Genomic DNA, 288,358 nt, shown 5'->3' with positions numbered 1-288,358 from the left:
GTGTGTGTCTCTCTGTGTCCCTTTGTCTTTTTCTTTCCCCCTTTCAAGTATGAATGAGAAGCCCCATTGCTCTGATGTCAACTATACGAAAGCCAACTTGGGAATGCAGAAGGCACTAGTGCAGTACAACAGAGAGAACGAAATATTTGGGTCTTTGGAGAGATCATCAAAGTGTTGCATAAACCAAAGCAGACGGATTCATAGGCTTCCTCTCACATGCAATTATTACTTAACCTAGTTCTATTTGGGTTTCCTGCTACAGAGAGCAGGAAATATTCTAACTGATAAAATCACCTATATGCTTACAACCCCGAGATTTCTATCTCAGCCGTCACATTTGCCCTGTAACCCAGATTCATGGACATACCTGCCTACTCGACATCTCCACCTAAGATAGGTAATAGTCAGACAAAACTAACAAGTCCAGAAAAGAGCTCCCCTTGACCACTGTTCCTGCCAAATCAGCTCTCTCCTGGGCTTCCTCACCGTATGCTCAAGACAAACCACCAGAGTCGTCTTGGGTGATCCTTTTCCTCTAAACCCACATCTAACCTATCCATCAGTTATGTCCGTCCTACCAAATCATCCCCTTAGCCGTGCCCATGCTTCCCTTTGTGGTTTTACCGTGTGTGTGTGTGTGTGTTTGTGTGTGTGTTCATAAAGGAAATCATTCCATTTTGCTTGTTTTTGAACTTTATTTATGCAAAAGCATACTGTGTCCGTGCTTAACGTCTTCCGCCAGTCACCCGTGTTAGCACATGGAGCTACATTCGATCCACGTCCACTGCCATGTATTATCTCACATATTTATACACCAAATTTACTTCCTCTTTGTTAGATGGACATTGTGCTATTTCCAATTTTTTGTTGCTATGAATATTGCCATGTTGCCATGAATATTCTCATACTTCTGTCCTACTATTTAAGTACAAGTTTCTTTGGGAGGGGCCCCCGGGAATGGAAGAGCCAAGCCATAAGACACGGGCTGCTTCGGTCTCACTTGGAAAGGACTAAATGTCTACCAAGTGTCTACAGCAAATTAAATCCCAAACACCAGCCGTATATTCAAGTTCCCATTTCTCTACATTCTTGCCAAATACAGGTATCCTCAGACCTGTTAGCTATTGTTGATAACATAGGTATAAAATGGTGTTTTGTTGCTTTTGCTGGAATACAGCAGATACTCCCAGACATGCGTACAGCAGCATCACACTCCTTGAGGTCTTAGCTCATGTCACTTTCTCGGTGGGACTTTCCCAGATGGCCCGGTTCAAACGGCCTCGAAATATGTTTAACCCCTTTTCCCACCTTATTTTTCCCCACTGCACTTATCGGCCTTGTACACTGTTACGAGCTGTATTACGTCTCCACAAAATTCATGTGCTGAAGTCCTAACCCTCCCATACCGCAGAATGTGACTATATTTAGAAACAGAGTCTTTAAAGAGGCGTTAAGTTAGGGTTAGGTCATGAGGATGGGCCCTGATCCAGAGCGAGTGAGGTCCTCAGAAGAGATTCGGACACAGAGATGGCGAGAGGGACATCTCCACACGGCTGCCTACGAGCCAAGGAAAACCGCCTCAGAAGAAACCAACCCTGCTCACAGCTTGATCCCAGACTTCAGGCCTTTAGAATCGTGAAGAGATAAATGTATGTTGTTTGAACCACCCATTCTGTGGTTCTTTGTTATGGCGTCCTAGCAAGGTAATGTAGACACAGAATAATTGTATTCATTTATTAAGCAGAAAAATAAAACATAAGCCACAGGTCGTGGATCCATTCCTGCCCCAGCAGCGACAGTGGGCATCTCCTTCTCACTCTCGATGGCGACATGACCTTCTCCCTCTTTTTATCATCACACATTGTGCTCGATAACCAGTCATTCCGGCGACGGCATCTCCGCGTGTCTGTTTCTGTGGTTTGTTGTCACTGCGATTTCTCACTCATGGCGGCGTATTTCCTCGTGTCTATAGGAATTTTTTTTTAAATTATGAGTTCATCTGACTTGGAACACCATCTGTGGGATTTGGGGAGACCCTGTTTGAAGTGTGTGTGTTCAGGGAGGATTTGTTTGGCTTCCACTTGCCACTTAGAGAGCACGCCGTCCAGGGCTGTCTCACATGAAGTATACAGCTTGGAATGTTTTGGCACCAACATGACAGGGTGAATTCAAGACACGATCCGGCATGAGTGTGAGCTTGGCTCAGGCATTATCAGAGGAGGCAACGTTCTTTATCAACTTGTGCCGCCCAGAGACAACATTAAAACAGGTGCACATCCACATCACCTTGGACGGGATTTTCTGGCATATCCATGGAACACGTTGTTCTGGAGTTTGCGTGCGAACTATGTCCTGACTCCCCAAGGTGCTTGGGGCTCTAGGCTTTGCTTCCTCCTTCAGTGCACGTGTGGGCCACTAAAACGCACGCTACAGACAACCTACTGTCTACAGACAACGCACATCAGTGCCAGGTCTGGCTCGTTGCTTAATTCTATGAAGTCAAACGTCCTTTCACACTGGAACCCAAAGAATTTCATTACTCTGCGTCCAACTCAGCTATTCATAAAATGTATGAGAGAAAAAGCGAGATTTTTCTATTTTAACCATCTTACTGGACATTTTTTAGGTATATATCAGGAAAGGTTTCTCTAATCATCTGAACCGATTCTATCGCCAGAATTAAAACCCCTTGAAGACACACACCAAGTCATAACTTAAAAGTGTCGCCTCAAAATAAATGTTTTGGCAACTTCCTCCAGCTTTGTTCTAAAGTAGGAGTAGGGTCTCCTACTACCTTGTGTTGCTGGTTCACCAACGGGTGGTTTGGAATCATTACCTGACTTGGGTGCCTTTTTATTCACAGTAAAGCTTCTAATTTAAGGAGAAAGCTGAGTCATCCTTTTCTTATGCAGAGAAGGTGTAATGCAGTGGAGTCTAAACCTGTTTCGAAGGCATTAAATGCTCGCATATTTGTTATCTCTGGTTCAACATTACACTTTCAAACTGAAGTTCCTGTGATTATAATCAACTGGTGCCTTGAGAAATTCACTTTCTATCCTCTTAGATAACATTAAAGTTACGTGAAAAAAGAACATAGTTATATGAATAATGTGTATGGGTGACCCGGGGTTTCTTTAGGGCCTACTGAGATCATTTAATTTAATCTTGCACATTGGGGTTACAGAAAGCGCAATATAAATTTCAGGTTTCTGCTACCCACTGACTCGTTTGAGAGACTTCAAAATTTACTAAAAGTTCAGAGGAGTAAAATCCTTCTTCCCCAGCAATGGCCGTGATTAGTTTCTGGGATCAGATAACCTTGCTTAGGTTCGCCCATCAGACAGGCTGCAGGGCTGTTAACCGGCCACGTGCTCTGCTACGTATCACTAATTGCGATTCTTTTAGTTATTCCTTGTAAGTTAGCAAATGTGACAGTGACTTATCAGTTTACTGCTAATCTGTCCCTTCCCTTCCAAATAGATCATATTTTCTTAATAAGCAAGCAGTTTTTCATTCATTTTTTTCAACAGATGTTGATTGTGTATCAGCTGTGTGCCAGACACTGTGCTAGGCAAAGTCAGACCTGTTACCCCGTCACAGATTTTTGAGGCCATTAAATGTTGAGCATTTAAAATACTATATAGAGTTCCTGAACTGGAAAAGGTAAAATGCTCCAGGATCTATTTTAGACATAGGAGAAACCCATTCTTACACTGCGCCGAAACAGTGTCGTGCAATCTGCCCATGGGGGGTTTTGCAAGGGCCCGAGGGCATTATACCCAGTCTTAACACGGGAAAAATCATCAGAGTGCTACTGGAATGTTGCAGGGATAGAAACCAAACTCGATGCTAAAGCCCTACAATGACACTACTTTGGCCAAGAGAACCAAATAAAGTCCCTCTCAGACATAAGAAAACTATTTCTATGTGTAAAGAAAAGTGACTGAAGAGATTTGAGGTAATTTTCGAAAGGAGAAAAATTCACTCCTTTTTCCCTGGGTCAAGAGGAATTGGAAGATTAGAGAACAGTCTTGAATTTAAAACTATGCACAGACTTGACTTCAACAGTAAGAGGCTACTCAAGGATGCATAGACGTAGTCAAGTGTGGACACTGTCAACTGAAACGAAGCCACTCACATCACCTACTGGAAAGACCAACTAATTATCTCACCAAGGAACCTGCGAGGTGCTTAAATGAAATGCTCTTGTTAGAGGGTCTCCTACTACCTTGTGTTGCTTTAGAAAAGCATCACATTCGATCCACTTGCCAGCATCTTGACACGAACAAAGAGTACGTAGGTAATTAGGTTATTCTGCTTCATTTCTCTTGTTTTTCATATTTAAAATATCCACCGCTAGCATCCACCACTCACTCCGGTGGGCAAATTAACACAGAGTTTCCCCTTTTCAGAGGCTCCCCCCACTTCAGAGTTGTTCAAGATCCTTCAAAGTTTATTAAAAACCTTTATTGCAGATTCTTAGTATTGAGAAAATTGGGGTCTGTTCGGCCCAGCAGTGATTTTCATTTCTATCGTTGCTCTTGCAATTCCCACACAAAATCACTTCTAAAAGTTCACACACGGCCCCAAAGGTCTTGTCCATTGTTTTGTGGCTCCTGAACCAGCTCAGATCCTTGCACAGGCCGCGCTGACCTACCCAGGAATCGAGATTCTGTTTCCTCAAGGTTCCTAAACCAATGCCAGCATAGACTTAACTGTCCTGATGTTGAAGCAGCAACAAGAAGTCAAGACTTCTCTTTTCTTCATGATGAGTTTCTTTGAGCAAGAAAGGGAGAGTGACATCTTAGAGCTATCGGAACCCTCGGAAAGTCGCTAATAACAGTGAGCTTCAAAAAAACACGAGATCATGGTTTAAAGTCTCCTTGGCCTTTGTCAAGTCTTACCAAAAAAGGTCGCGTTCTTCCTTTCCCCCAGGATTATTATCCTCAGGACAAAGCTACTTCGAGGTGGCTTTCCTCAATGTAGTCAGAGTGTTCCTTCCAGAAAAGGAATTTTGAGTCTTCACCCAACTAGGCCCGCACTTCATCGTCATTCGAGTGCTCAAGACAAACCCATGTGCTTTTGCAAATAACTTCACCCTGTGTGCGTGCCTCTACGTGGTAAAGCAAGGACGTTATCTGGACTGAAAAACTGCTGCCCTCCCTTGACAAATGTCTTGTTGTTTTTTTCGACTTGCTTGGAAGACGTGGCACAGTCGTTAGCTGATTTGTTCAAATATGGCCAATGCTCTCAATGGCACAGTTCCTAACAGAGTGAAAATAACTTACTCATACTTAGCCTGGAAGAAAATCTATATATTATCAGAAATGTCTGCTAATTGAGGCAAAAAAAAATTTTTTTTAGCAGATGTGAATTCTTTCTATCAAATTGTGCAGCCTAATTATTCTCTGCAGTTTGAAGAAGTGCAAAGGTCAAAGGCTAATATGTAGCTTAATCAGAAAATTATGTAAATTAGCCCAAATCAAGCACATCACGTAACCCTATAATCAGTAAAATATGTAGTTCACTAGCAAATCAAGCGAAACTTCCAGCTATTTGATCAGTAACAATGGAAAGAGGAGGAAAGCCCAGAACATTGGTCGATGTTACATCTTGGGCAAATTTGATTTTAACATGCCGATAAGAAAATAAAATGTAGGACTAGAAAAGGGACACAGACTCAAGAAATTCATGAAATTATATTTGTAGAAAATCACTAGAACTTAAGTACCATGGAACAAGGATTCTTTTTGCTCACTGCTGTAGTCTCCTCATCTTGAGCAGTAACTGATACGTGGAGGCCCTCAATAAACAGTGGTAAATGAATATCAAATTAATTAATGGGTCAAAAATGTCATAGGAAAAGCCTGATAATGCAAGTTTGAAATAAGAAAACAAAGCTACATATTATAATTTCAGATATTTCTTTCAACTTCCTTTATATACAGTATATTAGCAATCTTCCACTCTTTGCCAAAAAAAAAGCCCTATAAAAAAATAGACAGAGGGGCACCTGGGTGGCTCAGTGGGTTAAAGCCTCTGCCTTCAGTTCAGGTCATGATCTCAGGGTCCTGGGATCGAGCCCCACATCGGGCTCTCTGCTCAGCGGGGAGCCTGCTTCCCCCTCTCTCTCTGCCTGCCTCTGCCTACTTGTGATCTCTCTCTGTCATATAAATAAATAAAATCTTTAAAAAAAATAGACAGAAATGAAAGTAGCTTACGAAAAATGCCAACAATAATAAATTCTTTGTGCTTATAAAAATTCCTCTAATAAAGGTATTTCTGCTTTAACTCGGTAATAATCAATACTTCTCAATATTTGGAAACGTGGGGTGTGTCATCGCCCACTTCTCAGAGACGAGGAAGACGCACGAGGGGACGCAGAGGTTTGTCAACTCACCGCGACACAGAACTCCAACACAGCTGAATTCCAGACAGAGTCATGTCAAAGTCCTATTTTATCATCACCAAATATTTTCCTTGTCATTTCTTTCATTAACACCATTTTAAAATGACTTCATTGATCTTCATTGTTAAAAAAACAGAAACAACCTCTGTCGTTCTTGACCTCTCAGATTCTGTCATCGTCTGAAAGTGTTTTCCTTGTGCTTCCGGTGGGACAACAGTGTGTGTGCAGCAGAGGAGACACATACAAGAAATAATGTCTGTTCTATAGCTAGTATTCCCTATATTTCAGAGGAATTTTTTTTAAAGATATTTTTTATTTATTTGACACACACACACACACACACACACAGAGAAATCACACGTAGGCAGAGAGGCAGGCAGAGAGAGAGAGAGGAGGAAGCAGGCTCCCCACTGAGCAGAGAGCCCGATGCGGGGCTCGATCCCAGGACCCTGAGATCATGACCCGAGCTGAAGGCAGAGGCTTAACCCACTGAGCCCCCAGGCGCCCCTATTGCAGAGGAATTTAAAGCACGCTGCACATGCTGTGACAACAGCGATTGCTACTGAGAAGACAGTAGGTGAGGAAATGCAGGTGGAGAGAAACTGAGGTGTGGGAGAGAAGATGGAGGCAAAGATAAAGTCACTCTACAATATGCAAATGCTGAGGTTTGTACATTTAGTCATTGGCTACGTGTTTCTAAGCTTTCTAGCAACCCAGAAAACAGGAAAACACAACCCTATCATTTCATATCCTGGAGATAAACCAGGATGTGAAATGGGCCACAAAAAGCTTTCTTGGTACAGAGAACAAAAAGAAGTGTCTTTCATTGATCCTAGTAACAGAGATAGTGCATAACGTTATAAAGAACAGCTTCAACAACGTCTTTCCAGTAAATACGATAATGAGTGCCATGTAGACTTCTGGAAGACATCCTTCAATATGAGGGTTCACCACCAAAGAACAATTCAGGAGAGCAGTGGGGGCCAGGGGGTGAGGGGTGGTGAGAGCAGCAAATGATGAAGTCCAGGCACTGAGATCAGTGGCCTCAGAGATTAATTTTAGCATGCTTAGAGAAGTGGAAAGGCCACAGATTTTTCAACTAATCTCTACAAATGCTGTCTTATGAGCTTTTGATAAGAACCAAGGGCTATGTGTTCAATATTCTATTCCTTATTTTTTTTTAAGATTTTATTGATTGATTTGACAGAGACAGACACAGTGAGAGAGGGAACACAAGCAGGGCGAGTGGGAGAGGGAGAAGATGGCGTCGCACCAAGCAGGGAGCCCGATGTGGGACTCGATCCCAGGACCTTGGATCATGACCTGAGCTGAAGGCAGACACTTAACTGACTGAGCCATCCAGGCTCCTAATTAGACAACATAAAGAAATAAAAGGCATCCAAACTGGTAAGGAAGAAACAAAACTTACTATTTGCAGATGACATGACACTATACATAGAAAAACCTAATGACTCCACCAAAATACTACTAGAACTAATACTTGAATTAAGTAAAATCACAGGATACACAATCCATGTATGGAAATCTGTGAAATTAGGAACACAACTGCACCAAAACCAATAAAATATCTAGAAATAAACTTAACCAAAGACGTGAAAGATCCATATTCTGAAAACTATTTAACACTGATAAAAGAAATTCAAGGCAATGCAAAAAAATGGAAAGACATTCCATTACTCATGGATTAGAACAACAAATATTATTAAAATGTCAATATGAACCAAAGCAATCTACACATTTAAAGCAATCCCCATCAAAATAACAGCATCCCTCACAGAACTAGAACAAGCAATGTTAAAATCTGTGTGGAATCATAAAAGATCCCAAATAACCCAAGCAATCTTAAAAAAGAAAAGTAAAGCAGGAGGCATCACAATTCTGGACTTCAAGTTACATAACAAAGCTGTAGTAGTCAAAATAGTACTGACACAAAGTTAGAAACATAAATGAATAGAACAGAATAGAAGGCCCAGAAATAAACCCATGATTACAGGGTCAATGAATCTTCAACAAATGAGGCAAGAACATATAATGGGAAAAAGACAAAGACAAACTCTTCAACAAACAGTTTTGGAAAAACTGGACAGCTACATGCAAAAGAATGAAACTGGACTATTTTCTTACACCATACACAAAAATAAACTCAAAATGGATTAAAGGCCTAAATGTGAGACCTGAAACCATAAAACACTGCCTGTGAGAACACAGGCAGTAACTTCTCTGACATCAGCCATAGCAACTTCTTACTAGACATGTCTCCAGAGACAAGGGAAATGAAAGGGCAAATAAAATATTGGGGCTACACCAAAATAAAAAGCTTCTGCACAGCAAAGGAAACAATCAACAAAACTAAGAGGCTACACGTTGATTAGGAGAAGATATTAGCAAATGACATATCCAATAAAGGATTTGTATCTAAAATATATAAAGAACTTATAAAACTCAATACAAAAACAAATAATTTGACTATAAATGAGCAGACATTTCTCCAAAGAAGACATCCAGTGGCCAACAGACCCATGAAAAGACGCTCAGTGCCACTCATCATCAAGGAAATTCAAATAAAAACCACAATGAGATATTATCTCACACCTAATGTGTGAGGTAATGGCTAAAATCAAAATGGCTAAATCAAAATGGCTAAAATCAAAAACACAAGAAGCAAGTGTTGGTGAAGATGTGAAGGAAAAGGAACTTTCATGCACTATTGGTAGGAACGCATATTCGTAAGCCACTGTGGAAAACAGTATAGGGGTTCCTCAAAACATTAAAAATTACTTTTAAATTAAAATTAAAAACTACTACTCTGTGATCCAGGAATCTCAGTCCTATTGACCCTATGAAAACATGAATTCAAAGGGACACATGCACCCCTGTCTACTGCAGCAGTATTTACTATAGCCAAACTGTGGAAGTACCGCAAGTGTCTACCGACAGGTGAATGGATAAAGAACACACACACACACACAGGAATACTACTCAGCCATAAAAAAGAATGCAATCTTGCCGTTTGCAACGACACGGATGGAGCTAGAGAACCTAACGCTAAGTGAAATGAGTCAGTCAGAGAAAGACAAATATCCTGTGACCTGCTCATATGTGGAATTCAAGGAACAAAACAAACAACCAAAGGGGAAAAGAGAGAGAGACACACACACACCGAGAAACACACTCTTAACTACAGAGAACAAACAGAGGGGAGGCGGGTCGGTCGAAGGGTCAAAAAGGTGATAGGGATTAAATAATGCATTTATCTGATGGAAAAATAAAAATAAAATAGGAAAAAATGGTAGGTAAAAAAACATGTGAAAAAAACTGAAAAAAATTATTAAAAACTTCAAGATTGTTATAGCAGAATATTAAATCAAGTACAAGGCCCTTCCGAAGGTGGGGTCCTGTGTGACTGTGTAGGTCACATATCTGTGAAGCCAGCTCTGTCCATAGGCTAACATCTACCTTCTCAAGGAGCTTCCCTATTCCCATGGGAAAATCCAAGATTCTTCCAGTCTAACACACAGGTGAATCAACAATCCTAACATGCGGAGCTCACGGACACAAACATGGAAAAATTTTAAGCCAGAACAATTATAAAAATAGATATTATTCAAATGCCTGGCTTGGCCATTGAAATATATAAACATATATGTACGTGTGTGTGTACGTATATGTGCGTGCATAAGCACCTGTAGAATGTTTGCCCTTGAACGATGACCTTCCTTGTACATAAAATGAACTGTTTCCAAAGTACATCCTGAATAACCAAATAAGATACTTTCCTGTTAATTATAACCCAGTTAATATCAGAAGATGTCTACCCTACCATGATGATTGTTTCTGAGTTATCTTTCATTCCTTCCTTCTGGCCACTAATAGATAGCAGAGCTCATTGCTTATCGGGGTCCTTTTAGATTATGACCAGAGCCACTGCATTTGCAAGTAAGAGAATGTAGGATCTTTTATTCCCTTTAAGGTGAGAGGGAGGATGTATCCAGCACACTCCAAACAGGAGTTAAGTCATTAAGGCAGAGGTTCAAAAGAAGAGAAGATGCGGCAAATCTGTGGTTTATGCATGTGGAAGTAATACTCCTCATTTTCTTTCCAATCATGCTTCCTTAAAGAACCCAGCCCACGCACAGGAGAAGGCCCACCGGCTCCTACCGCCTGACCCGGCTGGTGTGTGTTGATGTGTGAGGAGGAGGAGGTGATTGATGATGTTGACGCACTATGATCCTGGGATACGGTATGCGCCCTACGATACAGGACACATTATGGACTTGCCAAATGTCTTACACAAAGAACTGCTTAACTTCCTAATTGCAGGAAGCCCAGAGTTAGGGCACACTCCGAGCAAATTCACTGACTCGAAGATGTCATCAAAGACTCAGGACCTGCCTCTGTTTTTCGGCCTTTCTTGCATTCCATTCATCATCAGGCCAGCAACAAGATGGCTGATATCACTCCAGGCAACACAAGGAGACAGGGCAATGTGCAGAGCACATTGGGTCTCATCCTGAGGACTTATGAATCCTTCCAGAAGATTCCTTTTAAGTATCATTGACCAGAATTGGGTGACATGTCCATTTCCGACCAAACTGCAGGCAAGGGGAATGGAGCGGCAGGGATCAGCTGGGCTGAGATGGACGCTAGACAGTCCACTGCAATGGTCTCCGCCAGGGCCCTGAGCCACTGTTCAGCCACCGAGATTCTTGTTCTCAAATATTTGAACTATGGGGCATGGAGCCCAAGGGAGTTGAGAGCTTATGTTAACGGCAGAACACCGGACTGAAGTTCCTCGAACTTAAGCGGCTGAGGTCCTCAGAGTCACATGAGTTTTACCCCTCCTAGAGACGGGTTGCTCACTAGCTCTTCGATCTTCAAAACGCTCCTTAAAACAAACCATCTCCAGTTAAGCTAATAAGTAGGCATAATTCCCATGCAAATATAATGCTGTGTTTGAGAAAGCCTGACTAGAAACCAAGATCCTAGATTCCAAACCACTTCATGGTCATGTTACGGCGTCCGTTCTGCCCGAGCTTCAAGCTCTCCTACTTCGCCTGACACCGAGAGGCTTCTGGGACCTAGGACTTTCAGTGCTAAAAACTGGGACTGGTGGTGACCACAACTTCAATAACAGAGTCTATACCAAACTCATAAAACCCCTCACGCATCCATTGTTAGAATCAAAGCTTGAAAGATGACCAAAAAAATGTATATACCTACTTATATTTGTACTTCCAGACTTCCCTACAGTTTTAAGGTACTAAATACTGGTTACTAACCTTCAGTCCAGATCCCAAAGCGGTATAAAACTCATAAAGGCAGTTCAGCAGGCGCTGAGAAAAATAAGTCCAAAATGAGGACCACTACCCCTAACACAGGCGAGCAGCTTTTCTAGATAAAATGTGCCATTATGTTTAAGTCAAAAAACACTCTCTGAGATGAAAAGAAACATCCCTAAAGAGGCCCATGACTGAAAGCATCCTTTTACACGGGGAGAGCTATCCTTCATGTGGTCCGGCTCTGCTAAGGCAGCAGGGACTTCTGAATAAAGTGATCGGGATTAATAATAATACATTGCGTTTCCTCATGAAATAGGATAAAAGGCCTCTTGTTGCCTTAAACAACCACAAGGAAGAAAATAGGACAGCCGTCAGCAAGAATAGCTAAGCTGTCCTGAGAAAGACACGCGACGTGTACCACAAAGTGACAAGAAAACAGGATTCAACAACCAGGAGCTCTTAAGCCATATTTTCTCTAAGAGCACAGTCAGGAGTGTGACAAAACAAAACTCATTCTCCTTCTGCAGATATGAAAGGATCTAATGAGCAGCTATGATGGAAAAGATACCAAGATAAAAAACAGCAAAACCAATTTCACCTGCGGCTGTGGGCAAACTACTGGAATCACGTTATATTCCGGGATGATACCAGAAAGAAGCCCAGCCCTCAGCCTGCCTATTATTTTACATCAGAGTTTGCATGGTCTTCAAATTTCAATTTTTTTTTTTTATGGAAAGCAACTCTGATCTCATGAAGCCCATTCTTCTTCTCAAGAGTCCATACCCCTAGTAGGACATAGCTCGCTGACGACAATGTCACTCGTGTCCCCAGAGTCTTCCCCACCTAAAACTGCAGCACGCTGGCCACCAAGAAACATGTGTCGGACGAACAGTTAAGGAAGTGAACAAAAGGGAAAGAAAGCACTGGTTGGATTAAATAAGTTGCTAACACCGAAATCTAAACTTGGGGGGTCAAACTTTCAAATAAAAGTTAAGGAGAAAATATTACTATATGAAGACACATGTATGTATACTTATCTGCATATACATATATATACACATATAAATACATACATTTCTGCTTCACCTCTTTCCTAAAACAATATAAGACAGTTGATAAAAGGAAGACAAAACAAATTAATTAGCTAAGATTTTTAATAGTAAACAGGAGAATAAAAGCAAATATTCAAATTATCACAAGAAGTCAAGTGGTTTGATTGAGTGAAAAGAACTATAAATCTTCCTGACAAACAAGACTAAGAGGAAAAGGTGATAAGTCACATAAATCATTCTGATCTGAGAAGAGGAAGCACACCACTTTCCCAAGGGAGATAAAGCTTTTCCTAGAACCAAACTCGGATAGAAAATTCCCATGTAAGGAGGGAGCAGGGATCACTCGGTGATATAACAACGGACAATATCTTTATAATTTCAGGGTAAATGCAGATGAGTTTCAAGCAACACTTAAAACAATCACTTTACTTATCAAGAGAAAAATCAGGTTCACATAGTTTGGTCCATAAATAAATACACAGAATCAGAAATCAATAAAGAAGCCACACAATCTTACAGAGAATTTGATTTTTTTTTTCTGTATAATAGTAAACATGTACAATAACAGTTAAAAGTAACAATTTAAACAAACACACATTCATAGACATTTGCTCTGCACCTGATTCTGGGATGAGTCCTTTACCAATATTACCTCATAAGCATTTGCAGTAACACTATGTAGAAAATATTTCTGATGTTCAGTAGTCAAGACTCAGAAAGGTAAAGAAAAGGTCATGCAGCAAAGTCAGAATTAAACCTCAAGATTCCCTGACCCCCAAACTATTGTAATCATAATTTCTGTACTTTTCTGCTTCTCTTAGTAACAAAGTTAAGCCTGAAACCCACGTGTTTCTTCCTGTAAAACACTGGACCAACAAACTCAAACATACATTTTTTAAGAGGGAAGATACAATAACATTTGGGAAGTAGATGTAGAAAAGCCATGATTCTATAGCTTTAATATTCTATCATTTACTGTCTCAACTACACTTTGAGTCCATTTAGAGGACATCACACCTGAAAAAACAACTGGAAGGAATTTGTCCTGGATCAGAGCTTCCTAGTTAGAATGAGCTTCGAAACAATTCTGTAAAAGAAACAAAATTCACCTAGAACTCTGGGCATCTTCTTAGTTGAACTGCCATGCAAAGGGCTGATTACAAAGTTCCATTCAGGAAAGGACCCAGTGTCTATAAAATTTGAATCATTTCCCGGAAGAGAAACAGACTCCAGTCTCTGACCAACACCAAGCTCTAAAGTAATGTTAATCCCCTGATGATATCACTCTTGGTCCTAAAACCCAATCTCCCACTGGGATTAACTATACTATAGTTGGGGGTCTCTTCCCTTCCCCAGAGTAATGAATGTGTGTGGTAAGATACAACCTCGATGTTCATGACTAACTTCTTCTGACTTTTTTTCCAGCTTTACTGAAATACAATTGATGTCTGATATTGTCTAATTTTAAGGTGTCCAATGGCTACCATAGGAGGGTGAGCTAACAAAACCATCCTCTCACATGATTACAGTCGTTTTAGTGGTGAGCCCGTTTAAGATCTACTCTATCAACAACTTTCAAGTACACACTGCAGTGTTATTAACTATCACGGTGTACGTGAGACCCCGGGACTTACCATCTTACCGCGGGAGGGCCGCACTCTGACCAACCTCTCCCCATCTCACCCACCTCCAGCTCTGACAACCATCATCCTACTCTGCATTTCTGTGTCTGGCTTTCTTGGACTCCACAGGTAAGTGCTACCAAACGGTATTCATCTTCGTCGTACAAGTGTATGATGCCCTCCGAATGCACCGATGTTGCAGTGGTACGGTTTCCTTCTTTCCCACGGCTAAGCAATACGCCATCACTACATACGCCGCAGGTTCTCTATCCATTCATCCGTCAGTGAATTCTTCGGCTGTTTCCGTATCTTGAATATGGTAAAGAAGGTGCTGGAATGAACATGGGGCTGTGGTTACGTCTTCAACATCCTGATTCCACGTCCCTCAGATAAATATCCAGAAGTATGATGCTGGATCCCGTAATAGTTCTAGTTTTAATTTCTGAGAAACCTCCATGCTGTTTCCCATAGTGGGTACTAATTTACATCCCCGGCAACAACACACAAAGGTTTCCTCTCTCCACATCCCTGCCAACACTTCTCTTTTATCTCTTTTGATTATAGCCATTCTAACAGGGGTCAGGTGATAGAGGGCCCACTGGGGTTTTGATCTGCATTTCCTCGGTGATGAGCGACGTTTTCACACACCCGTTGGCCGTCCACGTCCGTGCGTGCTCGTGAGCCGGCCGCTGCAGCTCGGCTCCCCACCGCCAGGAGTGTGCACAGAACAGAAGGGCAGCCCAGGGTGAGGGGCTGTGTGAACGGGCACACGAGGGCTGCGGAGAGATCTGGGCCGGTCGGAGAGACCTGTGGGTCAGGTATGCCCAGCAGCTCACGCAAGGGCTTCTTGATGGAGTCCACGGTGCACTGAGCAGGCCGCAGAGCCCTTTAATGCCCCCGGAGAGTCCAACGGGCCACTGTTGGCGGGCCGGCGCGTCCCGCGGTCACGCCAGCACCTGACCTAGTACTCGGGACGAGGCGGAGAGAAGTGAGCCTCTTTGCCAGCATCCCGCACAGCTGGAGAAGCCCGCACCCGCCGGCTCGCTCTCACGTCCCCCGGCAGAAGAAATCGGGCTGAGCAGATCTCTCCTGGCACGGAAACGTGCTGCCCTGGGGGAGGGGGTGCTCTGGTACCCCCTCCAGTGCAGTCCATCGCGGTTTGATTGCTCTCCAACAATGATTCCCTCCTTTTATCTAATGTGAATGGATTTGGGGTTACTCTGTCTGACAATATCGATTCCCGGGATGAGCCCAGAGAGGGCTAAGCCCAGCGTAATCTAAATCCCAAGCCTCGACGTTAGAGGTGCTAGTGATACTTCCCCCGACTTGTCTCGCGGCACTAGTTCAAGTAAGTGTCTCCATACTGCGGAAAGCTACACACCTACGGAAGACCCCCATCTGCGTCAGATGTAGAAATCGGATCCTACAGCTGATAGCACAGACACCTGCTTCCCGCTGGACGTTCCTGATCCCTTCGCTTGTGAGGGGGTGACATCTGGGCTTTCGGGATCGTGGAATTTGACGGCACTCGAATTTGAATCCTGAACTAGAAGCCCCGATGTTTTCAGTTATTAAACTCCAGGCTGCTGGAGCGGGTCCGCTGCGGGCCTTGTCAGGACGTGAAAGTGCCATTGCCCTGTGCTGCTGAAGAGTGTGAGGGGCTCACGGCCGCGGACAGCATCCCGGCCGGGCCCCCCTCTGCAGGTGGCGGTGTGGGCACTGACTGACGGGCTGGGGACGGTACCAGGTGCCACCTGACTTCACTAGTAACAGTAGAACAAAAGCCACACAAATTTTAGATTTTAAAATTCCCTTATTATTCTGAATAGCTAAACAGGCTGCCAGCTGCCGTTATAGCCAACAAATACTATTTTTAATAATGTGAGTGTTTTCAAATGCAGAGACGCTTATAGAACGGAACAAAACTCCTATACCTTCGATCAGCCTCGACACTTGGAAACGAGAAAATGATTACACCAACGGTGATGCACATCCGAGTTGCTTGTTTTTCAGGGGTTCTTCTATTTCAGGTAATTCTGCAGCACGTATGTGAACACACATGCGTGTGCTATAATACATGCACGTGCACACACACATGTGTATGTATCTTAACACATACGCACACACATCACAATACACCTTTCCAAGTATAACACTCCCCCCGCGGTAAACTCTGGTCTGCCAGTAATCCACGCGGCGAAGTGTAACGAGCAAACCCACCCGGTCTCCGGAATGAAGGCAGTCCATTCCGCAAACGCACGTTCCCGTGAATTCTAATCCTGGAAGACTTAATGGTTTCTTTTCTGTGAGAGGAGTTGTCACCAAGTCTTGCTCTAGGAAGAGAGGTACAATGAGCCCTTTCCCCCATGCCCTAACCTTCTCATGCTTGTGTCTATATTCTCAGGTTTAGTCATCAGCTTGTCGAGCTTTTCTATTTTTCGGGAGAAAATAAGGAACAGTACAAGTAGAAACAATACTCATTCCATTTCCATACTGAAACAACACCGAGTGGCATTGTTTGTGTATTTAAATGGGGGGGTTGGGAAAGAGGACTCTTGCAGAAATTTTCATCAGGGCATCTAGTCCTTCCAACAAAGGTAGCACTCCATCAATACGCAGTGGCATGTTTACCCATAAATCATACCTGTGCACGTGTGCTCATCTCCATCAATAGACATACAGAACACACAGCCTATTTTTTCCCCATGAGCTTGGTTCTTGACTCTTTCTTAAAGCAAAAGCCACTTTGTAATCACCAAAACCGCACCTCTAAATGTCAGAAAACACACCCTTTCAATAAGCACCCATCCAGCTTCTGCATTATGTAGGCAGACAACCCCCAGACCTTCTGCTCCAGTTTTAAATGGCCTTGAAACTGAACGCTGAAAGTTAGCGAGGTTCCATCACTCGCAGTGTATCTCACAGCACTTTCATTTTGACATTCCTCAGGCACTATTTGTGAATTACGGAAATAGGGGAAAGGAAATCATTCACACAAGGTCTTCTCACCAAAAACAAAAACAAACATCAAGCACATCTCCAAGTGAGTCTGTCCCTCTTACACAGCCCCCGACTGCCGGAAGTTTCCACCTTCTCTGACACCTTCATCCCTGGAGGAAGAATGCAGACACGAAGGAAGGGAACTTCCGCTGACCAGGAGAGAACGAGAAATTCAACTAGATTCTGGCATAAAATCACTTTTAAACCATAGCAAGGGCACTCAAGTTGTGTTTCATTTCTTTTACTTTTTCCTTTTTTTTTTTTTTTAAGATTTTATGTATTTGACAGACAGAGATCACAAGTAGGCAGAGAGGCAGGCAGAGAGAGAGAGAGAGGGAAGCAGGCTCCCTGCTGAGCAGAGAGCCCGATGTGGGGCTCGATCCCAGGACCCTGAGACCATGACCTGAGCTGCAGGCAGAGGCTTAACCCACTGAGCCACCCAGGTGCCCCTACTTTTTCCTTTCTGAGGGCAAAATTTTGCTTTTGCAACTTTAGCTCTTCTACCAGAAACAATTTTTTACTGAATCTTTACAAAAATGTATTCAGCCACTATCATTCTTTTCTACCAAAGAAAAGAGACTGATGGTTAAACACAAGGACTTTCCACATGAAATTAATTGCTCTAGCAAAAGAGAAGCTGAAATAACAACATTTATCTAATACTGAATTGTCCTTTACTGTATTTATGTGAGTTCGTGTGTTGATCAGTAATAAGAGGGGCAGAAACATTTGATAGGAAGGTACATAGACAGACTTGGAACCCAGGACCTGCTTGACTTAAAGGAAACCTAAATGTCTGTTTCAATGAGCCACTGGGGACATTAAAGGATATGTTTATACTAAAATATTAAAATTTCTTTTATTTTGCCAAGTCCTTTGATCTAATTCAGGTGTCACCAAACATGTTCTGTGAAGGGCCAGAGAGTGAATATTTTAGGCTTCTTGGGCCATATGGTCTATCACAAGAAACCAGCTCTGCTGCTGTAGCTTGAAAAAAGCCATGGCCAATTTGTAAATAAATGGGCAGACCATGTTCCAATAAAACTTTATTTATAAAACAGGCAGCTGGCCAGATTTCATCTGTGGGCCATAGTCGGCCAACCTCTCTCAAAATTCTACACAGTCATTTTTAAAACCAATCTTTTGGCAATTCTCAGGAAGAAATACACAGAGAATTGTGGGTGGGGGTGGGTGGGGGGTGTTCTCGTTGTGATGCCTATAAACAAGCTCATTCATCTAAAGAGAACCAAAGAGAGGGCAACTTACTATTGACAGTGTAGAGACCGACTTCCCCGAATCACTCACCGTCATCACAGCTAAAGCTCTCACAGCACGTTACAGCTTACAAAGCCTTTCCCGTTCACTATCTCATTTGATCTTCAAACACAATAAAGGAACTCTTATTAGCCCAATTTTACAGATGGGGACACTGAGGCTCAATTTACCAGCTGTGAGACTTAAGGCCAGAGGCAACTTTCTACCTCCGCTGCTGTTTAAGTTAGATTGACCGGCGTCAGCACTGAGGACGCCTGTGACAGCGCACTCGGCCAAGTGAAATTACACCCACACCTTACCTCAGCTTTTCAGGGAAGTTGTTTGTTTTCTCTTTAAGACCTGAAGCTTTTGTCAGCAGTAACGGGTGGTAATTAGTAAGATAAGAGATGGATCTTGTATTCTCGGTGCTCCTGTCTGTTTCAAGCCGGGATCGCCCCTGTGGCCTGAAACCAGGAAGCAGGAAGCAACTGTAAATATCTAGGCAAGATACTGAAAAATAAACTCACAAGAAAAAATCTATGATGAGGGAAACTGGGAACTAAATGTGAAGATACAGTCACAAACTCTATGAGTTTATGTGGTGGGGACGTCAGTCTTCTACTCAGATAACCCAAAGGGCAGAAGAGAAATACAGCTTCCCCCTGCCCAGAGTAAAAGACACCAACAAGGATCCTGTAACATACTGAACGAGAAGAGTGATTCTGCCTTGACCAGAGAGTCAGTGTCATTCTGCGACCACAAAGAACGTTCTGCTGGTTTTGACCATTTTTCTCTTCTAATGCAAGTGTCTAGGCCCAACGCACACTCCTCAGGCAGACACAAATCGGAGCTAAGCATAGCTCTTGTCCTCCAGGGCATTCTTGGAAACCAACCGTCCCTCTGCACCTTGGCTGGTAAAGGACTCGGGCTCACAGTCGTTCCAGCCAGGCTGCTCTGCGGCCGCATGTTTCCCAAGTAGTCCCCGCTGCTCTCCAGCACTTGTGGCTGAGCCTTCCAAAATCCTTCAAAAATTTTCCTCCCACTTTTACCAGTTTCTAAACAGCTTACTCTACGCAGCTCAGGGGTCTCCTGACGTTGTCTTTTCTTCCCATGTGGTCAGCACATGAGCTTGTCTTTGAACCAGCCACTGGCTCTGCCGCCACGGTCCAGCTCTCCTGCGTGCAGATGACTGTGGTTTCAAAGGGCCCACGCTCTGAGGACAGTCTGCTGAGACAGCACCGCGTTTTGGAGCAAGACCAAGCCCACTGTGGAGACCATTCACCAGGATGCCGCAGAGAACTGCTAAGATTTTCCTCGGAAACAGCCTGGAAAATGCTCGCAGAATCGTGCAGCATAAGCAGCGCGAGGTCTGGTAATGAGCTCATCCGTAAAATGGGCAGAAGCAGATGGAGAAGGAGAGTGCAGTGCAGGAAAGTTGGAAATCCGTCCCTCGGGGGCAAAGCAATGGTGCCCAGAGTGTGTACAGTTCTAGCTCCTTCCATTAAGCTGTGTGACCCCAGCAATGAGTTTGGCTCTCTGGGCTCCATCTTCTCCATGACAGATGCGGGGAAGACGATGCGTTCCACCATGTTTGTGTGAAGATGAAAGGAACATGAGCTCTCTAAAGTGGTCAGGCTTCACACAGCTATGGGAGTTGCCTTACTAGGGATCACTGGAGATGCCATCGACTCTCCTGGTGCAGATTCACCAACACCACGCGGAGACACACCGCACACTGGCGGACGTTGGAGCAGCATCAGCACGAGTGCCTGGCACGTGGCCCGTTCTCCTGCGTGGAATGGTGGCTTAGGCAAGAAGCTGTACATCAGCGGGAAAATAGACTGTGTCTGTGATTCAGGAGTGGTACAGTATGCTCAAAAAGCAGCTGACATCTCAGGATTTGGTGAAAAATATTTAGAAGAATCACTCATCTTGCCCAAGTTGGTGAAATCTTCGCATAAAGTATTTGCTTACCTCCATCTTTTTTTTTTAAGATTTTATTTATTTGACAGAGATCACAAGTAGGCCGAGAGGCAGGCACAGAAAGAGGAGGAAGCAGGCTCCCCACCAAGCAGAGAGCCCAATGTGGGGCTTGATCCCAGGACCCTGAGACCATGACCTGAGCTGAAGGCAGAGGCTTAACCCACTGAGACACCTGGGCGCCCTGCTTACCTCCATCTTATACTTACCTTACTGGCCCTAAAACAAACAAACAAACAAAAACTGATTCTAAATGAAGAAACTATTTATACAGGGAAAGAATCAGGAAGTACTCTTTTCTGGCCATTATCATAGAAAAATATACGATGCAACTGTATTGGATTGAACCATACCCAATCACTTATTTTAATAGGTCAGACACACTCACGTATCAGCAGTTCCGCAAGGTTCAATACAATAGATCAGAGAATGAACTCGATACAGTGCAAATGACTTTGCCTTCCATGAGTTCAGAACCCAATACTTGTTAAAGTATGTCCCACATAATTTACTTCTTATTATAGCTTTTGTCCAAATCATTAAGTGCTTGCTTAAATAAAGCACCTTTTAAATGATTTATAAACTTATACATTCAAGAGGGAGTGTTTCCAAGAAAGTAATAGAGTCTGTACTACCTAAATACGTTCTTAAAGGGGACTACTCTTACAAGGAGCTACCTTTCTTTTTCTTTTTTTTTTTTAATCGTGGATCTCAGCCTCCACATTCATGGATTCCGCAGAGAAACAGACCAGCAAGAGTTGTATGTGTGTGCCTGTGTGTGTGTGTGTGTGACAGACAGAGAGAAACTTAGTTTGAGGATTGGGCTCACGCGGTAAGGAAGGCTGGTGAGTCCAAGTCTGCAGTCCAGAGCTCCACGGGACAGACCTGCCGCTCAAGCCCAAAGGCCACCTGCTCCCAGAATCTCCTGCTGCGAGGGCCAGGCCCACCCTTTTCTGTCCAGGTCTTTAGGATTCGATGAGGCTCCCCCACATTACGGAGAGCCATCTGCTTAACTCGAAGTCCACTAACGTAAATGTTCATCTCATTCATAACTACCGGCACAGAGACTCCAGGACCATGTCTGACCACATATCTGGACGCCTGGGCCCAACCGAGCTGACACATAAAATTAACCCTTACAGGTGCCTGCTAAGCCAACTGCATGGCACAGTTAAGCATCTTGGTTTTAGCTCAGGTCTCAAGGTCATGAGCTTGAGCCCTACAAGTCTGCTTAAGACTTTCCCCGTCTCCCTCTCCCACTGCCCCGCCCTTTCCTCAAATAAACAACAACAAAAAAATTTTTTTTAATTACCCATTATAACCTCAAACAAATATCCTCTGTAGTACACCAAGGACAATTATAGCCAAGAGGGGAATATTACATGTCCTGTTTATACTTGTTAGTGAGCCTTTGCAGCAGAAGCTGCTTCCTTCACCCCCGCAGGGACCCCAGTCAGAGGCACTGCCCTTTGTGCTACGATTTCTGAGCGGTTTCCATTCCATCCCCCTAAAAGTATAATGTGACAGGTTTGCTTTCAAAATTCAGATTTAGCTTTAAGAATTTTATAGTACTTTTTGAGATAATTTTTTTTAATAAAACCAAGCTTCTGAAACTGCTGATGCACTGAAAAATGACACAGCCCCTTCCTGTCAAAAACAAATAGAGATTTTGCTTCATCAAACTCTTTATTAGGGAAGGAGAAATTATCCAGGGTCAGGAGACACTACACCATTTTTAAACCATTTTGATAGTTTTTCCCCACAAACCTCTGAATTCAATCAGTTAAATTTTAATGCATCTGGGGCATCTGGGTGGCTCAGTGGGTTAAGCCGCTGCCCTCGGCTCAGGTCATGATCCCAGGGTCCTGGGATCGAGCCCCGCATCGGGCTCTCTGCTCAGCAGGGAGCCTGCTTCCCTCTCTCTCTGCCTCCCTCCCCGTCTACTTGTGGTTTCTCTCTGTTAAATAAATAAAATCTTAAAAAAAACCAAAAACAAAAAAACGTTAACGCATCTTCGTAGGGTTTCTTGAGAGACAGGTAATAACGGTGGAAAACCTCACTTCAAAGTTCACCACCGATCACCCAGAAGGCGGCAGGTGCTTCCCAGGCTCCGGGCACAGGCCGTGAGGGCAGCTGCAGAGCCCTCTGGGAGCAGGGAGTGGCGGCGTGATGAAGGCAAAATCACCCCAGCAGTTTCCCGCTTTGAGGACTTAAGTCGGCGTTTAATCTCATTGGGATGTGGTTTGTCCTGTTGGCCTTTTAAAATTAAATTTGTCCGATACAATTCACCTACTGTTTACGGAGTTTTCTTAGTAGGGTATTTCCACGTAAAGTAGATTATCATCCTAAGACTATTACTGGGGTCAACTCGGGAAACTGGAGCAGTCCCCGTACTTGCGCACCTACGCAGCGGCCGGAGGCATCACGGAGACGCGCGCTCAGTTTGGGTTCAGAACCCACCGTCGGGTTCCGAGATGTTCCAGGGTCCGTGCGCACCTGCTGCCCGCGGGGCGCTCGTCGGGTTCTCCACCCGCCTCTGTCTCCGGCGCTGGGGACGGAGGCCGCGGTGGCCCCGGCTCTGTGCGCCCCGACGGCGGGTCACACGGGGCCCGGCCAGGACACGGGCCGCGCGTCCGGGACTCGACTCCTCTGGGGCTGCGCGATGCGGGACGCGGAGCGGCGTCCGTCTGCGTCTCCCTCTTCACTCTCCGGACAGATGATGCGACCCCGCGTCCCCCGTGTCCCAGGTGCCCGACGCAGGGGTTAAGCGAAGACGCACGATCCACCGCGTTTGGTGAACTCCGGCCGGGCGGGTTGCGGGAGGCACGAAGGCGCGGCTGCGGGCCGGGGCGGTGCGCGTCTCGCTAAAGGGGAGCGTGAGCGAGGCCCGGACGCCGCGCAGACCCCACGGGTCCCGCGCCCTGGTTTTCTGGCGACGGGAGCGCGGCGCACCCGCAGGTCGGGCGGGACCAGCTCGCGGCCGCAGGCGGTGGAGCGGTGCGGGGCGCCACGTCCTCTCTGCCTCCGGGGCTGCCGGCGCAGGCGTCGCGAGCGGGACCCGCTGTCCCGGCCCTGACCTCGCGTCGCCCTAGGCCGGCCCCGGAGCCCGGGACTAAACGGGGCGGACGCCGGATCCGAGCCCAGCCGAGGCCGCGGCCGGAGGGTGTCCGTGCGGGGCCGACACCCCCGGACGCGGGACCCGGAGCGCAGGGCGGGCGAGCGGGACACCCGAAGGACAGACGGGGACGTCGCGGGGACAGACGGGGACGCGGGCCCCTGCTGAGATCCGACCCCCCCCCGCCCGGATCCCGGACTCCACCCCCCGCGTCCACACCGACCTCGTCTTTCTCCTTCATTGACGGATTTCTGCTCCTCGACGCGCCACATTAATCCCGCGGGACCTCCTGCAGGTGCGCAGAGCGCGGAACCCACAGCGGTGCCGCGGACACATGTTCGGGGAGCGTCACTTCCTCCCTGCGGGGCCTGCGGGATTCCAGTCCCCCACACCCGCCACCATCACGCTTCTCTTCAGGTTCCGTTTTTTGTTTTTAAAGATTTTATTTATTTATTTATTTGACAGACAGAGATCACAAGCAGGCAGAGAGACAGGCAGAGAGAGGAGGAAGCAGGCTCCCTGCTGAGCAGAGAGCCCGATGCGGGACTCGATCCCAGGACCCTGAGATCATGACCCGAGCCGAAGGCAGAGACTTAACCACTGAGCCCCCCGGCGCCCTATTATCTTGGGTTTCTTAAAGTGGAACCTCAGAGACCCTGGGTCGTGAGAAGACCGCGTGCGGCACGTGCTCGCCCCGGCCTTGCAGACGCCCAGCTGCCCCCCAGGCTTCCCCACAGGCCGGAAGGGACCTTCAGTACTGCTGGGACCACACACACTGCTTCGGGGAGACATACTCATGAATACCTAAGAGCAAAATTAGCATAAGAAACGTCACCCTCCAGTGCTTGTAACTGTTTTACTCCCTTCATTTTATGCCCACTTCCTTCACCTTCTCCATGCGTGTCTGGAACGCTCACTAGTCCACAGCATGTCCACCTTCCACGCACGGTCCCTCTGGTTTGTCTGCCCAGCCTCGTCGCTCTACCGCCTCGTTCGCACAATGTATACACTCGCCCGTAACCGAGAAAACACACAACCTGAGAATGTCTTTCTACATCTGTACGTCGCTCAGCGGCCCTGGACCCACGTACTGGAAGAAGCTGTGCCATATTGTTATAAACTCGGGGTCTCACACGTTAGCCAGAGACACCTGTGTGAGGGAGAACACGGGGAGCGCGGGGACTGAGGACTTTGCACCATCGGTGTTCCTCACACTCCAGTCACATACCTGAAATGCACTCTCCGGCCGTCCATGATCAGAATGAGTGACCAGCGCGCTTCCCGACAGAGCTCTATAATTCTATCCCTTTTCATTTAACAGCTCATTCATGTCAAAATTTTTTAAGAGAGTTTGATACTCTCTTGATGTGTCCCCTTGGCCAGGCTGAAGCTCTAGTCGTCCAGTCAAACCCTCATCTACTCTCATGGAGGCATTTTGTAGCTGTGAGGCAAGTCCACAGTCAGCTGACTTGAAGGCAGATCAGCTCAGATCATCTGCGTGGGCCTGAATCAACCCGTTCAAAGGCCTTGAGAGCAGAACTAAAGACTTCCCAGAAGAAGAAACTCTCCTGCGGGTGACAGCTTCAGCCCCCCCACCCTCCCCGGGAGTGCCAGCTGCCTCTCCTGAGAGCTTGCTGTGGTAATTATGGATCTGCCTGGCCAGCCCCACAATAGTGCAACCGCGTCCTTGAAATAGATCTAATATATGTGCCCTACTTGTTCTGCTTCTCTGGCTGAACCCTACTAATACAGAGATTATTCACAGACTATGCACAGAATAAAGCCTGCATTGGCTTTTTCATTTCCCTAGTGCTTTCACGTCCTACCCTTTCTAATCAATGGTTTTAGAAATAGTCACATATGCTGGCCACATGACTTGAGAATAATTTAATGATCTTTCAACGCATCTTATTAGCACTCTATATTTTTGCATGGTCTTAAAGAAAAAAAAAATCATCGTTTGTTGGATCAAATGAAATCCTATCCTTAAATCAAATACAACAGACATCCTCTTTACCTTTTCTTTTGGAATGTTTTGGGATTTTCCTTCATGCTCTTGCTACCCCATATGCTACATTATAACACATTGTGACATGCCCTTGGCTGACCTGGTTGACCACTGCAGGTAGCCCTCCAGGGAAAATACACTGTATTTTCAGCACTGGTGGTGGCCTCCAATTTCTAGTATCTCTCTTAGTCTTTGCTATCCTTTTCTTCCCTCCTTCGTCCTATTTGCCAAAAGTTCTCCCATTCCATCTTCCAAAGTTTTGTACGGAACAACTACTGACAATGCTAGAAACGTACAGACACCACGGTACCCTCCACAGCACCTCTGCCATAGCTTTCTTCTAGTTGGTCTACTGCAAATGTTATTTCCTTTGCTGGACAGCGAACCTGTCACAAACAGTAATTTTATCTTGTTCCCCCCAGCGCTTGGCACATTGTAGGTGCTCAATAAACACAGAAAATGAGTGCTGTAAAAACAAAACAAATGTCCAACCTACTGAGAACGAAGAACAAAAGCAGCATGGAGAGTCTCCAAAGGCTCCGGCACAGAGGCAACTGGTGGCAGAGTCCTACCGAAGAGTGTTCCCGGCAGAGTAGGGGGAAAAGGAAAAGAAACAGGAGCATATCTTTCACAGAAGTGAGAGAGCCAGTTCAAGCGGCGGCACTACCAGTGCTACTGCTCCTCGTTCTCTCTTCTTCTCAGACCCTTAAGCCAGCTTTTGTTACTTGTCTCTACCTGATTTGGCAAACTCTTGTCAATTTGCGTTAAAAATATCCTCGTGACGTGACCCAAGAAATTCACATAGTCTCATTCTTTGTCCCTAAAGCCCATCTCATGACTGCATGTTCTCACTGAAAGGATTTCCTGAGTCATGTCTACAACATCCAGCTTATCTTTGGTTGTTCCCCATACTACTAAAATTATTCTTTCTTCTTAAATGAAAATAGTTTTCTTCCACTATCAAAAGTAGAGTGTTACTATAAAACCCATTCTAAGCTGAAAATGGTACAAAGAGAAGAAGTAATTACCCTTTTGTAAAAGTGAAAATCCTCTTTTAATTTTGTTTGGTTAGCAAAAAGAAAGACACTAACATAGGTCTTTCATAAAAGCAAAATGGCATAACACGAGCCTTCAGGGAGCGGGAAACACTTGCCCAGGCCTGCGATAACCACACTCCTCCCTGCCAAGTCCTAAGCACACATGTGAGGGAGCTGGTGCACATCACAGTCCTCCACTTGCTCGACCTGCTGCTTGCCCGTCGCTCTAGGAGCTAGGGGTTGGCAAGCTGAGCAGAAGAACAGAACATACAGAAGGTTCTGATCAAATTTCTTGACTCACTCACTCGTGCATCAAATGTCAACAGAGCATCAACAGAGGAAAAAGAAGGCCCTGGTGGGTTTACAGTTCTTTAAAGTCTAAATTTTTGGCAAATGCTTCAAGGTCAGGCTTTTAAGTGCCTTATTAACACAGCCCTGACCATGTCTGCAAGTTCACCCGGTTTTACAGGGGCCACTGTTCCCTCCTGTGCACAAGTTGCAAACACTCTCTGTATCCCTGTGGCGACAAGGGTTTTAGAAATTGCTCTAGGTTTTGGAAGACAAATCTTCATACTGAAAATTCAAAAGAAATTCCTTGATTACACGGAGACCCCAGGCTGCATCTACATGTCACTTCCTTTATCACACGAACAAACTCCCGACCACCCCTAGTAGCGGCAGCTGCCGGGGCCAGGGTAGAAAACGCTCTTCCTGCTGTTTCCCGGGGGCTTTGCACTTGAACTATTTGGTACCCCCTGTTTGTATACTTCACAGCCCTCAAATCAACCTCATTCCACCGTCCTCAGGGTGATTGTGTGCTCACTTATTCATCCTTGCAAAAAGCTTTTATCAGGAGACTGCCCTGTATCCCCGTGTGGTTAACGAGGTCACACCTCGGATCCATTCATTCACTCCCCCCCTCATTCAACAGCTGTTTATTAAAAACCAGCTCGTCTCAGTGCCCGCTGGATGTGCCAGGAAGAACGGACCCAGCAGCGCCGCGGTTCCCTGCCTCCCAAGAGCCAACAGTACAGAGGGTCCGTCACAGGGAGGCTCCTCTGGGGGGCACCGCACCCCCCCCCCCCGGCTTTTCTCATTAGTGAAGCATGAACGAGCACAACAAATTTCCCCCGACTGAAACTTTCCTCTCTCTTCTTCCCTTCACAAAAACTACAATTCTCTTCATCTCCTTCTGTCCTCCCATGAACTCTGCAGAAGGCAAACGTGGTCTTCTCTTCTGACGCCTGCTTCTTCTCTTCTCTACCCTCGTGCCGGACAATCACATTCCCGCAGGTACATAGTGAATCCACAAAGATGCTTTCATAGTGGACCAAAATGCTCTTACCACCACTTGCAAGTGGGGAAAGAGAGGCTGAAACTGGGATGTTGCCACCAAACCGCATAAATCCACGATGAAACCAAATCTAAGATCTGGGTCTTTTCGCAATATCATGCTAACTCTAATCATCTCCCTTGAACCAATCAGTATGACTTTCCAAGAGCATATACAGCTAACTTTCGTAGAGTCGATTTTACTTCAGTTTCCTTTTTCCTGGATTTACACCTATTATTTCATCTTTAAATACTTTTTGTTCTTTTGTGGGGAAGATGGCAGAGTAGAGGATCCTAAAGTCACCTCCCCCAACGATAGACCTAGAGAATTTCCACATTTGTGTAAATAACCTAGAAAATGACCCAAAGACTGGCAGAACAGATTCTCCGTAGCTAAACGTAGAGAAGAGGACATGTCAAGGCGGGTAGGCAGGCTGGAGACAAGGTGGGGAGCTAGATGGGCTCCCAGGCCTGTCCGCAGTGGGAAGGGTCCGGCAGCGCGGAGAGGCAGGGGCACAAGCCCCTCAGACGCACCCCAGGCTCGGGGGACGCACAGGGATAACAAACCCTTGTAACATTTGGCTTTGAAAACCAGAGTTTGAAAACTTCACAAGTTCTTACAGTCAGTGGAACGTAACACCTAGAACTTTAAAAATCAGGGGCCCAAGTCCTGGAGAACTGGCAGGGTGATGGGAATTGAGTCCTGCCTTTACAGAGAAGCACCACAAACAGCCCCGCAGAGACAGAGCAGAGAAGCAGCAGTTAAAAAACACATCAGATATACAGGAGGGAGATTTATTTATTGATGGCAGAGCATGTGCTGGCGTGGCAGCGATCTCCGGGAGATTTCTTCACGAACAGAAGAGCCGCCCGGCAGCCTGGATGCATGGGCACCTGCAGGAAGCAACGCCAGCATGCTGCACCCCGCTTGCTAATAGTCTGCCCTGCCCCCACACACATCCACGCCTCCTCGCCCTCCCCCCAGCTGGCCTCTGCAGGAGTCTCCCAGTAGCCGAAGGTTCCCTCCCATAGCAGACCAGCATGGACCTGGCTGGCACCTCATGCCTGGCCTCTGCACTCTCCCGAGGACCTGCTCCCTCTAAAATGCCCTTGGTGGCAACACACTCAAAGCAGTGCCACAAGTCTGGCCGGGGGCAAACAGCCCTGACAAGGGCAGTAACACTCCAAAATGACTCCTGTCCCAGGGAGAAGGGGAGAGAGCCAGAGATACCAGTCTAACTACAGTCCCAGCAGTGGGCTGGGGATAGACATCTGGTCTGACTGCGGGCCCTACACACCCATGAAAACTTCCGAGAGGACAAAATAGGGAAAGTGCTCTATAGTTCAGTGCTACTGCATCTCTGGCAAATACCTGACTTGACTCAACTCAAGCCCAAGGCAGCCAGAAAGGAGCCCACTACACAGGGTGTATAACACCGGGGCCAAACACTGCTCACAAGAGGCAAGGAGAACCACTGCAGACACCTGGACTGAGGGTAAAAGTGGCTCAGCCACAATGTAGGGTGCACGCAATACGCTAGGAGCAGCCCCTGAAGTGCCAGGCTCTGGGGCTGGAACACCGCACGCAGGAGCGCTCCTCCATGAAGCCACGCCTCTCAAGAGCAAGTGCAGCTCACGCTCCTCACACTCGGACACAGACACAGACAGACAGACAGACAAAGTGAGAACAGAAGAGTACGTCCCAAATGAAAAAAAAAAGGGGGGGACAAAATCACAGCAAAAGACCTACATGAAACCAGGACAGGTGATATGTCTGATAGAGCATTTAAAGTAACCGTCATAAAGATGCTCAGTTGACTCAAGAAGAGAGTGAGGACCTCAGTGAGACCTTCAATAAAGAGAGAGAAAACAAGAAAGAACCACTTAGAGATGAAGAACTCAATAACTGAAATTAAAAAGTACACTTGGTGTGCAATAAAGGGTAGATAAGAGGAAGCAGAAGAATGAGTCAGTAACCTGAAGGACGAGTAATGGAAAGCAATGAAGCTGAATGAGAGAGAGAAGATAATAATAAAAAGTAAAAAGACTAAGGGAACTCAACACCACCATCAAATGCAATAGCAGTCGCATTATAGGGGTCCCAGGAGGAAAGAGAGGAAAGGGGACAGAAATGTTGCCGAAAGCCTCATGAGTCTGGAGAAGGAAACAGAAATCCAGATCCAGGAGGCACAAAGAGCCCCCGAAAAATCAGCCCAAGGAAGTCCACACCAAGACACATAATAATTAAAATGGCAAAAAGTAGTGATAAAGAATTTTAGAAACAGCAAGAGAAAACAACAACAATAGCAACATAACAACAGTTACTTATAAAGGGAAATCCTATAAGGCCGTTGGCTGATTTCTCAGCAGAAACTCTGCAGGCCAGAACGGAGTGGGGCAGGGCTGAAAGAAAAAATTCCATAGTAAAGAATACTCTATCCAGCAAGGCTATCATTCAGAATAGAAGGAAAGTTAAGAGTTTCCCAGAAAAGGTAAAGGAATGCCTCACTCCTCAACCAGCCCCACAAGTATGTTAAAGGGGACTCTGAGTGGAAAGGAAAGACCATAAGTAGAAATAAGAAAAGTAGGAAGCACAAGAGCAGTAGAATTAGATCTACAAAAATCAGTCAAGGGATTCATAAAATAAAAGGATATACTATCTGACACTAGGTACCTAAAACATGGGGGAGGAGAAAATTGAAGAATGGTTCAAACTTTAACAACCATCAACTTAATATGCACTGCTGTATGCAGAAGATGTTATATACAAACCCAATAGTAATGACAAATCTAAAATCAGTAATAGATATGTAAAAAATAAAGAGAGGAATCCAAGTATATCACTAAAGAAAGCCAATTTGTTGTGAGAGAAGACAGCAGAAGCAGAAAGGAAGAAAGAAGAACTACAAAACAACTATAAAACAGGTAAGAAATGGCACTAAATGTCTGTGAATAATTACTTTGAATGTAAATAGACTAAATGCTCCAACCAAAAGACATAGGGAGATGGAATGGGTGGAAAAACAAGACAAGACCCAGGTATATGCTGCCTACAAGACACTCGTTTCACACCTACAGACACTTGCACACATGCAGATTGAGAGTACAGGGTGAGAGAAACATTGATCCTGCCAGTGGCTGTGAAAAGAAAGCCAAGGCTGCAATACCTGTAGCAGACAAAATAAACATTAATACAAAGATTGTAACAAATGACAAGAACACTGTATAATCATAAAGAGGACAATCTCACAAGAAGACACAATAATTGTAAATATTTATGCACCCAACATGGGAGCACCCAAACACATGAAATAGCCAATTACAATCATAAAGGAAGTAATCAATAGCGACACAACAGTAGGAGACTTTAATGCCCCACTTGCATCAATCGACAGATCATCTTAAACAGAAAATCAACAAGGAAACAGTGGCTTTGAGTGACACATCAGACCAGATGGGTCGAACAGATAGATTCAGAATCCTCTATCCTAACACAGCAGAATACACATTCTTTCCAGGTGCATGGGGAACATCTTCAGAACACATCACATATAAGGCCACAGAACAAGTCCCAACAAATTCAAAAAGACTGAAGTCCTAGTGTGCATCTTTTCTGAGCACAACTCTACGAAAATAGAGATCAACACAAGGAAAAATCTGAAAAGACCACAACTACATGGAAGTTAAAAAACATGCTACTAAATAAGGAGCGGGTCAACCGAGGCATCAAAGAGGAAAACAAAAATATATGGAGACAAAATAAAATGAAAACACAATAGTCTGAAACTTTTGGGATGCAGCAGAAGCTGTTCCAGGATGGAAGTTTATAGCCAGCCTACCTCAAGAAGCAAGAAAAATCTCAAATAAACAACCTAAACTTACACTTAAAGAAGATAGGAAAATAACAAACAAAACCCCAACCAGTAAAAGGAAGGAAATAATAAAAATTAAGCAGAAATAAATGAAATAAAAACTAAAGAAAAAACTATAGAACAGATCAGTGAAACCAGGAGCTGGTTCTTTGAAAGGATCAATAAAATCAGTAAACCTTTAGCCAGATTCATCACAGAAAAAAGAGAAGGAGAGAGGACTCAAATAAACTGAATCAAAATGAAAGTAAAGAACTATCAACAGACACTGATACCACAGAAGTGCAAAGGATTATAAGAGAATATTAAGAAAAAAATTACATGCCAACAAATTGGACAGTTTAGAAGAAATGGATAAACTCCTGGAAACATATCACCGCCCCAAATTGAATCAGGAAGAAAGAGAAAATTTGAACAGACTGATTAGCAGGAATAAAACTGAACCGGTAATCAAAAATCCAGACAAAGTTCAGGACAAGTTTCACAGGTGAATTCTAACAAACATTTGAAGAAAGTTAATACCTATTCTCCTCAAAGTATTCCAAAAACTAGAAGAGGAAAGAAAGCTTTTAAATTCATTCTATGAAACCAACATTACCCTGATTCCAAAACCAGACAAAGATACAGATGTAGTGAAAAGAAAGGTCATCTGTACCCCAATGTTTAGAGCAGCAATGGCCACGGTCGCCAAACTGTGGAAAGAACCAAGATGCCCTTCAACGGATGCATGGATAAGGAAGATGTGGTCCATATACACTATGGAGTATGATGCCTCCATCAGAAAGGATGAATACCCAACTTTTGTAGCAACATGGACGGGACTGGAAGAGATGATGCTGAGTGAAATAAGTCAAGCAGAGAGAGTCAATTATCATATGGTTTCACTTATTTGTGGAGCATAACAAATAGCATGGAGGACATGGGGAGATGGAGAGGAGAAGGGAGTTGGGGGAAATTGGAAGGGGAGGTGAACCATGAGAGACTATGGACTCTGAAAAACAATCTGAGGGTTTTGAAGGGGCGGGGGGTGGGAGGTTGGGTGAGCCAGGTGGTGGGTATTAGAGAGGGCACGGATTGCATGAAGCACTGGGTGTGGTGCTCTGAATTCTTTTACACTGAAAAGAAATTTAAAAAAGAAAAAAGAGAACTACAGGCCAATATCTCTGATGAACATATGCAAAAATCCTCACCAAAATATTAACAAATCAAATCCAACGATACACTAAAAAAAAAATAATAATTCACTATGATCAAGTGGGATTTACTCCTGGAATGCAAGGGTGGTTAAAAATTAATAAGGCAATCTCTGTGATACATCATATCAATAAGAGAAAGTATAAAAGCTGTATGATCATTTCAATAGATGCAGAAAAAACATTTGGCAAAGCACAGCATCCATTCATGATAAAAACCATCAATATGAAAAGCCCACAACTAATATCATCCTCAATGATGAAAAACTGAGCTTTTCCTCTAAGATCAGGAGCAAGAGAAGGATACCCACTATCAACACTTTCATTGAACATAGTACTGGAAATCCTAGCCAGAGCAAAAGGACAAGGAAAAGATACAAAAGGCATTCCAAACTGGTAACGAACAAGTAAAACTTTCACTATTTGCAGATGACATGATACTATACATTAAAAACCCTCAGGCAACACCAAAAAACTATTAGAACTGATACATGAATTCAGTAAGGTCACAAGCTACAAAATCAATATGCAGAAATCTGTTGCATTTCTATACACTAAAAATAAAGGAGTGGAAAGAGAAGTTAAGACAACAATACTATTTACAATTACACTGAAAATAATATACCTAGAAACAAACTTAATCAAGAGGTGAAAGACCTGTATGTGAAAACTATAAAATATTGATGAAAGAAATTGATGATAACACAAGTGGAAAGATATTCTACATTCATGGAAAGAAAGAACAGATCTTGCTAAAGTGTCTATACTACCCAAAGCAATCTACAGATTTAATGCAGTTCCTTTCTAAATACCAAAAGCACTTCTCACAGAACTACATACATACATACATACATCCTAAAATTTGTAGGGAGCCACTAAAGACTCTAATTACCCAAAGCAGTCTTGAAAGAGAACAAAGTTGGAGGTATCACAATCTCAGATTTCGAAATATACTAAAAAGGTGTCATAATCAAGGCAGTGTGGTGCTGGCACAGAGACAGACTCGAACATCAGTGGAGGAGGCTGAGAGCCGGGCGACACATCCGTGATGACACGGTCACTTACTGCAAAGGAGACCAGAACATGCGATGGGAAAGACGGTCCCTTCACAAACGGCAGACAGAAAGCTGAGAGCTCCATGCGAAAGAATGAAACTGGAGAGCTTTCTTACACCCGAAAACAATCTCTAATGGACCTAATATGAGACCCAAATGTGAGACCTGAAACCATAAAAATCCTAGAAGAGAGCACAGGCAGTGATCTCTCTGACGTCAGCCATAGCAACATTTTTGCAGTTCTGTCTCCTGGGGCTAGGGAAACAAAGCAAAAATAAACTATTGGGACTAAATCAACATAAAAGCCTTCTGCACAGCAAAGTAAACAATCACCAGAACTAACAGCCACCTATGGAATGGGAGAAGATATTTGCAAATGACATAGCCAATAAAGGGTTAGTATCCAAAATATATAAAGAACTGATAAAACTCAACACTAGAAGAAGAAGAAGAAGATGAAGAATGAGGAGGAGGAGGAGGAGAGAGAGAAAGGAAGGAAGGGAAGAAAAAAAGAAAAAGAAAAGAAAAACCAAGGGTTCCTGGGCGGCTGAATCAGTTCCGTTTCTGACTTCAGCTCCAGCAATGCTCTCGGGGTCCTAGGACGGAGGTCCCGTTGGGCTCCATGCTCAGCAGGACGGCAGCTTGCTCCCCCCCCCTCTGCCCCTCCCCACTCATGCTCTCTCTCTCTCTTTCTCAAATAAACAAAATCTTTAAGAAAATTAAAAAATAATCTGATTAAAGTGGGCAGAAGACATGAACAAACGTCTCTCCAAAGCTGATGTATAGATGATCCAGAGACACCTGAAAAGACACTCAACATCACTAATGAGGGAAATGTGAACCACACAATGAGGGATCACCTCACACCTGTCAGGACGGCTAAAATCCTAAAGACAAGAAACAAGTGCTGCTGAGGATGTAGGAAAAAGTGGAACCCGCGTGCACAGTTGGTGAGAACGCAAACTGGCATAGCCCCTGTGGAAAACAGCATGGAGGTTCCTCAAAAAACTACAAATGCATCTACCCCAGGATCCAGTAATCACACTACTGGGTATTTATGCAAAAAATATAAAAACACTAATTGGAAAAGGTATATATACCCTGTTTATTGCAGTGTTATTTACAGGAGCCAAATTACAGAAGCAGCCTGAGTCTCCATCCGTAGATGAATGAACAACTATGCAGTATCCGCCTTTGACCTGGAGAAGCGAATACTCCTGGGTCAGGCTGCACGCACGGCACGGCACACCCCCCAGCCGAGAAACAGAACGAAGTCTCGCCATTTGCAGCAACCTGGGTGCAACGAGCCCGTCGGGAGAAGACGAGCAGCACGTGGTGTCCCTCCCACTCAGAAGTAAGAAACCAAACGAACTAAGAAAGAAGGAGACAAACCCAAACCAGACCCTTCACTACGGAGAACAAACTGACGGTTCCCAGAGGGGAGGGGGAGGACGGGAAGCAGGTAGGGGAGCAAGAGACCACCTGCCCTGAAGACCGCGGACCGGGTGCAGGTCACCGGACGGGACGCCTCACACTAACCTAACTCTGCACGTTAACTCTGCTGGAATCGAGAGAAAAGGAAAGAAAAGAAAGAAGATGGGAGAAGATACTTGCAAATAACCCATCCAATAAAGGAGTATTCAAAATACATGAAGAACTTATACAATTCAAAACCTAAGAAACAAATAACTCAATTAAACAATGGGCAGAAGACATTTACCCAAAGAAGACATCCAGATGGTCATCAGACACATGAAAAGATGCTCAATATCACTCCTCTTGGGGAAATGCAAATCAAAACCACAATAAGATACCACCTCACACTTGTTAGATGGCTAAAATAAAAAACAGAAGCAGCAAGTGTTGGCAAGGCTATAGAGAAAAAAGGAAACCTCTAGCACTGCTGGTGGGATTGCAGACTGGTGCAGCCATGGGGAAGACAGTATGGAGGTTCCTCAAGAAGTTAAAAATGGAACTACCCTTTAACCCAGTAATTACACTCCTGGGTATTTAAACAAAGGTTTTAAAAAAAGCACTAATTCAGGGCACCTGGGTGGCTCAGTGGATTAAAGCCACTGCCTTCAGCTCAGGTCATGATCTCAGGGTCCTGGGATCGGGCCCCGCATCGGGCTCTCTGCTCAGTGGGGAGCCTGCTTCCCCCTCTCTCTCTGCCTGCCTCTCTGCCTACTTGTGATCTCTCTCTGTCAAATAAATAAATAAAATCTTTAAAAAAAAAAAAAAGAAAAGAAAAGAAAGAAGAAGAAAAGACAAGAGTGATTTAAAAAGAAAATATAATTGTTTTGCTTTTACTTCATGGTTACAAATGACAACAACAGAACATCAGGTGGAAGCCAAACCAGCTGGTTTTCCCGACCAGGTCATGACTTTGCCTGATTGCACTGATTCCACTAGGAACAGTTGGTCTGCAAACAGAAGCCAGTGGTTTTTTTAATTTCTTTTAATTTCTTTTCAGTGTTCCAGAATTCATCATTTACGCACCACCCCCAGTGCTCCATGCCATCCGTGCCCACCTAAGACCCACCACCTGGTTCCCCGACCTCCCACCCCCCGCCCCTTCCAAACCCTCAGTTAGTTCCTCAAAGTCCACAGTCTCTCATGGTTCGTCTCCCCCTCCGATTTCCCCCAACTCCCTTCTCCTCTCCATCTCCCCACGTCCTCCGTGTTATTCCTTATGCTCCACACATAAGTGACTCTGCTTGACTTATCTCACTCAGCATCATCTCCTCCAGTCCCGTCCATGTTGCTACAAAAGTTGGGGATTCATCCTTTCTGATGGAGACACCATACTCCAAAAGCCAACTTTTATCTATTTGTTTATTATTGTTTTGAGTGTATTAGACACACACGTTACATTAGCTTCAGGTGTACAACACAGTGATTTAACTTTGAAAATGCTGAGGTAGCAAGCTTGGTTCTAAGGGTGTTGAATGGGGGTTCAGCAAGTGACCTGGCTTCCTCGGCCTCTGAATGGAGGTCAAGATAACCCTCTGCAGACACTCTGGCCTCTGGAGCCGTTAAGCCCAGACACCGCTGAAGCGCAGTCACGGAGACAAAGCGTCAGAGATGCAAACATGGATTCCCTTTAGCAACTGCTGTCTGGAGGAACAAACAGACCAGCATTTGGTTAATTAACCTTCCTGCTTTCCTAGCACTAGCAGTCTTGTGAGCAGACCGCGAGCTACCCCCAGTCGGGAGCAGTCGAGGAGCAGCACGTCCAGCTGCCCAGGTTAGGACTCTAAGATTCCCTACCTGCGAAACGGAGCTGGGACCATCTGACCACATGCATTGATGGACTAAGACACAGGAGCCGTATTTGGATAAAAGGGAAGGCAGGAGATTTGGTGCAAGGGTGCTTGGGAGAAGGGGAAGATGCAGACAAGAAAGGAGCGAAAGAGCATGTGCAGGAGACGCAGCGGCCGATCACTTTCCTCCTAGACTTAGGAGCAGGTCCCGTGCCTCAGTGGGGAGGGTGGGCGGGTCTGAGGTTGAAGACGCTGTTTTCATGAGACTCCGTGGACCCTGAGAACAAACAGTGCTGCTCGGAGGCCCGAGGGCCCAAGTTCTTTGCAGACATGTGCAGAGGGGTGTTCTCCACGCTTATGCCTGAAGAAGGTTGCGGAGCAGAGCTACAGGGCGGTGGCCCCCACCTGCCCGCCAGGCTGCCCAGTAGGCAGGATTTTTGCGGAAAGCCGACAGCCGAAGCAAAGACAAGCTTCCCTTGGGTGACCAGTTAGAAGACGGCCGTTAGGAAACCTGAGAAATCTATGCGAAAAGCTCTCGGGAGCTCCCACACACACGTGGTGGGAGAACTGTGGCCAGTAGTCCAGCGGTCCGGGTCGGCAGGTGGGGGCTGAGAGCGGGCGTGACTCCGCGTTCAGTGCCGGTGTCTGCGCTCACAGCTCGGGGAAGACCGACCTTCACCGGCCAAAGAGGGTGACCGCATGAGAAGAGCCTCTTGGAGGCCGAGCCAGAGGCCTAGCAAGAGAAGCCAGACGGACCCAGGTCAGTCAGGGGTCAGGACTCCACGACCAGCGACAGGCTGTCCCCTTCTGGTGGCAGAAAGCAAGCGGTTATTTCCCTTTGTCTCGCCACGACTGCTGCGTGCGCGTGGACGGGTGGGGGACGGGAGGTGGACGGGGAGGTGGGGACAGATCTGTCTCCAGATCGAGAGACACTAGCTCCGGAGATGATGTGGACGCTGATGAGATTTGAGCGTGACGTCACCGCTGTGCAGCCACTCCCGGGGATGGGCACTTCTATTATCTTCTCTTTAAAAGTCAAGAATGGCTGCACCCAGACCCGCTCACGCCGAAATGTCATTATCTTCTCTTTAAAAGTCAAGAATGGCTGCACCCAGACCCGCTCACGCCGAAATGTCTCCCAGTGCAGGTGGGGCGCAGTCCAGGGTCACTTCCACGCCTGGGCTCCGGCCCCGGGCTGGTGCCCTCTCTCCGCGTCGCCAACACGTTCCGCCGCCACCAGCTCCCCTCTCGCAGGGTCGTGAGATGCCCGAGCCCTCGCCACCGGCCCCGTAGCTTTGTCCCCTTCCGTGTCTGCTCTTTTGTTTGACCCCTAAAACGGCGGTGTTCCCCAAATTTCTCTTTTCACCTGGTTTCTCCCCTTGCTCTTTCCAGTCTAAGGCTTTATATTTACTCTCAAAGCTTTAATAACCGTATCCTTAGTGGGTCACTGCCCCATCTAAATCTCCAGTAGTGCTAAACATTGCTAACCGAGGCACTCACTAACACAGTGTTTTAATTTTGCTTTTATGTTTTTATATTTTCTAGCCTGAAAACAAAGCCCATGTTCCGTCTGGATTTCAGTCTGACTTACGCGGTAACGAGCCGCGGGCAACGCTTTCCTGGTTGTCCTTGAGCCCAGTGGGGAGGCTCGTGATTGACTTTCGCTCGCTAGACCTTTCTAAACGCTTAAAGTACAAATAATTTCTCCAAAAAAAAAAAGAAAAGAAAAGAGCAAAGTGTGACACAGAGAGGCTCAGTACGTGAGGAGAGCAAAGTGTGACACAGAGAGGCTGTGAAAGTACACTGTCCCATTCTTTCGATTTTTTAAAGACTTCCGAGTGCCGGGAAGAGCACTGAGGCCACCGGCCCGCACAGCACCTGCCCCGGCGCGGCGGAGACTGAAGCCCCAGGAGGAGCGGCCGCGGCTGCGGCCTGGGCGGGCCGGACAGCGACTCAGCCGGCCTCGTGAGGACCCGGTGGTCCGGTCCCCAGCACGTCTCTGCGAGGACAGGCGAGCAGAGCCCTGGCCTCCGGCGCACCTCTGTCCTTGCCAAGTCGCCGCAGAGCCTCCCGACGGCAGCCCTGCAGCCACCGACGCAGACCCGTGGGCTGCTCCCTCTGGGACACCTGCAACACGGCGTCCGGTGGCCGAGGCTCAGACGCCCTAACGAGACGACAGGGGGTGTCTCTCAAAGTGCCCGATCACCCTTGCTGACGCGAGCCCGGCCTCAAGACCAGTTCCTGCTTGAACAGCCTCGGGACGTCGGGATTGCGGGGATGCGAGGCGAGATGTGCTTCAGGCGCAGCGCACGCCGTCATCGCACACCGTCATCGCACACCGTCATCACACGCCGTCATCGCACACCGTCATCGCACACCGTCCTCGCACACCGTCATCGCACACCGTCCTCGCACACCGTCATCGCACACCTGCTTCCCCCAGATGCCCGCCTCTGCGGCTCTCCCAGCAGAAACGGATGACAACACTTTCCTTCCCGTCTTCGCCCCACCTCTGGGACTGCGGGAGAGGAAAGACTTGGCCAGAAACCTCTCTGTAAGGGGCAAAGAGACCCCTCGCGAGGGGGACACAGCGTGTGTCTTTCCCGTGGAGACAGGCAGACACCTGGGGCAGGCCTCCGGGACAGCTGCAGGTCCCGGGAGCAGCCTCCGCCGCTCTTTTCCCGGCGACAGTGCTCAGGTGCTTGTGGCAAGCTGCCGCCTCAAGGCTCTAATTAATTAAAGGGCTCTTCTTGCCAGGGATATTGGCCATTTGACATCTCAGCTGGAGATTGGAGCTCATGAAGGTTCAGCTTTGGAAGAGCAGCTCTGCTGTTATCACGTCTGATCTCCCCAGTGGGAAAACCCAAGTGCCCAGAGTTGCAATAATCATGTTAAGTGCCAGTTTCCTTTGCCAAAAAATAGTACACTCTTTTCTTTATCCTTCCCCTGGGGTAAACTCCCACTGAGTCATTTGCTGGTTCTCTGCTTATCTTGCAACTCCACACCAGCAGCATCATTATTTTTCAACATATGTAGGCAGTTCCACAAGCCTGCACGGTCTGTGGTTTTAAAGATCATTAAATTGAGGCTCAACCCCAGAAGCAGGACAGAGTACAGGATCTCCTGCAATAGTATTTAAAATACAAGCAACACTGGAGAGTTATCCCCCTAATTTCCATGAGGCAGGCAAGTCTTTGAAAGGATCATCCTCCAACCTCTGACTCGAAACACAGTCTTGGCCACCAAGCAGATAGAACCCAGAGGTGCACTTCGATGTCACCCTGATGAGAGAAGAATGGGACGGGGAGACGACCAAAGCAGTGGCTCTCCCAGGGAAGGCTACTCACAGCCTCTTCTCTGCTCCCCAAGCATACAGAACTGACCGCACTGTGATTGATTCAAGTACAGTTTGGCCACCCCCTAAACTATGAGTTCATTCATGACAGGGATTCTTTCCTCCTTTATCCTCCAAATAATCATGGGAGACCTCCACTATGTACTAAAGAGTAAATTACATGGGTCTAGGTGAGTCCAAACCTTGCTCTCTGTCAGGTCCTAAAGATGTAAATAAATGTGATGGGTCTGTGGGCGGTAGGACGGGGAAATGCACACAACTTGTAACTGTTCCTTATCGCCTGCCATGTGAGGTCAAGGAAAGAAAAAAAAGGAAGGAGAGAGGGAGGGAGTGGAGAACGCGAAATAGAGAAATGAAGAAAGTGAAAAGAAATAAAGAAAAAAGGAAAATTTATGAAAGTTACCGAGATGCCCAGGCTAGAAATTATGGCTGCAGAAGTCCCTGATGTTAGGTTATATCTATTAAAAAAAAAGGAAAATATAGACTAATGGGCAAAAGAAAGCCATATATTAACATTTAGAAAAGGTAATGGATACACATTTATTCGAGAGACAGGAATGCTGTATATTTTATTCTGTACCTCAAGCTAGTGGTAAGATATTTTTACCTGCCCGTGTACATTCTAGGTGCTGGCATAAGAAGACACAGTAGGTTCTCCCGTTCCTTTCTTTTTCATTTCTGAGCCTTCTACTGGAGGCTTTTATGGAATGAGCCTATGCCAAGTTTATGAATTAACAAACATTGTTAAATGTCTACTGCAGGCTCAAAACTGTGTCAGGTGCTGGAGATGCAGAAAAGTGTATTCACTGTACTATTAGGAGGGCTTTCTGTTCCATGTATTAAGAAATACTTTGCTCTTACAGAGCTGAAACCCATGACAATATTGATAATATTGACCTTTGTCCATTCCCATCGTTAAGAATTAGAATTACTAAGAATCAGAGACCCATACAGTACGGGTAACTCAGCGCAACTACAGCTTGTGTTTCTGCAAACGTGCACTTTAGCCCAAGTCTACTGATGTACTTTGCTTGGTGGTGTTGCTCTTTTCAAGCAAAAACATAAAGTGCGACTCAAAGTACCAAGGTTCAAATTACTCTCTGCAAGCCCAGGGATGGAATCATGAACAGCTCCTACTGAGACAGTTCTCCAAGAGTTTTACATGGATCCTTCTACTCAACCCTTAACAGCAGTTCTACAGGTTGACACCATGACTTGACTCATTTCATACATGAGACAAGTGAGGGACAGAGTGGCTGATGGTAGTGGGGCTGGGACTCCAGTCATGGAAATTGGTCGCCAGACCCTGTGCTCCTGACCCCTGCCCCATTTGGCATCTCAGGAGGGTGAGATTGGGAAAATGCAACAATAAAAAAATCAAAGCCAGACAATAAGAGACAAAAGAAGAGTGCATAGAATCCAGAAACACCTATCTTACTCCAAATATTGCAAACCTATGCTAAGAGCTCTTTCTTGGTTGGGAGAGTGAAGCGGGAGCGGCATGGAGGCAAGAGAAGAGGAAAGGCTGAAGTGCCTCCCGGTGTTCAGAGAGACACAACTGCCCTTCCCAAAAATCAGACATTAGTAGCCTGTGTTGGCACATATGAAAAAAGGATAGAAATTTGCAAGTTTGTGTGTGTGTGTGTATATATATATCTCACCCTTTGTCGAACAGAGAGAACTCTATAAAGTCAGCAAAAACTGTACTCTGCCAAAAATGAACCTTTCTAGCTTCAAAAAAAAAAAAACTATTTAAAAAGTAAACAGCATTCACATTTACTTGAAATAATACCCCTCACTGTGACTGCTCCAGGATATGGGATTCTGTCTTTCAGGGATGGGGAGGGGAGGCAGAGGAATTTCTTCAGCGCCGGCAGGGTTGGTCTGGTCTTATGCCCTTTCTCGGGGCATGGGAAGAAGTCACCGTGACCTGCCAGCCCAGAAACTCTGCCAAGAAGCTGAAGCCGTGGGACTGTGCCCGGCCAGCTTTCTGGAGGTCAGTGAACACTGTCTAGACATTAAGTCTTGGTCTTTGAAAGAGGAAGCCAGATACAATATAGTTTCAAAAGGCCGAGGAACCAGCTGTGAGGGACTATCTTAATTCCTGATACCACTGTCTTGGGCTGTGTTTACCCAGAGACCTATTCATCAGCACTGATGAGAAACTTGAATTTTCCAATAGGCCATTACGTTCCAGATTCTTGGTCATCTTTTCCTAAAGGAAGAGTGAAGGTCATCATCCGTGTCTATTAAAAATAGCGATGACGCGAGCAGGTGTGCTGCACACTCACCCATCCTTGGCAATAGTAGACACCCAAGTCAAAGCCAAGGGTGGATGGGAGAGGTAACCCATCAGCACGACCACGGTGATCCCATAAATCACTGCCGCCCACACGTAGGTTTCCTTCTATCTTTCCTTTCTAAAATGAATACTTTTTTAAAAGATTTTTTTTGAGAGAAGAGAGAGAGCACTAGAGAGAGAGAGCAAGCGTGAGTGGTGGCAGAGGGAGAGGGAGAAGCAGGCTCCCCGCTCAGCAGGCAGCCCGATGTGGGACTCGATCCCAGGACCCTGGGATGATGACCTGAGCCAAAGGCAGACGCTTAACTCACTGAGCCACCAAGGAGCCCTAAAACTAATACTTTTTATATGATAGGGATATATTTCCTAAAGATACTATCTTTAAAATTTGTCATTGAGGACCACCTGGGTGGTTCGGTCCGTTGAGCATCTGACTCTGGGTTTCAGCTCAGGTCAAGATCTCATGGGTCCTGAGATCAAGTGTCATCTGGGGCTCTGCACTCAGTGCGAAGTCTGCTTGGGGGTCTTACCTCTTCTTCTCCCTCCCCCTCTGTGTGTGTGTCTCTCTCTCAAATAAATAAATAAATCTTTACAAAAGAAAAGAAGTTGTCATTGACATGGGTTAAGATATCAGAATTCCAGGGAGAGAGAACAGACAGAAATCCAGAGAGAAATGGAGCCCACCCAACAAAAATGTTACAATAAACCATCAAAATGGTAGCTAATTTTTTAAAATAAACTCTCTAAGTGGAGGAACCTATTTTTATGGTAACAGAGATTTTGGCTGGGATTTTAGGTTACCATATACAGATGAAAGTTACAACAGGATAAAGCAGGTCCTATAGATACCAAACTGGAAAATGCTTATTTTTCATTTTCAAGTAATCTGTGAAACAGAAATCTCTGAACTTTAACCCATCCCTGGGATTCATTTTATCTCTCACCGTCACCTCATCCACCACCTCACCTGTCCATCACCCCCAACCTGTCTCTGATCTGTACCCCAAGGGTGGGAGTTAGGGCAAAGCCAAGAGCATCCAAGAAGGGGCGAGGATGTGTGTCTTGCCCATCACTTCAAGTGCGGGAGCATCCCTACACAGACAGAGCTGAGTCTGAGAGATTTAAAAGTATCAAGGCACAGAGACATAAATATCAATGAGCATAAAACAGGAGCAGCAGACATGGAAGGTGCTTGAAGGTCATTCTCTGTGGCTCATCCGTCCGTACACCGCCCCTCCATGAGTCAACTTGAGTTAAATAGTGTCGGGTGGAGAGGTTACGGAGGAAAGAAATGAGAAGACGTGACTTAGGCCAATCCTCTAAGAGTCTACTTTGAGCTTAATATGTCCCTAGAGAACGTTACTTCGCATCTTGGCATGTCCATTTTTCTTCTACAACATATGGTGGTAATAACTGCCTTGCAATAGGAGGCCCCAAAAAACAATCATGAATGAATGGATGGGCCCGTACACATGCCCTAGATGTTTTTAGGTTCTGCAAACTAAGGAGTGAACTGGTCTTTGGCTAAAAATAAGAGCAGGGATTCTTACCACTCTATAAAGCAGAATTTAGGAAGTGGGACATTTGTTATCTTTCTCTAAACTGAACACTTCAATCCACGCCCCCTCCTCCCCAACCAGCTATCCATTAACACCCTATTTTACGGCAGAAATTGCCTTCAAAAATAAACCCTGAGTATAAGTATCCTTTTCTCAACTCCCAGGAAAAGGAAAAAAAAAAAACAAAACCCTGCTTTTTTGAACAAAATGGCCCCAGAATGATATTACATTACTGGACAATCATGTATTCAGCAAATCCATTCATTCAATCAACCTTTATTAGCTCTTCCCACCAGTGGGTATTATTACTCCTAACAGAATCCATCCTTGTTTCCCGCTCCAAGAGACGATAGTTTAAGTGGAAGCTGAACCGATCAGCAAGTATTTAGAATCCAATGGCAGAAAGAAGAAGAAAAACTGTGAAGCAATGTTTCTGACACCAGACTGGTTAGACTCACACCCTGGCCCCAATACACACTACTGGTGTGTCCTTCAGCAAGTTCTTCAGTGTCACTAGCCCTCAAATTCGTTCTCTGTAAACGGTAGTAATAATTTTATTTATCTCAGAGCACTATTACAAAAATCAGGAAAGGGTCCATGTAAAGTACTTTACACGGGGCTGAAAATACGGTCAACACTTGACAGTTTTATGGTTGCTGTTAGGTGTTATACTTTGGTGTAGGCACAAAACATTATAAACTCTAGGGGTAACCCCATTCATCTTTCCTGGAGAAACCAAGAAAGTCTTTGAAAAGGAAATGACAATGTGAAGGGGTCGCTCCAGAGAAGACTCAGCTTTCAAGCAGATAAGAAAGGGAAGATAGTATTCAAGAAGAACAAACACTTTGAACATGGGCACAAAGTGATCAAAAAGTTTTGCATTCAGGAGCAGTTTGCTCAAGACCTCTAGACTCCAGGGGCGCCTGGGTGGTTCAGTGGGTTAAGCCGCTGCCTTCGGCTCAGGTCATGATCTCGGGGTCCTGGGATCGAGTCCCGCATCGGGCTCTCTCTGCTCAGCAGGGAGCCTGCTTCCTCCTCTCTCTCTCTCTCTGCCTCTCTGCCCACTTGTGATTTCTCTCTGTCAAATAAATAAATAAAATCTTTAAAAAAAAAAAAAAAAAAGACCTCTAGACTCCAGCCCTTAGGAAAATACCAGGAGATGAGGCTGAAGACAATGAGAATGACTTGTTGAGTCATACAGAGGAGTATGGGGTCTAATTTGAATTAAACCTGAATCCCTTGGATGCTTCTAAGTAAGATTTGACATGAACAGTTGTGTTTGTTGTCTGTTCTCTGGAAAGTAATCCTGGCAGTGTTTTGGAAAATGGAATGAAGAAGAAAAGACTTGGAGTAGAAAAGGTCAAGGAGAGTGTCCTCCAAAGGAGGACTAAGAAGGGAAGGAAAAAGATGATGGAAAGATCCCAGGGGCACCTCAAAATGGCATTTAAACACACTTGTCCAAACCCACCCCAATTAAGAGACACTCCCTCAACCCAATAGCCCCCCTAACTACTCATCTCTTCCCTTCCTTTCGCAACACATTCCTTTAAAGGTTAGCCTACCGCTTCTATTTCCTTCCTCACTCAATCTTCAATCCATGGTAGCCTGGCCTATGCACCCATCACCTGGGTCTTACCAAAACTGACGGTGGTCTATGACACCGGCAAACCCAGTGGATGCTCTAGAGTCCCCATTTGCTAACTTCCCAGCAAAAGTTCTGATGCAAGTGACTACCTCATTTTTAATGACTTACTTTTATTGATTTGATTTCTGTCATACTACATCCTTCTGATTTCTTCCAACATCTATGGCCCTATCTTCTCTCTTCCCTTCACAGGAAACAGTCTTTTCCCAGACCGTATATACCACATTCTTATCAACACTCTTCATTTTCTCTCCCCACATTCCCTGGGCAATCTTGTCCCTTCACACTCTGTCAACCATTCTCTATATGGGTATTTATCCCATACTCATATTTCTATCCTAGTATGCTATCCTGAATTATAAATCAACATGCCCAGATACCTGGTGGTCGTCTTTGCTGAGAGAACTTACCTCCACCACAACCTGACATCTATCAATCTGAACTCATCAACTTCCTCTCTGACCCTATTACCTAAGAAAACGGCACTGCTACTCTGCCAGTTGCCTATGCCAGAGATCAAGCAATCATCCTTAACTACTTCCTCTACCATATATCCAAATTATTATACATCCTGTTGATCTTATCACTCAAATCTCTCCTGATCTTCAATGCCATTATCCTAATCCTGGCCACTACCATCTCTTGACTATACCCTTATAACTAGACTTTGTGTCTGATATCTTGCTTCTTCTATTCTTCAGCATCCAAATGATTTTAAAATAAAAATTATATCAAGTCACATACACCTACCCTCCCAAGTGAAAATTTCTTGTTCCCCTTACAATAAATCCACATTCTGGTTTTATAAGTCCTTCCATGATCAGAATTTAATTTTACTTATTTATATTTTTGTCACACTGTTTGTCATTCTCTATCTCAAGTTGCAATTTTCAGACATTCTGAACATTTTATAGTTCTCCGCCTCTCCAGATTTTCACACTTGGTGCTTCTCTGCCTCCACCTTGTCGTCGTGTGTCTAAATCCCATGCATTCTTCGGACATCTGAGTGAAGGCCACTTCTTCAGGAAGGTCTTCTCTGACCCCCAGATTACGTTAGGTTTCCTTCATGTAAGATCTCGTAACCTCCCAACTTAAGAAAAGAATCACATTATCCCTTCACAATTCCACATGTCCGGTGACTACCCATACGTTCAATGAGGGAAAGGTCACATGCGACTTGGTCCCCACGGTCTTTCTGCTCATGTCACAGAGCAGGTGCTCCATGAGCACTTGGTAACATGCTGGATGGATCCAACTGAGTCACAGAGACTGACTTGCTACTCTGTCTTGTGCATGACAAGAGCTGAGAGAGGTAGTGAATATGTTGGATAACAGAACTGGTTTTATAAATAATCTCAATTGATCAAAATTCTAAAAATAAATAAAATAAATATAATGGCCTATATTTATACTCAAAGATCACTTACACAAATATAAAAGAAAGCTGTGTTGTAAGAGCAAGTCATGTGAAAATGCCTTAAGAGCATGTGCGAGGACTTCAGACTTCTCATGGGCCACAGAGGGACATGGTGACGCGCAGAGAGTGACACGGTCTCACACTGTGTTAGTGGAGCACCAGCGTTACACTGAGGGACGCCCACAGCTCCTCTAGCATTGTTGCCCGTGTCTGACGTGGTACCTGTCGTACACCAAGCATGTGCAAAGCTCCTGCACGAAAAGTGAAAAGACTCAAAGCTTTTGCCAAACGGAGCACATCGGAAGAAGGACACATAATCTTTGATCTCGGTAACGAAGAGTATGCAAAAGAAAAAGTATAACCTGGTCTAGAAGCGATAATAATACTTGATACATCATTGATTATGTATTGAGGACTGTTCTAAGCACTTTAGATGTACCAACACATCTACCATATGAAGTAAGTACAATTATTATCTCCGTTCTACAGGGACAAAAGTGAGGCACAGGTAGCTTATGTGACCACAGATGTGCCAGAGCCAAGTTCAGAAACCAAATAGCCAGCAGCCAGCAGCCCACACTTCTGGAAATCATTTAGAACAATATTCTACTAGAAAGAAGGAAGGAAAATCATTAGCCCAGGGGTGAGCCAGGGAGAAGATTCAGGAGAAAGCATATTAATTGGCTTCATACTTTAAACGTCAGACAGAAATCAAAAGGAAACAGATCCTGGCTCAGTAAAATGAAGAACTTTGTCATGCTCTGATTTGTGTCACCAGTGAGCAGTCAGGGTCGTTGGGTCCCTGTCAGCAGAGTCTCCAGGTGGAGGTGGGACGTCTACACATGATATCAAAGGCAGCCTCACTCCGGGGAAAAAGTGAGACTACAGGACCCCTGAGGTCCCTTCACAGGATCTGAAATGTTAAGAATACGACATGGACCTCAATCCCAGACCAAGACGAACACAGCAGAACCCAATCAAGACGCAGATTTAATAGGCAGTAAGAAACCACCGAGATAACGAAATGAATGTCACCTGGAATAGTGGGCCCTCACATCGCCTTTAAAGATGACTATCCCAGGGGCACCTGGGTGGCTCAGTGGGTTAAGCCGCTGCCTTCGGCTCAGGTCATGATCTCAGGGTCCTAGGATCGAGTCCCACATCGGGCTTTCTGCTCAGCAGAGGGCCTGCTTCCCTTCCTCTCTCTCTGTGATCTCTTCCCTTCCTCTCTCCTACTGTGATCTCTCTCTGTCAAATAAATAAATAAAATCTTAAAAAAAAAAAAAAGATGACTATCCCAGCTCTAATCCCATATCCAGCAATTTCAGAAACAGAAGCAGCACAGCCAAACAATGCCATGCTCTCCAGCCCTAAGAAATGCCAAGTTACTAATAGATGAGGCACAGCTCAACTCTTTGCGCACCTGGTTCTCCATATCAATAGATAGTGTCAAAGAATTTATTTGAGTTGTTCACACTGTGAAATCGCTTTTTTCCCCTCGAGAAGGAGAAGACCTCGTTAAGCCTGAGATTAAAGAGGCGGATAGAAGTGCCCCCTGGACTGCGAAGGGCAGGAATTAGACATGCTGCTACTTCTACAGCGGGCCATCTCCAGCCAAGGCCCATCACAGCGACGTCCTCCATCAGATGCCAGCGAGGCTAATCCTTTTGCGAAGCATGACAGCTCTCAGACTTGACTGTGGTGAATCCAAACCAGATTTTTATGCTATATGATCAGCTTTCAAAATACAAAATCATTTTTATATTGTGTTGAGCTTAGGGTTATTGCATTTAAATTTGGAAATAAGGACACAGACGCCTGCCACGCGGCTTCTCCTGGACTCCCTTGATGCTCATCTCGCAGAATAAAATGTCAGATAATAGCGAGATAGAAATAAATATATGCAACCAGAGCTGCTTGATAACAAAATGCTGTCAAACGATAACAGAGTTTTCCACGTCCTTAAAGAGAACCATTCAGATTTCCATCTCCAAAGAAAGAGAGCCACAACATGTCACCGGAACATCCTCACTGACCCCACAGCCTTTCAGTGGAATGTCATCAAGTCTGAAGCCACTTAGTACTGTGACAGCAAGCTGGAAATTATGGAGGCTGACTTACCTTTCTGCAGTCAGATAAGGACTTCTCGCTGGCCGATGTGCTGAAAATGGTGGTCTATGAAACAAGAAGGGGGTGACACATTAGAATCATCAAAGTGTAATGACTCTGCCCTGTTTTTTTTTAAAGATTTTATTTATTTAGTTATTTAACAGACAGAGATCACAAGCAGGCAGTGAGGCAGAAAGAGAGGAGGAAGCAGGCTCCCTGCTGAGCAGAGTCCCATGTGGGACTCGATCCCAGGACCCTAAGATCATGACCTGAGCCAAAGGCAGAGGCTTTAACCCACTGAGCCACTCAGGCATCCCTGCCCTGTTCATTTCTAATCTATGGTGGGCACCACTTCTTGTGACCCCAGTGATTTCCCTGGATTTTAAAAACATACCCGCCCTTCATTGTGGTGACTTCCAAGCACCCTTCCACCAAGCTGGAACATTCAGTATGGGCCCACAACGACACAGTAAGGACTCATTTATCTTTGTTTCACAAACAGGGTGCCTGCAGCATAATTCAGTTAATTGTCAGAAGTCACATACCTTGGAAAGAGGTGAGTAATCAACACCCAGAAGTCTGACCCTGGAACCCAACTTCTGAACCACACACGGTGCTCTATCTCTTGAAGAGATACGTACAAAATGTCAAATGCCAAATCATTCTAATGAAACCTAATATGAGCCTGAGCAATGAAGGGGAGCCCCTCCCCATGTAAGAGATTTATGAACCTGAACAGCAGCACCGGATCTTGTCATCTGATCTCTATTTTCTTTAGCACACTTGCTCTCCACCCGATTTACTTTTCATATATATTTTTGTTTATTTTCATGGCCTCATGAACCACTAAAAAGGCATGTTAGCATGCAAGGCCAGTTGGGATTTATATCAAGTTTGCTCCCTTTGGACCACCCTATGAAGAGTTCGATGAATCTGTGGTCAACTACATAAATGATACTGAAATTTTTTTCAGTAAATGGGTCTACTTTTTCTTTAATTACAAAATACATATTCTTAATGAGTCAATCTTCTTTCTAACTATCCTGTTGAGGTGATCAGTAATAAAAATTTGTGTTCATCAGGATGCCTGGGTGGCTCAGCCTGTGGAGCTTCTAACTCTTGATGTGGGCTCAGGTCACGATGGAGCCCGCAGTGGGCTCTGTGCTAGGCATGGAGCCTGCTTAAGATTCTCTCTCTCCCTCTCCCCCTTCCCTTCCACGGGCACACACGCGTGTGTTCTGTCTCTCTCAAAAACAAAAACAAAAACAAAAAACTGTGTTCGTCCTTCCGCATTTTCTCTGTGTTTATCCGAATGTATTTATGCCACATGTAATGACAGGACTTACTCTCCGGATCACACTGCATATGCACATACAGAAACCTCCTTCTTTCTTGACATGATATCATCCTATTTAAGAATGCAGTATGGGCACCTTTTCCGGTCAGGTCACATACATTGGCTCATTCGTCTCAACAGCCGCATGGCATTCCATAATAGAGGTATTCTGTATCTCTATGTATGGCTTCCGTTATGGACGGACATTTGGTACTTTCCATGTTTTGGTTCTTTTGTTATTGCTTTTTGTTGGTTTCCTTTGTTTGCCATTACAAACTACATTGCAGTAAATATTCATATATATTTATATTTGTAAGACACACAGACACACACACATATATATAATGTATGTGTGTACATACACATATACGTATTTATACCAACAAATTTATTTTGGTTGAATAGTGTCAAAAAGCAAAAGAAAGGTAAGATAGATAAAGACGTCGGTAAGGCTTGAAGATATAATATACATGAATTTTCTCACATTCTCTCCTTGCATAACATAAAAATATCTACCACCTCACCTACGATTTTACTTTGTTTTGGGGCAAGCACTAGAGATAGTTAAAAATCTGAGCCAGCATAAATTCTGATTCAAAGTAATACGCAGCATTAAAGGACAGAAAACACAGGTGTGGATAAACATACAAAAAAGCATATTTAGTGAAAAAAATAAATTCAAGGTTTAGATTGGTGTAATCTTGAAATACGGTTTGCTGGCCGTTTTGTGTTATTTTGTTTGTGAGGGAAGGTGTGAAAGTTATCTAGAAAGTCTGAATTAAAAGCAGGACAGGGATGTGGCGTGTGGGAGGCGGCGTGGGTGGACGGGCGCTGCGTCACCGCGGGGCTCTGCTTCTCCTCCTGCCCGCGCCCCCACCGCCGTGTGCACCTGCGCTCGCTCGCGTCCCCCTCGTGGGAATAAACGAAAGCTCTATTTGAAAAGTGGAAAAGGGAAAGAAGGGAGGAGCTTTAAGGGGTAGAAGAAAAGAGAGCAAAAGTCAAAAAAGCAGCTCACAAAACAGACGTACCGGAATCGTCGGGGAAACGGGAAAATGACTCTCCGGAAAGAAACCGCCGTCTTCGCTCGAGGAGCATGAGGGCCGGTGACTCATTCTTCTCACCACGATGAAACCCGCTGACCTAAGTCCGGCCCGCACAGGCAGCAGCCCGCGTCGGCCGGACAGACAGACCCTGGACGTTCTCCTCGGCCGGTCCTCGGCCGCTGCGGCTGCATCTCAGTCTCTGTGTCTGCACGGCTTGTGGGTAGAAGGACAGACTCCGGTTCCGTTTGAAGACAACTCCGGTTCCGTTCGAAGACAGAGCCGGTTCCGTTCGAAGACAGAGCCGGTTCCGTTCCAGGACAGACTCCGGTTCCGTTCGAAGACAGTCTCCGGTTCCGTTCGAGGACAGACTCCGGTTCCGTTCGAGGACAGACTCCGGTTCCGTTCGAAGACAGACTCCGGTTCCGTTCGAAGACAGACTCCGGTTCCGTTCGAGGACAGACTCCGGTTCCGTTCGAGGACAGACTCCGGTTCCGTTCGAGGACAGACTCCGGTTCCGTTCGAGGACAGACTCCGGTTCCGTTCGAAGACAGACTCCGGTTCCGTTCGAGGACAGACTCCGGTTCCGTTCGAAGACAGACTCCGGTTCCGTGGAAGACAGACTCCGGTTCCGTTCGAAGACAGACTCCGGTTCCGTTCGAGGACAGACTCCGGTTCCGTTCGAGGACAGACTCCGGTTCCGTGGAAGACAGACTCTGGTTCCGTTCGAAGACAGACTCCGGTTCCGTTCGAGGACAGACTCCGGTTCCGTTCGAGGACAGACTCCGGTTCCGTTCGAAGACAGACTCCGGTTCCGTTCGAAGACAGACTCCGGTTCCGTTCGAGGACAGACTCCGGTTCCGTTCGAGGACAGACTCCGGTTCCGTTCGAGGACAGACTCCGGTTCCGTTCGAGGACAGACTCCGGTTCCGTTCGAAGACAGACTCCGGTTCCGTTCGAGGACAGACTCCGGTTCCGTTCGAGGACAGACTCCGGTTCCGTTCGAGGACAGACTCCGGTTCCGTTCGAAGACAGACTCCGGTTCCGTGGAAGACAGACTCCGGTTCCGTTCGAAGACAGACTCCGGTTCCGTTCGAGGACAGACTCCGGTTCCGTTCGAGGACAGACTCCGGTTCCGTGGAAGACAGACTCTGGTTCCGTTCGAAGACAGACTCCGGTTCCGTTCGAGGACAGACTCCGGTTCCGTTCGAGGACAGACTCCGGTTCCGTTCGAGGACAGACTCCGGTTCCGTTCGAAGACAGACTCCGGTTCCGTGGAAGACAGACTCCGGTTCCGTTCGAAGACAGACTCCGGTTCCGTGGAAGACAGACTCCGGTTCCGTTCGAGGACAGACTCCGGTTCCGTGGAAGACAGACTCCGGTTCCGTTCGAAGACAGACTCCGGTTCCGTTCGAGGACAGACTCCGGTTCCGTTCGAGGACAGACTCCGGTTCCGTTCTAGGACAGACTCCGGTTCCGTTCGAAGGACAGACTCCGGTTCCGTTCGAGGACAGACTCCGGTTCCGTGGAAGACAGACTCCGGTTCCGTTAGAAGGACAGACTCCGGTTCCGTTCGAGGACAGACTCCGGTTCCGTTCGAAGACAGACTCCGGTTCCGTTCGAGGACAGACTCCGGTTCCGTTGGAAGACAGACTCCGGTTCCGTTCGAGGACAGACTCCGGTTCCGTTCTAGGACAGACTCCGGTTCCGTTCGAAGGACAGACTCCTGTTCCGTTCGAGGACAGACTCCGGTTCCGTGGAAGACAGACTCCGGTTCCGTTAGAAGGACAGACTCCGGTTCCGTTCGAGGACAGACTCCGGTTCCGTTGGAAGACAGACTCCGGTTCCGTTCGAGGACAGACTCCGGTTCCGTTCGAGGACAGACTCCGGTTCCGTGGAAGACAGAGCCAGCACCGAGGGAGAAAAGCCCGACGAGCACGCGGCTCTCGCAGCCTCGGAGCCCTGGACCCAGTCCTCCCGGCAGACGGACCGTCCCGCGGGCCGCGCCCCTGAGCACACCCACACAGCGGCCTCGCTGCCCGCTCCGATTCCTCATCTGAGAAGGTTCCGACGCCACCAGACTGGGCCGCTGCCGCAGCCCCATTGCCGAGCCCGGGGCCGTCCGTGAAAACGGGCGTCCGGGAAGATCGCCGTCCTCCGGCCGGAGCGCGGCGTCGGGAGCGCCGGGCCGGGCAAGCAGCCTCGCGGGCGGCCCCATACAGTAGAGCGACAGAGGAGCGCGACAAACACAGGACGGCCCGAGGGGCGCACACACCGTTTCTCTCCGTCTGTGTCTCCTGTCTGTTATCGGCTTGGTTCGGCGATCGATTTTCCGAAGTCAGTTCTACGAACACTTTGGACTGGTTGATTCTCTGCTGTGGCGGTGGGGTGAGCTGTGCTGCGCAGCACTGCCCGCCTCGACCCCCCAGACTTCAGTGGCACACGCCACCCCTTGACCTCAGTCATCAACCAAAATTGCCTCCAGATATTTCCAGGTGTCCCCGGAGGGCAAATTCACCCCCAGGTGAGAAGCACTGGTCCAAACTCAAGAAGCGCTAGTCACGGAGATGATCCGGATTCCCTAAATTTTTTCCAAGAAACGGCAGTTGAAAAATCTGGAGAGGACGCAAATTCTAGCTCCTGCAGATTCCGCGCGGGAGCAGCTTCAGAAACTCTAATTTCATTCTTAAGTAAGTTTAAGATACTCCACTAGGGACAGTCAATCAAAGAACAGGTCTAAGGATTCAAATTCTAGTGTTCTAGCCCCAGCGGAAATGATCTTTGAGATGAAACGATACCATTCAACCTTCAAGAATCGTGTCAGGTGACCTGAGAAACGTGTTTGGAGGAGAAATGAGAGTCAGAGTTGGGTGAAATTGGCTTCACTAAAAAAACTAGTACAAGTAGCTCCAAATGTTGTATTTGTAGGAAGGAACCTCTTGAGCTAAAGGCCAAATATGCGGTGAAATCTCATACCCAGAGTGAGTATGAAAGCAGCACGGCCCGGGTCAAGGAGAGTCTGATCCTTAATTTGGCCATTTTCTAAGGGGATTTTACTTACACGCTCCGTTGGTCTCGTTCCGTTGCCTTCGAAAGACTTTGACCGGCATTCCAGTTTCCTAATTACAACTATTGTAATTGCCTTTGGGTGGGCTTTCTAACCTTCCAATAACATGTTCACTTTAATTACTGGAAACGAAAGGCTCAAAACAGGGTGGCTCACCCACACTAGGACCTTCTTGACTGCCGAATCGATACTGTTCTACTAAAGAGGAAACCCGTAATGAGTCCCCTCCACAAAGTCTGCGCGGGGCTGCGCTCCACCGAGGAGGGCAAGCATGATGGTGCGGAGGCCGTTTTAGAGCTCTGGCTTCTAACCCTGTCGGCAAGGTGACCCGTCTGGGGTGAGCAGCATTACACATAGAAGTTGTAGCAGTTTTCCAGATGAATCTAGAAAGGTCCAGTCCTATGGCTGTCCATTATATACTGATACCTGAAACTCCACGTATTAGAGCCCTGCTTTTCACACCAGGCTTTGAACCATCAAAGACAAACTCTCGAGGCATGCTAGGGTATAAGAGTCCATGCCCAGGGTGGGCAACTGAAAATGTCACGTACTATTACTGTTGATCTGTCACACCTTAGAAGGAATGAGTTTATCACATCCTTTTCTATAAGCATATTTTTAACTTTGGGTTTTTAAGTTTTCTAAAAATTTCAAAAACAGATTTTAATGGGCGATAAATGAAAACTTACATAAAAAAGACATTGGCCACTCACGGTGATGGGAAAAGATCTAAAAACGTAGGTCACATTAGGCTCCCTAAAAAGCAGTCCGTGAGATGGAGGTGAGCAGGCGGGGGTTTATCGGGGCTGCTCTCGGGACTCCACTTGTGGAAGGAAAGGGAAGGGCACGGGACCAAGCACAGAAAGAATTTTGGCCCTGGTGAAACTCCACAAAGGTCTCAGTCCACCACATGGGGGCCCTGAATGGGGGTAGACTTGTCCCCAGCAGGGGCGGAGCTAAGAGCTGCCCGGGAAAGAAGGCATGACCCTGGGCAAGAGGACTGTGCTCCTCCGAGGACGATTTCCTGAGAGGGCTGACAGCTGCGGGTGGTCAGCTGCTCTCCTAGCAGCAGCGACATCTGTGTGGGGGGCTGCTGTGTCCACGACAACACACTTTACTTCGGCACACTTTGTCAAGGGCAGATACTGGTCGTGACTGATTTACTCTAGTTGGACATGATCCTGTATTAGAACTCAGAAGTTTGCTGGTCTTTGAGGACAGACTCTCTAGACAGATAAACAAATGGGCCACTTGCTCAGGAGGCTTCCTTGGGTCTCATGTCCCCTCTTAACGGATCTCTTGTGAGCTTAAGACGGGTGACTGGCCGTGAGGTCTCGAATTCTTCATTACAAAGTGAGGAAACCCATATTCACGTCCTTGAAGGTCCTGATAACCTGGCTAATTTGAAGGAAACGGGCCTGATTTTATCAGACACATCATTCAGAAACCAAGGAGTGCTCTGCCTACTTCTTCCCTCCATCCTCTGAGGCAAGAACACTGGACTGAATAACATGGTCAGCCTTGATTCCCTCCAGAGCTCCAGAGAGCTTTCGAGATGACCCACAGCAGCGTAACTTCTAAAACGTCTCTACCTCTGATTTTGAGAGATATTAAATAGTGGTCTACTTAGAAGATGAGGTAGTTAGATACATCTTCCTCAAGTTAACATTAATGATCATTTACAGAAATGTTCCAAGTGGGCAGAAAGGCAGAAGCAGCCCAGAAGAAAGAGTGACTTGGGGTGAAAACCTGGTGCCATACGGCCTCGGTCTGAGAACGCACAAGCAGTATCAGAGGCTGAGGCTCGTCCAGGCCAGCCCACGGAAACAGGTTCCAGAAGCGCAGCTGCTTACCCCATTCTCCCTGGTGGGAGTGGTCGCAGAGTGAGTCCCAGAAAGACACGCCGTATGTTCTGTTCACCGTTTTAAGAGAGAGTCTACCTCTGAGAGGTACTGCAGTGTTGTCTCTCCCACTAAATTAGGTTTAGAAAAAAACAAAACAGAAACAGACTCAAATTCTCCTGAGCTGCCTTCTTCCATGTAACGTCGACGACTAAGATTTACACTTTGAAAACAGCAAAACTGTGACACTTACTCGGTTAAACTGGAACAAAGTCAGGGGCAAGAGAATTGCTTAAATAGTGGATTATAAAAATTAAGGAATCCAGAAACTGTAGGTCTGAGACAGACGGTAATGTTACAAGATTTTATTTCCAGCACCAGTTCTTCCTTTGTGTGTGTGTGAGTGTGTGTGCGTACGTGTCTGTATGTGTGGGGGGGGCATGCGTGTGCATACCTGTGTGTGCGTGAGTGCGTTGTGTGCATACGTGTGTGTGCGTGTGTGCATGCGTGTATGTGCGTGTTGTGCGTGTGTGTGCTTCACGTTCAGCCAGACACCACCGCACGCCCGCTCGTTTTGCTAAAGGTCAGCTGCAGCTGCGAGCTAAGCGCCGTTCAAGGCCTGGCGTCTGCCTGGGGCGTCTCATTTGATCCCTGCATCTCGCCCCACGCAGACACACTGGGTGACTTCTCACTCATTGGTAGATGTCGGAATGAGACCTACTCATATTACTAACAATTTGGAAGGCATTCACCCATGAATCGAGGGGTCCCAAAAGTGCACACTACTTGGATGCTTTCTTAGACATGACAGTCGGCCAGTTTTAGGATTTCTAGACAAAGTATAAATTTCCATTTGGTCTTCCTGCTTTAGCAAACTGGTATTGATACATGCACACTGAAAATAGAGGCATCCCTCCAGCAAATTCATATTTTTTAAGTGCATGATTATTAAACACAACCAGCTAAAGGGAAAAAATTATACCCCTGAATAAATGATAAAATTACAGTGTTTTCTTGTAGTCCATGAATACTGAAAATTTCAATTAACCAAGTGAAAAGCCATTGAATGTGCCAGCAGGATTTATATCCCAGACTAATGACCATCATCTGCATTCTATTTAGCTAATGAAGGTTTGGAACACTTGTGGATAATTAAGGGAAAGCTGATGGGAGGAAATTCGAACCACGGAAAGATCAAATCTATTTATGTCTGCGTTTAAAGCTAAACATATCTAATAGTTCACTCAATCAAGGCATAATGTCTGTTCATTTGGGATAAGATAGATGCTCTTAAGTTAAATAGGCAGGTTAGCTCCCAAAACACGAAATTCATTCCTCATTCATTCATTCCATACTTACTAAACACCTTCCGTGTTCCTCTGTCCTTACGGATCAACACAACGGCGCCAGGATTTCCCTGACGTTTTCCCCACGACTTTCCCTCCTCCGACCGAATTACGTTCACAGCCCTGGTTTTAACTTTACCCAAGTAACTTGTGACCACCTGTCTGTCACGCCGGCCATGGCACGCCTGCGGTCCTGGGACGTGATGGGAAAACACACGGTATACAGTAGGGCACTTGGCGCCACCGCAGGGGTGGGGCCCGGTGTCATTAACAGGTGGGCGTCCAGGTGTGGCAGAGTAAAGACTGTCTGAAGGGAGACAACACCTGATATTCAGGGGAGCAAAAAGAGGAATCAAGCTCAGTGCAGCTCTACCAAACTTCACTGAATAGTGAAGGCCACTTCATCCAACGGACCTCCCCACCTGAGAAGGAGCACCTTAAAAACCCTTGCTGGGTCCCTGCCATAACTGATAGATTTGTGTTTAACAAAGGGGCTGCTTCAAGAACCTCCAGTCCTAGGATCTATGTCACTGCTAAAAACGGGTCACCTAGGGGGTGCCTGGGTGGCTCAGTGGGTTAAGCCTCTGCCTTCAGCTCAGGTCATGATCTCAGGGTCCTGGGATTGAGCCTCACATCGGGCTCTCTGCTCAGCGGGGAGCCTGCTTCCCCCTCTCTCTGCCTCTCTGCCTACTTGTGATCTCTGTCTGTCAAATAAATAAATAAAATCTTTAAAAAAAAAAAAAAGGTCACCTAGCTGCTCGGCATGTTGTGGGAGGTCAGCTAATGGCGGCGACTCAATCTTAGCTGCACACGTTCGTGGGTTTTGTTGTTGTTGTTTTCAGAATCCCTTCCATGTCTGAAAGGAGAGCCAAATTAGAAAAAGAAAAAGAAAGAAATCAGCAAAATCAGAGCTTACACATAGCCAGCTGGGCACAACTCAAAGCCCGTGGGTCTCCAACATTCGCGGCACCTGGAGGTCTGGTTAAACAGGTGGTTGGGCCCCGCCTCCCGTTTCTGGGGTGCGGGGTGGGACCCAACCGTGCACTCTTCTAACACACTCTCAGGTGAGGTTGATGCTCTTGGTCTGGGAACCGTCTCTTGGAATCAGCGATCTCAGCTTTACCCAAAGAAAGTCAACAACAGTGATAACTGTGCCTTTTATGACCTCACAGGAGAGGAAAAGTGTCTCTGAATTTCCATAAGTACATTTTTAATTAGTGACAATACTAACATCTTCTAATATTTACATAAACATTTTAACCTCTAAAGCCCCTTGACACACATTGTTTTACTTCAACTCCCAAACAACACTGTAAGGTCATGTTCTTGTAGGACACCAGGAAAATCAGGAAGGTTAAGTGACTTGCCCAAAGTTTCTTAACTCGTTAGAAGTCAAACCAAGACTCAGGTCACTGACATTCAGAAATATGTCTAGTGTCGGATTGTACTGAGAAGTGTGCTCTGGGATCATCCAAGTACAAGAAGAAATTCACTTAAAAACTAAAAAAGTGGGGTGTCTGGGTGGCTCCGTGTGTTAAGCCTCTGCCTTCAGCTCAGGTCATGATCTCAGGGTCCAGGGATCGAGTCCCGCATTGGGCTCTCTGCTCAGCAGGGAGCCTGCTTCCCCCTCTCTCTCTGCCTGCCTCTCCATCTACTTGTGATCTCTGTCTCTCTCATCAAATAAATAAGTAAAATCTTAAAAAAAAAACAACTAACAAAGTGAGGTTGCTCTAGTCTAACAATATCAATGTCAAAGTTCCTTTACTAGTTTTTTTCTTACTCAGCACCATTCTTAAAAGGTAATGAGCCTTTGCATTCATTGTGAATCATATAAAAGAGATTTTTTTAAATCTCCCTTAAAAGGGCTAGGTGGAACAGAAACTGAGAAATGTACATTTAAAGTCCAAATACAAAGATAAGATCGGCAGCAACCGCAAACTCTAGGAGAGAATGCCACTGGGAGGAGAGGGTGGCTTTCCAGTACCTCCTCCTTCCTGCAGGGAGGGAGCTTTGCTGCTTCCCCAGGTCGGCCTCTGTGGGCAGGTGACCAGGAGGAAAGTCTGGATGTGCAGACAGTGGCAGGAATTCCATAGTTTACAAATAGCACAGAGGTTTTAAAAACAAAAACAAAACAAAACAAAAAAGCGATGGGACCCGAGGCTGCTGTCCACAAACACCCCCAGCAGAAGAGCCACTTAGAGGACAGACTAGAGTCTGCGCCCGCACACCCTGACCCCGACCAGGAGGATCCTGTGAGATGCGGGCAGTGGCGCACTCCGGGGCACGGGCAGGAGAAGCTGTCAGAACACATTTCACGCCCTTTATGACAGTATTTGAACATGGCCAATTAGTGCCAGGAGGAGAGAGCAGAGGAACAAAGAGCCTCAATGAAGACCCAACAAACCACCTATTGGGACAAATGACACCCACTGGTGGTGTCAAGCTTCGTCTCTCAAAGCTGCAGACCAGGTCTCTCTAAAGCCATCAACTTACTATAACAGGGCTGGACACGGCTACCCCGGGTCATCCCACTGTTCCGCCCAGAGCAGAATATCCTAATCTGACCTGTTCGGAGCTGAAGAGAAGAGGGACGGAAGGAACTGAGACCGACAAGAAGAGCAGCGTGCTCCTGCGCATGCCGACTGGAAAACCACAGGAGGGAAACGCCGCACTCGAACTCCATGTCTGTTGGCACCTGGAATTCTGGAGTCAGGAGCTCTGACACTTTAAATACCAGGAGGACATCAATTATTTTGTAAGAGTGTTTCTCAATATTTAGGAATGGAGAGCCTTCAGATCTCTCCGAACGTGACTGTAATCTCTACTGTCCTCTACACAAATGCCTGGACGGGACGGGCTCCCCTCCGCGCCGCACGTCCCTGAGGCCACAGGGCGACTCTTCATCATCTCCGCACCCTGTACTTCCGCAGGGTCCCGCGTGCACGAGTGAGGCACAGCGGGAACTTCAGGATGTTCGCTGATTGCACAGGGACTAAGAGGAGGGAGCAGGGGGAGGACAGAGGAAGAAGTGGGGAAGGAGCGACAGGGATCGGGGCAGGGGAAGAAGGACGAGTAACGTAACGTGGGCATAACAGCCTCCAGCGGGGAAAGTGCTGGGAGCCGAACCGTGTCCCCGGAAGGAGATGCTGATGTCCTAACCCCTGCTACCTCTGAATGGGACCTTATTTGGAAATAGTGTCTTTACAGACGCTATGGTTAGATGAAGCCATTGGGGTGAGTCCTAACCCAATACGACCGATGTTCTTACAAAAAAAGGGAAATTCAGGGGTGCCTGGGTGGCTCAGTGGGTGAAGTGTCTGCCTTTGCCTCAGGTCATGATCCCAGGGCCCTGGGATAGAGCCCCACATCGGGCTCTCTGCTTCTTGGGGAACCTGCTTCTCCCTCTCCCTCTGCCTGTCACTCCCCCTGCTTGTGCGCGCTCGCTCTCTCTCTCTCTGTCAAATAAATAAATAAACCTTCTAAGAAAAGGGGGGACATCTGGACACATACGCGCACAGAGGGGTGACGAGGCAAAGACAGCCCTGGGATGATGGAGGCAGAGGCGGACAGACGCAGGTGCGAGCAAACGAACACGGTGGACGGCGCCCCCCCCCCCCCCCGCAGCTGGGAGAGGCCAGGAAGGATCCACCTAGTCTCCAAGACAGCACGGCCCTGCTGATGCGTCACTTTTGAACTTCAAGCCTCAGGAACTGTGATGCGATAAACTATTGTTCAAACCACCCAGTGAATGCTCGCTACGGTGGCCGAGCATTCTGATACCGTAGTGCATGACCAGTACCTCCACCTACTAAACAACTGTAACAGTGGTTGACAAACCATTCCCATGGAGGGGCAGACAGTAAATATTTTAGACTTTGGGAGCCAAAAGGTCTCTGTTACAATTCAACTGCATCAATACAGCAGGAAGGAAGTCATGGAAAATACACAAATGAGTAAGGATGGCTGTGTTCCAACACAACTTGATTTTACACACACTGAAATTTAAATTACATAGGATTTTCATGTGTCAAAAAATATTCTTCTTTTGCTTTCTTTTCAACTATTTTAAAATGTGAAAACCGCACTTAGCTTGCCGGCTGTTCAAAAAGAGGCAGTGGGCCAGATTTGTCCTGCCGGCAACAGTTCATGCCTCTGGGTACAGATCTAGGAATCAAAGACACCTGACTCTAGTCTTGATTCCACTAATTACTATTTTCATCATTGTGATGAAATCACTGGCTTCCATCTTCAAGAGAACACAATAGGGTGCACGGGTGGCTCAGTCAGTTAAGCATCCGACTCCAGATTTCAGCTCAGGTCCCGATCTCATGGGTTGTGGGATCAAGCCCCACGTCCGGCTCTGCCCTCAGCAGGAACCTGCTTGGACAGTCTCTCCCTCTGCCCCTTTCCCCACTTGCACATACACTCTCTCTTTCTCTTTTTCTCTCTGTCTCAAATAAATAAGCAAATCTTTAAAAAGATTAAAAATAAATTTTAAAAAAGAGAACATGATAGACTTTTCCCTACCCACATAGAAAGTTATTATGAGGATGAGATGATAATCGTGTACTTCAAAGTACTTCGTATACATAGGGCATTGATACTGGCTACACTATCTTACTCTTCAGAAACAAACATTAACACTACGGTCATGATGATGACCCCTGACTAGTCATGGGGCCAAGGCGGGCGGAAGCGAAGACAGAAGCCCTTCGATCACCCACATCTCCAGATACATCGGCAAGTGGACAAGGAGATGCAAACCACACACAAAGCCATGAGCAAATGGACTTTCTGAGGAAGACAGCAAGTCCAAGGCAAATGGTCATCACCTTTGGTCATATTTAAGCCTGCACTACTGCTGAACCGAGTTTCTTCTTCCAGGGATTGCTGTGGACGAGGACAGTTTGCTGCTGGGAGGCTGCACGGTAACTCAGTCCGTCCCCCAGATCATGACTCTAAACAAACATCCATCATCCACTAAAACTCCTCTGGCCATCTTGAGCCCATTCCTATAGTGCCAACAGCTGACAAAGTCATAAATATCACTCTCCGCGCAGAATCGTCTTCACACTCACCACCCTAAAGAGCTGGAACACTGCCCTGGGCTCTGCAGGGACTGGACTAGAGCTGACAGCTCCAGATTTGCAGGTCTGGCACAAGGCGAAGCCAGAAAGAGCACCAAGGAACAAAGAAAATAGATCGTGGGAAGGAGGATCACTTGCTCACACGGCGTAGGGCTGTGGACCTCCCGGGAACGGAGTCATGCCCGGAGCTGCTGAGACCAGGCCCTTCCAAGCGACTCGCATCACCAGCCGTGGCCATAAATCCTTACAAAGGACTTTTTACTCCAAAGTAATTATTCCCGCTTTCCTTCGTTCCCAAGACTGTGTGTTTCCTGGACGCAGAGAGGAGCGCGGTCACTAAGCTTCTTCTCAGTTCCTGACCCCTCACACTCACGAGTGAGGGGAAGAGACTCCACATCCTCGGGCGGCTCCTGGCCGCTCCCAGGGTCCATGCTCTCACCCTCCCTGCTGCGTCCCTCCCCATCCCCACCCCCACCCTGGCAGCGGCCACCTGCCTTCCTAAGAACAGAGAGAAAGCCGTGGTTACTACACATCTCCGGGCAACGGGACTCCTTCTTCTAAAAGACCCACATAAAAGCCTGGTGAGGCCAGAGATGTCCTCCTTGGGAGCAAGGCAGCTTCATGGAAAGGGAATGGCCCAAATCCTAGCTCTGCCCCTTGGATGGGGACGGGGCTCCTCACTTAAGGTCTCTGAGCCTCAATTCTATACCTGTAAAATGGGAGTGAGACCACTTACCTTAGAGTATTTTGTAAGAATTCGGGGGTGGGGGGCGCTCAATGGGAGGCCTATTATTCATTCTGAGAACTCTGGATTCTTCTCCAGCTCTGTCTCCGGCCACATCTACTCTACAGACGTCACAAATACCCATGTACAGGGCTAGCCCTGTGCCATAAGCCCATAGTGCTGAATGGGAAAGCAAGGGAAAAGCTACAAAGCTACAAAGTTACTTGAAGCCTGGACTCCACAAGAGAAAGTGGCTGGGAGCAGGGCGGGAGCAGCAGCCCTGCATAATCTTTGGGTTGTTATAAACTGGCAAATCTTCATGCTCCTGGTTCAACTAGATGGAAGACGACTTGTGCTATGAAGTATATTGGTCTCAAGCTTGGTTCTAGGTGCTTGATGACAAGAGTCCCTCCTTCACACTGGTCAGGAAAGAGGGGGTTAAACTGGAACGAAGGTGCTCAGCCTTTGGAGAGGTGCTGACCAGCAGGGGGTGGGGCTATCTTTTATCATAAGGCTTTAACACACCGTCTTTCTTTCTCTTTTCCACGGTGATTCTGTGTACTAATAGAGATCTAAATATATCCATCTTTAAAAAAAAAAAAAAAGAAGAAAGAAAGAAAGAAAGAAAAAGAAAACAAAACCAGCGATGTTAACTTGAAATCCAAGCTGATGAATTACCAACGTGTAAATTGGAGGGCGGGGGTGGGGGGTGGGAAGGGAGGAAGAAGTTCAAGAGAGAAAGACATTTTCATAATCACCAACTATTACAAATCACTTAAATGGACACACAGCAGTAAGGAGGGGTGTAAGACCCCGCGTGATGGGTTCCTGTTTAAAAGCCCAGGACTGTCATCAATAAATGAAAGTTGATGCACCATTATCTCAGACGCTGTAAGTGGTGGTTTGACAAAAAATCAATGGCTGCACAATTTTCCTGTACACCAAAAATAAACAGATCTCGCTTGCCATAAGCACATTCCAGAATTAGAGCCAGACACAGTCCTTGTCCTCGCTCTAAACTGCTGCCTCTTCGTTTCTTCGCAGAGTCTATTTTGAGTTGCACCTGCACAAGCTCTCCAAGTGAGCGGCTAATAAGAGAGGATTAGAGTGTCCCCCAGGGCTTGGGGAAATCCCGAGCTTCGTTTTTATTTTCATTTCTTTCCGACTGCCCTGGGCCCATTTATTCAAGAAACGTTACTGAGCACTCACGGTGCAGGCGTTAGGCTGGGTTCTGCTGGGAGGACGTTGGTGAAGAAGATGTGACGCATGCCTTGAGAGACAATAAGCAAACGTGCGAAGCTTTCCAGATGCTTTGGAGAAGTTCTTCTGGGTTCTGACCCTCATTTTCTCCTCTTCTGTGTCTTCCTTTCTTCCTGTGTGATCCCGTTTTATTTTGTGCCACTTCCGAACTTGGCTCGTATTTCACCCCCCATATTGTACGTATTTGATCATGCCCCACGTCCCTTCTTTGGAAGAAGAGGCCACGCCCTATTCCTATTCCTATTCTAAAGGTCACAATGGCAGGCACATCGTTGTGATTTCTGTTTTTTTAATTTGTTGAATATAAACATAATCCATCTAATTCTATGGCTGCAATGACTAGTATGTTGTGGCCGTTCTAAATGTGTACGCTCATCCCTGATCCCCAACCCCCGCCCCCCGCAAGCTTCACATTGATTATTCTGCTAGATATCTACTGCCTATTCAGTATCTGCACTGGACTGTCCCACAGGCATCTCCAACTTCAGTCATCCAAGACTGAACACATTTATTCCCTCCTGAGAAACTGTCACCGATCCCTCAGATATTGCTTAATGGTGCGACCATCATATTCCCTCTTTCAACCACAAATCTCCATGTCTTTTGACTCTTCTCTCTTCCTTACCCATCACATTCTGTTGATTTGACTACAGACAACTCTCAAGTCATCAAGCTTTCTTCTTCTTTTTTTTTAAGATTTTATTTATTTATTTGACAGAGAGAGATCACAAGTAGTCGGAGAGGCAGGCAGAGAGAGAGAGAGGAGGAAGCAGACTCCCTGCTGAGCAGAGAGCCCGACGCGGGACTCGATCCCAGGACCCTGAGATCATGACCTAAACTGAAGGCAGGGGCTTAACCCACTGAGCCACCCAGGCGCCCCGTATCAAGCTTTCTTCTTGATCGTCTGAGACTAGTTGTATTTGGGCACCAACTGTTTATAATAGCTGAAGCCACGTTATAACTGAGAGTGCCTAAGAAAATGTGTGATCATAAGAAATAAGAAACTGGGACAAACTCCTAAGTAGCCCTGATATTTGTTAAGATGAAGAGAAAGAAGAACCAGCTAAAGAAATTAAGAAAAAGCAGTCAGAGGAGGAAAGGCAGAGTGTTGTCATAGAATAGCACTTCCTCAAAGAAACCCAGGAGAGCACTTCCTCAAAGAAACCCTCCCTGATCTTCCAGATCAGAATCAGAATCCCATTCTCTGCGCTCCCGCCTCCCACCACACCAGCCCCTGCAGACCGCTTGCCACAGCACCGCGGAGCTCGCTACGTGTCTGTACCTCACAGAGTATTAGTTCCCCGAAGGCAGGGACCGTCGGCGGCAGCGAAGGGCACGGGCAGGAGGCACAGGCAACGCTCAGTGAGTACTTGTTGAACAACTGAAGAGACGAATGATGAAATAAATGAGCGAGATTCAGTGAAAAAAGCACATAAGGATTGAAAAATGTCCCTGACTTTAATATTTAGGAAGATTGCTAGGTGACTTCTATTCTCTTTTGCCACATATATCCATTTAACTCATCAGTTTCACAGATGAGATTCAAAAATTTGACATAAAATGAAAAGCCACATGCCTGTCACTTGGCCTTCCTTCCCAGAGCCATCACTAGAAAGACGGGTGGATGGCTCTGAATAAGTGAAAATGGGTTTTATCCTGTGGTTTTCACCCAGGTAGCCTATCAGCGTCATTACCTCCTTTAAGAGATGGAAAGTTAAACACATCATTTCACAATTGCTTCACCAAATAGTAATCTCTTTAAGCCACAGAAGTTTTAAGCAAATTGTGATTAACTCCACTCTTAGCAATCTTGAATTTTTGGTTTTTATATCCTGTACATGCTATAGTCATATATCCCCTCTATTTGGAAATCATTGCAAAATAGGACAAAACATTATTTATCATTATAAGACCCCAAGTTGCTGATATAAAAGGAGTATTTTATTTTATTTTAAAGATTTTGTTTATTTGACAGACAGAGATCACAAGCAGGCAGAGAGGCAGGCAGAGAGAGAGGAGGAAGCAGGCTCCCCGCTGAGCAGAGAGCCCGATGCGGGGCTCGATCCCAGGACCCTGAGATCATGACCTGAGCCGAAGGCAGAGGCTTCACCCACTGAGTCACCCAGGCGCCCCTAAAAGGAGTATTTTAATGACAAATTCCTAGACAAATGAATGGAACAGTACCTCCAACAGATTGCTAATGTTTTGTTTTTAGAATTACAAATGAGGAGAACTTGAAATAAAGAGAACTAGAAATGGAAAACAAGTAAGTACAGTCTATAGACAACAAATGGCCTTCAGGACATGAGGTAAAGAATCAGAAGAGAATGTATTTCAGCCTTTTCTGAGAGCTGCAGCTAGCCCAGCCTGTGCAAACGCGATGATGATCAATGAACTGCCTTTGTTCTCTTACTCTACCAGGGAGTGTCATTTGCACACACAGGACGATTACAGCAGAGACCTCTGGAAGGATCTGCTCTGTTCCTCAGCCTTGCCCTGTGGGCAGTTGAGGAAGACCAATTCAATCCTTCCCGTCGACAACATACACAGACTGGATCTCCAGGACACTTGTGAAATCTGGCCGAAACCATATTCTAGAGCAGATAAGCCAGCTTTCTGTAAATTAGAAGCCTTTTTCCCCCCAAGGCATTTTGAAAAACCATTTCCTAGAGTGGTCTGCCAGAAGATGAAGGAAGCCCAAATGCCCCGAATGAGCTGTGCTGTGCCGCAGGCTGCACGGACACAGTTTACTGTAGGAAGCCCCACGGCACAGCAGAGGAACGATTCACATCTCACATCAAGTCTTCCTCTATCCTTTCGATCACAAAGATTGAGGCTGGAGTTCAGAAAAACCATTTCTGTACTGTTTAATTGGATATCTCAGCATCTTTAAAGGACTGCGAGAGGACAACTGTACATTGTTCAAGGACGGCTGGGCGCTTTGGACTGTTCCAGAGAAGCAATGACCATGAAATATCAGGGTAATAACATGGTAGCCAAAGTCTGAGATTTGTAGTCAAATACACACATTGTCTCGAATAGCGATTCATTGTAACAGGATGACTCTATACCAGGCACTGAACTTCCTGGACCTTCACCATAAAATGTAAAGTTTCCTTGACTATGTAATGAAAACAAGCCAAAAACCCCACTTCACAGCATGGTGAGGACTAAATGTGATCATATACGTGCTTGGCTCAGACAGCTGATAGATATTCAGGAAATATCGTTTTCTCTTCTACCCTGAGCTTTTTTTTTTTTAAAAGATTTTATTTATTTATTTGAGAGAGAGACAGAGAGTGTAGATCAAGCAGGTGCAGAGGAGGGGCCGAGACCCCCTGAGCAGGGGGGCCTCCACGACACGGGGCTCGGTCCCAGCACCGAGATCCTGACCTAAGCTGAAGGCAGACACTTAACTGACTGAGCCACCGAGACGCCCCCACTGTGAGCCTTTCTTAAAAAATTAGACTAGAAAAGGAAGTTTATCTATCAAATAATTTTTGGCAGAGTACTAAACTAATAATAAGATGGGTATATCATAGTAGGAATACAGTATTTTATTACATAAGATGTTACTAAAAAGAAAAAATGCCATTAATTATATGTGGCCGTTGATTATATAAAGCATTACTTTTCAGAAATGTTAAAATATGAAAATATTAATATTAAAATATGCACATATTTTCATAAAATCAACATGTGCCTGAGAGTCCAGATAAACTTGAGAGATGCAACAGAAGCAAGCACCGGGAGGCAGGAAATTCCATATCGCCTCCTGTCTCTATCTGGAGGAGAAAAAACGCACGAATGTACGGGCCCAAGTGTCCAGCCGCTGCTCAGCTGGGAGTTCCGTCAAGGGCCAGCCCCAGTTTACACCCGTAGCCCGACGACCAGCAGAAGCAAACGGAAGAAGTAAAGAGCATTTGAGGAGGTTTTACCATCAGCTTTTTAAATTCATAGTTGATTTCCATCTTAGAGCTTCCTGACGGTTATTTCAAGTGCGTGGTTCTAAATCTGCTCGCACACCACGTGGGGGTAGCTCCATGGCTTGTGGAGGGACACTTAGAGCTTTCCTGACCATGGTTATGTAACCTCTAGCGACATTTAGTGGTGTCTTCCTCAAATTACAACCAGGTGTCCCACAGGGGTAGGACAACGCCCGAGACAGAATGACTAAGCAAACTTCTCCTTCATCCACAGCATGAGTGATGTCTCCATAATCTCGCCTGACAGGTTATTAAGACGTCTTCTGGAGGTCTTCTTCTCCAAGTGGTGGGAGTTAGTATCATTGCAATCTTGTGTACTGTACACAGTTCGGTATTTTCCGCATACTCTTTATTTCATTATTAGAATTACAGAGCTAGAAGATACCTGAGGGATCATCTAATCCAATTCTCTCATCTGCAGATTATAAGACTGTGAACAACCGCGCTAGCCCAAGGTCATTCAGCTGTGTAAACGCAGATCCAGGCCTTGAATGAGGCCTCCCAATTCCAAATGTCTTGTGCTCTCAATTAAATTAATTTGCTATTCATACAGTACAGATTAAAGTATTAGCTATGCATATCCTTCAGTAGTTCTTCTTTGAGCACTCAATACATGGTGAAGTGTGTTAAAAGAATATTTACAGTTGTCAGATAGTGTGAGATGAATTAGGGAATGATACATTTTAAAAAGTTAGTGAAAACTATTAATTAACACTTATATAATTGTGACTACCCAGTGAAGTGAGTAGTTATTTTCCCCCATTTTACAGCCAAAAAGATTGAAGCATAGAGAGCTCCTGGTAATTACGCACTCAAACAAAAACAAAAACAAAACAAAACCAAAAAATCCACAAAAATTACATAGAAAAGTAAATGCAATCATAATACACTACATGGATTGGCTATGACGGTAACATGGGCTCAGAAATATAAACCACAATTTTAGAACATAACCTCCATTGGAAGACAAGGTAGAGAGTGTGTGTTGAAGAACGGAGCCAGGGAGTCAAATATAGTAAGGATATAAAAATACTAAATCATCAGTTTCTACAGCAGCCATTAATGGAAACTATCTAAATTGAAAAATCGAGACAAAAATAATAATATAAACACAGAGATGTGTGTGGAGGTAAATCCAGATGAAAAAGAGAGAACGTGGTTATCCGTGGAGAGTAGGCTCAAAGGTGGGGAGGGGTTTGTTTTTTAATTATAAGGTTTAAAGAACTATGTGATACTTTAAAATATATGTGCATTTAGACTATGCAAAATATGAAATCAAATTTAAAACCAAGGCATAATAAAGGCAAATCACTAAAAATCTTATTTTCAAATTATGTATAAAAGACATTTCACAAGTATCTCTAAATTTTTTACACAATGATTTTATGTCACTTGTAAAAGATAAAAAACATTCATCAGAGTCTGTACTCAAATAAAGGCCTTATTCTTATAATTAAAAGATTGGCAAATAAATACACATCGATATACTAGTTGAAATAAAATATTTGTGGGTATGTGTATTGTTTTTTATGATTCTCCTCTTTAACTGAGATTTTAAACTAAGCAACCAGTATCCCAATCCTGTTGGTACAGACACAGCTAGTACCATGGTATGTCTTCCAGATTCCCTATGCAGAACTATGGCACTCACTCCCCTAGACGCTGAGCATGTTGGGAGCAATGGCTCTCAGCGGAGCTGCTCTCCAGTCATTGCCTCCAGCTAGAAAATGTCATCTAGGCCAAGGTTGCCAACTCTTTTCCAATAAGGATCAACATGGTGGTATAGACTTAGTACTTTTGACTCAAGATGCAATAACTTTGAGCTCACTCCAGAGCTCTTCTGGGACCTGCTGAGGCCTCTGTTGGAACCGCCCAGTCCTGTTTCCTTCCTGCCTTCCTTCCACAGGTCTGGTCCCATCGCACATACCCCAATAAATTTCTTATACACATATCTCCACGTCAGAGTGTGTTCCAGGGAACCTGACATAAGATAACCAAAGAAGAGTCATTTTACTGTCCTACTAGGAATGCTACCATCATAATTTTGGTTTAAAAGACTTTCAAGAAAAAGTTTCTTCTTAATATCCAAAAAACAAAGTATCAAATTTTTAAATGGGCAGAAGACATAAACAGACATTTCTCCAAAAAAGACATACAGATGGCCAGGAGACGCATGAAAAGATGTAAGACGCTCAACCGCACCCACCATCAGGGAAATGCAAACCAGAAGTACAATGAGACACCACCTCGTGCCTGCCAGAATGGCCAAAATCAAAACTACGAGAAAGAGCAAGTGTTGGTGAGGATGTGGAGAAAAAGGAACCTTCCTGCACTGTCGGTGGGAAACAGATAGGGTTCCTCACTAAATTAAAAACTGAATTACCATATGATCCCGTAATCCCACTATTGAGTATTTACCCGACCAGTACAAAAACACTAATCTGAAAAGATGCATGCACCCCTGCTTACTACAACATTATTCACAACAGCCGAACAACGGAAGCACCGAAGTGTCCAACAGATGAAGGGATAATGAAGGAGTGGCGCGTGCGCGGGCATAAACATGGGAACGTTACTCAGCCGTAAGAAAGAACGAAATCTTGCCATTGGGACAACACGGAATGAGCGAGAGGATATAATGCTAAGCAAAATAGGCCAGTCAGAAAAGGACAAATACCATGGGATTCCCTCACGTGGAATTTTATAAACAAAACAAACAGGAAAAGAGAAATCGAGAAATAGACTCTTAACTCCAGAGAACAAACTGGTGGTTACCAGAGGGCAGGTGGGTGACATGGGTGCAGGTGGGTGACATGGGTGACGGGGATCAAAGAGCGTCCTTGCCGTGACGCACACTGAGCGACGTGCAGAATTCTCGAATCACCACACTGTACCCCGAAACTAATGTAACGCTCTATGTTAGTTATACGGAATTAAAATTAAAAACTTAAAAAAAGAGGGGGAGGAGTCAAGACAGCGGAGAAGTAGCAGGCTGAGACTGCTTCAGCTAGCAGGAGATCAGCTAGATAGCTCATCTAAAGATTGCAAACACCTGCAAATCCATCAGCAGACCGAAGAGAAGAAGAACAGCAACGCTAGAAACAGAAAAACAACCACTTTCTGAAAGGTAGGAAGGCGGAGAAGTGAATCCAAAGCAACGGGAAGATAGACCCTGGAGGGAGGGGCCGGCTCCCGGCAAGCGGCAGAGCAACGGTGCACAAAATCAGGACTTTTAAAAGTCTGTTCCGCTGAGGGACATCGCTCCAGAGGCTAAACCGGGGCGAAGCCCACGCGGGGTCAGTGTGGCCTCAGGTCCCGCAGGGTCACAGAAGGATCGGGGGTGTCTGAGTGTCGCAGAGCTTGCGGGTATTGGAACGGGAAGGCCGGCTGCAGAGACAGAGCCGACAGTGAGCTCGCAGCTCGGGGTGACCTTGAACCGGTCGCAGGCTCGGTGAGCTCGGAGCGCGGCCGGAGGTCAGGCAGACGGGAGTAACTGGGCGCTGTTCTCTGAGGGCGCACTGAGGAGTGGGGCCCCGGGCTCTCGGCTCCTCCGGGCGGAGACCAGGAGGCCGCCATTTGTATTCCCGTCCTCCGGAACTCTACGGAAACTGCTCGGGGAACAAAAGCTCCGGAAAGCGAACCGAGCGGATGACTCAGCCCGGCCCCTGGCAAGGGCAGTGCAATTCCGCCTGGGGCAAAGACACTTGAGAATCACTACAACGGCCGGTCCCCAGAAGATCAACAAGAAATCCAGCGGAGACCAAGGTCACCTACCAAGGAGTGCGGTTTCAATACCAAGGAGAGCAGAATTCCAGAGGAGGAGAAGGCAAAGCACGGAACTCATGGCTTTCTCCCTGTGATTTTTTTGAGTCTCGCAGTTAATTTAATTTTTTTCTTTTTCATTTTTTTTTTCTCGCATTCTGGTAAAAAAATTTTTTTAACTTTTACCCTTTTCTTTCTTAAAGTTTTTTAACTAGTTTATCTAATATATATATTTTTTCTTTTTTATATTTTTTATTCGTTTTCTTTTTTTTAATTCTTTGCTTTTCTTTCTTTCTTTCTTTTCGTTTTGTTTTTCTTTCTTCCTTTTTGAACCTCTTTTTATCCTCTTTCTCTGCCCTCACGATTTGGGATCTCTTCTGATTTGGTTAAAGCATATTTTCCTGGGGTTGTTGGCACCCTTTTAGTATTTTACTTGCTCCTTCATATACTCTTATCTGGTCAAAATGACAAGACAGAAAAATTCACCACAAAAAAAAAGAACAAGAGGCAGTACCGAAGGCTAAGGACTTAATCAATACAGACACAGGTAATATGTCAGATCTAGAGTTCAGAATGACAATTCTCAAAGTTCTAGCTGGGCTCGAAAAAGGCATGGAAGATATTAGAGAAACCCTCTCGGGAGATATAAAAGCCCTTTCTGGAGAAATAAAAGAACTAAAATCTAACCAAGTTGAATTCAAAAAAGCTATTAATGAGGTGCAATCAAAAATGGAGGCTCTCACTGCTAGGATAAATGAGACAGGAGAAAGAACTAGTGATATAGAAGACCAAATGACAGAGAATAAAGAAGCTGAGCAAAAGAGGGACAAACAGCTACTGGACCACGAGGGGAGAATTCAAGAGATAAGTGACACCATAAGACGAAACAACATTAGAATAATTGGGATTCCAGAAGAAGAAGAAAGAGAGAGGGGAGCAAAAGGTATCCTGGAGAAATTATTGGGGAGAATTTCCCCAATATGGCAAGGGAACGAGCATCAGAATTCAGGAGGTTCAGAGAACACCCCTCAAAATCAATAAGAATAGGCCCACACCCCATCACCTAATAGTAAAATTTACAAGTCTTAGTGACAAAGAGAAAATCCTGAAAGCAGCCCAGGAAAAGAAGTCTGTACCATACAAAGGTAAAAATATTAGATTAGCAGCAGACTTACAGACAGAGACCTGGCAGGCCAGAAAGAGCTGGCATGATATTTTCAGAGCACTGAACGAGAAAAACATGCAGCCAAGAATACTATATCCAGCTAGGCTATCATTGAAAATAGAAGGAGAGATTAAAAGCTTCCAGGACAAACAAAAACTGAAAGAATTTGCAAACACCAAACCAGCTCTACAGGAAATATTGAAAGGGGTCCTCTAAGCAAAGAGAGAGCCTACAAGTGGTAGATCAGAAAGGAACAGAGACCATATACAGTAACAGTCACCTTACAGGCAATACAATGGCACCAAATTCATATCTCTCAATAGTTACCCTGAATGTTAATGGGCTAAATGCCCCTGTCAAAAGACAAAGGGTCTCAGAATGGATAAAAAAACAAAACCCATCTATATGTTGCCTCCAAGAAACTCATTTTAAGCCCAAAGACACCTCCAGATTTAAAGTGAGGGGGTGGAAAAGAATTTACCATGCTAATGGACATCAGAAAAAAGCAGGAGTGGCAATCCTTATATCAGATCAATTAGATTTTAAGCCAAAGACTATAATAAGAGATGAGGAAGGACACTATATCATACTCAAAGGGTCTGTCCAACAAGAAGATGTAACAATTTTAAATATCTATGCCCCCAACATGGGAGCAGCCAACTATATAAACCAATTAATAATAAAATCAAAGAAACACATCAACAATAATACAATAATAGTAGAGGACTTTAACACTCCCCTCACTGAAATGGACAGATCATCCAAGCAAAAGATCAGCAAGGAAATAAAGGCCTTAAACGACACACTGGACCAGATGGACATCACAGATATATTCAGAACTTTTCATCCCAAAGCAACAGAATACACATTCTTCTCTAGTGCACATGGAACATTCTCCAGAATAGATCACATCCTCGGTCCTAAATCAGGACTCAACCGGTATCAAAAGACTGGGATCATTCCCTGCATATTTTCAGACCACAATGCTCTAAAGCTAGAACTCAACCACAAAAGGAAGTTTGGAAAGAACCCAAATACATGGAGACTAAACAGCATCCTTCTAAAGAATGAATGGGTCAACCGGGAAATTAAACAAGAATTGAAAAAAATCATGGAAACAAATGATAATAAAAATACAATGGTTCAAAATCTGTGGGACACAACAAAGGCAGTCCTGAGAGGAAAATATATAGCGGTACAAGCCTTTCTCAAGGAACAAGAAAGGTCTCAGGTACACAACCTAACCCTATACCTAAAGGAGCTGGAGAAAGAACAAGAAAGAAACCCTAAGCCCAGCAGGAGAAGAGAAATCATAAAGATCAGAGCAGAAATCAATGAAATAGAAAACAAAAAAACAATAGAACAAATCAATGAAACTAAAAGCTGGTTCTTTGAAAGAATTAATAATATTGATAAACCTCTGGCCCGATTTATCAAAAAGAAAAGAGAAAGGACCCAAATAAATAAAATCATGAATGAAAGAGGAGCGATCACAACTAACACGAAAGAAATACAAACTATTATAAGAACAAACTATGAGCAACTCTACGCCAATAAATTTGACAATCTGGAAGAAATGGATGCATTCCTAGAAGCATATAAACTACCACAACTTAACCAGGAAGAAATAGAAAGCCTGAACAGACCCATAACCAGTAAGGAGATTGAAACAGTCATTAAAAATCTCCAAACAAACAAAAGCCCAGGGCCAAATGGCTTCCCGGGGGAATTCTACCAAACATTTAAAGAAGAACTAATTCCCATTCTCCTGAAACTGTTCCAAAAAATAGAAATGGAAGGAAAACTTCCAAACTCATTTTATGAGGCCAGCATCACCTTGATCCCAAAACCAGACAAGGATCCCATCAAAAAAGAGCTATAGACCAATATCCTTGATGAACACAGATGCAAAAATTCTCACCAAAATACTAGCCAATAGGATTCAACAGTACATTAAAAGGATTATTCACCACGACCAAGTGGGATTTATTCCAGGGCTGCAAGGTTGGTTCAACATCCGCAAATCAGTCAATGTGATACAACACATCAATAAAAGAAAGAACAAGAACCATATGATACTCTCAATAGATGCTGAAAAAGCATTTGACAAAGTACAGCATCCCTTCCTGATCAAAACTCTTCAAAGTGTAGGGATAGAGGTACATACCTCAATATCATCAAAGCTGTCTATGAAAAACCCACCGCAAATATCATTCTCAATGGAGAAAAACTGAAAGCTTTTCCGCTAAGGTCAGGAACACGGCAGGGATGTCCATTATCACCACTGCTATTCAACATAGTACTAGAGGTCCTAGCCTCAGCAATCAGACAACAAAAGGAAATTAAAGGCATCCAAATCAGCAAAGAAGTAGTCAAACTATCACTTTTTGCAGATGATATGATACTATATGTGGAAAACCCAAAAGACTCCACTCTAAAACTGCTAGAACTTGTACAGGAATTCAGTAAAGTGTCAGGATATAAAATCAATGCACAGAAATCAGTTGCATTTCTCTACACCAACAAGATAGAAGAAAGAGAAATTAAGGAGTCTGCCCCATTTACAATTGCACCCAAAACCATAAGATACCTAGGAATAAACCTAACCAAAGAGGCACAGAATCTATACTCAGAAAACTATAAAGTACTCATGAAAGAAATTGAGGAAGACACAAAGAAATGGAAAAATGTTCCATTTTGGAACATTGGATTGGAAGAATAAATATTGTGAAAATGTCTATGCTACCTAAAGCAATCTACACATTTAATGCAATTCCTATCAAAGTACCACCTATCTTTTTCAAAGAAATGGAACAAATAATCTTAAAATTTATATGGAACCAGAAAAGACCTCGAATAGCCAAAGGGATATTGAAAAAGAAAGCCAAAATTGGTGGCATCACAATTCCGGACTTCAAGCTCTATTACAAAGCTATCATCATCAAGACAGCATGGTACTGGCTCAAAAACAGACATAGATCAATGGAACAGAATAGAGAGCCCAGAAATAGACCCTCAACTCTATGGTCAACTCATCTTCGACAAAGCAGGAAAGAATGTCCAATGGAAAAAAGACAGCCTCTTCAATAAATGGTGCTGGGAAAATTGGACAGCCACATGCAGAAAAATAAAATTGGACCATTTCCTTACACACACATGAAAATAGACTCAAAATGGATGAAGGACCTCAATGTGAGACAGGAATCCATCAAACTCCTTGAGGAGAACACAGGCAGCAACCTCTTTGACCTCAGCTGCAGCAACTTCTTCCTAGGAACATCGCCAAAGGCAAGGGAAGCAAGGGCAAAAATGAACTATTGGGATGTCATCAAGATCAAAAGCTTTTGCACAGCAAAGGAAACAGTTAACAAAATCAAAAGACAACAGACAGAATGGGAGAAGATATTTGCAAACAACATGTCAGATAAAGGACTAGTGTCCAGAATCTATAAAGAACTTAGCAAACTCAACACCCAAAGATCAAATAATCCAATCAAGAAATGGGCAGAGGACATGAACAGACATTTCTGCAAAGAAGACATCCAGATGGCCAACAGACACATGAAAAAGTGCTCCATATCACTCGGCATCAGGGAAATACAAATCAAAACCACAATGAGATACCACCTCACACCAGTCAGAATGGCTAAAATCAACAAGTCAGGAAATGGCAGATGCTGGCAAGGATATGGAGAAAGGGGAACCCTCCTACACTGTTGGTGGGAATGCAAGCTGGTGCAGCAACTCTGGAAAACAGCATGGAGGTTCCTCAAAATGTTGAAAATAGAACTGCCCTATGACCCAGCAATTGCACTATTGGGTATTTACCCTAAAGATATAAACGTAGTGATCCAAAGGGGCATGTGCACCCGAATGTTTATAGCAGCAATGTCCACAATAGCCAAACTTTGGAAAGAACCTAGATGTCCATCAACAGATGAATGGATAAAGAAGATGTGGTATATATACACAATGGAATACTATGCAGCCATCAAAAGAAATGAAATCTTGCCATTTGCGACAACATGGATGGAACTAGAGCGTATCATGCTTAGCGAAATAAGTCAAGCAAAGAAAGACAACTATCATATGATCTCCCTGATATGAGGAAGTGGTGATGCAACATGGGGGCTTAAGTGGGTAGAAGAAGAATCAATGAAACAAGATGGGATTGGGAGGGAGACAAACCATAAGTGACTCTTAATCTCACAAAACAAACTGAGGGTTGCTGGGGGGAGTGGGGTTGGGAGAAGGGGGTGGGAATATGGACATTGGGGAGGGTATGTGCTTTGGTGAGTGCTGTGAAGTGTGTAAACCTGGTGATTCACAGACCTGTACTCCTGGGGATAAAAATATATGTTTATAAAAAATAAAAAATTTTTTAAAAAACTTAAAAAAAGAAAAATCCCTTGATTCTTTTACCTTCCTTTGTTTAACTGCCCTTTCCAGAGAGTTTTACACGAGGCATGCTTCGTGCATTGATCCTCTTTCATTGTAAAATTTCAAAACAATTTAACATTCGTGTGACTATCTGCTATGTGCACGGTACGGTGGGAAGTGAGGTGGACGGGACAGAACACACAAGGAGTAAGTGAACGAACGCAAAACTTCTTTTCTTCCCCGAGGAGTTTATAATTTGGTAGAGAAATCAAAATGTACCATAACCCCTGTACAAACTAGAAGGTAACAAAGAAGTTAAAAGCTCTGTGGAAACTCAGAATTTGATTTCGTTGGCTTGTGTTTGGCTGGTTGCAGAGTAGGAAACAGAAGAGGAGACAAGTGAGGGATTGTTACAACTTCCCGCTTCACCTACTGGAGATCAGCTGCCTCCCAACTGGTCTGGAGTAAGATGAAAAAGTTAGGAAGAAACTTCGGACAGACGTAACAGACGAGCAAAGGCTCAGAGGCATGACGAGTGGGACCAGCGTTGGGGAACAGCTACTGGTCTAGTCTGACTGAAGCCCCACGTGTACGAAAAGAGTTAATGGGGTCAAGGCAGAGGGAAAGAACCTACCTGAAACAATCTTCCTGTTCTGTCACGCCCTCCAAATCAGACACCCGAAGAGAAGAACAGTGGCTTTGACCAAGCCAGACGTCACCGCATGTCCCCAGAAATGTCATAAGGAATGCCGGTGACTGCCCTTTGGGCACTAGGCAAGCTGGGCAGCCACGAGGCCCAGACCTCCTGCAGACATAGTAGTTTCCCACTGACCCACTAAAGACGTCTCAGAGGGATTCTCAGTCAAAGCTCTTCCAAAGGGTCACTGGTGATCACTACTGCATTGTGGTTTACAAAACAAACAAGACAAAACCTATAGCTACTTCAGGGACAGAAAAGTTTAAAATTTCACCCAAATTTCTACAAAGTTATCTTTTAGTATTCCTTGATTTTTCTTTTTTGGCTATTGTGAGATGATTTTTTTAACAGAGAGTACTTTGATGCTTGGTTATCTATATTTCAAAGTAATTGCATCTAATTAAAAAATCCCCATAATTTAACTGCATGGAAGCAGTTTAATTCTCTGGGGATGCATATTCTTATTCAAAGCCCTCCTTATTTTATACTTCTACTTACTTTGGTCTAAATTCATAGACTATCAGAAAACCATGGTCCAATCTTTGTTTCTGAGGTGATGAGGAGGGGAGTTGCACCCTCAATGATTTCTGATCATTAGTGTCTAATCTCAGCAATCAATGCTTTTTTTTTTTTTAATTTTAGACCATGTTTTTACCAATCATAGCCATATTTATTATCTGAAGATGTCATATTTGTAGCTTTGAGCTTTGACACAACTCACACTTTCATAAATATATTTAAAAAAAAAATCTTTTCTATCCTAAAGCAGACTTCTGAACATAAACTGCTCGGGGACAACTTCAGACCATTGTATGACGAGCCGCTCGCTGGCCCCCTGTTCAATTCCAGCAGTGACTCCACCGTTGCCTCTGCTGTGGTATCTTATATGTGCAATTATTTGAGTATTTCATTTCTAATTTTTGCCCATTTAACCAAAATGTAACAAAAATCAATTCATTCATATGCTAAAATAAGAAGAAATCAAAATCATGATACAAAGGACAAAGATAAAACGCCTACTGTAACTCATGTTACACTAAAAGCCAATGCAACTTGAAAAGAATTGAGAACAAGAACAAACACAAAAATGTCATTGCTTGCAGATCACATGTCTGCTTAGAAAAATCAACAGTTCTAAGAACCCATAAAAGAACTGAGCAAAGTAGAAAAGTCAATAGATTTCTTGTATCCCAGAAATTACATGAATAGATAAATTTCTAAGAATAAACTTAAGAAGAAATGTTTCTGGCCTATATAAATTAAACTACTGAATTCAATGAAATTCACAAAAGAAAAATCAATGGAAATAAATATCATGTTTTGGAATTTAACAAAGGCAAATTTTAGCTTTATCAAAAGCGAAAAATCCCAGCTTCAGTCAGGAAATGATAAGACTTATTTAAGCTTGTCCATTGTATGTTCAATGGGAAAAAAATAAAGACTAACATGAAATGAGACAAACAGAAATGAAAGACGGAAGGAAGGAAGGGCAGGCAGAAGAAAGAAAGAAAGAAGTTAATTAATTAATTAATTGAAAATAGTTAATTAATTAACTAATTGGGAAGCCTGGGGGACTCAGTGGGTTAAACATCTGCCTTCAGCTCAGGTCCTGATCCCAGGGTCCTGGGATGGAGCCCCACATCAGGCTCCCTGCTCAGTGGGGAGCCTGCTTCTCCCTTTCTGTCTGCCTCTCTCCCTGCTTTGTGTGCGCTCTCTCTCTCTGACAAATAAATAAAATCTTCTAAAATAAGAAAATAAATATAAAAATATAAAGTAACATAGTATCTAAAAGGGTAGGAGTGATTAGGAGTTTAGAATATATTTCAACTCTCTAGCAGTAGCTTCTCACCCCACATCCTGACATCTGGAAATTCTGAAGTCCACTGATCATCTTTCATACACATTTTCAAGACTACATTGTCTGAAAATAAGAAATCATACTAACTCTGAGTTAATCGCATTTCAATATAGCAGTATTGGCTTTATTGAAATGAAGGCATGATTTACAAGCGTACACCTGTGTCATAAAGCTCATGGCTAGTTCATAAAAAATAAAAGCTGTTGCTATTTTAAATGTAGAGCAAAGTTCATTGATCTCTGCTAGAGAAAACAGAATAGGCAACTGGAGAACAAAATAAAACGAGACACAAGAGAGTCAGGTGTCCATATAATGCAATACCATGGAAAACCTGAGATAAAGAAGACAAAAATGAAGACCTAGAGAAAGAAAGCCAAACGTGAGTGAATGATTAAATAAATATGTACTCAAGAGAGACACTAATCTACGAGAGCATGGAACAGGCGGCAAAAGCACAGCACCAGGTTGATGTGGGTCGTGGGGCTGTCCGGCTTCCAACACTCGGCGCCAACGTTGCAAACTCGGCTCTCGTCAGAAATCGCCTCGTTTCAGCAGGGAGGAACCAGGAATGTTTAATTAGTAAAGGGAAGGAAGCAATCTTTGCTGTTCAAGTTCTCCATCTTTACAGAAAAGTTCGCTATAGGGACAAGAAACTCGCTCTAAGATGGTAGATTTGGTCATTAATTTCATGTTTTCACATTCAGTTATTCGATGCGGTTCTTTACTCCTGGGACTTAGGAAGAGCTTTCCAAACCCCACCCTCAGAAGACGGTGGTACGTCACCTCCTAAACTGCCCAAAGATAAGGTTAACTTCTTAAATGGAACTGAAAACAAAGGGAACACTGTACCAATTCTCTCTTTAGAAATAACTGATAATTTCACTTAGAAAGTATGATAGAAGAACAGATTTATTGAATTGAAATATATTCATAGAGAAGTTTATAAAGAAATTATTATTAGTTGTAACTATAGAAAAATTAATTATGAAAAGAAATTTAAAAAAACAAGTAAAAACAGGACTTCACATGTTTTTCAAAAGATGTACGTTGGATTATTATCAACTCCCATTGTCAGACTTAGGCCAGTTTGTTCACAGGGGCTGGCTAAGAAGGCCTTCTTTGGTGCCAAGCTTCTCTGGCCAAGAATCAGCATGAGGATAGCCCTGTGTCAGTAATCTCCAGCTCATTTACCAGCCGTCCAGAAACCCACATTCAGTCGGGATGGCTCTTGTCTGCTCCCAACAGAAAGCCACAAGTTTACCATCTTTGCTACGCACTGGCAGATTTTCCATATCAAGTTCTTCATATATGATAGTGACCATGACCTACATCCCCAGAAGGTCCATAAGTCCCTAGTCCAAGAAAGGTTTGGGTTTATTCCACAGCTCAACATATGTCTGTCTGACTGCACAGTGGGACAGAAATCTTGCCAAATAACCTGGCACTCTTCACCTTGGCTTTCAGAAGACTAAAAACCAAAGAGCCAGTTTGAACAATCTGCCAAGACAATAAATTGGTGTGTCTCCCAAACAACTTCTTAACTTGGAACGAAAGTGGACCTGGATAATTTCCCAGTCTGTAGTAATGAAATATAATATATTAGTAAATTCTTCTAAAATACGTAGAAGGAAAGGAGTAAAAGTCTCTAAAATCTCATAGGCTGGCAGTGTAGAAACTACCCAAGGTATGTAACCCCTGTGCCTGGGGAAGATAAAATGTATCAGAACGACTGAGACGTTTTAGTCTGTATAAATCCAGAGACACTCCAAATTTCAATTTCTCCCAATCTCTCTCTCGCCATATATCGGCACACAGTGTCTAGAGCAGTGACCACACAACACTACTCAATGAATATTCGTAAGTGTTGAATGAACAAACAGATAAGCGCTGATCTCCAGATGAAGTCCAAGGCTCTCCCCCGTTTTCCTACTTCCACTCCCCAGAAGAGCATGTGCTGCGGACGGTAGAGACAAGCATAGTATTGGGTTATAAAATGGTAAGTTTGGGGTATGACAAAGGTTAAAGGTCCGTCTTCTGCCTGGTGTGGTAATTTGGAAGCCTGACTTCTTTTAGGATGATCTCCCCTGCTCTCTTCCCGCTGGATGCCGCACAGCAGGACTAGCTTCTCCTCCTTCCCTCAGTCACTTCCCTCGTCACCTCCACAGCTCCTCCTCGAAGGGCGCAGGAAGTAGGGTTAGACCCGGAATAATGAGCTCCATAAAGCTGCCGTGGTCCTTCTGTGCTTCTGTGCCGTGGTCCTCTCTCTTTGCTTCCTCTGACCACCAGGACGGATGCAATAGTGCAGAGTAAAACCCAAGAAACCGGCTGAGGAAGTAAAAGACCCTATTTTCAGTCATATGTACTTTGGAAAAAAGGCGTCATATACACTCGCATCCAGAAGATCTGGGGACAACAGATGGTTTGTGACCTAAAACTTCAGAGATTAACCAGGAGAATGCACTGGTCTGGCCCTGCCTCTTGTGTGTGTATGTATGCATCTTTCCAGCTCCTGAAGTTGGGGGAAATGGCTGGTTAAAGATTAAAAATGGTTGATCATGGTCAAAATCATCCTGGTATAATCAACACATAAATTTGCAGATCAGCAAGAACTGCTTTCAGAAATAAGACTGGGGACGCCTGGGTGGCTCAGTAGGTTGGGCGTCTGCCTTTGGCTCAGGTCACGATCTAGGGGTCCTGGGATCGAGTCCCACATCGGGCTCCCCACTCAGCAGGGAGCCTGCTTCTCCCTCTCCCTCTGCAACGCCTCCAACTCCTGCTCTTGCCCTCTCTCTCGAATAAAAATAAAATCTTTTTTAAAAATAGCATTAAACCATTACTGTTCCAAAAGACCTCAGAGAGATGAATGCAATACAACACTCACAGGGCATCACTGTAAAACTGTGCAGAGTAGAGTAGGGGGGTGGGTGAAAGCCAGACGCTCTGGGAGGCCTGAGAATAAAACAACAGCACATACGGTCTACGAACAAGCCCAGTGGCGTAAAATCCTTCCCACCCTGGAGGGGATGACAGTCGGGCACCCACGTGATCTGTATCATCCAAGCGAACTCCACCATGAGTAGAAGCAGCAGAACTTAGAAGAAGCCGTCAGAAGACCTTAGTCTCCTCTGTGCTTAAGCCACGTTCATACCTGCCTTGTTCAGTACCTTCCCTGCACCGGGACACTTAACAAGCACTTCTTTTTGTAGATTTTATTTATTGGTCTATTTGAGAAAGAATGCTTGAGAGAGAGCAAGAGAGAGAGAGATCATGGGCAGGGAGGCAGCAGAGCGGCAAAAGCAGACTCTGCACTGAGCAGGGAGCCCGAGGCGGGGCTCAATCCCAGGATCCTGGGACTATGACCTGAGCCGAAGGCAGACGCTTAACTAACTGAGCCACCCAGACATCCCTTAACATTCGTTTTTGACAGCTAATCTCAAATGTTTTAATTATGTCACTGCTGCCAACTTATTTTGCACATACAGAAGTTTTATAGGTGCCAAATTATTGACTCTTACTCCCTCCTTTAGAGAAGTTTAAAAAAAAAAAAAAGCCAAAGTTTATATGAGCCCAAGAATAGCTACTTCCTACCAGGGACTAAGTTGTATGAGAAATTAGTCAAGGCAGCTGGACAAGAGCTATTCAGACCTCTAATCCGGTTCCCTTATAATCCACTTCATTATTTTTATTTAAAAAGAAGTCTGCAAACAGCAAAGTCATTTTCAGATGTGATTATAAAAGTGAAAATTATACTCTTTGGCATACTCTTAATTTTCATTTTCTCATCCTAAAGTTTGTTCTAAGTCGGGACCGCTCTGCTTCTAAGACCCTGAACTGTTACATCAGCCTGTCTGTATTGCTCTGTGACAACAGTCATCCGCCCATTGTTTATATTATTCCATTTCTTTTTTTTCTTTTTTTGAAGGCTTCCAGATAAACCTGGTATTATTCCATTTCTCCAAACAACTTCTGTTCTTTCAGTTGTCCAGAACTCCCACATCTATATTTCAACTCATGGACTTACCTCTCTTCCGAAGGCATGTAAAATCCTCTCACATCTCTTCACCTGGATGACTTACAGACATACAAACGCAGCCTAAACTGAGCACCGCTTTCCCCCACAAGCCCTGCCTTCTTCTTGAGCTCTGCGCTTCCCATAAACCAAACTTCTCATTTATTTCCTGCTTTCCACTGTATAAAAGAGGTTATGGGAATTTTTAAAGCATTTTTGAGACAGTTAAATTTTAAATTGTTTTGGCACTTTTTAGTGCAGACATTTGGGTTTTTGTTTTTGTTTTTTTTCTTTCTTGGGTTATTATTTTGTTTTCGTTTTTGCTTATTTTTAATTGAAAGTGCAGAGATTAACTTGAAAGCAGCTCGGCTTTCCAGAGTCCCATTTAACCTAAAATTACAGAGTTTTCAGATTGCTCCTCCTGTACCCCTTCCTGGCGCCAAGCTGGAAAGGAACGCAAATGACCTCACATAATTAGAATAGCTACATTTTTTAACACTTTGATCTACGTTTTCTAAATGAATTAATTTATTTTTCACAACAAACTCTACTTGATCAATACAGTTGATTATCTAAACAGGTATCTACTTAGATAGATACAGCTTATTATCCCTCCTGAGGCAAAGCAGGATTAAATGATGGCCTAAGCTTATGTAACCAATAAGCGGCCGAGCAGAGCTTCACAGCCTGGCAGTTGGGACCTGGTGCTCATGTTGTTGACTGCCATATTCTGGGACTCGTGCTGTTGAGACTCAGTACCTGTCTTCCCGAAACGGAGCCATTACTCCTCCACATGAACGAAGCCAGTCACACTAAGTCTTCCTGTAGCCGACTTCAGTTAGGCATATACCCAAATGCCCATGACAGTGAGAAAACCAGCCGCTCCAAAGCAAACGGATCGCCGAAACTTCCACAGATAAGAGGAATATGATCGGACAAAGCAAGGATTAAATTTCCTGCAACAACAGGTATTTTATCCAAGAAACTAAAAAGCAAGTAAACGTAATCAAGAAACAGATTAAATAATCTAGAGGAAAAAGTAAAGACTTAAAAAGACACTGGTGAGAAAGTCGCAAAGATGGAAGATTCTGCTCCATGTTAACACTCAATCATGCTGACGATGAGCAGACCATGCCAATCTGCGTGAAGACAAGGGAGAGAGAAGCTGTGGTTGTTTTTCTTTCTTTAAGTCCAGGGAGGGTACTGAACGTGGACTTCACAGTAATGTGATTTTCTAGGGACTTTAACATCTAGCTCACAGAAAACTGTTAACCACATACTCAAAAAATATAAATGTGATATAAAATGTAATTCTTTTATCATTATGGTCATTTTAAAATGACATTTAAGTACCTTCTAGGACTCTCAATCTTCCACCGTCATACAGTAAATCATCTCCCTTTTGCTGAAGTATCACTTACATCAAAAGTCAAGAATTCTACATCAGAATTGGTATCACAAAGGTGAGAAGTCTCAATCTGACCATGAATATATTCTAATCTATATATTGATAATTATCACAAATTCTACAGCATAAGATAAAATATTTCCAGGACTATGTTCTCTGAGGTCATTTGCACTGGCTAATTCCTTTACTTGTGACAACTATTTGACACCATACTATTGTGACTTTGGATGAAGAACATTACAAGGAAAAGCCTATTTTTCAACCCATTCCAGAGACATAAAACAAGTATTTTCCTGCCTTTTCTGTAGAATCTATAGCCCTTGAAATAAATGAAAAAGAATGCCTCAAAGTAAGAATAGGATAGTAGATTCATGGAAAATATAATGAGCAAGGAGAAAGCCAATTAAAAGGGCCCCCGAAAATTTCTGCCAGTTAATTCTTTAGAAAGAAAATCCAAACAGGAGAGCAGAGATACGAGAATGAATAAAACATGACTTCTGCCTTCAGTCTTCTAGATTTTTAAACTTTTATCTGAAATGCAGGATATGAAGTTTCATATTAATCAAAGCACAAACCATCCTTAAAGAAGCCCAGCAAGTGTCCATTAATCAGTGTAAACCACCCCTAGAAAATGTAACGTGCCCTACCATGCGTTGGTAGAATAAAACACTGACGCTCTCTCGCACGGCAAGGTGAGGAAGGAAACTAAGTGCACTGGGTGACCTCCATAAAATATGAGCAGTGGAAGGGGCTGTAGACAATTTATGCCTCGGTCAGGTGAGGAAGAAAAGGAAACCGAGGCCAAGAGAAGTTAAATGTCTTTCTCAAAGTCACACAGTTACTTAGTGACAGTGGGGGACTGATATCTATTTGTTACTTAGGCCAAATAATTTTCACTCAAGGATGTCAATTATTTATGCTTTCATAGACCCAAATTAGCACAAATAGTCGCCGAGGACTGCAGTCCATTAACACTAGCAAGCAACATCTACTCACAGATGGTTCCAGGGAGATCTTATCAAATACGATGCTAGTCACACCATTACCCCGCTTTAGGAAATCCTCTCACCCCCAAAGGATGAAATTCAACACGGGACAAATACAGGTTCTTTCATGCATAATCCCTCAGCTTAGAGTCTAGATCTCCTATGTCAGATGTCGTATTTCAGAAACATCAAATTGCTTGTATTCTCAAAATGAGATTGTTTGGCTCCGCCCTGCTTTGCACCAGCCCCTCCCCCACCTGACACGGTCTTGTCCACTTCTCCCTGCTTTCAGAAGAACCCACTCATCCCTTACAACACTCTCTCCTAGAGAGGATCCGTTCCACCTGTAAAGATGGAATAACCACAGTCTCCCTTGTGTCTCCAACATCCTCTGTTGAACGAACCACATGGCTTGACGACATCTTCTCTCCGTCTCTCTCAACCAGACTATGACGCTTCGAGGGGACAATCTACAGCCTTGAGTCTTTACGTTCCCAGCTACATGTACATAAGAAGTTCTCAATTAATATTTCCTTTTTTTTTTTTTTTGAGAGAGACAGAGAGAGAGAGAGAGGAGGAAGCAGGCTCCCTGCTGAGCAGAGAGCCTGATGTGGGGCTTGATCCCAGGACCCTGAGATCATGACCTGAGCCAAAGGCAGAGGCTTAACCCACTGAGCCACGGAGGCGCCCCATCAATTAATATTTCTTGAATAAATGAATAGGATGAAGCTAAAACAGGTGTCATTATTTCTGTCTCATTTTGTTTATAACAGAGAGATCTAGTTCAAAATACAAATGACAACAATCAAAGTAAAGATGAACATTTGCAATTCTTACCCATTATAAATTAGCAGAAAAATATTTAAAACCTGATTGTGGAAAAGGGGTTGCAGCAAAGACAACAGTCTATTCACAATGGGCATTGATTTAAGCAGTTATTTTCCTTTTTTGTTGTTGTTTTTTTTTTTTTAAAGAAAAGCTTTCTTGGAACAGGTGACATTTATTACCACTTTGCTTTCATTGCAAATACTTTTAGTACCTGATGCTTATTAATTTGTTGTCCCAGCCAGGAGCAAAGCCAAGAAACCACAACGAAAGAAAAACAGACCCGTAAATGCCAGCAATAAAGAACTCGCTCTGAGTAACAATCACCTGGGGTAATGTAGAAACACTCAGTAGCCAGTGCAGCTCACTAAATAAATTTCATTCTTAATTATGGGAAATAAAAAGGACTAAATAAAAAACTTCATCATTCATTGTGTGTTGCAGGAATCCGAAGGGAAGTATAAATAACTTCATTTTATTTTATGGAACGGAATAGTCCTTTTCACACAGGCAACCTCACCCAGCAGAAAGGGCCCCAGTGCCCGTTCATAGAAATCTGCATGGAACCAAGTGGCCAAGGATCCAGAATTTAATCTGCCAACAACTCTCCATTCCAGAGATCACAACTCCAGCCATTCTGGAGATCACGCCAGTGATAGCAGTATTTAGTTAGCGTTCATTTCTTCCTGAAAATGGGCAGGATGCTAAACTTGGCATCATTAAAATATTTGCTAAATATCCATAATGCTTTGATATTGCAGTCTACCGGAAGATGGATCTTCTAGGCATGTAACTATTCCCTTAGAAGTGAAAGTTCTTATGAGTTCTTGACTTTGGTGATTAAAAGTCCACTGTGTGTCCAGGGGATCAATAACCCACTCCTGGCACTAAAGACAACACGACTGGAGATTCTGTTCTCTGGGGTGTTCAAACCCACCCCATTTAAATAGCTCAGGCAGGAAGGAGTGGGTTCCCTAAAGAAAAACGAGCAGGCTGTTGCCAGAAGAGAGCATGGAGGAAGCTGGGCAAGTGAACACACACCGTTACATCTCACAATCTGAGAAAGTGAAGAACTGCCAAACACGGGCCGAGGAACAAAGACACAACAAGCACCTCAGGTACTTCAACTCTGCCGAAACGACATGTAGATGTATTCCAGGAGTGTCAGGAGAACTAAACTCGGACCAAAAGGTAACACTTTAAAGAGGCAGCTTCAACTTCAAATAAGAAAGAATTCTATCACAAGAGGAGATGTTTAAAAATAAGGAGGCTGGGGGGCGCCTGGGTGGCTCAGTGGGTTAGGCCGCTGCCTTCGGCTCAGGTCATGATCTCAGGGTCCTGGGATCGAGCCCCACATCGTGCTCTCTGCTCAGTGGGGAGCCTGCTTCCCCCTCTCTCTGCCTGCCTCTCTGCCTACTTGTGATCTCTCTCTGTCAAATAAATAAATAAAATCTTTAAAAAATAAAAAAATAAGGAGTTTGCCCTGAGGAGTGGGTTTCCCATGCTGAAAGAGCCAAGCCCAAGCCCACACTCATGTTCAGCCAAGGCTCTCTCTGGACTCTCTCCTTTTCAGAGCTGCCTGTGCACAGACCCACAGATCTTACACATGTTCTCCTTACCCCCACCTCCTCTGTGTAGGAGTGCTCCCAGGACAGATGCAGACTCTGTGGGATGGGAAACCTCCCGTTACCCAGCCACACAGTCTGTATCTAGGCAGTGGGCTCACTCCAGGAGTTAAGTAACGGGAAGCCCACTTTGACCACATGACTCTAACCAACTTTGAAAACATTAATGTTTGATTCTTAGCTAACTTCTGTGTCTCTTCCTCAAGTGGTTCAGAATTTAAAGGGAAGGGGAGTGTGATTGTCTCCCTTAAATTCTAACATTTCTCTATAGGGATTCTGACATGAACCAGGAATGGTGTTTGGAATCAGAATTCCTTCTGATCTAATATAAGTCAAAAAAAGTCACTGAAAATAGTGAATATTAATGGCACATATTTCTTCTTCAGAAATAGTTTGAGTCTTCTACCTGACAGTGGACCACTAGAAAACTCCTTTTATTAAGAACTGACACTGTTTGCTTCAGGCATCATGACTTAATGGAACCGACTGTCTCTAAAGGCAGAACACCCGATTCTAACGTACCCGACAGCCATATGGCATTGATTAAGTAACCCTGCGGCCCAGCTACTCTTCGCATGAAATAAAGTAATAATCACAACGTTTTACTACAGGGTTGGAGAATTGCTGATTGGGTGCTTAATATTTATAAAATATTCATAATCTGTTAAATGCTTGAAAGGAATTTTTAACTTCTAAAAATTTTTTTAAAGAATTTTATTTATTTATTTGACAGACACAGATCACAAGTAGGCAGAGAGGCAGGCAGAGAGAGGAGGAAGCAGGCTCCCCGCTGAGCAGAGAGCCCGATGCGGGGCTCGATCCCAGGACCCTGAGATCATGACCTGAGCTGAAAGCAGAGGCCTAACCCACTGAGCCACCCAGGCACCCTGGAATTTTTAACTTCTAAAAGTGGACAGGTTACTATAAAAAAAAATGTGATTTGTTATGTTCTCAGACCAAAACTTGTGGAAAATATGGTGCATGTAATGGATTTAGAATATCCAAAGCAATTGTAAAAGAATAAAGTTGGAGGATTTACACTACCTGACTTTAAGACTATTTTTTTAAATTTTTTATTTTTTATTAACATATAGTGTATTTTTATCCCCAGGGGTACAGGTCTGTGAATCGCCAGGTTTACACACTTCACAGCACTCTCCATAGCACATACCCTCCCCAATGTCCATCACCCAGCCACCCTCTCTCTACTCCCCACCTCCCAGCCCCCTCAGTTTGTTTTGTGAGATTAAGAGTCTCTTATGGTTTGTCTCCCTCCTGATCCCATCTTGTTTCATTTTTTCCTTCCGTACCCCCAAGCCCCACACATTGCCTCTCAAATTCCTCATATCAGGGAGATAATATGATAATTATCTTTCTCTTATTGACTTATTTCACTCAGCATAATACCCTCTAGTTCCATCCACGTTGTCACAAATGGCAAGATTTCATTTCTTTTGATGGCTGCATAGTATTCCATTGTGTGTATATACCACATCTTCTTGATCCATTCATCTGTTGATGGACATCTAGGTTCTTCCCATAGTTTGGCTATTGTGGACATTGTTGCTATAAACATTCGGGTGCATGTGCCCCTTTGGAGTACCATGTTTGTATTTCAAGACTATTATTAAGCTAAGGAAATCGAGACACCTTACTGGCACGGTTATCAACAAACTAATCACTGTAATAGAACAGGGACAAGAAACAGAAACACTCCTTTAATTTTTGATGAAGACTATTTAATTGGGGAAAAAAAAGTCAGAACAAACGTTGTTATAATAACTGGATATCCATATACAAAAAAGTCTCTACTTCACACCGACTACAAAAATGAATTTTAAATGGATTGCATACTTATCATACACATAAAATAATAAAGATCTACAACAAAAGGTGGGAAATATCTTCAACATTTGGAGGTAGATAAATATTTCTTAGACAAATCTTCACAATAAAAAATGGGTAAGCTTTCAACAGATCCACTATTAAAACAGTTTTATGAAAGGCCAGTAAACACACTTGCATTCTCATTAAAGAAATGCAAATTAAAAACCGCCGTGAGAAAAAAAAATAAAATTAAAAAATAAAAACAGTGAGATGCTATTTTGTACCCACTGAGATGACTGAAGTTTAAAAGACTAAAAATTCCAAATGTTGGCAAGGATGTGGAACCGCTGAAACTCTTCTACCGTGTTGGTGGGAATACAAACCAGGACAGCCAGTGGTATGCAGGAGCTTACACTGGCCCACAAGGACCATCTAGCCTGCAATGGCTTCACCATGGTAGCCTGCACCTGGCCACGGCGGGAGTGTTCACACCATGGAGTTGGCAGGTCTGTGCTGGTGTCACGGCTGACCTCCTCCTTCTCCTCCGTCTCCCCCCTCACTCTCTCTCTTTCTCTTCCTCCTTCTTTTTCTTCTTTTTCCTCTTCTCCCTTGTCTCTTCCTCTTTCATTTTTCTTGTTTTGTTGAGAGTTGTTAGAGTTGATAGAGCACACGACTGGGTACAGCCGTTTGGGGATAATTTACGGCAGTTTCTTTTAAAACAAAATGTATAACTCCTCTCTAACCTAGCGATTCCACACACAAGATGATTTCTTTTTTGTTTTGTTTTGTTTTGTTGGTTTTTTAAAATTTATTTATTTTTTTCAGCATAACAGTATTCATTGTTTTTGCACCACACCTGGTGCTCCATGCAATCCGTGCCCTCTCTGATACCCACCACCTGGTACCCCGACCTCCCACCCCCCGCCCCTTCAACACCCTCAGATTGTTTCTACAGGAGTGTTCATAGCAGCTTTATTCATAATAGCCAAAGCCTGCAAGCAGTCCAGATGTCCCTTAGTAGGAGAACGGCTAAACGCTCTAGGGTTCAGTCAGACAAGCAACAGCTCTCGACGAGACAAACAAACAAACACTAACATGAATGAATCTCGGAAACACTATGTTGAGTGCGAAAAGCCTTATTCAAGAGTATATATTGTGTGACTACATTTGTACAAAGTTATATAATAGGCAAAACTAATCCAAGATTTTAACAAAAACCACTGTTGCCTCCGGGAGGGGTGATGGACGTGGGGAGGGATGAGGAAGAGTCTGAGGGCAGTTCTGGGTAATGGTTTTGTTCTATCATTTAATCGGGGTTTGGATTAAACAAATACAAACATTTGTCAACACTCAGTGAATATATACTTAAGATTTGAGCATTTCACTATGAATATTACCTGAAAAGAAAAAAATACAAACAAATAATGGATTCTAGTTTACAGTTTACTTGCCAAATGTTTAGCGTATTCATGTCTGCAACTGACAGAGAAGTTCATCATGAAAATGAGACAGACCGTGGGTGGATGAGGGACGGGCAGACCCGCGATGAGGCGGATACAATGAAATGTTACGGGAGACGCTAAGATGTGGGTTTGGGTGGTCACCACACAATCCCTTAATGGTTCTATATGTTTGAAGATTTTCATAATAAAATGCTGGAGAGAATTGACGGTTCTTGTTCAGAGTGCTCGCCACTGTCAGGAGCTATGGGACAAGCTTTACAGGCCTGACCTAATTTAACCCTTCCAGCCACTGGGTTAGATGCTGTTGTCACTTCCATTTTCTGAGTAATTAAACTAAGGCTTAAGGAAATAAAGTCACTTGCCCACGGTCAGAGAGCAAATAAATGAAGACTGTTTCCTCTGTCTCTTAACTATACATCACACAAATTTCCTCTCTGTGTGGAGGAAACAGAAAGAGAAAAAAAAACAGAGCAGAAAATCAAAACAGAAAGCGATCTCCACTGGTAAGAAAGAAGAGATAGAAATACTTGGTCAGTCCCCACTTGGCCACCTCTGAAGACTAAACTACACGTAGGACCGGCTACATAATTTGTGCAGCTTAGTGCAAAACAAACATGAAGTACTCCTTGCTCAAAAATCGTTAAGGGCTTCAAGAAGGTAGGCGAGCACGGACACAAGCGCAGGGTCTCTACTGAGACCCCATCCTGCGTGACCACACGAGCCACGCGCCCAAGCGGGGGGCACCGAGTCAACAACAGAAAGGGCTCGATGTGATTAGCAGGACGAGGGGTTCCTCAGCGCACCAAACCACCCCTTCTGTGACTTCACTGCTCCAATCTCCCCCTCCTGGAGGGTTTTTATACCCAAAAGGCAGAAAAGGCAAGTCCGAACCTCGGTGGGCCATGGTGTCTGACCCGAGAGCCAGGCTCTGCAAGAGACTCGCTTGTGTCCTGCCAAAACTGCAGACCGTTTGTCATGAAGGGAACTGATCTTCCTCTCAAACTGGCCGTCACAGACGCAGCTGGGAAGACGCCGGCGGATCATCCTCCGGAAGCAACGGGTTTCCGAGAGGCTTTGTCGCCGGTGGAACGACTCGGTTATCCATGTCCGCGCAGCCCGAGTGTCTCCTCCGTTTACGGAGCTGCCTTTGACCCTCGGGATTTCTAACCCAAGAGCTCATTTGAACTTGAGAAAATGGAGACTACGGCACCGAGGGGGAGGACTTAAAAAAACAGAGCCCCCACCCGTGTGCAGACCCCGACGACGCGGCCGCAGCTTGGCCGGTCCTGCCTGGGCTGTGGCTGTCCTCGGTGATGCTCCGACAGACATAGATCACAGAAGTCTCGCTGTGGATAAGAGGCTGTTCACCCACTGGAAAGACTGCTGTGTTTTTCGTGTACTGTACAAAATGCTCCGACGAGAATCAAAATGACAAATCCTTTTACATCAGAGTTTTGCTGGCTGCTTGGGAAGCTGAAAAATCCTGTCACTGGAGAATCACTGGGGGAATTTAAGAAGGCCCGGCCCTGGGGGTGGGGGCGGGGGGAGGCAGGGACGAGGCGACTGGCCTCGGTTCTCATTCTGCACCAGATGCTGCAGGGTTATTCCAACTAGATGATCGCCCCGTGAGCTCTGATGACTCTACCTTCAAAAATGATTCCTCGAGTTACTAAATTTAAGATTACTTATAAAACTGAGGCCACAGAAGATGTAACAGAACATTGAGCTGCTTTGAGGATTGCCAAAAGGCCCTTCATTTTACAAGGGAGTAACCACTTACACTGGGAATGGAGGAAATATGCTGATTCCCTAGCCATTTCCAGGGCTGCTGCCTCCTCAAAGGCTTCAAAAGCCACTTTGTAAAATGCAGAAAGCCACGTGCTTCTGCAGTGACTGAGGTTCAGCTGCCTTCCTTTTAGAATGTAAAAAAATTATGCATTTTTAGGGAAAAAGAGATTCACCTCTCCTTTGCAGGCTTTACCTCCAACACATCTAGAATCGTGCCAAGAAATTCCGCGTCGTGGTAATGCCCGGGCTGACCCGTGTGGATCATGTCTCTTTGGTCTTAGGAGGGCCTGGAGCAAGGGCAGGTGAAATCAGCCTGGGTTTGAACTTGGAGAATCCGCCAGCGTTAGGGCAACACCAGAATGAAGGCCAGGGTGGGGTCCTGCCGAGCGGGTCCGCAGCAGAGATGACCCCCCAGCCGCAGACACGCGGGTGTGTTTGTAACGTCGGCGGCCTCCAGAGCAGAGCCAGGCTCTCCGCCCAGAGAGCGAGCCCACGGAGCGCTGCCCCGGACGGGAGATGCTGGCGGTACTACGGGGTCCGACTACACGTAAGCCAACTGTGCACTACTCGGGTCCTGGTTCACCGGTGAGGTCTTTAGAAGCCACTTTTCTTAACTTACTTCTATTACTCTTTCAACTGATCCGAGCTGGAAGTCGGTGAGAGCAGCAACATTTTACTAAGACAGGGAAAGATCTATTGTTTAATAAATAGGCTGACCTGAAAGCCGTATTTCTAATCTTTTAAACATGTCACCATAGACCTCTCCCAGCACTCTCTGAAGCACGAACTGGGAGTGAGTTTGAGACCCACTGGACCCGGCTTGAACCCTGTGCCCCCCACCCGTCAGCACTCTGCTGGGAAACCCACCCCGGGTTTCCCTCTTTTGAGAAATGGGGGGGACTGATACGACCTCACTGGCGTGCTGTGAAGGTCAAATAAGATAATGTATGTGAGACGCGCAGCGCAGGCCCCACACACAGAAGCTGTGGAACACACACCTGGCTCCTTCTCGCCCTCCCGAGCGGTGGAGAGGCGCCTGCGTGCCCGCGACTGCCCAGAGGAGGCTGGAGAGCATCGTAGCGGGCTCGAGTTCTGCGCCTGCGGTTGCAGCGAATATCGACACAACTTGTTCATCCCCACACAGTTCCTGCCCTGCAAAATCACATCCGCAGCTTCACATAACAAAAGGTTTAAGAGGAGCCTCGAAATAAGTAAATAAAGCTCACTCGCTCGGCTCAAAATTCAGCCTGTCATACTTTCGCCTTTCCAGTGAGTTCCACGGAAGGGCCTACAACTGCCTTTCGCCCACATTTAATCTGTATTTCTAACAGGTATTTGTAAGTTTGCAAGGTTCTCCCTCAGAAACCCCAAGGTGCTCAGGCCCTGAGGCCAGGCTGCCTCAGACACGGTGGTCGCCGTCGTCCTCGGAAAGTCAAGTTCTCCGTCCGACGCTCTGCCGATGCGGAAAGGAAGTAAGAAGTGGGAGAGGGAAAGCGAAACTGAAGATGCCACAGATCTGCTCTGACTGAAAGGTACACCCCAGTTCTGCTCTTTTTCTCCTCCCTTTCTCTCTGTCCTCTCTCTGGTGCACATGCGCACACACACACACACAAATCACAAATACATTTAGACCAATCACTTCCTCCTAGAGAGAAAGCACTTGGGGACAGAGAAATTAAGTGACCAACTGAAATTCCCTATTTGTTTCAACTTAAAAAGAAAAAAAAATACAAATTTCTTAAAATGGTCCCTTTGCAAATGATGATTTCCAAAACTAAGTGACTAAGTTCTAGAAGTTCTAGAAGATCTGCTCTGATTGCTAGGTCCGAGTCAGGTGATTGAGAGCCGTACTTCTCAAACTTTCATTTTACGTAGGAATTACCCGCATTAAATGCAGATTCTGATTAAGCAGGTCAGGGGGGCCTTGAGCTCCTGCATTTCTAAGAAGCTTGAGCTGGTGTCAGTGTTGCTGGTCAGCACAGCGAACCTTGAGGAGCAAGGATTCAAAGGCCTATTTCCAATCCAGTCTGCTGGTTACACCCACAGACTTCTCCTTCCTAAGAGAAAATATGCAGAAAACTGGCCTGTGCGAATCCTTGGCCAGGAGGACAGCTTCCTTGGGGCTTTCACTGTCTCTACAGAAAGCAGGTCCCCTGGTGAGAACATGCTGCTGATGGCCCCGGGGCTACAACCCGACTCCATTGGCCATCACGCGTCACTCCATTTTCTAAAACATCGGCTGAGTGTCCTCTGTGACCAGCGCTCGTCTGGGCACTCGGGTGTACGGGGTGTGCAAAACAAAGGCCTTCCTCTCACTGGGCTCGCACTCTAGTGCAAGAAGCCCAGTAAATAAACAGCGTGCCGGGGGGAAGGGTGCAGTCCAGGACAATCCGGCTGAGCAGAAGGGATGACCGCCGTGGTCCGTACTGGTCCCATACAAGGTGGTCAGGAAGGGCCGACATCGTACAGAAAGCTTTCGGAGGTGACAGACGGAACTATGTGGGTATGCTCGGGAAGCGCGTTCCAGGCAGAGGACAGCAAGTTCAAAAACGGAAGTTGGCAACAAAAGAGCCAGGGGCCTGGTGTCTAGAGAGCCAGGGCAGAGCGGCAGATGACTCGGCATTTATTATTCTGAGTTAAAGTCACACGCCAACGTGAAAACAGAACAAGACAATACTATAATAAGTTTTCTAACTTAGGATGAAAATTAACCTCTGACAAGAAAAACACCTATTATCAGTGGGCTTCAGTTAGAACTCAATAGTGGACCATCCTCTGAACTAGAAAACCAGACAAATCAGTGCCCTTTGGAGAGTGGTTGCAAGAGGAAAAGTAACGAGGTCTTTAACACGAGAATGATAATTCCAGCAGTTAAATAATCACTGAGGTACTTTGGGCCATGGGGTATTACAAATCAGTTTCTCTATCAAAATCATCCCTTCTAATGGAAGCACCTGACCAAATGCACATCCCTCCAAACATGCACCTGGAGGGGTGGAGCAGGAAGCTGCCGTGCAGCCGGGGCTTCTGCCAGTGGTTCCAGGAGGCCCAGAAGCATCTCTGAGTGAAGGTTCAGATACTCACACAGCCGGCAAGTATGCGGATCACTGCTCCTGGCATCCATGTTTTCCCACTCAAATGAACACGGATGTGGTTCAGCACAAATCCCAAACGTACCACAAGCCAGCGCGCACTGCTCTCGGACGGTGCCTCATTCTGCAGGAAAGACTCTGCACCCACCGGAGAGGGTCAGGGAGAGAAGGAGGGACCCAGGGGCACGGGCAGAGCAACGGGTGGCCACAGGCACAGACAAGTTCGTGCACAACCACCTCAGCTGTTGGAACCTGAACTCAATGCCGGGAACGAGCCCACAGCCGGTCAGACATTACCCCAGGCCAGCTCCTCTCATCGGAGTATGGACGGACGCTCAAGCGTCTCCACCTCAAAAACAAGCAACAGATCTCCCTTCCGTGGTTTCCCATCACGATTAAAATAAAACCCAAATTCCTGTCCATAGCCTCAGAGGCCCACTTGACCTGAAGCTGGACCCTTCCTACCTTCGCCCGCGAGTACTCCGTTCCCGCAGCCCCGGGCCCTTCCACCAGAAGCAAATCAAGAACGTTCCTTCCTCAGGGCCCTTGGCAGCTCTGTCCCGACAGCCAGCAAAGCTTCCAACAAACATCCACAGCTTGTCCCCTTGCTCCATTCCCATCTCTGAAGTGTCTCCTCTTCAGAGGCTGCACTGCCTGACCAGCCGCCGCCACCACCCGGGACTCCATCACTCCTGCCGTCGCTGTGCTTCACGACACTGGCCCAAGACACCGTCATGCGTGTGTTTAGAGTCTATCCCCCCCAGAACGTGGCTAGGTGTTGCTTCTGCAGCATGCTTGGTACCTAAAACCTCAGGCACATACTGGGTGTTCAAGAAGCCTCTACCGAGTGACGAATGGATTTAATTCCTTGCCACTTACTAACGTGGCGATCCTGGCTGTGCGGGTTTTACCGAAACAGCGGCTGCGGGTCTGTGTTCACTCTCTGGGATGCACTTCATCACTGAGTGGCCCATTTTCAAACTAATGGAGAAAAAAGATGATAAAGATATTGGTGCGCAGAACCATGCCCTGGAGGAAAGAGAAGCAGAACCAGCTCCCCAGGAACATGGCAAAGACAGGTCATCCCGAACAAGAGACGAATGAGCCATCCCGCAGGATCGCAAAGAGGAACCAGACAGATAAAAGCCACGGTTGCTAATACCTTCCAAGTTGTGTAAATAAACACTTAGCAAGAGGAATGGCTCAAGGGCTTCTGGATAAGGGGCTCATGAGAGTGCGGCACACAAAGCACCTGCTCAGGCTTCATCCCCTGCACAGCCTGGAACGAAAACCCAAGATGCTTCTTTCACAAGGAAGATCACACTACAAACACAGTTTTTATGACCAATGGCTAAATATTCTTAACGTCATTGATTTTTTTCTCCAGAGGACCTCACCTCTAAGTGACGACTTCTATTTATTCCGTCGTAAGCGATGACACGGTCCTAAACTTAAACACTCACAGGAGTCGGGCCGCCCAGAGATGAGGGAAGTCTGGCTCCGACTGCCTGGAGGTGGCCGGCACCTGCCTCCTGCCGGACGGCAGCTACTCTGGTCGGGCCGAGATGAGCGCCGCGCTGGTGGGAGACCTGGGCTTTCTCGTAAGGTTTTCTTATTTTCATTGTTGGCAACGAGGTCAAGCCCTTGATGACAGCCGTGCAAGCAAGACACACGTGCGGCCACATCGGCCTTCAGTGTGATCTCTGACAAAGTATCCAAATGTGGACGACAGCAGGAAGGACAGGACAAGAGTCTACTTTCTGGCCATCTGACCGAATGCCGTTAAAATATTTGCTGTCGACAAAACCCAGGTCTTTGTTCATTATAAATGAGGGAAGCTCGGAGGGAAATCTGAGATTCTCGCATGACAGGAATAGTAAGATGATTTCATTTTTATCCAGACTGTTAAGGTCTCAATCACATTTGAGTGACTGATAATGCGGTTATCATTAAATTATCACGAGATTCTGATCAACACGTGAAGTGCTTAAAAGGCAAAGTGAAGATTTAGCTGGCCTACGCCCTACCGCGTCTGTGAGTTTGACTAGAAACAAGCCTACAACTAACATACAAAACACGTAAGAATTTGTGGCTTCACGGTTTGCAGGTGACCCCAACAGGGCCACGACCCGCAGAGACCCGCCCGCTCCTCGGCAGTGAACTGGGACCAGCAAGGCCCGGCGTGGGCCTCTCAGCGCAGCTGTACTGTTCTCTGGGCGTCATCACACACAGAAATTGTTACTCAGCGTCCAGAAGCGGCTCATGTAATTTTTCAGCCACGCTTTACTGCACTCTGCGATCAAATTTAAATGTCACTCCACCGACGGTATGTTGGGAGATTCGACAAATAGTGGTGTTTTCCCCACGGAGGCCAAGATGTACCTCCCCCATTTCCAGCCGCGCGGGCAGCCCTTCCCTTCATGACGACCCCAGCGCCGGGAGGCTCCCCCGCGCTCCAAGTTCTCAGTCCCCACCTGGCTTCACCACCTCAGTGTGCATTTGGGTCCTGCTCCTGCTTCCTGCCCAGTCTATGCCCTCGCCGTCAAGCCTGGCAAAGCCCAGCCACCTCGCTCCTGCCTTCCTGCGCAGCCTGCGGGCCTGATGGGTCCAGAAGCACACGAGATGCCACGGCAGCTGGCTTAAGCATCAATACATATATGTTATAATATGGTGTATATATAGTATGTACACGTATATCTGACATAAATATATGCATTTTATTGACAGGTATTAGGTTCTTTTTTTTTTTTTTTTGGTAAGATTTTTATTTATTTATTTGATAGGGGCTCACACAAGTAGACAGAGCACCAGGCAGAGGGAGAGGGAAAACAGATTTCCCACTGAGCAGGGAGCCCTATGCGGGACTCGATCCCAGGACTCTGAGATCATGACCTGAGCCAAAGGCAGATGCTTAACTGACTGAAACACCCAGGCGCACCAAGCAGGTTTTGGGTTCTTCCTAATTTCAGCAGAAGCAATGGAAAGATAGACTAAGTCAAGCTTCCAAGAACAGCTTCCACAGCCAGACAGCCTCTGTTGTGATCTAAAAAGCTTCTGTCCCCCTGCTGAAACACAGTCCTTCAGAGACCTGCGGACAGAACCAAGCCTCCTCCACCAGCATGGACAGCCCAACAGCTGCAGAAGCCAATGTAATCAGGAAGGTGGGACCTCACACCGAGCCTCGCGCTCCCTTTTCCACGTCAAGTCACTCACCTGTGGTCCCAGAGGAGGAATCCAGATCACACCTGGAAGAGAATCTTCAAAGGCTTTAACCTTCTGGCTTCTCCTCTAGTGGACAGCAGACCAGGAGGAGCTTAGAATCGAGGCCCAAAACAGCAGCCCACTGTGTAATCTGTGGTAGACACCACAGATTACCTGCCAGGGTGTATACTTCTATGGTTCTTGTTACAATTACTATTTGTTTTGGGGTTTTGGTTTTTTGGGGGGGTTGTGTGGATGAGAACCTGTCTGTCTCTGAAGACAAAGCCAGGGTAGTCACCAGCAGAAGATGGTGAGTTACTGTGAATGTCTGCTGTTGCAAACGCAATGGGCAGTTACAGGTAAAAAGGGAAGGGACGGGGATCACTTGAGGATTGTCCCAAAGCTTCCCTTGATAAGGTAGGCAAGTGGAACGTTCTAGTCCCTGAGATGGGATATAGAAAAACCTTTATGTCTACGCGCCAAAAAATGGGAGGTCCCAGATTGCCTGGAAAAGAAGGGGCACTCTGGGCTCCTAAATGATGGATTCCTAATCCTCATTTGTAAGAAACGGCAAACCCAAGCAAGCTACAACTTTGAAGGCAGCACTCACCATGCTGCCCACAGCAGGAGACGCATTCACTAACCCCCCCCCCCCGGCCTCTACATGAGGCAGGGTCAGGGCTGACGTCCCGTAACCGGGGAAGATGTCTCTACCCTTACTAGGGCATAGCACTCAGGTGCACACTAGCCGGAGGGAAAGGAAAGCGAACACTCCTATTAAAGTGGCGAAAGTCACGTAACCACAGTCACTGAGACCACGGTACCAGCTATGTGTCTGCTTCCACGGCTGCCCTGAAGTCTTCCCAGTGATTTCCAACAACACTCTTCCGAGAACTCTTTCCGAATACTTTCCATTCATCGGGAAACTCTGTTCCCTCTCCTGCCCCATTCCGCTCCGAACCTCGTCCCTCTTGGAGGAACGGCTTCAACTTCGGTCCTCTCGCCCATGTCCCCTGTGTCCGTTTCCTCGACCCTACGAGCCAGGGCCCATCGCTCTCCCTTCTAGGTGTCCTGGGGTGCGGGTCAAGCCTGTCTTCAGACGCAAACCTGTGCGGGAACACAGCCACACCCATTCTTTTGTCTCCTGTGTCCGCCTCCTCTCACACGACGGCGGCCGGGTTGAGTGACAGTACCTCGCTCACGAAGCCTAAAATACTTGCCATCCAGCCCTGTACAGAACAGTTTGCTGACCTCTGTTCTAGGGGATCCAGATCTATCTTCTGAAAATTCCTCTCACCAATATCTCCTCTCTCTGTTATCCTCAACCTCCATGCTCACGGCTTCCTTCCCTTCAACTGTCACACTTACGTCGTCATTCCGCTGCTCTGCGACAAGCCCCATCTAAACGCCTACTAAGGACCAGGAGCGAGAGACACAAACACTAATAAGACACGATCCCCGTCGTCAACCACTTGTATCTAATAAGGGAAAGCAAATATGTAAGCTTTCCCGAGTATTTTGGAAGCCAAGAAGAAGCTCCAAGCAACACTCATTTCTGCCTGGGGGTTTCGGGGGAGTCAAACACGTCACAGAAGTCCAGACGGACACACCCAGCGCACAGTTCATCACGGTGGTGGACCCTCTTCACAAATCTTCCACGTTCTAAAAAAGACATCTTCCCTCAGCATCCTCTGTCCCTACCCACCATCCCACAGTCTCCTCCTCCCTCTACAGCTCCTGTCCCGGGTCCTTGACCAACCGACGGCCATTCCTCGGCACCCGGCCCCACTCCCTGAAGCGGCTCCCTCCGAGGCTACCAGAGCCCTCGGCTCACCTTCCCCAGCACCTCCGTTCTCATCTCACGGGCCCTCGGGAGCTGACCGCTGCTCACTCGCGAGCCCGCCTCCCGCCGGAAGGCCCCATGGCTCCCGCTGAATTTCAGATCCTTCAGACGATCCCCCAGAGCCTTCCACGACCTCTGTGAGCCCTGCGGACGCCAGGACACTGCTCAGGTCCACAAGCAGCCCCCGCCGTGCTGCCGCTCTCGGCCTCGGCCTGCTCTGCTCTTTGACTGGGGGGATCTTCACTATCTTTCCTGCCTTTCAAACTCCTGCTTCTTCTTCAAAACCCAGTTCAGATGCCGTTTCCACCAGGAAGCATCCCAGCTGGACTGGGCTGCCCTCCGTCCTCTGCTCTCCGCGCTCGGTACGTCACCCGTGAGCGCCGGGCCCCCAACTACCTGCTTACACATACGACTCTCATTTTACCACGTGCAGGAATCAGGGCTCCTGCCTTTTTAAATCCCAAGCACTTGGACGAAATCCACATAAAGCGACACTAAATAAATGACTGGAGTAGCAGCCAGGCTTGGCAGCTCCAACCAGAAAAAAAAAAAAAAATCCAAGTTCCTAAATATATCCCAACGAGTTATTTCTCAGGCACTCTCTCTCACAATCCAGTAAACTTCCAGAATATGTAGATGACAATACAGATTCCCTTCGGCACAGTAGAGTGACAGTTACAAGACAATGACATAAAACCGCTCCCTAAGGAGCCGTCATGACGGCATCCGATACACCGCTTGTCACGGGGAAGGGCACCGCCTAAGTCTTCTTTTCTTCAGCTTTAATGACAAAGACGGCACCGTTATCAGCGTATTTCATCATCGTCTCTTTCTTTCGAACTGGGCCGAAAAGCATTTATTATGAATGAAGGTCCAGTGTGTGGCGCAGAAGACTAACGGGTTTTAGGCAAACAGGTGTGAGAGAGGGCTTACGGTCCAGCGGCCTCCGCCTTCCCCTGATGGCGACGCAGATGCGGTGCCTGCGCTCCCGCCGTGCGGGCACCGGCCCCAGGCAGCTCCGGAGCCAGCACGAGCCACGTGCCCAAGCTCCACTCAGATCTGCCCGGACGCTGGGACCCGTCGGAGCTCGGGAGGCAGCCAGGGCCTGGAGGCCGGAGGAAGAAGGGGCTGCCGCAGTTTGTGTGCTCAGGGCGTCCCCAGGCACACGCGTGCTGGCGGCTGGGGGCGTGCGCGCCGCTCTGCACACTTCCAGGGACAGCCCTGGGGCCGATGAAGGCCCAAGTAAAGCACAGTGCCAGTTCTGGGGGCAGAAGAGCATCCATCATCCCCAGGACACAAGTGTCTACTTCCTGGCTCCTGCCTGAACTCAAGTGCCAGCACGGAGCCCGGAGCTCACGCGTCGCAGCTTCCCCTGTGACAGCCCGCGCTCCAGCCCGTCGCTGCGGCGGAGACGACATTAGTACTTGTCTTGTTGGCTGAGGGTAAAACAAACACACATTTAGATCGCAACAGATAAAGGCGTCCTCTGAATGAATCACACAGGAGGCCGGAGCTCGCACTTCCCCCGGGGAAACTGAATCTCCTGGTGGCAAACCCACTCGAGAAGAAAACAAACCCCTTAAAACAGAGGAACATTGGGGGCACCGGGGTGGCTCACTGGGTTAAAGCCTCTGCCTTCAGCTCAGGCTATGGTCTCAGGGTCCTGGGATCGAGTCCCGCATCGGGCTCTCTGCTCAGCGGGGAGCCTGCTTCCTCCTCTCTCTCTGCCTGCCTCTCTGCCTACTTGTGATCTCTGTCTGTCGGGTAAATAAATAAAATCTTTAAAAGAAAAAAAAAAAAAAACAACAGAGGAACATTGTAGAATAGTCACATGTCAGTGTGGGAAGTCCGTTGTGGAGTACCTCGTGAAAATGCCCGGACCTGAGCGGCGGCCCCAGGCGGCGGCTGTCCGGGGTTTTCTCCCACCGCAGCTCGCGAGGGCACACGGCTGCAGACTCCACGCGAGTCGTTTCAAAACACATCGGGCGGGGGCCCCGGGGGGCCAGTCAGGTCTGGGTCCGACTCTCGACTGCGGCTGAGTCACGATCTCAGAGTCGTGAGACGGAGCCGGCACCAGGCTCCACACCTCGAGACTCTGTCTCTCCCTCCCCCTCTGCCCTCCCCTCCCCCGTGCTAAATAAGTAAATAGAACCTATTTTGCAGGCCCACTGGGAGCTCGGCACAGAAGGCCGCAGAGCCCACTGGCATAGCCCATCAGCGGGACTGAGAAGCAGCCTAAGTCGTCTTGGTGAGAACCGTCACTACAGCGGCCCTAAGTAAACTTTTCCTGCGTTCCTCTAGCGCTGAGTGGGGAGGTCCGCGACTACCCTGCGCAGCGCAGAGCTGGTCGGTTAGCCTGGAGGGAGGGAGAAAACAGCTTCTGTAGAAGCGCCTCCTGCGAACGAAGTACCGAAGTACCGAAGTACCGGGAGCGGCGGAACTGAGCACGAGCACCCACGGCCCCACCGGTGTCCGGGCGGGCGCGCGAGGGAGCCCGACGGGAAGCGTCGCAGGCCCTTACTTGACGCTGGAGTGTGGCTCCCGCACCCGCACCGGAGTCTTCCCAGAAGTAAGAGGAAGGAGGCCTCTACACGCCGCGGGCGAGGACGCCCTCTCCTGTGGGGCCCCCGCGGCCGCTGCTCGCGCTCCTTCCCTCCCTTTTCCCCGCTTCTCCCCCAGGCCCGGTCCCGGAAACAGGTTCGGAGACTCGGAGGCCGCGGGCCCTTCCCGGTGGGCCGGGAAGCAGAGCTGGGAAGGGCGTGGGGGCCGGGCAGGACTGAGCAGAAGGAGAAGCGGGACTCGGCCGCAGCCAAGGCCTCGGCGGGCCGGCGGGGAAGTGGAAGCCGGGAGGGCCCTTCCCAGACGCTGCAACGGGTCTCGGCAGCGCCACGGAGCGGCAGCGGCTGTACCCTTAGAGGAGACACCTTTGTCCGGCCGAGGGTAATCCCGGGGAGGACTCCGTTGGGACCCTCAGCAGGCAGGACACGCCTGGCAGCTGGGAAAGGAGGGGAGTCCCGGGGCCCAGCCCAGCTCCACTTCCCTCTTGTCTCCCCGTGGCCCTGCGTCCCCACAGCCCCTGGTTCTTCTCTCCCCAGGGCCCGGCCTCTTCACTCTCCTTGGTCTATGGGATAAGCCTGTGATAATCACACTCCGTCTAGGTCCTAAGATTTTATTTATTTATTTTAAGACAGAGATCCCAAGTAGGCAGAGAGGCAGGCAGAGAGATGAGGAAGCAGGCTCCCCGCTGAGCAGAGAGCCCCATGCAGGGCTCGATCCCAAGACGCTGGGATCATGACCTGAGCCGAAGGCAGAGGCTTAACCCACTGAGCCACTCAGGCGCCCCTGCAGTAGGTTTTCAAGGGGAAAAAAAATCCCCCTTTATATCTGAAGTCCACACTTCATATGGTACCAAACAGGTACCATATGCTACCCTAGCCTTGGTGTATGGTACGGCCCCTGTAGGAGTTACTAATCTAAAGTCTCCACCTCTTCCTCTACCCTGAGACCTGCGCCTGCGTCTTCTCTTTGGGTTGCCCTAGTTCTGTAGGTGTCATGTTCATGGTTAAAAGAAAATGTTAACACCGTAAATATCTTCATTGATATTATATCATAATATCAATTTTGTAGCAATTATAATAGCCCCTATATGTTAAGCACTACAACCAGCTACTTCAAACACATGTGTCATTTAATATTTACAACAAACAGGATAAATATATTATGCCCATTTGCAAGTGAGGAACTGAGACCTGGAGAAGCTATAAACTCGCCCGAGATCACCGACCAGGAAGTGCTGACGGTCAGATGTGGGAGACGTGTCCAGCTTGCCACTAAAATCCCTACTTTTCTCATCCGGGATGATGGGTGCTGAGTCTTTTTGAGAAAGCTGCCCAGCCAGGGACCACATGTTCCCACCCTCCTTGTTGCCAGGGAGGGTCATGTGGCCAGTTCTAGCTAAATGAACGTCACCACAAGTGATGTGCGTCCCTCGTGCCCTCCTGTGCTCTCTTTCCTGTCTGCGCGGCGTCCACGGTGGGCTCTGAGGCCCCAGTGGAAAGCACAGTCATGAACTGGTAGGAGCCCAGACACCCCCATCACCCCGTAAAGGGAAGCCAGCATCCATCATGGGTGCATTAGACAATCAGGAACAGTAGCTACGGCTCTGTTGTACAAAACCAACGACGTTCAGGGGCTACTTACTAGAGCAGCTAGCGTGACCCTAATCAGTACAAAGGACGAAACCAGACCCGCCTTTACATATTCATTTATTCATGCAACGAAATGCGTGCAACGTTTAAGGAACTTCTCCTCACTGGGGATATACTAGAAACTGGGGATGTAAAGAGGCACATGACATCGTCTCTTCTTTCTAGGGGTTCATGACGCGGTGAAGAAGAGAGATGTTCCCCGGCACTGTGGAAATCCTGGGGGGCAGCTGGGTCTACCGGCCTCATGATGGAGTTTCTCCCCTGTGTAGGCTCTGACATTTACCTGGTCGTCTTATCTTTATTGATCTTTTCTAAATGTATTACATTAATACAAATCTTCCCAGGGGGAATTCTGATAAACACAGAGACCTGTTCTAGAAAAAGAAAAAAATCCCTGAAATCAATTTTGGGGAGGGAGGTGGCTAGACTTTAAAGTCAGATAATAGATTTAGCAATTACGAGTAACTCTCCTAAAAATTATCTTCCAAGCGCTGCCCACTTTTGTCCTCTGCCTTCAAAAACTATTTGGTAGAATGAGTAGATTAAGAAATACAATAAACGTAGGTGCAAGAAGTGGATCTTTTCCTTTCTCCACCTCACGTTAAGCTACGCAGACTCGTGAGAGGACGAAAACCAAGCAGAACGAAAGATCAAAAACGGGCACCAACACGTGCTTGGAGCCCTGGCTCCTTCCACCACAACACCGTCACTCCAGACTCTAAAGCTAGCCTGGAAAATTCCCTTGCATGTTCTGATTCAGTTTCCACTGGTAGGACAGCCTCGCCCATCTGTCCGTCAGGATGCGTCCCTCCACACGCACTCCCCTACCTCCCTCTCCGCTCCAAGCACTCCAGCCTACGCCGTCTCTTTTCCTTATTGACCAGGTAGTAGCCGTGAAGAATTTAGTTTTCCACAAGTATCTGGCTCGCTCATCTGAAAATGTCCTGAAGACAGAAAACATGGCCTGATATTTTCCTCCATGTGCCTAGGAATGCACTAAGCCCTGATACAATCAAAAAGGAAATGCCCAAGGAGCACCTCACTGACTCTTCCCAGGGGTCCCAGGGGCCTTGTGAGAGGAAACCCTCTAAGCCCCGAGGAGCCACTGGCTTCAGCAAGAGCCAGGATTATGAGAAGCCAGTCTAGGCTCCACAGCGGTTTCAACACTCTACAGCCTTGGACACAGCACCTGCAAAGACATCTCTGGGCCTCAGTCTCCTGATCTTTAGAAGGGGAATAATAACTCCTTCCTCTTGGAATAAAAACAGGTTACACAGAAGAAAACTCGAAGGGATTCCTCTTGTAGTAAATGAGGGGGTAACAGAGTCCTGCCCATCTTCTCCCGAGGAGTCCCCGTAGGTTGATACTGACTCACGAGGGATGATGTCTCAGAGCAAAACAGCCCCCCCAATCCGCGCTTCGCCCGCAGCAGTTGACGACATAAAGGAAGACGCGACGCGGTGAGCTCCGTGCCCTCCGCTTCCGCTACCCAATCCCGCAAACGGCCGCGAAGGCACGTCTCCTCCAACGGCACCAGGAGGGCAATAGCAAACTGTCTGGTCACAAACACGAGCTTGAACAATGCGGGGAGGGGTCTCCGGCCACCACGGGGCTCATCAGTCGTCCCATATAAGGCAAGTCCTAAGGCTCCTCCAAGATGCAGCGGGAGGCCAGCGAGTGCGGGGGCCCCGCCGGGGGCAGCGGGTCTCTCGCTGCTCAGTCAACAAGCTCCAGGCCTTCCTGCGGGCTCAGGCCTCCACGGAGAGCTGTATCTCTCTGTCAGCTGCGACTGCCCTCCTCTCATTAGTGCGTGTCCTGGGGTCTCCTTTTCAGGAGCCGAGGCGGCATCCTTCCAGACAGCTCTCCTAATGGGCCGAGGGGCGCGGGGAGGGCTGCGCTCCAACAAGCCCATGTTTACCGGGTCCTTTCCTCACGCCCTCGTCCCAGCAATAGTCTCAAGACCCGGGGCACCGTTCCCTCCAGCGTCCTCGATACAGGCTGCCCCCTCGTCCATTCCGGGCGCCTCCTTTGTCCGCACCCACTGCGTCCCTTTCTCCGCACCGTCTCCACGGCCGGTGCAGCACCGCAGAGCACGGCAGCAGCGGAGGCTCCGAGGCCAGACGGCCGGCACCGGATCCTGGGTCGGGGCAAGTGTCGGCGCCGCTCACCCTCCACCTCCCGGCCGGTGAAACAAAGCTAACGGAGTATTCCACCAGGTCATCAGGAGGCTTCGGCGGAAAGCATTTCCAAGCATGGGCCCCGCCACGCAGTGAAGGCTCAGGATCAGTTATCATCCACTGTCTTCTCCGACGACCATAACCTAGTTCCCGCTCCTACCACTTCTGCAAACCCCCCATCCCGGGAAACAATCTCACAGGCTTCTCCCAAACCAACCCAACCCTTACACTCGTCTTCCTCTTCTGTTACTTGAAACATGACGCATCATTTGCGGACACCAGACTACTGGGCACTTTTCCCACAGGTTAAGATCGTACGTGGGATTTCTGTGCAAAAATGCAGAGTGCTACAGAACCCCTAGAAAATTCACAGTTTCCTGACATTGTATTCTACCCTTGGTGTGATTTGAAAACACGAATGTGTATGGAAGGGAAGAAATTCTCACACCATCGATGACAGCCAAAATGCTGCCATGTGACTTTTAGCCGTAATCAATCACTGGCGTTGTTCCGCCATCCACTTCCACAAAGTCACGAAAAAGAAGTTCTCATAAGATCGGTGTTTCTGACTCTAGCGAAAGAGAAATTTAAGAGGAAAAATAAGTCTTTCCATTCAGCAATTTATCTAGCCACGCCCAACTATTCCTCCACGATAATTAAAGTGATTATTGCTGGAGTATCCGTTTCAAGATGGCCCGACCTCTCTCACTATAAAAATCACCCTAATCCTCACGGAAGTAAAAATTAGAAATAGGAATTGAGTGATCAGACGCTGAGACAATTTAATTCTGAACTGAATTATGAGACGGCAGCAAGCAATATGACGAGCCAGAGAGAAGGAAGAAGGCGTGTAGGTGCTTTCGAAGGAAGATAATGACACGAAGCAAATTAAATACACAACAGAACCCAGACAGGCGAGGGGCGCGGGTTCTCAGAAGGCGGGATAAGCTGTATCCGACGACTCCTCTTCCACGGCTGCAGGAGAAAACGAGGTCCAGACTCGGAGACAGGAGGTAAAAGAAAAAGTGGAGGAAGGCTTGCAAATCCCACGAAAGGGAGATTATGTGAAAGTCTGCAGGCTGGACAGAGGCAGCGTCTAGAGCACTGAAGGGAACTTCTCTAGAAAGACTGAGCCACCCTCAGACAAAATATTAGATTCTGATATTTGAAGGTCCCCCATGAAAAACCCGTGTCATCATAATGACCCCACAGTCAAGCCCATCAGTTGAAAAGTCAGTGAACAGACACAGAACTTCCGATCAGCGTTCCAAAGATTCCGTCATAAACGTGAATGGACAGTACAGATTGCAGGCATTTCAGGGAAGTCTGCAATACTAAGTTAAGCAAGCAAACAAATGATAAGAAAGTCTAAAAAGCCTCATAAGAATACAGAGACAATGTGAGAAGAAAATCAAAAAACTACAAAGGCACTCTATTCAGTATTCTCAGGCGTTCTGAAACTTTTCTCCCAGGGTGCCCAAGGGATCAACATACTCATGGCAAAGAGGTTTAAAACCTCCTTCCTCTCTTCAAAGGGAGCATATTAGCTTCTCTGCTGGTGGAGGAAGAGACCACAGCCATGCAGTGAAAGCATACTATAAAAATAAACACAAAAAAGAAAATTCTTCTAGTTATTAAAAATACTGCTAAAATTTAAAAATAAGAAACAGTAAAAGAACAGCAAGATTAGTTCAAGGAGTTCACCTGGAAAGTAGGACAAAAGGACAAAAAGATGAAAAATAGAACAGAAAACGTCAGAAGGTAGAGGGTCAATCCAGCGAGTTGGAGTTCCAAAAAGAGAGAGCAGAGAAATCACTGGTGAAGAAATTCTCAGAGACAATTCAAGGAAATTTGCTAGAACAGAAGGACATGAATTTCTGGCTTAAAAGACATAGCAAATGAGAGAAAAAGAAGCCCATCTGAAGATAACGTTGTAAACTTTGAAAATCCCAGAGATAAAGAGATCTTGAAGGTTTCCAGAGAAGAAAAGCTGGTGGAGGGCGAAGGATCAGAAATAAGGAAAGCCTCCGCCTTCTCAGAAGCAACATTGTAAGCTAGAAGTCAACATAGTAACAGCTTCCAAATTTCCAAAGAAAATAATTTGCAACCAAGGATTCTAGATTTAGCCAAACTATCAAGTGTCAAAGTAGAGTAAATATTTTCAAATACGAAAAGTCTCAGACAATCTACTTGCAATGGCTTCTCAGTAAGCCAAGGAGGACAAAGGGGGAAAAAAAAAACCTAAGAAAGAAAATGACATAAATCCTGGTCACAGGAGAGAGAAGCAAAGTGAAACAGGCAAAGGACGGCGACTCTGCCGCGGGTCCAGGGCAGCCGCTCCCGGGTAGACGGAGTGACGCAGGCGGCCCAGGGTATGACAGATTGTTTGATAGTTTGACTCTGAGAAAAAACTTAAGAATGACATTTTAGAAGGCTGCCGGAGGGTATGGGAAGAGTTGGGCCAAAGTTCTTAGGGCAGTGAAGCAGATAAAAACAATTTGAATGAGGCAACTATTAACTCCAGGAAAAATAAAAAGCTATAAAACAGACAGACAAGGGGACTGAGAATACACCGGTGTTGTTGAGCACTGAACGATGCAGAGAATTGTTGAATCATTACATTGTACACCTGGAGCTAATACGATACTGCATGTTAATTATACTTCAATTTTTTTAAAAAGGAGAGGAAAAGGTGCCTGAGTAGCTCAGTGGGTTAAGCATCTGACACTTGGTCTCAGCTCAGGTCTTAAAGTCAGGGTTGCTAGTTCAGGCCTCATATTGGGCCTCTCATTGGCATGAAGCCTATTAAAAAAGAAAGAAAGAAAGAAAGAGAGAAGGAAGGAAGGAAAAGAAAATAAATTTAAAAAGAAAGCATGTTATAAAATAAATCAAATATAATCATAGCCTATTTGGCTCAGTGGAAAATAATATTTACCTAAAAAATAATAAAACGCATGAACATGAAATTAACTAAAACTTGTGAAACAGTTGTCAAAGGTCACCGGAGGTGAGAACACAGGGTACGAGGCTGAGAGTCCTGAAATCCATGAACAGGAAGTTGTGGTGCGGGAATGAGCTGTAAGCAGGTATGGCTCTGGAGAATGGCATCGAGGGAGGGCCCAGGTGACTGCTATTTTTTAATACATGAGACTTTCACCATCATTTAACTTTTAAAACCACATGCATGTATTCGTGTGATAAATTTTTTAAAGCAAAAATAAAATAGAACAAAATTATAATACAGTTAACCCTGTGCCCTTTGTTTTCATGACTTAAATATTTCTAAAATACACTGGGGAAATTAAAAAAAAAAAAAAAAAAAAAACCTTTTCATTAATGGAACCAAGCTAGGTATTTGTACTAAACTTATTTTATTTAAAAAATTTGGTTCTAAAGTATTAAATCTTCTCCCTTCATCCATCCTTATGGCCCACAAATTACCAAAATACAAAGCTCTTGTGGTCTCTTTTTTTTAATATCATTATTATTCATAATTGGGTTTGAAAGTGACTCAGAAACTGGGAATGCCTTCTGACAGGGTATCACAATAAACACAATAAACTTCCTCTCTTACTCCATTCCCCGTTGCTGAAACATGAGAGAAATGGAGACATTTGTCCTGCACTACCTCGCAGACAAGCTTAAGACTCTTAGCATGATATTTATGATTTTTATCATGCTATCATTAATTAGGATTGATTATAAACTCCAAAGACTATAATAAAGAAATTCGGGAAGTTACCAATTTTCTGATGTCGTGAAGAATCTGAAATTAGAAAGGATTCTCCCTAGAATTTATCAGAAGGATAAAGCAGAAGCAATGGTTAAATCGGGGGTTCTGAACCTCTTTTCTCCCTAGCATGCCTAGAGGACAGGACAGTCTGCTGGGACTCGGGCTCGCTGATCGTCTCCCCCCCATAGGGGAACAGTGTTAACACTTCTCCTAGGGCAGGAAGAGCACGGGTAGCTTGAAAAAATCCCGTAGGTAATTCTAGCCGTCCCCACTCATGGCCATGTTTCTTCTTCTCACTTTCTCCTCCCCACTGTGTTCCTTTCGTCCAACAGAGACAACTAGTTTAGGGATCAAATTAGGAAGACCAATGTCACAACAGGGCAAAGATGAGTGCTCAGCACAAGGAGATACTTATAACTTGCGTCCCCCCCCACTCCCACCCACTGTTCCAAGTCTTTGCTGATTCTCCATGCTTGATGCGGACACTGGGGTAAACTCCGAGAAAGGGAACATGGTGTGTCAGAGGGGACACGGCGTGTCCCACCCCTGGGGACTCCCGCGTCCCTTCCCCAGGCGCATCCAAGCCGCGATTCAGCACATTCTTCTTCTTTACACGTATAACGTATCACTTGTTTCAGGGGTACAGGTCTGTGAATCGCCAGGTTTACACACCTCGCGGCGCTCGCCACGGCACATGCCGCCCCCAGTGTCCATCCCCAGCCACCCTGTCTTCCTACCTCCCTCCCCTCCAGCAACCCTCGGTTCGCGTCCTGAGATCGAGTCTCTTACGGTTTGCCTCCCTCGCTGGTTCCGTCTTGTCTCATTTTTCCCTCCCTTCCCCGCACAGACCCCTGCCCTCCCTCTCAATTCCTCAGTCAGATTGATCATAGGACAGTTGTGTTTCTCTGCTCAACGTATTTCACCGAGCGTGATACCCTCTAGTTCCATGCACGGCGTCGCCGCTACGAGTGCTGTGCACCCCCAAAGCTGCAAAACACAGGTCTGGGCGCCACTGGAACGAGCGCGGCTGACTCCTCTCATCATCCTCCCAGGGACACAGCTGCCTAACTTGGATTTCTTGTCTCCATACCTTTAATCTTTTCTAGAATAGAGGTCCCGGTTCTCGGAGGCCAGCCCTTCCCCATGCGACCCCGAGCCTAACGCTGTGAACCCGCCTCCCCACTCAGGCTCTTCATGCCAGAGCATCCCAGGCAAAGAACGCTGCTTCCATTTTGGCAGAGCCACGGGTGAGGAGATGGGGGCGCCGCTGCCGCACGGAGAAGAGGACAGCTGGTCTGGATATCGGGGCTCACTGAGTGTCTCCTGGCGTTGCTACGTCCGCGGATCACAGGGAACAGCGACTGCAGGAAGCCAGTCCAGCCAGGTGCGGCTTCCCCCGGGGCCAGGGTCTGGGTCCCCTACAGAGCAGCATCCTCAGAAGTGCTGGTTGAGGGTGAGGGAGCCTAGAGCGGGTCGCGGGGGAGAGACATGATGGATGTCAACGGCCGGCCTCGGAGGCCACAGCAGTGAAGGGGCTACAGCTGGTCCCACTGACAACGCAGGGTCAGCCCAGCACTGAGGAATCGGCGACGGAAGAGAATTAATGGTCTGTGGGTTTGAGCAGCACCGAGAGGGGTCCCAGCAGCCCAAACACTGCCACGCCAGGGCGCACGGGGCCTCTTGTGCCGTCACTCGCTGGCGCGGCCAACCGCGGCCCGCAGAGCCGTGCCCGCGCCCACCCGCCGCGGCCGGGACCTCCACCCCTGCGGGCCAGCGACTCCTCATCTCTGCTCTCCCACTCCCTCCCTCCTGCCTGCCGGCACCTTCGCCAAAGTCAACGACCTTCCCCAAGTGCACGGTCGGTCGTAGGCTGTTACGGAGCATCCCAAGGAAGACCCCGGCCACGGTCAACTGGCGTCTCCACACGAGCTCGGAAACACCGCGCTGCTCTCCCCGACAGGCCGGCCGCTCAGGAAACACTCCAGAGTCTTCGTTTCCTGCAGAGCACGTTTGTGAGGGAAAGGGGTGGTTGTTGCCTTTCTCATTTGTAGGCAGATCGGGAAGCTGAGGCTTGGGGAGGTTCTACGGTCCGGTGCCGACGGCCTGCAGGTGGCGGAGACGGGCGCCGCGCTGGGCTTCGGGAGCTGCCGTGGGCCTCCAGCCGCCCCCCTGGTCGGGCCGGTTCTCCCGTCCGGCCGCGGCTGCAGCAGGTGCTGTAGGAGCAGCCACACCTTCCTCCGCAGAACTGCCCGCTGTGCTTGCGCCCTTTCCCTCCGGCCAGGGCCACCACAGCGAGTGACGGGACCAAGCGAGGGTCAGCCGTCCTGTCTCAGGGTCACACCTCTCTGCGGCTCCCCAGGCCACAGAGCAAGGCCAGATGTGAGCCAAAGCACATCGGTGCGTACCTCCCTCCCTGCCCTGTCCTGTTCCCTCACTCTGTCCAGGGCCGTTGCTCAATGAATCACTTGCCCATCCCTGTCTCTCGTGACCCCCACTGAGAGATACGATCTGTGTTTCATGATTCCGGCGCCAGCGAATTCCCCGTTGCAGACACTGCGCGGTGCAAGAAATGCCAGCCCCCTGCTCGCCACTACACACCAGCCCCTCACTTGTTAATGCTGGATGGACATCTTCCCTCCGTCTTAGAAAAATCATGTAAACTTATTTCTCAGTCTATCTTACAGTAGCTACGAAGGAGAGTGTCTGCCTCAAATAAGGACACAGATATTGTATTTTTTAAGTATAAACTTTTAAAAAATAATTCAATCAATATATTTTAGTGGCCTCACTTTATACCACATTATTTATTTGCTAATTATGAAATGCTGCTAATCTAAGGTAGACAACACAGAAATTCACAGGTCAAGGCAATTAACGTGTCTCGTTTTACTGCAGCATGGAAAGTAATGCGTCAGCTCGGAAGCTCCAGACTACAAAATGATAAAGCTGTTCTCTCAGTTTTCTCATATTATTCTCCTACTTAAGGTCTAAGATGAGGTAAATTTTATAGACTTTAATTTTCTGAAAATTCTCACAAAGACAATGGTTCGTTCTATTGGCAATCATCCCCAAGAACTGAGAGCTGTATAACTCAGAGTCTAACTAGAAAGTTACACACCACTTTACATAGCTAAAACAGAGACTTTAGTAACAGAAAATTGGTGGCACAGGCAATGGAAGATGAGCTGAGACACCCAACAGAAAAGCAAGACAGAACAGAGACTGGCAACAGCAGAAAAACACAACCAACCCTCAGCCGGAGGGATCGTGAAGGGAGGAGGAGCTGGGGTCCCTGGAGGAGCTGGGGTCCCCTGGAGGAGCTGGGGTCCCCTGGAGGAGCTGGGGTCCTGGATCCTTCCACTCAACCCTCTCGCCCGCCATCGGTGAACCCTCGCCGAAGACCAGTGGACAGGAAGGAGCCTGGGAATCCAACCAGCCTGGCAGGCTTGATTCCCTGTCACAGGGAGCAGAGCAGGAGGTGAGCGAGGAAGGCTCACGCAGATACAGGACTGGGGCCGGCGCATTGACATGCACACGGAGCAACAAAGCTCTTCCAAAACAATCAAAGGCCCCCGTGTGAGAGGCCCACGTCGAAATCATTGCCTGGAATTCTAACACCACAGAACAAAACAAGGGGGAATATAGTCTTTGATTTTTCAGCTAATGAAATTATTAATCAAAACCACAGGGAAAGCCGTCCAACTCAGATCTGCAGCAGCGCTTACGTCTAGCTCAGAAAGCCTCACTAGCGTCCCCTGCAACAGCTCTAGGAGCAGACCAGGGAGCTTTGCAAATGTAACTGGTTTGTCGCTGCTGCTGTTTTAGTCACCCAGCCTCCCGGCCCTTCTACAGAATGTAAATATTTGATGCCGCTCTTTTATGTAGGCTTAAACTGAGAGATTACTGAGTTTAAAGATATGCTTATACAGTTTGGGATGAGAGTCCTAATGTGCACACTAGGTATCATAATTAATGCTTCCAATAATACTCATCGTTAAAACAAAAGAAAAAGTTGATTCAAGCATAAAATCTTTGAAGCAAAAAATTAAACTTAACAAAGAAAATCTATTGCACAAACTGAACAAGAACTCATTACTGTAATAAACCCAATGATTTCTTTGAATTATTTCTTCACGTTTTTTATTTCAAAGGTAATATAATCAGAGACTCAAGTGTAATCAGAAACCGTACCATGAATGAATGGGATTTGTGGAAAGCCGAGAACTTGGAAAATAACAAAAATGTCACAATCCCAGTAGCATAAATATTATCAGCGTACTCCTACTTGAGTCACGAATCATTTATTGAGAACCCAAATGAGAGGCTATGTCAAGGGCTCTGTGCTAGAGAATGGATGGTATCGATCTGATTATAAGTCTAAGTCAAAATACAGCTTTCACTTGTTCAGAGCACGGAGGAGTGACGGGAAGGGAAGCAGGAAAATGAACGCGCGTTACTCTTCCCCACCATACCTCAGTGACGCAAGAGTCTGGGCCCATGGAAAGCTACCACTATTCAGGACACCGGAAACTGCAAATGGATTTTCTGGATTCCTGATCATCTCCTATCCCATTAGAGTCACATTTCACAGACTCCATAAATAGCTCCTAAGAGAAGGAAATCCCAAAGCAATGAGAACGAAAGTTCCATTAAAGAATTTTTTTTTTTTGCTTCAGTCTATGGATTTGTCCTTTAAAATGTTTAAATCTAGCAAAAATTATACTCTTGTTTCAGGAAGTGTAAGACCCAAGAGGGTCCCCCAAACCTAGAATCTGTGTCACATGATTTAGCAACAAATAACTGCATACTGTTTCCATTTGATATTTTTAGATATGTTGTTCTCAAGTCCCACCAAGGTTGTAAACTAGGTGGCAAGGTCAGACCTCACATTTCCCAGTTATCCAGCAGGTCACCTCACCCACCAACAACCGGGCACATGCTCGATAACTACTTTTCATACGGCCCTTTCACAAAGACAGTGCAAAGGTGAAGAAGGAAGCTCCTGCCTCTCACAAAGCTGAGGCCAAAGCAAAGACTATGAAGGCCAAGAAAGCAGTGCTAGAGGGTGTCCACAGTCTCTCTCTCTCTCTCTCTCTCTCTCTCTCACACACACACACACACACACACACACACAAAATCCATACATCATCCACATTCCAATAGCCCAAGACGTAGCATCTCCAAAGGCAGCCCAAATATCCTGGAAAGAGTGCCCCAGGGACAAGCTTGACCACATGCCACCATCAAGTTCCCCCAACTACTGAGTCAGCCATGAAGAAAATAGAAGAACACTCTGTATTCACTGGGGATGTAAGGCCGGCCAGTACCAGATGAGTCTGTGCCGTCGGCTCTGGGACACCGACATGACCATGGTCAGCACCCTGACAGGCCCAGGAAGAGAAGAAGGCCTGTGTTCGACGGCTCCTGATTATGATGCTTCAGATGTTGCCCTCAAAATTGGGATCATCTAAGCTGAGTCCAGTTAACTAGATCTAAATATGAATTTTTTTCACCATAAAAAAAGAAGTAGTGGGGCACCTGGGTGGCACAGTCAGCTAGCTAACACCAGACTCTTGGTCGAGGCTAAGATTATGGTCTCAGGGTCCTCGGATCAAGCCCCACGGCAGCCTCCACGTTCAGTGCAGAGTCTGCTTAGGACTCTCTCTCCCTCTCCCTCTGCTGCTCCTCTACCCTTTCTCTCAAATAAATGAATAAATTCTTTTTTTTAAAAAAAGTACTTTCCATATAATTAAGTCTGATTTCAAAATAAAACCCAAACTATTGGATAAAAATTGCAAACTACGTTCTGGAACATGTTTCACCAGATGCTGACATGGCTTCTTCCCCTACTTCATCCAGGTCTGGGCTCAGAGAACCTTCTCTGACTGTGTAATAGAGAACTTTCTACCACTTTCTATCATCGTCTCCTACTTTTTTCTCTTCTTGGTACTGTGGCCACCTGATGTGGTGTTGAATGCACTCCCCGCTAGAATGTGAGCTTCACTTTCTTACTCACTCCTCAGCCCCAGGGCCTAGAACAGAACCTGGTTCATTAGACACTCAGTAAGTAAATATGGAACAAATTAATTTTTGAATGAATTAAATTTGTATTTACACATAAAAAATACATACGTGTGTAATTGACCTAGCAAAGTTTTAAACTACCAATACAAACCTTCATTTTTTAAATTTTTATCTAGATTTTATACATGAAAGCCAAATGAATTTGACTCCACTGACCACCATAAAAAGTCCAAATACCACAAATGTATAAAGCAAACCATTCACTCACTCCAAAGGCAAGTAACCTGAAAAGCCTGGGGCATAATCTGTAAACTTCTCTCTTTATATATATAAGTATAATAAATGATAACTAATAAGTAAAATGTTGTAAACTTTTAATCCTTTTAAATATAATCCATTGAAATTTAATCTTTTGAGAATATAAAGAACCAAGAATAAAAATCTTTTTTTAATCTTTAGATTTTAAATATTTACTCTGAGTCTGTTTTCCCACCTGTAAAATAGAGATTAAAAAGTAACTAAGCGGGGCACCTGGGTGGCTCAGTGGGTTAAGCCTCTGCCTTCCACTCAGGTCATGATCCCAATGTCCTGGAATCAAGCCCCACATCAGGCTCCCTGCTCAGTGGGGAGCCTGCTTCTCCTTCTGCCGCTTCCACTGCTTATGTTCCCTTTCTCACTGTGTCTCTCTCTGTCAAATAAATAAAAATCTTTAAAAACATAAAATAAAATAGGTTATGGTGATTTAGCAGAACACAGGAAAATGTGTCACACTTATACCAAATTAAGGATGTTGAGTTATGTTACTAATGTATGCAACTTTAATTTTGTTTAACACTATCTGCCAAAATAAACTTTATTCCCTATAACTTAAAATGTGTGTGTATATATATATATATATATATATATATATATATATAATAGTTTATTATGTACAGTTAATTCCACTGTTTTGGCTGCAATAAAATCGATTTTGAAATAATAAATAAATAAATAAATAAATAAAAACTAACCCACAGGATTGATACATGATACAAATGACAAACTATACCAAAAGTGCTTAGTACAGTGTCTGCACATTAAAAATTTAAAAATTAGTGATAGAAAAAAAATAAATAAGTTCAGTGACCAAAGAAAGCCCAAGAGGAGGACCCACCCATGACAGCAGAGGACAAAAAAGCTGCTTGGAAATGATGGTATCAAGTGTCAAAGGATCACTTGGCATCAGTCAGACGTAGAGACGGCAGGCAGAAGGTCATTTTCCGTCGGAGGAAAAGCATTTTCCTCAAACAAGAATTTTGACAGCCGGCAGTCTTCGTGGGGGAGCCACGTTCGCAGAAACGTCTTGAAGGGCTACTCTGCAAAGGGAAGGTGAAGTCAGAAGGGGACTCAAAACCAGGTGGAAACGGAACCAAAACTGAACCCAAACTGCAAATGGGTAAGGCAGAGGAGAGAGGAGAGTAAGAGGACAGGACGCCACACCGTCACACCGTCACACCGGCGCCTAGCTGTTGCCGTCTACAGCCGAGCTCCACTTCACGTACCGTCACAAAGTATCCCTGTACACTTTGACAATTCAATAAACCTCCCAGGAGGACAACTATCATATAGATTTTATGAAGACTGAACTTCGGCAATTTCTTTCTCCAGAGTTAATCACTATATTAGTTTCCTTTCACTGTTGTAAATAATCACCACAAACTTAGTGGTTTAAAACTATACAAATTTATTATCTGACAATTTTAGAGGTCAGAAGTCTAAAACGGGTCAAGTCTATGTTCCTTCTGAAGGTTTGAGGAAGAATCCCTTTCCTTGCCTTTTCTGACTTGTAGAGGCTACCACATTCCATGGCTCGTGGCCCTGCACCACGCCTACCTCTTCTTCCATTGTCACATCTTCTCTGACTCTTACATTCCCGTCTCTCTCTTATAAGGACCTTGGCGAACCCCTGGGGTCTACGAGGATGATACAGTGTAACCACGCCATCTCAGGACCCTTCACTTAATCATATCTGCAAAATATGTCCTATAAGGTAACATATTCAGTTTCTAGAAATTGAGATCTGAATATCCTTGGAAAGGCCACTATTCCAGTTACTATTTTGGGTAATCGTTCACTGACCATAACACTGCTCCTGGGTTTTGTGTGGCAAATATAAAAACAATCACATTGTTTATTCACCGTTCCATTCTCAATGATTCTAAAAAGTGGTAAAAATATCTGACAGCTTTATATGTGTCTGGCATGGTCCTGCCCAAGAATTTATATTTACCTCATTTATAAACATAATTCACTTTTATTTCTTCGTATACAATCAGAGCATTTTTTTAAGTATACATAAATGGGTTATAATGTCCATGCAAATACTAAAGGAATCATTACAAAATGTTTGTTACATATTTACCGCCAAAGGGGTTGTTGGATTTGGGAGGACTGAGACCACTGATTTAGAGAGTTAATTATTATTTTTAGTGAATGAGTGCTCCTGGAAAATCTACCCTATGTCTTGGACGTCTGGCTATAGCATTAGCAACAAGTGCACAGTGGAAGGTAAATACTCCATCAGAATTATGCCACCGCAGTCAGCAGGTGTGCTTATAGCACAACAGTAATTTAACTGAACTTTTCTTACCTCTCAGCTCCTGACCCTCTGCCTCCTGCCCTGTGGGCAGGGGGAAAGTGGCAGGTAACGCAGCACTTGGAGAGTCAGCGAAGGATCACAGACAATTGGGCTCTTTATAGTTTCATGAAGTATCACAAGAGGAATAACAAGGCCCCACTGATGAGTAGTCTTGTATGACAGTGTCATGACAGCGTGAGGATGGCCAGGAAAAGGGTGAGGGCGGCAAAAGGACAGGAGGACAGGACAACTCGCACTGGGAAGAGAGACCTGTGAAACTGGGAATGAGGGTCTGTTGGGCTACTTCGGGTTGTGGTGAATAAGTTTGGATATCTACTAACATAGGGTATGGAGAGGACAGGGGAAGAAGACATGGTGAGGAAACTGAAAATCGGCTGGAGTGACCTCAGACACACTCCCAGAGCCTGAAGAACCATTTCACCCAGCTCTAGGCCTGAGTTTCATGGGTGCATTTCAGTACCCAGGAACCCTTGCTCTCCATTCTGGGCTTGAAATTTCTGGTGAAACAGTCTCTTCCTTTTATTCTTGCCTTTACCAACAATAGTCTTTGTTCATTGCCTGGTCCCCACTGTCTTCAGGTTTCCTTCTCTCTGTGTGTGCACACACATTTCCCGATTCTCTCTCTCTCCCCTGCTACCTCTCCTCCTCCTTCTCCCCCCACCGATCTCTCTTAACACTGAGTAAAACAGAAATCATCTAGTATAGGAAAACCAATAAGCTATGTCTTCCCATCAAATTAAATTCAGCTCCTCAAGAGCAGCCTATACATGACTGCTCTGAGGTCATGAACTTATCCCTAATCCAGTAGGAACACCAGGATAGTGGACTCACTCCTACATCTGCAGAACTTAATGATCACACTGTGGACTGAGCCATCCCATAGTACCGTGGACACAAGCAGTTTCTGGGGTCAAGCAGTTTCTGGGGTCTGAATCCTGGCTCTATCCGTTATTAGCTCTACCTGGGCAAGTCACTCAACATCTTTAAGCCTCAGTGTTCTCAGCTGAAAATAGAAAGAAGGATGGGAAATAATACAGTTTATTTCATGTTCTGTATATCAAACTTTTTTAAAAAGCTTGAAAAGTGCTTAGCTCCATAGCTGGCCTAGGGTCAAGATTCCTAAATGCTGGCCAAATTTTAGCCTATTGGCCAACAAGATCATTTCATTCATCATTGATTTTTTTTTTGGCATTAATTTTGATTATAAAATACTGTAGTAAATTTTCTCAATCATGCATTAAAGTATTCATCATGATTACTAAGTCTTTTGGCACCCTTTTAAACTTTGCATCTACCTTGCTCATCACATCTTAGGTCTAGATCTGGTCATGGCAGTGATCCTGTGATTCTGGAACAATCGGCTCAGACAGCAGCCTCCCAGAATCTGACCATCTGTATTTTAATGTCCAGATTTTCCTTGTGACTCCTCCTTCTGAGGCCTACCATATTTCTCCATCTTATTTCATCCTTATGACACGGTTTGTCTTGTGACCAGGTTATTGATGTTTGAGAATATATTTGTTTGCAACATTCATTTTTCAAATAATGTCTGGACTTGGACTTACATCATTATGTAGGAAGCTATAATATTCATGTGTTAGATTTCTGTCTTTAGTTCCAGTTTTAAGGATAATTACTCTTAGCTTAAACAGAATGTAGAACTAGTGTTCTGTAAGTCAAGGGTCTGATAGGAAATGCAAGATTTATGAAACTGAATTATCTTTTACCAAAAAGTCTTAAATATCATAGTACATTAGAAGAAATTCCATTTAAACTGAAAAAAAAACAGTTTAAAATAATCCTTTGCTGAAGTCTAACATGTTACTAAGAGAACTTGAACCCTAATTAATAAATTTGCTAAATAGAATGTGGTCATAAGAAGACAGTTGGGGTTCATCTCAGCTAAAATATGTATATATGGACTTAAAATGCCTCAAAAATATGTATATATGGACTTAAAATGCCTCAAAAAATAGAAGTAGTGGGGCACATAGGTAGTTCAGTCAGTTGAGTGTCTCTCTTTGGCTCAGGTTATGATCCCCGGATCCTGGATCAAGGCCTGCATCAGGCTCCCTGCTCAGCTGGAAGCCTGCTTCTCCCTCTCCCACTCCCCCTCCTTGTGTTCTCTTTCTTATTGTCTCTCTCTCTCTTTCTCTCTCTCTGTCAAATTTAAAAAAAAAAAATTAAATAGTAATATAATATCCCATAGAATAGAGGTCAAAAATTCAAATATCTCTCAGGTCTATGAAAACAGTAAAAGGCATGAGATGGGGGTATCAGGAAGACAAGGGGGAAAAGCGAGGAGTGGGATGAACTGGAGGTGGCTCGCCCTGCTCAGAGGAGGGTGGCTACTCAGCTAGGTTTGACTACTGTCATTTGCAAACCCATGTAAACTTTCCAGATATTCCAATATTTAAAAAAAAAAAAAAAAAGAAAGGTCCAAAATCCAGGTATTTATGTAAAGACACATTTAAAAATATTGGTTCAGTATTTTTAGAAATCACTCAAATGGAGTTTCAGTTCACAAGGGCAACATAGAAAGATTCTGAACTTACCTCTCCCACAGAACACATGAAGTTACATCTATTAATAGAACACTTCCTTCTGAAGAAAAATCAAGCACTGACTAAACAGTCCAAAAACCAAGGAGAACAACAATAGCAAGAAAGAAGTAACAAAGGGAACCTCCCAGCCCCAATGCTACAAACAGCAGTGAGTGGAGGTGGGGGGAGCATAGTATTGAGGGACCAGGCATAGATCCCTCTGTCCTTGGGCAAAGAAAAAAACCCCATGATTTAAAATAGCAACTAGAACATAAAAGAGACAACACAAACTCTGCCAAGTAATGGAGGAGCTACAGGAAAGCTCATGGGTCAGAGAGAGAATGGCTTGCTTTTTACACCCATCCTGATTTAAAAACCTAGACTGAAGAGGTCACCTGGGTGGCTCTCTCAGCTAATAAATAAATAAATAAATAAGAAACAAGAAATATCTCTCTCTCATGCCCTCTAATAAATAAATAAATAAAATCTTTTAAAAAAAATGCCTAAACCAGAGCAGGGTCCAGACACCATAACAGGCAAGTCTAGACCTCTCAACAAGCTTCCAATTTTATTCACAGGCCTACACCTTCCTAGATGTGCTGCGGCACAGTAGTGGGTCAAACTGTCACAGAAAGTTTGCAACCTCAGCAAGGCCAGGGCCCAGCCACCATCCTGTGGTGCTGAGGCATAGAAACAAGCCATAATTTTATGGGATTTGTTTTGTAGGGGTTTTTTTGTTTTCACTTTTTAATTTATTTTTTTCATTATCGATTTTTTTTCTTTTTGGTTTTGTTATTTTTTTCTTTTATTCTCTTTTTACTTTTTTGTTTTTTTCTTTATTCTCCCTATAAAAATCCATGGTTTAAAAAAGTAAGTAGCATATACAGCCAAGCTCCACCCAGCCAGCAACTCACCAAGCAACCATAGTCTGCATAGGAGTCACCATACATGAGACCATTCCTTCAACTTGAGAAGTAGCACTTTTACCTAATCCATAGAAACAAACATAGAAAACCAAGCAAAATGAGAAGACAGAAGACTGTGAACCAAAAGAAAGAAGAAGAAAATCTCAGTAAAAGAATAAAATGCAACAGATATAAGCAATATGCCTAATAAAGAATTTAAAGAAATGATCATAAAGATACTCACTGGGCTGGAGAAAAGAATGAAAGAACTCAGTAAAGACTTCAACAAAGAGAAAGAAAATATTAAAAAGAATAAATCAGAGTTAAAGAATACAATAACTGAAATTAGAAAACCACCTTAGAGGAAATTAACAGTAGATCAGAGGATGCAAAAGAACATACCAGGCATCTGGGAGACAGGGTGATGAAAAGCACATAAGCTGAACAGCAAAAAGAGAAAAGAATTTTTTTTTAATGAGGATAGATTAAGAGGTCTCTTGGACAACATCAAGCAAACAAACATTTGCATTATAGGGATCCCAGAAGAAGAAGAAGAAGAAAGAGAGAAATGCGTAGGAAAATTATTTGAAGAAAAAAATAACTGAGGGGGAGGAGCAAGATGGCAGAGGAGTAAGAGACCAAAATATCATCTGGTCCCAGAAGTTCAGCTAGATAGTTATCAAACCATTTTGAACACCTACAAACTCAATAGGAGATAGAAGAGAAGAAGACCCACAATTCCAGGAACAGAAAAGCGACCACTTTCCAGAAGGTAGGACATGCAGAGAAGTGAATCCAAAGTGACCAGAAGATAGACCACAGGGGGTCAGGGGGAAGGGGCCAGCTGCCATCAAGCGATGGAGCAGCAGAGCACAAAATTGGATCTTTTAGAAGTCTGCTCCACTGAGGAAGGTCACTGCAGTGGCTAAACAGGGGGAGGTGGAGCCCTTGTGGGACAGTGTGGTCTCAGGACCTGTGGGGACACAAAAAGACCAGGGGCCATTGAGTGTGACAGAGCTCCCAGGTATCAGAGTGGGGAAGCCGGCCACAAAGACAGAGCCGAGCAGTGGGTTACCAACTCAGGATTACATTAAACTGTGATCCAAGGCACAGTCAGACTACTGCCCTTCAAGCAGGTACCCCACAAGGGGCAGATCCAGAGAAACCCCCCTTCTTCCTCCTCCAGGAGGAGGGGTACAGGAGCATGCACCAGGAAACTGCTGGGTTTGGGGACTCCAAACGCGGCCATGCACCAGAGATAGAAATACTTGGTCACAGTCCTGGTGAGCACAGAGTGCAGCTGGAGACCAGAGAGACAAGAGGGATTGAGTTCTTTTCTCTGAGGGCTCACTGAGGAGTGGTGCTCCAATCTCTCGGCTCCTCTGGGGCTGGAGAATGGGAGGCCACCATTTGCATTCCCGTCCTCCAAAGCTGGTTCAGGGAGTGTTCAGGAAACAAAAGCTACTGAGAGTGAACCCAAGCAAATGACTTAGCCTGGCCCCTGGCAAGAGGTTTGCAATTCTACCTCGGGCAAAGACATTTGAGAAGCACTGCAACAAGCCCCTTCCCCAGAAGATCCACAAGAACATTCAGCCAAGACCAAGTTCACTGATCAATAAGAACTGCAGAACTCCAGAGCTAGGAGAAAGCAACACATAGAATTCATGGCTTTTCTCCCATGGTCCTTTAGCCTTTCAAAGTTGAATTTTTTTAATTTTATTTTTTTTCTTTTTCTATTTTTTTAAAATTTTTCCTCTTTCCTATTTTAACATTTTTAAACTATTTTATCTTATCAATACCTTTTTAAAAATCTTTTTTAATATTCATTGTTGAGTCATATTTTATGTCTTCATTGTATTTAACCTTATTCTTTGTATAAATATAGGGTTTTTTTCTTTAAATTTTCAGGGTATAATTTCTTCTAATAGATCAAAATATACCCTAAATCCAGGGCATGGCTTTGTTCTAGTCTCCAGCCTGACCACATTCTTTCCTCTTCTTTTTTTCTTTTTTCAACCAGTTTCTTATCTTATCAATTCCTTCTTTAGAATCTTTTTAAATTTTATCTTTACACTAATATTCCGTCCTTTCATCATGTTTACCCTTATTTTTGTATATATATGTTTTACTGTCTTTAAAATTTGGGAGGTAGTTTCTTCTAACAGACCAAAGTACACCCATAATCAAGTGTGTGTCTCTGTTCTGTTCACCAGTCTAATATATATATTAATATATTTTATTATATTAATATTAAATTTATCAATTAATAATTAATTGGATAACTAATTAATTATTAATATGATATTAATATATTGATATTATATACATTACATATATAATATGTATGTATTCTCTTTTTTCCCCCTTTCTTCTCCCCCAGTTTCAGATCTTTTCTGATTTGGTTAGTGTATATTTTTCTGGGCTCATTCCTACCTTTTTAGTATTTGTTCTCTCATTCACCTATTCTTATCTGGATAAAATGACAAGGCCAAAAAACTCACCACACAAAAAAAGAACAAGATGCAGAACTGACAGCTAGGGACCTAATCAATATAGACTTTAGTAATATGTCAGAACTAGAGTTCAGAATGACAATTATCTAGGTGCCAGCTGGGCTGAAAAAAAGCATGGAAGGTATTAGAGAATCCCTTTCTGGAGAAATAAAATATCTTTCTGGAGAAATAAAAGAACTAAGATCTAAGCAAGTTGAAATTAAAAAAAGGTACTGATGAGGTGCAAGAAAAAATGGAGACTCTTACTGCTAGGATAAATGAGGCAGAAGAGAGAATTAGTGATATAGAAGACCAAATGAGAGAGAGTAAAGAGGCTGAACAAAAGAGAGACAAACAACTACTGGACCACGAGGGGTGAATTTGAGAGATAAATGATACCCTAAGACAAAACAATATTAGAATAATTCAAATCCCACAAGAAGAAGAAAGAGAGAGGCAGACAGAAGGTATATTGGACCAAATTACTGTAGAGAATCTCCCTAATTTGGTGAAGGGAACAAGCATCAAAATCCAGGAAGCACAAAGACTGCCCCTCAAAATCAATAAAAATAGGTCCACACCCCCATTCTCTCATAGTAAACCTTACAAATCTTACTGACAAAGAGAAAATCCTGAAAGCAGCTCAGGACAAGAGGTCTGTAACATACAATGTTAGAAATATTAGGTTAACAGCAGACCTATCCACAAAGATCTGGCAGGCCAGAAAGGACTGGCATGATATATCAGAGCACGAAATGAGAAAAAACATGCAGCCAAGAATACTACATGCAGCTAGGCTGTCACTGAAAATAGAAGGAGAGAAAAAAAGCGTCCAGGACAAACAAAAACTAAAAGAATTTGCAAACACCAAACCAGCCCTACAGGAAATATTGAAAGGGGTCCTCTAAGCAAAGAGAGAAACTAAAAGTAACACAGACCAGAAAGGAACAGAGACAAGACACAGTAACAATCACCTTGCAGGCAATACAATGGCTCTAAATTCATATCTTTCAGTAGTTACCAGGAATTTAAATGGGCTAAATGCCCCAATCAAAAGACACAGGGTATCAGAATAGATGAAAAAAAAAAAAAACCCAAGACCCATCGACATGCTGTCTACAAGAAACTCATTTGAGACCCAAAGACCTCCATATTTAAACCATTTAGACCTCGATATTTAAAGTAATGGGGTGGAAAACAATTTACCATGCTAATGGACATCAAAAGAAAGCTGGGATAGCAATTCTTATATTAAGTAAATTATATTTTAAGCCAAAGACTATAATAAGAGAGGAGGAAGGACACTATATCATACTCAAAGGGTCTGTCCAACAAGAAGATCTAACAATTTTAAATATCTATGCCCCTAACATGGGAGCAGCCAGCTATATAAACCAATTAATAACAAAATCAAAGAAACACATACACAATAATAATACAACAATACAATAATAGTAGGGGACTTTAACACTCCCCTCACTGAAATGGACAGATCATCCAAGCAAAAGATAAGCAAGGAAATAAAGGCCTTAAATGACACACTGGACCAGATGGACATCACAGCGTTTGCAGAACATTCCATCCCAAAACAACAGAATATACATTCTTCTCTGGTGCACATGGAACATTCTCCAGAATAGATCACATCCTGGGTCATAAATCAGGTCTCAACCGGGATCAAAAGATTGGGATCATTCCCTGCATATTTTCAGACCACGATGCTCTGAAGCTAGAACTCAATCACAAGAGGATTTTTGGAAAAATCCCAAATACATGGAGAATAAACAGCATCCTTCTAAAGAATGAATGGGTCAACCAGAAAATTAAAGAATTGAAAAAATTCATAGAAACAAATGATAATGAAAACACAATGATTCAGAATCTGTAGGACACAGCAAAGGCAGTCCTAAGAGGAAAATATATAGCAATACAAGCCTTTTTCAAAAAATAAGAAAAGGTCTCAAATACACAACCTAACCCTACACCTAAAGGAGCTGGAGAAAGAACAACAAAGAAAGCCTAAACCCAGCGGGAGAAGAGAGATCATAAAGATCAGAGCAGAAATCAATGAAAAAGAAACCACAAAAACAATGGAACAAATCAACAAAACTAGGAGCTGGTTCTTTGAATTAATAAGATTGGTAAACCCCTGGCCAGACTTATCAAAAAGAAAAGAGAAAGGACCCAAATAAATAAAATCATGAATGAAAGAGGAGAGATCACAACCAACACCAAAGAAATACAAACAATTACAAGAACATATTATGAGCAACTCTACGCCAGCAAATTTGACAATCTGGAAGAAATGGATGCATTCCTAGAGACATATAAACTACCACAACTGAACCAGGAAGAAATAGAAAACCTGAACAGACCCATAACCAGTAAGGAGATTGAAAAAGTCATCAAAAATCTCCAAACAAACAAGAGCCCAGGGCCAGATGACTTCCCAGGGGAATTCTACCAAACATTTAAAGAAGAATTAATACTATTCTCCTGAAACTGTTGCAAAAAATAGAAATGGAAGGAAAACTTCCAAACTCCTTTTATGAAGCCAGCATTACCTGGATCCCAAAACCAAACAAGGATCCCATCAAAAAAGAGAATTACAGACCAATATCCTTGATGAACACAGATCAAAAATTCTCACCAACATACGAGCCAATAGGATCCAACAGTACATTAAAAAGATTATTCACCACAACCAAGGGAGATTTATTCCAGGGCTGCAAGGTTGGTTCAACATCTGCAAATCAATTAATGTGATACATTACATTAATAAAAAAAAAAGAACAAGAATCATACGATCCTCTCAACAGATGCTAAAAAAGCATCTGACAAAGTACAGCATCCTTTCTTGATCAAAACTCTTTAAAGTGTAGGGATAGAGGGTACATACCTCCCTATCATCAAAGCCATCTATGAAAAACACACATTATCATTCTCAATGGGAAAACACTGAGAGCTTTTCCCCTAAGGTGAGGAACAAGGCAGGGATGTCCATTATCACCACTGCTATTCAACATAGTACTAGAAGTCCTAGCCTCGGCAATAAGACAACAGCAACAAGAACAAAAAAAAATTAAAGATCCGAACTGGCAAAGAAGAAGTCAAACTTTCAATCTTTGCAGATTATATGATACTTTATGTGGAAAACCCAAGAGACTCCACTCCAAAACTGCTAGAACTCATACAGGAATTCAGTAAATTGTCAGGATATAAAACCAATGCACAGAAATCAATTGCATTTCTATACACCAAAAACAAGACAGAAGAAAGAGAAATTAAGGAGTAGATCCCATTTACAATTGCACCTAAAACCCTAAGATACCTAGGAATAAACCTCACCAAAGAGCAAAAAATATGTACTCAGAAAGCTATAAAGTACTCGTGAAAGAAATGGAGGAAGACACAAATAAATGGAAAAACATTCCATGCTCACGGACTGGAAGAACAAATATGGTGAAAATGTCTACACTACCTAAAGCAATCTACACATTTAATGCAATTCCTATCAAATTACCATCCATTTTTTTCAAAGAAATGGAACAAATAATACTAAAATTTATACGGAACCACAAAAGACCCCAAATAGCCAGAGGAATGTTGAAAAAGAAAGCCAAAGTTGGTGTATCACAATTCCAGACTTCAAGTTCTAATACAAAGCTGTCATCATCAAGACAGTATGTCACTGGCACAAAAACAGACACATAGATCAGTGGAACAGAATAGAGAGCCCAGAAATGGACCCTCAATTCTATGGTCAACTAATCTTTGACAAAGCAGGAAAGAATGTCCAATGGAAAAAAGACAATCTCTTCAACAAATGGTGTTGGGAAATTGGACAGCCTTATGCAGAAAAATGAAACTCGACCATTTCCTTACACCACACACAAAAATAGACTCAAAATGGATGAAAGGCCTCAATGTGAGACAGGAATCCATACAAGTCCTAGAGAAGAACACAGGCAGCAATCTTTTCTACCTCAGCCACAGCATTACATTGTCAAAGGCAAAGGAAGCAAGGGCAAAAATGAACTATTGGGACTTCAACAAGATCAAAAGGTTTTGCACAGCAACGGAAACAGTCAACAAAATGAAAAGACAACCAATATAATGGGAGAAGATATTCACAAATGACATATCAGATAAAGGGCCAAAATCTATAAAAAATTTTCAAACTCAACACCCAAGGAACAAATAATCCAATCAAGAAATGGACGGAAGGGCACCTGGGTGGCTCAGTGGGTTGAGCCGCTGCCTTCGGCTCAGGTCATGATCTCAGGGTCCTGGGATCGAGTCCCGCATCAGGCACTCTGCTCAGCGGGGAGCCTGCTTCCTCCTCTCTCTCTCTCTTTGCCTACTTGTGATCTCTCTCTGTCAAATAAATAAATAAAATCTTAGGAAAAAAAAAAGAAATGGACAGAAGACATGAGCAGACATTTCTGCGAAGAAGACATCCAGATGGCCAATAGACACATGACAAAATGCTCCACATCATTTGGCATCAGGGAAATACAAATCAAAACCACAATGAGATACCACCTCACACCACTCAGAATGGCTAAAATTAACAAGTCAGGAAATGACAGATGCTGGTGAGGATGCGAAGAAAGGGGAACCCTCCTATACTGTTGGTGGGATGCAAACTGGTGCAACCACTCTGGAAAACAGTATGGAGGTTCCTCAGAAAGTTGAAAAATAGAGCTGCCCTATGACCCAGCAATCACACTACTGGATACTTACCCCACAGATACAAATGCAGTGATCAGAAGGGGCACATGCACCCAAATGTTTATGTCAGCAATGTTCACAATAGCCAAACTATGGAAAGAGCCTAGATGTCCATCGACAGATGAATGGATAAAGAAGATGTGGTATATATACACAATGGACTACTATGCAGCCATTAAAAGAAATGAAATCTTGCCATTTGCAATGATGTGGATGGAACTAGAGGGTATTACGCTGAGCAAAATCAAAATCAGTCAGAGAAAGACAATTATCATATGATCTTTCTGATATGAGGAATTTGAGAGGCAGGATGCGAAGTCATGGAGGGTAAGGAGGGGAAAAAATGAAACAAGATGAAATCAGGAGGGAGACCAACCAAAAGAGACTCTTAATCTCAAGAAACAAACTGGAGGTTGCTGGGGGTCATGGTTAGGGAGAGGGTGGTTGGGTTATGGACACTGGGGAAGGTATGTGCTATGGTGAGTGCTGTGAAATGTGTAAACCTGGCGATTCACAGACCTGTACCCTGGGGCAAAAAATACATTATATGTTAATTAAAATAAAAAATAAAAAAATAACTAAAAACTATTCCCTAACCTAGGAAGGAAAATAGACATCCAAGTCCAAGAAGCACAGACAGTGCCAAACAGAATAAACACAAGGTGGTAAACCATGGCACATAAAAATATCAAAGATTAAGATAAAGAGAGATTCTTAAAAGCAGCAAAAGACAAAAGTTTTCTAGAAAGGAAAATCTGTAAGGCTATCAGCTGATTTTTCAACAGAAACTTTGTAAGCCAGAAAGAGTGGTATAATATAGTCGAAGTGCTGAAGGGGAAAACCTACAACCAAACATAAATGTTATCATTCAGATTTGAAGGAAAAAAAGAGCTTCCCAGATGAAACATGGATGGACCTAGAGGGTATAATTCTAAGTGACATAAATCAGATTGAGAAAGACAAATATCATATGATTCCTCTCATAACTGAAATCTTAAAAAAAAAATTAATAACCAAACAAAAATCAGAATCAGAACTATAAATACAGAGAAAAAAAAACGATGGTTTCCAGAGGGGAGGCAGGTAGAGGGTTGGGCAAAATAGGTGAAGGGGAGAAGAAGGTACAGGGCTCCAGTTTTGGAAGGAGTAAGTTCAGGGAATAAAAAGCAGAGCATAAGGAATACAGTCACTAACGTTATAGTAGCGATGCGATGGGGCAGATGGTAGCTCCCCTTGTGGTGAACGTAGCATAATGTATAAACATGTCAAATCACTAAGTTGTACACCTAAAAGTAATATAACATTGTGTGTTAACTATGCTCAAATTTAAAAAGATCACTTAAATGGACCAAACAAAACATAATGAGCTGTGAATACCCAATCTCTGCATAGAGAACTATCTTTGTTTTAAAAAAAAGAGGAAAAAGAGATACATCTTCATTTTTTCCTTCCAAAATTGTATCTAGAGCAATTCTGCACCATGGAAGATTTTAAATTTATACAAATCAAAATACCCTTTTTGTTTTAGTTAACCCAAAATAAAAGACCACTTAGAGAAAGCTGTGGATACAAAATCAAAATTTTTATTTCAGAACAGTCTGGACACAAGGGGATCCAGACCAACTCTGAGGGGAAGGGCCATGAATTTTTCAGAGTCAGATTCCCTTCAATTAAGAGAAGAAACTGTTGCATCTGCTTTGCTCTTTGTGACATTTCCCTGCGTGACCTCACCTAGTCACCTCCTGCTTCCAGGCTTAAACTCACTGGCATTCTCTTGCAGAGAGACTGTCATTCTGAAATGCTGGGTGAATTCAGGCTAGAAAAGCCAATTAGAGGACCAGCTTGAAGAGAGGTGCTGAGATTCAGAGAACCCCAGAAGAAATGGGCAGGGACCGTACTTAACATTTAACAAAGAGAGCTGTACTTGGAGCCATTACTATTTCTCATTTGCTCCAGAAATAAATGGCAGAAGCTCTGAGCCATCCAGTTCAGGCCTCATCTCCCACAGCATTTATACAAATACATTTGCTCTTGGATAAAATGAATGCAGACCCAAACCACCCCGGAAGCCAAGTCTTCTGAGTCAGAGATACTAGGCTGTAACTTCAGCAGGTCTGAGCGTGCCTTCTATCTGTGGCCTGTCTCTTCAGGGAGAGAAGACAGGAGTGAAGGAGACGGTGGCCGAGCCACAGGGACTGAGACGTGGAGGGCCTACAAACTCTGGTCAGACTTGGGCTGCTCTCCACCAAGGCAAGGCCGGAGAACAGGAATAGGATGAAAAGTGAAATAACTCCAAACCCATTTAATAAATGCCGTCACATTAAAATCCATGACACACTTTCAGAGCCTCAGCCTAAGGCTTCCATTTTCCAAATACTATTCAATCTAGCACAAGTTCAAGAGGGGAAAAGCACTGGAGAGACAGTTCCCTGAAGCTCGCGGCAACAGAATTCGGCCTACATTGCTGAAATGCCCAGTTTGCCCTTCGGGGTCTTTTAAGGATACAATTCAGAAATTAGATTACTGCAAAAGTTACTGTCAGTGGCTCTGACTCACAGCCATTGGTCCTTTGAACAATACTTGTCTGAAAACCTTCCCTCCTTCTAGAAAAGTAAAATAGCATTTTTAAAAACCAATGTCTTTTCTTTTTATTTTCATTTTTCTGGGAAAAAATAGTAGGCTCTCCTAGAATCCCTATTGTTAGACTCTGCAGAGATGATCTCCATCTCTTTCAAATTTATCTCACTGGTTTCATCATTTTTTATTTGGGCTGCATCTTCCAGAAAGCCACTGGACATCTTTCATAGGCCACGAAAAGATAATACAGATGAAGGTAATACGGACTCCACGTCCGGAGCCTGATTTCCTTTCCAACTCCTGCCAGGACCTTCAAGGGGAACTGCCACCACTAGAAAGCAGTGACTTTTAATTTCTGTTAAGCTGGATTCATTGTTCAGATCCTTACCGCTATGTAAAAGGCCCAAGTGACAGGTGGAAACACGTGAGCTGACAGAATTTAAACTCTCGGGTGCACATCTTCTAGTTTTCATGTCTTCACTCGCCCAAAGCTAGCTGCCCCATTAGAGACTCCCTTGTGCGATTGTTACACAGTGTGCCTCTTTCCTTACACTCTTCCGCGCGGGGCACAGGTCATTCCCGGGGACTGTGGAGGCTCCGTGCGGAAATCCAGAGCCCAGAACAGAAAGAGCACTTGAGAAAACACACAGATCGATGCAGGAACTTGAAGACAATCGAGCAAAGGCTATGAGTCATTTAGGGGAAGAAAAGAAAAAAGAAAAATTGATCCAGCGATCACACTCCATGGTATTTATCCAAACGAAGGGAAGACATCTGTTCACGCAAAATCCCGCCCGTGAACACTCGTGGCAGCTCTCTTTGTAACTGCCAAGCCTTGCAAGTGCCAAGGGTCCTGCAGCAGGTGAACAGATGAGCCAACAGCGGTACCTCCGGACAAGGACGGCTGCTGTTCGGCGCTAAAATCAAGTAAGCTATCAAGACACGAAAAGACATGGAAGCACATTAAATGCATATTATAAAGTGAAAGAGGTCAGTCGGAAAGGGCTACATATTGTCTGATGCCAACAACGGGCCATTCTGGACAGGGCAAACAGTGGAGACGTTTAGCTCAGTGGCTGCCAGAGGCTGGGGTGGAGACTAGAACAGGGATGCTCGCAGGACGTTTCGGACAGCGAAACTGTTGTGTATGATACTATAATGGCAGACACACGTCATACGCTGTGTGAAACCCACAAATGTACAACACCAAGAAGGAAGCCTAATGTACACTACGGACGTCGGGTGAGAACGAAGCATCAGACCGGGTTCGTCAGTGTGACAGGTACCGCTCTGTGCAGGGCGCTGAGAGCGGAAGAGGCTGTGCGTGCGGGTGAGCCTTGAGCGGGGGTGCAGACAGGCCAAAGGACTCGGCTGATGGAGACTAGAGACCGAGTCAGAAAACGAAAATACCACCACAGGACTTGTGCAAGAGCCTTCTTTCGTCTTCAGCAGGAAAAACTACAGGCTACTTCTCCGGGGACCTGGGACCTACACTGGGCTCCGTTATCGTCCATAACACAGTTAGGCGTATGGCTGTTTTTCCCATACACTCGTCGACGTTGCAGAAGCTCTCAGACACTCGGAGCCACAAAGAAGGGGGCAGAGAAAAGGGACAAATACTAACGAAACACCGTGTTTGTTTGCAGGAGGGATTTTGGTTGCATGGACAAGGGGTGCCAACTCGTGCTCCAAATTCGAGCCCTGACTCCCGCTAGATTCGTTCACGACCCTACATCCTCTAATCAGTTCATATTTCCTCCAGAATTGACCTTCCAGGTAAATAATGCCATCTTAGGAGCAAGGATAAGATCTCTGACCGACCCCAGTGTGCTCCCTGCCTGCTGGTGCCGAAACTCCGCCCCTCACTCCATTTCAGTAGCTCTGTCACCCAGTAAAATGCAAACACTCTCAGGAGAGATTGGACTTTAAGCCCTATAATCCACATGTAACTTACGGTGAATTTATTCATCAGATCTGAAAAGAAGGTTTTAATAGAAGAAAGGATATGCGTAGTTAGCGCGAGATCTCTGAACACCAGAGAAACGTTTGGGCAAGAGACGACTTAAAACTCCGCTCACGGTGGGCTTTAGCAGTTCAGTTTTCTTTCGGATTGAAATCAAATGAAAACAGTGTAACCGCTGAATCTTTGCAAAGCAACCAGAACACTGATTGCTTGCTATTTTTACTATTAATATTGTTATTCATCTTGAAAAGACACTTGTGGGAGGAGAAGGTAAGGCTAACGGAGAGGGGACAGAAGAGCCTTCTATGGACTTCAGCTCGCTCACTGGGTGCTACACCGGGCAACAGAATATTCACTGGCCAAGGAACGGCTACCGTGCGAGCCTCCAGGCCAGCTCCCCCTTAAAGTTCTGAGCAAAACTCCCACATAAAGCCCTTCCTTTAGTCTTTAGGAAGACCGCAATGCTTGGCACTTCTAAGCAAACAGAGTAAACACAGAGCGGAGATAAAGCATGAAAACGGTCTGCTCTATGGAGGAGTGGCTCCTGGTCCTATCTCAGCGACTTCTAGAGCTCCAAGGCCCCTCCTGCTCCGGGTCCTGTCCCCAGTCTACGGACCATGCGAGAGCGAAAGGCCCCAGAGAGCCTCGGAGCGCCCAGCCTGCAGCCCTGACCTCCCCCGTCCCCGCACACAGATCTCCTGGGACCTTCCGCCAGGCCCCGGGGGCTCTCCAGAGCTGCTGCTCCCAGCTTCTCTCGCCCAGCCCCTGGGCCCGGCCACTTACTCAAGACGTTAAGAGCATAAAGTCTGGAGCCAAGTGGGCTCTTTCTGACCCTGCCTCACCCTCGATGGGTGTCTTAGTACATCCAGGAGGTGTAACAAAACACCACACACCGCGTAGCTCATGGAAAACAGAATAGACTTCTCACGGTTCTAGACACTAGACGTTAGGGGGCCGACACGGCCGGGGGGGGGGGTTGCCACGTGTCACGGTCCTTCGTGGTGGAAGGACTAAGGAAGCTCTGCGGGGTCCCTTCTGCGAAAGTGTTAGTCCTGTCCATGACGGCAGAGCCCTCGGGACCCGGCACCTCCCCACGGCCCCGCCTCCCGGTACCATCACCGGGAAGGGTTAGGACTTGAATTTGAGGGGGACACAAATAGTCCGACCACCGCACTGGGCAAACAGAGCTGAACACGCCTGTGCCTCAGTTCCCTCTCTACAAAAGGGAGCTAAGCATGGTACCCATTGCTAGATTATTCTCTCTCCTCTCCCAGCCCATCTTTCTGTCCCTGCTCTGGGACACCGGCCGCACCTACAGAGCCGGCCGGCGCCCTGTCCTCAGAGGCCTGAATTTCAACGCCGTGGGGCCCTTCCCTGAAGGATCTAAGACGTTTTCATAATGCCATCTGTTTCCCCTGACGCCTCAGCCCTGGGGTGAGACCGGCTTCCCGGTGACTGGTGACTGCTCTGCCCGCCCGCACGGCTTCGGGCTCTCCATTACCCGGTTACCCGTGTGCTTCGGCCTCTCCATTACCTAGTTACCCTTACAACCAGTTAACAGTTCTTCATGTCAGATTGTGTCTGTGCGAGTTATTGGTGTAACTTCATTCTGCTGACTGACCCTGGGGCGCAAGCACACTTCGTCGGAGGGCCACGGGGAGAATTCAGGAGCGCTCGCGACTGTGCCCAGAGCGCAGTGTTGGCTCAGTGGGTGTTCGCGGTGATGAGCTGCTGAGTGTTAAGTCTGGGCTGGAAGCCGTTCTGCCCGTCCTCTTCCCGGAAAGCAGTGTTTCACCAGTAAATACGGCTCCCGCGCATTCAGGCACTGGGCTGAGAGTTTTCACAGATGTTACCTCTTTTAATCTCCATAAGCACCTCTAAGAAGCTTTGCATTCTTGAAGTGTTTTTTTCTCTAACAACTGACATCAAGAAAGGTATTCCGAGTTAATAAGTCCATTATCCTAAAAGGTTAGGAAAGTACTCCAACAGGTTCAAACATTGACATTAGAATAATAATTTTTTAACAGCGTCTCCAAATTCTAATAAATCTATGTGTATCATTGCCCTATATATCACCAGTAATTAACATAATTTAAATATATGTAAGAGTGTGTGTGTGTGTGTGTGTGTGTCTGTGTGTGTGTCTGGGGATTAAGATTTTGGCATTTCAAATTTTGCATTGTTTTGTGTACCTAAAGGACCAATGAAATAATATAGGATTTTAAAAATGAAGTGTCTTTTTTACATTAGGCATTAGGATATAAGTGTTGCCACAGATGTTATCTCATCCTGTTTTATCCTTAAAGTATACTACTCCAGGAGGTACAATCACCTTCTTGGTACAAACATGTCCAAGGTCACATCGCTAGTAAAGTAACCGAACCAGGAACTGAAACCAATTCTTTCTAACCCAGAGCCCCTGTTTTTAGCTGATTCACCATGGGTCACAGGTGAGGGTCGCTCTCTATCGCGGATCCCGGGAGACTAAAGTTTACTGAACACAGGAACTGAGATAGAAACAAATCCCTTCACCGTGAAGGGCTTAAAAAATGAGAGAACTGAATCTGGTACATTATCTTCTGACCTTGCTTTCAGAATTGCTCGTACGCCCTGGGAAATTCTCCGCTTCTGTCACTGGGTTTCTAGAATCTCTCCCGTTCCATTTCATTTCAAGGATTTCTTCTCCCCTTTCGGTTTTGCTATTGTAGAAGCAAAGTAAATGAAAATCTCAAGATACTTTGCTTCTGGGACTATCCTTACCTTCCCAAAACAAGTCGTTCTCTTTGGAAAAAAATAAGAGCATCCGGCAAAACCACGGCATTTTAAAGGAACATGCAGAAGGGAAGAAAACGTACCTTTTGCTTCGCGCTCAGCTCCAGGCCGGCTCGGGAGTGACTTCTGGACTAGAGGGAAAATAAAAAAGAAATCTATGAAGAACACGGTATAACCAGAGGACTTATTCTGAAGTCATTTCTTCTAGCAGCTGCAAGTTTTCCTTCACCACCTGCCCAGGATAGACCCCGGTGCTGAATTCTACGTGCGGAGCAGAAGTCTGCGGAAGTCCCGGCGCGGGGACTGTACAGACGCACCCACCCCTTGTCAGGGCCCTGCTCACACGTGCTGACTCAGCAGCTGTCTTAGAGGACACGGCAGAAATCACACTGCGGCGCAGGGGAAATGGCCTCCCGTGAGAATAAGACGGGGAAAACGGGGGGAAATGAATAAAAGAGAAGTCTGAAGGAAAGACGAGAAGGAGAAAGAAACAAACCCTCTGTGAAGTGGGAAAAGACGAAATAGAAGCAGAAGGAGGAAAAAGCGCATTTAGGGCAAGATTTCCCAGGGCATTACTACAGGATTTAGTCTCTGCTCTTTCAGTACATCATTATTAGACTAAAACAAAGCTCTCAAAAACAGTAGTTTTTATAAAAGGCTTTTTGTTTTGCAGTTTGTTCATGATTAGCTGACCTTACTTGGAATTAGGAGAGGTAGGACAGGCATTACTCTACGCATGAACATCGTTTGGTATAGAATACCAATCTGAGTGTGCTCCCAATGAGAAAAAAGCAAAAGTCAAACCATGTTTAGCATTCAGAAAGTGAATATATTTGGCTCCAAGTGTACCATGAATCAAAGTTTAACTCTAAACCAATTACCACAATGTAGTTAGAAAGACGTCGAATTCGGTCGTCCTCAAACTATTGGACCTCAGGACCCTTTACACTGTTAAAAATGACTGGGGCTTCCAAAGAGCCTTGTTCAGTGGCCTATGTGCGCGGGTATCACTGCATTAGAGATTGGAAGTGAGAAACTTTTTAAAATACGTATTTATCAATTCATTTTAAAATAGCAAGGAGAGGGGCATCTGGTTGGCTCTGTCGGCTAAGCGTCTGCTGTCGGCTCAGGTCATGACCCCGGGGTCTTGGGATGGAGCCCCACATCGGGCTCCCTGCTCAGCAAGGAGCCTGCTTCCCCCCTCTCTCTCTGCCTGCTGCTCCCCTGCCAATGCACTTACTCTCTCTCTCTCTCTGAACAATAAATAGAATCTTAAAATAAAATAGCAATGATAAACCCATTCCATGTTAATTAAAATATATTTGTGTATTTTATGTAAATTCCTGAACACAGAATCAGAAAACGGCATGTTTTTCTATTTTTTGCAATCTCTAATGTTTAGTTTAAGTAGAAGATCTTCCTGTTTGCTTCTGCATTTAATCTACTTCCACATATTTTCTGTTGAAGTAAATAAAGGAAAATCAACGTCACTCAGATGAGGCTTGGAAAAGGAAAGAGCATTTGTAATAATCCTTTCAGATAATTGTGAATGTTTTTCTCCAACAATATGGCAAAACTTGACAATTAGAGCTTCTTAAAGTTTGGCTGCATGGAGAATCTGAAATCTTCTAATAAACTGCTACATAAAAACGTGTTGGCTCGTCTCGCACTTTGAGGGGATCGTCCCCCACACCTGATTCTGCAGCATCGTGCATTGGTCATTTGGAAAACGGTGGCTCCATGAATCACACGGGTTTCCCAAATACTGACGCATTTCATTACAGCTACAAAAAAAAAAAATCACATCTGGTCATCACCAACCTCACTAGCAAAATCTTCAAATGCTAGTACGCTATCAAGCTCACAGTAAAAGATACAAGTTTTCCAAAATTCCAATTTTCACTTGAAAGCTTGAATTCTGTCATGGACAACAAACATTGTCAGTCGCTTTTCACGAAGTGACGGGCTCACTCCATTCCTCTTTGTGAACACGTCTGCCAGCTACGGGGTCTGAAGAAACGCAGTTCATGTATCACTGGTTCTTTGAAGTTAAAATGGTGTTTCATGGCGGGGGGGAGCGCTAGTTTGGCTCACAGTTCAATCCTATGAGTGCTTTTCTTCAAAACAGCCACCACCGAGTCCATGTGCACCAGAAGCACTTTTATGCATACGTTCCGTTTTGTCACCTATATTCCTAAAAAAAAGGGATGCTCAAAGGTTGAAATTGAGCAGGCCGAATCGTCTTTACCACGTCCGCAAGGGCATTTTTAAGTGGGACTGGCATTTTTTCTCCTTCCGTGCAAGTGCACAATAAGGAAATCACACAGTGACTACCAGTGCCGCTGCCTTACTTCGTGCTGAGGAGCCACTGGCCTCAGCCACCGCTGCTACTGCATGATCAGTGCAGGTGTCGTCCGGTTAAAAAAAAAAAATCACAAGAAAGGGCATCTCAGAATTACTTATGAAGAGACTTCTGGCTCCGTGTCTCTTTCAGAAACTACCATTCTTAGTCAGGAAAGCCGTTGACTCAGCAGTAGTTAGACTCTCCTGCAGTCGGAGAAATGGAGCGTCTGCGAACAGAGCCAAGGAAACGCAAGTGTCGCTGTTCTCACCTTCTCCTGCCGCCACAGAGGAGAGAGACACAGGGACCACCGCAGAGGGAACCGGGTCGTAAGTCTGCAGTGCTCGTGCTGCACTTGCTATGGAAGGTTCTGAGACCCATGTAGACTGATATGGGCTGAATTGCCTCCCCCAGACTCACATGTTGAAGTCCTAACTCTCAGTGTCTTGCAACGTGACTGTATCTGGAGACGCGCCTCTACAGTGGTACAGCGGATGAGCCCCGACCCTGTATGACTGAGGTACTTATAGGAAGGAGAGATTAAGACACAGACAACACTTATAAACGGAGCCAACCGTGTAAAGACAAGGAAGACCCCCACCTGTGGGCCGACGAGAGAGACCTCACCAGAAACCAGCCCTGCTAACAGCTTGCTCTTGAACTCGTAGCCTCCAGAACCGTGAGAAAATGCGTTCCTGTTCTTTAAGCCACCCCTTCCCCAGTGTGTTGGATGGCGTCCCGCACAAACTAACATTACAGTCGCTGACGAATCCACATCCAAGAACTCAAGAATCTAAAAAATGGAGGTCCAGCCAAACCAAATCCTGACTCAAAAGGGGACATTTACATCACATTCTTTGTCAACCACATACATCCTCAGGCAGAATGTCTGCATCGGTGGTTCTCAAATGCAGGGTTCATAAAGACCATTCTGGGGACCATTAACCATGCAATTTGCCAAACACCAAACTCCAGAAATTCCAACTCAGAAAGTCTGGGTGGCCCCCAGGACTGTGCCTGTCCCAGAAAGTTCAAATGGTTACCCGGTACGTGAACCACATTTGAGGACTACTCGCCTGCCAAGGACGGCAGTAACTTGGGATGAGAAGTAAGAAAATTCAAGAATTGGCATGAATTCTCTCTCAGGAATCTCTTTTTCCTTTCCCTTTTAAATGCCTGGTGTTAACATTCTTGATTTGACGGAACCCGTGGGTGGGCAAGCATAATGGAAACAGGCTGAATGTGGGTAAATCGCTCAAACAGTCCCAAAGTAAGTCTGCAACAGTTCTTCAACCTCTCCAATTTAAGAACATGACCAAACAAATTCTGTGTTTGTTTATATTTTTAGAAATTTAGAAACTGGCTTTCGATATCGTACTGAAGGCAATAAACATCCGTGATGACAGCCTTTGTACTCAACTCAGTCGTAAGCGTGAGCCTAAGCTAAAGGATGAGACTCCCACGTATAAAAGGGATTAAAAGTTGTGATGGTCAATCTCGTGTGTCAGTTTGACAGGCCTAGGAGATGCCCAGAGAGCTGGTAAAGTATTATTTCTGGGTGTATCTGTGTGGGTGTTTGTAGAAGAAATCAGCATTTCATTCAGTTGACTGAGAAGAGACCCACCCTCATCACTGGCGGGGCATCTTCCGATCCTCTGGGCGCCCAAATAAAACAAAAAAGAGAAGGAGGCATAAGTTCTCTCTCCTGTGAGTAGGGTATCCGTCTTCTCCTGTCCTCACAGACTGGAGCCAAGCTTCTCAGACCTTCCACCCATGGTCCCCTAGCTCTTGGGCCATCAGACTCGAAATGAACTTTATCACCAGATAGATATCCTGGTTCTCCTGCTTGCAGACAGCGGATCGTAGGAGGTTTTGGATTCCAAAACTGCACGAGCCAATTTCTTTACTCAATCAGTGTGTCTGTGTGTCTGTGTGTGTGTGTGTGTGTGTTTATATCCTATTGGTTCTGTTTCTCTGGAGAACCCTGACTAATACAAAAGCCAGTCCAATTCCAGAGAAATAGCACTTCCATTTGACATTAAATGAGTTCTTGCATCTCCCCTAGTAAACATCTTATCTAGACAGACGGTGGTTGGGCCCAGTAAAAGATCACCTCCATTACACATATTCTACTATACGTTTGGTCCTCCCTTTACAAACTTGTAACCTTCTAAAAGTCTCTTTCATTAGTTAGGTCTTAAGGACTTAGAACTTATTTTCCCCATAGAAATGATTTTATGGACTCCAACACAAAGGCCTATTTAATGTGGAATAAAACTAAGATGCTAGACAATTTCAACACAAAATAATAGATCATCACAATAGTAACAATTATACAAATAAGAAAAATAATAAAATCAATTAAGAAACCAATTTGCTTTTCCCACTAACAGTATCTTGAAAAATTTTAAGAATCCAAAAGCAGATTTAATTTGAAGAGGATGGGGACTAAGGTCGAAACCCTGGAATTCTGAAGAAGCCTTGTTAGAAACGTTCCGCTGCGGCATCACTGCTAGTACATCTGATGCTCTCATCCTCCCCACCCAAGCAGAGCTTTTCCCTTTTCTTGATTTAAGTGACTCTCCAGCATTCCTCTGACCTTCAGCAGCTACAAACAGGGCTCACTCAGGACTAGTAAGTGGTAAAGAGAAGTAGAAGAACAAAGCAGAGTTCGCCCAGGTCAGCCCTCGCTGGGGACACTGCTTGTTGTGGCCTGTGCCCCAGCTTGAAAAACACAGAAATGGGGGGAGATCATCCAAAAGGGGGAAAAATCTGTTTTTTTCAAATACCTGAGTAAAAATTAGAAAAGAGAGAACAGAGCAAGAAAGAAAAATAAAGAAGAAACTAAAACAAAAATAATAACACTCGCAGCAACAAATCACATTTTTAAGCACCTACCATATGTCCCCACCATACTGTCCAGCTTACGTTTTACAAGACACTCTTAACATGGCTAAGAAATAAGAATAATTACATTGTTCATCTCAATTTTATACATCAGAAGACTGAGGCATAGAAAGCAAAGTCGTGCTGCTGATAAGTGGTAGAATCGAGACCTGAACTTGTCTGATTCATGGTCTTAAACACGATCCCATTTATATGAGAAAATTGCCTGAGGAAGCATTAGCAGAGTTCAGAGCAATGTAGGAACTGTATTGCATGAGCCATTGCTTCAAGAGGAAGAAAGGATGCCATGGAAAAGGGGTGGTAGGTCAGAAATCTACCCAAGTCATACTTGAGCTGGCATTAGCGGCCAAGGACCCCAAGATCGTCCTTTGGAGCCAGCAGACGGCAAGAAGGGGCGAAGAGGCAAGGAGCTTGGTGTGAGGCAGGTTGGGGAACGGCTATTGCGCAATAGGCACTACGCCTGAGAAACACATTCACAAATTAGGCCGTGCCTAGCCTGGGGACCACCTGCACGGTATTTTATTATAAACTTTAACACATTTACATGAAAATAGTCTACCTGATAAGGCTAACCCTCCACCCCCGCAGACATCTCCACACTAAAAGGCGGCAAGAGCAGCAAAAAACTTCATAAAAGAAATCTAAGATCTCCTTCTACAATCAAATTATACCGGCCTACCTGGAATTTTGACCTTAACTCCTGTAAGTCAGTGTTAATTAAAACCGTGTGTTCTAGAAAGTTACTGCAAAGTCGAAAACAGCGAGGGGTGGATGTGACTCTTCATGGAAATGGTGCTCTGGCGTCTTAAGTTTGCAGCCATGACTGAGGACGTTGCGTGCAGGACTTCAGTGGAAACCCAAAGGGAATTTAAGTGACGCTTCCTAGTAAATAGGACCTATTTTCCCTGCCCACATTGGAAAGGGGGGCCCAGTATATGATTCCTCTGCTATTCCCAGCAGGATTAGGAAACGGTTCTGGGTGCTCTACCAACAGTAAGAATTCAGTTTAAAGGGAGCGCTCTTTTTTTTTTAATTTATTTATTTGACAGAGAGAGAGAGAGATCACAAGTAGGCAGAGAAGCAGGCAGAGAGAGAGGAAGAAGCAGGGTCCCCGCTGAGCAGAGAGCCCGATGCGGGACTCGATCCCAGGACCCTGAGATCATGACCTGAGCCCAAGGCAGAGGCTTTAACCCACTGAGCCACCCAGGTGCCCTAAAAGGAGCACTCTTAAATACCGACTCTGGTCTGAGCTCCCTTAGTCGGGGCTACAGGGTAACTTAACGGGGTCACTCTGTGCCAGGGGTGCTTAGCGGCCCGTACCTCACGGCAGCACCGCCCGCTCACAGCAGGCTGTACTCGGAAGTGTCACTCTGTCAGAGACTGCAACAAGGGACACCTCCAAGCTGACGGGACGTGAGGAGGGTCTACTTTACGTCCTTGTCTGAGGCTGATTTCCAGAACAACCCAAGAAGAAGCGGCTGAAACGGACAGGTCGCAGGGGTCAGAACGTCCCCGCTCACGATTTGCCCAGCGATACTGGTGTTGAGAGAAGATAATCCCCGGACAGGGCTGTTTGTACTCCATCGTCTTCGGAAGAAATCCCAGAGACCGTTTAATTCAAAAGGCCTGAAACATGCTGAACTGCGACTCCTTCCTAGCGTAGGGCCACCACCTCCTAGACTGAAGGTGAGGGCGAGTGTCTGACTCTCCAGCGTAAATTTAAGGAGTCCTTCCTTTTTAGAGGAGAATCTGCATAAAACACCGGGACAAAATGCCCCTCTAGTCACCAAGGTGACTTCCATCCCTTAGGTCACGGGATAGCGGTGGGCTCAGCGGCCCGTGGGGAGGTAACCGGAGGCTCCCACCGGGGACTGGCACCCGGTCAGCATCGGCTGCCGGGGACATCTGCCCGCTCTGTCTGTCCTTCTTTCTGCTCATACTGCCGTGCCCCCACGCCGTGCCCCCGCAGGCCCCCGTATCAGCCAGGCTCAGGGAGGAAACAGAGCTGCCTGAAGAGGGCGTAATGGAGGGGCGTACGGAGGTGTAGACAGAGTTGAGGGAAACCCGTAAGGGACGAGGACTCACTGCAGACGTGGGGAGCCACCCCAGGGCCCGGGGGAAGGTTCTGCACGACCCGTGGGGGCTGCAGACGTCAGAGACGGCCGCGCCGAAGCCAGCCCTGCCGGCCCGACTCACCCGGCCAGCAACGAGCCGCACGCCGCGGCCCTGCGCCCCTCACCTGCTGTCACCGATCACGGCAAACCCCAGCGGGAAGCAGGGCACAAGGGCGTGCGGGTCTGTCGGGATCCGCCTCCTGCAAGAGGTGGGAGCGGACGGGAGAAACCGGGGGGCCTCTTCACGGCCACCGGCTTTCAGTTTGTGTCCCTTGGAACTCACGGTCCCCTGATCTGACTCAGGAGGCATGACATGTCACTGTCATTGTTCATTGTCCCCCGTGTGGCCAGCCGGAGCCCTTTACACGGATCCTGAGTCCTTCTGACCTGTGCGACCTCCCCCTCCTCCCCGCTCCTCGCTCCGGGCTCCGCGTCCGGCCTCCCCAGCCCGCTGTCACCCACCGCCCTGGGGACCCGGCTCCCTCTCGGCCGGGCCGGCATCCGGAGCCCGGGCAGGCAGCGGTGCACACGTGCACACCCACCTCGGCCCGCGCTCACATTCACATCTGCGGCTCCGTCTGTCTGTCTGCGACCACTCACCGCCGACAAAGACAGACGATCCAGTCCCAGCCCGTCTCACAGGATCGCTTTGGCTTTTCTCCTTTCCTTTCCGTAGCACGGTTCCCTCGCGCCGCGAACACGGAAACCCTCGACACCACGCCTGCACTCGGACACCCTTCCCGAGCCCCGCGCCCCACCGGCGAGCCCCCCACCCTTCCCCGGCTGCGACGCCTCGTCCTGAGCGATCGTCCTTCGCGGCACCCTCCTCACCACGTGCAGCCATTCTCCCCACTCGCCTGGTCTCCAGCGACCTGTGCTGAATGAACGTGCCTCACGCCGGCTGTGCCACGAGACACCGGGCAGCCCTTTCCCTGGGCGCTCTGGTTGCCCTCCTGGGACCACCCTCCTGCTGGAATGCGCTCCTTGGCCCCCATGGGCTTCGTCACGTCCATGGGGACTCCCTTCTCAACCCCACGGGGCTGGACCATCTGCTCTGGGCCACCACAGCTTCCCACCTCAGCCCCCAGCAAAGACCCCTCGCTTGCACAGTTCCACGTACTGGCTTTTTGGATGAAGGGGTTCAGGAAGAGAGAGAGGAAAAGAAGGGGGGAGGGAAAGAAAGAGGAAGAAGGAGCGCTAAGTTGATAGACTAGAAACCAAGGGCCTTAGCGGCTGTATCACCAGCGTCATGAAGAATTGTCTAAGGGTGACATCAATACAGTGGAAAGCAGAGCTGGGTTGCCAAGAAACTGACTTCCAACATCATTGGAACATCTGGGGCCAACCGTGCCTGAAGTGAGGTGTGCGACTAGCTTTTCCTTTGCAAAGTGTTCAGGCTTACGTTCAAGTGAGGCTGAGTTGGAATTTCTGTCTCTGGCAATCGGGAAAGTTTCGTCCATAGAGTTACTCTAGTTGTTAATCTAGTTCTTACCTTGTGGCACCATAATTCTAACAAATGACTGCGCAACTGCAATACGCCTCCGACCAAGTACCTCTCCTGTATCCCAACTCAAGTAACTGGATTTTCACCTTAAACTTAACAGCACATGCCCCACACTGCAAGCAGGACCACGTTACTGCCCCTGGCTGCTTGCGTGTACTCCAGAAATACTTGCTGACGCTGGCCGGAGCTCGACCTTGTTCTTGACAGCCCCAGTACACACGGCACAGACACCACAAAGCAAGCCACCCGCTGCACACCCGAAGGGTTACATATTCTCCCAATAATCGTGGTGAAAACTTACACCGTGGTGTCTTCTGAGTGTTGTGGGCTCTGCTTATAGTATCTCATTTAATCCTCACAAGAAGCCAACAGTATAGGTACTAGAGCCATAACCTCCATATTAGAAAGAAGACCAAACCCCAAAGAGGTCACCTGATTTGCCAAAGACACCCATTGGTCAGTGTCTTGGCCAGGATTTGAACTCAGGCAACCTGTCTTCAAAAATGCCTTTCTTTTTTCTTTCAGATCATCTCTGATTTTTTTAAAAATTTTCAACTGCGGGAAAATACATGAAACATAAAATTGACCATATCACCCATTTTTAAGTGCACAGTTCAGTCATGTTAACTGTGGTCACGTTGTTACTCAACCAAATCTCCGGAACTCTTCATCTGGCAAATCTGAAACTCTGTATCCATTAAACAATCCCCCATTCCCCATTCCCCCAGCGCCCGGCAACTATCACTCTATTCTGTCTCTGAATTCGACTGATCTAGGAACCTCATGGAAGTGGAGTCATGCAGTATTTGTCCTTCTGTGACTGCCTCATTTCCATTACGATAATCTCCTCAGGGTTCATCTACGCTGAGGCACATCCCTTCCTTTTTAAGGCTGAGCAATATTTGGGTGCCTGGGTGGCTCAGTCTTTAAGCATCTGCCTTCTGCTCAGGTCATGATCCCAGGTCCCTGGGATCAAGCCCCGAGTGGGGCTCCCTGCTCCGCGGGAAGCCTGCTTCTCCCTTTCCCACTCCCCCTGCTTGTGTTCCCTCTCTCGCTGTCTCTTTCTCTCTCTTCCATATAAATAAATAAATAATCTTTTAAAAAAAAAAAAGGCTGAGTAATATTCTGCTGTGTGTATACACTACGTTTTGCTTATCCATTCATCCATTGTTGGACACCTGGGTTGCTTTCCAAGCTGCCCCTCTTAATCATTACATGTAATCACCTCCCATATGCTCTGCTGTCTGCTTTCTGCATTTAGACCGTCTTCCAGGACTGCTCCGTGACCACCTGGGTGCTCTGGTCTGCGACCTGCCTCGTTCTTTTTTCCCACAGCCAGCCGGTGCCTGCACCCAGCCCCTTAGCGCCCGCCAGCCCCGGGGTGGGGGAGAAGGGCGCTGGCTGTACATTGCAGTTTCCTCCTGTCTGCCCTGTTTGCCGTAGCTCCCTGCCCACGCCAACCCTCTCGTGGACCACGTCAGCCACAAAGAACAGGATTTCTAAGGAGCGGCACTCCCTGGCGTACAGATTACTCGGGAGATGAATCCTTCCTATCGCTTTTGAACATCCCTTTCAGGCGTGCTGCTGACTGACGCTGGGAAGCTCCGATCACTATTAATAACTCCACGGCACCGGGGGAAGAAGGAGCTGTGCTCAAAATAAAACAATGATGAACTCAGTGCACGAATGGGGACCAGACAAATGACGGTTATGTATTCTGGATTCGTGTGTCTCCAAAGCTAATTAACGTGTAGAAGCCTAATACCGAACATTCTTTGAAAACGCAAAGCCACAAGGAAAACACCAATAAAGACCAGATATTCTCACGTGATAAATTCCAATGCAAGGGTTGTGTCTTACAGGTCTCCACTGAGAGCTCTCTGAAAGCACACAGTAGGTACTGATTCGTTTTCAAGTTTCCAGTCTGAAACAGTCATAGGCTTCGTGTGGAGGATACAGGGGTGAAAGAGAAAAAGGCCAGCCTTCAGGAAGGAAGTCAGGCAAGCAAACAAGCTGTTATTGTAGTGCAATCCTCTATCTTGATCCCTGTAATCAAGCAGTTATAAAATTAACAAAACTCCAGAAGAAAGAACTCCTTTTTCAGTTTTTAACTCTCTATTAGCTACTTTGTAGCTGGAGAAAGTGACATGGTGTGAGAGAGACCATCATTTTATTTGTCACCACAAAAGAGGAGGAGGATTGTAAACACTTAAAGAACATTTAGAAATTCACCTTCTCTCCCCAACAACCCATTCCCCCTACGACATCCTTGAGAGAGCTGTGTTTTTCTCTCTGATTCCAGGCTCTCCTCCTCATCGGCACCTTTATCCCATGAACACAAAGAACAGCACAGCCCACAAGTGTCAGAAACGGTATCTGATGACCCTGTGGGGTCTTTTCATCTCTGCTCCCCAGGGTCCGGAGAGCCAAAGCATGAACAAGGGCACAGAGAACTCTCCCAGCTTATCAGACCAAAGGGTCTACACATTCCCTCAAACATCCGTGCATCCCCACAGCCCATAAGGAGTTACTGGACCTACTATGTGCCAGATGCTGTTAGGGCCACCGCGCTGGACAGAAACCCTACAATTACTGTAGGCCTTTATGGGCTATGAAGTCACCATTAAGTCCTGCCTAACCCCCAAGCATTGTAAAGTATGCCCCCTCCAGAGTATGACAAATCCTGAACGTGTTTTCTTCATTCAGGACTATGGTTTGAGATTTATGCTTTTCCTTTGATATTTATCTTATCAAATGGTTTAGACTGATTTTTCTTCCAAATTGCTAACTAGTCATTTCAACAATATTTATAGAGGAAACAATCTGCCCTTTGTCATTGTTTTTATGTTATCTCTGGAATCATACAGTTAAAAAAAATTTTATGTGAAAGGGCCATGGTTTGGTGAAATACGTCCCAATGTCTTTCTTTCAGGACAATCCAATTTCTTTTCTTGCTCTCCCTGGGAACAGGACGGGGAAATGCATTTTTAAGGCTTTTCCACCACTAGCTCCACGGAAAAATGACAGCAGGATGGGACTGTTTATAGGCATTTTTTACACACGTATTACATGAGACATACACACATACATAAAACCAACAAAAGAATACTGTATTTTTCAATCTGTGTATGAGTACTAAATTATTTTAACTACGATAGCTTTTTGTTCTTTAAAATCTGATGGAAATGGACTCTTAAATGGACTTCTACACAATCTCCTTTGCAAAATCTATTTATTCTTTCAGATAAACTCTTCTATCCCAATCAGACTTTAATTGCCAGTGTATTAAGTCTATAAATCACTGCAATTTGAGGAAATTTTTACAGAATCCAGTCTTCCCACCTGGGAGATATTTACTTTTAATGAACTCAGGCAATTAGGCTTCCAAAAGTCACTCTCTAATTCCAGAGTCCCTGACCGCAGCCAGCCTGCCCTGCCTCCACACGTAGCATCGTCACAAACAGACTCGGTGGATTCCAGTAGCAAAATCATAGAGTCTAAATGAGTAAAGAAAATGTGATATATACATAGTAATATTATTCAGCCATTAACAAAAAAAAAAAAAAAAAAAAGGAAATCCTGCCATTTGTAACAACGTAGACTGACCTGGAGGGTCTTACACTGAGTGAAATAAGCCAAACACAGAAAGACAAATACTGTGTGGTGTCACTGTTATAATGTGGAATCTGAACCAAAGGAAACCAACAAAAAATAAATAATACCCCAAGCCCACAGATACAGAGAACAGACTAATGGTTGCCAGAGTCAACGGCGGGGGGGGGGGGGGGGATGAGAGAAGGTGGTTAAGATGTACAAACTTCCAACTATAAAATAAATCATTCATGGGATGTCACATACAGCATAATGACTAGAGTTAATAATACTGTATTGTGTACTTGAAAGTTGCTAAGAGAATAGATTACGAAAGGTAGTAACACTGTATCGCATATTTGAAAGTTGCCAAAAGAGCAAACCTATAAAGTTTTCATCACAAGAAAAGAAATTGATATTATGTATGGTGATATATGTTAACTGGACATTGTAGTGATTATTTCACAATATATATAAATATCAAACCACTATATTGTACATCTGAAACAAATACAGTGTTGCTTGTCAATTATATCTCAATAAAAATAAATACAGCTCCTAGATATTGCTGGGTATTCAGAGAATAACTTAATATTGACCGATACTAGACAATCCTTCACTGGAATCTATGTAGTAAAAGAAACATTTGAGCGAAATACTTAAAATATAAAATAAAAGCTACACCAGAAAAACTTACTGAGTTTCACTAGAAAATATTTCCCCTAGTCCTCTCAATGATTGGCCAACATCTATTAAGGTGCTTCCCACAGGAGCTGAAGATACAGTTCCTACCCTCAAAACCCCTATACCTCAGTTGGGTGGGTGTGCAACATGCCCAGAATGATAAAACCATAGACAGGAGCATGTTTTATTGCCTAGCAAATATGCAGCACCTATAGGAAATGCTAACAGTACAGAGGGCTGAGACCGTGGGTCAGAAGAAGACACGAGTGTGAGTAAGACATTGGGAGCCTGAAGAATGGGGTCCTATTTAGATAGGTAAAGAGCCCAGTACAATATCAACACATAGTGGTCAGTAACTTCTAAATAAACAAGGAGGATTAGTGTGCCACGCAGGGACAAAGCCACGGACCAGGACAGAGCGGGAGCAGTCGATGCAGACCGTCTCTCTGGGCTATAGCAAGTCAACCAAATTCTCCATAAAGTTACAGAGAACAGACGGAAGTGGAGAGAGGATAACCTTACCTAAATTTTCTACTCGGGGCTATTGACTATCTGAACTTGTTGTTGCTGTTGCTCGATCCATAAGCATTTCCTGAGCACCTATACACTACAGGCATTGAGCACTCGGGATGTAAACATGGTAAGATGTCTCTGAACTCAAGGACCCCCGAGTGGAACGGTCACACACGCACATACATGCACTGAAGACTCTCCCATGGTAGGAACGGCATGTTGGGAAAGAAAACTCTGGCAGGGTTAAAGCCATCTAGAGCGGTGTTAGGAGAGTTTGTAGGATTTTACTCTTGCTGGTTTTTTATTGCTGGCGTTTGCAGTAACGTAGGTTTCGCTCTATCGCCAGTTCTTTTCCCAGCTCTGGCATGAAACAGTGAGGCACCTTGGACAAGTCATTTCTCCTCTGGGACCCTCGGCTTCCTTGTTGCAAAATGGATAAGCTAGACAACATGGTCTCTAAGCTCCAGACGGCAATAACTCTCAGGCCCTCCCACTGATCCTCAGAACAATGTTGCGTATGTTAAGAGTGAGAGAGGGATTCAGTCAAGACTCTTTACCTCGATTTCTATGGAAGGTAAACTAATTTAAATGAGTCATGCTATCAAATTTATCACAGATTTTCTATTTTTATCCAAGTCATTAGGGAGGCTTAAAATTCCGAGAAAATCCTGTTTGTGTACTGCATGTGTTTGCATGGACTTTAAATTAAACTGCATTTATGAAAACCCTGTGAGCACTCTGGATTAAATACTATATTTCAGTCCTAAGAGTTACACCAGTTCACAGAGTACACCCAGAGGACCATTCACTCTCCAATTGCTTATGCAACTTCCCAGTCCTAGCTCAGCCCAGTTTTATTAAAATCTGTATTAGAGCAAATCAGTTATGATTAAATCCTCTTCCCACTTTCTCAAGGAGAAAAGAATGCAGCTCACTCCTGACAGCCTGTGCCAACTGTGGACGTGGATCACAGGGATAAATTAAATCCATAAATAATCCAGAACCTTCATTGACGCCAAGAGTTTCAATCTCTTTCAATAAACCTTTTCTGAGAGCTGCTGACAAAGTCTTCAAACTGACTTAAGTGAGACTCCTTTGTGCAAGGTCAGCTCTGGAGAAGCTGGGAGGTGATACCTACTACTCTGTACCCTACAGCCCCCACGGCCTGTCCCACTCATAATGCCAAACTGTCTTCCGTGGCTCCCCACTGCCTATGAGGCAAAGTCCAGACTTCTCTAATACCCAAAACCCTCCCTGTTTCTCCGTCCAACGGAGGCATCACTTGCCCCGCAAGCTCTGCCCTTCTTCAGACTCATGTGCACAAGCAGCCACAGACCCACGTCCTCGCACTTTGCACTCTCTCTTCTTGGGGTTCCTAATCCATAAATGCCAAATCGCCGTCTTCATCTTACGTCCCCATCCTGCAGCTCCCGACAGTGCTAAGCACTCCTGCTCCCCTGAATCTCTTCCCTCGGCCTCGGTCTCTGATCTCCGCTTGTTCTTCCCTCACTTTGTCAATCATGCCTCCTGTCTGTGGCTTCCCAGTTCCTATTTCCGTGATAGCTGGTGCCTGTACCTGGTTGCACACTGCCTGGTCTCCCTCTCCTTGGCTCCTCCTGAATGGATCTCTGTCCCTTATTGAAATAAAATTTTAAAAGGTGCATAAACAATGAATTTTGGAACACTGAAAAAAATAATTTTTTTTTATAAAGGCCGCAGGAAAGGAAGTATAAAGATGCTGAAGACAAACTTTCTCAGTTTCATTATTTGCCTAGAGCTACATCTGTATGGAAGAAGATAAGAGCCAAGTATTCCCTCCCCTTTTCCCGAGGCCCATTACATAGCCCCTTCTGTGAACCCCCAGAACCCCTAACTCAAGCTGCTAATCCTGGAGCCATGGATGAATTACATCATTGAAATAAGTAAGCTTTTATGGAGCTCCTGGAGAATCAACTATTATTTCCGACATTTCTGTGAGATAGTGATCTCTAAGATGATTCACTCGAGGATGTACTGATTACCCTCAATGTACAAGACACTGAGCAAGAAACTTGTTCTCTCTGTCTCTGTTCTCATGGAGTTTACCTACGGGAGGGGAAGAGAGAAATACGTAAGTGAACACACAAATAAATTTTAAAAATTACAAATTTGTATTACCTGTTAGAAATGAAACAAGCAAGAAACTGAGAAAGAGCACAATGAGAGAAACCTACGGGACAAGGCCCTCACGAAGCGGTGACATTCGCGCTAAGACCTACCGGATGGAAAGCAGAGCGCGTACAAGCACTGGGCGCGCAGAGACGCAGCAGAGCCCTGAGTCCAAGAACACACAATGTGTTCAGCAAACTGGTCGGTGTCGGCTAAAACACTGAAACCCAGTGGTTGAAGAAGAAAGAGGTCCTACCATGCAAGACTTCGTGGCCCATTATAAGGATTTTGGATTTTGCTCCACGTACAATGGGCAGCGATGGATGAGTTATAACCAGCAGAAATGGTTTGACAGAAAATGGTTTGACAAGTATTTTTTTAAATCATCCCTGTCTCTGGGTGGGTAACGGATGACAGGAGACAAGCCAGAGAGAAGGGGACAGTTGGGAACTAATGCAGTAATTCAGTGAACAGAGCAATGTCTTGTACTAAGAAAAAGGCAGTCTCTGTGGCTAAAGTGGATGGATTCAAGACATTCTGAAGTCAGTATGACTGACTTGTGTGCACGTGCCAACAGGGCTTGCTTGTGGAATGTGTGCAGGTGTGTCAGGAGCAGTTCGCAGAGTTCCGGCAGGAACAGTTGGGTGAACAGGGCACCACTTGGGGCAATGGGGAGACTCAGGTGGGGGACAGGTTCAGAGAAGGAAATGCAGAGTCCGTCCGGGGCTTACACTTCTCAGAAGTCTATGCGGCATCTCAGAGGGGACGTCAAGCAGGCGGACTGTCTTCTGAACATAACGTTTGGTCAATCAATGACTACCTACTTCAATGCTATTTTTTAAACAATGAAAAATATTTCCACCTTTATCTTTCTTTCATTTTTCTTGTCTTCTTTTGTGACACTTAGCGATGGGGGTTCGAACATGTAGGGGCCAATTCCATTTCTCATTCCATGGTCATATATTCTAATGCCCTAAATAGGTATGATGGTAGTAAAAATACTCAGCGGGGACCTGCTTTCTCCTCTCTCCACCAGCCTCTCGGCCTACTTACGATCTGTCTGTCAAATAAATAAATAAAATCCTTAAAAAAAAAAAAAAGAAAGAAGGTCATGGATAGCCTCTATATTACTTATAAATGAATAAAACATAAGAAATACAAAGTTCCAAATACAACACTGAACTTGTCAATAGAGAACCCTATGCAGAAATTCCACACGTGGGTTATATATAAGTAGGGCACCATTCTTTTCCTACTCCACAGACTGCCAATACTGAATGCTGACTTGAAAGTATAAAAGCGTGTAATCAATCTGTGACTATCTTAGCGGAGCCTTCCTATCCAAGGAGGGGATCCGTGTTGTAGGGCCACGGAGAGCTGACTTCCCAACCTGCAGCAACAGGTTGTGGAATCGGCCACACAGAAACACCAAGATGAACAGGAGTGGTCCGCAACACCAGCCCACGTGTGCTTAAGAAGATACGTCTGTGGCCAGAATTTTTGGAAATCAAATCTGGCTTTCCTGTTGCCTCATATTTTGCCTTAAGATACGTGTATCTTCTTTTCTGACTCCTCTCCGACTGAAATGGCTCCTCGGTCTTCACATTGACAGTCTTTCTCCCGGGCGTGCGGACGACACTGACCCCATCTCTGGGGCTCCACGGCGTTCCTGCCCCTGCAATGACCCCCTCAGGGCCTTGGAGGCTGGTGCACGCACTAACTGGAACGCGGGGTCTTGTTCTGAGCTCCCCCCTGGCCCACGGATGGCGCCACTTTAAGGTAACGACACTTTGACCCCACCACAACGCCCCTCACTCTAGAAAAGCTGCGGACTAGGGTCTAACTGTGCAGAGAAGCGTAGCCCTTGGGTCCTGGCCAGGCAGCCCCTGCCCCCCCCCCCCCCGTCAGGGCCCCGAGCGAAACTGTGCAAACAGTACAAGCGGCCTGCTTCGTGTTTCCGTCTCAACGTGCTTCCTCGGTCTGGAGGACACTTTACAAGGGCTCCTCCACCTCCTCCACCTCCCCAGCTGTCAATTCCATTTCCCAAATAATTGTCAACACAGACATGAAAATCCATACAGCCCCTCGGGGCACAGACCCACACAAGTGTTCTCCAGGATTCTGAAGTACTTGGTGGACAGAAGAACACAAAAGGTGAGGCGCCTGGGTGGCTCAGTCGTTAAGCCTCTGCCTTCAGCTCAGGTCATGATCCCAGGGTCCTGGGATCGAGCCTCCTGTCCGGCTCCCTGCTCAGTGGAAGCCTGCTTCTCCCTCTCTCACTCCCCCTGCTTGTGTTCTGTCTCGCTGTCTCTCTCTGTCAAATAAATAAATAAAATCTTAAAAAAAAAAAAAAGAAGAAGAAGAAGAACACAAACAGGATTGGGACAGGAACATGTGACAGAGTCACAAAAGCAGCAGAAGTAGTCATGAGCGATTTTGTCTTAGGTGCAGGGTTCACTAGATAGACTAATTACTTCCAGTATGATAAGGAAAACCAAGGTCTTAGACAATTATTTTTCAACATGTGCAATGCCTGACATATTTCAAAAACTCCTAAATTAGGGGCGCCTGGGTGGCTCAGTGCGTTAAGCCACTGCCTTCGGCTCGGGTCATGATCTCAGGGTCCTGGGATCGAGCCCTGCATCAGGCTCTCTGCTCAGCAGGGAGTCTGCTTCCCTCTCTCTCTCTCTGCCTGCCTCTCCGTCTACTTGTGATTTCTGTCAAATAAATAAATAAAATCTTTTTAAAAAAACTCCTAAATTAAATGAAAGTATAAGTGAATTCTCAGGGAAAAATTGTTTTATTTTCTGCATAAGTATTCACTACTGGGACAGGTAGTTATGGTGTATTAAGTTGGTGTGCATTTGGAAGCTGTCTCCCTTTCACAGATTTTATAAGAATGACCTGTTTCCTTTTTTTTTTTAATTTTAATTTGCTTCAGACATAATTCTCTTGATACTACACATTTCACTGTGGGATGCGAAACTCTACCTGACAAGTGGCACTAAAATGTTGCAATAGCATTAGACAGACCTAGAGGAGTATCTTGGCCAAAAGTAGATCATTGTGTAGCCCTAATGTCTGGTATTGTACTCGTGGAAGGAGCCTTCTGATTACCACTCATGACTTAGCAGGAATGTCTTCCTTTAATAGACTAATGCCTGCTTTCAGGGTTGATCCTCACAGCACCCACGGCCCGTTTTCACCCATCAGTCTGTGCTCTAAGGAGAAAAACTGGGCCCCAATACAAGAACCAAATCCTAGCTGCTCAGGGAAATTCTTCACTGCTCTGTGCTTTTCTCAGAGCTCCTCAGATCACACTGTACAAGAGGCTGTGAGACTAGAAGAATCCCAGGTACCGTGGTTCCCAGACCTGCAGGGAAGTCAGACAATACCAAGAATACAGAACAAATCAGACAGAACACTTCAAAAATAGAGCGGCCTGAGATATAATGTCGGCCTCTGGAGGGGGGCTTGTGCTATTCTGGAGGAACAACTGCGTATTTATATCCCCACCGACCTCCCTTGAATCATTAATAGCACTAGAAATCCCAGAAGCAAACAAAGAAAAAAGTTAACGTGGCTGATAACCCCACCCGGTTCTGTGGGCTCTCCACATTTGGTATGGGATCTAGTCTCTGGGTTCAGTCTGGGCCTTGTGGACTTCCGGCTGAGAAGCAGACTACAAACTCGGGACATAAACCTTCTCTTAGTATTTCTGTCAAGGTGTTCAGATATGTGACCTCCAGAATCTGATGTGCTGCTGTGCATTCCGTTCTATCAAACATTCTAACAAATGATCACTGAGCAAAAAGAATCAGAAAACTTGGTATTTACAGAGGTAAAAACCCAGAGACTTGATGTAAAATTGTGACACCTCAAACACGGGGAAGATCAGATGATCACACCCCCAGACCCCAGACATAAGTGATCCATGCTTCAATTCAGGCTGAAGATATCTATGGAAATAAGTGCATTCCGATTCAAGGGGAACACGAGGAGCCTCGGTTCTCTCCCTCCATACACAGCCTGGACACCAGAGCACTGCTTTGAAATTACCTACACACACACACACACAGCCGTCTACACAAACATGACTACTATCCCAGCATTTTCACTAGCATTACTTTGCTGTCCCAAGAGACACCTGCCTAGGCAGCAAATAACTAGATTGTTAATCGCAAAAAATTCCCAAAAGATCATCAACTCTTCAAGGAGCATCACCATTGTTGAGGTGCCTGCGTGGCTCCGTCAGTTAAGCGTCCAACTCTTGATTTTGGCTCAGGTCGTGATCTCAGGGTCGGGATCTCAGGGTCGGGGTAGCGAGCACTGCACAGAGCCTGCTTAAGATCCTCTGTCACTCTCCCGCTGCCCCCCACCAGCACATGCGCGTGCATACTCTCTCTATATAAATAATTAAAAATAAAAAAGTATCAACATTCTTGGACCCCGTCACGTTGCTGTTTTCACCCATCCTTAACTGTTATATCGCTACCCTTACTCAATCCTAACCAAGTTCCTTCATTTCAAACAAAACTTACAATTCCCGATGAAATCCAACCTTGCTTTTCCCCTCCAAGACACGGCCAAGGCTCTGTCAAGGCAGTGTTCTCCTTCGCCATGGTAACCAGTAAGTTCATCTCTGTCTTGCCAATTGCTCGGGTTGGTGATACTTTACAGGCCAGCATCAAACCATTAGAAAAAGACCCAAACTCAGAAGTCAGAAAACTTATTTGGATTCTTGTTTTACCATTCACAACTATGAAACTAATACTGAGTTTCCTTGTTTGTATTTTGATGATAAAGAAATAACTTCTTCATAAAAATGAAGATTTGACCATATAAGGTACATGTGTAAAAGCACTCTTAAGTATTAAAGCTGTGTACTAAGATTAGTTGTTACTACTGTTAAGCAGGGTGTTCATTAAACTGGCTGTCCACCAGGGCCAAGAGTAGCACACACCCCACGACCAGGTGTAGACTCCTGGCTAAGCTGAGGCTCCCTACTCCCTACAAAGAAGAGCTTGCTCTGGTCACAACATCATCGCAATACCAAACCATTTAAACATATGAATTCTTCATTATACTTTTTTCAATAATAAAAAAACTAAAATTAAAATCATTGTAACTGATAAAATCTAATACATTTCCAAAATATATCTTGTAGCAAGTGAATATAAAAATGGGAAACTGAATCTATTAGTTTCTATTTAAGGCACTGCACATCAGTGATTTTTAAAGAAAACTGTGAAATACTTAAGAAGTTAGAAATTTATTATACCATTGCTATGTATGATTCAAATAGACTTTGGAAAATACAACTGTACAATTAATCCTTATGAATCAGTTATTTGGAAATAACTACATTTCAAAATAAAAACATAACCATTAATTCATTTATCTGCCTGTCCACAAGGAGGACTATTTTCTTCAGACAATTTGGCTTTTTGACATATACACTAAAGGGCAATTTTCTTGTCTTTTTTGGAAACAGGTACTTTCTTGACACCATTTCCAAATCTACCTGGCTTAACGATCACTTTAAGACAAGAGCTCTTTCTTCTCAACTACAATAACTATTGGAGAATCACTTCCCACCATAAACGAACACAGGGACAGTGAAATAACAGAACACACAGCGAATGAGAATCAGAGATGAATCTGAACTTCATGCAATCCGGGAAAAGAAAGACAAGATATTCGGTAATACCGGAAATGGAAGTTTAATGAAATTTTAAGTGAATAATAAAGCATGAACAGATGATGTTTGGGGCTGCTAAGACACTTCTATGGGATTTTTTTAAATCCCAGCTTCATTCTGAAGGCAAGCTGAGGGCACCGGGCGTGAGGCAACAGTTAGGAGCTCTGGCGCCGGAGTTAGACCCCAGTCCTTACTCCGCGCCCCAGAAGGCTCGACTTTAGGGACTGTATCAATGGGCCTTTTTGCCTTCTGGTTTTCCAGTGGGACTCCGCCAACGGAAGGCACCAGAAGGACATCCAAGAACAGGAGAGAGGCGGAATATGGATTCCCCAGCGCCCCTTCTGCGGAGTCTTTGAGCCTGCTAACACATCTCTCCCCAAATCTACAACCGTTCAGCCAATCCGCTCCATACAGCCGCGGATCCAGCAGTGGTTCCACGCCCCCATCCCCTCAGTTCGAGGGGTGGAAATGGCTTCTGATGTTGCTACCTCCACACTGGTTTCTCTAAATCCTGCAATACTCTTGTAAAAAACCCTTTTAATAAACTCTCCTCCAGGTACCCAGTTTGAATGTGTTTCTTCCCAGGACCTTGACTGATACTCAGAAAAGCCATCAAACAGCTCTCTGCCTCAGTGTCTGCAGCTGTAGAGCCAGTCTAGTGACAGAATGTACCTCATAGGATGGTTCCCAGCGTCCCCGTCACAGGAAACACTCAGTCACTGTTAACTACAAGCAAGCTACATCTCTATCATTATTGAAATAGCATTAGTTCTTTTTTCAAGACAAAAAAAAAATACACTTTACATAGTAACATTTTGGAGAATGCCCGTGGTCCTGAAAATGAGATTTCATTGTTATTCATCCCCCATAGTCTTGCTAACTTGGTAGCTCCTTAATGACCCTCTTCTATCTCCTGCTCTGACAATGAATAAGCTTCCAAATGTCGGCTCTCAGCAGAAATCAACACGAAATAAAACAAGGCTCAACATTAAATAATCGATCTCTTAAAGGGACCTCGGGGACAGGGAAGAGAGAAAACAGATTCAGCAATGCCTAAACATGTTTCCTAAGGGACACACGTCCACCCATTTGAAAGGTTTTATTGGCACTGGGAAAGTTTCATCCACGAAAAATAACAATCATTAGCCTTTCCATGACAACTGTGGTCCCCTACAATATCCATCACGCTCCTGGGGTTCATAGCTTTTTCACAGTTCTGATCCCTGGGCGCAAGACATTAGTGAGTATTGATGTGATTTTAATTGTTTCTCACATAAACTCCATGCCACTTGTCACCAAGTCCACATGCCCTAAAGATCATTATTGAACTTCGGGGAGTTCTGTATGTATGAAGCAATTCTGAACTTGCCCTGCAATTTTAACCAAGGTCATACCAGTGAAAGCCTTGGCAATTTGGTTTGATTAATAGGGTCAGTCAGAGGGAGACCTCAGATCAAAAAAGATTTTAAAAAGCAGCAAATCTGTACTAAAATATCTGGAAAAAAAAAAGCACGAGAGCATGAAGACACATCATAGAGCATGTATTTCATATGAATGACCACATAGTTTTTATCTGAATTAAAATTCTCTTTACTAACTAGAGAATCTTCATTGTACAAGTCAAAATTAATATCACTTTTAAAGCCTGAAATAGCTTAAGCCTAGGAACATTACAGTGGGACTCTGTTCCAATCATTCCCAATATTTCAAATAAGCTTAAGGGGCGCCTGGCTGGCTCACACCATACAGCATGCGACCGCTGGTCTCAGGGCTGCGAGTGAGCCCACATTGGACGTGGAGCCCACTTTGAATGAATGAATGAAGGAGTGAAGGAATGAATGTGCTGAAAAGTGTCACTAGTGACCCCGTCTTCTAGCTCTAGAGAGCCCGAGAAAACGCGCTCACTGCACATCCTGGAGCGCGTAGACTCCCACGCAGAGTGTGGTCTTCAGCATCTAAGTGGGCATATAAATAAGTGTATGAATAAGTACATGCATGTGTTTATAAACCCATAATATACACATGTATACATAAATATGCAATGTGTTTCAGAAGTCCTAAAACGCACATTTTTAACACATTAACACCTCTGAAATTGGGATGCATATTATAATCTAATAACGTGGAATGCCTGAGTGGCTCAGTCAGTAAGCGTCTACCGTCATCCAGGGTCGTGATCTCAGTGTTCTGGGATCGAGCCCCACATCGGGCTCCTGGCTCAGCAGGGAGCCTGCTTCTCCCTCTGCCTGCTGCTCCCCCTGCTTCACTCTCTCTGTCTGACAAATAAATAAATAAAATTTTAAAAATAATAATAATCTGATAATGTGACATTATTATAACATAGTAATTATTATAGAGCCTTTTTTTTCTAGTTTACCATCATATACCTCAGTGATAAATCTTATAAGCAACAGCATCTTAAATTGTGTGTATATGTCTGCACGCGCGCACGTGTGTGTGTGTATGTCTTATTCCTACTATCTTCCTTTGTTGTTTCAGCCCTTTTATATGTGCCTCTTGAGGTAATTTTAATCCTAAGAGTCACAGGTTTACAAATCTGGTAGATATGCCTTACTTACGAGGAGAAAACAAGCAAAGTCAATGATGAAACATGTTGTCGACCCTCACCACACAAAAATTAAACTCCGAATTGTTGAGTTGATTATAGTGAAACCAAACTTCAGGAACAAAGTTCCAAGAGGAAACACAGCCAATGAGCCACACCATCTCCGAAGCAGAAAATAATGACCCATGAAACTAACTGAAGGTTATCAGGCTCAAACTTCATGGACACATTATCCTCCTTACGGATGATCATAATGACTTTTGATGCATGAGTGCGTGGAACTAAATTTTATATAACATTAAGATACACAGGCGCTGCATAGTTTCAAATCCATGCTATTAAAACCACAAGTGCTAAAACTAATTTCTTCGTTTCTATGCATAACCACTGATACATTCCATTGGTCCCAATCAGTCCCATTAATCTTACTTTCCATGTCCTAGATGTTAGCTCTTAGAATTTGTCATTTTTCTGATTTTCCGTTCTCTTTTCTCTTAATTTAGGTCAAGTTTGGACTTCATTAAAGTTGAAGTTACAGTTTTCAAAATCACTGCTTATCACCATTTCCTTGAATTTCCTTTTAGAGAATCTTTCACCTGGTAAGAAAACTTCATTCAAAATATTCCAAAGAGATTTGCTGGGTGCCCACTGGGAGACCAAAGACAGAAAGAACCGAAGACCAAAGAAAGGTGAGAGTGACAGTCTTATCTTTGGTTCTCAAAATGTGGTCCATTTTCTAGGAGTATCAGCATCATCTGGATACTTCTTAGAAATGCAGAACCTCAGGTTCCACCCAGACCTACCATCTCAGTTCGGGTCCTTCAGAAAAAGAGATCCAGTAGGAAACAGACACAGATAGAGGTGATACGGATATAAATATAGAGACACACGAAGAAATTCGTAAGGAATTGCTGACACAGTTATGGACACTGACCAGCCCCAATAGCTATACCATGTATTGGCAAACGGAGGGCCAATGGTTTAGTCTGAATCCGAGGGTGGCAGGCCTAAGATCTAAGAAGAGCTGATGTTTCAGTTCAAGCTGAAGGCAAGAAGAAGCCAAGATTGAAGGCAGTTCGACGGGAAGAATTCTCTCTTGCTTAGGGAAGGGTCAGCCTTTTGTTCTATTTAGGCCTTCGACTAATTGGGTGAGGCCCACCTGCATTAGGGAGCGCATTCTGCTGCGGTCTACCCATTTAAATGTTAATCACACCCTCACAGACACACCAGAAATGGTGTCCGACCACACATCCAGGTACTCGATAGCCCATCGATCTGACACGTAAAACTAACTGACACACCTCCCGTCTGGAATCTGCATGTTGACAGTCCCCGGGCACTGATGTTTGAGAAGCGTTAGTGTAGCCTACATGCACAAGCACCTCACAGAAACACACACCAGTAACTGCAACACAGCGTGGTTCCAGCTGCAATCCAACAGTCCAAGGTTCCGGGGCGGCTGGCGTGGGAAGCAGCGATGACCCCTGCGAACACACCAGGGAGGATGCACAAAAGAGAGGCCCCTTGACTAGGTGCTAAAGACGAGCAGGCGTTCCCACACGTGGCCTCTGCGCCCGGACTACCAGGCTTTGAAGCAACAACTCGGCCACTTACTAGTTGTGTGACCTGGGGTGAGTAATCTGACCCTGCCGTGCCTCGACTTCCCCATGTGTAAAATAGGGGAAATGGTCACACTCGTGTCACAGGGACATGGTGCTGATTAAATGAGCTAATACATGCGACGCTACAACAACGCCTGATGCGCAGAAGCACTACAGACTGTGAACTACCATCATCCTCGTGTTTTCAGATCTCCTCCACGGGTTCGCCGGTGTTTGCAGCTCCTGATTTAATGTTACATCAGCCTCTGCCCCTTCAACCATGGCGTCATCCGTTCCTGGGAAAGTCTTCTCGATTCCCCTGATGGCTTGTTCCTATTCCTGTTTCGTTCTGATTGTTGTTCTCCTGATGTCCGCATGAAAGAACCACACTCAAATGCAAACGTCCTCAGGAGGCGCAGGCTAAGTTACAGCAATCAGTCCTTGAAAACTGCAAGAAATGACATGCATTGTGTGCTCGCTCCCCGCCAGAAAACACTGTGAGCTCTTAGCTGTGCTACCGTCGTCCCCACTGGCCCCCTCGGCCCCAATCCGCAGTGTCAGTCACCTGCTGTCAACCACGGTCTGGAAGCAGGGGACCCTCCTTCTGACATATCATCAGAAGGTCAGTAGGAGCCGAAAGCTACGTCCCAACGCCTTGTCACTCACCTCCCTACCTCGCATCACAGAGCGATTTTATCGGCTCCCATCACCACAGAGAGAGCGGTGAGAACAGCGCACCAAGGTTTTGAAAGACAGAAGGGAAGAAAGAGCACATTCATATGACTTTCATTACAGCATATGGTTATAATTGTTCTATTTTATTACTGGTTATTATTGTGAATCTCTTACTGGGCCAAATTTACATAGTAAACTTTATCATATGTCTATGTAGGAAAATACATATATAGGATCCAGTACTACCTTCCGTTTCGGGGATCTCGAGGGGGTCTTGGAACACACGGATAAAAGGGGATTCCTGTCACTCACTGAATTCTCATAACCCTCTGAGGCAGGTCGCACCATTAACTCTATGTTTCAGATGCAGAGACAGAGACACAGAAAGGCTAAGCAGTCTGCCCAAGTTCACAAAAATAGTCAGCAGCAGAGGCAGTATTAATACCCGGTGTTCTGGTTCCACACTTAACCACTCTGCCACACTGCCTCTCGATGGGTGAAAATTTAGGGAGAAGAACTTAGGAAGGTGATTTATAAATCTGGAGTGTGTCAATTTTTTTAATCATACATTTGTGTCCTGTAGATACGACACGCACAGGAAATACAGACTGGCCTCTTCCCACTCCAAGTTCAGACTGACAAAGGGTTCCAAAGACACAATAAACAGAGAATAGTAGGGTCAGAGATCACCCACAGGAATCTACTTCCTGTAACAGGATGATGCTGGCTGACGTAACAAATAGACGTACAGATGTGCAAAACTTCAAGCACAATAAAAACGTATTTCTTGGTCTGGTGTGAATACCAGGTAGATGTCCCTCACTGACAAGTGGCCTCCTCACAGCGGTTCCTTCCTTTGGCTGCGCCGTGCCCGCGTGTAGCCATCTGCACCCAGCCAGCAGAGGAGGAAGGAAACGTGCAGGAAGCATCCCTGCTTCTGTGACACAATCACTTCCATTCATGTTCCTTTAGTGAGAAACAGAAACGGCCACACTCACATGCGAGAAGACTGAGAAGCGTACCCCAGCCGGCTCCCTACTTAGCAGAGGTAAGGATCTACAGTAGGAAGGGCATGAACTCCGGGGCACAGCTAGCCGCCTCTGACACCTTCTTGCCGTGGGGATTTTGCAGGCCGCCCATCGCGTGGCAGCATGTCTCCGGGAGACTGTCCCTGTGGAATCTAACGGGAGAACAAGAGAACCCCATTGCCACAGCTCACCCTGGTCACTGGCAGTTGGCCGGGCAGTGCCCCTTGAGAGGGCTCGATGCAGAGAAACTGAGAAACTGAGAAGCCACGGTCTCCTGAACTGGACTGCAGAGCCAGGGTGGAAAGTCCTCCCTCAACTCCTCACATGAAAAAATCCACGCAAGGTCAATACTTGGTGTTTACTTAATATCTGCTGTTGAAATATCTGATTACCCAGATGAAAAACACCCCTGCAGCAGCACACAAATATTCTCAGTCCTTTTCAGATTAAGAAAAAGATCCGGGGGCACCTGGGCGGCTCAGTCAGTTAAGCATTTGACTCTTGATTTTGGCTCAGGTCATGATCTCAGAGTCATGGGATCGAGCCTCACATCAGGCTCTGAGCTCAGCATGGAGCCTGCTTCAGACTTTTTCTCCCTCACCCTCTGCTCCTGCCCCTCAACGCCAGCATCATGTGAGTGCAAGCGCTCGCTCTCTTGCTCTCTCTCACAAAATAAAAAGAAGGAGGAAAGGAAGGAAGGAAGGAAGGAAGGAAAAAGATCTGAAATAGTTAAACTTCCAAGTGATTAAAAAGCACTAAAATGAATAAATGGCATGAAATTTGGTTCCTTAAAACTGGTGCTTCTCTAAATTGAGTTCCATCTGCCTTTCAGAATTGCAAGAAAAAGGCTCTGATGTATTCAGTGGCCGTGGATTTACATATAAATATTGTCTAAATCATAATTCCTATGGTAACTATGGCTAATTATATGGCCAGCACAGTGAAACCCCAAGTTGAAAAATCCTTGACCTAGAGAATCTATTTCAACGCAATAAAAAATAAAAATGTAATTTCAAACGTGTATTTTGCCCTTGTAGGAATGTTCATCGCTGCCCTACAACATATCCAGAGGACCTGAGAAAGCATAGCAAGTACGTTCCTTGCAGAGTAAGTTTTTGCAAAGTTAGATTTAAATGTCACGTATGTCAAGCTTTGTGTCTTCTTCACCTTATTTATATTATTCAACGGTAAAATTAAAACTGTATTATACAGTTCAAGCTTTGGGTTGGTGGCAAGTAAATTAATTTCAACCAAGCCAGAGCCCTGCGGAATAAAGCATGTATCCCAGAAGGGAAACTGTGCCAGAAGAGAAAGCCTAGGCTGCCCGTCCCTTCTTGCCTTTGAAGCTAAATATTCATATCATGAATCCCAGGTTCCGCACCGAGTGAGAAACGAAAAGCTAGGGACAGTGCGCGACCACTGGGGAGCCCCGATGCCAGCCCGGGGCTGTCCGCAGCGACACGCCACACAGGAAAGACCCGCGCCTCCAAGAAGCCGCCAAGGCCGAGCACGTTCTCTACCGCGGCAGGTGGTCCCACCCCGCAGGCTTCAGTCAGGCTGCCCGGCTTCCTGCCCTTTCCCAGCCGGGGTCCCGAGCTCTGCAGGTTCCGCGAGCGGCCCAGCACCTTCCAAACTATCCTTTTCTGCACCTTGTAGACCAAGAACTCTAATGGCAAAAACCCTCTTAACACCTGAGGACACGCGGGCTTGGCACAACTGAAGGACCCGGCCAAGGTCACACAGCCAGTCGCTAACAGCAGAGAACGGAGTCCCGGCCCAGTGCTCTCCCTGATTCCCTGAGTCACTTTAGAGGGACTCGCGGTCCAAGGTTTATTTCTGAACCTCAAAGGCACTCGAAGTGACCCGGCGCGTTTCCCCAGAGACGATGCTCTCGCTGCTCCCTTCGCCCCCGTCGCCTGCTGCCCTCAGGGGAACCCGCACACTCTGTGCCGCACAAATATCACCCGCACGTTAGGACCCCCTTCCTAATAGACACGATTCCTTAAAGCTCCTTCTGTGCTCTACACAATGTAGGGAGGTTTTCGGCCATTTTTTTAAGAGATTTTATTTATTTGTTTGTCTGTTTGTTTTCGAGAGAGAGAGGGTGGTGCCCATGGGAGCAGAAGAGTGGCGGAGGGAGAGGGAGGGGCGCCTCCAGCCGACTCTGCTCGAGCCCGGAGCCTCCCCCGGGCTCCATCGCATGACCTGGAGACCCTGACCTAAGCCAAATACAAGAGGCAGATGCTTACGCACCGGAGCCAGCCTTGCTCCCCATTCAGCTGTTTTGACTTGGGCTGAATAGTCACAAAAGCTAGAGTAACCTGAAGGGCAGAACTGCAAATTATTCGGACAATCTTTTCTTTACACGTGTTCAGCTGTGACTGAGAGCTGAAAGAAAGAATTTGTGGACTAAAAGCATCGCAAGAAAATTCCACCAAGGGACTTTTCCTGAGCAAGAGCTTTGCCAGCCCTAGTCTTTCCCTCACTACAGATGGGCCCAAAACTGTGGAAAAGAAGCCCTGTAGCCAGGGAACCACCAGAATTTCGGGTGATTCAGAGAGGCCCATGCAACAAAGTGGCATTTCCTCATGGGAAGAAAGAGGCCAGTCCCTTCGAAAGGTATAAGTCGTCTCCTCCTCGGAAGTCGTGCACCAAATAGAAATGAACGCTGCTCCGTCTTTTCTGTTTTGTAGGAAAGAATGGAGAGGCAGTCTAGAAAATAAAGCAACAGAGAATAAAAACACCAGTGTGCTGCTGCTTCTATCAGAAAGACTCTTTTCATCAAGCAAGCAAAGATTTTGCTTAATATAAAGAAATCCTATATCCAGGTGGATAAGACCTACTTTGAATCTCCGGTAGGTTTCCAGGAATATTATCTTCTCTAAAGTAAAGCTTATTAACAAAGCTTGATTTAACTCCTTAGAAAACTATCTCTCTGCAGGACAATTCACAAAAGTTATTAAAAGCCAATTCTGTGAATTGCTATTGACCTGTATAATTCATATGCTATACTATGAAAGCGCGTCAGCCCTGACACCCAAGAGTACCCCCAAAGAGATGTTCTTGCCTGAATTTGTGCTCCTGGACTTGGAGACATTCCAGAAAAGTAGTACACACCTAGACAGGGATTTTTTTTTTAAACAATAAAAATTTATCATCTCACAGTTTATGTCAGAAATCTAGACAGAGCCTAACTGGGTCTGCTCAGAGTCTCACCAGGTCTTAGGGTGTCCGCTGGGCTTGTGGCCCCATCAGGAGCCTGGGGTCCTCTTCCAAGCTCATTCAGGTGGTGAGAAAAGGCATCTCCTTGTCACTGTGGGACTGAAGTCCCTGCATTCTTGCTGGCTAGAGCCGGAGGTCGCACTCAGGGGAGGAGCTGTCTCAGGCCCTGGCCTTGTAGGTGTCTCACAATATGGGGGCTTCCTTCAAACCCGGGAGGAGAATCTCTATTCCTCTGAATCTCCGATTCCTCTGAATAACACCCATTGATTAAGACAAGCTATCCAGGATAACATCCCTTCTGACTCACTTAAAACCAGCTGATCTGAGATTAAACCTGCAAAATTCTTTCATCACCCAGTCATAGGAGCGAATTCCATCGCATTCAGAGACCCGTCCATGCTCAAAGGCGAGCAGATTGTAAAGAGTGTCTAAAAGGAATAAAAGGGAGGGGCAGGAGTCTTGGGGGCCCTCGTAGTGTTCTGCCTGCTCCACAGACCACATCCTTTCAGAATGACTTTCTATTTTCCGCACAGGTTCAGAATTGAGGTGTGGAGTGGAAGGTGTGTCAGTGAGTCCTATGTCTAAAGATCTTACGGGTCCATAGCTACAAGAACCCTGTGGCCCCTTCTGCCATCATTACCCAGCAGCTAGATAGGAAAAACTCTTGCTGGTGCCGAAAGCAATTCTTCTCTTTCCACAGACCTATCAGAGCTCTGACTTCCCTTAAAACTCAACTCAATCAATGTCTATAGAAAACCTTCTTTGTTGAAAGTCAACTGTGCCCTCTTACTGTCCTCCGGTGTCTTTCATGCAATCCTCTCCGTCAGCCAGCATTGTGATTTTGGACAAAGAACTTCGCCTTTCTGGGTCTAAGTTTTCTCATTTGTAGAACTATAAGAAGGTCATTGTAGGTGACACGGAAGCTGTCTCCCAGGTCTATTCAAAGAGTCTAGGTAAATCCAAATACCTAGACTTATAGCATCTAAACAGAAAGTAGAGCCATGTGAGAAGTCACTGAATTGAAGGTTGGTTCCAAGCCATTGTTCTGGGACACCATCAAAGCTCAGAACTGACCCAGTCCAGAGGAACAGCACGGGACAGGACACGACAACCTTCCCCCGGTGGTGGGAGTCACCGAACTCTGCACGTCACGCACCTCCGTTCCTCGCTGTCATGCCTGTCCAGTCACCCCTGTTCCGACGCCTCGTCAGCGATCCTCCTCTCCCAGCTCTTACACCTTTCCCAGTCACTGTGTGGATCGCACTCTGGGTGTTTTCCATTACGAAACTGGCTTTTAGTCGTGGCTCCCCCATCCCCTGAGCCCGTCTGTGACGTAATCCTTCCACACAATGAAGCTATCGTCCTCAGAGCCGGTGTGCAGAGCGAGCAAGGGCAGGTAGGGAGTAGTGCATCGTGCGGACTGAGGCACCGTCAGGACTGTCACCCACAGTAACAGTTTTAAACACACACAGAGTTCTGCCACTTCCCCTAGGTCCACCCGAGGACTTAACCTTGCAAACATGCAGCACAAGATCCACCGGGGCGGACGAATACCTGTTTTCCCTCGTAAAGCCCGAAGGGACTCAGATGCTCACCCCCACCCTCAGGGAAGCGGGAGCGAATCTTCCCTTTCCGACTTCCTGGGGCGTTGAGACGCGGGACGGGGCAGGACCGAGGCGCTCGGTTCGTCGCGCTCCGTCTTCCGACGGGCCTTGATTCCCAGCCCAAGTGCGCGCGGCGTCGCGTCCAACCCGGCCCTGCAGGACCGACGCGCTGCGAACACTCACTTCTCCCTCCGCCGCGTGACCTCCACGACGCTGCACCGTCCTCACGCCTTCCCCACCAGGTCCGTCGCCTTCCAAGCCGTGCCCCATCGAGGCCCGGACGGCGGAGCGGGCTGACCGACCCGCAGCGCACACCCGCGGCTCCGACCGCGACCGCGGCGCGCCCGCACACCGCCCGGAGGCCGAAGCGAAGCGCCGCGACGCCCGCAGCAGCAACGCGCCGCTCTCGGACGGGCGGGCCGGCGGGGACGCGACCCCGACGCGCCGGGCGGTGACCGCGGGGAGGGCGGCTCCGGCCAGCGGCCAGCGGCGCGGCACGACAGCGGCCCGGGAGTCCGCGCACGGAGGGCCGCGGCTGCAGCGGCTGAGCCGAGCCGAGGACGGAGCTCGCGGCCGGGGTGACCTCGAACCGGCCGCAGGCGCGGTGGGCTCGGGCGGGCCGGAGGTCGGGCGGACGGAGCGACGGGGCGCTGGTCTCCGAGGCCGCACGGAGGGGCCCGGGCTCTCGGCTCCTCCGCCGGAGACTAGCGGCCGCCATGTTCGTCCCCGCCCACCGGAAGTCGACGGAAAGCGCTCGGGGAACAAAAGCTCCGGAAAGCGAACCGAGCGGATGACTCAGCCGGGCCCGGGCAAGGGCGGTGCAATTCCATCTCAGCAGAGACGCTTGAGAATCACTACAACGGCCCGTCCCAGAAGATCGACGGGAAATCCACCGAGACCAAGCTCACCTACCAAGGAGAAGAGCGGAATTCCAGAGGAGGACAAAGCGCTTTCATGGCTTTTGCCCCATGATCCTTCAGTCTTGCAGTTAATTAATTTTTTTTTCTTCTGCTAAATTTTTTTTAACCTTTACCCTTTCCTCTAACGTTTTTTAAACTAGTTTATCTTAACAATACCTTTCAAATAATAATAATAATCTTTTTGAACTTTCATTATTATAATCATATTTTATCTTTCATTGTATCTAACTTTCTGTATACACATACGGTATTTTCTTCTAAAAAATTTGATGTACAACTTCATCTAAAAGATCAAAATATACCCTAAATCTAGCTCCAGACTTGTTCTAGTTTCCAACCCAAGCAAATTCTCTCCACTTTTTTTTTTTTAATATTCCACCAAATGTTTCTTCCACTTTTTTTTTAATATTCCACCAAATGTTTCTTTTTTTTTATTATTTCTTCTCAGTGTAACAGTATTCATTGTTTTTGCACCACACCCAGTGCTCCATGCAATACATGCCCTCCACAATACCCACCAATCCTAATCCCCCAACCTCCCCCCCCACCCCCACCCCCACCCCCACCCCCCGCCACTTCAAAACCCTCGGGTTGTTTTTCAGAGTCCACAATCTCTTATGGTTCACCTCCCCTTCCGATTTCCCTCAACTCCCTCTCTCCATCTCCCCTTGTCCTCCATGCTATTTGTTATGCTCCACAAATAAGTGAAACCATATGATAATTGACTCTCTCTGCTTGACTTATTTCACTCAGCATCATCTCTTCCAGTCCCATCCATGTTTCTACAAAAGTTGGGGATTCATCCTTTCTGATGGAGGCATAATACTCCACAGTGTATATGGACCACATCTTCCTTATCCATGCATCCATTGAAGGGCATCTTGGTTCTTTCCACAGTTTGGCGAACGTGGCCATTGTTGCTATGAACATTGGGGTACAGGTGGCCCTTCTTTTCACGACATCTGTATCTTTGGGGTAAATACCCAGGAGTGCAATTGCAAGGTCATAGGGAAGCTCTATTTTTACATTCGTGAGGAATCTCCACACTGTTCTCCAAAGTGGCTGCACCAAATTACATTCCCACCAACAGTGTAAGAGGGTTCCCCTTTCTCCACATCCCCTCCAACACCTGTTGTTTCCTGTCTTGTTAATTTTGGCCATTCTAACTGGTGCTTTTAATTTGAATCTCCCTGAGGGCTAGTGATGATGAACATTTTTTCATGTGTCTGATAGCCATTTGTGTGTTTTCATTGGAGAAGTGTCTGTTCATATCTTCTGCCCATTTTTTGATATGATTATCTGTTTTGTTGAGTTTGAGGAGTTCTTTATAGATCCTGGATATCAACCTTTTGTCTATACTGTCATTTGCAAATATCTTCTCCCATTCCATGGGTTGCCTCTTTGTTTTGTTGGCTGTTTCCTTTGCTGTGCAGAAGCTTTTGATCTTGATGAAGTCCCAAAAGTTTATTTTCGCTTTTGTTTCCTTTGCCTTTGGAGACATATCTTGAAAGAAGTTGCTGTGGCTGATATCGAAAAGGTTACTGCCTATGTTCTCCTCCAGGATTCTGATGGATTCCTGTCTCACGTTGAGGTCTTTTATCCATTTTGAGTTTATCTTGGTGTATGGTGTAAGAGAATGGTTGAGTTTCCTTCTTCTACATATAGCTGTTGAGTTTTCCCAGCACCATTTATTGAAGAGACTGTCTTTTTTCCACTGTATATTTTTTCCTGTTTTGTTGAAGATTATTTGCCCATAGAGTTGAGGGTCCATATCTGGGCTCTTTACTCTGTTCCACTGGTCTATGTGTCTGTTTTTCAGTACCATGGTCCTGAATTTCAGTACCATGCTGTCTTGGTGATCACAGCTTTGTAGTAAAGCTTGAAATCAGGTAACATGATACCACCAGTTTTATTCTTTTTTTCAACATTTTCTTAGCAATTCATGGTCTCTTCTGATTTCATACAAATATTAGGATTATTTGTTCCAGCTCTTTGAAAAATAGTGGTGGAATTTTGATCGAAATAGCATTAAAAGTATAGATTGCTCTAGGCAGTATAGACATTTTAACAATGCTTATTCTTGCGATTCATGAGCATGGAATGGTCTACCCTGATCTCCAAGCCAGGCAAAGACGCTACCAAAAAGGAGAATTTCAGACCAATAACACTGATGAATATGGATGCTAAGATTCTCAACAAGATCCTAGCAAACAGGATCCAACAGCACATTAAAAAGATTATCCACCATGACCAGGTGGGATTCATCCCTGGGTTACAAGGATGGTTCAACATTCACAAATCAATCAATGTGATAGAAAAAATCAATAAAAGAAGAGAGAAGAACCACATGGTCCTCTCAATTGATGCAGAAAAGGCACTTAACAAAATCCAGCATCTGTTCCTGATTAAAATGCTTCAAAGTATAGGGATAGAGGGAACATTCCTGAACCTCATAAAATCTATCTATGAAAGACCCAAAGCAAATATCATCCTCAATGGGAAAAAGCTTGCAGCCTTCCCGTTGAGATCAGGAACACGACAAGGATGCCCACTCTCACCACTCTTGTTGAACATAGTATTAGAAGTCCTAGCAACAGCAATCAGACAACAAAGAGAAATAAAAGGTATCCAAATTGGCAATGAAGAAGTTAAACTCTCTCTCTTCACAGATGACATGATTCTTTATATGGAAAACCCAAAAGACTCCACCCCCAAACTACTAGAACTCATACAGCAATTCAGTAACGTGGCAGGATACAAAGTCAATGTACAGAAATCAGTGGCTTTCTTATACACTAACAATGAGAATACAGAAAGGGAAATTAGAGAATTGATTCCATTTACTATAGTACCAAGAACCATAAGATACCTGGGAATAAACCTAACCAAAGAGGTAAAGGATCTGTACTTGAGGAACTACAGAACATTCATGAAAGAAATGGAAGAAGACACAAAATTCTCTCCACTTTCTTTTTCTTTATTCTCCCAACCAATTTACTTTATCAACTCCTTTTTTAAAAATTAAAAAAAAAATTTTATCTTTATACACATATTCCATCCCTGCATCGCGTTTACCCTTATATATGTTTTTAATTCTTTAACATATTGGGAGGAAGTTTCTTCCAAGAGACCAAAACACTCCCGAATTAAGTGGGTGACCCTGTTCTAGTTACCAGTCTAATATATATATATTTTTTTCTTTTGTATATTTTTCTTTATTCATTTTCTTTTTTTTAATTTTTTTTTCTAAACTTCTTTTTATCCCCTTTCTCCACCTGCCCCGACGATTTGGGGTCCCTTTTCATTTGGTTAAAGTGCATTTTCCTGGGGTCTTTGCCACCTTTTTAGTATTTTATTTGCTCCTTCATATATTCTTATCTGGGCAAAATGACAAGGTGGAAAAATTCACCACAAAAAAAAAAAAAAAAAAGAACAAGAGGCAGTACCCAAGGCTAGGGACCTAATCAATATGAACATTGGTAATATATCAGATCTAGAGCTCAGAATGACGATTCTCAAGGTTCTAGCCAGGCTCAAAAAAGACATGGAAGATATTAGAGAAACCCTCTTCAGAGAGATAAAAGCCCTTTCTGGAGAAATAAAAGAACTAAAATCTAACCAAGTTAAAAACAAAAAAGCTATTAACAAGGGGCAATCAAAAATGGAGACTCTTACAGCTAGGATAAATGAGGCAGAAGAGAGAATTAGTGATATACAAGACCAGATGACAGTGAATAAAGAAGCTGAGCAAAAGAGGGACAAAAAGCTGCTGAACCACGAGGGGAGAATTCGAGAGATAAGTGACACCATAAGACAAAACAACATTAGAATAATTGGGTTTCCAGAAGAAGAAGAAAGAGAGAGGGGAGCAGAAAGTATATTGGAAAGAATTATTGTAGAGAATTTCTCTAATATGGCAAAGGGAACAAGCATCAAAATCCAGGAGGTGCAGATAACCCTTCTTGAAATCAATAAGAATAGGCCCACACCCTGTCACCTAATAGTAAAATTTTCAAGTCTTAGCGACAAAGAGAAAAATCCTGAAGGCAGCCCAGGACAAGAAGTCTGTAATATACAAGGGTAAAAACATTAGATTGGCAGCAGACTTATCCACAAAGACCTGGCAGGTCAGAAAGAACTGGCATGATATATTCAGAGCACTAAATGAGAAGAACATGCAGCCAAGAATACTATATCCAGCTCAGCTATCATTGAAAATAGAAGGAGAGATTAAAAGCTTCCAGGACAAACAAAAACTGAAAGAATTTGCAAACACCAAACCAGCTCTACAGGAAATATTGAAAGGGGTCCTCTAAGCAAAGAGAGACCCTAAAAGTAGTAGATCAAAAAGGAACAGAGACAATATACAGTAACAGTCACCTTACAGGCAATAAAATGGCACTAAATTCATATCTCTCAATCTTTACCCTGAATGTAAGTGGGCTAAATGCCCCAATCAAAAGACACAGGGTATAAGAATGGATAAAAAAGCAAAACTCATCAATATGCTGCCTACAGGAAACTCATTTTAGACCCGAAGACACCTCCAGATTTAAAGTGAGGGAGTGGAAAACAATTTACCATGCTAATGGACATCACAAGAAAGCTGGGGTGGTGATCCTTATCAGACCAATTAGATTTTAAGCCAAAGACTATAATAAGAGATGAGGAAGGACACTATATCATACTCAAAGGCTTTGTCCAACAAGAAACTCTAACAATTTTAAATATCTATGCCCCTAACATGGGAGCAGCCAACTATATAAACCAATTAGTAACAAAATCAAAGAAACACATAGACAATAATACAATAATAGTAGGGGACTTTAACACTCCCCTCACTGAAATGGACAGATCATCCAAGCAAAAGATCAACAAGGAAATAAAGGCCTTAAATGACACACTGGACCAGATGGACATCAGAGATATATTCAGAACATTTCATCCCAAGCAACAGAATACACATTCTTCTCTAGTACACATGGAACATTCTCCAGAATAGATCACATCCTGGGTCATAAATCAGGTCTCAACTAGTATCAAAAGATTGGGATCATACCCTGCATATTTTCAGACCACAATGCTCTGAAGCTAGGACTCAATCACAAGAGGATTTTTGGAAAGAACCCAAATACATGGAGACAAAAGAGCATCCTTCTAAAGAATGAATGGGTCAACCAGAAAATTAAAGAAGAATTGAAAAAATTCATAGAAACAAATAATAATGAAAACACAATGATTCAGAATCTGTAGGACACAGCAAAGGCAGTCCTAAGAGGAAAATATATAGCAATACAAGCCTTTTTCAAAAAATAAGAAAAGGTCTCAAATACACAACCTAACCCTACACCTAAAGGAGCTGGAGAAAGAACAACAAAGAAAGCCTAAACCCAGCGGGAGAAGAGAGATCATAAAGATCAGAGCAGAAATCAATGAAAAAGAAACCACAAAAACAATGGAACAAATCAACAAAACTAGGAGCTGGTTCTTTGAAAGAATTAATAAGATTGGTAAACCCCTGGCCAGACTTATCAAAAAGAAAAGAGAAAGGACCCAAATAAATAAAATCATGAATGAAAGAGGAGAGATCACAACCAACACCAAAGAAATACAAACAATTACAAGAACATATTATGAGCAACTCTACACCAGCAAATTTGACAATCTGGAAGAAATGGATGCATTCCTAGAGACCTATAAACTACCACAACTGAACCAGGAAGAAATAGAAAACCTGAACAGACCCATACCCAGTAAGGAGATTGAAACAGTCATCAAAAATCTCCAAACAAACAAGAGCCCAGGGCCAGATGACTTCCCAGGGGAATTCTACCAAACATTTAAAAAAGAATTAATTCCTATTCTCCTGAAACTGTTCCAAAAAATAGAAATGGAAGGAAAACTTCCAAACTCGTTTTATGAGGCCAGCATCACCTTGATCCCAAAACCAGACAAGGATCCCATCAAAAAAGAGAATTATAGACCAATATCCTTGATGAACACAGATGTGAAAATTCTCACCAAAATACTAGCCAAAAGGATCCAACAGCACATTAAAAGGATTATTCACCACGACCAAGTGGGATTTATTCCAGGGCTGAGAGGCTGGCTCAACATCCACAAATCAATCAATGTGGTACAATACATTAATAAAAGAAAGAACAAGAACCATATGATCCCCACAATAGATGCTGAAAAAGCATTTGACAAAGTACAGCATCCCTTCCTGATCAAAACTCTCCAAAGTGTAAGGATAGAGGGTACATACCTCAATATCATCAAAGCCATCTATGAAAAACACACAGTGAGTATCATTCTCATTGGAAAAAAACTGAGAGCTTTTCAGCTAAGGTCAGGAACACAGCAGGGATGTCCATTATCACCACTGCTATTCAACATAGTACTACAAGTCCTAGCCTCAGCAATCAGACAACAAAAAGAAATTAAATGCATCCAAATCAACAAAGTCAAACTATCACTCTTTGCAGATGATATGATCCTATATGTGGAAAACCCAAAAGACTCCACTCCAAAACTAATAGAACTTGTACAGGAATTCAGTAAAGTGTCAGGATATAAAATGAATGCACAGAAATCAGTTGCATTTCTCTACACCAACAACAAGACGGAAGAAAGAGAAATTAAGGAGTCCATCCCATTTACAATTGCACCCCAAATCAGAAGATACCTAGGAATAAACCTAACCAAAGAGGCAAAGAATCTATACTCAGAAAACTATAAAGTACTTATGAAAGAAATTGAGGAAGACACAAAGAAATGGAAAAATGTTCCATGGTCCTGGATTGGAAGAACAAATATTGTGAAAATGTCTATGCTTAGTGAAATAAGTCAAGCAGAGAAAGACAACTATCATATGATCTCCCTGATATGAAGAAGTGGTGATGCAACATGGGGGCTTAAGAGGGTAGGCAAAGAATAAATGAAACAAGATGGGATTGGGAGGGAGACGATCCATAAGTGACTCTTAATCTCACAAAACAAACTGAGGGTTGCTGGGGGGAGTGGGGTTGGGAGAAGGGGGGTGGGGTTATGGACATTGGGGAGGGTATGGGCTATGGTGAGTGCTGTGAAGTGTGTAAACCTGGCGATTCACAGACCTGTTCCCCTGGGGATAAAAATATATTATATGTTTATGAAAAATTAAAAATTAAAAAATAAATTAAAAATCAACTTTAAAATTAAAAAAAAAAAAGTTTTCCCCCTTTTACCACCTGCACCTGCTTATCCTCCACATATATTCTGGACATACGTGTGCAACACAAGTAATATAACTCATAATTCAACCTAACACCAGATTATTTCCGTTTCTATTTCAGCTATGCTTTTTTGATTACCTTTATGTTTTTAACAAGAAACATTCACACAGTACAAAGATCAAAAGAGAATAAATAAGTCTCATTCATCCTATCCCCAAGCCAAGGAGCTTCCCACTCAGATGTAGCCAGAATTAACAGATAACAATGCCGTTAGAGTGATATGTTTAAAATTCAGTTTTTCAAGAAACATAGACGGAGCCCCATGATGTGCACTGCATTCGTGATTAACTAATAACCATCAAAAGTACTGAGCACTTTCCACAGGCCAGGCAGTAGGCATAAGACTAACCATCTCATATGCCTCTCCCTCTTAGTCCTCATGCCAATACCAAGAAGTTGGTTCTGTTAGTATCCTAACTTAGCAAATGAGGAACCTGAGAGTGATTAACTAATTTGCTCAAGATGTCTAATGACAGACGTTATTAGAAAAATGGACAAAAACCTGCACAGACACCTCTATAAGAGGATATGCCAATGGCCAATACCTGAGTGAGAAGGTACTCTTCTTCCTTAGCCACCAGGAAAATGTCAATAAAACCACGACACACGACCCCTCTGCAACCATGAGAATGACTAAAGGAAGACGACAGAGGACGCTGTGGGCTGGCGAGGGTGTGGAGCAACGGGAACTGGTAGAAGTAGAAGCCATGGCGATCGCTTTGGGAAACCGACGGTATCTGCTGAGACGATATTTGCCAAGTTCCTCAGATCCGTAACCTGGCAATTCCACCTCTGCTTACATGCACAGCAGAAACGGTTCAGCATGTTCGCCAAAGGCATGTGGTAGAATGTTTGTAACGGGTATTAACCGTGTAAACCAAATCAGCAAACCATCCAAGTCCCAGGATGGGTGGAGTTCGGTGGACCCACACGATGGGATACGTTACAGCAGTGAGGACGGATGGTGCCCACGTGCATGGAATGACCTGGGTGAGTCTCGCAAGTGGAACGTTGAGAGAAAGAAGCCAGACACGTAGGAGTATGTGGTGCATGATTCTGCTTACATAAAGCACAAAACCAGACAAAACTATGTTGTTAGGAAGCAGGATAATAACTACCTTAGGGAACGTGGAGTGCAGGAAGGGGACCTGAGGGAGGCTTCCGGGACGCTGGTAATGGTCCCGATTCTGCTTCAGTTTATGAAAATTTGTCAAGCCACGCACTTCTCGAACACACACACACAATACTTTAATAAGAAGTTACTAAAAGTTCCTGTGCTCATGAAGTTTACATTCTGCTGTAGCCAAGGACATCCTACGTACAGACGTGTCTGCTGACCAGAGAAATGAGCAAATGCATCATTCTTAACACGGGGTTTTAGGGCCCTGGGGCACTGCATGGGGAAGATCTTGTTCCTGTTAAGAAGCTAGATCCTGGCTACCTGCTGTCCTCAGACTCAGGCTTACACCACTCTCCCAGAACTTAACATTCCTTGTCCTTAAATATAAGTTAAGGCAAGTGTTCTTCACCCGGGATCTTCAGACCGTGAGGAACCCTTGGATAGAATGCAGAGGTCTGTAAGCTTAGATGGGGGAAATTACGCACTGATCCATGTCAGTAAACTCTACTCAAATCTGGCATCTCCCTCAACAGAAATGCAGAGCACAAAGAACGGCAGTGTTGGAAGAACCTAAGACTTTATCCTCCATAAAAACACCACGGGTATCTCCATACTCATGTCAACTGTTAGAGCTGTCTTAAAATGTCATTTACGTTCGTCATTATTAGAAAGTCGGGCAACTGTTACATCTGTCACTACATTTTTTTTAGTCTCGTGTGTTAATCAGCATATATATTATTGTATTACAACTGATTTTTAGTATCTTGGTAGCTTTATTTCGATATAATTGGTTTCCTTTGTCATCCTCTGCCTATTCTTTTGTGTTCAGGAACATTATTTCGAGAATGGATCTGTGAGCTTTCCACACTGCCAAAGGGTTCAAAGAACAAAGGGAATGTTCCTGTGCTATTTTCGGCTTGCGCCCCACCGCGGCCGCCCGGCCTCCCTGCCCCGCGATCCCGCCCTCTCCACAGCTTCTCTGCCTTGCTCTGTGCCCCGCAAGTGTGTCCTCTGTGGCTCAACATCCACGCTTCCTTCTGCCTCTTCTGTCTTGAGGACAAATGACTCTCTCCCACCCGCACCCTGCCTTGCCAGGCTTCTGGTGGAGGCTGCGTTTCTCTGAGGCCCCAGCTCCCGCGGGTCAGCCTGCCGACGGCACCATCTCTCTCCAGGCCCCACTAGCTTCATTCCTGAGCCTGGCTCCTTCCTGCTGTCACTAGTCCCTCGGTATTTTACCGTGTTGGTTCCTCCACTCACCCACCCTCCAGGAAATAGTGGCTGCGTTCAACTCTTCGCAGCTGAAAGTCTTTTGAGAACAACTTCCATTTCCTGCGAGCCCCAATCCACGCGCGGGCACGAGGCTCGCCTGGTTTGCAAACTGAACCAGCAAGGATACGACTACGTTCTCTTTGGGGGATGGGGGAAGGCATCCGAGTGCCCTGAAAAACTCCCTGCGCCAGCTAAGATGGGAACCCGGGCAAGCGATGCTGAGAAAACGTCCCACCTGAGCTGAACGTGTGAACAACCGGTGGGGGTGAGTCCGGGGTAAAGGGGCGGCGAGGTTCCTGCCGGAGGCGGCGGCAGCCTTCTCGGAGACACAAGGGAGGACAGCGCTGCTGGAGGCTCTTCTGCAACGGCACGTGTTCCGTCGCCCGGACCGAGCCCAGGCTGCAGAAAGGAAGGAAGGAAGGGAGACGGCAGACGAGAGAGGGTCTGCGTAAGTGGGATCGCTGCTGGACAGACGCACAGCCGCACAGTCCCCGCACCCGCCGGGGGAGCTCCCAGGCCTCTGCTTTCCCACGGCCTCACTGACAGGCAAAAGAGAAACTAGATCAAGTCCTGCTTGCAAAGAGGATCATTGCTCCTAAGATGTTTCTCGGCACTTGCCCTCCCCTCTAATTCCCCAGGACCGCGCGGGCTGACAGCACTCTGATAGGGAAGAATGAACGGCGGAGACGGGCCAGCAGGAAGCGGAGAGAGGGAGGAAGCCTGCCAGGGGCACACTCCCATGTAGCAGCCTGTGCTCGAGATGATAACGCCAGCCAGCCCAGGCGGCGCTCACACCAAAGGGCATGTTGCAAGACGAACTGCCATTGTCGAGGATGTCTTTGTTTGTTCCCGACAGCCGCTGACTCTATCTCCCTCTCGTGATGAAGCTGCCCGGAGCAGGTTTCTAACGGGCTCTGCCCTCTGGAGATGACGGTGCTGTTAGGGAGAGAAAAATGAGCCTGAGCGCCTGTGTCCGGAAGCCAACACACACTTGGCTTAGGGACGACGCACTAAACACTGGTTAGAAGCAAAATCTATTGGAAACAATAGCTACACGGTGTTTTCTTTTCTTTTCTTTTTTTTAAGATTTTATTTATTTGACAGAGAGAGATCACAAGCAGGCAGAGAGGCAGGCAGAGAGACAGGAGGAAGCAGGCTCCCCGCTGAACAGAGAGCCTGATGTGGGGCTCGATCCCAGAACCCTGAGACCATGACCTGAGCCGAAGGCAGCAGCTTAACCCACTGAGCCACCCAGGCGCCCTACACGGTGTTTTCACCAGGTCGTTCCTGCAGTCCAGCCCAGCGGATCTGAACTACCACTGCCCCCCGACTGTCTCATATCATGAATCGTGTCAGCAGTGGCCTTCCGTGGCGTTCCTCCCGACCCCCTTAGAGCAAACCTGGGGCGCCAGAGGAGCGCCGCGTGGAAAGTTTACATGAGAAATCTGCCACCAGTTTTTTCTCTTAAACCTAAATATAGAAATCGTTTTAATATCTTTCTAGAAATATCGGAAATACACAAACAATATCTTTTGGGTAATCATTACGTCTATGTCTGCTAAAACTGCATCAAAGTTTTGTCAAGGTAATTTGGAGAAGGAAACCTCAAATTCTCCCTGCACCAGACTCTGCTCACGACCATTTCAGACACCTTAAAGTTGTTTGGGTCGTGGCTGCCAGGGCCTGGAGGAGGGAGAAACTGGGCTGCTGCTCAGCGGGCGTGAGGTCTCAGTCACATGAGCTCTAGAGATGAGCCGCTCGGCCCCTGACCTGCCCTCCCCAAGACTGCGCCAGACACCCACAGATTAATGAAGACGGCAGATCTCGCGTTGGGTGTCCTTACCACAATACAAAAAATAATAATAATAATAATTTATTTGGAGGTTCTGGTTGTGTCTGAGGCAACGTAGAACAAAAGTACCAGTCCAGACTTGGTAACAAGCAGATCTGGGCACACGGGCGCCGGCTTTGGCAGTGATCACCTTCTGGGAATGAACAGAGTCTGGCTGAGTCCCCAGAACACTGAACTAGACTTCCCCCAATTAATATTCCCATTCTTTCTCTCTCCCTGTCTCTCTCTTTCTCTCCCTCCCTCTCTCTCCCCAACACCCACCCCAATTCCTCCTCTTCACACAATAGCAAAGGTCAGAAAAGTTACGAAGAACCTTTTCTTTAAATGCAACAGAAATGTAAGTTCCTCCACTATCACCGACCCAAGGATCATCCGTCTCAGTACAGAAAGGCCTCCTTCCCCCGATACAAGACAGTCTCTGGTCGTCCCGCTCTGGCTCTGCCTTTCCTGTCCTGAGAGACCAGGTCTCTGGTCCGCTGTCTTGCTCATCGGCAGGCGTCAGTATGGTGACGGGATTAGCGAAACCGGCCCTGTCCCGGGGCTGTCCGGGTTGGGATCCTGGCTCTGTCTACCACTTACCATATGACCTTGGGTGAGTTATTTAATTTCTTTGTGCCTCAGGGCCCCGTGTGTAAATGGGAATAATAGTTGTTCTATGAAGACGGATTTATTATTTTTTTAAGATTTTATTGGAGAGAGAGCGAGCATGAGTGCGGGTGGACACAGCCGAGGGAGGAGAGAAGCAGCCTCCCCGCGGAGCAGGGGGCCCAACGCAGGGCTCAGGCTCCATCCCAGGACCCTGAGATCATGACCTGAGCCGAAGGGAGGCGCTTCACCGACTCAGCCACCCAGGCGCCCTAAGAGGAATTTGAGAAGCGCACGGAATAATGAATGCCAGCAAGCGCCGGCTCAGAGTCGGTGCTCGGAAGCGTCGGTTGAATAAACAAATAAAACATAGACCAAGCTCCCTGGTTCCCCACGCCTGGTTCTATCGCTTGCTGCCCAGACGTCTTGTCCTGAAAAGTCTCTCCGGGCCTGGCCGGGCCCACCCCTGCCACCATCTGTCCTCGCTCGTGACGAGGGCCCTGGAGAACACGCTCTGCTGGACGCGGGCCCGCGAAAGCGCGTTTCTTCACTTCACGACCAAGTCTCCTTGCCCTTCATCTTCCTGCAAACCCCTCCCTCCCAGACTCACCCCGAGGAGTGAATCGGCGTCTTCCGGGCTCCCGCGGCCCCGTGTTGGTCCTCCACTCCCCGAGTCACTCGTTCGACAGGAAACCGTCACGTAAGGCGCCAGGCCAGACCCTGGGAGCCGCATTCTAGAGAGACACGCAAGAGGCCGCGACAACTTTCGGAGGCATCAGTGGATATACGAATGACTCCCGTACGTAGCGGGCCCTCCGCATTCTCTCTCCGCGGGAACAGACGGGAAATGTCTCCTAAGGGGTTGTCTGACTTCAGCCTATGGCAGGGAAGGGAGGGGGTAACCCATCCCTCTCAGGACACAAGGGACGCGAGGGCCCCTTTAGGCTGCTGCATTTCTGCAGCCAGGGGGACCCTGCGGCCTGGGGCACGCAAGCCTCGGCTGCTGCGGGACCGTTTGGGGCTCTGCAGTATTCACTCAAGCGGGTCCCCAGAAATGCGGCAACGGCGGCCCAAGCAGACGAAGCTGTGCCCCAGCAAAGGGGAGAGGGCAAGCAGGGAACTGAAACCAGGCCGCAAGTCAAACAAAACTAAGTTACCATCTTGTAAGGAAACTTTACCCTATTGACTCGGGCTACAATCAACGGACCAAGTTGGCCAGTTTTCATTCATTGATTGAAACACACGTAAGCCCTGTGACACTCTGACCAGCTCTGGGCTTATCTTTCTCTTGATATGACCTGGTTCGAGTTACTCAGCATAAGCCCTGAGGGTGACTCAGTGCAGACAGCCTCCAGTTCTTTAAGGAGACACAGAGTGTACAAGGCTGAATTTGTAGATCTGGGAAACTGCAAGAAAGGATATTTTAGATGTAAGGGGAAAAAAAACTTCTCAAGCATTGAAGGTCCTTGTAAAGCAGGAAAGCGAAAGCTGACCCTGAAAACCCCAAACGCAGGGACTTGGGCGGCCATGCCACCAAGCCAGGACTCCGGGAAAGCAGGTCATCAGCAGAGAGGGGCAAAGCAGGTCCAGGGAGCATGACCGGGAAGAGGGCATCAGGCTTTAAGCCGGAAAACCTGGATTTTAGTCTCATTTGCCTTTTATTAGCTGAATGACTTTGAGAACCCCTTCTTCTCTCCAAGCCTCCGTTCCCGCATCACAACCAATGGGAACACTATTAGTTTCTGTCCTAACAGTTCCTGGGTTTCCCACCAGGATCAGGTCAGCAAGGAGTAGATGACCTCCCAGCAAAGGGCCTGAGGTACACAGAGGCTCAATAAATGTTCTGTTTCTATCTTTAAGTTAGAACGAAATAAATCTGTAACCCAGGAGATCTGCTTACATGTTTCTAACTTGGAATATATTGAAATACACTACCACAAGATTTTCCCATCCCTTTTTAAAATGACGATGATGTCAGCTAACACTTTTTGAGCCTGTAAAGGGTAAGTCGGGATCTATACTAAATGCTTGGTATACGCTCATTTATTCCTTACGTGAGTCCTTTTCTTTTTTTTTTTTTTTTAAGTAAGCTCTACACCCAAATGGGGCTTGAACTCATGACCCTGAGATCAAGAGTCCCACGCTCTACCAACTGACCCAACTAGGCGTCCCCTAACATTATTCCCCATGTGGGTCTATCGCTACGGTAGGGAAACAGCCATCGGGAGATTAGGCCACAGCCCTAAGTATAGCAAATAAGTGGCGGGACCATTTTTACTTATTACATATGTATTTATTTAAAAAGTAAAGTGGAAAATGCGATCGAGAGGAGAAAGGTATGGAAGATACGCAAACTAACGAGGCTGTATATCCATCATACTTCTCATCACATTTCCTACCGAAAAGAGAAAGATGCCCCCTCTCAGGGCCACCTCCTCCATTCCTGCCGCCTACGGCTTCCCCTGCTGCTGGAGGACCCCGACTTCCAGCTGCCGGCCTTGCCCGTGCGTGAGGAGCCAGCCGGGGACTCCAAAAAGTTGCTCAGCCTTTACCTTGTTGTTTTGTTTTGTTTTGTTTTTACTTTACTTTTTAAATCATGAAGAGATTTCTCAAAAACAGCATATTTTTATTAAGAGGGCGCCATGCCTGTGACCCACATTGACCAAGCTTTGTTACACGGTTGGCTCCGTGAACCTGTTCCTTGACTGTAAATAGCAGTGTTACAACAACGGCTGACACGCAGCATTCTTACGATGCGTCAGCATCACCAAGGTGTCTTATCTACATTGTTTTCCTCAAAGCCGCACCAGAACTGTGAAAGAGAAGGAGTAGTATCCCCATTTTAGAGGTGAAGAAACAGGCTTTGAGGATTTAAGTAACTTGCTCAGGGAAACACAGCAGGACTAGAGCTTATGGGTATGGTATTGTCCTGGGGAAGAACCCGTCTGCTCTGTCTGCCACCCAAGACCCTGTGAGGCTAAAATAAGACTATGTTTATGAACATTTTATATAAATGGCAAAGCACCACATGGATTTTTATATGTACGCCCATTTCTTTTGGAAGTGAGGAGGAACAAGCGCAACATTTCCGTGCTGCCGTTAATTAGGTCAGTCAGCCCAAGTCGAGTGCAGGGATTTAGACGCAGTCAAAGGCCCGGATTTTCAGATGACCATACTGGGTCTGTTTCTGCGCCATAACGGATCCAGCTCCCCATTTTCAGCAGTTTCCCCCTTTGCTCAATTTCTATGGGGGTCAGTAATAGATCTCCCAGAAAGATAAGGAAGCTTAGCTCCGTGGCTACCCAGAAAAAAAAGGCAAAGGTTCCTGGCAGAGCTCTTCAGAAGGGAAGAGGGGGCAGCACGGGATCCCGAGATTGAACCCAGAACTAGCACCTCCACATATATTCATTCACATATGTGTATTCACGTTGCTTGCTTTTCCTTCCCACTTATTTTTTTTTAATTCTCTCTCTCCCAACTAGAATAGGAACTCAACAAGGACAGAGATCTCTTTGCCTATTTCCAGCAGAGTGTTGAGTGAAGGGATAAGTCATGAGAGGTAGCGGGGACAGATCAAGCAGTGGAGACCAGAGTGGCAGAAAGCCCCGAGTGTAGCCATCTTGGTGACATAAAAGAGCCAATATGGTGACAGCTGCAGCAACGCAGAGAGTGTGTGAAAGTGAAAGGCGTGGCGTCTGAACTCTGAGACGGGCGAGTCCTCGCTGAAGCCTGTGCCCAGGGTGCAGCCACGGAGGGAGGTTGTACTTCTCAGAATCCAGGAGCGTTCTCATGGCAGTGCCAGAGCACTGTGTAGGACAACTTACCGAGAAAAGAAGCGCGCATGAAAAACAGATACGGTCCGCTCCAAGATGATTTCTCCTGAAACATGGGCTATAGAAGGCTTAGAAGTTCACGAGTATGAACTTGACACAGTGCAAAGATAGCCCTTTGAGATTGGGCTTTTTCATCTGTGATTCTGTGAATCATCAGGGAACCATGGCAAACGGACATCAAGACCCAAGCAGCCGCAGAAAGAATGACGCAAACCTCTCCTCCACGGCCCGCAGAGCCCGCAGCCACGACATTTCTCCAAGTCTCCAAGCTCTGCGAGGTTGGCAGGAGCCATCAGCATGAGAGGCTCCACCCGAAGGAAGCCCTCACTCGGTCTGCACAGTCGGACCTTGCCACACACTGGACCAAGAACACCTTCCATTCTGCTCTTCACAAGTCCAACCATACAGACTTTCCTCCCTGCGCCTCTGAGTCAGAAACACTCCAAGAGGAGGAAATGAATCAGAAAACGAAGTGAGAACTTCATCAAGGTGAAGCACAGGGCTAAATCCTACAGAGTGTCCCGTATGAGACAGACACCAACAAAAAGCAAGTGGCGTATCACACTTGCAATTCAGTACAAAGCGCTGCTCTGTGAGCCTCCCGGCTCTGTCTAGAAAGAGAGCTTTATTAAACACATCTTTGTTGCTATCTGGGGCACTGCCACAAAGATACTACAAAATATAGTTTATTCCTGGGCTCATAAAAGCTCTGGGTCAGGAACAATTTAAGCCATCTGTGCCTCTGGGGACATCCCATTTTGCATTAACAAATGTTATGTCATCTGTAACCATGCCAATTTCCATTTAAGAACTTCCAATTATTCATATTGCTAGGGGGTAAATTCTGTTTTTTCTCGCTGATGGTTTCATTACCTCTTCTCCAACCCCCTCCCCAGAAAAGACAGACGGTAGGCTTTTCTTGACAAGGAAAAAAAAGTCCTACACAAACTGCAAGGTCAACTTTCCGGTTTTGCAAAGCTGGCTGTTATTTTCCATGGTTCCAAATGGCCTCTTCAAAACCACATGAAATAAACCTATTTCTTTTTTTGCACACTCACTGTTTCCTTGCAGGGGGTAGGAAAACATTTCCAGTCAGTCACGAATTGTTCTGAGTGGACGCAGTTTTCCTGATTATCCTATCACCAGAGCATCTCAGACTTGTACAGGGAGAAGGAAGAAAGAAACAGTGGGGAGCGAGCGGAGGGAAAAGAAAGTTAGGAAACAGGGCCTGGTCTGCCGATCCCATAGGTGACCACTGCAGTGGCGGCGTTTGTCCAGGACCGGAGCCCAAAGCTGACCAGAGCAGCCGCTCAGCCAGCACCGGCATCAGGCAGATTACAGAACCTGCTTCCCAGTCTCGGGATGGGGATGCGCATAAATTAACATCTCATTCCCCCCGCAGTGGCTGGAAGACGCGATTGATCTAACATTTGGCCTCCCTAGGAGGGATGTGCTAATTCTTTCTTCCAGCACTCTCCACTGCCTTAGGAGCTCAGTCTCCAAACAAATATCTGGCCTTGAGAGCCGGGACCATCAAGCAGCAGGCAGCCTGCTGGGCCGGCTCCTCCGCCTTCTGTCTGAGCACCACACACAGGGCAGGGCCAGGGGTCCCGGACTGGTGGACCCCACAGCCGCAGGAACCAAAGCCAGTCCACCTTCAAATTGTAAGCCTGCCTCATCCTTTAGGGGCTCTGGTAATATGTTTCCCTGTAAAATAGTACATGTCTGAGCAAACTGGGTTTGGTTGGCCGGCACGACCAAACCGAAACAAATTCGTTGGGCTCATTCCCCTGAAAGCAATTCTTAGCATTTGATTTGTTTCTTTTCCTAACACCATCCCTTAACCAGCAAGAGTTTCCAAGAGTTTTCTCTATCATCAGCCATTCGATTTGCTGGCTTGTCTGAGTGTGAGCCCACAAAGGTGGCCCTGGAGGAGGGAATAAGGCAGCCAAGAGGACAGGGACAGGGAGGGCTTGTCTGGGAGCCCGTGGGGGCTGGGGGTCGCCTTTCCTCCGTTGCACGAGGACCTCCCTTAAACCAGTAGCCTGCGTAAAGACACCTTGCCGCGGCTGTGACATGGAGGCTACGGCTTCTGAAGGTCACAGTAGGGCGCTGTAGGTGGGGCATAGTGCAGAGTCCGTACACTTTAGCTGGCATTGAGAGAATTCTCTAGCTGTTAAATACCAGCTGGTTTCCTTTCTTTGACGAGAAGACGGAAGAGAGGAAGGCTTGAAGTGATTCTTGCTGTGTGTTTGGCTTATCAAAAAAGATGGATCGTTGCCTCAGAGATTGAAGGGCTTGGAAGCAAAGGTGGTGTTTGCACCATTTCTTCTAATGAGGACTGAGATTCGAGAAAAGAGTGAGATGGGAGATACTGAGGAAAACGTGCTGGTGTAGGCGGAGGTTTCCAGTACCAGATCGACGTGCCACAGGGCGACTAGGCTGTTCAGCGGCTGTATGTTAAGCCCCCGTGATGCCTCAAGCACTGAAGGCATCTATTTCAGGAGGATTGTGCAGGATGGGGTTGCCTGTCATGGTGAACCAGGCAGGGGGGTTACCGGGCCTAGGAAAGAGTGAATTAGCTTAAGAAACTGGCCTGGGAACACTAGAGGGTTGAAGGAAGGGGAATAACAAGGTGTTAAAACACATGAGGAAGGTGGCCTGGTGGCTCAGCTCGTTAAGCAACTGCCTTCAGCTCAGGTCATGATCCTAAAGTCCCGAGATCAGTCCCACATCCGGCTCTCCGCTGCATGAGGAGTCTGCTTCTCCCTCTGACCTTCTCCCCTCTCGTGCTCTCTCTCTTTCAAATAAATAATTTATTTTTTTTTTAAAGTGTGAGGAGTTGTAAGTGTGGGACCCATGGGCAGCCATGGTGGGGGCGCAGGGTCCAGTCTACAGGGGATAAGGACCTTCCAGCCACCGGAACTGAAGCCGTGCATGCTGACGACGCTGTCACCACAGAAGGACTTGAACAAATGCTGGTCCCGGACGTCCCAGTGGCAATTCAGGCAGCACAACAGAGGGCGAATGAATTCCAAGTCCTTTATGACGCTTAAATATTCCATGAGAAAGAGTCTCGGGCTTTTCATGTCTGTTCTAGTGTCCCGACTCCCTCTCTGGCTTCTAGTAAGTGTTCGTGTGAATAAGGAGGACACTGCAGTAAGACCATAAAATCTGGTGGAGCTCCACCGTGCTCTAACCCTTACAGAGGTTGATTCAGGCCTCCCATCTCACCTGAGTTCAACAAAACAGCCACCAAGGATTCGTTGCGCTCATAATGCGCTATTTCTAGAGCTGATGGTGCATATCGAGGCCTGTACTACCTTCTTACCTGTCATCTTTCTGTCATCCACCTGTCATCAATCGGAATGCTGCCACTGGATTTGTAAAGAAAGAAAAACAGCTCACATTAGAATGCCCAAACTCAGACCTTCTACTCGAGAGCCTGTAAGTTAAACTATACATGTGTAAGATTAATAAAGTATAACCTTAAGTTAGAGAATTTTTCCATTGGCTTTTAGATGACTGATCTCACAAAATTTCATTAATTACCACTCAAACCGGCATCAGACCCACCACATTTTTCATTGCCTCCCCGGCCGAGTGACTCTGCCTATTTCTTCCCTCAACTCCCCACGCCACACAGGGCAAACAACGGTCAGACCTCAAATATTATCAAATGTATCATCCTTCTCAAGCTGCCCTCTTTTTGTCTTTCTCTCCCCCTCACATGATCTACCCAACCCTCTTCCATGCGCGCACACGCACACACACACACTCGCACACTCATACTCCTCTAGAAAATTCATTGCCTGATTCTTGGCAGCTCTGAGCACTGGCAAATTGCAAAGCATCAGAAAATCCATATATATTCCAGTAGACTGTGAAAAAGAATTTCCCCTGGAATTTGATGAGCTGACCACCCAGACTCAGAATAACACTTACTCAAGGCATTTAAAACAGACTAGACAAAGCACCGGAGATTATGATGTAAAGATCAATTCTCCTCTCCCCTAGCAAACAAACGGACGAGGTGATTTAATGCGCCTTTCCCATTGTTAATTTCTATGATCTCGAGATTAATTTGAATGCAGACGGAATCCATTTGAATAATGGCTCAAGAAAAGAACTTGGTTGCGAATGTAATAGGGGCTGGGGTGTGAAAAATTATTGTCATGATTATGGTAACTGGAACTGAGCTTGTAAAAATATTTTCCCAGAATATTAAACAGCTCTGTAGTGACTAGGGCCACACATACACACAACGTAGCAAGCTCCCTTTTATTCTGCTTTTATGTTTTTCTTTAAATTAAAAACGCGGGGGTGCCTGGGTGGCGCAGTCAGTTAAGCCTCCGCCTCCTGATTTCAGCTCAGGTCATGATCTCAGGGTCGCGAGATCAAGCCTGCGCTGGGCTCCATGCTGGGCCTGGAGCCTGCTTGGGATTCTCTCTCCCTCCGCCCCTCCCCTCACCGTCCCCCGCCAGTGCGCACGCTCTCTCTCGCTCTCTCGAAAGAAGAAAAGTGTGTACCAAGATGTTAATGGGTTAGAACTGCCCCGTACGTCTCACTGATCTGCGTCGACACCCAACAGATGTAAGGGACCACGCCGAATTAAGGGCATCACTTAGACGGGACGGGGACTGAAAGCGACAAAATACCCGACACTCTGATTCTGGAAGAGGCACGTGACAGAGCTGAGGTTGCCGTAGGGAGACATCCTCAATACCCGCATTTCGGGATTCGTGTTTGCTTCTGGCCGTAGCACGGGGACCTCAGAGGTTCACCTCGCCCCCGCTCTCCGGCGCGAATTTCCTAATGGTCTGCATCCAACGCTCTGTGAGCGCGTACTGCATGGTTCTGCATTGACACACACGTTACGCTCTGTTACCCGAGTGACGAGACAATAAATGACAAATATTCCCATCTCCAATGAAGAAAGATGCCAAAAAACACTGTGATATATCACAATGACTTTACATGTTGTTGGTTTGATAAAGGAGAAGTCAGAAAAGAATAAAAACAGCTAAGAATGGGTGCGTCTCCCACTTTCCAAAAACCAGTCAAAAGTTTGGTAAGGACACCCACACTTTGTTGGGCATCTACTCATGCCGCGTAGTTGTGCGCCTTCTCTTAAATCCTTATAAACACTGCACGCGCAGGCGCTGTTATCCTCATTTTAGAGATGAAGAAACCAGGATTCGGAGACAGTTATTACCTTACCAAATAAGTAAGTGACAAAATAAAAATATAACGCAGCCCCAAAGCCCATGTTGTTTCACCTGCATATCTCAGCATCCACCACAGATATCTAAGGGGGGCTGGCCCCTATTAAAAAAGGCTGATTGGGCCAGTGCTTAGAATTTGTTATTTTTTACTTGGACACAAGTTTCTTCCTAAATTATTCTGCCATCCCAAGCTTAACCTGACAGCCCTAACAGAAAGTGTATCGTATTTTTTTTAAGTGGGTTTCACCCCCTGCACGGAGCCCAGTATGGGCCTCGAACTCATGACTCTGAGATCAAGACAGTTGACATCAAGAGTCAGACACCTTCCGTGTCATAATCTTCATTCTGCGAAACAGAGGACTAATGCTGGTTTCATTTAAACCTTCCAGACACTGCGTATGTTGAACATAAACTCCCTTGGGTGGACTCAGAGACACAGGAATCTTGGCACTAAAGGTATCCTGAGGGGAACACGGGGTGTGGAGGACACATCCTGGCACTCGCCAAGTCCCAGCCTAGGGAGGTTGTCAGACTTCAGGACAGTGTTTCCTTCTGGTTTTCGCAGTTCTCAGCCCAGACTCTTCCTCCCATAGAGGCTCAACGCGGAGCGCTTCCCACGGAGAGAATTCTGGTGGAGCGCTTCCCACGGAGAGAATTCTGACCACTCACCCACAGACTTCATCTCTCCCTGCTGTTACCTCCTCATTCGGTGACCACACAAGACCACCGTGCGAGGACAGTCAGCACCTGGTCTCACAGAGATCTGCTTTGAGACACCGTCCCCAGAAATACGTTTCTTCTAAAGCAGGTGCTGCGTGTACCAGGACATAGCAATCGATTAACAAATATTTACTGAGTACCTAAGGCAAGTAGGACCCTGGGAAGAATACAAAGAAGCAGCAGGTCCCTAGTCTTCCCTCAAGAGCTTTATTTCTCGTGGGAGATTTTAAAAGATAAGTTATGAGAGTCGGTGGCAGGTGATGGCCTGATCCTAGGCTTCTGTAGCTAGGCCTGGAGGCAGCCCAGGAATAAACCTCCTCTTAGGTAGAAGGGACTATAGAAGCTGCCTCTGAAGTCAGAGCGGGTCCATGAAGCATCGCTTAGTCCCTGGCACAGACCAGGAGCCCAATAAGGTTGTTCTTCCGTCTCCCCTTTCTGCGCCATTGTTCCGGGGAGCAACAGGACGCTCTCCTGGCAGTGAACTCGGCGTTGACCTTCCCCAGTCCTGATAACAGGGCTTTTCTTTCTTCTTGAACCCCGTCTCCACTTCCTCGTCGAGTGCTAGGATTCTGTCCTTTCTCCGTCTTGGTGACCTGCCCGCAGCCCGGGCCCTTCACAGCAAGTGCTTTGTGCCTTCTTGTCACTCTTCCAAGGACTGGCGTCCAGGCCAGTCAGCAGCTAACAGTCTGCTCCAACAGTGCTGTGGCCTGGCTGGTGGCTGTTCCAGACAGTGCCTGATCTGTGACTTGTTATCGCCCCATGAGTCACCCAATTAGAGCACGAATTTCATTCATTTACGTGTACTGGTTGCCTAGAACACCATGTTGAAAAGAAGTCCAAGGCCACATCCAGTTCTAGAGAAAAGGATGTCACAATCCGTTAACGATGGCTATCCTGGCATGGAAGGGGAGGCCTGACGGGTAAGAGGGCCGCATCCTTCTTATCCATGTTTCATGGGCCATTGCCTTTGAACTGACCTCCTCACCGGGTACCGTTTTAACTTTCACCTACTTCCCAGCACTGACAGGTGGACCTGTCCTTCTAAACCAACCACCGAGACCCAGAACGGATCCAGATCTGAATCCAAGTGTCCTCCCTGACTTCCCTTACCTACTGTCGGAGAAATCCCAGACTTAGCACACACGCAGGCCCCCACAGTTCACGCTGGGGAACTCAGGGAGAGAGCAAAGACAAGACAGTGCAGACAGGAGGAATCTACTCAACGATGTCACAGCCAGAAAGTGTAGAATTATTCCAGGCATAAGCGGCCCACCATGAAAGGTAACAATCCGTCCATTCAAATCTGTCTTTCGAATGCTGCACATCAAATTTTGAGCCCTCTTCTCTAGGGCACAGGTATCAACGAAATCATCACCTCATATCTAATACCTCCTAAGGAACTGATTTTTATCATCAAATTACTTGAGATCCCCATTAGGATCTACCCTGAACAATGTAAACATTCAGATGTGTTTGCAATCCTAATTTTCAAGTGGCCTTTCATAAACTCATTTATCCATGGCCCCTGGCTAATTAAGAACTCTAGTTTCTATAAATATTTTATTTTGCAGGTTGGTTAGGAAGGGTAATTGTCTGTTCTCTTTATTTTCCTTTTTCATTTTAATGGGACAAGCCATCAATTTGTCTGAATTGACACACAGAATCACGAGGAATAAAACAGACTCAGTATTAGGCAGAGTTTCCTGTTACTGTGCATCTCATTTGGTCTTCAAGTCATAAGCAATATTTACTGAATTTCAAAGAAATGAAAAACAAGGAACTACACAGAGGCTTCTGGGGGTTTATTTTCTGCATTTTTCTAGCATTTTTTTTACCAGTTCATTTTTTAGGGAAGAAAAGTTCACATGCCAGAAAAACTTCCCTTTAGGAAGTTCTCTGGTTTCAGCCGTCACCGTGACTGCCAGTCGTTTCTGTCGAACCCGAGGGCCTCCCTTCAAGCCCGTTACAACAGCACATTCCGCCCTTGTCTGTGATCTCCCACCACCGCGGAAAGAAAGCCGTGGTTTGGTCTCTGTCATCGTGGAGACTCTGGAGAGGGAGGAGTCATGGCGTCCTGGGATCACGAAGAGCGTTCAGAATACTTAAGTAGCCCCGGACAAGGGCTGCGTCCCGCACAACCCCGTCTGGTGCCAGCAGGCGACCCTCTGCGGCCCGCTAAACCTCACGGTCAGTCAGGCCGGCGGCCCCGCATGGACACTCACTCCGGCGCTCGTCAACCTCCGTCCCCTCAGTCCGAGGTGACGACAAGCCTTCGGCTATCCTTGCTTCTGACCAACACCAGAGGTTTTCACAATTCGCTTAATGTTGAACATGGTTTTCATGGGTGAAATCAGTGGCTTTTAATTGGCATAACAGATGCTAAAAATGGGTTCCTACTGGTGAAGTTAAATGTATTCGAAATAGGAAGACAGAGACGCTCTCCTACACGCGTGCGAGCCAGTCTAATGCCACCATCAGCACCGTGACTGTGACCTGATCTGTGCACACCCCGTGCCAGCCGGCGGGCAGACTCATCAGTCCCTGCTGACAGAGCCCTCCCTGCTGTCACCATCTGTCCGCAGGGTCTCCCCATCCTCCGTCTTTCTACTTGAACACCTGGGGTGGGGCAGTTTCCACTTCTCTTCCAGATATTCCCCCGGTGGGCACTATTTTAGCGCCAGCTGATGGCCTCTCCTCGCCACTAGCCTCAGTAACTCACAGAGATGAACTCCACAGACACAGATCTATCGAGCAATGCAGCGCCTCACTTGATAATCTTACGCTCAACAACCTCGTAGTCCCAACATGACTCCGCACCAAGTTCCTGCCCTGGAGGTGGAACCGCCGCACGGGCTGTGGGGAACACGGGCTGTGGGGAAGGGCACGGGCTCTGCAGCCGGACCGTCCTGAGCACCGCCCGGCTCTCCCGGTCACCAGCCGGGCGACACGGGGGAGTTCGTTAGCTCACCTCTGGGAGCTCCAGGGCTCTCCGCTGTGAAAGGAGACTCGCACCACAGCCAAACCACAGAGTCGTCGTGAGAGTTCAGTACGACTGAAATACTGCCCCGTGGTAGGCTGAGTTCACTCCTACTGGCTCCTGAGAGCCGACGGCGGCATTTCTTCCCGATTCCCCTTTCAGCAACATCGCGGCCACGGCTTGCAACTGGCCGCAGAAAGAATATTTACATCACAGAAAATTGGCAGGTGCCAAAAATGAAAATTGTTTGGGTGTTTGGTTTGCTTTGGTTTGGTTTTGGGTTTTGGTTTGTTTGTTTGTTTGTTTGTTTGTTTTTGAGAGTGACTGCTTAACGTTTCCCAGTATCCCACTGCATTTAGCACAACGGGTAGCCTATGGCTAGCTTTCAGAAACTATGAGCTCTTATCAAGAGGACAGGTGATGAGGGTACCTTCTGGGAGTAAAGGATTATCCCCCAATTTTTGTTGACCACAAATAACTCTTTGCAATTACACGAAGAAAACTGAGACAAACTACTTTTGGTGACCTCTTCGAGCTAAACATAAACCTAATTTCTCCATCCCTGGCTAGTTTAACAGTCTCCATGTTCTCGGCCAGCATCACCTTGCCCGTTTCAATCTATGACAGGGCACTAAGGTGCCCTCTAGGAAAACAGATCATATATGACCTGTGAGCACGTTTTCAGTGGTCTTGCCGAAGTCCAGGACATGTGGGTTACATATTTCTACTGAAGTCTGTAAATGAGTCCCTGCTTGGCTATCAGTTCAAGGACAAAATTCTTAACTACTCCAGGAACAACACAAATATCTCAAAGACACAATCTAAAGAAATGACCGACGGACCCCTTCACTCTCCCCACCAGGAAAGAAAGCGATGGAATAGAACTGTGTCGCTGTTCCCAGTTGGTTTGCAAAGGAGACGGAGGCAAAGTGAGAGAAATCAATCCAACGTGGTTTTGTCCTTCTCCGCATTTATTGATAGAATTTAAAATCAGGTTACATCTCCTAGAGTACTCACTGTATAGTATCCTTCAGCCGTGTGGAAATGAAAAGAATGAATTTTTATTGCCTTTTTTTTTTCATTTATTTTGTTTTTTAGTATTAGGAGAAATGAGTAAATCTGAAAGGCCAATAAGAATTACCAATGTACCAGAATCTGGCAATAAGACAGCCTGCTAACAAAGATGGTCAAGAAACCAGGGGTCCTCAGAATCAGGTACGCATGGGCACAACCACCCGCCCCCCAAGAAAAAAAAACTGAATACACACTTTCTTTCTTTCTCCTTCGTCAACAGAGAAGCTCTTGTTGGCCATGGAGCCGTAAGTGTTCTTGGCAGGGCAGGCTGTCGCACACTCCCTCCTGCCGGCCTCCTGGACCAAAGGCGAGGAGGAAAGGGAAGAGCTGTCTTAGGAGAAATGACCCCTCTGGTGGCAACAACGGAGAACAGGTGCCTGTCTGACAGCAGGTCAGCAAACTGCTCAACTATGCACACACCGGACCTTCTCTCTACCCCAGGGCACCCACCCAAAGAAAAGCAAAGCCTTTCCCAAATCCATGTTTGCAGGAAAGCTAGAAAAATGAACTCTAAAGCCTGCCCAGCTTTAACGTCTGTCCGTATAAAATCAGACTAGGAGGGCAGATGCCTACATTAAAAATGTAAGTGGCGCCTGCCTGGCTCAGTTGGCGGTGCTTGCAGCTCTTAATCTCAGGGCTGTGAGTTCAAGCTCCACATCGGGTGTAGAGACTTAAAGTCTTTTTTTAAAAATGTAAGTTAAGGACAAACCTTAAGAGACTCTTAATGTCACAAAACAAACTGAGGGGGCTGGGAGGCGGGGAGTAGGGAGAGGGTGGCTGGGTGATGGACACTGGGGAGGGTATGTGCTATGGTGAGTGCTGTGAAGTGTGCAAACCTGGCGATTCACATACCTGTACCCCTGGGGCTAATAATATATTATATGTTAATAAAAATAATTAATAAAAAATAATAAAAATGTAAGTTAGGGGACGCCTGCATGGCCCAGCAGGTGAAGCCACTGCCTTCGGTTGAGGTCATGATCCTGGGGTCCTGGGATCGAGACCCCCATCGGGCTCCGTGCTCAGCAGGGAGCCTGCTTCTCCCTCGGACCCTCCCCCTCCTCATGCTCGCTCTTTCTCATTCTCTCTCTCTCTCCAAAATAAACACAATCTAACGAGAAATACTGTCATTTAAAAAAGAAATGTAAGTTCGTTTTCTCTTACTGTCCCGCCACCTTTTCAGGGAGTTCGGGGTCCAGCTGGGCTCGCCTCCTCCCGCCTCTCCCAGGACCTCTGGGAATCACCCGTTTCATCTGGAAGGCACAGGGGATTCATTTCGTCCCAGTTCAAACCTACTCATCACTACGGCTACGAGGCGCGGCTCCCAGGCTCTCTCGGCTTCCGAGGGCAGAGATGCGTGTCTGAGCCCTCTCTCGGCTGCTCAGTCCCTCCTGCCCTCGGATGAATTACCCTCTCTGAGAGTTTCTGCCTCTGGAAATGAGAATGCCTTCGTCCCCAGGCTGCTTGTGGCTCAAACAGGATAATGAACATAAAATGACTGGCACATGACACGTCACAAACCTGAGTAGGACTAAAGACGGGACTTAGTAAGATTACATAATGTAGGTGAATGTGGAGGACGACCTCGAGAAGCCAGAGCCCAGAGGCCGGACTTAGCCGATGAGGATGAGGATGAGGCAGAAGAAAAGAAGAACCACGGCTGCTGTGAATCCGGGAGGCAGAGCTGCGTCAGGGCACACAGACGGAATCAAACTGCATAAAGCATCTAGAAAACCTGTTTATGCCGTTACAGGGAACACTCGCTCCCAACGACAGGAGGTCACCCGGGGTTACCACCCACGACCTCTCGGCCGGAGGGACCCGTCTGACGGATGCACTGGGAGGAATGAGCGGGACGTGTTCAGTTCAACTCTTCTTTCTCATGGGGTTGTTTGGGCTGTTTCCCCAAGGCAGCCCCAAGTCACCCCCTAAAATCCCCCATCTCAGGTCCCCTCCCCCACTCACAGAGAGTCAGCCTTGGTCCAGCAGAGCCGATAACTGAGGGGGAGAGTATGATGAAATACATCCTCCAGCTGAGCACTCACGAATAACAGACAGTATTTTGAACGCTCATGTTTCACTCTGCTGTCTGACTTCTCACCTTCTCTTAGCCCTCAGGCAAGGTGGAGGACAGTATCCCGGAGGCCCCTCAGGATCCCAGCAAGCCTCACCGCTCCTTACAGATCCTGAAAACCAACAAAGCAGAGGGGAACGCAAAAGCGACCCAGCTATGTCAAAGTAATATTAACTAGAAGAAGTGGCAGAAAATAGCATCATGACTAATTGTCATATGTATAATAACTACTAAAAATACCATTAATGTCAGTCATCTTACTTTCTTTGAAATTTATTTGATTATAACACCAAATGTGCTTCCATATCATTAGGCTTCTTTGTTCGTCTAGCACTGACACGCTACAAAAGGGAGAGAAAATGACAACCACAGGAGCGGATACAGTTTGAGCGACTTGGTTCAACTCCGGTCCTGGCCGAGGCTAGACTCTTGCCCCAAGGGGTTTCCTGTACTGACCCACAGGAAGTCGATTCACGGCTTAAGTAAGTTCTGTATGCACCGTGGGAGCTACACCTTTTACCCTCAGGACGTAGTTATTTAGAGAGAAAGCAGTTAAAATGTGAAGTTCATCATCAGTGGAATCTCTCAAAATGACCCAGAGGACCTACTTCTTGCAGAGAAAATAGGACTTTAATTGACAGGTTCAATCCCAGGTTCCTCTCTAGGGCCTCCCAATAGAGGTCGCGAACTGGGATGCAACTGCATGGCTTCAAACCATTTTCGATTCAGTTCAGACCAGGCCCCCATGCGACGCACTTCAGGCTACCAGCTCCTTCTACCGTCCACTCCCAACCACTTTGTCCCACCTCCCAACCCCCCTGTGTTTATGACTTTAACTCAAGAAGTTTAAATCATGTCAATCTCCGTTCCTGATTACACACCTTTCAACCAGATTACTTGAGTCCTTTCCAAAACTGCTCCCTCCGAGATAAGTGAGTGGTTTCTTTCTACTTAAGTACAAATACGAAGACTTAACTTTCTTGACACAATAATAAACATATGAGAATCTGATGGGGATTAACCCATGAAACTAACCAAGGGTCCTGGCAGTTCAGAGGCTCTATTGGGTGGTAAGATTCAAAACTTTAGGGGAAGATTAGAGTTAAGTGCTTTGTTCACTTCTGAATCCCCAGGGCTTAGAAGGGCAGCTGGCATGAGTATGTTTGAAAAATCCTTGTAAATAAATAAACAAGGTATTTAGCACTTTAAAAGCAGATCTCCGCAACAACCCCTTTAGGAAATGCCCGTGGGTTAATGCGATGGTGCGCAAGAACCATGACTAAAGAGAGCCGCTCGTGAAGGTATAAGGCACTGGGACCCCAGCTCAGCCGGATCTCGCTCCCCAGGAGACCTTCTTCCTTCATGCCCCATACACTGAGCTGTTTCACATGCGCTGTGTTTGGCTCCTCAGAAGCCTCCTCTCCTCACCGTGCACTGGCGTATGCCATCTCTCATGGCCCCTAGAGTCCGTTCAGGGATGACGGCCGAGGCTGAGATCCCATCCAAGCCAATGAGATGGAGAACTGCTTCTCGAAGGCCTCTAAGGGACGACCACGGAGAGTTGTACTGTCTCCTCCGGCAGGACGTGAGCAAGGAGGCAAGGAGCCCCTAGAAGCTGCTGGCAGCTCTTAGGACCACACATGGAGGCCAATCTTGGGCTAAAACAGTCCTAACAAAAACAGCGAAGAGAGAGTTTGAGACAAAATGATGGTATCAGTGAACCACTGGCTCCAGCCTGACCTGAAGCCTGACCTAACTGCGACTTCTCAGTGATATGACCTAATAAACAGCTCAGCGATTTAGCCCGCTTGAGACTAGTTTCCTGTTCCTCGCACACGGCTAAAGCCAAATTCACTGAATTGATCAAGTCAGCTCTTAATAAGTTGCCGTGTCCTCACTGAGCTGAAAAGATCTGAACACATCACGGTGAGGGGACCCAGGAGGAGACGTTCAATGGAGCAGAAGACATGAGAGGATGCAAAACCTCCCGTCCCCGCCCGTGCCCTCAGTCTGGCTGTGCTGGCCTCCGGGGGTCCCTTCAGACATTTCCTTGAACTCCAAACATCCTAACGATGTCCAGTGTCTGTGGCAGGAACAAACCTGTCCCTGCTCCCTAGAAGCCGGCAAATAACTATAGAATGTGCAAAGGTAACGAGTTGCACATACTTAAAAATTAAATAATCATGACAAGGTATTGAGATGGTGGATCTCCCCCTTAAGTTGCCTTTAAGCCACATTTTTTTAAACAATCACAGCTTTGACTTTTTTTTTTTAAAGATTTTATTTACTTATTTAGACATAGCAAGAGAGGGAACACAAGCAGGGGGAGTGAGAAAGGGAGAAGCAGGCTTCCCGCTGAGCAGGGAGCCTGGAGGCTTAATCCCAGGACCCTGGGATCATGACCTGAGCTGAAGACAGATGCCTAACCACTGAGCCACCCAGGTGCCCCTATAGCATTGACTTAAAATACATTCACAGTAGAGGCACCTGTGTGGCTCAGTCGGTTAAGTGTCCCACTCTAGATCTGTGCTCAGGACATGATCTCAGGGTTGTGAGAACGAGCCCCACATCCGGCTTCTCGCTCAGCACCGAGTCTGCCTGAGATCCTCTCTCTCCCTCTCCCGCTGCTCCTCCCCCTTGTCCGTCTGTCTGTCTCTCTAAGATAAATAAATCTTTAAAAAACAGTAAAATAAAGTTCACTATTACCTGGAAATATATTAACAATACATGCCACAGCATGGTTTGAAATCTAACAAAACAACAACTGTGAAACCTTTGTGCCACACAAAGCACCGTGCGTGCATGTGATGTGCTGTAAATAGTCATAGCCAGCATTTATTGGACATCTACTGTATGCAATATGCTGGCACGTATTGAGCACTCTGCATGCAATACCTCAGTCTCCAAAATAAATTTCTGTTCTTGTTTTATAGATGGGGGTGCCCAGGCATATAGAACATAATTGACTTGCCCCAAATCATACAGTGAGAAAGCAAGGGGTTCAGACTTAAATCAGGCAATTCCACTTCAGATCCTGGGTCTCTCACAAGCGTGGTAGTATGTGGAAAGCCTTCATACGGTTGTCAGAACAATGGCCCCCCAGAGATGTCCATGGCCCACTGTCCTGAATCGGGGACTACCATCAGGTTACACAGCAAAGGGGAATTAAAGTTGCTGATGGAATTAAGATTGCTAATCAGGTGACCCGGAGATGGGAAGATTATCCTCGATTATTCAGTAGGGCCCAATACAATCACAGCAGTGACCAAAACAGAAGTCAGAACGATCCAACATGACCACTGCTGGCTGTGAAGGAAGGCGCCAGGTGCCAAGGCATAAGGGCAGCTTCTAGACCCAGAAGAGGCAGGAGATCACGTTCTCTCTTTCAGAGTCCAGAAAGGAACACAAGCCTGCTGGCTCCTTGATTTTAGCCAGGTGAGATACATTTTTGAACTTCTGATCTCCAGAACTGAAATATAATAAATCTGTTTTGGCTAAAGCCACTAAGTTCACGGCAATTTGTTACAGCAGCAACAGGAAACTAATACACAGAGTGTGTGTATAGTCTCGCATCATTCCGGTAGAAAGATGACTAACAGGAACTGTCCCCAAGATACCACTTTAAGAAGTGATATCAGTGGGGCACCTGGGTGGCCCAGTGGGTTAAAGCCTCTGTCTTCGGCTCAGGTCATGATCTCAGGGTCCTGGGATTGAGCCCCGCATCGGGCTCTCTGCTCAGCGGGGAGCCTGCTTCTCCCTCTCTCTGCCTGCCTCTCTGCCTACTTGTGATCTCTGTCAAATAAATACATAAAATCTTAAAAAAAAAAACAGTGATATCAAAATCTAACCATATAGGAAAAGAAGCATTGGCCCTGGAGACACATAGATAAGCAAGTAAATTCCCCGGGGCAAGTTACCCAAACTCAGAGGAGTTTCCTCCTCTGTAGATCAGGATCATGACTTCTCATGGGGTGGGAATAAGGACTAGGAGAGAGTTATTAGAAAGAAGCTTATAAGACGCTAAGCTCTCACTGCAGTTTCCTGCCCATTTCTTCCCTTAAGCCCCCAAGGGAACACAGAGAAAAAAACAAGCTCATCCTGGGAAAGAGCTGTATTTTATGACTATTAAGGCTATCAAATGATTTAAACATCACTATAAGTTGGTAAATGGAAAGCATTTGTCATTTTGAAAAAAGAAAGATACATAACCAAAATATTAAAGCAAGAAATTTCTCATGCTCATCTCATTCTGGACTTTGGGTCTCTCTCTCTCTCTCTGCAGGGATCAAGTTCCAGGAAAAAGTCGTACAAATAAAAAGAAGGATGCAAACAGATTGATTAATGTTCATTTTTCCGAGCAAATAACGAGCACTGCCTTCGCCACAGAGGCTACTTCTCAGGAGGGATATATATTTTTAAGCCGCTTTCTCTGGGGCTCCGAACCCGATCTGCATATCAAGGCTTCCCCTTTCCCCCGTGACCCATTTGTCTGAGGAGGCGCTCAATTAGGCTCCGGAGCAAATCGATTCAGCATTGACCAGAAGAGGCTCCTCACTTGAAAGACGTATTGCCCAGACGTGAGGTGCCGCCACCCAGGTCAGCACCCAGGTGAGGGCCCGTGTGACTCAGTAATGCAAAATGAGGAAGGGCCTCCCTGGGCGTTTGGAGCAGGAAAGCCCACCCTCGCTCCCACGGAACAATAGCAGGGGTGTGAGAAGCTCCATCAAACGCGTCTTGGTCAGGGCAGGAGGCGGATGCCCACGGCCCGGGGCGGGAGCAAGCAACGGCCCTGGGGGGACGAGGAAGACGCGGGGAAAGGAATAAGGCCGCGGGTTCTTTGCCTGGAGAAGCGAAACTGGGCTGTGAGGTTTCAGTGACCTTATCCTCAAGGTCATTGCTCCTTAGTGAAATACCTCTGCTCTCTGCGAGGGCCCCGGCCCCATGGGCCCCTTCCTGCGGCCCTGCCTCTCCTCCCTCCGCGGCTGCAGCCGTAAGCCCGGGCCTGGCCGGTTTCTCCACAGTCTCTCCACACCCCTGACCCTGCGTCCCTCTTTGTAAACAGAAACAGATTCTCAGTTACTTTAGACAAGAAGTCGAGACCCCTTACACCCAGTGCATGAAGAGCCCTGCACACCGGACGAGACGGAAATAAATGCTCATCGATGACAAGGAGGCTTTATCTAACATGAAACCGGCCTCGAATGGAAGGGCAGGAAAAGCACACGCTTATGGTGTCCACGGCCGGCTTGTTCTCTTCGCTATCTCTCGACCGATGGCTTTGATTGGTGGAAATGTTTTATAGCCTGAAGAGCCGACAGGACAAATTCAAGCCTTTCAAAGAGCCTTCCCGAGGCCTCTTTTCCCGAGGCCTCCCTGATTACCCCGAGCACCCCTCATCGACAAGACTGTCCTTTAGATCCGGCTTGGAAAGTCATAAAATGGGCTCCATTAAAATAATTAGGGCGCCCCCAAACACACCTTTGTTTTAAGATTTGGCCTCCACATACTTACAGGACTCCTATTTTATTTACATTTTCACACCGTGGGAGCAGGGCAGCCGTTTTCGTTGTGTGGCACGCATACTACGAAGACGTGGTTTCCAAACGTCACGGTGAAAGCTGAAATCCGTGACCATGTACTGGCAGAAAGGAAGCCCACCATTCTGAGCACTTGCAGAAAAGAATAAAGAGGCTTAAGCCAGATCTGCATAACCCCAGGGAGAGAGGGGAAAACATCCTTTCTGATATGCAAAGCAAGGAAAAGAATGGCTACATTACAGCTCAGGTGCCCGAACACAGGTGCCCGGGAATGTGCTTGCAGAAGTGCGAAAGCTGGGGGCACCTGGGTGGCTCAGTGGGTTAAGCCTCTGCCTTCAGCTCAGGTCATGGTCTCAGGGTCCTGGGATCGAGCCCCGCATCGGGCTCTCTGCTCAGCGGGGAGCCTGCTTGCCCCTCTCTCTCTCTGCCTGCTTGTGATCTCTGTCTGTCAAATAAATAAAATCTTTAAAAACAAAACAAAAAAAGAATTGCGCAAGCTGTACCGCACTGCCCCAAGGCTCCAGTGACCATTTTCTGTTTTGAAAAGTTCCTCAGACATATATGTGCACAGTTCTGCAGATAAAATACAGCGCAGTTCCCTTGATTTTCACCTGGAATCGAATGTCAGATAAAAATGAAGAACGCTGCCTTCAACCCTATCCAAAAAGAGCTTCCTCAGAGAACACTTCTTTTACTTACTATTTCTTTCCAAATAAAATTCTAACATTACTCATATGCTTAGATGAAAAATATATGTATATTTCGAGGGGCGCCTGGGTGGCTCAGCAGGTTAAGCCTCTGCCTTTGGCTCAGGTCATGATCTCAGGGTCCTGGGATCGAGCCCCGCATCGGGCTCTCTGCTCAGCAGGGAGCCTGCTTCCTCCTCTCTCTCTCTGCCTGCCTCTCTGCCTACTAGTGATCTCTCTGTCAAATAAATAAATAAAATCTTTTTTTTTTTTTAAGATTTTATTTATTTATTTGTCAGAGCACACACACAAGCAGGCAGAGGCCAAAGGAGAAGCAGGCTTCCCGCTGAGCACGGAGCCTGAAGTGGAACTCAATCCCAGGATGCTGAAAACCAAACCCTCAATGCAGTATGTGTACAGCACAGGTTGAATATTTAAAAACTTGGGCTAACCACCTGAACATGTAATGGTGGAAATGGTGTACACTCTGAGGGTAGCTAAGAAAGCCTAGTGACTCTTGCCAGTGGCAACTCTGCAGTGGTAAAATCAGCTTGTGGAGGAAGGTGACAACATGTAGCTTCTTACTCATTTATCAAAATAAAAATGGACGATTCACATATGAAACTACATAATCCTGACTTTCACAATACAGTCTTGGTAAAGAGAGCAGAGCTCGCCAAACGTTCCCTCTGCTCCCTGACATAAAGAAAAAGCAGCGGCTCTGGTTTGGGGCCACTGCTGGAAGGACAGTGTCTCAAACCCCAGCACTCACGCACCAGCGACTGCTCTGTTCAGCCACTGAGACGCGGGGTCTGGCGTTCCTCTAACAGGACTCGACCTAGCCTGGCCTGACCAACCAGCAGTCAAATCGAACCTTCCTTCTGCCTTGCCAGAAAACTGATCATTCAAAGAGGGAACAGTGCTGCTGTTTTAGCATCTATGAGGAGAAGCAAGGCTATTGTGGGTACTGAGGACTTCAGTACACATTGTGTCAGTGGAAACCAATCGGTGTTCCACAGGGGAAAAAAGGGTTCCTTAGTAAAATAAGTTTGAGAAAGAGAGATACCCCTTCCTGCAAGATTTAACATGGAAAGCCACATAGTAAAAGCTCTAAAAAGTCCTACACCAAAGAAATAGGTACAGCTTTGTACCATGCAGCATTTTGCAAGTGAACGAAATTTCCATCAAAAAGAGCCTGAGAAATGTTGAAACACTCCCCCCAGAAAGAAGTTCCTTGTTTATTGATAAAAATCTGCATCCAGCTAATACTGAAATTTATTTGCATTCCCTAAACAAAAAGCACCTGGTGAGTACAGAAGCCTGTCGCCAAGAACTTAATAACTGTATCCCAGACATGGACTGATCAGAACCGACTGTAAACGCTGAAGACACCCCCACACCCCCACCCGACCCCTGCAACCCGTCTTCCAGACTTTGATTCTTTAACCGCTGTATTGTAGGGAGGTCCAGGGTGCTGGGGGCACCCAGAGGAGGATGTGCTCAGAGCAGTTTATGTTTTTGTCTGATACTAATTAAATATCAACTCTGCCTATGGGTAGGTCATAGTTAATTTACGTATTTACTTTATTTACATTATGATTTAAACATTTTTTCATCTTCATTTGCCTAAAAGGCTTAAGTCTCATTTAATATTTTATTTCTGAAGAGCTTTTATTTTAGGGGGGTGGTCCACAAATTTAACAAGTGCTGAAGTCCAAAAAACATTCATTAGGCATCTATCATGGGACAAGCATTGGGGTAGGTGCTTCCATAAAATTAAAGAAGAAAACATGTTTTCTGTAGCCTGGGGCTTGTTAAGACATTTAATTAACACACACTTACAGACTGAAATATTAACAATACAATAGTCTAGCCAGATATTTAGCAAAGGTAGTTTGAGGAAAAAAAATTTAAGTCTCTTTCATGGTATTGAAGCTAAAGACATAGGATGAAAACCCACCTTCCCTTGTATGGAAAATGTTTGGGCATTGTTAAAAGAGTATCTGATCACAAATCTTATTTGACAGGTAAAAGAGGTTTACCGAAAGGATATTTTGAAAGGTTATCTGAGTCATCAAAACGTACCTGTGCCAGAAGATTCTTTGGAAACTCTTCTCCTAACCACCTGGCATGAAGTCATTGAACTCTGATTTCAATAAGAAGCATTTTTTTCGAATTTGGGAAGGTTCTGGAATATTATAACATGAGTCTGGAATGAAGCGAAGTGGGAGTCAATTCAGCTAACCTGCTGCATCTCCCTGACAGCCAAAAATTCGTATCCATCTACTAACGAGGTATTTAAAACCCTGTGTTGGATCCAAACATCCAAGAAAACGTACTATTCATTCGACACTTCAGGACGTATAAACAGAGTCCTTTGGGTAGCTGAGCTGATCAATAATAACCTAAAACATTTCTCAAAATCTCAGCCGCAACCAAATTTAATTTATGTAAATGACGCATATGACCAAGGTTGACCCGAGAGTCATTCCCGGCATCAATGTTGGCTCCCATCATCCTTTGAGGAGGGCAGAGATTCAGGGCATTAGTCCAGAGAAACAGGAGGCCTACATCTCTACTCCTGATTCTTCTTTCTTCTCCTTCAGTCTTGACCAGGTTTTATTTTTCACTCAGATACCCCGGACAAACAGGGGATATAGCCAATCCTAATGGCTTAGTTCCGTGGGATAGTTTGGGGTCGTGAATTAATTTTGAGTTGGTTGGGAGCTTTAGTCCACTAGGATTGGTCCAAAGGACAAGGCCAGATCCTGCCATGATTCAAGATGATGGAAAAGTTCCTCATCATTGCACGTGGTGGGATAAGCGAGTCAGATCTGTTGTTCTGCTGTGTTCTGCAATTTTTTTTTTTCTGTTTAAATTACAACTCAGAGTTCAGGGAGTACTTTCAGATTACACAGAATTAAATCTAAAATTCTAACTTGGGGGCACATTCCTGACATAATTAGCAGTTAGAATCAATACGGACCCCTATTGTTAAGTGATTACTGAGATAACCCTAAGCTCTAATGCAATATGGCGGGCGGTGTAGTTTCCGCTTCGTAATTTATTCTCCATTGTGAATTATGTTCCTTAAATTGGATTTATTTAATACAGTGCTGCTTCATACCCTTTAAAAAGTGTCAAGCAAACATAGTGCACCTATTTACATACTAAATCAATAGTTTCATCACCATTTATTAATTCTGAGTTTGTCGGGAGGGACTGGGAATGGTAACACGAATTGAGTTTCTTGCTGACCTAGAGGAAACCAGGAGATAATCAGCTAATATCCTGAAAACCTTCCTCAAATGCACGCATTTACTTCCAGTAAACATGACGCACTGAACACCTTCTCACACTCCACCTTTAGGAAAATCAAAAAAAAAATTTTTTTTAAGAAAAGACAGAAACAAAATATTGGAGAATGGAAACCAGACAGACGCATGGTACTGACTTAGCAGATCTGAGGAGTATTTAACCCTAACCTGGTAGTGAAAGAAACCAAGGAACCAACCAATTACTTCCTCAGAATGTTGAAAAGATTCGGTGATTAGAGGTTCTAAGTACCTCCAAAGGAGTGGGAAATTGGGCAGGGTTAAAATGAAAGACTGGCCAGGGGTCTGCCTGGGACCGCGCGAGTTCTCTGCGTCACCTCCCCACCCTGAGGACAGTCTCCATCCGGGAGGTTGAGAACTAGGGGTCACCAGGGACACCGAGAATAAGGGATCTGACACAAAAACGGGTGAGGTACAGAAAAACCATATATTGAAAGATGAGATTCTCAGCTTCTCATTCACCTTCGCTTCCAGAACTCACACAGCTAGATTTCTACTTCTCTCTCTCCCAGAAAGAGTTTGGGAAATTTCTCTCTGGACAAACGCCACCCCCAGAGAAAGGAGCCACGGTGCCCGGGTGGGGGGGGGGGTTGCAGGACGGGGAGGGGCAATGAAATGGCCCGTCTCCCTACACTAAAGCCCTTCACATCACCAATCATGCAGAAGACTTCCCATCAGCATTTTAGTGCCTCACTCTTCAAAGTGAAAAACAGAAAACATTTTTAAAAAAAAAAATCTCAAAATTTATAGAAAAAATACACAGCAAAGGGGTTTTTTGGTTTTTTGTTTTTTAAAGATTTTACTTATTTGTTTGACAAAGAGAGATGCAGAGAGAGAGGGAACACAAGCAGGGGGAGCGAGAGAGGGAGAAGCAGGTTCCCGGCCGAGCAAGGAGCCCAATGTGGGGCTCGAACCCAGGATCATGACCTGAGCCAAAGGCAGATGCTTAACGACTGAGCCACCCAGGCACCCAGAGAAAAGGTCTTTAAAAAAACCCATCACTCAAACCATAAAAGACTCGATCTCAAAAAACAGACTGAGGGTTGCTGGGGGGAGGGGGGAACGGAGAGGGGGGTGGGTGATGGACACTGGGGACCGTGTGTGCTTTGGTGAGTGCTGTGAAGTGTGTAAACCTGGCGATTCACAGACCTGTACCCCTGGGGCTAAAAATACATTATATGTTTATTAAAAAAAAATAATAAAAAATATATTTTTTTAAAAAAAGGGAAAATGGAAAAAAAATTAAAAACGTCACTAATGCTCTCTGACTGATAAAAGAAGACACTGAACTGAAATACGAGAAAGAGAGTATATGAAAGACGGGTTGTCCGAGGGAAACTGCGCCGCAGGGAAGACTTTGTTCACGACCACGGCGACAGGGGTTCAGGACGATCCCAGGCAGGGGAGAAGCTGAGCTCAAGCCTGAGTGCGAAGGACAGCCCCGGGCTCGTGGCCGACGGGCTGGACCGAGGGAGTCGGCGGGCGGAGAGCCGAGGCGGCACCACGAGGACGCGTGCAGGTGTGGAAGGCACCACGAGGACGCGTGCAGGTGTGGAAGGCACCACGAGGACGCGTGCAGGTGTGGAAGGCACGAGGCTGAGGAGCCGCACCAGCACCGAGCGCCGGCCCGCGGGCTCTCACGACACCGGCCTGGCGGGGCTCCTGCCGGTGACAAGAGCCTCGGAAAGACTCCAGCAGAGTCTGACCGAAGTTGGGTCATCGTCCAGAAGTCAAAACTTAGTTCTTGGGAATTAAAAATGACAGAAAATGTAAAAATTTCAGTATGAGAATCGGGAGATAATGAGTAAAGTAAAAAATACAACAGAAAACGGAAAAGATGAGAAACTTAACCGGACTCAAGCGCTCGGGCTCCTCGCCCAGCCTCCTCAGTGATGCGCTGACACGTTCCCGGAGACACAGAAGAACGGGGTCTCTGTGGCGCTCTGGTCCCTGGGGGTGGACCCGCCGTTCCTGGAGAGTCCGCTACATTCTAGACAGTCGGGCCCGGGCTTGGAATGGGTCCAATAGCGCACCACAGGTCCCCAGCTCTCACTCTCCGCGTGCAACCTGCTCCCGTGCCGACCTCATAATTAAAATATCAAAAAGTCATGATGTCACCCACTAAAGCTCCAAAGGAATGAATTAAATTTTCAAACATTCAGACATGGCAATTACAGCCTTTCCATACTTCAAGGGTTTGCAGGGTAAATGACCCCAGTTTAAGTATTGATTTACTATTTGAAACCTCCCTCCCCTCATTTCCCTTAACCCCTTGTATCAGTTCTCTATTATTGTGATAAAATACCACTAATTAAGTGGCTTAAAACAATATAAATGTATTAGCTTCATTGCTGTAGGTCAGAAACCCAGCATGGGTCTGTCTCCCTGAAGCTACAATCCAGGTGTTAGAAGGCGGCGCCCCTTCCCAGAAGCTTTAGGGGAGGACCCATTTCCTCGCCTTTTCCAGCTTCTAGAGGAAAAGTCTTCAGTCCTTGGCTCCAAGTTCCTTCCGATCTTCAAAGCCAAAAAGTCTAGTCCTTCTCTGGTCACACTGCCCTGATTTCTGCGCCCCTCTCCTACTGTGAAGGACCCTTGTGACCAGCTAGATATTCCGGGATAATCCCAGCGTCGCTAGGTCCTGTGATTAGCAACTTTATTTCATCAACAATGCTATTCCTCTTTGCTAAGTAACCGAACACATTCACAGGTGCCAGGGATTAGGACATCGACGTTTCTGGTGGGCCATTGTTTAGAGTAATTTCAAAACTCTCCCTTAAAAAGAAAAAAAGTCCTAGAAAACATTAACAGTGATGGTTATTTCAAACACTGTTGTTGATTTATTAACAACAAACGGTATTAGGACAACAACTAACTTGTGCAGATGCCAGTAATCCATGTCCATAATCTCAAGAACAGTATGAAGAATAACCATGAAAAGGAGCTACGTGCGGCAGTCAGAAATACCGATCAGTTCACTTAAAAGAATGAAGCCAGTTTTTAGAAAGAATACAAAAGAACAAATAAAAACTACAAATGCTCCACGGACAGTATGAACAAACAGTATTTCTCAACTACTGAATCTCAAAGCACTTTGCCGTGTGGACTCAGGAAGCTCGCACACCGGCAAAATGGTTAAATCTGCACAGCCGGGACTCACTCAAACTTGGTTTCTACATCCTGAACTGACATCAGACTTGGGTTAAGCCTGAATCTCTAGTGAGCATTAGACTCACCAGAGATGCTTGTTCAAAACACAGACTCCCAGAGGCTGGGACTCGGTCAGTCTAGTACGGGTCCAAGGGACCTGTATTTTTAAAGCCCATAACAGGATGTTAAAGTGACAGTATCTCTGCATCAGCGCCAGCGAGGGCGTCGTGTCAAGTAGGATCCAGCAGGAAACAGGCGCTGAGGCTGCGTAACAAAGGGAGTATTTCCCCAGCGTGAGGCCAGAGTGCAGGGAAGTGCCGAGGGGAAATGCGGAGCCTCAGGTGTCGTGGCCTTATGGCCCCGGTCAGTAATGTCAGTCCCCAAGGACAAAGGAAGGAAGAACCAGAAGGAAGAGTCCGGCAGAAAGAACTGCTTGACAGAAGCGATGGCCGTTGTTGAGGGATGCAGCAGCCCCAAACTTCCAGCGCAGACGGAGCCACGGAATTCCTAACCCGACCTCATGCTCCTCCCTTCTTCCTGGCTTCTTCCCAAGCTCCTCATTGACCAGACTCAAGGGAGCCCCTGGTGAAGCCGTACGCATCACTCTCCAGGGCCACGCAAGAGGATGAATGGAAATGGAGAGCAGGTCTAGAGGGACAAAATGAAGATATCCTGCACAGGCACCAGTGTGATAGGTAAGACACCCACACCCCTCCCCTTCCATGTGCAGAATTTACACAAGAAACGTTTCAAATGAGTTCCATGACACTGAATGCTTCGTCTGAACAAGGAAACGAGAAGCAGTCCTAAAGCAAGGATTGGTACGGAGTAGACCTCTGAATGAAACCAGGATAACGGGAGAAAGAACTCAAGCTGTAATCTGCATCCCACAGGCCATGCTCAGTCGATGAACTGGTTACGGGATACAGTGAATCTGAAGCAGATTGCCTGGGAAAAGGTTTTGTAAAACACTTCTCTGGACCGTTTAAATCTGCCCGGGTATGATGAAAGGGACAAAGGAAAAAGATGTTCTGTCATGGTGTTCTTAGCCTTGACGTTAAGAGTTGAATAGAACGGTTAAAAACAAAAGTTCTAGGTGCAGACTGCCTGTAATAAAACCACATCTCGGGGCACCTGGGTGGCTCAGTCGTTTAGCAGCGGCCTTGGGCTCAGGTCATGATCCCAGGGTCCTGGGATAGAGCCCCACATTGGGGTCCCTGCTCAGCAAGAAGCTTGCTTCCCCCTCTCCCCCTGCTTGTGTTCCCTCTCTCGGTGTATCTCTCCCTCCGTCAAATAAATAAGTAAATTCTTAAAAAAAAAAAAGAAAGAAAGAAAAGAAAAAAGAAAGCCACATCTCTGCCGCTTATTACCTGGGTGATTTGGGGCAAGGTATTTAGCTTCTTTAAGCACCAAGGTCACCTCCCATAAAATGAGTGTAATAGCAGTACAAACCTCCCAGTGTTGGGAAGACTGGACAAAATAATCGTTTCCTTAGCAGAGTGCTTGACACACAGTAATACATAGTAGTGATTTTTATAAAAATAGCTAGCAGCTAAATTAGCTAAGTAGTAGCTAGTTTGGCATTCAAAATACATTTAAAGAGTTATTACTACGTGCTATACTTAAGAGGTAGTATGCAAATAACCAAATGCTAGTATAACACCCAGTCCATCTAAACTCATCCTCTTTTGTGTACATAAATCACCTGTATTACCCTCAAATACTCAAACCCTGAATAAATACAGAATTTTGACATACGAGGCTTACTTACTGGTTCTCCTATAAGGAAAGGTGATAGGTTAGTTAGTTAATAATCATTTAATAAGAGTTCAGCTTGGATTGGAAGCTCTATTATGTCCGATGAGAAGCATCATCATTCGATGAAACACACGCGTGCTGGGGGATGTGGTCCAACGGCGCCCTTAGGGGGAATAAACAGCATTTAACAGGAGGAGACTTCCTGCGGGATTTGAGTTTCGAGCAAGAGAAGAATGGGAAGGTTAATTCTTTCTAACGCAGCTGATGCTGAGAGGCTTTTCAGCCGGCAGACAATAGCCTGGCAAGCGTGGGGAACTGGGGATTAAACTGCCCTAAACTGTACCGCACTCGGCGCGACGCGGGAGGAGCAGGTGGGCTGTACTGGGGACAAAGAGGTGAGGTCAGACGAGGAGAAATCCTCTTCTTGATGCAAATCATCCAGCTATACTGAAATGTGCTTGCACGCAAAACGTATGGGATCAACACCTTCTACCGTTTCCAAATGAGGCCTTTCTGAATTGCTCTGAAAATTAAGTGGAAGTGGTTCCTGTGAGGCAAATATTAAGTCATTAGCGATTACTGCTGTTAAAAGCCCAGCCTTCTCTACAGCAGAACATAGAATCCAAGGAGGAGGTTTGGGGATTAATTAGACTTGCCAGGACTTAAAAAAATTCTCAGATTCCTATTTTCTTCTCCTGTGAATCAGGGAAAATTGCTAATACACTCACCTTTCACGGTCTGACAATACGCTCACAGTAATGATTCTGCAGAAAATGCCCTTGGAGTGTGATAGATTTGGGGGGATAATTAATTCTGCTTCCTTCCTCTCTCACTCACCCCAGACCACCACCAGCACTACTTCTAATCAATTTTAAACTTGAACAAAAATCCATAAGGTTGCAAATGACCAGATGACATGTTTATTTCTACAGTGATTAATTTCCTCAAAAAAAAAAAAAAAAAAGGCAAAGTTCCAAAAGAAATTGGATTGGTTTAATTGACACTCTCCATGCGTGAAGCCAATGAAAACCCTAAAAAAAAAAAATCTTTCACCTCTTCCAACTCTAACATAAATGATTTTTAAGACAAAGAAAAATAAGAAATCAGGTAAAGAAGGGAAAGCAACCTCAGCTCACCAAGAAAGCTTTTTTAAAAAGTGTTCAACATAGCAAAAGTGAAATGTGTTTATAATTCTGATGATATTGAATAAAACCAATACCTGAATTTGAATTAATGATGCTATATCAGAAATTTTTGAGCAATTCTCATGTTTATAGAGTAGAAGAACAGAAATGACACATGGCATATCTGAAATGCATAAAAAATAATATATATACACTGTCATCACACTTGCAAATTAAATAATAAGGAAGTAATGTATCCTAAGCCACAGACACATCCAGAAAAATTAAATGCCTGCATTAAAAGAATCCCACCAGCAAGCCACCTCCAGCTAAGCTAGTTTTTTTTTTTTTTTTTTTATCACAATCTAGTTTCCATTTCATTAACCTTTGGGTCAAGGCTTCCAGAAAACTGTTGGCTATATCTCAAATGAAGAGATAAATGTGAAAAATAGACTGATCGGGGAGGAATTCTGGGAATATGATGGCAGCCACGATGTCGTTTTTAAATCTCCCCAAATGCCCTCCGTCAAGAAAGACAGAGCAACTAGGATACCAAAACCAAAAACTCACGAGCAGTATTTACATCAGATGATGACAATTAAATGATACGGTTTCCCCAGGAACCTTGAAATCTGCGTAGATGGGGGTAAACCACCAGCAGCCACAAGACCCGTTTGTTGTGCCAGGTAGGAGGAAAGAGAAAAAGGCCACGGGGCAGCTGATGAATCAGAGAAGCAGCAGCCCCGAAGTCCTCAGCGGGTGTTTACTGGAGAGCACAGGGGATGAGTATGAGGACAGCGGCTGGACTCGGAACTCGGGACATTCCCACTTGTGTGCCAGAGGTTCTCAGCAAGGTCTGAAGGAGCTGAGGGGCCGGGTTCCCACAAACGCTGCGATCCACCGGCCAAAGCCCTCCCAGAGTGACACCCACAAAGGATAAACTGTTGGGAAAAGACGCCAGCTTGAGTGTGACAGGGATGACGGAGACAAAGAAAGAAAGAATCCGGATAAAAAGTGGGGAAGAGAAACACACATAAATAAGAGTCAACTCAGTCAAGGTCACCTGGTCAATCCAGTACAGCTAGTCAGAGGCACCTGGGGGCTCCGTCAGTCAGGCTGGTCGTGATCCCAGAGTCCTGGGATCGACAGGGCTCCTCGCTCAGCAGGGAGCCTGCTTGTCCCTCTCCCTCGGCCTCTACCTCTGCTTGTGCTTGCCCTCTCTTTCTCTCTCTCACTCTGTGTATCTCAAATAAATAAATAAAATCTTTTTTAAAAAAATAAGCCCAGTTGTCCAAATCTAACACTTTTTCAAACTTTGCCCAGATGTCTATTCTCATGTAGGCAAAGGCTGAGAATACTAAATAAAATGAAACTTAAGAAATGAAAGAGTCATGTTACGTTTGAATATAGTTTTTTCAGCTCAAAGAGTTGACTAGAAAAACAAAACAAAACATTTTTGTGCCAGAGGGTAAATGCCACAAACTGTCTTCACGTGACCACCACCCCGTGACCGCCACCCCGCATTCAGAGGATGACGTGTAACGGCACCAGTCATTTACCGAGGGTTCGGTGTTTGCCAGGCTTTGTTCCATGTTCTCTATACGAATGACCTCACTTAATCCTGATAACAATCATCATTATCCCCATTCTATTTTTTTTCTTTCATTATTCCCATTTTAAAGATGAAGAAACTGAAACTAAGAGAAGATACAGTTAGTAAGTGACAGAGCAGAATTCAGATCCAGATGTGCTTGACTCAAAGCCTATTTGTGTACCATTTGTGTATTATTTACAATAAAAACTCATACAGTAAAATAAGATGATGTTGAAAATTAAAACCTGGTATCATGTTAACAAACAACACATTCTCAAATGAGAATGTATTTGTTTTTCACTGTATCTCTTGATAGTTTCCATCTAAAAGATGCAGAGAAGCAAAAAGAATTCCTTGAGGTAAGTATGTAGACCGGTGCCTTCCAACAGCCAACAGCAGAGGCTTCATTCCCGTCTCCGTAGCTCTTCTGGGACAGAAGAAGGGCTCTCTCTGACCGCAGGGTTACCACACTCCCACTGGATCTACCCAAATCCTACCTAACCTGCTCATGGCAGCTCGTTCCCTTTTTCCGTGTGCTTTATCAGCCTGGATGGAGATTACTTCTCCTTTTACTTAATTCCTGCAGCTGTACTTACGGCGTGCAGCACATGGTTTAGCGTAACTTCTCCAAGAGCACTTGAAGTAACAGAGACCAGATTTACCTTCCTCTCTGAAACCCCGAAAAACAAACATCAGCTGACCAACAAAATATATGAAACAATAGTTGTCAACACACTGGACAGCAGGCAACAAAGAACCATGCTCCTTGGGAGACAAGAAATAAGACCACATCTGCGCTGGTCTAGTGCCTTGAGAGAAGGCTCAGGCCGCAGCCTGGGGAGATCCGTGGGGACCCAGCTGACTCCCTGAGATGAAAAGACAGAGCTGAGGGTCTAGGAGACCAGGGCGACTGGAACTTGTACAACAGAGTACCGAAAAGGAAAACGTTCCACAGAAACAGGACTCCAGAGATCTACAGAGGGTATCTGTAAAAATAATCCATCAGGGAACTGATGTGAACACGAATGTGAGACAATGAGCCAAAGCCAGGGAAAGAACAGCCCAAGAGGACCAGAGCCCACCCAGGGCGGGAGGAGCTCCTGCTCCCACACCACAGACGAGGAAGCATCGTGACGCGGTCACGGAGCAGGACGCTTGGAAGTATCGTCTCAGAAGTAGGAATAATCAGCCCCAGATGAAATACACTTCTAGGTGACCCTAACCAATTTTTTTAAATAATAAAGTACAAAAATAGTTATGAAATACAAAATGTCCAGCACTCAAAAAGGCAATGCCTGGCATCCAATCAAAGACTACCACGCAAGAAAGCAGGAAAATGCAAATCTTAATGGGGAAAAAAATCAACCAATTAAAAGTAATCCAGAACTGACACAAACGTTAGAAGGACATTACAGTCATTATAACCATACTTCATATTTTCCAAAAACTTAGTAAAGTCAGGGAAGACAGGAAAAAGACCCAAACCAAACTTTTAGAAATGAAAATTGCAATGTCTAAAAGAAAAAAATACACTAGAAGAGATTATGGGCAGATCAGGTCTACAGAAGGAAATATTATTAAATTGAAGACATACTAATAGGAACTTTCCAAAATGAAACATAAAGAGAAAAAAGAATTTTAAAAACAAATGGCAAAGCCTTTGTAGAGCAGTAGAACTGTAGAACAATTTGAAGAGGTCTACTGTGTGTGCACTGGCGCCCTGCAGAGAGGAGGCAGGGAATAACACAACATTTGGATAAATATTTGATGAAAATATTAACCCACAGGACCAAAAAGCCCATTAACCTCAAGCACAAGAAACATAAGAAAATGACACCAATATATACCATAGTCAAATTATTCTAAGCAGTGATAAAAAAGAAAAAATGTTAAAGCAGCCAGGGGAAAGACAGACACATTACCTACACAAGAACAACTCTAAGGACGACAGGAGGTTCCTGCGGGCAACAAGGTGCAGGAGGAGACAATGAAGTAACATCTTTAAAGAAACAGATGAAAAATATGTCAATATGATTGCTTACACAGAAAATAAAACATAATCTACAGAAAAGCAACTAGAACTAAGAAGTGAGGTTTGCAATGTTGTAGGATCAAAGATCAACATACAAAAACCAACTATATTTTTATATATTCCCAATGAACACAGAAATTAAAATTCAAGGAGTGTCTGGTGGCTCATCTTGCTGAGCATCTGACTCGATTTCAGCTCAGGCCTGATCCCAGGGTCAGAAGGTCAAGCCCCATGTTGGGCTCCACACTGGGCATGGAGCCTACTTTTAAAAGAGGGGGGCGCCTGGGTGGCTCAGTGGGTTAAGCCTCTGCCTTTGGCTCAGGTCATGATCTCAGGGTCCTGGGATCGAGCCCCATGTCAGGCTCTCTGCTCAGCAGGGAGCCTGTTTCTCCCTCTCTCTGTCTACTTGTGATTTCTCCGTATGTCAAATAATAAATAAAATCTTTTAAAAAAGCGGAAGAAGAAATTAAAATTCAAAAAACAATGCAATTTACATTAACATTAAAAATATTAAATACTCAGGGATAAATCTGACCAAAGATATATAAAGCCTAAACACTAAAAATGATAAAACATTGCTGAGAAAAAATTTAAAAGACCTAAATGAATTGGAAAAATATATTGTGCTTACTGATCAGAAGATAACAAAATTACTGTGTCCCGTCATGGTTTTTTGTAGAAATTGATAAATTGATTCTAAAATTCATATGGAAATGTAAGAAACCTAGACGAGCCAAAACAGCTTTGAAAAAGAGTACCAAAGCTATAGGATCTGATTTCAAGACTTGTTATAAAGCTACTATAATCAAGATAGTATGGTATTAATGCAAAGATAGACAAATAAATCAATGAAACAGAGAGCCTCAAAATAGATTCACATTATATAAACCTTTTTTTTTTTTTGCTTTTGCTGCTTCTTTTTTTAAAGAGTTCATTTTTTAGAGCAGATATAGGTTCAAAATGGAGTAGAAATTATAGCGTATTTTCATAGACAACTGATTTTTAAGAAAAATAAAAGAGCAATTTGGGGAGGCGCATAAGTGGCACAGCCAATTAAGGGCCCTTTTCTTGGTTTTGGCTCAGGTCATGATCACTGTTGTGAGATCAGGCCCAATGTTAGGCTCTGCACTCGGGGGAGTCTGCCTGAGAGTCTCTCTCCCTCTCTGTCACCCCCACTCATGCTCTCTCTCTCTCTCAAAAAAGGGGAATAAACAAGTCTTTTAAAAAAAATTTAAAAAGCAGTTGGTGGAGGAAGAATCATCTTTCAACAAATGGTGGGAATAACTGCATATCTGTATGCAAAAATAGTTTGATCTACACCTCATACTATGTGCAAAAACTAATTCAAAATGGATCAATGACCTAATTGTAAAATGAAAAATGGAAATTTCTACAAGAAAATACAGGAGAAAAGTGTTTGTGACCTTGGACTAAATATTTCTTAGATACACCAAATACATGATCAATAAAAGGGAAAATGGTAAATTGAATTTCATTAAAAAAAAGTTCTTCTTGTGAAAAAAAATACTGCTAAGAGAATGAAAAGATAAGCCACAGAGTGGAAGAAAATACTGGCATATCATTTATCTGATAAAATAATTGTATCCAAGATAAATAAAGAACTCCCAAACCTCAATAATAAGAAAAGTAATCAAAATGGGCAAATGATTTCAACAGACATTTCACCAAAGACAACATATCCACGACAGGATGTTCAATATGACCAGTCATTAGGAAAATAAAAATTAAAGCCACATGAGATACCTCTCCACCTTTAGAACGGCTAAATTACAAGGGCTAACCATACCATGCGCTAGTGAGAATGCAGAGGAACCGAAACATTCATACACTGCTAATGGAAATGCAAAACCAGCCAACCACTTTAAAAAACAGTTTGGTGGTTTCTTAAACAGTAAGTATACACCTACCAATGACCCAGCCGCTCCACTTCTAAGCATTATGCAAGATAAATGAAAGTACACATCTACTTGTCCATGAATATTCATAGCAACTTTAAGATCCAAAAACTAAAACAATCTAAATGTCCATCAACAGGTGAATGAATAAACCCATTCTGACATACCTATATAAAAAAACACTCTCAAAAAAATACAGAGTGAACTATTGATACACACAAAACATGGACTGATCACAAAACAATGACAGACAAGCAAGACAAAAAAGAGTAAAACTCTCAACACAGAAGGAATACAGAGAAACACACATCTCTGGGTGTTTTCCCCAAAGAAAGGTGTATTTGCATACCCTACACCTGCTGCCTATGGGTCTGGCTTCCAATCAACCTAACTCTGGTGCTGATGGAGATCCTCCCCTTTAGGACAATAACAAGTCTTGGCACATGTTTAACGACTGAGAGCCACTAAGAATAAAGCAGGCTGCCTGGACCATCACCAAGGTTTAAGAGACAACCAAGAGCTACAGAGTTGATAACAAGGTTCCATCTCCTACATGAGGCCATTCCTTCAAGTCGGAGAGTTGGCTGTTTTATCTAATGCATAGAAACCAACTCAGAGATCAAAGAACATTAAAAAAAAAAAAAAGAGGACTACGCTCCATAAAAAAGAATAAGATAAAACTTCAAAAAATGAGTGCAAACTATGGTTCCACTGATGTAAAGCTCCAGAAAATGCAAACTAACCCTTAAAGAGAGAAGACAAATGAGTGGTTGCTGTAGACAGGTGGGAAGACGATAAAAGAATACAGGAAAGAATTTGGGAGTGATGGGTATGTTCATTATCCTGATTATGATCATGTCGTATGTATATGCGTATGTCAAGACCTATCAAGTTATATGCTTACAGCAACTGTACACATGAATAGCAAATTACTCTATGTCGATTATAACATGATAAAGGTTTATAAAAATGAGTATTCATTTTTAAACAATCTATAGTACAAGATAAAAAGAACAAGCCAGGAGAATGTCATGAATTAATTTTTTCCTAATACAGTTAGGAGTAAATACTATGCACTTATAAGTGATACAATGAATACAGAGGTATAGCTTTAAGGGTGGGTTTTTTGGTTTTGGGGTGTATTTTGGGGGGATTGCTCTTTTCCCCCAAATGTTGATACATTTGGAACACAAAGGTCTACATTTCTTTTAATTTCCCTATATTCTAAAAATAATCATATTAATTTTTTCAAAGGAAGTACCAAAACATATTTTAAATGTTTCCTAAAGACAGTCAAACCAAGATAAAAATTATGTGAAAAATAAAATTAGCAATCTAACTTACAAGAACAAAGTAACATCTTAAACTGGGAAGGGAAATAAAGCCTTACCAAATAAAATTCTTCTAGGAATTATTTTTAAGGGTGGCTCATACTTTATCTTGGATTTTTTTACCTAGTTGTCTCAAGACTTATTCCACCAAATCTTGCTGACTTCCCCCCAATTTTTTTTTAAAGACCATTCAAGGACACTGAATTTAAATAGTTAAATTAACATTATCTCATTATGCTAAGATAATGAGGTAGTTGCTCATTTGGGAAGTACTCCAAAATCAGTCAGATTTTTAAGAAGGCCCTCAAAAGACTAAAAGCCAAGGGATAATTCAGAATGATTTGTTGTTTTGTTTTGTTTTATTTTGTTTTTCCAAACAGGATGCATAGCCCTCACCAGTAGGGTTGTTACAAGTTGGTGAAATCTCATCAGCATACCCAACAAGGAAAAAGATACTTACATACTTCCCTGCATCCAAAGGGTTTATGAAGACTCACAATACAGAGACTGCTTTTTCAGACTGAACCCCAGAGTTTTATGCATTTAACTCTACTGGGGTTCTCTAAGATTTGAAGCCTGGGTTCCCAGGCAAAGTGGAAAAAACACATGGATACTTGTCCTGATCAGTCACTACAAGCTGTAGTAAATTAAGTAAATGAGTTCAATGCTCTATAATTTTTCACTGAAAATGGAGGGATGAGTCTAGAAATTTCTCACATCACCGTCATTTTGCGACTATGTCTAAAACAAGATGGTACTTTCAGTACCATGGACAGTCACAACAACCGGGAACAAGACACTGACTCAAGCACAAAAGCCAATTATGTTGTCTTAAAAACTGTTGTAGCAAAAGTCCACAGAGAGTTTCATATTTCAAGTTAATGTGGCATTTTTTAATAATAAATTTTCCATTTTCATTTTTTAACTACCTTTCAAAATTATGAACATGGTAGAATATAACAGAAACAATTTGTCTTGTGAAGAAAACCTCTGTATTTTTTTACCTAAATGTTCCAATTAATTGTGATTGAAGATTTATTTTTAAAAAATCAAAAAAATCTAGTCTTCTTCCTCTCAGCGGCCTGGGGTGACCTCTGAAAATGGTTTACTATTCGCTTGACCCAGAAAAACCTACGAAACCATGCAAGTCAAGAGGTTCAAATCTCCGTGTTCACTTTAAGAACACACGTGAAACTGCCCAGGCCATCAAGGGTATGCATATCCGAAAAGCCACCAAGTATTTGAAAGACGTCACTTTGCAGAAGCAGTGTGTGCCATTCCGTCGCTACAATGCTGGAGTTGGTAGATGTGCCCAGGCCAAACAGTGGGGCTAGACACAAGGTCAGTGGCCCAAGAAGAGTGCTGAATTTTTACTGCACATGCTTAAAAATGCAGAGAGTAATGCTGAACTTAAGGGTTTAGATGTCGATTCTCTGGTCATTGAGCACATTCAAGTAAACAAAACCCCCAAGATGCGGCATAGGACTTACAGGGCTCATGGTCGGATTAACCCATACGTGAGTTCTCCTTGCCACATTGAGATGATCCTTACTGAGAAAGAGCAGATTGTTCCTAAACCAGAAGAGGAGGTTGCACAGAAGAAAAATATATCCCAGAAGAAACTGAAGAAACAAAAACTTATGGCCTGGGAGTAAATTTGCACAGAATAAATGCAAATAAAAATTTTTTTAAAAAATAAAAAAAATCTAAATGGGCCAACAGAACAATTACCAAAAAAGTAAATAAAACCACATTATGTTTTACGCTCTGTTCTCTTCAATTGAATGATACTGGTAACTTAAAAAGAAGAGTTTCAACTACTTAAATTAAAAATGCCACATAACAATATTTTTTTTTCAGCGTAACAGTACTCGTTGTTTTTGCGCCATACCCAGTGCTCCTTGCAATCCGTTCCCTCTCTAATACCCACCACTGGGGGTTACCCCAACCTCCCACCCCCCACCCCTTCAAAACCCTCAGGTTTTTTTTTCAGAGCCCATAGTCTCTTATGGTTCGTCTTCCCCTCCAATTTCCCTCAGCTCCCTTCTCCTCTCTAACTCCCCATGTCCTCCATGCTATTTGTTATGCTCCACAAATAAGTGAAACCATATGATAATTGACTCTCTCTGCTTGACTTATTTCACTCAGCATCATCTCTTCCAGTCCCGTCCATGTTGCTACAAAAGTTGGGTATTCATCCTTTCTGATGGAGGTTTAAGCAATTTAAACAATGTTAAAGTTTCTATCATAACAGATCTTATAATTTATAACCAATGTTATCCTAAGGTATTTCAGGGTCCAGAGCCTTCTCCAAAGAAGGACAAATCATATTAGGTGATGATAACAGAACTTCCTATCTGTCCTCAATATCTGAAAGCAGATGAAGTCAGGTTAATATGAAAGTCAAATCTGCAAGACTTCAAGGCCAAAGAGAAAGGAGGAAGAAGTCCACCAAAACGGTATTTTACATCCTTTAGTATGCACACATGTGGAGTATAGAATGTTTTTCAAGTTTCCCTGATTGTGGGGGAAGAGGAAGTTCTTGGACAAGGTATGGCATGGCTTTATGCATTTGTTCATTAGTGTGTTAGTTCTACCACACTGCTACTCAGGAAACATTGCTAGTTCTAGAGACACAACAGTGAAGGAATCAACATAGTTCTTCTCATGGTCTCGTGTTCATCTTCCCGTTAGGACAAGAACTCCATCTCCGCTGCTCTGTGGAATGAAGAGAATCTAGACATAGCAAGAAAGCTCGCTGGACCTCCTCTGAGGAACAGGTGTCTACCGCACAACACGGAAGGGAAAGAGAGAAAAAGAGAAATGAGAGGGTCAGCTGTGTGTTTCCACAGTGGCCTTCCTTGTTGGGAGGAAGAAGGAGAAAGAGACGGACACGTGCGCACTAAGAATCCTCCCCTCGAAGGTATGGCCCAGTGTCGGTCCGGTGACCTGTCAGATCTGTGGTCCTCCACGTTGGGGTCAAGTGAGGAAGAAAATTAATTTGATAGAATAAGTGATAAGGGAGCATTGAGCAGTCTCTCTGGAGGACCATGGTGTAACTTCTCATAACTTTCTTTTTGGAGGAAATATCAGTGTCGAAATGGAATTTTCATGTCTGGATGAGCATAGAGTTGACCATTAAATAATGGTCAACAAATCCGTCTCTCTGAAAGCTCCACCTTTCAAAAGATAATTGAGCCAATCTTGACATTACAAAAACAAGGACCTATTTATGTTTTAAGGGGAATGGCACCTACCTACATTACACAGAGGCATATCAATAGTTCAAAATTCTAAAATATGCATGTAATACAGTAATATGCAGCATTATCGAGGAAAGCAGAATTACAGCAAAGACCATCTTACTGTATTTCAAAACTGTAAGGAAAACTGATACATTCGACTGGTGTTAGTTATTGTTATCATGGGTCAGTATCAAAACACAAAAACTAAAGCCAATAAACTGCTTAGATTTATTAATTTTCAAGGTTTTCTGTATGAGAAAATTGATGATGTTTCATAGTAAAATAGATTTAAATCAACTTGCTATTGATTTGTTTACATAAAAAGTTTCACTTTTTTATTTATTAAAGAGACAATACTGAATTGACAATCTAATTTTTCTATATTCAAACCTAAATAGGAAAAAACTTTTGTCCTCACATATACAATGTATATAGGAAAGTAATATTCCCAACGTATAAACCATCTAACCTTGTAACTATGAACTGGATAAAAAAAGCAGATTGGACCAAACTCCCTTCTTACTCCTAAAATCCTACAAGAACACCTTTGTGATTTCATTTATTTATTTGTCAAATATCTACTAAATATCATTTTCCCCACCTACCATGAAAGAAATGTAAGTTTTTACCCTGGACTTCAGGGACTTACACTTTAATTGAAGGGGTTATCTTGTAGGCCCTCCTAACAGTTGGCTTAGACAGAAAATTTTACCGTTTATTTTCCAGTTTGGATATAATCTCTATCTCATATCCCCTGCATTAGGTTGTTGCTATTCTAAGGGCAGAGATACTGACACCTTCCACGTAACAATTATTCCAATTATCTGGGTACATACACAGTATATATAATAGAAAATAAAATATTTCTCTAGTATAAAACAGTGAGACCAGTTTCTCCAAAACTCCTTTTTTAAAGATTTTATTTATTTGACAGAGAGAGAGATCACAAGCAGGCAGAGAGGCAGGCAGAGAGAGAGAGGAAGTTGGCTCCCTGCTGAGCAGAAAGCCCGATGCGGGACTCGATCCCAGGACTCTGAGATCATGACCTGAGCCAAAGGCAGAGGCTTAACCCACTGAGCCACCCAGGCCCCCCTCCCCAAAACTCCTTTAATAATAAACTATTAAAAGGATTTACTATTTTTTCTGAATATCTTTATAATTCATCACTCAGCAATACTACAGACCATATTTTCTGAAATTAAAAATACTATATGGCAAAAAATTCCCTTATGAATAAACAAATTCTAAAACAATGTTAACATCTTTATAACATTGTTCTGTTTGGCTGAGCTGCTGTGACAGATGGGTCATTGTAAACTGAAATTCCTTCCTTGCACTTAATTTCCTATTTAAAAACAAATCAAACCCGCAATTCTCCACTGGAGTACATTTCTGGTTCGTTGCAAGCTGACCAATTAAAGTCAAAGCCATGTATTTTGCATAATGAAAACGAAATTTAACTCTTTTCCACAATTTGGAGCACTAAAACAATCACTAGCCTTAGAGTTGCAAGACGTGGCACAAGACCCAGCTTTGCCACATACTAATTATTTGACCTTGGGCAACTCATCTAACTTCCAGGCGATTCAGATTCCTCACGTGCAAGCTAAGAAGCTAAGATGCAATTCACCCAGCTTCTACTCATCTCTAACTCTTTTAAGACACTGGCATTCATTGAACTTCTAATACTGTTCTCATTCAACCCAAATGACATCCATTCAACTACAAAACACAACCAACACAAGCCACACCATTATATGCCATTCTTGTGAATTTACCCACTTTTACCTGAATATGTGATGAGGCACACAGAATTTTTATGAATTGGCAGAATTTTTTTTTCAAACCAGTAATTCAGAGAGTCACTCTATCTTTCAAGAAGAAGTTGCTACTGTTCTCTATCATTTGAAGTTCTAATAGGAAATAGATGACATATTCAAATTGGGTAATTTAAGAAAAATTCAGTAAAATTTTGGCTATTTACAAAGATACAGAAAGGCTATAAGAAAAACCACAAGGCATAGTACAATATTTAGGGCCAGTAACATGTCCCATTAGGCACCCGGCCCACACGCATAAAGTAACAAGAGAAGGGAGAGCTGCAAGGGGTGGGCTCCATGGACAGGACCACCTTACAGGAGGGTGATCGTAAGTAGAGGGACACAGCCAACTCAGATTGACCTTGCATCTCAAGGTGCATATAGGGAGTTGAGGTAATTAACGCCCTGCCCTCACAATCTCCACTCCCTCCATCTATGACCAATGATCCCCATTGGCCAAGTCCAGTTAAAAGCTGAAGCCAAGAGAACCCCGTGGATATATTTCATACAGGTTGGCTTCCGAGAACAGAGAGGAGAAGGATCAAGAACTAGAGGTGCAAAGGGAACCACCGACCACAAACCTCTTCCCCCTAGGTAGGCTACATTCTCAAAGAGTTGACTGCCTCCTAACTTGAGAGGAGACTTCTTCAATGATGTCATGAGTACAGACGACTTGTCTACTGAGCTCGTGGAATATGCTGGGTCCCTTCCCAATTCTGACTATGTATTTAATGTCCAAATCATCTTTATTCTAATGTTTAAAACCCATTAGGACTCTCTAATGTAGTCATCTGGGATAATTTTAGATCTCAACAGGTTTTCACAAAGAATGTAAGCAAACGAATTGCTTAAATTGGAAGAAATGTCGATGTTAGTAAAGATTGATTTTCTATACTCCCTCTCTCTAATTAGTTGCTCTGGACATCAATGAGTTACGTGGAAAGGGCCACAGTGATTTCTCTGATTAAGTAGCTCCAGGAAACGAGAAAGGCTGGAGCACGGCGTTGTTAACTCTTGGATGGACTATGCATGTAAGGCCGCGCTGAGCTGCACACGGAACTGAAACGCTCCAGGGGAAAGACTAAGAGGAGATGACGGGAGGAGGAGCTGCCAAAGCAGGCCTCGTCGGAACCTCTGCTCTACAAAGACAAGGAGCATATCCACCAACGCGGAAAGAAAACTATTGCTAATTGGATACTTGCGACCACGTGCTGTGCCTAGTGCTTTTACATCATATCTCATATAATCTGCATAACAGCCCAGTGAGGTATTTTTCCTTAGAGCATTTTACATATGCAGAAAATAACTTGCCTAAGGCACTACAAAACAAAATTTTTAAAAAATACGATAATGGGCAGGTTTTGATGTGACCCCAGATATAATGCCACCTTTTTACCATTTTTAATCGTTGCTATGTCTCAAAAAGTTGTAAGACACAAATAACTTATTCTGCCTATTTATAGCATCAATCTGGAAAAGGAGAATTTCTTCTGAAGTTGACTTCTTCTTTTGACAAATATTTTTAGGGGTTGTCACAGCACTTGGAAGCATGCTGGGAAGATTTAGTCTGTGAAATCTTTTCCCTAAAATAGGCATACTGGTTTTCCACCACACACCCAGTTCAGAATAGTCCTCTGTTTTTACACTTAGAAACCAATCCCTCCTCAAGTAAGCTTAGAAACCAATCCCTCCTCAAGTAAGCTGGGGCAGAGTGTTTCTTTTCGAATCCGTACAATAGCACGCACACATCTAGGACACATAACTGATTAAATAAATACTCGCTCAATGAGTAATCAGCAGAGCACAGTATGTTATAGGCAAGAGACTTCAGAAAGAAAAGTACACATTGATTTATTTACCCAAGAAAGATAGAAATTAAACCAATCTTTTCTCATCACTAGGGCTGGGGCATCTAATTTGCTTTCCATGTGGGCCAGAGAAAAAGTATAGAATAGGAGCTTTCTGTAGCGGAGCTTTCTCCACAGCCACCACATGTCCACTCAAAATCGACCACCTCCACATAATTAATACAGCAGGAACGACGCTAAAGTGTTACAAAGTGGAAAAATAAGAAAGGTAACATCTAATCTTAATTATGTGCCAAGCATAGTGCTTAACTCTTCACATGTATTTTCTCATTTAACCCTTATAACAATTACTGTCTTCGCTTTATAAATGAAGACGTTGAGCTTAGCAAAGTTAAGTAATTTGCCTATGGTTACACGAATAATAAATGACGAGTGACAGAATAAAGATCCAGCTACACTCCAGAAGGTAATCATCAAAAGGCAGCCATTACCAAAAGACAAGAGACAGGTGCTGCCACTATGGGAAACAGTATGGAGGTTCCTCAAAATTTAAACTACACCTACCAAGTGACCCAGCAATTCCAGTTGGGTATTTATCCAAAGAAAACAAAAACACTAACTCAAAACAAATTTTCACTTCCATGATCACTGCAGCATTATTTACAATAGCCAAAGTATGGAAACAGCTTGAGTGTCCACTGACAGACAAATAGACAAAGACAATGTGATGTATATTCAGCCATTAAAAAAGGATGAAATTGTGCTATTTGTCCAACATAAATGGATCTTGGAGCACTGTATTAAGTGAAATAGGTCAGAGACAGAGAAAGAAAAATATCATATCATCCCACTTTTGTGTGGAAACAAAAAAAAAGTAGAAGAAACAGAAGAAGCAGCTCATAGATTCATAGATACAGAGAACAGACGGGTGATGGCCAGAGGCTGGGGTAGGCAAACGGACAAAGACAGTCAAAAAATACAAACTTCCAGGGACGCCTGGGTGGCTCAGTTGGTTAAGCAGCTGCCTTCGGCTCAGGTCATGATCCCAGCGTCCTGGGATCGAGTCCCGCATCGGGCTCCTTGCTCGGCAGGGAGCCTGCTTCTCCCTCTGCCTCTGCCTGCCTCTCTGTCTGCCTGTGCTCGCTCGCGCTCTCTCCCTCTGTCTCTGAAAAATAAATAAAATCTTTAAAAAAAAAAAAATACAAACTTCCAGTTATAAAATAGATAAATCCTGGGACGTACTGTACACAGCATGCTGACCAGAGCGAGTCTGAAAGTTACTAAGAGTAAATCCTACAACTTCTCATCACAAGGAAAAAATATAGTCAGTCACTTTGCATGGTGACAGATGTTAACTACACTTACTGTGGTCATCATTTCACAATATGTGCAAATATCAAATTGCTTTGTTGTACACCTGAAACTAATATAATGTTATGTATTTCATTTTTTTTTTAAAGTCAGTCTTTAATATCACGAAAGATACAGGGAGTGGGAAGCATCAACTTTTGCGCTGGAGCTCTCTCTCCAACGCAAGAGTTACTACCGCTCCCTTCCACTGGTGAGGGCATTACAACTCACACCGCAGGTTGCCCCAGGAAGAGTGGGGGCGCCTGGGAACAGAAGGGCTAGCGCTGAAGACCTAGCTCCGTTGTTCTCTGGGGTTATTGTTTGCTTACCTCTCTGAACCTCAGCTTCTAAGTCTGTCCAGTGGGGATAATAATTCTCTGAGAACCATAAGCGGATTCAGTTGCGGTGCTTTACAATCTAGAAAGCACTCTGCCACAAAATGTGTTGATTATTCTCTTCTACTGAGAACACGCAGCCACCGGCAGGACAGGAGACCCTTAGCCTAAAATCCTGGGCAAACATCCTGACATGCTATGCCTTGGGAACGGTTGAGAAAGAAAAATCGAATTATTCTTTGTAGTTCACGGCTTGGCTCCATGATCTAAGGAACGATATAAGGAATGAAATACTCATCCAGTGATATAAGGAACTTGAAGGAAGAGGTGGGGGCAGTTAGAAATAGCAGGCGGGATTTATGCTAATGTTGTGGGACAAAGAAGGGCTTGAAATGATTTTGGAAAGAGATAACCAAAGGTGCTCCCATTTGTTACCACATTTATCACCAAGGCCAGAAATGGGAAGAAAAACTGTATTAACAAGGAATTCGTTTTTCATTCTCTTTTTTTAAAGATTTTATTTATTTATTTGCCAGAGACAGAGGGAGAGAGAGAGAGCGAGCACAGGCAGACAAAGAGGCAGGCAGAGGCAGAGGGAGAAGCAGGCTCCCTGTCAAGCAAGGAGCCCGATGTGGGACTCGATCCCAGGACCCTGGGATCATGACCTGAGCCGAAGGCAGCTGCTTAACCAACTGAGCCACCCAAGCGTCCCTTCATTCATTTTCTTTTTTTAACGCAAACTTTGTTCCCAATGTGAGGCTTGAACTCATGACATTGAGATCAAGAATCCCATGTTCTACCAACTGACCCAGCCAGGAGGCCCTAATTTTTCATTTAACTAATAATATTTTATGGTACTTAGGCATACCTTGCATTGTTCCAAACTGTATTTGAGGTAAGATACTTTCCAGTTTTTAGTACCACTTTGTGGTTTTTGCATAGAATTTCATAGTAATGATTTTAGTTGGTGGTGGTCTTTTTAAAGATTGCATTTATTTATTTGAGAGAGAGAGCACAAGCGGTGGGGAGGAGGCAGAGCGAGAGGGAAAAAGAGACTGCCCACTGAGCAGAGAGCCCAACATAGGGATGGATCCCAGGACCCTGAAATCAGGACCTGAGCCAAGGGCAGACACTTAACTGACTGAGCCACCCAGGTACCCCTCAATTGGTGGTATTTTTATAGTGCCATCTTCTTAATCCTATGAAGGAGGAAGTTACATATAGAAAAGTTGGTAAATTATTTTTATTAGGTGCAAAGTTGGTTAGACAATTTTAGACCCAAGCTGTTTTCTAAAGATAGTATTTCTTAATTCCCTGTTCCCTAGTTTTTCCATCCATAAATAGAGTAAAATAATCCCCTACTGGTTTTCCATTTCTAATAAAATTATGTGTGTAAGGTGTTTTGGTAAATTCAAAAGAACTCATATTATTGTCCATTATCCCTCAATTCAGCTAGTAACTGAGAGTATATTTCTTCATCTCTCTAGCCCACAGCAATTCCAAATCAAAGAGGCAGCCGTAAAGAAACCCACTTATCTAGGAAGTATTCGCACATAAGGCAAGTCCACACAATGTGCAGAGAGGGGGCTGAATTCACTAGGAACCCCCGGGGGGTTCGCCCAGCTGCTTGGACATCCAAACCTGGCACCGAGCAAATGAACTCCTAAAAATCACAGGAGGCGTCAGGGTCCTCACCCAGCCATCTGACTCACTCACAGCATCTGGGCATGAGAAAATTTTATTTCCCAAATCCCACTTCCCTGCCCCCTTCTTCCCTAGCCACACATACAAACAATCTGGACGGTCCATAAGGTAGAGGATAATTTTAGGGGGTTCCCCAGGGCCTGGCTGGATGCCTTCCAATCATCTCTTTCTGGCCTGTGAAATCAGATGCACTATTTCTTTATACATGAGAAAAAATGAAATCGGTTTCTATTTGCAGAGTGAGATGGAGAAAATGAAACCGCACAGAGCTATGTCACAGGTTCTTAGCAAGGACCTTCCTAAGCTGGAAGAGAGGAAGGAGGCAAAAGAGAAATGCAAAAGAAAAGAGGGTTGGTTTGTGAGCCCCTGAAAAGTGTCCCACACACTCAGTCTCATGTACGTACGTGGCATATTTAAGGCTTTGGAGCCTAGTTGGTAAATAAAGCCAGGGAGATTCTGGATGCATTGTAACCCCTGGTCGTGTGGTTTAATCATCATGGCCATTCCAGAAGCAAGCTGCTGTGTGTCTTCCCGTCTGGGTGTGGCTCTGTATGTGTCTCTGAGCTCTCCCACACCACCCTGCTTTCTCTAACAGACATACAATACACTGTAACACACATGGAATTTGGCTAACATGGAATTTGTTGGACAAAAAAAAAAAAAAAAAAAAAAGCCCTGGGGCATTAGATTTCACAAAAGCTATACACTAATTCAAGAACGGAATAGGAAAGAACACTGATTAAGGAGGAGTATATGGACCAACATTCTGCACCTAAATGTGGTTACAGATGAAACCTTACAACATACCCAAATTTTGCTGGCCACATAAGCCCACCTCCATCCTGAGAACATCAGATTCTCTTCCAAGGATCCCACTTTTTCAGTACTGGTAGGCGTCCTCCGGAGGGATTACATCATGTGAGCTCGGGAACCAGCCCAGGCAGCAAAGAAAGGACTTGCTGGCTCCCGGTTACCAGTAAACCAGAACGGCTCCGCCAGGGGACCACCGTCCTCACTCTGCCTCAGCCGTCAGCGCCCCTCGTGAACTGAAAGGGCTCCCTTCTCTGAGTTCTGCTCTCGGAAACAGTGTGTGATGATTCTGCTGCGGGGCCAAGTTCTGTCTTCTGAACAGGGTGTCTATGCTCAGGAGACAGAGGGAAAGGGCAGGGAGTTCAAGCAACAGCCACTCTATGTTTCTACAATCTACAATCCTAGACTCTCACTCTATGTTTCTACAATCTACAATCCTAGACTCTCGAACCGTCTTCAGAGCCCAGCAACCCCTCCTTGCAATTCCTCCTGCCACTGCTATCTGCTCCCGCCCTCCCCTATGTCGATAGAATTTCACTCATAAACTCATTTACGTTTTATCCTGAGCAAGTGCTTTACTCTTTAAGGAAATCTCTAGATATAAGTAGATTCCAGGACTGCCTGCCCAGGGGTTAAAGCTCTAGCTGTAAATCACGACTACTTCCTATTTCCTTCTGTGCGCTTCAAGTGGAAGCATTTCTGTCCTGGCCATCCACACCGTCCTTGCCCATCGGTTCCCCAGCAGACCCTGCGCGCCTGGGATGCCGAGGACCCGCCTTATGTCTCTGCACACCCCTCACAGCATCAGTCATCGCATCATCACAACTCACATCTGTGTAGGGCGGACAATGTATAAAGGACTTCCACATTTATTACCATTCTGGAGCTTCACATCATCTCTATGAGTAAAGCAAACTGAATATTACTACTTTCACTTTAGAGCTATAAAGATGGACACTCAGAGAGGTAAGGATATTTCCCTCAAGAGCATTCAGCCGGTGCGGAGATGAGCCAGGCTCAGAATCCAAATCCTAAGACTCCTGGTGCAGGTTCTTTGCAATGCATAATGCGGCCGCTTCAGCCCCGTGTGCCTCTCTGCAGGCTCCTCACTTGACTTTCAGCCAAGTTCAAATAATCTCCATGAAAGTAAATCTCCATGCTTTCAGGCCATCCAACAGAGTTTCCAGAGAAACGGGGCATCATTACTCCCTCTTTCCCGCTGGAAATACGATAAGAAAGCCCACTGGGTAAGTGTTCTTGGGAGTAAATTAATTTTAGAATAAGCTAACCTGACTCCCAGCCAGAATTCTCCACCAACACACGCAGCACAGAAGTCTGATGACTAAAATCTTGACTTAAAGCACGGATTTGCCTCACTTGACTTATTTGGAGGACACATGTTTGCAAACCAACTGAAAACTAAAAAATACTCTGTGTTTAATTATATTTCAATCTACGGTTGAACTTCATTTAAATGGAATCTATAACTGGCACATTTGTCAAGTATTCCTTCTGCCAGAGTTGTACGTAAAAAAATATAATATCAACATTTGTACAGCTGCAGCCCAAGTTAGCAGCAGTAAACATCCCACAGATTAGGGGGCAAGTCACAAAAGGACAGTGGCAGTCACACTTCCATAAGACACAATTAAATCTATTCAGAAATAAATTAATTCTCAGATTTTGCTAAAACAGCATATGGCATGTTTTCAAAACTAATGAACACGGATTGTGTACCTATGTTGTCCTCGGCACTGTAGAGAATTCAGAAATGGAAAAGGTGTGTCCTACGACGGTGGAAGGAGAGAGGTGCCGCAGCGCACTGGGATCAAGGGGAAGTACAGGACTATCGTCATCGCCATTGCCCTGGTTGTTTTATGTGTCGATGACCCACAGGCAAACACTACGCTGAGTGTCTTACTGGAGTCGTCTTGTTTAATCTTCATAAAACTCCATGAGATAGTTAGGACTGTCGTTCCACTTTCACGGAAAATGAAAGCGAGATACAAATTAGTATGTTCTCAGAGGTCACACAGCTACGAGGTGGAGGAGCCAGGCCCGGAACACAAAGATCCGGATCTCCGGCCCGCATGCTCTCGGCCACCTCCCGCAACTGGAGAAGCCTTCGCGAGGGGCCGGACCTTCACGGCGGCCCTGAAGACTGCGTAGGGTTTCACCGGGAAGAGCGGAAAGAATGAAGAGAGGCCATCGTGTCACAGGACGAGCAGGCCCCGGAGGAAGAATTTGTGTTTGACCCGAGAGGACCCCTGAGGACAGTCAACGGCAGGAAGCGGTCAGCCCGGCGGAGCAGGACCGCTGAGCGAGAACCTCAGAAATAACCCAGGCCGAGTTTAAAGACTTGAGCCCGTGGAAACAGAAAGTCGTGTGGACGGACGCTTGCCCGGACAGTGACAATGACGAAGCGTTGTAGCGCACGAGCAGCATATTCGGGAACGGGGACAAGAGGAAGGCTTGACAGAGGCAAAGCTGCCACCACTGGTTGTGAAACCCCCACAGACCCTCCTGCTCCCTGGACGTGGTTCGTACTCAACCAATGCCGGTCAGCTCGGGGACAACCCACAGGAGTACAAAGAAAGCTCTCAGTGCAGGAAAGCGCCTGCCCAAGCCCCGGACAGATGTTCACGAAGAGAGAAGGAAAAGGGAAGAAAGCAAAAACGGCACCAAAGTGCTCCCCTAGGTAAGAAGACGTGTGGTGCTTTTGGCTGCCAATGGGCTTGGAAAGGAGAAGGAGGTTCCCGTGGGTCCTGGGAGGCGACAAGTCCTCCATTTGGGTTTGACAGGGTCACACGACACTTGCTATATTACAGGCATTTGGAGAAACGGGCCTAGGATACATTTAAGATTCTCCAAGGGTAGAAAGTGTAGTCCTTACTCATCACGAGATTCAGATAAGTAAAAGTTGTCATTTTAGTTACGGGCTACTTCTGTAGGCAACTCCAAGTAGGAAGAACTTTTTAAGTACAAATGTCACTACTGGACCTATTTTATCAAACACTTGTGACGTAAAGAAATTCATAATGCGCAAGAAGACTACCACAGACTGGAAAGAACTAAGTGGAAGGAAATCAGTCAAGGAGGGAAGCTCTTCTCCTGCCCCTTGAGACATGCAGCCAGCACTGGCCACTTGACCGACAGGAAACACCAGCCTTTACTATCAAAATACAAAAAGGAAAAAAATCATGTAACGGTTTCTCAGCAAGAAGCCATTAGACAGATGTAATCATAAAGAGACCAAATATTCCTATAAGTGAAACGCATGCAGAGTTTAAAAGCAGCTAACACAAAAGGTGAGGAGAGTTGCCTGTGCGTAGACAATGGCTCAGACGTGAGCGAGCGATCCAGCTGGCCCTCGAACAAGCTGAATCGTGAATTTACAAGACAAACTCGGTACCCGTTAGCTTAAAATTCAAATGACCCCCATCGAAAGCCCAGCTGTGCAACAGGAGCTATTACTCTCAAAGCAAACTTCTCCCTTCTGATCGTGCACCGACGTCCAATCACAGAAGCTCAGCCTTATGCACCCAAATTATTTGCTTTCAACACAGCCTGACCACTGGGCTCGTTCTTTAGATGGCCGAGGCCCGTCAGAATGACCAAGAGGATGAAAGCACGAAAGATTCATTTAAACAAAGGGGCTCATTGTAATCGACAAAATCAAGATCTGTACCAGGCAAATTAGAAGGAAAAAAAAAAAAAACCCCTGCTTGAAAGTGTAAGTTCTTCCAAGAGAGAAGGGCTGGGGTCAATTGAAATATAAAGCTGGAAAGACCCACAGATGCAGCCTAAGGAGTCATTCAGCCCATGGAGCACATCTGTTGTCCGTAGATGCAAAGAGAAATAAATAGAAATCAACTACAAGGTCCTGAATAAGAAGCATATCGTAACGCGGGCTCAGGGAACATGGCAAACCTTGTACCCAATTCAGAGGCAGAATATTTACAAAAGGTCATTTGATAAGTTAGTTGTTTGAAACTCTGAAAATATCTTCTCCCCCCAAAATAATATTATTCATGGTGATTGGCTTCCCACGGTAGACCACAAAAATCTCCTGATACAGGGTAATAATGTGTAAGTATAGTCCTGGGATAATGAGGTACTACAAATTGTTCTGTAAAAATAGAATCTCACCATCCTGCAGAGCAGTGCTTTTCAAATTATGAGTCAGAACGCGGGAAATCAATTCAGTGGGTCTTTCCTTGTTTAATTCTTAACAGAATGGAAGAAATGGAACGGAAAGAATAGAATTGCAAAGATCAAAGTACGTCCCTGTCGTAAGTAAATGTATTACTCTTGAAACTCAATCTCAGTGCTACAGGTATAACTGGCCACGTGCGCTCAGGACTGCAGCGAGTGTGCAATCCCTGTCCTACTGTGGGTCACGGTTGAAACCCTTCGCGTGTCTTTTAGCAAGGCTTTCACTGAGTGCCTAACACAAAGCCAGGGTTGAATAGCATTTGTTAAATGAATGAATGAGTGCATGAGCTGGTGAACACGGGAGGGATGAAGAAACGGGACGCCGGCGGTGCCCTGACACGCGCACACCCGACCCTTGCAGGGGAAATCTCGCTCACTCCGGCATCTCCACACGAGTGAGGCAGTGGGGACACACGGTCCCAACAGCTGCTTCTCTTGGCCTGGGACAGCATCTCTGTCACAAGAGGGACCATTGTGTGGGAAAGATGGGGACAGGGTTGCTACAGCGGAGTAGGATTGGACTCTAGAGGCTGGGTTCTGAGGGGAAGGGGGCAGGTGAGAGGGTTGCCAGATTTGGCCCATAAAAAGACAGGATGCTGGGTAAATTGGAACTTCAGAAAAACAACAAGGAGCCTAAGAGCAAGGAAAACCATCAGCCTTCAGAGCTGGAAGATCAATCTGACCCATCGGTTACTCAAGGAGGCAAAATGCTGTGCACGACACTGTGCTAGATGCAGGGCTCTTGAGCCTGAAGAGGTCAGACAACAGGCAAGGCACTCAGCGATGACCATGCACTTTCCAGCATGAACCCATTTTACCCTCCCCGCCCTGCGCGTGGCACTGCTGTCACCTCCACTGAAGACAAAAAACCAAGCACAGAGAAGCCACTCCAGAAAGCGGCCACAGGTCTCCTGTAGAAACACTCCAGTAGTATTCAGTGGGCCTGTGGTGGAGGGCTGGCTGGGTCCGAGGGGCTGGGTCTGGAGGGGGTCTGACCAAGCCTTGCAGGAGGGAAACTCAATAGATGACTTAGGGGAAGAACACTCCGGGCAGAGCCAACAGCTTGGTGGTGAGACGACATGATCAGGAAACGGGCGCAGGCAAGAGCTGCTGGAGTGCTAGCAGTACGGCAAGAGGAAGGAAAGACTGGAGAGGAACTGCAGGGCGTGAGCACAATCAGTGTGACCGTCCACACTGTCAGTGACCGTCCACACTGTCAGTGACCGTCCAAGGTGTCAGTGACCGTCCACAGTGTCAGTGACCGTCCACGCTGTCAGTGACCGTCCACGCTGTCAGTGACCGTCCACGCTGTCAGTGACCGTCCACACTGTCAGTGACGTCCACAGTGTCAGTGACCGTCCACACTGTCAGTGACCGTCCACACTATCAGTGACCGTCCACGCTGTCAGTGACCGTCCACAGTGTCAGTGACCGTCCACACTGTCAGTGACCGTCCAAGGTGTCAGTGACCGTCCACACTGTCAGTGACCGTCCACAATGTCAGTGACCGTCCACACTATCAGTGACCATCCACAGTGTCAGTGACCATCCACACTGTCAGTGACTGTCCACACTGTCAAGGGGAGCAGCGTCTCCTTTTGCATCTGCAAGCCAGGGCAAACCACCAAGGAACTGGGGACATATAAACACTGTGCTGAGTTGGGCTATTAAGGAAAATTGCTTTCGCAATGGTCCCAAAGACAGGGTAGATGAGGCAGCAGTCAGAGGCCAGGACAAGATCAAGTAAGTCAGAGCAGCGCTGTGGAATCAGAGTCCAGGATTTACCTCCCAGACAGTAGGGAGGAACCTTGGACAATTCAGGCAATAACCCTGAGCCCTGGCTGACAGTACAACTTAACCTCATACCTAACACCAAGTACCAAGTAACCACAGCTGAAGAAGGTAGGTGACCCCTGAGAGCCTCACTCTAGCGTACATCACTGGAGTGACCTTAACCGATTACTTGAACTCTGTAAACCCCAATTTTCGTGTCTGTGAAGCACGGATGTTCACACCTGTATTGGGCCTGCTGGGAAGAGAGCTGAGATGGTGTGTGCTCTGCCCTCAGAACGGCGCCCACCAGAAGGTACGATGAGTGGCAGTTATTACCGTGTTATGTATGAACTAAGATAAAGGTGTCGTCACAGTGAGGCAGCAACAGTGGTGGAGACAGAAACCAGAAAGCGGAAACAAGCAGAACCTACAGGAAGGGTGACGTGACGATTCTGGAAGAGACCACATTCATAAGCAGCAGCACGGAACCGAATACCCCTTTTATTAATATTTTATTTATTTATCGGAGAGAGAGGAGCAGGCTCCTTACTGAGCAAGGAGTCCGATGCGGACTCAATCCCAGGACCCTGGGATCACGACCCGAGCCACCCAGGCGCCCCTGAACGCCCCTTTTCCAGAGAGCCAGATGCGCTCTGCCCAGCGGATGTGGCTCCTGAACGTCCCCTCCAGGTTAGATCATGGAGGACGGCAGCGCTAGCAACGCAGGTTTGCAGACTGAGGGAAGGGGCCTGGAAGGAGAAAACGCAGTCGCCTCTGATCATATAATTGTCCTGCCTCTTTCTGCTCTGAAGCCAGACCCATCGCCGACTTCAGGAAGGCACAATGAAAAGCGCTGCTGAGGCTGAGGTGGGGGGCTTGGGGGGCCGGTTCCCAACAGGTCAGAGCTGACAGGAGCAGGAATGCACATCAGGGCCAGACTCCACCGGGCTAAGCACACGGGACACGTGTGCTAGCACCTGCTAGGTCTGAAACCACCGTCCTGTGCTTAAGTGTCCTGCCTCTCTAGACAGCAGAACCCACAGAAAGCCGCTCTTCCCGCAGCAGCTCTGCCTTTGGCGAGGCACAAACATTATTCTAAAAATCTAGCCCAGGGCGCAGGGCACTGCTGTGACGGAGGTAAACTCGCCATCCTTTCATTTTTCTTGCAACTCTAAAACTGCTTCTCAAGGACTTGGTTTGTAAACTTAAATACTAAGAAAACGTAAAGGGAAGATGAGCACACCGGTCATGACCATGTGCTGGGTGTCAAACGCGCGCCGTCCGCCCTTCTCCTCTGAAGGGGACACGCAAGGCACGCACAGGACCGGTTTTCCAACCCGTGACTCTCTCCCTGTGTTCCCCACAACCTGTCACCCGTCTCCCGCGTGGAACAACTGCAAACACAGGAGACGTCCGGTCAGAACTCAGCATCTCCCCTGCGCACACCGCACTGGCCTGAGTCAGAGAAACCACGCGCACGGCCACCCCCAAACCAAAATGAAACCAAAGGCCATTCATTACGAAAAGCTCCATCTCTTGATCTCCCTGAACTAAAGGTTGTCTCCGAAGTTAGAATTAGAGCATTTGGTGGAGATGCAGAGCTGCCTAAATTTTCTCACGCCCTAGCACTTTCGCTTTTGGGAAATGAATATTTAGAAAGGTTTAAGAATATCTTTCTTACACGTTTCTCTCCCTCCCAAATATAGAGAGCGCAACAAAAGCTTCTTCCTTTATGAGTAAGAATGTGTGGCCTGGGAAGAAAGCAATCCCAAACAGACTCCTGACTCAGTTACACACCCGTTCGGACAGATTTTCCCCGATAGGTAGGGAAGAGATGATGTCTTAACTCTTCTAGCAACACTGATTAAAGGGGGTACCTGCTGGGGGTTCAGCAACGCTGAATCAGTCATCTTTAGAGAAGAGAGACAGAGACTTCAGAGGCTCCTGCCCCCACATGGGTAGAAAATGACACAAAGCAAGACACATGGAGTCAAGAGGGAGAGGCTGAAGGAATTCCCTTTCCCAGGAGCTCTTGAAAGACAAAACAGTCACTCGTTTTCTTAATTGTCGTAGTGTGTCTCTGACTATTTCTTAAGCTGCCCTCTGACCAGCAATGGTGGAGAGCCACTTGCTCTAAGAAATCAAGGTCGGGCGTCTGTTGGCTGGAGGACGAAACAGGAATATTCAGCCAAAAGTCAGTACATACAACAACATCGCTTGGTGTGGGTTGGTCATTTAAAAACAAAGATCCAGGGGTTGCCTGGCCGGCTTGGTTGGTGGAGCAAAAAACTCTTGATCTTCTGGGTGTGGGTTCGAACCTCAAGCTAGGTATAGAAATTACTTAAAAACAGAATCTTTTAAAAATACATAAATAAAAATAAAAACCCAAATACAATAAAGAAAAAGAAAGAAAGTTTCAAAGGAGCATCTCACCTCCCTGGAATGACCCCCAAGTGCGACCTAACACTCCCACCACGGAGAAGGAAAGGAAATGCGCAGAGACGCTAAGGGGCCAAGCAACACAGCTGATGTTTGCTGCGGGCCTGGAAAGCTTTATGTCTTCAGGCTTTTCACTTTTTTTTAGATTTCAGGCCATGGAGCACCCAGGCCTGTCGGTCTGGTTTCCGCTCTTCGTCCCTTACTACCGCAACCGTCCTGCTTGACCCCGATCGGTCACAGGGCAGGGACAATGCCGAGCCCTAAACTGGAAGCCGGTGACCAGAGGCCCCGGAAGGCAGGAGCGCCCAGAGGGGCCAAGGGCAGAAGAGACTCCGCAGCAGGCAGGGGAGCGTCGTTGCAGCGTGACCTGCGTTGCGGAGGGGGGACCCCAAGTGCTGCCATCCCCGCCCCTCAGGAAACTGCCGCCGCAGTGGACCGCGTGGCCCCGGAGCAGCGGTGGGAACGGTTGTCCGGCCTGAGCACTGAGTAAGGCTGTAGGAAGGGTCGCCACCACTGACCTTTGGTTAAGGCCTCGGTGTCGGGCAGTCCTTCATGTAGACAGAAACAAAGGATCCACTGTTCCCAGTGTAGACCTGAGGGGAAGGGGGCTGTGGTGCCCCCTGTGAGCCCGTCGCGGCCCAGCGGCCGGCATAGGTTTCCCATAAACGGCCGCTGCCCCCAGCGCCTCAATGGGACAGGCCCGCGCGCCGCGAAGGGCTCCCGCATCCTCCCCCCCCCGCCCCCGTTAGCCCCAACCCAGGCAGTTCAGGTGAGTGGTGTGATGGCGGTCTGTGCGGGACGTGCGGGGTCCGGGGCCGGCGTCGGTCCCCGAAGGCCGCACCGACTGCCCACATCGGCCCGAGGTGCCGGCGATGCTGCTCCTGCGTCCCCGGACACGGACCGCACCCGGACTGCACCCGGACTGCACCCGGACCCGCACCCGGACCGCACCCCGGACCCACGGCGGACACCGCACCTGGACCACATCACGGACCACACCCGGACCCGCACCAGGACCCGCACCCGGAACCGCGGCAGACACCGCACCCGGACCACATCCCAGACCGCACCTGGATCCGCACCCGGAGCGCACCCGGACCCGCACCCCGGACCCGCACCCGCACCCGGACCCGCACCTAGACCACATCACGGACCCGCACACGGACCCGCACCCGGACCGCACCCGGACCCATGGTCCCCTCCCGCGGCCCCGGCCCGCGCACGCCGCCCGCACCCACCTCCGGCGCGGGAGAGGCGCCCTTGGCCGGCAGCGCGCAGCCCAGGAGCTCGGCCAGGAACTTTGCCATAGACGAGCGCGGGGCTCCCTCCGCAGCGCCCGAGGCGGCCCCGCCCAGTGCGGGAGCAGGAGCGGGAGCAGGAGCCGGAGCAGGAGCGGGGGCGGTGGCCCGGGCCGGGGGCTGGGAGGGGCGGCCTGGGGCGCCGGGGCCGGGACGAGCGCACCTGCCGCGGAACTAGCCTCCCGCGCCGCGCCCGCCGCCCCCGCGGGTGGAGCGAGGGGCAGGTCCCCGCCGGGTGTCGCCGCGGTAAGGGAAGGGCCCGCCGAGGGGGTGGCGGGAGGGCCGACGGCGCCGGGGGCGGGGGGCAGCGGGCAGCGGCGCGGACACCCCCCCCCCCCCCGGGGGCACCGGTGACAGCGCCCGGCTGGACCGCGGGAGGCGACGGCAGGGAGGGTCCGCACGGGCAGGCGGGCCAGGACGACCCGGTTCCCCAGTTTCCTGCTCCTCGGCGGGACCCGAGGTGGGAAGCGCGGCTGCCCCCGCCGCTCACTGACCCGGGAGAGTTGCGGGTGCAAGGGGCGTGCTGCGGGGGGGGGGGGGGGGGGGGGGCTCCCGGCCAGCCGCAGCCGCCCTCCCCAGGGAAAAGCAAAGAGAGGCGCACCCTCTCCTCACACTGACCCTGTTGCTAGATGCGGCCGCACACGTGTGGCCCCGGACAGTGGAGGTGACTTTGCAGGAACAGAGCTGGACCAGAGCTGCTCCGTGACCAGGCCCAGCTCCCCTCTGGCCTGGGCTGGGGTGACGGTTTACAGTGGAAAAGGGTGGTCAGGCCCTGCGACCGACACAGACAGGTGTGGCCCTGTTTTTCTTTCCAAACCGATAAGGCTTGTCTTCTAACGACAGAGATGACTTTTAGGGCACAGGCCTCCGTTGCATCCCTGTAGCTGTTTATCTCAAACCTCAGCCTACAGGGCAGTGCCCCCGAGAGCTGGTACAAGATCAGAAGTCCTGGGCCCCAGCTCTCAGGGTTTGGGGCCACCTCAGGATCTCCTTCGGTATTCTGCGTCCCAAGAGATTATGATGTAGGTGGTGCCCAGGATGGATTTGGAGAAACGGTGCCCCACCTTGTCAAATCCTGAAGTCAGGGCATGCAAGAACGGGAAAGCATTAGTATGGCCATAGACAGAGACCCTAAAGAAAGTTTGTCAAATCACCTCATTTTGTATGCAAGGAAGCAGAGCTAGAAAAGTGCATTACTCCACGAATGACCTTGTGCGAGAGACACTCCAGGCATCACAGATGCACCCTGCACGTCTTGCCTGACTGAATGAACAGGAGACGGGCAGGACGCGTCGCCGGGTCTAGAGCTCCTGTTTCAGGTTCCAGAATTCTAACTGGTGCAGCAAAGTCACTGTGAATTCAGGAAATAAAATGGGAAGGAAAAGTGTTAAACTAAATTAGTTGGAATACATATCAGCTCAGTGCTTCTCCAAGTTTTTCAGTCAAATATTTTTCACAGTAAAGAGATTATCAAAAACAAATTGTCTGTGTAATCTCTGGTTTCGTCTTTTTTTCATTTTAGCCTATGAAATATTTGCATTCATGATGGTATAAAAAGACCTTTCCTCTGAGTAAAACTACAGCTTCAAGTATTCCATCTTCATCCAGAAGCTCCTGGCACAGGACTCGCTAAACCCCCATTAGCAAAATCAAGAAATGTGGCAGGAAGCCTGGGTAGTTCGGTGGGTTGGGCCTCTGCCTGCGGCTCAGGTCATGTTCTCGGGGTCCTGGGATCGAGCCCCGCATCGCATTGGGCTCTCTGCTCAGCGGGGAGCCTGCTTCCCCCTCTCTTTCCTTGCCTCTCTGCCTCCTTGTGATCTCTCTCTGTGTCGAATAAATAAATAAAATCTTTTTTTTTAAATGTGACACCTAATCCCACTTTTTTTTTAGATTTTATATTTGAGAGAGAGACAGAGACAGTGAGAGTATGAGAGGAGGGGAGAGGGAGAAGCAGGCTCCTGCTGAGCAGGGAGCCCAGAGGTGAAGCAGGTTCCATCCCAGGACTCTGGGCCATGACCTAAGCCAAAGTCAAACGCTTAAACAACTGAGCCCCGAAGGTGCCCCTAAATCCCACTTCTGATATTTAATAGCTGTGAGACTTCGGAAAAGTGACATGGCTTCTCTGTTCCTCAGTTTGGGCATCTGCAAATGGGCATACACTCCAGGTGGCTACTGCGTGCGGCTTGCGTTTGCTCTCTACTGCTGGCCCAACTCACGTCTTCAGACATCTCCCGTTTACTACGTCGTGGTTCTGTGGGTGGGCTCAGCGGGGTTGCGTGGCGGGCTCACAAGGCTGAAACCCATATGCAGCCTGCTGGGCTCTTCCCTGGAGGCCCCGAGAAGAATCCGCTTCCAAACCAGCTCCTGGCAGCTGTAGGTCTGAGGTCCTTGCTTCCTTGCTAACTGTCAGCCCAGGCCCCATCCTCCGCTCCCAGAGGCTGCCCCGGCTTCTTTCCACGGGACGACATCTTTAAAGCAGCAGTCGAGCTGAGCCCTTCTCGTGCTGCCTATCTCTGACTTCTTTTGCCAATAGCTAGAGAAAACTAGCTTTAAAGCGGCTCATGTGATTATATGATTATCATATCCGGGCCACCTAGATAATCTCCCTATGCTCGGGTCAACTGTTCAGTCATGTAATCACACCTTCAAAGTCGCCTTTGTCGCATGAAGTAACATAATCACAGAAGTAACGGCAGGGCGAAGGCCGAGAGAGCTTTCTAGAATGCAGCTTACCACAGACTACTCTGAAGAAGTGAACGTATGCACCTTAAATGCTGAGAATGTGACAAACGCCGTTCCCTTCTTACAGTAAAAACTCGATAGAGGTCAGCCGCCATTTTTCTCTGCACATGGTACCACATTTCACTGTCATTATGACTCTGTGTTATTTTAAGGGAATACACTGAGAATCGAAAAGATTGTCCTCGCTGGTGCGGAAGGATGTGGGGAAAAAGGAACCTTTGTGAGCTGTTCGTGGGAATGCAAACTGGTGCAGCCTCTGTGGAAAACAGTATGCAGTTTCCTTAAAAAATTAAAAATAGAAATAACAAATGATCCAGTATTGGGTATTCACTCAAAGAAAAAATACCAATTCAAAAAAAGATATGCACCCCTGTGTTTACTGCAGGTCTGTTTACAATAGCCAAGATACGGAAGCAGCCCAAGTGTCGGTTGATAGCTAAATGGATAAAGAAAATGTCACACACACACGCACTGTAGAATATTACTCAGCCGTAAAAAGAAGATAAGATCTTACCATTTGGGACAAAATGGATGGACCTAGAGGATATTACAGTAAGTAAAATAAGTCAGAGAAAGAAAAATACCGTATTACTTCATTTATATGTGGAATCTAAAAAAAAAAAAAAAAAAAACCTACAAATGAATGAACTAACAAAAGCACAAATAAAGCAAGGACAAAGGGACAGTTGCCAGAGGACGCCGGAGGGAGGGAGCCGCGGTGCGGGCTTCCAGTCGCGGCATGAGTGAGCTGTGGGAGGAGACGGCCCGGCAGGGGGGTGCCGTCAGCCGTAGGAAACAGTGTTCCGTGGTGACAGGCGGCAGCGACACAGCAGTGAGCACTGCGGACAGGTCAAGTGTCTGTGTTGTACGCCGGAAGCTAACACAGCCCCGCGCACCAGCTGTGCTCCAGTTAAAAAGGAAGACGGTCCGACCCCACACGACTGACCCACACGACGGTCCGACCCCACACGACTGACCCCACACGACTGACCCACACGACGGTCCGACCCCACACGACTGACCCCACACGACTGACCCACACGACGGTCCGACCCCACACGACTGACAGCCGCCCGTCAAGTCCGTGCTTTTGCCATGACGCGATCCTGCATCACCGGAGGCGGGCAGAGGACAGGTTCGTGTGGGGATGTGTCCTTGAGGAAGACTGTGGCAGTAATGAGCGGCAGAAGGAGGAGTACAGGGTCACTGGCCAAAGGTCTGGGTGTGAGGGAAGCTCTACTAAGTTAAGACCGTCTTTAACTGAACTGGTGATTTTTGGAGAGCAGAGGCGTTCTCTTGAGATGATGTTCATCTTAAAGGCTTATGCACTTCGCTTGTCTAGACTCATTCCTTTGATGACCTCTTCCTCCCTGTGGCGCCTCCCTTCTGCCGTGTCACATCTGGCCGGGTCAAGGGGAAAAAAACTTTTCCGAAGGGCAGTCCGGCTGACCCAGCCTCTCCACAGGGCCTCCCCAGGCCCGGGGCAGCGCCGCGCCTACTTTCTGCCGACTGCCTAGCTAGCAGCACGATGACAGACACCCAGAATCAAAAAAAAAAGCAAATAAGTAAATCACCATCGTCTCTGGTCCTCCCCCATTTAGGTCCTACATAGTTCACTAAAAGGGCTATTCATACACTGACTCAGTATTTCTATTTCTTAGAATTTATCCTAAAAAATAAACCGAGAATCGCTCAACGAGTACTGCATTTAAACTGTCTCATGTCCATCGGGGCAAGTGTCGTTTTTACTGGCACAGTCGCCATCGTGGTTAAAAGAGCAGGACTAAGGGGCACCTGGGTGGCTCAGTCGGTTAAGCATCTGCCTTCAGCTCGGGCTCCCTGCTGAGCAGGGGAGCCTGTTTCTCCCTGTCCCTGTCCCTCTCCTTCTGTCCCTGCTCCTGTGATCTCTGTCTCTCAAATAAATAAATAAAACCTTACAAAAAAAAAAAAAAAAGGCAGGGTGGGAGTTGGCCTGCCTACGGTTGAATCCCGGCTCTGCCAAGTACTGGATGAGTGATTAAGGAAGCTCGGTTCTGCAAACCTCCGTTCCCTTATCAGGAAAGTAGGAATGAGAACACCTCACCTCCTAAGAATTTAGTTACTACTATGATACTATTATACTGACATCAGGATGGTGACGATACTAACATATATTCATATAATTAATGGTTCCAGGTAGCATCACCGTAAGCACATTTACCGCAAGCATTTTTGCTACATAACCCAGAGGCCATAAGGTGATATCGCCATACGAGATAAAAATCATGAAAAGGGGGCGCCTGGGTGGCTCAGTGGGTTAAGCCGCTGCCTTCGGCTCAGGTCATGATCTCAGGGTCCTGGGATGGAGTCCCACATCGGGCTCTCTGCTCAGCAGGGAGCCTGCTTCCTCCTCTCTCTCTCTCTGCCTGCCTCTCTGCCTACTTGTGATCTCTCCCTGTCAAATAAATAAATAAAATCTTTAAAAAAAAAATCATGAAAACGAAAGATGGGTATTCATTAGAGAAGAAATAAAGAAACAGGAGAAAGAATAACAAAATCAAAAAGACTTGTTGCAAAATACAAAATGTTTGAATACATTCAAAATGTATAGTGCAGATTCATGGCAATATGTGCAAATAGTGGGTTTTACTTGGTAGACTGGACCTAACAAAGCACTTTCTTTAAAGCATTTCATTCAGAGTATTACACCTTTTTTTTTTTTTTGCTTGTTACTTCATCTTCTCGTTCAGCATCACATTCTCTATTTGCTAAAATATCTCCCTTCATCGTGAGAGGTATCAGTTTCCAAACACCAGGACGCGCTCGCAACGGGGCTTCGTACCACAGTGTTTGTTGGTTCTTGACAGATTGTCACATGTCTGCGGACAGACCTTCCCAGATCCCAAACCCCGCACCACTGTGTAGACCGTTATGAAGGCTGTGTAGATAATATAAAAGTAACAGTATTGTGTCAGTGGAGAAATCAAATCAAACTGTCAACCAGTTATTTTTTTATCTTTTATAGCAAAACTACCTCATGGCCAATGAGATATGGCATAGATGCTCCTCTTTGCTGACAGCAAAGATGTCCATGGCAGAGGCTCACAGCAAAAACTCCAGATGCAATAATTAATACACTAATGCTATTACTAACTAGTCAATAGTTCATAATAGTAATAATGTTAACTATTAGAAGGGTTATGATTAACAGAACATCCTCAACTGTTGGCCCATGGCCTGACTGAATGAATGGACAGATGGACAAACACTGACTGAATGAATGGACAGATGGACAAATAAATGAACAAAGATACTTGCTGTTGCATTATAAAGCCAAAATTTGTAAGTCTTCTAACATCTAGCAACGGAAGATTTGTTTGGATATATTATAGTTCATAAATGCAGTCAGCATAAAATCTATTTTGAAAGAATATTCACTGGCCTACGAAAACGTTGGTGGGGACAGCACACAGCACGTGCAGCGTGCACTGACTCTGTAAAATGTTTCCATGGATGCATCAGAAGGAAAGGGGAGGAGATATACCAAAGGCCAATAACAGTTCCCTCAGGGTGACAGAATAATAAATTATTTTATTTTCTTTCTTCTATATACATTCCTGAATTTTCTATTCTTTGCAGTGAACCTGAGCACAACATTCATTCTAATACTTTTTATTAAAATCTCATGATGAAGAACTTGGACATTTAAAAAAGTTATCGAGTTCATCTTAATGGATTTAAGACCTTATTTATCTCTTTAGTAAAACATTTGCAATAGACCAATTAACACAGCTAAATACACCGCACTGATACTCTCCTTAAGGGATCTGTTTGTAAAGAGGCTTCACTAAATGTCACCCAAATTCAATTTTAAAGACACTCACCTTTATCGTAAAGCTAACAGTCTGGTTGTCCTGACGCTGAGGGTGGCAAAGTCATAAGCAGCGCATGTGAGTTGTTCTTACCGCTTACCTACGCTCTTCCCACTCAGCTGAGACACTAACGTAGAAGTTGAGGGCACTTGGGCAGCTCAGTCGGTCAAGCAGCGGGCTCTGGGTTTCGGCTCAGGTCATGACTCACGGTGATGGGACAGAGGCCCGCATCAGGCTCTGCACTCGGTGCAGAGTCCACTTGCGAGTTCTCCCTCCCTCCCTCTCTCTCTGCCCCTCCCCCCACATGTGCTATAAATCAATCAATCAATCAATCAAATCTTTTTTTTAAAAAAAAAGAAAGGAACTAACGCAGAAGTTGAAACATAAAGCTCTGGAAAGCATCATTTACCCAGAGTCAGTGAGAATGTGCGCCTGCCGAGAAGAAAGACGACGACTGCCTCCGCTGATGGATGAACAGATAAAGAAAATGTGATACACGCACACACAGAGACACAGAAGAATATTATTCGGCCATGAAAAAGAATGAAATTTTGTGATTTGTGACAACATGGATGGACCCTGAGGGCATTATGATAAGTGAAATAAGACAGAGAAAGACAAATACTGTATGACCCAGTTACATGTAGAATCTTAGAAAAACTGAAACTAAAACAAGCTCACAGGTACATACAACACATCGGTAGTTGCCAGAGGCCATGGGGGTACAGTTGGCAAAGGTGAAGAGGGAGAGGCGCCTATAGCTCAGTCAGCTGAGCGACCGACTCTTGATTTCAGCTCAGGTCATGATCTCAGGGTTGCAAGATCGAGCCCCGTGTTGGACTCTGGGCCCAGCTCATGGAATCTGCTGGGGATTCTCTCCCCTCCCTCTGCCCCTCCACACCCCCTCTCTCAAATAAATAAATAAAATCTTTCTAAAGAATGGTGAAGGGGGTCAAAATGCACAAACCTCTGTCTATAAAGGAAGTAAGTCATGAAGAGGTAATGTACAGCATGGCGACTCCGGTTGATAATACCGTATTCAGTACCTGAAAGTTGCTACAAGAGTGAGTCTTAGAAGTTCTCATCAGGAGGGAAAAAATATTCTGTACCTCGCCTGGTGACAGATGTTAACTGGACTCATTGTGGGGATCCTTTTGCAACAGACAAATACCAAGTCATTACATTGTACACCTGAAACTGATACAATGTTGCGTGTCAGCCATACCTCGCTAAAAAAAATTATAATCAATGACAGAATCCTGTTTCCTTTGTGGTTCTCAGGGAGAACCTACGGTATTGCAGTGACTATAAATACTGTACTTTGCTACGGTCAAAAAATAGAGCCGACTGATTAATCAACCATTCCAACTAATTATCATCTATGCAACACATGAATTACAACTTTTCAAAAAATTAGGCTGTCATAAATTGCAATTAACAGCACAACTCTACCGAAGGTTTCATAATGCTTTGATGAGGCAGAAGGCACTTCATCACGGCGTCAGGCTCGCCGGCATAAAAATCATTTATCCCAGTAGGACGGATGAGGGGAGATGCAGGCTAATAGGAACTTTCAGTCGGTAGAAATGCAAGCAAGCCAGGCTCCGCCGTGTTTACAAGCCTGAACAAATGTCTATCAAGCTCTTTAAGCACCTCCTGAGAAAGGCGCTCTGTTTGTCTGAGATGTTATAATTATTATTCCACAGGAATACAATGGGTAACATTCTATTTTACAACAAAGAAAATTAGATTACAAGTTTTCCTACAACCCCCCTCCTCCCACTAAGATCAGACACTGCACAGTCGCGATGGTGCCAATCACGCCACCTTTTCCTGCACCGTGTGCTCCTCGGGCTCTCGGTGATCTGAAAGGATTTCATGCCAGATACAACCCCTGGCAGCAATCAAAACAATCAGAAGGAAAACAGTCCCATCTTCTGGGTTCAAGTACTGCTATTGATTCAAACTCCGTATTTGCCTCGCTTCTTTCTTGGCACAACAAGAGAGTCTGTGGCTTCTGTCCGGGCCCCCATTTTGCCTCACCAAGAAGAAGGGGAGGGAAAGCCTGGTACATACTAGGCCTTTCCCATCACTGGCTGCTATAAGCCCACCCACTCCCATCAAAGAGAGCGGTTTTCAGAATTTAGTCCAATCTACTCCATCCCCCTCCCCTCGTCCCATTTAAGGGAACTGGAGGCACCTGGAGGTTAATGCCCCGGTTTCCAGAGCTAGCGTACTGGCAGAGCAGGGCCCAGGCTCTCCAACTCTGGACAGCCCCCATGGTCCACTGAGTCATTTCCTCGGGGCCCAGTGTGGTGACACTCTGCACGTTCTCTAATCATTGATGAGATTTTGCCTGAAAAGTAACACTGTTCTTTGGGTCAGGTGTAAAACAAAAGAAGACAACAAAGAGAGAGAGATTGTGCCATGGAGGTTAGGGACAAGAGCCCAGCGTCACACCCTTGACGTACCACCCCACATCACAGGCAAGCTTCGTCTCCTGATGCAGGAATTTGGGGTTCATGTCCTGTCACAGTTAGTTGCTCAGGTTTATTTATTTGAAAAGCCATAACAGAACTCCCTGGAAGGGTCTTTGCCGGGTATTTGAAGCTGATGGCCGGAGGCTCTCTAATGGGCAAAGAAATACTTTGACTCTCCAGCCGCGCCCTGGCTGCCCGGGGTAGGAGGGAGACCTATCCTAACATGGGGAAGAGTCAAGGTTTAGGTCAATGTAATTGGCTGATGCTCAACACAAAAGGAAGTTGGTCTGTTTAAGGGGTTAAATCATTCAGAGCGATATCAATCAGCCTCCAACTCAGCCCTGCAGGGAACTTGTTTTATGACTTTCGAGAGAGGTGCAGCCTGGAGAAATTGAATCAATAAATGGTACAGTTGCAGGATTATAGGTGTGATAAGAAGCTAAGAGAATAAGCTATGCCTCCCCCAGTTCGGGGCTTAATATAAGAGTCACCGTGCTTGTGGGAAAGGGTCTGGTTCACCATGGTGCCGGTGATAGCGGGAGTGCCACAGTCCACGACAAGGACCATGAGAGGACTGTCACTACATAACAATGACAAAACCCACAGCGGCAACAAGGCTACACCAGACCCGTAGGAACCAACTCCGCTCAAGGGTAGAGAACCAAAGTTCACCTCAGAAAAGAACGGGGGAGTGAAAGGGGAACCTCCTACACTGTCGGTGGGAACGCAGGCTGGTGCAGTCACTCTGGAAACCAGCATGGAGTTTCCTCAAAAAGTTGAAAAAAGAACTGCCCTACTTCCCAGCAATCGCACCACTGGGTATTTACCCTAAAGATCATGTGTTTGATCCAAAGGGGCACATGCACCCAAATGTTTATAGCAACAATGTCCACAATAGCCAAACTATGGAAAGAACCTAGATGTCCATCAACAGATGAATCGATCAATAAGATATGGTGTATATACACAATGGAATACTATGCAGCCATCAAAACACCTGAAACGTTGCCATTTGCGACAACGTGGATGGAACTAAAGGGTATTATGCTGAGCGAAATAAACCAGAGAAAGACAATTATCATATGATCTCTCTGATATGAGGAATTTGAGAAACAAGGCAGAGGACCATAGAGATAAAAATGAAACAAGATGAAACCAGAAAGGGAGACAAACTGTAAGAGACTCTTAATCTCAGGAAACAAAGTGAGGGTTGCTAGGGGGTAGGGGGCAGGGATGGGGTGGCCGGCTGATGGACACCGGGAAGGGTATATGCTGCGGTGAGTACTGTGAATTGTGTAAGACTGATGACTCACAGACCTGTACCCCTGAAACAAATAATATATTAAATGTTAATTTTTAAAAAAGAAGAGAGAAAAGTGGGCACTCATATGGAGCCCTGATTGTCGAGTGCGTCCCTGGGCACCAGCGAGTGGGACTGTGGCTTACACGAGGCAGAGGAACACCAGGGCTAGGCAATGGCACCACCCAGGAAGCAATCGTGGCCACAAAGGCCACAAACAATGGAGCAGGGGAAGGCAGCCAGTGCTAAAACGTAGAGCTGCTGCGGGGACAGAGCTAACCATACAAGAGCCGGGATCCCCCACAGGAATCTGCTAGAAGGCTGAAGATCCAAGAGCTTCCCCCGAAAGGGCTTGAGGCAAACGCCATTTTGTCATTTCATTGATTCACACCCTCCTTGGACTGGTCCACATCCCAGCTGGTGTGGCCCGCCTCTTGAAAGTCCTGTTGAAAGACAGCGGGACAGGGGAATGGACAGGCTGTCAGCCCACGGACAGAAGCACAGCACACCATCCCACTAAAGGCTGCTTCCAACCTAACTAGCCGTAGACGCCCAGATCTGCTCTGCATTAGACACTCAGCCACATTAAAGAGTTCCGGGCAAGGCCACCCCTCGGGCTCCGTCAGCACTAGGACCAATACAGTTCAAAAATGACACAATGTATAAAAAAAAAAAAAAAAGACACAAGGTCAGACCGAATCTTCAACAGCCACATACTTCAACAAAAGCTTTTAGGAAGAAAACCCACTTCTATCTTCTTTGTTTCTTCCCGCATCAGCTCTGACCTCTCCGTTCTCCACGGGCAGAGGTGCCACAGACGTCTTCCCGCGGCCAAGGAGCACAAGCCAGAATGCGGACTCGACGTGTCCGTTTCTCTCTACCCTGCGTTTCTGCGCTGATGACGGCAACAACGGCCCACGTGACGACGTGAGAGGCACTGTGCTGGGCACTTGGCAGGTATTACCACACATTCTCACATCTGATCGCTTGATCAAGTCCTCCAGGGAATACAATCCTAATCCCCGCTTTATAAATGGGAAAATATGGCACAGAGATGTTTATTTCCTTCCCAAGGTCACAGAGCTAGAAAGACGTGGAGCTTGACCAGGCAGTCCTCCGGAGCCCACAACCCTGCCCTGCATCCGTCGTCATCAGACCAGAGGAGCAGCAAGGGACTGGACCCTTCCAGCACCCCCTGTAGGGAAAACTGAATGTGAAATGAGTTGGGGTTTTTTTAAGATTTTATTTATTTATTTGATAGACAGAGATCACAAGTAAGCAGAGAGGCAGGGGAAGCAGGCTCCCCACTGTGCAGGGAGCCCAATGTGGGGCTGGATCCCAGGACCCTGAGATCATGACCTGAGCCGAAGGCAGAGGCTTAACCCACTGAGCCAACCATGTGCCCCATGAAATGAGTTTTAAAAGGAAGCAATTTCCAAATACACACTTGTCTCATCTGAAAACATGAACATTTTTCTGACTAAATAAAAAGTGAGCAGAACCGAAGAATTCTGACCCCCATGCCCTCAAGCTTGCACAAGAGAACGTTCCAAGCCCACTCTCTGAGTCACCCCCCCAACACTTGCTTGCCGAGTAATGCTAGGAGAGTCCCAATGGGCTCCCACCTAAACTACATTTAAATTAAAGAGCTTTCCAAATCTCCTGCTAAATTTCCCCAACTTAAGTGAGATTTTAAGTTAAGAACTCAGTCTGATTAGCTTAACTTATTTTCATCCTTTTCAGAGTTTAAGATTCCCAAATGCAGGGGCACCTGCGTGGTTCGTCTTTGACCGAGGTCATGATCCCAGGGTCCTGGGATGCGGCACCGAGTTCCCCACTCAGTAGGGAGGCTTCTCCCTCTCCCTCTGCTGCTCCCCCTGCTTGTGCTTGCGCGCACTCTCTCTCTCAAATAAATAAAATCTTTAAAAATATATATATATATTCCCATTTGCCAATTACCTTAAATGACACAAGGGTTGCAGGTCAAAGACACCCAACAGCCAAATAAGTGGTCCTACACCAGATAACTTCAGTCCTACAAAGAATGGCAGATATGAGGACAGGCCCAGCACCAGTCACAAGAGCTCCGTTGAGGGAGGAAAAAGGTTCGAGTTTCATCCCTTTGGAAATAAGCCTCAGACTTAGCCAGGGAAGAATCTGCAGATGTCCAGGGTCTAATCAGCCACCACCAATCACAAGAGTTCGTAGATCCTCATCAATCTCAAGGATACACGTCTGTAGAGGGTACATGGCGATTAGGAAGGAGAAACCATTTATTAAAACATGCCGGAGGCATCAGCAAACAAAAGAAAACGTAATCGTAGAGAGGGTGCCCCTAGTAAGCTACCCCAAAAGATAAGGAAAACAAATGATCCAAACTAAAAGACTCTGAAGAGGGGGTGAAGAAGAGGGGGGAAAACGGGTTTTGTGTCTGACTCTGGAAGCACGGATTATGCGCACACTGAGAGCTGGCGGGCAGATGGGTGAAGCTCATACACGAATATTAAATCTACTCAAACCCTCTTGCCCTCCTGATGCAACACAGCTCCTGCCTGGAGGGCAAGACAATCAGCCCAGAAATGCCTACAAGTCGTCGGATCCTGCCGCTGGCAGAGAAACCCTCACCGCCTCCCCATGCACAGGGAGCTGGGACCGTTCACCCCACATCTCACAACAGGTCAGGCAGGGGGTCAGAAGGCTCTGTCTGTCTGCCTGTCTGCCTGTCTGCCCGTGTCTGTGTGTGCGTGTGTGTGTGTGTGTGTGTGTGTCTCTCTGTCTCTCTCTCCGTCTCTGTCTCTCTCTCCGTCTCTGTCTCTCTCTCCATCTCTGTCTCTCTCTCCGTCTCTCCCTCTTTGTCTCTGTCTCTCTCTGTGTCAGTCTCTCACTCTCTCCATCTCTCTCTGTCTCTCTCTCCATCTCTGTCTCTCTCACATGCACACACAGTGGATGTCCTTATATTCAGACTGGTTTCTGCCACCAGAGTCTGATATGAAATGAAATGGCACGAGAAAAGCACCCAGCATAGAGCCTGTTTATGGGGCTTGATATGTTTCTGCCATCTCTTCGCAGGAATAAGAACAGATCATTAGATTTCAAAGAGCAGGAGAAATGAAGTCAACAAGCTTTGACCTCGCCCTGTAGTCCTTTACTCTTTATGCCCTCTGACGGGCATTCAGTGAGCGGTGAAGGTCACTCACGTTCCACTGATTCTGCCTGGAAATAGCAAGCGTGGGATGCCAAGTTAATAGGATACACGGTATTCCTCTTTTAACCAGAGCATCTAAAGCTCAGTGGTTCTGGGCGTCTGGGTGGCTCAGCCAGTTAAGCACCAACTCTTGATTTGGGTTCAGGTCGTGAGCTCAGGGTCATCAGACCAAGCCCCATGTCAGGCTCCATGCAGGGTGTGGAGCCTGCTTAGGATTCTCTCTCTCTCTCCCTCTCCCTCTGCCCCTCCCGGTCCCTCCCACCCTCTCTATAAATAAGTAAGTAAAGCTCGGTGGCTTACGAGTACTGGAAGGACAAGTGCTCTGGAGCCGGGCCACTCAAAGCGTGGCTCACGAACCAATTCCATTGACATCATCTAGGAGTGAGTTAGAAATGCGTTCCAGGCCCCACCCAGCCCGACGGAATCAGAGCCTGTGCCTTAACCAGCTCCCCAGAGGGGACGTGTTTGCCCGGGAAAGCTCAGCTCCACAGCGGCAATAACCCTGACAGAGAAGTGTGTGCACCTCCGGGCTCACACAGAATGATCTAGAGGGTGAACCAAGGAATGCTACCACTTCTGTTTTTGAGTGTTTATCTCCATGTTCATTTACTTTATTTTTATTTTTATTTATGATTTTCTCAAAAAAGAAATTCAGCCTCTCTACTACAGGACATCCAGCTTGACAGTGGTGTGCCTACAAACTTACCAATAAACATACTTGTATGGGAAGTACGAACTCAACTTTTCTTTTTTTATTTTTAAACTGATAGGGCTTGCCACTTAAAAACCGAGCTGAAGGTTCCAACTAAGCTGTGGTATACTTGGGCTGTCGCCTTGTCCAAGAAGCTTCTGCTATCACATGCTGACTAGATGTCCACTGTCTCCTCCCAGTGACCAGCAGCTTCCAGCAGGGCCCTTCTCCCAGGGCCCTCCCTGCCGTCTGTCCAGCCGTGCCTCACGCAGCGCACACCTGAGCGAGCTGGCCAGAGGGCAGGGACACAAGTCTGACCCTGACCCTTCTGCCTGTGAGCCCCCCACCAACCCTAACTTACACCCACACCATGTGGTCCTAATGTGTTCAAGTCCTTTGCAAGACCCACAAAGAAACAAATGATCCCCCTCCCGTAAAATACTGAACTCATTTTACTTGTACGGGAAAGGTGGAAAAGAGGGAAAGTGCAGGAGGGCCAGGGCCCGCGCGCACAGCCTGGAGGGCCGGGGAAGTGACATTTGATTGGGGACCTAAAGAATGCGCACAGCTCAGGGGCGTCCGGGCAGGAGGAGCGAGTGCCAAGGACCCCCGTGAGGAAGGAATTTGGAACAGATTCCATCCTGCTGTGGAGGGCCGCTGGCGAGCAGGACAGCGGGAAGCAGGGAAGACCGCAAGCAGATGCTGGGACCACGTGAAGGACTGGGGACTTGATCACGCTAGACGACCGAGCCAAGGCTAATGTCCCAGTTTGAGCTCATCCAAAAGCAGATCTGAGGCAAGAAGAGGGTATAAAAAGTTTGTTTGGGAAGAAATCCAAGAGGCTTGGCTAGGGTTGAAGACAGGGTAGCAAGGTAAGTCAAGAAGAGGGTCACCAGTGAGCGCGGGAAACAACCAGGGTCAATCCGAGAGGGACCTTCTGGGCGACTGCATGAGACATGGCTTGGAATGTCCCCACAGAGAGGCAGGGAAGTTGGACGCACAGCCGCCGATCCCCACCCCCGCGGTTTGCAAGACAATTCGGGAGTGTTGCCTCTCACCTGCACGAAGACGAGGGCCCTCGGCCAGAGAACGTCCTCACCCGGGGCAGACAGATGTCCCGCACGCAGACTGAGTGAACAAGCTGCCCACCTCGCCCACGAGTGTCTTGGTGTCTGCGCCGAAAGCCCTGCATCCTTGGAACCCCTACGTCCCGGCAAACTGAGACGACCAGTCACACTCACAGAAACACTGTCTGCAGGGGACGTCCGGAGTCGGGCAAAGGAGTATTGGTAGGGCACTGACACCCGTGAAATGGCATCCAAAGATCCCACAAGGGCACCCTATCTGGGTCCTGCAATGACAATGGCATTTTCTTACCAGAAAGACAGAGGCCCTGACACGTGTTTGCAAAGCCGGACGGCACAAGTTTCCAGAACATAGTACAGGATACTGCCTATAATGACACACCTGTATTAGTTTCCTGGGGCTGCTGGAGTAAGTCAACACACATCTCTGCCTTCAAACAATACAGCTCCAGTATCTTATATCTCTGTGGTGGAAGCCTAAAATGGTGGGCAGGGCTGTCTTCCTTCTGGAGACTCCAGGAGACCAGGCGTCTCCTTGCCTTCTCCAGCTTCTGGAGTCGGCATTCAAACCTGCTGTCCTGGAGCGCTCGGACGTCTGCTTCCATCACGAAATCTGCCTCCCTGACTTTCACCTTCCTGCCTCCCTCTCATAAAGACCCTTGTGATTACACTGGGCCAATCTGAATAACCCAGGATAACCGATCTTAAAATCCTTCACTGAATCATATCTGTAGAGCCCCCTTTATGCCATGTAAATTGACCTATTTGCAGGTTGTGGGACATCTCTGGGGTAGGGCGGGAGCATTCTGTCTATGACTATGTCTGTGTACTAGCAAGTGGAACACAGCTGCGTTTTTATAGAGGCTCGAGTTCTGTATGCAGAGACTAGGGTGAGTCCACTGGCAAGTGTCTAGTAGAAAGAGACAGGCTCTGACCTTATACCAGTTAGAATAGCCAAGATCAACAAGACAGTGAACAAGACAGTGCAGAGGATGTGGAGAAAGGGGAACCCTCTTCCACTGTTGGTGGGAATGCAAGTTGGTGCAGCCACTTTGGAGAACAGTGTGGAGATTCCTCAAGAAATTAAAAATAGAGCTTCCCTATGACCCTGCCATTGCATTATTGGGTATTTACCCCAAAGATACAGATATAGTGAAAAGAAGGGCCATCTGTACCCCAATGTTCATAGCAGTAATGGCCACGGTCGCCAAACTGTGGAAAGAACCAAGATGCCCTTCAACGGATGAATGGATAAGGAAGATGTGGTCCATATACACTAGGGAGTATGATGCCTCCATCAGAAAGGACGAATACCCAACTTTTGTAGCAACATGGACGGGACTGGAAGAGATTCTGCTGAGTGAAATAAGTCAAGCAGAGAGAGTCAATTATCATATGGTTTCACTCACTTGTGGAGCGTAAGGAATAACACGGAGGACATGGGGAGATGGAGAGGAGTGAGATGTGGGAAATTGGAGGGGGAGACGAGCCATGAGAGACTGTGGACTCTGATGAACTAACTGAGGGTTTTGGAGGGGTGGGGGCGTGGGGTTGGGTGAGCCTGGTGGTGGGTATTAGGGGGCACAGATTGCATGGAGCACTGGGTGTGGTGCATAAACAATGAATCTTGGAACACTGAAATAATAAAATTAAATTAAAAAAAAAAAAAAGAAACCCAAAATGTATGAAGGGAGAATCTGGGGGAAAAAAAAAAGAAAATGACAGGCTCTGTCCTCATGGAGATTTCCTTCTGGCCGAAGCAGACAATAAGCAGTTACCCGGCAGCTGACGGAGACGGAGGCGAGGGAGGCTGTAGTAGGGCCCGGAGGGGAGGAGCTCACGCGGCTGCACCAGGTCGAGGGAAGTGGGTAAGGACGTCATGGTGAAGCCGAGACCTCAGCGAAGGCCCAGAAAGCGGCGTCAGGGTCAGAGGGCGGCCCGAACGCTAGACCCATGAGGCAGAAAGAAGCTTGACGACGGAACATTCCTCGGTTTCACAGGAACGATCCTTCCCAACTCCCACCAATCCCTGCTGAGGCATAAGGCTGCTCAGGGTACATTAACTATAAAACTTGACCGTGAATTCCATTTTTTGCCTTTTCTCTTGAGGTTGGGTGGGAGGTGTGGTGGGACAAGAAGGAAAATGATGGTAGAGCCGAGAAGATGATCTGCTGTTAAACTCAAGAGCAGAAAATACCATTTGTTCCAGTTCAAACGTGTATTAAGTACGTCACCTGTGAGCAGGGAAGGCCCAAAAGAAACGCGATACTCTCCTCTTCCTACTTTTTGCTCCCTTAACAACTGGCCTCCTTATTTTAAGAAATCACACGGGCATTTCTTCCCTTCTCTTTTCCTTTCAACGTCACGATCGCAACACCCCACCCTTCCCCCATGCCCTCCACCACCCTCCTGAAGCCGTCCCTTTCTCAGAAAGCCAAGGCTTTGACAGGCATGTGAGCCTGTCCCAGGGAAAGCAAGACACAGGCCTGTCCCCAGACCAGAGATGAGGCCACTGGTCCCACCCCTACTGAGGTCAAGGGCCAAGACCATGGGCTGCTTGATTAAAGCCCCATCAAAAGGAATAAACAGAAGTCTCGGTCCCTCTCAAGAGAAAGGGAAAAGCCATCTGGAAAATCCCCCTGCCTCGTCCCGACAGCTACAAATTGCCAATTACTAATGGCTCCCAGTGTAACAGCCCGACGACAACAGGGACTTGATTTGTTAGGAAATGCTGGTGAGGACCAGCTCCCCAGACAAAAGGGCTTGCACACAAGCACAAAGAATCTGCCCACACCCTCCCCTGAAGTTCAAAGGTTCAGATTCTCGGGGCTTTCGAGGATAATCTGGAGGAGACTCATTAGTGGTAAAAGGGCAAGGCTTCAAGCTGTGGCCCGTGACAAATCATAGAACAGACACCTCTCGGCAACCTTGACTCACACATCTCACCAATGTCTCATGACATTAAATTTGCAATCAAGATGATACAATTAATATAAATACTATTCAGAGATATGTAGAAAATGGATATCAGATTTGGGGGGGGGTCATTCCCTGGGGTTTTTCAGGAAAGTATTTTTAAAATCGCTCACCCACACGCCTGTGAATCTGAAGGTTATATTACAAATCATGACAATGACAACAATGCACACTTTGGCCACATCGCTGTCATGGATGTTTAACTTAAACCTCCAGCTTTCAGAAGTAAATTTACGTAATTCCATTAGTGTTAGAACAGTCATTTTAAAGTCCTATTATTCCCCATGTGAAGTATCCTGGCCCAAGCCCTACGGCAAAGACGGGGGACCTGGAAATTTATAATTATGTTCGGCCTCAACATGAAAGTATAACCAAGAGACCAGGAAATTTTCAGTAATAGCCTGTATGAGCTGAATACCTTCCAAACCTTTATAAATCATAGCTTTGTTGGAAACCCGTACAGGTGAATGATGCAAGCAATTTCAGTGCGGGCTGGTGGGATGCACACCGAAAGGAGATGTGAACCACCATCTCCGGGGAGATGTTCAGCATGGTCCAGGAGGGTTTAACCGTAAGTCACTCATTAGTGTTAATGGAGGTCGGCTCTCAACTTCCAGACGACACCTGGGAATGTTACTGCCTTTAGAAAAGGTAGGTCAAGGCAGGACAGGATGCGATCTGGAAAAATTGAAGGTAAATAAAGTGTTGTCATCTATTAGGGTCAGAGGGCACTAAAAGCCCAATCTCTATTTTTACGAACCTGTCAACACGGAATATTTTATATAGAAACTCATCTGCTATTCATCACCGAAAACTCCCTCATACTGGGGCTGTCCTGCCCCCTCTTTGTAACCAAGCTGCCCAGACAGATGAGGAAGGCAGCCATTCTGTCTTAGACTTCTGGTCGTAATAGATGCTCAGTAAATCATTCTTGATGAGAACATAAAAGGAGAAGGAGAAAGAACAGGATATAAAATATTCTCAGTCGTCATCTTGAACAGGAAGAATAATCACAAGTAATCAACGGGCCCAAATGAAGCAATACCTTGAAACAGTTTTCCTCTTGTGATTTCAGGTAAGAACCCCCAACACCCTTAATTACGCCCAAGTCTAAGTTTAGAAAGTTCCATCTTGTCATTCACACATTTGGCTCTTCCTCAGCCTAAATGGAGAACTTCTCGGCCTTCTTGTCACTCAACTGGGGTGAGTGTAATTCATTTAACCTTAATGGTATTTACTCCACACTTGCTCAGCTAACAGCAAGACTTGACAACTGGGTTTTTATTTAAGTGTTCTCTTGACTAGCATCCTAGTGAGATCAGATGGAGCAGAAGAAATCACATCTGCGGGCACCATTACTAATGGGGGTGAAGTTAATGGGCGTGCGGGCGACCACACTCATTCCTCGCTTGCGGGGCCATTCAGCGTCCGTAACAGAATTCTAAATCCCCGTAGTGCTTCGTGAGACTCCCTGTATGACAGAAGTTCATAACTTCCTCTCAGAGGTGATGACAGTTCTTGAAAAAGGCTGATTTTCTTAAATTACGTAGTCATGGATATTGGGCTACCTGCGGACTTTTCCACCTATGGGCATCTTTCTCCTGTTCCAAAACGAGCTACTTGTGCCACCCACCACGGTAAAGGTCTTAGGCACAGAACAGGGGCAAAGCAACCTTGAAAGGTGGAAGTTACTTTCCACGTTTCACAAGTGAGGAGGCGCAGAGAGGTTCAATAATTTGTCAAAGGTCACACAGCTCTCCAGTGAGGGAGCTAGGAACTAAAACGAGCTCTTAGATTCCCAAGCCCCTGCCCTTCTCTGATCCACACCTTAGAGCCTGAATCTTCATCCTGTTCTCATGAAGTGCAGCCTGAACTCTTTCACTGGGAACAATTTACCAAGTTTCTCCTATTCCGGGAGTGGGGAGTGGGGCCGGAAATTACACTGACGGGTGGAAATCTGATTTCCCTCAAAACTCTGCCACGTCCATGATTGGACACTTTGCAGAGACATTATTTATGACCATCGTCGCTATTACACTAAACAAGGCAGTGCTAGAGTTTCCAGAATTGGACTTAATTTCAAGAGAGGAGGCCGAGCTCTCCGCTGAATCAAACCAGCTCAAGAGCACCTGGCGGGTTAGTGTTCTAAAGCAACAAAATAATTCCTAAAACAAGAGCCAAGCATGCCTCCGTCCCAAGTTGTTTAAAAGGAAGTTGAGACCTGCCCTTGACAGGAGAGTCCTCTGTATGGCAGAAATCTCCAAAGAAAGCAGTTCCCATTTGTTCCTCCCCAAACTGCTAAAGCTGAGACTCAGAAATTCAGAAAAGGCGTCAACGAAGAAACAAAGACTTCACGCTCTCGCCGCCCGGACACAATCCCTGTCCGCAGTTTCTGTCATCCCTCCTCCCGGGCTTCTGTGTTATCATGTAGCCGTTTCCCCATCACAAATACAGCTCTTGATGTCTGAGGCCACTGGGGAAGCATACGGGCACTCGGTTTTAATCTTAGCATATAAAAATAATGAACATTGATCAGAATTTCTTCTGAAAGGTTGACTTTCAGAATACACATCAGCTTAAATCCATTGATCTAAAGGAGTTGACCCAAAGGAGCCTCAATTTACTCAGATATGACTGTTCTATAATTCTTTCAGGTTTCCTGAACTACATAACTTCATAAATTTCCCTAATGACAAGAAAACTCCAGTGAGGGTTACACAATTCTGCAAAGTCAGGAGTAAGCAAAGAGGAAATTAAAAATTGTGAGAAAAGGACATTAAACAGACTTTATTCACTCGTTTTAATTAGTATAGCTGAATTTTAATTATCACAATTCTTCAGCAGACACTAGTAAATGTGCTGAAACCATCTTGGAAAATTAACAGAGCTTTAATACTACCAGGCCTTGTTTAATTTTATTCTATTCTGCATTTGCAAAATGAAGAGTGATTTAAGCAAGAAGGTAGGGCATTTGGAAACAGCAAGTGAAATAGAAAGTTTGCATCATTTAAGCAATCTGTTCGACTACAATCTCGATGAAGGCAAGGCCGCCTTGACGTCATTGTCACGGACATGGCGTCTAGCACAGCGAGTGAGTGAATGTAAAAATGTCACCTCAAAAGGGTGACAAAATTCCCAAAGGCAGAGAACGTAACTTTTATTTCTTCTTCATAGACAAAACATCAATAGAGGGTTGAGTAATTAGGAATCAGTCAGTAGATACTCCTTAGCAAACACATTTTCTGGAGGAATAGCTTCCCCCAATGAAACAGAACAGTCTAGACTCCGAACCCACAACACGACCCAGCTCAGTCACTGTGGCCCAGGAGGTGCAGAGCTCTGTGTCTCCCCCTCTCATGAGGTCACCACCAGGGAGGGGTCACGTTCTGGACTCTCCATCCATCCGAGTGTTTCCACTTGCCCTTCTTAGGTCCATCTAAGGAGGTTTCTCTCTGTTATGGGCATTATGTTACCTAAAGATACGAAAGTCTGGGGGATAATGAGTTGGAAGGCGTCCCGATTCCTCTCATGTCTGCTCTCACTGCCACCATCAGACCAGATCCCGGATCATGCTACCAGCGCAACACCTCAGTTTTATCATGACTTGATTTGATGTCCAATTAATTCGACCTTGGCTGAATTTGCCGCTGGTGGGCACATGAGGCTCGGATCCCATCCTCACTCTGTTGCTAACATGTCCTGAGCTACCTCTTCCAGCTGTGATTGGCCCGTTTCTACATGCTTACCCAAAACCACCTACACCTCCCTTGACCCCTCTCACTCAGAGCCACAAACCACAGACATTAGGTTCTCTACAGAAGTGAATTTATATTTCTGAAAATGAAAGACTTTGAATTATTCTGAAGGCAAGACACACACACACACACACACACACACATACTTTAGCAAAATTGATACTATACAGAAAACTACAAAACAGGCCACAAAGCTCCCATATAATCAGACACCCAAGAAGTAATGGCAAGTACCCTCTTCTTGTGCCTTCTCGTGTGTTCCTTCCTGATTCAGCACGTGGGTCTTGGCCAAACTTGGTTTCATCTACGTTATCCACCAGTTTGGACTGAGAGTCACAAGAAGAAGAGACCTTCATGTTATGAGCCCATGATGCAGTCAAAAAATAGCTTTTGGCACTAATTGTGGAGCAAATCGGTTGCTAGGGAACAAAGGTCTGAGGGATCTGTCCCAGTCCCGCACCAGCTCGCTTCCCCGGTTGAATGCTTTGACGTCAATAACGTCTTCATTTAGAATGCCCATCAGGGCACAGAAGAATGTAAAGAGAGACCTAAGCAAGAATTGTGGTGCAATGGTCCAAATCGAGTTTTGCTCTTGCTCCAGTCAATTTTGTCAACCCACTGGGCTTCCTTCCTAACAATGCAAATTTGATTCTTTCATAACCTACTTAAACTACAGGTCTTGGTTTCTGTGAGTCAAGTGCTGTATGGACTTTAAACCTTATATAACCCTGGGTATGTCTGAAGTCAGATTATTCTTCACGATAAAACAACAACAACAACCCGACTTCAGAGAACCTCTTCTATCCCAGTGTTTGCATTTCGCAAGTGAAGGTGAATTTTGTATGTCTGTATGGGTGCACGTAAGCCTTACAAAATTCTGACACGACCAATAGTTTTACTTCACCTCTGCACGTTCATCTCTACTTGGACCTAGAGCTTCGTTACGTTGATAATTAACCCTAAGCACAAAAAGGGAGACGGAAACATTATTAATAGGCACAGGTGCTCAACCTTCTAGCCAGGGACCGAAGAGCGTCATTCAGTCCTCTGTGTGTGGACCTAGATGTCCAGCGATGTGCGTTGGGGTGTATCATGTACATGTATATGTATATGTACTGTACGTAACACTCCGGAAGAATCAGAGCCACCCCCATCTAAAGTCAACATGTATGAGGAGGTCTGGAGGGTCATCAAGTCACCACCCCCTTCAGCGAATCACCGCGGGATGTAAAATAAAAGCACAAAGCTGCACCATTTTGCCTTTTTCTTTCAGGAACTAAATTTGCATTATCCTCCTGCCATATGTTCAGGTGGCTTTGAACGGTGCCTCATGCAGCTGTGTCACTGAATTCCCCAACCTTAATGAATAAACTAATTACAGTCTGAAATGAACTCTCGCAGACTCGCTATCTCCCGCCGTAGATCAAGAAGAGAACTTTATTCCCACAACTATCTGCCAATTTGCATCCGCCATAAAAAGTGCACCAGAGCACCCTTCCCGGCTCCAGCTGGGCAGCCAGAGCCACAACAACAGGACAATATGCAGGTCGGTTTTCATTCTTCACAGGGCGAGTTTGCAGCAGTAAATTCGCCACTGCAGTGATTCTCGCGTGTGACTGTCATGAGGACGCTCTCGATTAACTCGAGTTAGACGGCAGCGCTGCCATAATTGTGGTTTTGCTGCATTAAATTTCACAGTTGAGCACTATTATTCACTCGGGTCTAGGAGCTGTTTGTTTACAAACAATTTCCAAAGAAAGGTCAAAATAAAGGTTTGATCATCTGAAGAACTTTAGAATAGTAAGAGTCATCAAACACAATTATGGCTGAATCGATGGTGAAAATTATCAAGAGAACGAGCTAAGGAGAAAGGACATCATGGAAGTCGGTCTTCATTCTCCGAGCTCAACTCCATCCTGCTCCTTGGATACGGATCCTGCTGTCTCTGTTCATTATACACTGGGTCGGATTCCAATGACATGGTTCTCAGGTGATTATAACCTTATGGTGGCTTTGTTGTCAAAGTAAGTCTTTCTCACCAGCAGCAGGTCACAAAATTCCAAGAGACTGATGACAGAGCACCCCAGGCTCTTCAGCTTCTTTCTCCTTCAACAGGCTTCCAAGTTTTCCCATTAGAGTTTTAGAATTCCGAGCAAAAGCTGGGATAACCTGTCACAAAACTGAACGTCAGGAGGCCTGGGTTCTAGCCCCGGTTTTGTGCCGTCCAGCTGTGGGACTCGGACTCGAACAACTTCTACTTCCTTTTCCACCATGTGAGGTTAGCAAAGTGTAACAAAGCTCCCCTAGAACACGTGTAGGAGTGGACATGCCTGGAGGCCTACATGCATTTAAGATGCCGGTGGGATCGTTGCTACCTGACCCCCTCAACCCAGGTCAGATCTCTGTTGCTTCTTCTATTCACAACACATTCAGATACTCTCCTCTGGAACATTCCAAAATTATCATTACCATCACCAAAATGTGATGTTTAGAATATATTTCAGATTTCCTTTTCAGAGCTAAAACATCTTCCCCTGTAGTATGTCTCACATCTCACAAAAGCACAAGATCGTAAGGTTAACTTACACCTCTATGAGATCATAAAGTCTTTGCAACAAGTAAGATTAAAGGTAAACCATCCTGATCCAAAAATGGTTCTCCCATTTTTCCTTAGAGGAATTAAAGTTGGAAAGTAGGACCAGAGACAGAATATCCTAAAAAAGGTACAATATTGAAAAGTAGGATTATTATTGCAATAAATTCCACCAATTTAGGAGGGCACAGTTTGATATGTTTTCAATGTATTTGTTTCCTGCATTATATAATCCACCTGTAATTCTAACATCACATGATGAAATGAGTAGGTGTTTAGTTTCATACAATACCTTCATTTTATTGATGACATAAATCCGGATCATTTCCTTCCATACTTATGCTTATGCTACTTTTTTCTTTCCCAGGTTTGTTATTCCCTGAAACATCCTGAACTGCCTTTCATTTGTCTTTCACTTTTTCCTCCAACTTCATTTCACCTGTAGCAAAATAACATTTACAAGCTAATGTAGTCTGACAAAGACTTGGACGGCACTGGATTAAGCATTTCATTAATCTGCCTCCTACCATGCTAGGCTACAGACCCTAAGAACATTCAAGAACTTACACACAGGTATAGAGCTGTTCCCCTCTCCAGTATAGCATCTAAATCCAGCAGAGGTCCTCTGATGATTTATGACAACCTACTCTCTTCTCCCAAAAGAAAAAAATCGACATTCAACATGAATGACCCAAGGAAGCACCATCTCTATCAGGGAGCATGAAGTCTCCTTCTCTAGGCTCATAAGTTACTACAAGGCCCTACCTCCTGTTCTGAAAAGAAGGTCCGTACTTGTATCAGTCAGGTTGTAGCAGGGAATAGACGGGGTACTCATGCTGGGCCATTAGGAGGCTGTTCATAAGGATGTGGGCAGGCTTAAGGTTTAGGGAAACCAATAAGGGACAGAACCATACACTGGAGCTAGTAACGTGTGGGGAGGAATTGAGGGGGGGGTTACCACTCAGAGCCTGAAAAGGCAACGATAAGGCATGGGTGTATCGGAAGCCCAGGAGAAAAGCTCTGAGAAGGTCTACGACTGACGCTGGAGCTATGCCCTTCAAAAGAGGGAAGCAGCCAACATGACCCAGCAGGGAGGAAGCAGGACTCCCTTCTTCTCCCTCTCTCAAATGTCCTATCAGCTCCCTCTGCCCTCACCAAACCCAACCAAGAAGCCAGGAGGCAAGGGTATCTCCTTAAGACGGCACTTGCAGGCCAGCTTTCTTGGCCCAGAGAAAAACAAAGAGAGGGTCTGGAGGAGCAAAGAGGCAGAGACCCAGTAAAGTGGGTTAGCTAACTGAATTCCATCAAGAGTGGGGGGGGGGGGACACAAGTCGTCTCTAACGTCACTGAAAAATAGCCAAAATCCCTCTACTCTGAAGTATTCTGCATTGGTATTAGACCATAATATTTCCTGTAAATTTATTTCTTGTTTTATGCACAATAATTCAGAATTTCAGAATCTGAAGCATCCCATAAATAAAATAGACCCTTACAGAATATCAGCTTGAAGGCAACTCAGAACATTTAAGTCCTGTAGCAAATGACATTTCCAAACCACCACAGAGAAGAGATGGTCAATATGGTGTTTAAAAATAGCCCATTACATTTGAGTTTTTTTAGAAAGGAAATAAAACGTGGTTCAGTTGTCCAATCCAATGACATCATCTCTACCGTCATACCATTTGACATCACCGAGGAACCCACTGTACCCCCACAGTATCTTGTGCCTTGGTCTCACAAAGTTGCCAATACTTGCTTCTCCTTCTCACTGACGGCCCTTCTTATTCTTTTTTTCTGGCTTCTCCCAGCCTGCCCCCAAACTAAATGTCAGTGTTCCCCAGGACTTGATAGTTGCCTCCCTCCCCCGCGTCTGCATACTCTCCTAAGCAAACTCGCCCACCCCAAGAACACACCTGCATGTCCACCCCACAGCTGTCCTTTCCGAATGCACGATCCACAGCCTTTCCTCTGCGGTCCGTCTGTCCCACTGCTACCAGAATTGTGTTTTTGAAACACATCTCTGATCATGTCACGTTCCCATTTTATTTTTTTTTAAAGATTTTATTTATTTATTTGACAGAGAGAAATCACAAGTAGATGGAGAGGCAGGCAGAGAGAGAGAGAGAGAGGGAAGCAGGCTCCCTGCTGAGCAGAGAGCCCGATGCGGGACTCGATCCCAGGACCCTGAGATCATGACCCGAGCCAAAGGCAGCGGCTTAACCCACTGAGCCACCCAGGCGCCCTCACTTTCCCATTTTAAAACCTTCAGTGGCTCCCAGCTATCCAGAATAAGATTTCTTCTGAACATAGCACTGAAGTCCTTGCGGGCAAACCCTGCTCTTCAATTATCCCCCACAGTTGGGCAGAGCACATGGACCTTACATGAGAAGAATTATTCCAGGGGTACGTGGGTGGCTCAGTCAGTGAAGCAACCAACCCTTGATCTCAGCTCAGGTCTTGCTTTCAGGGTCGTGAGTTTGAGTCCCATGCTTGGCGTGGAGCCTGCGTAAGAAGAAAACTACTTCACCGTGCACTTGCACATAACTTTGCCTTTTCTCATGTTATTTCCTTCCTATGGATAGTTTCTCTCCCTGATGAACTCTTGTTCAGCCTTCAAGGGAAATTCAAACGTTCCTTACTCTGGGATGCTTTCCCTAAACTTCCTAGGACAGTAAACAGCTCATAGTCCAACAAAGCTACTATTATACAGTAATAGCACTAAGTCCTTACATACCCACCTCATTTACTGGGCTGTGAGCTCTTCTGGGCCAAAACCACACCTCATTAATCTTTGATACAGTGTTGAACATAGAGTAAATGAAAAGTACATTTTTGCTAACTTATATCTTCTCACTGTTATATAACATCTTACCCAGAAAGAACATTCTTGAACAATGAAAGCTTGAGTAGATATAGAAAATAATTGGCCTAAGATGTGCAAAGTCAACATTCATCAGGTAAGCCTGGGTTTAGACAGAATTAGCACAAAGGTTAAGAACACGGCTCTGAAGTTAGACAATTCAGTTTTAGGTTTGCCAGATATAACACAGAGCATTTATTTAAATTAGAATCACAGATAAACAATGAATAATTTTTTAGTGAAATTATATCCCAGTTGTTGCAAAAAGAAGGCAAGCATGGCATGGGTATCGTGTGTGTGTGTGTGTGTGTGTGTGTGTCCCCCTGTGAATCTGACAATGCGACCTCGGTTCAAACCTTGGTTCTATGGCTTCCTGGTCATGTGACTTCAGACAAGTTAATTAACCTCTCTGTCCTTTTGCTTCTCCTTTTTAGATTGGGATAATAAAAATCCACCTCATAAGGTTGTTGTACAGGTTAAATGAGTTCATACATACATAAAGCACTTAGATTACTGACTGTCATAAAAGTTCGTAGTATTAACTATTTGCTACATAATAGCCGTTATTTTTTTAAGCTTTTATTTTTGAGTAATTTCTACATCCAGCATGGGGCTCGAACTCACAAACCTAAGATCAAGAGTTGCGTGCTTACAGACTGAGTCAGCCAGCTCCCTCGGCCGTTATTACTATTAGAACCTTTATCCTTTTCTTAATGCTCATCTCATTAAGACAGGTGTTGTGCCCATCTTAATGCTCATCAACAATACTGAACATTTTTGCCTTCTTCTTCAATATGAAGAAAAAAGAACATTCATATGTACAGGACCATACCACTACTGATCCATTTTACCATCAAAATGGCCCAAATCGAAAAAAGAAAAAGAAAATAACTATGTGAGGTGATGGGTGTTAATTAGCTTCATTGCAATAATCATTTCACAAGGTACATGTATATTAAATCATATTTCATACCATTAAAAAATCACATTGTACAACCTAAATTTATACAATTTTTATTTGTTAGTCGTACTTCAACAAAGGTGAAAAAGTAAAGTTGGTTATAAATAAATGTAACTTAAATTAACTCAAAAATGGCTTAAATCCAACTTCAGTAAGGAAAGCCCTAAAGATACCCATTTAAACAGAGATATGTTAGCTGAGGACAATAATTACTAATAACACAAGCCAAGCAGCGCTGCCTTAAAAATCTTACATGGGGCGCCTGGGTGGCTTAGTCATTAAGCATCTGCCTTTGGCTCAGGTCATGATCCCGGGGGTCCTGGGATCGAGCCACACATCAGGCTCCTGGCTCAGCGGAAAGTCTGCTTCTCCCTCTCCCGCTCCCTCTGCTTGTGTTCTGTCTCTCGCTGTCTCTCTCTGCCAAATAAATGAATAAAATATATTTTTTTAAAAATCGAAAATTTATTTTAAAAAATCTTACATGTTTATAGACACAATTCATCTTTTCAAGTCTCTGAAATGAGTCAAAAACTAACCAGTGAGAAATTCAACCCTACACAGTATAGTAAACTATTTTAGTGACAAAAACGAATGCTAGAAAGATCATGTTCTAATGTCAGGGAATGAAAATCTCGTTTTCAGCCATGAAAAAGAAGAATTTTGAAACCTTTTTACCCACATGTCAATGGATCAGCTCCCACAGCAACACCCGAGGCTACTTATGCTAGGATTCGGACCACTCTGATGGCGACGACTCCAGATCATACCGCGGCATCACCGGCCAAGGGCGATACCGTGCAGATCGCTAGAGCATGCGTCCCTATTGTTCTGCCATTGCTTGTCCAGTCAGAGCCCACATCCCCTTCCCAGAAAGCACAACGGAAAGAAGAGAAATACGCCTCGTAAAAAATGGCTCCAGAAGCTCCCATGCTTACGCTCCAGTGGGAAATACTGTCTCGTGCGTTACTACTAAAGCACGCACACAGACAGAGAGAGGGAGGAGCATGTCTCAAAGCAATAAAAGGCCTGCAGAGAAGGAGAGTGAGACATGCCTGCTGAGCGATCATTAACAACCCCGGGGGGGGGGGGTCAACAAAGGACCAGTCCTGGGAAATACGTGTTAATATCGGTCCCACCTGCAAATTACTACAGTGAGCCCCTGACCCAATCCAGAATACCATTTAAATGGATTTGGTGAGATATTTAGAGTTCCTGAAAGTTCCTGAAATGCTCTGAATCCAAATCGGTCAGTTATCCCAATTAAGCCGTGGAAATGATACCTACAAAGGGGCAGGGGAAGCAGTTTTCACTGGACCATTCGAGAACAGGGCTTTCTGGGGAATCCGTAACGCAGTTATCCATGCAGCTTGTGACTCGGGTTGTAAGTGCGTTGTTTGTATTTAGTTGTATTTAGTTTGTATTTAGTTGTTTGTATTTAGTCAGGATTTTTTCCCTCATTACCCAAACATGACAAGACTCTCAGATGCCTCAGAAAACCCCAAACACCAAACACTCTCCTGGTACCTTCTGTGAGTTCGGCAAAGCTGTTCGCCAAAATACGCCCATTTGAGTGACAATTTACACACATGTCACATCATTTCCTCTCCCTTGTTTTCGTGGAAAAGGTCAAGGCCGTCAAGCCGTCATGCTTAGCCAGAGTCGGGACAGTCATCACTTCACAACCGTGCAGCGGCGGCGCTCACTCAGCAAATGAGGCTAATCATTCAGCAAGTACAAGAAAAAGAGATTCTGAGATCATAATTTTCTCACCAATGGAGAATCACTGCACATAAAAATAGAAATTAATAGGAAAAAATTCAGAATACTTACCAAGAAAATAAGAGCACTAAATAAAATGATCTCTCATCTGGGAAATGACTTTGCATTTCAAGCACCACAGAAAGCTCTCAGATGCACACAAAAGACTAGGGAGCAGGACGGCCGTTGACCTGTGAGCAATGGGACTGCTGGTTTCTGCTCAAAACAAGATTCATGGCACCGCGTGCCCCGAGGGGCCCTGCCGATGCCACTCACCCGCAGTCACTATCACTTTTTCCACTGAGAAGTGCAAAATGGTTCTGCTTTCATTTATTTGGCTACAAATCCAGCCTCTTCCTAAACACGTTAGCCCAAGCATTGTAAAGACTGGTGAGGCTGACGAAAGGGAGCGCACTGGAGCGCACCTGACTTTTAAAACCTTATAAAAATCCTGCCTAGCGTTTTCTGAATGAGACCTCCCACCAGAAAGGGTTCTTTAATGATGGAGGAAGAAAAGACTCTTTCCCAGCTTTTATGCGTTGGCGAGATCCTAAACAGAATTCATTTTTCTATGGAAGAACTATATAATAGATCGTAAGGAAAGTCTAGCTCATCCCAAAATTGTTTTCTAAGGAAGATGAATTCTTTTAAAGAAAAGACTGGGTTGGGGGGAGACTCTTGCTCAGCCAAGCACCCTGGTTGGTGCTGGACATGCCAAGGCTGTCCTGGGGAGTGAGGCTGGGAGTGGGGACTCCAGAGCACTGATGTTTTCTGAATCAGAGAGGGAGGAGAAACGGGTTCCTCAGAGCAAGTGTGCAGAAGTGCCTGAGACAAAGCAGAGAGCGAAGCCAGCAAGACAGACACAGGCTGGGTTTGCAATAGACGTGGCTTGACCAGGAGCACACACCCTCGTGATGTGTGGCCAAAAACCCCTCTAAGGACAGGAATGTCTAACACACGGTTGTCAAGTTGTATTCTCTGGTGCGTCGTGGGGTGATGTGACTCTGGCCTTTGGTTCCACAATCCTCTAATAAAGCTATCTGGCTTAGAAAATGACTCTTTGTGGCTGGAGGGATCAAGAAGAAAGGGCCTGCCGTACCAGACTGAGACAAAGGACCATTCCAAGAAGCAGAACGGGAAAACGGGATTCCCTCAGCAATAACCCTTGGAGCCAAGACCCCCGGGATTTGCAGGAGTCGTGGGAATGGTGTTGGCAACCGTCCAGGGCATGGCCCCATGGTTTGAGCTCTCTTCTCCAAATGGCCAGGGGCAGAGTAACCAGCTGATGTCCGGGTACCGATGCTTCAATATTCCTGCCCTCCACCTTCTACCCCTGTTCTGTGTTTACCTCTGGCAGGAGTTCCATCATCAAGAGTCCATTCCACACCTTAGAACTGAATTAATCCAAATCCTCTGATCCGTAATCTACCCGCCAGCTGTTAGCGCTGCACTTTCACACTGATCGTCATCCAGACCCTGGTATCGCACACAGGCCAGCCCCCGTGCGGCCCCACACCAAATCCCAAAGGTACACCTAGGGGGACCCGGGAGTACATTTTTCCCATAGAAGTAATGTTATAAATCAAACGTTCTCAAACTTTAGTGCACGAAGGAACCGCAGAGGCAGCTTGTTAAACATAGATCCCTGAGCTCTACCCCCAGAGATCCTGAGTCTGGGACGGAATCCAATCGGCAGCATTTTGATTAAACACCAGGTGATTCTGGGGCAACCACACTTGGAAAATACCATTATTCATAATAATAAGATTTTCTTGAGAGCCCCCACGAAAGCTAACCTAACCCATAATATAACTGAATTGGGGGGAGGATCATGTTCAGCTCTGAATGCTCCTCCCCCGAGTCTCAGAACCTTAGGCTGAGAGCCCAACAGCTCCGAGCATCGGGGCTAAGTGCAACAAGACGGCAGCAACTGCCACATGGAAGGGTTGCCCATAATTCACACTCCCCCCCGCTGAACCTGTCACCCCATACAGAATTCTAATTAAGATCCTAGTGGCTTAAAAGAATTAAGGTAGTGCCTTAACTTATTTCATTTACAGCCAAGTAATAAAATTGAGATGATCTAGCTCCATTAATTTCTGTGTGATGACAATATTTCCAGAAGAACACAGCTTATATGGGGTGCTTTTATTTGAAATTACAGAATTTCAAGTAAATTCAGTTATGGAAGCCAAGTCCCAAAACAAAAACTGAATTGAATATTGTTTTCTTTGGGAGTAGGAAAATATACCAAACCGCTTATGATACAGAGGTCTTCGGCAGCACAGTGTCCACAGTGATAAAGAAAAATCATAGAACGGGCAAGAATCATTCTAAGTGGCCAAAAGATGCTGAGCTCTTTCACATGAAGGTCTGCCAGATTCTCAGTCCGGCAAAGATCGCTAAAAGACGGTAGACACAAACGGGCCTTTTTTAACGTTAAAAAAAATCCACGAAGCTTATAGCAGAGTAACTTCTAGACCTTGAATGACACAACATGACAATTTTATTGGCTGACCTTTCAAGAGAGCGAAGATCTAATTAGACACTCTGGTGTGCAGGTTCTGAATTATGATGAGCGAGCAGGGGTCTCTAATGCCCCCACTGTTGCGGCTAAACATGTGGGAATAATGTTGCTAATTAAAATACAGCATTCTGACCCGAAAGCAGATCTCCCTGCTCTGGTCCATCCCGATAGAGCTGGCTGCTTCTGCTACCTCACCTCCACATGCTGCTGACTATTTCCCACCATAGAGATGCCCCTTATTATAATTTTTAATGTATTTCTATAACAGATGCAATGTGTTTACCGGGGTACCTGGAGACTGAATGTCTTTAGGTGGGTAATCATTCGAATGAGGAAAGTCAAGAAATCACTCTAATCCCCAACTCACCTCCTGCACAAAATAAATTCCACATGGATTAAAGATATAAAGCTAAAAAATAAACCCACAAAATACTAAGAGAACACATGAGCATGTTTGCCACAGAGTTTATAATCGTAAAAACCCAGCAAACATCTTTCTAAACCTGAGTATCCAACAGGAAAGGAATACACAAACATGAATTATGGATTATTCGTGAAGTGGGAAAGTAGATACCTACTAAAGCAGCCCTTTCAAAGGAGGAGGTGAGAGTCTACATTCTGCCATAGGAAGATTGGTAAGTGGAGAAGGAAATTAAACTGAAAAATGTGTTTCAAAAAATAAATGTGTGAATGCACGTGTAAAAGAAATTCAGGGCGGTGGGGGCCGGGGGGCGGGATACAGAAATCCTGGGGAAACGCACAGACTGTGAGCATTTGTTCTACCTGAGGGCAAGAGCACAGGCCGTCTTCTCTTTAAACACGTCATGTCTTTCAGTATAGCCTGAATGTTTGCTACAAGAGGAAAGCGCAATGGAGTCACATCATTAAAAACATTGAAAGTAATCAATCTCATCCTGCCCAGAGTGAAAAAGGAGAGAGAGAAGATCATTTCGATGGCACAGTGGTGGTTAAAATCGTAAAGCAAGGTGGTTAAGAGTGAGAACCCTAAAGCTGGACCGCCTGAGTTCTAATCCCAGCGCTGCCTCCAACTGTGCCGGTCACTGGCCTCCCTGTGGCTCCACTTCACTGGTTAAAAAAATGGTACAGTAAAGCCATATTTTCCCCTTAGTCCACTTCAGTGTTTAAGCTCTCACAGCATGAGCATCCAACTGAATTCCATAGGATTTAGTATTTAAAGACCTGTATTTCTGATACCACATGACCCCTACCAAGTCAACTACTTTTCATGATCAAAGAAATAATGGTTTGTTTCGATGCCAGTGGGAAAATCGACTGTGTCCAATTTATCAAAAGATAAAAACATCAGTCTTCATCACGGCATGGAAATATGGCCACATATACCTAGTCTCGGAGCAACTTCAGGGAATTTCCAGAGTGACTTTGGATATGTTCAAATATTTTTACACACTGGCTTTAGGAATGAACCACAGCACAAAACACAATTACTTTTTAAAATCAATGAAGCAATAAACTCTTTCAAGTTTGTAATATTATAAATACAATAATTATAAAAACCATCAGGCCTAAACTGACCTCTTCTTAACATTTCTCTTGTACATTTTTATGTTTCAAGGGATTTTGACTTCTTTTCCCTCTTGACTCATTTTGTACTTCAGCTTGGCTTAAAAAGAAAGGGTGCACTACATTTGTATCTTTAGGGTAAATACCCAATAGTGCAATTGCTGGGTCATAGGGCAGTTCTATTTTCAACATTTTGAGGAACCTCCATGCTGTTTTCCAGAGTGGCTGCACCAGCTTGCATTCCCACCAACAGTGTAGGAGGGTTCCCCTTTCTCTGCATCCTCGCCAGCATCTGTCATTTCCTGACTTGTTGATTTTAGCCATTCTGACTGGTGTGAGGTCCGAATGTTTATAGCAGCAATGTCCACAATAGCCAAACTATGGAAAGAACCTAGATGTCCATCAACAGATGAATGGATCAAGAAGATGTGGTATATATACACAATGGAATACTATGCATCCATCAAAAGAAATGAAATCTTGCCATTTGCCACAACATGGATGGAACTAGAGCGTATCATGCTTAGCGAAATAAGTCAAGCAGAGAAAGACAACTATCATATGATCTCCCTGATATGAGGAAGTGGTGATGCAACATGGAGGCTTAAGTGGGTAGGAGAAGAATAAATGAAACAAGATGGGATTGGGAGGGAGACAAACCATAAGTGACTCTTAATCTCACAAAACAAACTGAGGGTTGCTGGGGGGAGGGGGTTTGGGAGAAGGGGGTGGGATTATGGACATTGGGGAGGGTATGTGCTTTGGTGAGTGCTGTGAAGTGTGTAAACCTAGTGATTCACAGACCTGTACCCCTGGGGATAAAAATATATGTTTGTAAAAAATAAAAAATTAAAAAAAAAAAAAAAAAGGAAGGGTGCTTGGGGAGAAAAAACCCGCAGCTGTAGTCTCTGAAACAAGGCATCCCCACACTGGGGCTGGCTGCCCTGTGGCCTAGAAACCAGCACCCCCGGGATGGACAACGGGGCCGCACTACCTTCCGGCCAGTGGCATCCCAGGTGCCGGTACTGGCTGGCATCAGCGACAGAGGCAATGGCTTCAACAGTGTCTTCAGTGAATGCCGACCACGTGAGAGCCACTCTCAGGGCAAGCAACCAAGGAACATTGCCACAGTGGGCCAGAACAGTTGCCACCAGATGGGACAGGTGCCATCTTGTAGCATCAGAGTCAATACAGCAAGATGAATGAAAGACACCTAGGACTGGGAGTGGAATTTGAAATTGCCCGAGGATTCCTCAGAGGTATCAGAACGAGGCTGGCATTCCCGTGGGAATTTTGGATACATTAAAGGGAAAATTATTAAATTTGGCAGCAAACATGGATCTAGGACTCAAAAGAGTCCACAATATGCTCTACATGGAAATAGTGGCGAAAGGAATCCTGAAACTCTTCCAGCGACTGCTCCAGCCAGTGGAAAAAATACCCAGTTTGTAGCAGACTTACATGCCACAGCCATATTTGTGACTCTCTGGAGTCTTGTATCTCTAGAGACAATCCTAGATATGTTAAGGGTCCTTTGTAGCTCAGAGAACCTTGGCATCCAGATCTTTGATCATCCAACTTCAAGGAACTGTAAAACTCTATGAAAAAGATCCTGGAAGAAGCTCCCTTGGGGACACTGGGGAGAACCTGGAGAAGTAGGGGCCCTGATGGAGGAAGGCACAAGCACCTCCACGCTGCCGGTCAGCAGCAGCAGACTGAATATGAGCGTCAGGGGACTTGCTCCTTGGTCTTCACCCTCAACCATCCTCCAGACCCGCGAAAGATGCATTTTTTAAATTTATCTATGTGGAAAAGCCCTTGTAAGGGTATAAGCAAACTTTCATTCTGAGTTGTATTGAATTACTGAAGCAAGAGAGAACACAGAAATTCTGAAATAGCATCTCATTGGGGCAAGGGAGTGTCCATTTTTTTGTGGCTTACAGGTGGGGCTCCAAGTTGGCTGATTTCTGAAGTGGAGGGTCAACAGGAGCTAGGAAGGATGCTGAGGAAGAGGCAAGGCTTTCTGAGATTGTCTGTGGAACTGGTGAGACGGCTGTTCCATTCCTCCCTCCCAATAATAACAATAACAGCAACATAAAGTCTGTGCACTGTAGGCGAGAACTAGAGCAGCCACTGCTATTGCTTTTGCCCCACTTCGGTTTTCGTCCTAGATTTTAAGTACACAGACGACAGGTCTTGGCCTCCTTCTTTGGACATTGCCTGGAAAGTTACCGTATGCATTTACAGATTTATCAGGGCTTTCAAGTCTGGTTTACAATGAAGGTAGATAGGATCAGGCCTGCCAAACCATCTTTATTCATCTGAAGACATCGTCCATCTCTGCAGGGGTCTTTCAAAGGAGAAAGCAAGAAGTTCTAGACTAAGCCAGTTCCTCAGGGCCCATCTGGCTTTAGGGAGCTGTAGGACAACGTGCATAAAATGGAGAACCTCACCTGCAAGTGTATTAGGGAAGGCAACCATGGGCGACTCTGGACCTACCACGACTCCAGAAGGCAGAAGGAAGAGCAGCAGAGAAGCATGTGGCCATCAACACTGATGTTGACGGCCAAGACGCAGGGGCTTTCCCATAGTCAACACTGACCCTTCCTTCCACAACCACCCAGGCAGGGACCCTTTTCCTGCACCTGGCAGTGGGAAGGTGGGGGGCGGTAGGGCACTTGACTCGGGATTAAGCGGCGAGGTTTAGTAGGTTATTGGCAGGTGTGTTTCTGAAAACGTTTGCTTTCCTTGATGGAAAGGACGGATGCCTCTGTTGCTGCTCCTTCCCTAAAATAAACAAGCAAACTGACCACAACCAGAGAGCTTGGCATCCAACCACACTGCTGCTGAACCACCCCCAGCAGTGGTAACAGCCAGATTGTTTCCAAGTGTCCGAAAAATGAGCCCTTACCTGCTGAAGCCATAGTACTCCGGGGTTTGAGGTCAAAAACCTGCACTGATGCAGTTCCTCGCCTCGCGTGCACCGCACGGCCCTAAACCTGTAACGGAGGAGGCGCGTCTCCCCGGAAGGACAGACGAGCCGCAGCTGCTGAGTCCCTTCCCGCGGGCTCAGATGCGGGCCTGCCACGTGCTCCGCAGCCAGTGCGCGCGCGAGGCGCTGCCGGATGGGAGCCGCGGCCAAACCGCAGTGACCACGGGGCCGGGCCCGGACGGCGGAGCGGGAGTCCGCGCACGGAGGGCCGCGGCCGCAGCGGCTGAGCCGAGCCGGGCCGGAGACTAGCGGCCGGGGTGACCTCGAACCGGCCGCAGGCGCGGTGGGCTCGGGCGGGCCGGAGGTCGGGCGGACGGAGCGACGGGGCGCTGGTCTCCGAGGCCGCACGGAGGGGCCCGGGCTCTCGGCTCCTCCGCCGGAGACTAGCGGCCGCCATGTTCGTCCCCGCCCTCCGGAAGTCGACGGAAAGCGCTCGGGGAACAAAAGCTCCGGAAAGCGAACCGAGCGGATGACTCAGCCGGGCCCCGGGCAAGGGCGGTGCAATTCCATCTCAGCAAAGACGCTTGAGAATCACTACAACGGCCCGTCCCAGAAGATCAACAAGAAATCCACCGAGACCAAGGTCACCTACCAAGGAGAAGAGCGGAATTCCAGAGGAGGACAAAGCAAAGCACGGAACTCATGGCTTTTTCCCTGTGATTTTTTTTAGTCTCGCAATTAATTTAATTTTTTTTTCACTTTCATTTTTTTTTCTCTTCTTCTTCTGCTAAAATTTTTTTAACTTTTACCCTTTTCTTTTTTAACGTTTTTTAACTAGTTTATATAATATGTATATTTTTTCTTTTTTATACTTTTCTTTATTTGTTTTCTTTTTTTAATTATTCTTTTTTTTTCCCTTTTTCTTTCTTTCTTTCTGAACCTCTTTTTATCCCCTTTCTCCCCCCTCACGATTTGGGATCTCTTCTGATTTGGTTAAAGCATATTTTAGTGGGGTTGTTGCCATTCTTTTAGTATTTTACTTGCTCTTTCATATACTCTTATACGGACAAAATGACAAGGCAGAAAAATTCACCGCAAAAAAAAGAACAAGAGGCAGTACCAAAAGCTAGGGACCTAATCAATACAGACATTGGTAATATGTCAGATCTAGAGTTCAGAATGACAATTCTCAAGGTTCTAGTCGGGCTTGAAAAAGGCATGGAAGATATTAGAGAAACCCTCTTGGGAGATATAAAAGCCCTTTCTGGAGAAATAAAAGAACTAAAATCTAACCAAGGTGAAATCAAAAAAACTATTAATGAGGTGCAATCAAAAATGGAGGCTCTCACTGCTAGGATAAATGAGGCAGAAGAAAGAATTAGTGATATAGAAGACCAAATGACAGAGAATAAAGAAGCTGAACAAAAGAGGGACAAACAGCTACTGGACCACGAGGGGAGAATTCGAGAGATAAGTGACACCATAAGACGAAACAACATTAGAATAATTGGGATTCCAGAAGAAGAAGAAAGAGAGAGGGGAGCAGAAGGTATACTGGAGAGAATTATTGGGGAGAATTTCCCCAATATGGCAAAGGGAACGAGCATCAAAATTCAGGAGGTTCAGAGAACGCCCCTCAAAATCAATAAGAATAGGCCCACACCCCGTCACCTAATAGTAAAATTTACAAGTCTCAGTGACAAAGAGAAAATCCTGAAAGCAGCCCGGGAAAAAAAGTCTGTAACATACAATGGTAAAAATATTAGATTGGCAGCTGACTTATCCACAGAGACCTGGCAGGCCAGAAAGAGCTGGCATGATATTTTCAGAGCACTAAACGAGAAGAACATGCAGCTAAGAATACTATATCCAGCTAGGCTATCCTTGAAAATAGAAGGAGAGATTAAAAGCTTCCAGGACAAACAAAAACTGAAAGAATTTGCAAACACCAAACCAGCTCTACAGGAAATATTGAAAGGGGTCCTCTAAGCAAAGAGAGAGCCTACAATTGGTAGATCAGAAAGGAACAGAGACCATATACAGTAACAGTCACCTTACAGGCAATACAATGGCACTAAATTCATATCTCTCAATAGTTACCCTGAATGTTAGTGGACTAAATGCCCCAATCAAAAGACACAGGGTATCAGAATGGATAAAAAAAACAAAACCCATCTATATGTTGCCTAAAGAAACTCATTTTAGACCCGAAGACACCTCCAGATTTAAAGTGAGGGGGTGGAAAAGAATTTACCATGCTAATGGACATCAGAAGAAAGCAGGAGTGGCAATCCTTATATTAGATCAATTAGATTTTAAGCCAAAGACTATGATAAGAGATGAGGAAGGACACTATATCATACTCAAAGGGTCTGTCCAACAAGAAGATCTAACAACTTTAAATGTCTATGCCCCCAACGTGGGAACAGCCAACTATATAAACCAATTAATAACAAAATCAAAGAAACACATCAATAATAATACAATAATAGTAGGGGACATTAACACTCCCCTCACTGAAATGGACAGATCATCCAAGCAAAAGATCAGCAAGGAAATAAAGGCCTTAAACGACACACTGGACCAGATGGACATCACAGATATATTCAGAACATTTCATCCCAAAACAACAGAATACACATTCTTCTCTAGTGCACATGGAACATTCTCCAGAATAGATCACATCCTCGGTCCTAAATCAGAACTCAACCAGTATCAAAATATTGGTATCATTCCTTGCATATTTTCAGACCACAATGCTCTGAAGCTAGAACTCAACCACAAGAAGAAATTTGGAAAGAACCCAAATACATGGAGACTAAACAGCATCCTTCTAAAGAATGAATGGGTCAACCGGGAAATTAAAGAGGAATTGAAAAAAATCATGGAAAAAAAATGATAGTGAAAATACAACGGTTCAAAATCTGTGGGACACAACAAAGGCAGTCCTGAGAGGAAAATATATAGCGGTACAAGCATTCCTCAAGAAACAAGAAAGGTCTCAGGTACACAACCTAACCCTACACCTAAAGGAGCTGGAGAAAGAACAAGAAAGAAACCCTAAGCCCAGCAGGAGAAGAGAAATCATAAAGATCAGAGCAGAAATCAATGAAATAGAAACCAAAAAGACAATAGAGCAAATCAACGAAACTAGGAGCTGGTTCTTTGAAAGAATTTATGAGGCCAGCATCACCTTGATCCCAAAACCAGACAAGGATCCCATCAAAAAAGAGAATTACAGACCAATATCCTTGATGAACACAGATGCGAAAATTCTCACCAAAATACTAGCCAAAAGGATCCAACAGCACATTAAAAGGATTATTCACCACGACCAAGTGGGATTTATTACAGGGCTGCGAGGCTGGCTCAACATCCACAAATCAATCAATGTGGTACAATACATTAATAAAAGAAAGAACAAGAACCATATGATCCTCTCAATAGATGCTGAAAAAGCATTTGATAAAGTACAGCATCCCTTCCTGATCAAAACTCTCCAAAGTGTAAGGATAGAGGGAACATACCTCAATATCATCAAAGCCATCTATGAAAAACACACAGTGAGTATCATTCTCATTGGAAAAAAACTGAGAGCTTTTCAGCTAAGGTCAGGAACACAGCAGGGATGTCCATTATCACCACTGCTATTCAACACAGTACTAGAAGTCCTAGCCACAGCAATTAGACAACAAAAAGAAATTAAAGGCATCCAAATCGGCAAAGAAGTAGTCAATCACTCCTTGCAGATGATATGAAACTATATGTGGAAAACCCAAAAGACTCCATTCCAAATCTGCTAGAACTTGAACAGGAATTTAATAAAATGTCAGGATATAAAATCAATGCACAGAAATCAGTTGCATTTCTTTACACCAACAACAAGACAGAAGAAAGAGAAATTAAGGAGTCGATTTACAATTTACAATGGCACCCAAAACCATAAGATACCTAGGAATAAACCTAGGCAGAGAGGCAAAGAATCTATACTCAGAAAACTACAAAGTACTCATGAAAGAAATTGAGGAAGACACAAAGAAATGGAAAATGTTCCATGCTCATGGGTTGGAAGAACAAATATTGTGAAAATGTCGATGCTACCTAAAGCAATCTACACATTTAATGTAATCCCTATCAAAATCCCATCCATTTTTTTCAAATAAATGGAACAAACAATCCTAAAATTTATATAGAACCAGAAAAGACTCGAATAGCCAGAGGAATATTGAAAAAAAAAAAGCCAAAGTTGGTGACATCACAATTCCAGACTTCAAGCTCTATTACAAAGCTGTCATCAAGACAGTACAGTACTGGCACAAAAGCAGACACACAGAACATAATAGAGAGCCCAGAAATAGACCCTCAATTCTATGGTCAGCTAATCTTCGACAAAGCAGGAAGGAATGTCCAATGGAAAAGACAGCCTCTTCAACAAATGGTGCTGGGAAAATTGTACAGCCACATACAGAAAAATGAAACTGGACCATTTCCTTACACCACCCATGAAAATAGACTCAAAATGGATGAAGGACCTCAATGTGAGAAAGGAATCCATCAAAATCCTTGAGGAGAACACAGACAGCAACCTCTTTGACCTCAGCTGCAGCAACTTCCTCCTAGGAATGTCGCCAAAGGCAAGGGAAGCAAGGGCAAAAATGAACTACTGGGAATTCATCAAGATCAAAAGCTTTTGCACAGCAAAGGAAACAGTTAACAAAACCAAAAGAGAACTGACAGAATGGGAGAAGATATTTGCAAATGACGTATCAGATAAAGGGCTAGTGTCCAAAATCTTTAAAGGGCTCAGCAAACAACACACAAAGAACAAATAATCCAATCAAGAGATGGGCAGAGGACATGAACAGACATTTATGCAAAGAAGACATCCAGATGGCCAACAGACACATGAAAAAATGCTCCACATCCCTCGGCCTCAGGGAAATACTAATCAAAACCACAATGAGATACCACCTCACACCAGTCAGAATGGCTAAAATAAACATGTCAGGAAATGACAGATGTTGGCAAGGATGCAGAGAAAGGGGAACCCTCCTACACTGTTGGTGGGAATGCAAGCTGGTGCAACCACTCTGGAAAACAGCATGGAGGTTCCTCCAAAAGTTGAAAATAGAGTTATGCTACAACCCAGCAATTACACTACTGGGTATTTACCCTAAAGATACAAACGTAGTGATCCGAAGGGGCACATGAACCCGAATGTTTATAGCAGCAATGTCCACAATAGCCTAATTGTGGAAAGAACCTAGATGTCCATCAATAGATGAATGGATAAAGAAGATGAGGTATATATATACAATGGAATACTATGCAGCCATCAAAAGAAATGAAATCTGCCCTTTGCGATGACGTGGGTGGAACAAGAGGGTATTACGCTGAGTGAAGTAAGTCAATTGGAGAAAGACAACTATCATATGATCTCCCTGATATGAAGAAGTAGAGATGCAACGTGGGGGGTTTGGGTGGTAGGAAAAGAATAAATGAAACAAGATGGGATTGGGAGGGAGACAAATCATAGGAGACTCTTAATCTCACAAAAGAAACTGAGGGTTGCCAGGGGGAGGGGGGAGGGAAAGGGTGGTGAGGTTATGGACATTGGGGAGGGTATGTGCTATGGTGAGTGCTGTGAAGTGTGCAAACCTGGTGATTCACAAACCTGTACCCCTGGGGCTAATAATACATTATATGCTTATAAAAAAAATTTAAAGATTATTTTTTTAAAAAACTCAGTGATCAAGATAAGAGATATTTTGGGGCACCTGGGTGGCTCAGTCATTAGGTGTCTGCCTTTGGCTCAGTCATGATCCTAGGGTCCTGGGATCAGGCCCCACATCGGGCTCCCTGCTCAGCAGGAAGCCTGCTTCTCCCTCTCCCACTGCCCCTGCTTGTGCTCCCTCTCTCTCTGTGAGTCTCTCTCTCTGTGGCTCTCTCTCTGTCAAATGAATAAAAAATCTTTAAAAAAAATACATGATATTTTAAGGCAATAGTGGTTGTTTACCTTTGTTTTTTAACTGTGATAAAATACACATAGCATCTACTATCTCCACCATTTTGAAGTATACAGTTCGCAGTATTAAATGCATTTGAGGTGTTTGACCATCACCACCATCCATCTCTAGAGCTTCTTCCTCTTCCCAACTGACACTCCACACCCGTCGAACAATAACTCCCTGTCCCCGTGTTCCCCCAGCCCCTGGCCATCACCATTCTACTTTCTGTCTCTGGTTTCAACTATTCTTACTACTTCATGTAAATGGAAGAATATAATATCTGTGTCTTGTGACCAGCTCATTTCACTCTGCCTCAAGGTTCACCGTGTTGTAGCAATGTCTCAGAATTTCTTTTCCTTTTTAAGTCCTACTAATTTGAATGCAATAGTTTTAAAAATCAAAAGGATCCATTTTACTGATTTGTCCTTTTTTTTTCAGTTCCAGTAGGACTCAGC

General features: G+C 45.6%; 1 protein-coding gene, 2 long non-coding RNA genes and 1 pseudogene across 5 annotated transcripts in view; 1 reads left to right on the top strand and 3 right to left on the bottom strand.

Annotated features, from left to right (window-relative positions):
• RASGEF1B (RasGEF domain family member 1B) overlaps nucleotides 1-49,939 on the bottom strand; it is a gene marked incomplete at its 3' end in the record, with an annotated part of 333,562 nt that extends 283,623 nt beyond the window's left edge. Inside the window, exon 1 of the mRNA XM_082726496.1 lies at nucleotides 49,886-49,939. The remainder of the gene's footprint in view (nucleotides 1-49,885) is intronic.
• Nucleotides 49,940-59,286: 9,347 nt separating this feature from the next.
• On the bottom strand, nucleotides 59,287-192,671 carry LOC309862550. The gene is made up of 3 exons (XR_014310576.1): nucleotides 190,369-192,671; nucleotides 140,339-140,386; nucleotides 59,287-59,359 (listed from the first exon to the last, which is right to left on the bottom strand). It is a non-coding gene; the product is annotated as an uncharacterized lncRNA (long non-coding RNA).
• Nucleotides 192,672-201,273: 8,602 nt separating this feature from the next.
• Nucleotides 201,274-244,016, bottom strand: LOC309862543. Of its 2 annotated transcripts, XR_014310568.1 has the most exons (4): nucleotides 243,858-244,016; nucleotides 242,778-243,062; nucleotides 202,809-203,049; nucleotides 201,274-201,492 (listed from the first exon to the last, which is right to left on the bottom strand). It is a non-coding gene; the product is annotated as an uncharacterized lncRNA (long non-coding RNA). The 2 variants fall into 2 exon arrangements; XR_014310569.1 differs by lacking the exon at nucleotides 201,274-201,492 and having other exon boundaries at nucleotides 201,650-203,049.
• On the top strand, nucleotides 224,941-225,518 carry LOC309862536 (large ribosomal subunit protein uL22 pseudogene; annotated as a pseudogene). Its single transcript has one exon. The product of its transcript is annotated as a large ribosomal subunit protein uL22 pseudogene (transcript).
• Nucleotides 244,017-288,358: the final 44,342 nt, after the last annotated feature.

Source organism: Mustela nivalis (assembly GCF_964662115.1).
Source record: "Mustela nivalis genome assembly, chromosome: 4".
Lineage (NCBI taxonomy): Eukaryota > Metazoa > Chordata > Mammalia > Carnivora > Mustelidae > Mustela > Mustela nivalis.
The sequence above is the reverse complement of the archived record's forward strand: the minus strand, read 5'-3'. Positions and strand labels throughout refer to the sequence as shown.